The sequence below is a fragment of the Pleurodeles waltl genome, chromosome 5 (genome assembly GCF_031143425.1).
Source record: "Pleurodeles waltl isolate 20211129_DDA chromosome 5, aPleWal1.hap1.20221129, whole genome shotgun sequence".
NCBI lineage: Eukaryota > Metazoa > Chordata > Amphibia > Caudata > Salamandridae > Pleurodeles > Pleurodeles waltl.
In genome coordinates, this window is record NC_090444.1 from 313,677,180 (window position 1) to 313,965,537 (window position 288,358).

The following is a 288,358-nucleotide window of genomic DNA, read 5'->3' on the forward strand; positions in this document are numbered from 1 at the left end:
GTAGTGCTAAACTACTAGTCACCCAAAACACGAGAGCCACAGTAAGTAGTGCTAAACTACATTACCAAACAAAGGCATCAAAACCCACAGCAAGTGCTGTAAAATGGCTTTTACCAATCACAGGGTGTCCATGTTCCAACTGCCAAGTTCCAAAATCGATCAAATGGTCACTGCATGACGAATGAACAAAAAGGATCTCAGTCGAGGACCGTCGCCACCTGGATGATCAAATCAGAAAGAAGGGAAAAACGCCGTGGTTGCCAAGACTCGGGTCTCCTCAGTCATTGATTGTCCGCAGCGAGATCCCAATCCTTCGTCGCGACCAATCCGTTGGGCGTACGAGTCGCCGATGAGTCCCTGTTCGGGCGCCAATTTGTTGAAGTAAGCCTCAGCAAGGCCCACTAGTGCAAGGGGTTCACCTTTCTTTGCACAAAGTCCTCAGACCATGTAGGAAGAAGTTGGCACAGAAACTGAAATAAAAGACAAAGTTTATTAAACCTCATGAGGTGGTACTACAGTTCAAACAGCACCCTTCGGTAATGTTTGAAGTAGCACACTGAACTGAGAGAGCATGGTCCTTTTATACCAACGCAGGGGCTAAAAGGAGGTGGTACAATTATAGAAGCAAGACTTGCATACATGTAAGGTCACGTGGAAATGCACAGTCGACAGGTAGGAGGGGCTATCAGTTTTCAAGGACTAACAGCTGCAGACCTTACTGAGCATGTGCGAAAGTGGGAGATGCTAAATATAACTTGTCACTAGGCAGATTTTCAAGAGTAGTTAACAGAAAGATAGGACAGAGCACATGGTGAGCACATGGCAGCATGTGGCAAAGAAAATGGTTGCCATGAATACAAAATGGATTCCACAAAATGTTCACAATAGTTACTAAATACAAGATGTCTTCTGCTAATGCTTAATCTAATCGCTGCTAAACTACAACACCCCCACCACCACCAGCTACACCCTCAACACCACCACCAGCAGCAGCATCACCAGTGGGCAGCCATCTGAGGCTACAGAGGATGGGCTGGAGCCTTCCCCTTCACATCCAGCAGAAGCACCGCCACTGCCACCACTAAACAGCTGTCACCACCGGCGGACAGTGTGTAGTCCTGCGTCCAGGGGGTATTGTACGGCCTGGCCCCTGCAAATCCTGTGGGTATGACACCCAGCTGAGAGACTGTGGCCTTGCACTCTCCAAGATCTACATCACATTGCACGATGCCCCCTCCAGAACCTGTTGAGAAGCCATCCACTCACCTCATCCTCCCAGGACGAAGCTCACTGGGCACGATGCCCCCTCCAGAACCAGTGGAGAAGCCATCCACTCACCACATCCTGTCCAAGATGAAAATCACTTTGCACTGTGCCCTCTCCAGAACCAGTGGAGAAGCCATCCACTCACCCCTTCCTCTCCAGGATGAAGGTCACTGGGCACGATGCCCCCTCCAGGACCAGAGGAGAAGCCATCCACTCACCCCATCCTCTCCAGGATGGTCGTCTCTGGGCATGATGCCCCCTCCAGAACCAATGGAGCAGCCATCCGCTTGAGAGACTGTGGCCTTGCACTCCCCAGGACAAAGCAATGGCATGTTGCCCCCTCCAGAGCATGTGGGCAAGTCACCCACTTGAGAGACTATGGCCTTGCAGTCCCCAGGACCAAGCACAGGGCATGTTGCCCCCTCTAGAGCGTGTGGGCAAGTCATCCACTTGAGAGACTGTGGCCTTGCACTCCCCAGGACCAGGCACAGAGCATGTTGCCCCTTCCAGAGCATGTGGGCAAGTCACCCACTTGAGAGACTGTGGCCTTGCACTCCCCAGGACCAAGCACTGGGCATGTTGCCCTCTCCAGAGCATGTGGGCAAGTCACCCACTTGAGAGACTGTGGCTTTGCACTCCACAGGACCAAGCACAGGGCATGTTGCCCCCTCCAGAGCATGTGGGCAAGTCACCCACTTCAGAGACTGTGGCCATGCACTCCCCAGGACCAAGAACTGGGCATGTTGTACCCTCCAGGACTAGTGGCACTGTACCATCTTCCTGCTGAGGTGCCCCACCATTCCCCGTCCCCCTGAGGCGCCTGGCTATTTTCGACTTCTCTCTGTGTTGTTGCAGGAGTGAGGTGGGGCCTTGGACTTTGTAATGTGAAGGACTGGGCAGTGTCCCTTCATTTGTAAATATGTATATACTTTTTGATTTGGATGCACATCTTGCTACTAATTTATCTTATTACACTCTTTTTATTCCATTGTAGTTGTCCTTGAATTATTCCTGAGGAGTACGGGGTCAATATGGTATGTTGCTGCATCTGCTTGTGTGTAAACTGATGGGGGGGAGGTTGTGTGTGTGTGTCACTCTCTTTTTCCTCCCTTCCTCCCCTGTGTGCTAGGCGGCTGTACTCACCATGGCCGTCTTTTGCCATGGTCGGTGTTCGTAGTAGAGCAGAATGCAGAAGAGCATGGGTAAGACATGCAGCTCGGGCTCCATGGCGACGTGGTTGTTCCCTGAGTCTCCACATGTGAGTCCTTTGACTTCCGTGCAGTGTTTCCGCCAGGCTTTTGATGTCGTTGGTACTGCCCTGGAAAAGGTGGCTGATTGGCCTCTCTTAATAAGGTGGGCGGAACATTGTCTTCCGCCTGGCTGTAGGCGGTTACCGCCGTGGTGCCTGTTGATTCTGCACTGGCGGGCGGTGTGTTAAAGGTGCTGTCTGAGCTGTTTTTGCCATGGTCATAATTTGGCTGTAATTACTGCCAGCCTGTTGGCAGTATTACCACCACTTTATCACCAACCGCCGGAGTCGTACTGACCCCCATAGTGTGTGCTATGTGTATTATATGCAATATTGCCACCTTGAGGTACTGGTGACTTTTACAAACAACACAGTCCCTAAGTCCAGTCATAACAGTCATAACATTTTCTGTCATGTTGCAGCCCACTAAGCAGATCCTTCCGGACCTGTGGATTAAATTTCGGATGTGTGAATTTAAATTTGGATCCATGGATCCGAACTCCACGATGGTTATTGTGATAACTTATGAGTCTCACCCTATACAATGAAGACAAACAACATTGTTTTTTTGTTAGACTCATTAACACATACAGGATAATCATGTTAGATAAGGTTGACTCTAAACAACATTCTGATTGGTATATAACATTTTTTTTACAGAACAATTCTTTTAAACAAAAGGACATAACCGTGAGGTATTTCCCAGCAGACTGGCTAACGCTGATGTCTTAGTGTCTTATGACAATTTGCGCCATAAGCATCTGACCTGTGAAAACGAATGTGGGATTTTCTGATAAATATTGTTGTACAGCACTACCTTTATCAGATAATATTTTTAATTATTAACCCAATATCTTTATTTTCCCATAAAGCCTTAAGGAAATGATGTAGTTAAATTGTGGTTTCACCCTCTAATCAGAATGGACCACAACTGCCAGACTTCTTTGAAGGCCATTTCCCTGTAATGCTGTATTGTCATATTGCAGTTGCGTGTGATGATGTAATCATGATGCGCGCCACCTGCCCCCTTCTTGGTCAGCAGGCTTTAAAAACAGAAGCCACAAGGCTTACTATTGTGTCAGAGATGGCAAGTGAGAGGGCCAAAATAGGTACTGGGTGGCACAGCACCCTGCACACTTTGTTTGCGCTCATGTTGTCTTTCCTTTGTTTCAGAATTTTTTTCCACATTGGTATCATGGCTTCTTTTTCACAGTGTGTGACTACAGTGGTGTGTCCCCCTCCTCCTCCCATGTTGCCTCAAAAGATTTCATGACAGGGTAAGAAACAAATGCTTACAGTGTGTCTCCACAGCAATACAGTTTGTATCTTTTCATGTCTGACACCAGTGAGTGACACTAGAAATATGCCTAAATTTGCACGTCTTAATGAGCATTAAGGTTTTTTTTAGAGGTGACATATTAATATTTAAAAGGAAGGTTTAGGCCTGTCAAATGTAGTTATTTTGAAAGGTCAGTTTTGCAGTTTAAATTTGCAAAACCAGATTACTGATGGTAAGCCTACAATCAAGTTTTACACTGTCACTATAGTGGTGGCAGAGTGTGTGCTTCAGTTTGCTACCGACCTTTACCGTAGATGCCCTGGGTACACTTTATACCACACACAAGGATCTTATAGGTAAGTTAAAGTATTGCCAAATTCGACATGTTCTAGTGGTCAAAGGACATGCACTGGTCCTGGTCAGCAGAGTCCCAGTGTAAAAAGTAATCAAAACAGCAGCATGACTCAGAACAAATAAATTTCATCTTTAAGCGTTATTACTTTTTGATGCACATTTCATCACGGGGAGTAGCCTGTTTAAAGTGCATTTCCACTCCAACCGTGAGAGGGTGTCTCTGACAGGTTATATTATTATTTGAATCACGACATCTACCATGGAATAACATTATTTTGGGGAGTGTTTTTGATCGAAGGGTATGTGTTCATTAGCAGTTGATTTTTCTGAGGAAGAGGCGAATTAACATTCTTATTTACTGGAAGAGGATAGGATGAAAACAGTTAAAGTTTAACACTGGTTGACAGGAAAGGCAAAGAGGGCACGGTTGACTGACGTAAGGACCATCACATTTTGGACGAAAATGCTAATACCGATCTGCGGCTAGCGAAATCATATAGCATCGCATTGTGAAAGGATGATATAATAAAACTAGCAGGCCATTCCAGGATTTTTTAATGTAGGCCTTTTACGTTTATGTAAGTCCTTCAAAGATTTATTCACTCAATTACGAATCAAAAGAATTCATAAAAGTACAGCCAGTGAACCTTGCAAGATTAGAGCTGCCTCCGAAGACAGATGTGCTCTGTGCATGAAACAGCCTAATTCAGTAGCCGTCCCTGGTCCAAACGACGGTTGACAAAATGAATGGCTTATAATGAGGCATTTATATAAAAAAGACTGTTCCTTGGCTCTAGTTAAGAGGGAGAGTCTGTGAACTGACGTTTTGCTCTTCATTATGTGAATCCAGGAGACCATGCCAAGAAAATAAAAAAATATGAATCTACTTAACATTTATTTTTCTATGAAAGGTTATTCAGTGAAACTGCGGGTAATATCATTTATACCAGCTTATGGGCTTCATTTAGCGGAAGTTCCTATTTCAGCTCTGCCCAGCAACAGAAGTCGTGCATTTTGACACTGATCAGATGCAATATTTTTGCAATGTACTTACAGCCCAGCGCTCATGAAAGTTGCCAGATTGAAATTATAGAGGCATTTTTCACCTTTCAGAAGAACGACCAACGCATATCATGTCTTTTTCAATACTGTAAGGTCATATCTGCAAGAGGATTACAAGAGAAAGCTGGTAATGAACTGAATGTCCTTATGCTAAATAGGAAGTCCCATGCTCGAGAATAAAATAGAGAAAAAGGACAGAAGCCTCGTTTTAAAAAGAAAATTCAATGATAGAACTAGGAGGTAATTTTGTTTTAGAGATTTGGCTAGGAGTCAGTGGTATGCTACTAGTAACACTTGCACAGTAATAGCTCTCTGCACTGGAAAGACGCAAGCTCTAAAATGATGGTGGTGTTCTTTGAGTCCAATAGTGATCAAAATAATGTGACACAATTTTCCACATTGTGCAAAAAGTCAGTTTAAGATATAGCGTGTGAAGGGCTGCAATTAAAAAGTGTGTGTGTTGGAAAGTGGATTATTAGTAAGGGCAGGTAGGTACCTACACTTAGTAACAGGCCAAAATCTCACAGTAGGCCCAGTCAAGGTCCCAATAAATTAATCCTTGCTCAACACTTGGTAGTTTGGCCCGTGAGCAGTTAGGCGTAACTTAAGAGGCAGGTGTCTAAAGTATTTAATATCAACAAAACAGTAAATAAGTAAAGCAAAACACACAATAAAAATCCAACACTGACCCCAATAGAACCCAAGTCGGATACACTGAGTGGTAGGCCTTGGTCAAAATTTCACCTTGTGACTTATTCTCTTTTTTGGGGCTTTTTCTCTCGTCATCAGATGAGGCTCCTCTTCAGGCTGGCTTTCAAAGCGATGTCAGCAGCTTGGCTCAGTGTGAGGACCCCGTCAACTCCTGGAAGTCGCGTTGATGGGGAAAAGCTCCAGAGCATCAACATGAGAAACCTAAAATTCAGGCCAAGTCACGGTTTGAACTAGACGGCTTGACTCTCGTCAATGGGTTGGTCAGCTTATGGAACTTTCTCTTAAAGCTGCTTTCAAACGTCTCCAAACTTCTGGATCTTTTTCCAGAAGTCCTTCTTGGGTCCTTGAAGTGTCCACAAAATTGATCCAAGGTACCAGAAGCTCTGAGGTTATTCTTGGAAGTTGGGACTACAGTTCCCAGAATGCACCTAGTCAGAATCCTAAAATGGCCACTGGACACTGGTCAGCTGGGCTCTTCTTGCAGGACTTGATGCAGGAGACTCTGGTAAGATCCTTTGTACCTGCACCATATATCGAGTTCACTTCTGGAGTGGCAGAAACAAGGCAAAGTCCTTCTTGTTGTGAAGCCCAGCGTGACCAGCTGGTGCAGTCCTTGTGGGTGCTCTGTGCATGAAACAGTCCATGTGGGTGCAGTTCTTCAGGTGTAGGCTGGGGGTTCAGCAGGGCAGTCCTTCTTCTCCAGTATTTTCTTCCAGCAGGGATTTGAATTGAAGGGCAGCACTGCTGTATGTATCATTGCTCCTGGTTTTTGAAGCAGGGAGAGAACCTGACCAATGTAGTGCAGGGTGCCACCCTGTGGGGTGACCATTTCCTGTGAAGTGTGGCAAAAATCAATCCCAGAAAGCTACACTCTTTAAAAATCCAACATGGAGAAAATCTCTCCTTGGAGGATACATCTGGCTCAGCCCACCAATTGGTGTGGCTATGTTTCCCAAGCACACCCCTCGCAGCCCCTCGCATAATCTAATTACTGGAGCTCCCATCTGGAAGGGGGAGGTCTAGTTTCTATCACATGTGGCTTTCCCTTCTTTGAAAAACAGTTTGGCAACTCCACCCTCCATCCTGCTCTTCTGTCTGCTGCAGGAGTTCCCCTTTCACCAGATGCTTCCTTTGTTTCAGCCCAGGCCACTTCACACCCCATTAACGTAGCTCGGCTAAGGCTGCCAGAGACTGACCAATAAGGAAAGGGCACTAACGGGCTGATTTTGGTAAGTTTCAGAAAGAGTTCTAAAACTCTTTCTCTGTACTATTTATAATAAATCCAACATTGGCATGTTGTTGGATTTATTCAAACTTTTAATTTGTTATCAAACATGAAATATTTAGTACTTTTCTAGCAGAAATTAGGCTTTATTATTTTTAAATAAAGCCTTCCACTTTTAGCCTGTGGAGCGAATGCACTACAATGGAGAAAAATGAATTTGACTGTTTTTCCCTCCCCAGGGCTTACAAAACATATTTTACAAAGTCCCTGGTTATATTAGCACTCAACCCAAACCTGGTGGCACCTAGAACAGATCTTTGGGGTAGCATATGTATAAAAATAAGGTAGTTTGAGACTTTGGAAGTACTTTTAATTCCAAAGTAGAATTTGGGGTTAATCTTAACTTAAAAGTAACCAGCAAAGAAGGCCTGCTTTTACAATGACACCAGAGCCCACAGTAGTGGACCTATGGGAGCACTAACGATAGTGGGGTGCGTAAACTAACATGCCCTACCATATACTAGGGACTTATAGGTAGGTTGTCAGAGCCAATTTTAACTTTGCCTGATTTGCATGCACCTTTTTACACATAGCACTGACCCTGGGACTGGTTAGCAGTGCCCAGTCAGAGTCAGTAACCACCAGTATCAGTCAAAACATTGGAGGGTGATGAGGGCCAAATGGATGACTTTCTCCCACTGTGAAAGTCGTATTCCCTCTAATACTATAGAACAGATATTTACCCTGATTGCCCAGTGACATTTTATTTAGGATTGGCTCCATGAATTACCATTTCTATTGCTAGTCAGCATTCTAATGTAAGCATTTCATATGCCTTCTTAGCTCCTATAATAGACTGATTCAAAGAAAACCCTCACCCAAAGCAGGATAAAGCAGACAACCTTTGGACCCACCAATGAGGGCAGCAAAGAGTGTCATTTCACAGCTAGACCTGCAAGCATTGTTATTTTTAATATGGTAGGGGCAGATACAGGCAAGGATGCGTTTTCAACTAGTGCTGAAAATATTTGCAAATGTCTTAGTTTGAGTGTGGGTCAAGACCTGTGAAATTTGAAGAATCATATTAATTTTTATATTTGCCATGACTTTCACAGATTAGTGTGGCAAATATGAGGTTGCTGTATAGACTATATTTGAGTTCAAGTAGGATGTATTTTATGGTTTAGGAGGTAGGTCTGAGATACTGTGACAGAGCTCACAAATGGTTCCAAGACAGCCTACTATGGTCAGAACACAAACTAGATGACATATCAGTAACCTCAGGGCTGCAATTGATACACGTCAGCCATTGAGATGAATAAGTAAAGGTAGGTGTATTCACTGGTACCTCATTTTAACATTAAAACACAACTGAATGTCATTAACATGCATACAGAGAAAATACACTGGCAATGCTGAGCAAAACTATGTCAATTAAAAAGAATATGGCCCTAATTTATACTTTTTGATGCTGAACTGCGCTAACGCAGTTCAGCGTTAAAACGTTTACAGCCGGCTAGCACAATACCAAGATGCCGGCCAGGCATCAGATTTATGGTATAATGCTAGCTGGCACTAATGTACGGCTAACATCATAGAAAAAGACGCTAGCGCATGTGGGAGGCGTAAGGAGAGCAGTGAGTTTAGCATCAGAGGATGATGCTAGTACGAGCAGAGAATAAAATAAATTCCTCTGCCCAGACTAGCGTCATTTTTCGACGTTAAAACCCCATGACTTGACTCCTGTCTCAATTAAGGCAGGAGTCATGCCCCCCAGCTCAATGGCGATGCCCAGGGGACTTATGTCACATGGGCATGGCCATTGGGCACAGTGCCATGTAGGGGGGCCCAAGTTAGCTCCCCCCTGTTGCACTTTGGAAAAAAAATAAAAAATACCTACCTGACTTTACCTGGGATGGGTCCCCTATCCATAGGTGTCCTCCAGGTGTAGGTGCGGGTGGGTGGGGTGTCCATGGGAGCAGGGACGGGCACTTGTGGTCTGTTTCCATGGTCTCTGACCAAGGAAAAAGGCCCACAGGTCCCCTAATGCCTGCCCATACCCAAGCGTTAAATAATGGTGCTAAGCAGGCTTAGCGCCATTATTTAAGGCCCTTATCCGTGTGTGATTTTTGCATGGGAGAATAAGTAAGGCACTGGGGCCTTACAGTCATTTTTTGCCCGGGAATGCCTACCTTGCATCTCATTTAAGCAAGGTAGTTTTCCACAGGCAAAAATGACTTCAACTCCAATATTTTGCCACTAGGCATGTCTAGTGCCAAAATATAAATATGGAGGTAAGTTTGCGCCAGATTTGCGTAAAACAAATGATGAAAATCCGGTGCAAACAGAGTGTAAATATGCCCCTATATATTTGACCAATGTTCATAAGGTGACAATTATTGTAATATGAAAGACGAAAATACTGTCTGGCCATTAAATATGTTTTGAGAAAATGTTCCAAACAATGGAATTATAGGATGGGGTATATAAAGAAACAAACTGTGAGTTCACAAAGTATGCTACCCCGGAAAACTTAATTACACAGAGAATAGAATGACTGATATGTGGAACAGTGCATAACAACAATCCCCTGCATGTTCAACCACATTCCCGTCTGGCAAAAGCAAAGTCTTGGAAATGGATGTGGCCAAAGCATGCAGTTCATACCTGGCCAATTTACAGTACAGTGCAAACAAGTGACATATGGGATTAGGACTTAAATAGACATTGTAGCCTAGCCATAAATGAAGCATGAAGATGCAACACACTAAGAACATGTATGATTGGATGACACAAAATCAATGCAGACATGTTTTTGCTACACAGAAAAGCCCCACACTCACTAAGATCCACTGAGGCGAGCTGTCAGACACTAGGAAACAAGTTGCATGTATATCTCTCTGAGTTAACCAAAACCATCAAGTTCCTTTCCAAACAGGTAAGTGTAGGAGGCATGGACTGGCTTATAGTGGGTATCAATGGTACTTACACCTTGTGCCAGGTTAAGTTATTCCTTATTAGTAGATTTGTAGTGTTCTAGCAGCTTAGGCTGATAGAGGTAGCTATAGCAGAGCAGCTTAGGCTGAACTAGGAGACAAGCAAAGCTCCTACTATACCACTTATATTATATAGGTACTATATCATTAGAAAGACAATACTCAGAGTTACTAAAAATAAAGGTACTTTATTTTAGTGACAATGTGCCAAAAAAAATCTCAGAGGATATATTCCCTTAGGAGGTAAGTAAAGTACACAACATATACACAGAAAACCAAACCAGGTATGTAACACTGTCAGAAAGTAGTGCAAACACTGTAGAGTGCAATAGGATGCAATAGGCAACACAAACCATATACTAAGGAAGTGGAATGTGAACCACGAATGGACCCCTAGGCTAGTGTAGTGTGTAGAGGGTCGTTGGGAGTGTAAGAAAACACTAAGGGTGTCCAAGATACCCCACCCAAAGACCCTGGAATGTAGGAGTAAAGTACTACTATTTCCCCAGAAACACACTTAAGTCGTGATAGAGGATTTTGCAAAGACCACAACCAACTGCAAAGCACTAAAGATGGATTCCTGGACCTTTGAAGAAAAAGGGTGCTGCCTGGGCCCAGGAATGACCAGGATGTCGCTACTTGGGAGAGAAGACAGAGGTGGCCCTCAGCAATGTAGAGAGCCCATGCACAAAAAGGTAGCACCTGCAGAAGTCCTTGAACACGGGTTCAAGAAGTCTGAACATGGCAGTCGTCTCAACACTGCAAAAGAGGGTCCCACAACACCGGACATCAAGTCTTGGAGATGAGCATCACAGGACAGAGTACTGGGGACCTAGGCTTGGCTGTGCATGAAGGATTTTATGGAAATGTGTACCGAAGCCCTTGTAGCAGCAGTTCACATGGTGCACAGGATTACTGTCTGGAGAGGGGAGGCAAGGACTTACCTCCTCCAAATTTGGACAGTTGGACCGCTGGAATGTCTGTGTCACTTGGGTCCACCACCTGTGTTCCAGGGGCCACGCTCGTCAGTATGAGAGGGGTCCCAGAGTAGTGGTGATGCTGAAGTTTGGTGCCTGCTGGAGCAGGGGGAAGATTCCATCGACCCACAGGAGATTTCTTTGTGGCTTCCAGTGCAGGATGAAGGCAGGCAGCCCCCAAAGCATGCATCACCAGGAAACAGTCAAGAAAGCCAGCAGGATTAGGAGCTACAATGTCTCTGGTAGTCTTCTTGCTACTTTGTTGCAGTTTTGCAGGTGTCCTGGAGCCGTCAGCGGTCGATCCTTGGCAAAAATCAAAGAGAGGGGTGCAGAGGAACTCTGGTGAATTCTTGCAAGTCGTTATCTGAGGAAAAGCCCACTGGAGAGAGACCCTAAATAGCCCTCAGAGGAGGATTGGCCACCAAGTTAGGTAAGCACCTATCAGGGGGGATATCTGATGTCACCTGCTGGCACTGGCCACTCAGAGGCCTCCAGAGTGCCCTCACACCTCTGGATTCAAGATGGCAGAGGTCTGGGACACACTGGAGGAGCTCTGGGCACCACCCCTGGGGTGGTGATGGACAGGGGAGTGGTCACTCCCTTTTCCTTTGTCCAGTTTCGCGCCAGAGCAGGGACTAGGGGTTTCCTAAACTGGTGTAGACTGGCGTATGCAAGGAGGGCACCATCTGTGCCCTTCAAAGCATTTCCAGAGACTACCCCTCCCCAGCCTTTAACACCTATTTCCAAAGGGAGAAGGTGTAACACCCTCTCTCAGACGAAATTCTTCGTTCTGCCTTCCTGGGACGGGCCTGCCCAGACTGCAGGGTGGCAGAACCCTGTCTGTGGGGTGGCAGCAGCAGTAGCTGCAGAGAAAACCCCAAAGAACTGGTTTGCCAGTATCCGGGGTCCATAGTGGAGCCCCGGCGATGCATGGAATTGGCTCCCCAATACCATATTTGGCATGGGGGGACAATTCCATGATTTTAGACATGTTACATGGCCATATTCGGAGTTGCCATTGTGAAGCTACATATAGGTACTGACCTATATTTATGATACGCGTGTAATGGTGTCCCCGCACAAAGTCTGGGGAAATGGCCCTGAACTATGTGGAGGCACCTTTGCTAGTGCAAGGGTGCCCTCACACTTAGTAACTTTGCACCTAACCTTCAGCAAGTGAAGGTTAGACATATAGGTGACTTATAAGTGACTTAAGTGTAGTGAAAATGGCTGTGAAATAACGTGTGCGTTATTTCACTCAGGCTGCAGTGGCAGTCCTGTGTAAAGGTTTGTCTGAGCTCCCCATGGGTGGCAAAAGAAATGCTGCAGCCCATAGGGATCCCATGGGACACCAATACCATGGGTACTTAGGTACCATATACTAGGGAATTATAAGGGTGTTCCAGTGTGCCAATTAAAATTGGTAAAAGTGTTCACTATCCTATTGTGACAAAACTAAAGGCAGAGAGAGCATAAGCACTTTGGTTCTGCTTAGCAGAGCCTCAGTGACACAGTTAGTCATTACACAGGTATACACATTCAGGTAATACACTATGAGCACTGGGGTCCTGGCTGGCAGGATCCCAGTGAGACAGGCAAAAACAAACTGACATACATGTAAAAATGGGGGTAACATGCCAGGCAATATGGTACTTTCCTACAGTAAGCCACTAGAACTCTAAGTGCAAGAACACCAAACTATTCTACCACACACCTCAACCTGGGCAGGAGGTAAATAGCTGCAACTTTGTGAGGAAATGGAAACAGGCCAAGTTTGAAGAGCCTTACAAAGTAATCTTTGCAACGCCTATTGTCCTTAAAGGTGAAGGAAGAGATGCCTTGGTCCACCTCTCCGACGTGTGGCTAAATCCTTCACCAGCAAATCCTCCATAAACAACACCACAGACAGTTGTTCGGACTGTTTTTTATGCCCTCTCTTGCCAAAGCACAGAGATCCCCGGTACCGTAGCATTTGCAGAGCAGAAACATCGCCGATCGCCAGAAGACCTCAGATGTTTCCCCAGAACACCATTCCAAGACCTGCAAAATTCCAAAAGATATATATTCTTGCACTATAGCATACCCTCTGTTTGTTGTGGGCATGGCCACATCCATCCATAGCCAGAAATCTGCCTAGTCACATGGAGTTCACCTCAATACTTCTACAGTGCTTGCATAGGGGATCTTTCCCACATCACTTACAATTACACTGAAGCTAATGTTAATATTCCACATGCACTACACAGTGCACTCTTACACAACACATGGAAGAAACACATGACTGCCGTGGGCACTCAGGCATCAGCCAATGTGTGCTACTTCTGTTCACTGATACCACATGCCATAGGCCCAAATAGGCTTTATTTATCCCAGGAGGTCTCATCCACCTGTACCTTTGTGGAATTAGGGCCAAGATACAACCTAGTAACGTAGACACTATAGAGTAGTAGTAAACGCCACTTGATATGAGGCCAATCCCATCACACAGTAACTTTACACTAAGCCTAGCCATATTCAAACCATGTGAGACAGGGTGCGCAGGCAAAGGGCTGTAGGGGACAACATTGCTTGGCCCTGAGACTTTCCAGAAAAGAGGTTCTTGGAGATAGCAAAACCACTGCACCAGTGCACAAACATGTCCGCTCTCACCTTTGTCTGTGGCCCCAGGGTGGCCCTGAGCATGTCTGCGGCAGTCTTCTTTAATAGCAGATGGACCCTAGACATGAAGTTCCTGTGTAGGGCTATCCATCCTAATGATGCATGGGGAAATTAGTGTCATAGGGACGACTGAATACCAGCATAGATACTCCATGTCAGGAAATCCTGGATGATGAGATAGATATATACATGTGGTTGGAGGGGAAGGGCAACCCCTAATTGTATGGAAACTTACACTATAAATATTGCATTTCAGAGGAAAATGGACGATACTGCTCAGCACAGGTGAGAACTGTGAAGCAATACTACACGCACCAGACATGCACTGAGGCACCTCCCAGTGGTGGCTGCTGCATAACTCAAGGGGAGGGGTCGGGGAGAGGAGGGGGATGTAGACGTGGTAAAAATAAAAAAATAAAACACTTACCTTGTCTCCATCCCTGCCTCCTCCTGTCACCTCATGCTCCTCTTCTTCTGGTGTCCCAGCATTCACTACTGGGACACCAGCACAGTCTCCCCCAGAATCCTGGAGCTGCTTTCATGCAAAACCTTGCATAAAAGCAGTGCCAGTATTGGTCTGAAAGGCAGTGACTGCCACTCAGACACAGCCCTGGCGTCTGTGCAGTTTCTCTAGCCCGGCTGTTAAACACAGCCAGACTGGAGAAACCTAGAGAGCATGTGTGTTTGCCCGACTTGAAACGGCCTGCAAAACACAAATACGCATCTAGGTGCACTCTCCCTTCCTCCCCCCTCCCACCTCCCGTGGCCCAACCCTGCCCCTACCTACACTGCTGGCTGTGCCACAAGCAGAAATATAAAACATTACTAAACTATAATTTTATTTATCTGCTTCTGGCACAGCCAGTGTGGCGACACTCCTTCGTCATAGCGAATGAGCCGCCCTTGGCACATCTTTGCTGATGGACTTGCACCGGCAGTGAGAAGAATTTGCCTATCCTCAGCTTGTCCCCAGATGGCGCGGCCTCGGCTCCCTTGTTGTCATACTCACCCCGACCCTGGTCATCCCTGGAAAAGACCTGTCTGAGTTGTTTCCAACATTGACCACAGAAAAAAACAACTCTGTTGTATCACGCTCAAGAAAAAAAAAAAAAAAACTTTGTGTAACAGCAACGTTTCTATGGTTTTCTATGGAGTAAGACTCTTTTTACTTTAGAAATTCATACCTTGACTTGTGTGAGTTGGATTTTTGTTGTTTTGGTCTGGTTTGATTTAGATAAATATTGGTTATTTTTCTAAACTTGGTTGTTGTCCATTTTGTAGTGTTTTCACTGAAATACTGTGTGTGCTTTCGTACAAATACTTTATACATTGCCTTTGCGATGAGCCTGACTGCTTGTGCCAAGCTATCAAGTGGGTGAGCAGGGGTTATCTTAAGTGTGTATCTCCATTGCCTTGACACGAGTGAGGGTCCTAGCTTGGACAGAGTGCAAACTGACTGTCAACCAGAGACCTCGTTTCTAACAATGTTATACCACATGATATTCACAAAAGTAAAAAAAAAATCACCCATGTTAACATGATTCACAATTTTTTGACCACAATATAATTACAGCAGAATATAGGTGCCATACCTTTGAAAGTCTCTGTGTATGCTCATAGGTTGGTATGTCATCATGCTTTAGTATTGAAGGTTCACTCCCAGTTAATGGTTTGGAGAACTTTAAAAAACCTGTAGTGTCTCAGTCCTTATATGAGAGGCCTTCTGAGACATCGGAGATTCATTGGACCCTGCAGTTCAGGCAAAATCCAGTTATGCCTGACTAGTCTGGGTTAGCTGATGTGTTCAATAATGCTGTTATTCCATTTTCACACCCCTTATATTGGCCGTGAGTTTGTTCATGTCTTTTTCTAAAGGAAAAACTTACTGAACAGTTAATTAATGGAGAGTAGCTATAACATCAGGCTATATGTATTGGTCAAAGGAGAAGCAGCATAAAATCATTTTCTGGTCTGTGGGCTCCACCATCTAGTAGCATTACAAATGCCTTCAAGACATACATTTTTGATGTGCTGGGAATATTCAAATTGCTCTACATGTCTTTATAAGAAAGTATGATAATTCCTATTTATATTTAAAGCAATTGTCAGCTATTATGTGTAATTACTCTGATACTATGGCCGTAGAGGCTTATAACATAGTCTTAATAATTTACCTTTTATATGAGACAGAACATTAAGGGGGTCATTACGACCCTGGTGGTTGACGGAGAAGTGGCAGTTTTACCGCCAACAGGCTGGAGGTAAAAAATTTGGAATTATGACCATGGCGGTCACCGCCATGGTCATCCGCCACTTCTCCGATGAGAACGCCATGGCGGAGACGACCGCTGGGCTGGAGACTTGGGTCTCCAGCCCAGCGGCCGTCACAAGACCGCCGGCGGTATCACGACCTGGCTTACCGCCATGGAATTCATGGGGTTTGGAACCGCCATGAAATCCATGGCGGTAAGCACTATCAGTGCCAGAGAATTCCTTCCCTGGCACTGATAGGGGTCTCCACCACCCCCCACCCCCTCCCCCGAGTCCGTCCCCGACACCCCCCACCCCCCTGCCGCCCCCAAAGATGGCAGGACCCCCCAACCCTACCCCGACATCACAACACAGACACACACCCGACACGCATGCAGGCACCAACAACACACATTCCCGCACACACACTAACAAACATGCCAACAGACACACACACAGTCATACACGCACACCCTAATTCAGACATACACGCACACATCCATACAGACATACATACAGACAGACACGCACACATTTCCATTCACACTACACCCCCGCATGCATACACGCACTCACACACCCCCTCTACATACTCACACGCACATCCCCATGCACCCACACATCAGACCCCCCTACCCCCCTCCCCTAACGGACGATCAACTTACCTTGTCCGTTGATCTTCCGGGAGGGGACGGGATCCATGGGGGCTGCTCCGCCGCCACCACACCGTAAACAGAAAGTGATTTGGTGGGCGGTGTTCTGTTGACGTGGCGGTGGAGGTGGAGCAACCTCCACTTCCCGCCGCCCGCCAGTATGGCTGCTGGCGGTTCTCCATCTGGAAAAGGACTGAGGGCTGCCAGCAGTCATAATACGCAGAGCGGAAAACCGCCACCACTGGCAGTCTTCAGAACGGCAGTCCCTCGGAGGTCTTGTGAAAAGACCCCTGAGGTCGAAATGAACAGCTAAATGTTTTTCAAAATCCAAATTTTACCATGCTTTTAAATGTTGTTTCAAATGTGTGCTTAAATGCCTATGTTTCTATGAGCCTCAAATTGCCACTTTCTGACCTGCCAAAGAATCTCAATCATGAATTGCTTATAGGATGATTTATAACCTTTATTCTTCTATGATAGCAGTAATTATGATCCTGAGATGGGTTAAGTGGCTAATGTTTGGCTGGTGTTGACATGCCTTTTTTAAGAAGCCAACACCATAAGAGGACCAATAGCTTCCTTGGATGTAACAGCTTCCAATCATATGGAGAATAGTATGAAGTGGCTCTTGTTACTTGTAATGCAATTAACAGTCTTTATACTGACATAATTAGTCCTCTAGGGCCCTTGTTAGTCAGGTGGATAAGGATGAGGTATTTACCACACTTGATAAATACCAGTGCTCCTGGGTGATGTATTTACCCCATGTGATTAACACATCTTATCAGAATATATCTTTGGACAACTGTTAGGGTGTGGGTGTTGGGTGTGGTAGCTATCACACAACTTGTAATTAAGATACACTTACAGACATGTTTGCACTACCCTTATGGAGATGGCCTAATTCATGAAACAGAATGGGAACTCTACCTCACTAACATGACGGATCATCCAGATTCTATTACGGACACAGACATGAAGAGTTACCCTCCAAACCGCTCCTGTATTATTTTCTCCATTCTCTTCTATTTACATCAATCTGTTTTCTGCAGCAGTTGTTCACTTCAGTATCCAGAAGATAATTAGAAGAGGTGTGTGATGCCCTACTAGTGTCCTGGATGCCCTTGAAATATTTTACTTTTTCTAGTGGTGGACTATTTCATGATTATGTCATAGACTTAAATGGACTGCAAATAGACTGCTAAGAAGAGCATGTGACAAGGCAGGCAGCATTATTTTTAGGAAAGCCTCAAAGGGATCTTTGGGTGGTCTTCAGGCGAACTGGTGATTTAAGATGCTGACATAAAGTCAGAGCTACTGGACTGATAATCTCAAGTACTTTTTTAGCTTTTTGGTTCCCAGGTAGAAAATGAGTGTGTATGTGTTTGTACTGATAATGGTTTCAGTTAGTTTTAATCCTCTCATGAATGTTTTTCATAAGGCATAAACCTCCTTGCTTGTTTGTGATTTTACTTTATCCCCATGTATACCTAGTTTTCTAAAGCAATAATTTGCAGATGATAAGGATTTTCTTCATTCCTGCTACTAGATAAGGCATATATATTATAGTTCAGGGCTAACTGTTCACTAAGAGAATTAATCAGGTCTTTTCTCGATATATGGGTTCAAGAAAAAAAATGATAGAATTATCTACCCTTATCCCTTTTTTTTACTGCCAGAAATAATTGCTATGATATAGTTGAATACACTTGAGAAACCCTACTTGGGAAGGTAGACATATGATCTATGCACAGCCCACAGTCAACATCTTCAGCTTATCTTTCTAGTAGGGTTGGATGGAGTTTGCAGAGTTGTGCTACGTGGAACTCTTCAAAGTGTAAAAAACAACTTTGACGCACTACACGGAGTTCCGCGGGTGGGCAGAGTTTCTCCGGCATGCCAGTTTGCATTGTGTTTGATATCAAATGCGACTCAAAGAACATTCTCATATTCAAAATCGTGTGCAAACGGCACCACCTGGTTTGCATGGGCACGGCCCTGTTGTTTTTTACTATGTTTTTGAAGCTGGGCCTGTTTTTTCCATCTATTAGTAATCTTTTTCAATCCCCAGCGCTCCTAATAAATCTACCCCTCATTTCCCTCATTTTTAATTATTGTATTAGTGTGTCTTTTTGTGTCTGTGCTTTTTATGTTTTTTTATAAAAGTGCTGAAGCTTTGTGTAACTTTTTGTATTTTTGTTTATTTGTACATTTACTTCCTTAGTTATTTGTTCCTTCCTTACTTCTCCTATTTCTATTTTCTGTACCCCACCACCCAGTACCATGGCAGAGCAGGGCAGTGTTGGTGAATAGAGAGGGGTAGCTCCAGGCACCCAACAGCCAGCAGAAGCCATCTATCTTGTGGGCAGCAGCTTCCTTGAGGCAGAGGTGGCTACAATAGTTTTCCACTTGCTGCTCCACCTGGCCGGGGTTACCCCCTGTGGGAGTATTGGCTGCATTGGGGGAGGGTGCGCAAGTGTGTTTGGTGCAGTATCCAGGTCCAGCGTACCACTCAGCAGCTGACGCACTGCTAGGCGGATATCATTGACTGTGAGTAGGACTTGCTTGACCTGCTCGGAATAGAGATTCCAGGGCTTGGTGATAAATTACTATATTATTGTGTTTGCGTTCTACAATGCAAACTTTCTTTTCTGAATAGCATGCTGCTCACACTCAGAGGTAAGTTTCATTCAGTTTATTTAAGAATATTATCAAGTGATCCAGATAGAGCTAACAGGTGCTTGGTGCTACCTCATCATACTCTTTGGTGTTCGCTTTGGCTGATTGTTTAAGAAGTCATTGTAATGCAGATTTTTCTATCCTCCTGTCACTATGTGAATTAGTGACATCAGTGAGTTAGCATTCTCTGTGACTTTCTTTATGTAGCTCATACAGTTGCAAGGAATTTCACATGATGTGTAGTACAAGTATGCATCCATGCATTGTGAAAAAGGGAGACGGAATTGGTCTATCATGAGGGTTGAGAAATGAGAATAGAATCAACGATAATTCATTGCAATGCATTAGTTCCAAATGTAGTTTTGTTTAAAAACATTTAGAATAGGGATTTTAGGACTAATATAGCCAACTCAACAATAGTCAGTACTAGTACCTCTGGCTTTCTGATTTAAATAGGTATAATGTTACTGCATTTGCCTATTATAATATTTTTGTGGAGATTAACAGTACCACTAAGCTATTATTTTTTTTAATCTTCTTAATTTCTTACATCTGCACCAAAGGGCAAGAAGAGGGGCAGCGATAAATCGGGTCCACGAAGAGCTGGGGATGAGGTAGCAACCACCAGTGGAATTATGCTTAACAAAAATATTGTTCAAAGTGGGTGGTCCTTTAATTTGTGTTCTTCTAATCCCTTGACTCACTGTATTTGTTAAGTAAGTCAAGTATGTATTCTACCCATCATCATTCTTCAGCCCCATCCCTGCCCATGGCATTTCGCCACCCATAACCAAAGAAGTGCTGTATGGTTTAATTTGTGACTGCAGTGTTGGATATGTAATGTGCGTCTCCTTTAGTTAATGCAGAATTAAAAAAAAATTCAATGCATTGTAAACCAAACTCACAAGGTGTTTTTCCCTTTAACCACTCTGTTACCTCTCAGTATTTCACTATTTTATTCTTTCCTAAGTTCTTTCATCCCAGCCCACCAAAAAAATAGTAAAATCAATTTTTGGCATGTGCCACGTTATTGAGGTCATGTTGTCACATAGGCTATCATTATCCTAATGAGACCACTGGATTTTGAACGGCAAGATCGTTCACAGTGTGGGGGACTAAGTCTGACCCACGGTGGAGGACCCTTGTCACTCTAAATCCGGGTTTTGCTCCAGCTAACTAGCAGTGCCTCATCTCTCCCAAATGGAAGAGACAATTGGGCAGCCGAGCACCTGACATCTTAGCACTTCCCAGGGAAGTCGTGGTCACTCAGGTCCCAACCGGTTCTCTCATACACAGTACGGTCTCATATATAAATGACAAAGGCAGTTTAAGTTTTAAAGATTGGTTTAATAAAACAACTGCTTTCTAGATAGCAAAGCGTGAGCTACAATAACCAGAACAACACAACACAGTAGGACTAAAATAGTAACGATGAGAGTGAATCACAAGAATAAGGCTATCATAGTGGCGCTAGATTATTTTCTCTCTAAGTTATATTTCGAGCACAGCATGTGAAGCTCTAAGCCTGCCTTTCAGGTTCCCCCGGGAGGACATCAACCCTCATACCTGAGCAAAGGCCTGTAATCTGCATCAGCATCTGCAACGGGGCATTCAGCATCTAGTTGTAGGTTCCTGGCTGCAATCTCCCTCTTGACGTGTACTAGGACTAGGAAGTGTTTTTATAACTAACACGCAGAGGTTCTAAGAAAATTTCCCTACGTAAGGATGTGTATTTTCTATGAATACTGGAGACTAAACTTCTACCACGTTTACCGGCAATGTACCAGACTGTAGCCTTGACTGAAGCACAGGGCGATCAAGAATGCATTATTTGAGAACACAGTGCTGTACTAATCTAAACAGTGTGATAGAAGAAATTAAAACAAGACCGTAAAACTGGTTACTGTAAAATAACAATGCGAAGCTGAATAAAATATATGTAGGGCAAAGTGCACATCGGCCTAATATGATAAACTAACGTGCATGAAGCTATATTAAAAATGGCTACACTACAATGTGATGTGTTTCCAAAATATATTTGATGGTTTCCCATAACAAATGTATTTTACGCCTGTTCAGATTTTTCCCTTTAGATTTATGTATATTACAGTGACTGAATAAGTCAAAGCTTAGGCATGCAATGAATTGATGATCATTGACACCCCTCTATTTTAGAGCAAAAGCTCTAACTACCTGCCTATTCTCTTTGCCTTACCTTGCAGTAGAGTATGTCACATTTCTTTTCCTTATGCCCAGTGAAGTAATTTGTTGGAAATCATGTGTGGTGATGGGCGAGGCCAGTGAGTAAAGTGGGACTAGTAAGTGCATGATTTGATTTTAAGTTTGGCATAAGGAATACTCTGTGAGGAATGTATGAAATACATTCTCTTGAGCCTCTTCTTTTCCCTGTAGTGCAGTACATCCTTTCCCCCACCATCTACTTATGGCAGACAGGATAATATATCTGCATTTTATATGTGACGTTTGTGACATAGTATCTTATTTATTATTCATCTGCCTTTTTAGAGACAGGGTAGAAATTAAGTGAAAGGCATTTCGAGAAGAGCAAGACCCCTGAAATTAGAAATATATAATTGTCAACTACAGCTGCTGCAGCAGCAGACAACAGCAAAGTATACAAACCACTTGTTAACATGCCTCTATTAATTGGCACAACAATTTGTGCTTCATAGCACATAATAACTTATTCATAAGTGAGAGGTAATTTATTTCTAAAAGTATCTGTTTAGTTACTAGAAAAGAAAAAAAATCTTTTTTTTTTTTTTTTAAATCTGGAGTTAATTTGCATTAATTCTTTTCTACCAGACATTCAGTGCTTTCATGTAAGGCACGAATGGATAAAGAAAGAAAATTGGCCCTGTGACTCTCCTAATCATAGTCACATCGAATTCCAATGTCCCTAGTGGATCAGCAATGTACTGTAACTGTGCCACCCACTATTTACTTTTAAAGATGTGCTGCTAAGAGACTTGTTTACAATTTGTATGTTTTTTAATTGATACAGGTACTCCTACTGGTCGGCCATCACCACCTATCAGACATGAGATAGCAGCCTATCTGATGCTGCAAAGGCTGGAGAACATGCAGGCTGAATACCGGCACCTGGTGGTCCAGGAAGATGAAGAAGGGGAAATCGCAGCCTCGGACCCAGGACCCAGTTCATCAGCGGCGTGCCAGCCCCAGCCTCATGGGGATCACATTGTTGGCACTGCAGCCAGCTGTCAGGGGCCCTGACACTACCTGCTGCTGCCCCATTTCCCTCTGACACGGCATTGCTCACCGTATCCAGCAGTAGCACATCATCATCAATCTGTTGTGGAAGGGAATAATGAAAGGCTAAATATGACACAATTCAATTAAATGCACTGCAAACAGTCCTTCTGCCCCAGAGAGACCCAAGATAGTATATCTCTAAATATCATGGCCCTCATTATGAACCTGGTGGTAATCACCGCTGTCCGCCATGGCAATGGTGACCAGTGGCGAAAGAATTGACACCACCGAATTATGATGCTAAAAAGATAAACCTCCAAAGATTCTGCAACCTTCACTCACCGCCAGGGCATACAATGGCAGAAAGGCAGTACACCCCACCCTGCGACCGCCATGCAGATCAATCCTCTGCCCACCAAATAATGAAGCAAAAATCAGGGTGGAGGATAGTGGATGCCGAATTACCATTGGCGGTACGGACCGCCACGGCCAGCAATGGGACCCAACAACAAAAAATGCACACATTGGCAACATTGAAACCCACACACCTGACATACATCCACAACACTAAAAAACACTCACATACACACCCCTCAAACATTTGCATCGCCAATAGGGCAACTGAGATTGACAACTCAACACACATACACTGAACACAACATAACAAAATTAACACGTAGAAATACACCACCAAAACACATATAAACCCCAAACACCCTCATAGACCACACACATAACCACATGACAGCACCCTCACCAATACACCCACAACACACCACCAACAACACACACAATGGTACCGCCTAAGCACCCCTGCTTCACAGATAGGGAGCTAAGGACCATGGAGGATGAAATACTCAAGGTAGAGCCACTACTTTTCGGGGCATGGGTGCAGCAGGCACACATCGCCAGGAATATGGAGCTAAGGCAGATGATTGTCAACAAGGTCAATGCAGTGTGAAACCATCCATGCACAAGGGACGACATACGGAAGAGATGGAATGACCCGCGCGGGAAGGTGAGGTCGATGGCATCCGGGCACAACATTGTCGTACAAAAGACTGGTGGAAGACCCCCCTGACTACACCGACTGGGAGGAGAAGGTCCTGGCTATCCTGCACCCGGAGGGCCTCACTGGATTCACAGGAGGACTAGACTCGGGTAAGTTAACTACAATACCTTAACAGTCACCCCACCTAAAATGCATGCTGTACCCCACCCCTCACACTACCACCAGGACCCCATCCCCACACAGGCCACAACACCCACATCCAGTTACCCCTGCATACCCACCATCCCACAAACAGGACCCCTCCTGCCCCGTGTGCACAGTCAACTGCCCCTGCAAGGATTCACAATGGCACTACAGCACCCACAATGCCCCTCTAGCCCTCACACAAAATGCAAATATAAGTACAGAAAAGGACCCTGCATGCCACAACAGGGGAATAAAAGGACAAAATAGGGCAGAGCTGTGCATCAATTTCCGAAATAGTACATGATACATACATGATACATACATGCCCATTCCCCTCCACAGGCACCACCACCCATGCCACCCAGACGGAAAGGCCAAGTAGTGCCAGCTCCCCACACGGAGACAGAGGCCCCACTCCAGAGACTGGGGAGGGATAAATGGAAAGTGAGGAATACCCTGTCCCGTCACACAATCCTGTACTGTCACCCTCCAGCAGCCCTACCCTGGATACCACTGACAGCCCTACCATCCAGGTCCTGGGAGCATATCACCATACCCAGGAAAAGGATGGGCCAGATCCTGGCCACCCTGGAGCAGAATCAATGGCTACAGATAGCACACCACCAAGAGGCCATGAAGCAATTGAAACAGCTTAATGCCACAATTGCAACCATTGCAGGGGTGCTGCAGCACCACTACCCTAGCCAGCCTCAGACCTCCACGTACCCGCAAGCCCCTACCACTAGCCAGGACACTGCCCTGCAATCTACATCTGCATCAGCTACTGGACTCGTGGTATTGCCAGAGGACACCCAGGATACCAGCACCCCTAGCCCTGCAGCTCAGCTCTAGTCATGCAATGTGCCCTCAGGCCCAGACATGGCAGTGGAACACCAACAAAGACCAAGGCCCCCGCCTAAGAAGTGACTCTGCCCAGAACTGTCTCCCTTTTGTGCCACTTTGCTACCTTATAGTCCTGCCACTGCCAACACACCATCTACCAATGGACACATGGACCAAACCCAGTGCCACCAACAGCTGAGCACATGCGCCAGAGTATGGATATGCACATGAGCTCACTTCCTATCACTGTACAACAATCTAACAAATTTGTGTCACTTAATAAAAACACATATGCACCCAAATCGTATGTCCCTCGCCATTATGAATTCAAATTGTGAGTGTGTATGCATCAGCCAGTTAATTTCATATTCATACCTTTATTGCAGGAGGGGATCCCATGCACTGTAGTAAGTCACAATGTACACAATATACGGTTCCCTGGCACATGCCACTTCACTACTCAGTAAACAGTGCCAATGACTATAGACACCACATTGCCAATTCCATGAGGCAGACTGAAATTATGCAGTGAAGACAACAGCATCATTGAACAATAGTATAGGTGGATCAGCTGGGTCATGGAGTTAAGCTCTTCCCCTCTTGTTCCTCACCATCAATCTCATCCCCTATCTGAGGTTGTTGGGCTGGTTGGACAGCACAATCCTCATCAAGAAGGGGGATACCTTTCCTTACAGCCAATTTGTGCAATATGCAGCAGGCCACCACTATCTTATATACCTTGTTAGGGACATAGCACAGGGATCCCCCTGAGAGATGCAGGCAATGAAATCTAGCCTTCAGGAGACCTATAGTGTGCTCAATCACCCTCCTAGTATGTCCATGGGCCTCATTATAATTCTTCTCTGCTTCTGTCCTCGGATTCCTCACTGGTGTCAGGAGCCATTTCCAGTTGGGGTAGCCAGATTCACCTGCAATAGTGGATGTAAACAGGACCAAAATGAACTGACTGCACATACATTTGGCTGGCTGTCACCTATGTACAGAACCATTGTCACACACACTCACCTATGAACCATCATCTGTCCCCTTGTAGTTGTCCCATCAAGTGTGTACACTGCTGTTTCTCAGGACAAAGGAATCATGGACTGAGCCTGGGAACCTGGCATTCACATGTGATATGTACTGGTCAGCAGTACACAACAATTGTATATTCATGGAGTGTAAGTTCTTTCAACTCCTGTACACCTGTTCATTCTCTCTTCAGGGTATGAGATCTATGTGGGTTCCATCAATGGCACCTATCACATGTGGGATGTTAGCAAAGGCATAAAATCCAGATTTGATCGCAGGCAGTTCTGCCCTTTGGGGGAACTGGGCATATATCTGCAGGTGTTGGACGAATGCATCCAGGAATTTGGACAGAATGAGGCTAAACATTGGCTGTGAGACCCCTGCACCCATGCCCACTGTCACCCACAATGATCTTGTAGCCAAAAAATGGAGTACAGATAGCACTTGCACTTCAGTAGGGATGGCATGCTGATTCCAATTAGCCGGTCTCAGTACAGGATCCAGAAAAAGCACAGAGGTCATGGATTGTAGCAAAATTGAGTCTGTAGGTGACAATGATGTGACGTTCATCCATCGTTTCCAAATCAACCAAAGGTCTGTACATAGATGGGGCCCTCCCTCGCCACATGGTTCTGGACCTATGGGGGAGAAAAGAACACATATGAAGGGTACTCATACATCTGCAACACATGTAGTTACTATATCAATTAATGTGTCACACGTAGGTTACACACACAAATACTAACCATAAAGTACACCGTCAGGCAAATGTGTGCAGTCAACTCTGCTGAAATGGAATACTAGCGTGGACACATTTTAAAAAATGGGTGCATGTAAGGAACAGAAACTCATGTCAGTAAGCGAACAAGGTCGTAGACTAGAAGGCCCTGAATGGGGACCCTGGCCAGGCTATGAAAATGTGGTGGTAGCAGGATGGCAGACTCCTGCCATCCAGGTCTGAGGAAGTGGAAGTGACATCATTCCGCTGGCGGTAGTCGTCATGGCGGAAGACACCCAGTCATTGGATTACATGGTTGTCAATGGGGAACCTGGGCCTATCATGGTCGCCACCGGCGGTGATGGTGCACACCGCCATGGAACATACGCCATGTCGTCAGACCCTTGCCACTTGACTCCTGATTCCCGTGCAGGGCAGTACTCTACTGCGTGTGCTGCTGTGTCCTGACTCTGGTCCCTGAGATGGTGCGAGTCACAGGGAAACGGGCCCTGGCCTTCACCACAGAGGAACTGGAGAAGATGGTGGACGGGGTCTAAGCCCTGTATGTCAAATTGAATGGGTGACCAGAGGAGCAGGTGAGTTGGTGGCTGTCATCCTTGGATGTGTGTGATTGTGGCGGATGCCTGTATGCATGTCTGTTCGATTTATGAACCAGAGTCACCTGCAAATATCGAGGGACAACTTTTAGCCACACACTATATCATTTGTCCCACACCATACCCATACATCAACATATACTGTGTGGGGACCAGGGCCTACCTATTAGCCACACCCTGTGCCTCTGTAGTTGGCCCATCACATTTGGGATGCTGCTATTCCTCAGGATAAAGCCATCATGCACCAGCTGAGGATACTTAGGGCCATATTTATACTTTTTGACGCAAAACTGCGCTAACGCAGTTTAGCGTCAAAAAGTTTAGCGCCGGCTAACGCCATTCTGAAGCGCCATGCGGGCGCCGTATTTATTGAATGGCGTTAGCCGGCGCTAGCAGACCGGCGCTGCCTGGTGTGCGTGGAAAAAAACCACGTACACCAGGCAGCGGCGGCGTTGGGGAAAATGGCGTTAGGGCGTCTTAAAATGGGGCAAGTCAGGTTGAGGCAAAAAAATCGCCTCAACCCGATTTGCGCCATTTTTAACGACGCCCAGACGCCATTTACATGACTCCTGTCTTAGTAAAGACAGGAGTCATGCCCCCTTGCCCAATGGCCATGCCCAGGGGACTTATGTCCCCTGGGCATGGTCATTGGGCATTGAGGCATGTAGGGGGGCACAAATCAGGCCCCCCTATGCCAAAAAAATATATAAAAAAACTAAAAAATTATACTTACCTGAACTTACCTGAATGTCCCTGGGATGGGTCCCTCCATCCTTGGGTGTCCTCCTGGGGTGGGCAAGGGTGGCAGGGGGATCCCTGGGGGCATGGGAGGGCAGCTGTGGGCTCATTTTGAGCCCACAGGTCCCTTAACGCCTGCCCTGACCCAGGCGTTAAAAAGAGGCGCAAATGCAGGGTTTTTTGCCCCGCCCACTCCCGGGCGTGATTTTTGTCCGGGAGTATAAATACGACGCATTTGCGTCGCAGTCATTTTTTTAGACGGGAACCCCTACCTTGCATCTCATTAACGCAAGGAAGGCGTTCACGCAAAAAAATGACGCTCATTCCTCATACTTTGGCGCTAGACGCGTCTAACGCCAAAGTATAAATATGGCGTTAGTTTTGCGCCGAATTTGCGTCGATAAAAACGACGCAAATTCGGCGCAAAAGGAGTATAAATATGCCCCTTAGCACTGACATGGGAGATGTACTGTTCTCCCAAGCACATCATCTGTACATTCATTGAGTGTAAACTCTTACGATTTCTGAACACCTGTTCATTTTTACAGGGGGACAAATACAATCTGAGTTCCATCAGTCGCCCCAATTATGTTGGGGATATGTCCAATTGCATAGAAGTCAGCCTTCACTGTGGCCAAATCCTCCACCTGTGAGAAAACAATGTAGCTGCACGTGTGTTTAATCAAGGCAGACAACACTCTGGTCAGCACTATTGAGAACATAGGCTGTGACATTCCTGCTGCCAAGCCTACTGTCACTTGAAAAGAACCAGTTGCCAGGAAATGGAGCACTGATAGAACGTGCACAAGAGGGGGGATCCCAGTGGGGTAATGGATAGCATATATCAGGTCAGGTTCCAATTAGGCACACAGCTCTGTGTGATTCTATAGGTTAGAATGATGTGCCTGTCCTCCATTGTTGCCAAGTCCTCCAGGGGTCTGTACACAGGGGTATGTCTCCATCTCCTATGCATCCACAGTGGAAGCAATCTAAGGGACAAAAGAGTGAGGAGCCGGTCACAAGCTGAACAATGGGCCTACAACAGTACAATGCATGATGTCAATATGTAATGGGTCAGTGAGATTTGTTCTGTATGTCCACATTTTAACTGTGATGCAGTTATTATCCAGGGCCTACCCTCCACCCCTGAAATGGCGTCCGCCTGTCCTGTGTGGAGGGACAGGTGGAAGTGAGGTAATTCCGCTGACCTTGGGCACCGATTCGTTAACCCTGGGCCCTATGGGGTACAGTGGTCAATGGTGATGTACGCTGGCGGTGACGGTAGGCACCGCCGGCGATGTGACTGCCATTTTCTATTTGATCACTCACTTGCCACCTGACTTTCAACAGGAGAGGACCTACACTGCATGTGCTTTTGTGACCTGTGTCTGGAACCTACCATGGCCCGTGTGACTTGCGAAAGGGCGCCTGCCTTCACCTCAGCGGAGTTGGAGAGACTGGTGGATGGGGTCATACCCCAGTACGGACTGCTGTTTGGGCCTCCAGACCAACAGGTGAGTACAATGCATGTGGCATGAATGCATGGAGTGGTGTGTGTGAAGGCCTCATGTAAGGGGGGTAAGTGGATGTCCCCTAGGCGGCATCAAGGTTGTGTGCTGGGCCATGTGTGTGGAAATGGTGATGCGAAGGGGTATGGTGGGCCATAAGTGTAACTGGCAGGAATGTCTGACTAATGCTATTTTTCTGTGTGGATTTCCTTTACATGTCGGCGCCCATCAAAAGAAGGGTATATGGCGTGCCATCACCAAGGACGTGCGGACCCTGGGGGTCTACGAAGATGGCGGAGACCAAGTTGGGGTTGGCCTCCCAATGAGGAAGGGGTGCCCGTCGAACCCTGACCCCACTGATTGCCCGCATACTGGCGGTGGCCTATCCTGAGCTGGATGGGCGCATGATGGCATCGCAGCAGCCACAAGGGGATGAGTACGGTGCCCATCATTACAACATTTGTATGGTAGGGAGGTATCCGGGTGGGGGATGTGTGTCAGTGGGTGCTCCTAGCCCAGGCCTGATGATGCAGAGTAGGTACCCTGGTGACAAGCGTCCTGAAGGGATAATCCTGGTACCTAGCTCGTAGGCATCCACTACTGGTCAGGGCTGCATGGGTCCCAGGTGTGCTGCATTTGGTGGTGTGTGCCCCTCCCCATGCCTTGGTGGCTAGCAATATAGCTGGTAGTGCAATGCATAGTGTGTAGGGCTGTTCCCTGTGTGTGAGAGTGGTGTGTACGGCAATGTGGTGTTGGTGCAGCCATTGATATCCTTTGTCTCTTCCCCCCCTTTTGTTTTGTCAACCTGTCCTTATGTGCATTAGCATCACCTGGTGGAGGAGCAGAGGCACCGTTAATGGAGGGAGCTGCATCCCACAGGACCCAGGGGGCAGAGTCCTACGATGGTGAGGGCACCAGTGAGACAGAGAGTGAAGGGAGCACCACAGCACAGACTGGAGGGAACAGTTCGGACACAGATACCTCCTCTGATGGGAGCTCCCTGGTGGTGGCAGACATTTCTGTGACCACCCTAGCTACAGGTACAGCCGCCACCCCCGTACCAGCACCACTCTCCCAGCAGCCCCTCATCGAGTTTCCTGTGCCCACGCACCCAGGAAGGTGGGCATCTCCTTCGCCCCAGGCACCTCAGGCCCTGCCCCAGTGAGCCCTGCTGCCCTGAGTGAGGAGGCTATTGACCTTTTGAGATCCATCTCTGTAGGGCAGTCAACCATTGTGAATGCCATCCAGGGGCTGGCAGCCCAGATGCAACAGACCAATGCATTTCTGGAGGGCATTCACACTGACTTGGCAGCCCAACTGAGATCGATCCAGGCTCTGGCCTCTCTGATGGCAGCCATTGTCCCTGTTTCTACCCTCCCCCCTCCAACTTCCACTGCCCAGTCCCATTCTCCTCTACCCCAACCCATCCCAAGCACACAGCCGGACGAGCATGCACACAGGACAACACACTAGAGTGGCACAGGCAAACACATGCAGCACACTTCATCCCACAGACTCTCACGCAAAGAACATACAGTTGCAGACATCCACTGTCTCCACTGTCTCCCCCTCCTCCCCCTCCACCACCTCCTTCCCAGTCATGTCCACACTCACACCTGCATGAACTACATCCTCATCCACTACCAGCATCCCCACCACACCTAGCAGAACACACACCTCACTTGCAGACACCTCTACAATATCCATGCACACGTCCCTTGTGTCCTTTCCCACTGTGTCTGTCACCCCCCTCCTAAAGTACACAAAGGCAAGCACTCAAACACCCAACTGCCATCCACCTCACAACAGCATCCAACCCATGCACCTGCACCCAAACTCAGCAGAAAGACACCTCCTACAACCTCTCCCTCCTCCACCACTCCCAAACCTTCTCCCTCTTCCCACCCCAATGCCCCTAAAAAGCTTTTCCTTGCACAACTTGACCTCTTCCCTACCCCTCCCACCCCCTTCCTTCACGTATGGCCAGGGTGCCAAAAACCCAGGAGAAGCACCTAAGCCAACCAGTCCATGGGCCCTGGGAAAGAATCCAGAGCACATGTCCAGAGGGTGAATGAGCCTGCACCAGGCAGCCTTAAGGAAAGTGTGCCTGCCCCAGATGCTGCCCAGAAGAGAAAGGAGCCCACCCCAGCTGCTGCCAGGAAGGGCAAGGAGCCTGCCCCAGCTGCTAGCAGGAAGAGCTAGGAGCCCGCACCAGTAGGCAGGAAGGACAAGGGTCCTGGGGCAAGGACTCTTACGGGGCCCCTACCACCAACCATGGCTGTGCAGCCATCTGAGGCTGCAGGGGATGGGCTGGAGCCTCCCACCACCAGCAGCAGCAGCACCACCACCACCAGTGGGCAGCTGCCGGTTGTCTGAGGTTGCAGGGGTGGGCTGGAGCATCCCCCCACCAGCAGCAGCAGCACTACCACCACTGAGCAGCCGTCACCGCCGGCGGACGGTATGTAATACTGCGTTCATAAGCTGCTGTGCAGCCTGCTCCCTTCAAATCCAGTAGGTATGACACCCACCTGGGAGACTGTGACCTTGCACTCCCCAGGATCAAGAGCACAGGGCATGTTGCCCCCTCCAGAACCAGTGGTTAACACACCCACCATCCTACCCAGGATCGAGAGCACAGGGAACAATGCCCCCTTCAGAAATAGTGGGTAAGACACCCATCATCCCCATCTTTCCCAGGATCAAGAGCACAGGGCACATTGCCCCCTCCAAAAGACACCCACCATCCCCATCCTCCCCAGGATCAAGAGCACAGGGCACGATGCCCACTCCAGAACATCCCCATTATTCCCAGGATCAGGAGCCCGGGCATAATGCCCTCTCCAGAACCAGTGATAAGACACCCACCAAACCCAGCCTTCCCAGGATCAAGCACAGGGCATGTTGCCCTCTCCAGAGCATGTTGGCAAGTCACCCACTCGAGAGACTGTGGCCTTGCACTCCCCAGGACCAAGCACAGGGCACGTTGCCCCCGCCAGAGGAAGTGGGCATGTAACCAACTTGAGGGACTGTGGCCTTGCACTTCCCAGGTCAAAGCACAGGGCATGTTGCCCCCTCCAGAACCAGTGGTCTTCTTCCATCTGCCGGCTGAGGTGTACCCCCAGTCCCCATCCCCTTGAGGTGCCTGCCTATTTTTGCACTGATGCCCCTGCAGTGTTCTCGCCATGTTGATGCAGGTGACAAGTGGGGTCTTGGACTTTGGCCTGTGGCCCTGTGGTCCGCTCACACTGAGGACTGGGCAGTGTCCCTTGAACTGTACAATTGTATGTACCAGTTACATTGAATATTTCTCATTTATACTGTGTTGATCTTATTACACTCACTTTAGTAAATTCCTGTTGTCCTTGCATTATTCAACCGAGGTATGGGGTAAATATGTTTTCTTACTGCAGCTGTCTCTGTGCATGGTCTTGGGGTGTGTGTGTTGTACGTGTGTGTGTCACTCTCTTCCCCTCTCCCTTGTGTGCTAGGCAGCTGTACTCACCGTTGTTGTCTTCGCCGTCGTTGGTGTTCATGGTGGAGCAGCACGTAGAAGAGCATGGGGAAGGCATGCTGCTCGGGCTCCATGAGGGCGTGGTTGTTCCCTGTGTCTCCAATGGTGAGTCCTTTCCCTTCTGTGCAGTGTTTCCACCAGGCTTTTGATGTCATCGGTGCCACCCCAGAAAAGGTGGCAGTTTCCTGTGTCTTAAGACAGTGGGTGGAACATTGATTTCCACCTGGCTGTGGGTGGTTACCGCTGTGGTGCCTGTTGTTTCCACCCTGGCGGTTGGTGTGGTAAAGTGGCTGTCTATCTGAGTTCTAACCGCCATGGTTATAATTTGGCGGTAATTACCGCCAGCCTGTTGGCGGTATTACTGCCACTTTTACACCGACTGCCAGGGTTGTAATGAGGGCCATAGTCATTGATCTGTCTATACTGCTCAAACAGATGTTGCAAAATATAGTAGGCTGAGTTCCAATGTGTTGGCACTTTCTGTATAATGGCTTTAACCACGCTGAATAATCTCCAACTGTTTCCCGGCTTTAAAAGAATGGGTTAAATGAGTAAAGTTTCGTCTGCGTGTAGTCGGTATGTTGCTGACTATCTATTTCTTTTTTAGAGTCTTCCACAACCAGGTTGATGCAATGTCTAGAAAGCACAGGACCCTCAAATAGCCACCATCTTCCATGGCCTTGACTGTGTTACTGCCATTGTCAGTGGCAGCAAATCTAGTTTGGAGCCCTCTGGGTCACAGGCATTCAGACACCTTGCTGTTAAATTTGTATAAGATGTTTGCAGCTGTATGTGATTTCTCTATGGTGAACATGGCCACTGTTGCATGCCAGCAAACACTCAAAAACATTTCTTCAGGGTCAAGACTGTGGATAGCTTTTGCTTTGCTTCCACAAAAGAGACCCAGTGTGCAGTGATGTATATGTAATCAGTAGCATTACTACTGGTCCACATGTCTGTCATCAGTTGGATAGTGTGAACAACACTTTGCTTAAAAGCTTTTATAACCAATTGCAGTAGATCATGATGCAGCACTGGAACAGCAACTCTGGCAAAATAGGTTGTACTTGTAACCTTCCATCTGGGGCAGATGGTGGCCTCAATCTCTAAGAATCCCACTTCTTCCACAAAGTAAAAAAGGGGGAGGTCCAGTGCTAACATTATTGCCACCTCACTATTTTACAAATGTGTCATTGGGAGGTAGGGTCTTAGGGCACATCCTGCCTACAAACGCCTGTAATAGTAGCCTGGATTTTCTTCTTTTGTGGGGCCACTGACCCAGGTGACTTTTGAGATGTAGGTGGTAGTAGACTCAGTGTGCACCATGGTGTGGTCACCATATTCCATGGTGTCTCCATCTGACTCCGAGTCTTCCTGTGCCATTTTGAGGTCGCTGAGGCGGGTGATTCTGGCACACTACTGGGGACAAGGCTGCTTTGCTTGAGGATGACACCCTCTCCTTCTTCACCTTCCACTGTGATTTGACCACTATTAGCTGACGTTTCCCAGCTCTACTCACCTTAACCACCACAGCCATGATCAGCCATTTTTTTAAGGTGCTCCTCCCACCAGATTGCATGATGTATTTCTAATGGGTCATCTAACCTTCAGTACCACAATGTGAACCAGGCTTACCCTTGATGAACACTTGTGTGGCAAATGGAGCATATTGCAATGTTCTCCTCCTGTTTTCTGACTCGTAAAAAAGTCCAAAGTTGGGGAGGAGTACTTTCTTACTTGGCACCTGCCAATGCCTGAAGAAGAACTGGAGGTAGGTGGGTGTGTTGATTACCTCTCTGCATGCATATGTCTACTGAGGTATGGGTTCATGCAGGTCCCTGCTTGGGCCTTAAAAATATGAGAGCTGGTAATGCTGGCTGTGCCACATCCCTCAGAGCATTTTGGATAGTAATGACAGATTCCTCTGTGCCAGCTTCCACAATGACTGGCTTGTCATCATTATCCTCCTCATCAACATCCCCTTCCATGATTCTAAGGCTTTATGGAACTTTTCATTTCCCTTGTCTTTGCTGGCTTCTCCCAGACTCTCCTGGGGTCCACTCTATGTCCCTGTAATCGTCATCAGAAGTGGTGCTTGGAGAAGAAGGTGGAGTAGTACCCTTCCCTTTCCTTTCTGGAGATCTGGGAGGCAATGATTCTAAAAGAGGAGGTTCTTGCTCTGCAGGAAGCTTGACCTCCTGTTCTGCTCCAACTTTGGGAAGATCTACGATTGCTGGCTGCTGTCCACTTTTCTCTGTCTCCTGAAATGATTGGTCACTTACTTGCAAAAAGGACTAATTCAATCCAACATCACTGCTTGTGATGTCGCCATCTTTTCAGTGGCTGTCTCAGTGACAGTCACAATTGTGTACGTAAGTTGGGGTGGTAATGTTGATGTGGGAATGCTTCTCCCAGGTTCCTCCCCAGTGGCCCGTGTGCCAGGCACATGTCTCTCGAAAAAACGTTGTGGTTGGCACCCCACTGGTGGAAAGCTGCTTTTTCCCACTAACCACTTTCTTGAGAGTAGCTTTCTTTAGGGCCATCTTAAGTTCTCAATTTGCAGTGGCACTAAGGTGCAGAAGCGCAAGAGTTTGGAAGGCCTGTACATCTCTTCTCTTGTGCACCTAAAAGAAATCATGCAAACAAAAAATGTAGTTAGTGAAACATGGCATTATTGTAGGTTGAAATAGCACCGACAAATGCAATCTTAGTACAGTTGTTTACTTATGTAATACATACCAATTTAATTAAACACTGTAAAGTTAAACCACACCACTACACCATAAAATTGTGTTCCAAATCAGGGAGCACAACATGCAGATACAGCTCTTTGCTTTATCTCCATCTGTTTTAAAAGCGACACCTGTGGTAGTCAGAGAGAGGTGCATGGCTAAATGGAATACTCCTTCAAAAACATGGCAGTAAATTGGTCCAAAGGAAATTGAATAATAAGTCAAAAAATGAATTATGATGCTAATCCACCTAAAGAAATTGAATGCTGTAGTTCGGCTGTGCGCCTTTGGTGGATGGATGGATGGATAGATCAAGGCAAAATGCTGAATTATACAATGTAGAGTACTAGAGATATGAATTTGTCAAGATTAAATGTAAAACTAGCACTTAGGAGCAAATAGAGCTCAAAAGGAAGGTTGCACTGGATCGGGACACAGTCAAAAATTCCAGTTGTCTGCAATGAAACACTTTTACACTTACTTCCAGAAGTGTTTCTTGATGCAGGAAAGTGATCAACTTGTCCCATAAAGCACTGCATTTTAACAATCCAAGATGGATGGAACCCCCGGTGTAGCTCAGTGCCAATAACTCCCCCTATGGACATCTGCAAATTCCTTTCCTAGGCCCATCATCTATCAGTGGGGTACAGGGGTGAGAGGGCAGGTGTGGCTGTATTCCTTTCTGACTGGCTTCCTTTTGAAGTCCCAGCTTGATTCACTAAGCCCCCTACCTAGTCTGACTTCACCATCAGCCTACCTCCCCCATAGATAGCCACTGCTCAGGGCAGGCCACTTTTCACCTCATCAAAGCAGCCTGGCTAACCTTGTTAGGGCTTACCAATCAGGAGAGGCCACTAGCAGGCTAGAATTAAGCTTACAGTAAAGAAAGTCTTATAACTTATTTTCTGTATGAGATATGACAAATTCAACAATAGCAAATTGATTCATCTATCATTACCATTCATTTGAGTAAAGGTTAGTCATCATCAGTATCAGTCAGAAACTTTGGGGTGAACATGCTAAAGGCTGACTTTCTCACAATAAAAATACAAATTAAAATATAAAATGAAAATAAACAAATGATCAATAACTAACAATGTTTGTATGTACGCCTATGGCAAAGACACATTGGCTGAATGCAGAAAATGGCTGCCAGCCACATGGTAAAACAACAATACCAAGGAGCAAGGAGGCATGTCAAACAAGGAACACATGCATGCTGATGGCGAACGGGGACTGGCTGGGTAGACAAAATGGCCATCAGCCACATGGTCAAACACCAACAACAACAAGGAGCAAGGAGGCATGGAGAACAAAGAAAGAACACATGCAAGCCTATCGCAAATCAACACTCGCTACATGCACAAAATGGCTGCCAGACACATGGTCAAACAACAGCAACACGGAGGCATGACAAATAAAGAACACATGGCTGGATGGACAAAGTGGCCACCAGCTAAATGGTAAACAACAAGGAGCAAGGAGGCATGGCAAACAAAGACCACATGTATGGTAAAAGGAACACTGGCTGGATGGACAAAATGGGTGCAAGCCACCTGGTCAAACGACAACACTAAGGAACAAGAGGCATGGGGAACAAAAAACACATGCACACCTTTGGAAAAGGAGCACTGGCTACATGCACAGAATGGCCACCAGCCACATGATCAAACAACAACAAAAACAAGCAGCAAGGAGGCCTGTGGAAATAAAGAAAGTACACATGCAAGCCCATGGCAAGAACACATTGGCTGGATGAAGAAAACAGTTGCCAGCCACGTGGTCAAACATCAAATTGTGAACAAGAAGGTATGGAGAACAAAGAACACATGCAAGCCTATGGATATAGACAACACAAAATGGTCCCTGGCCACAATGCATGGAGAACAAAGATAAATGGTGGACAATAACAAACACACAAACATACCCAAATACACACACACATTGGCCATAAGGAAGAATGGTGGCAAAATTGAAGAAAATACTAACATTAATTCAGCAATGCAAAACACAAAAATTAACTGTGGTATAAACATTTCACAAGAAAGTACACACATCCTCCTATACCATCAAATATTACCAAACAAAATACAAACGTTTCGCAAAAACAAATGAAATGTAAACATTAGCCAACATTTCTAATGTAATCCAATGCCATCACTGCCTTAAATTAAGTTTTAAAAACCTATACCACTAAAATATGTATTTCATGCACTGATGACTTCTAGTACTGGGCCTACTGGCTAGATGGCCCTTTGGAAATCTAGGCCACATGATCAAAAATAATATTGTAAATGTTACAAACATGTAGAAAAGAACAAATTCTGAGGTCTGTAGCATTTTTCCTTTCCAAAAGATGAAAAATAAATGAAATGCTAAATAAATATGTAGGCCCATCCTTGAACTCCAAGTCACCCACCACTATAAATTTTGAAAATCAAATGAAAGTAAAAAGAAATATTGACCCATGCCCAAGCAAAAAACAAAACAACACGTTTATTCAATAGTTTTTGAGCTTACTTGTTTGATTTTGCAAGTCCTTAAATTCAAAGGTATATGCAGGAGACAAAGAGAGCGATCCTTCCACCTTGAAATCCAAGTGAAAATTGACCAGGAGATGGACAAAGCACTGTGAGGACCCTGTTGGACAGAAACAGGAAGTTGGACTCTCTGCAGCACTTCCTTCCTGCTTGGATGAAAAAAGACTTCTCAATCTAAAAAACAACTTGAAGGGTCCATTGGACAAAAACACTTTTTGACTAGATTTAGATGTATCTGCAGTAGAAAATCAACTCCAAGTGCTTTCATGTGTGGGTCTGTTTTGGCCACTGTCATGGGGGGAAGCAGTGCGACTAAATGTGGTCTTGCATGTTCGGCTGGAAACAGTGCAGGCGAAAGCAAAGTCTTGTGCACGCTTGCTAGTAGCCTGCAAGTATTGCTGTGCTTGTGAGAGAGTACCAAAACCCAACCTTACATGCGCAAACAAACTCTGTCCTGCACTGTATTGCAGAATTTGGGAACTCCACGCTCCTCTGCCTAGTGCAAAGTGCCCGAATTCCACAAACTCCACCGGCAGAGCAGAGTTTTATGCCCAGGCCTACTTCCTAGTCACAACAGTCATCCTGAGGACCAATTGTTCTTTTGCTAACACACAATTGTCGCACAAAAGTTAACTATAGATCAGTTATGGATGGATGGATAATGTAAGGAAAGTACATAGTAAAGAGTAAAATGAGTACTCTGTTATGTCTCTAATTCTCTCATATATAAATAACTGTTCAAGCTTTTCAAAGTAGAAACCAATGGATTTGATCCACAGAGATTATTTGTCCAAATGTAATCTTATGGTATTTCTAATGGCTCCAAAGTTAACTCTTTCTTCCAATATCCTATTATGTTCTCTTTACCTCAGACAATGTCCCTTTCACACATTGTAAAGTTCTGTTAATTGAAAATAAAACCTAAGGATTCGTAATTCAGTACTTTTAAACCATCTATTAATTAACTGAGATGTATATCAGCACACACCATAATTGTATATTGCCCTACGTGCACTTAATCCAAGTCTTCAGCTTCCACTGTTCCATTGTAATCAATGTAGTATTTCTTTCCTTTGCACAAAGCACAACTTCAGATCAGAATGTAACTTCCAAGCCAGCCACACTTCTCTATCAAGGGTTGCTTTCAATAAAGTGTGAGAAATATATTAGTTTAATTAACCACGTTTTCCTTGAAAGATAACTTTCATTACTAGCACAAATAGGGCTTAAAAGTAGCACAGGATTTCTTGGAGAAAGTGTCTCTTTTTGTGTGTGGTTAGCATCAGTTTTCTGAGAATTTGTTGTAAACTGATCTTATTGAAAGGTTTATGCTTAAAACAATCTAGGGCCAGATATAGCAAAGGTTTTGAATGTCGCAAACAGTGAATTTCGCTGTTTGCAACTTCCAAAACTCACATCGCAATGCCCAATTCCTGTTATGCGAGTCGGTAACCTGGTTACTGACTCACAAAACAGGACTGCGAGTAGCAAATAGGAAGGGGTGTTCCCCTTTCTATTTGTGAATCGCAGTGCGATGCTGCATTGCTTTGTGACCGCAAATGTGGTCGCAAAGCAATCTCAGTTACCACCGGTGTCACACTGGTGGTAACCCATTCGCAAAAGGGAAGTGGTTCCCATGGGATCCCTTCCCCTTTGTGATTGGCCTGGAAAACATTTTTTCAGAGCAGGCAGTGGTCCTATGGACCACTGCCTGCTCTGAAAAAATGAAACTGAAACATTTCTTTTTTTCATTTTGTAATGCATCTCATTTTCCTTTAAGGAAAACGGGCTGCATAAAAAAAATAAAAAAAACTGCTTTATTTAAAAGCAGTCACAGACATGGTGGCCTGCTGTCTAGTGTGAATGCTGCGAGTCGCAAGGGGGTGGCAAATTGCGACCCACCTCATTAATATTAATGAGGTGGGCCTTTGCGACCCCCTTACGATTTGCAGATGGTGTCACGAACACCATCCTGCATCCAGAATTGCGACTCGCAAATTGCAAGTCGCTCTGACTCGCAATTTGCGAGTCACAATTCAGGACGTACCTACATCTGGCCCTTAGTCTCAACAGTAGGTCGCGTACTAGTGACACTTTACATTTGTCAGAGATTTACATTTCAGTAAAGATCAGTGACACACTTATACATGCAGCAACTCAATGCAACACCCCTCCCTTCAACTTTACTATCCCAGTTCCCTTCAGTCATTCTGACAGTATATATAAATGAGCTTTTTTCTGACTGGTCACTGTGTGTATCTCTGTAGAGTGATAAAGTTGTGCTGGTTATGTGAGGGTGGGCAGAGCAGGATGCCGGGAGCGGTGTGTGCAGGTCTCCCATAGCTAGCCTCACGCCTCCCATGCCTCACGATTCAGAGCAGTTAGGGGTCAAAGCAGGTGATGGCCCAGCCCAAGGCTCACAGGATTGCATCTCTGGCTCTTTCAAGCAGTCCACTAGGGCCTCCTAAGCCTGCACTACATCAAATGGGTGCAGATCCCTTCTTGCTTCTCTGAGTAGTATTTCACCTTGTTAGGTAGTCCATTTCTCAAGTTCCTTTCACCAGCCAACTATGTGGGGCCCCCCTGGTGCCTTCCAGTGTTGTGTGAGTTCCCGCTTTGCCAGAACAAATGTCAAATCCTGGAACCTGCGGTTGACCTTTGTCTTAGAGATGTGGGGGAACTATCTCAGGATACAATGTCCCAGCACACGTGGGACCTCACTCAATAACCTCTGACACTACTCATGTAACTTCCTCCTAGTAAGCCCCCAGGTGCGGGCAGTCCTAGAACATATGTTAAAGCTCAGCCCCACTTCCCTGCATTGTGGACAGGTCACTTCCAGTGTACTGAAGTATTTATTGATATGACTTTGGGTAAGATAGGCCCAATGAAAGATAAAATAGTTAATCAGTTGAAAGCGAGCATTACAGGATGCCTTTGGGATTCTGTCCAACATATTTTTCCAGCATTCAGAACGTATGGGTATGCCCAAATCATCCTCCCATCTCGCCTTCAGAGCATCTTAGGTATTCAAACATATCCCCATGTATTGCCCTCTATAAGCATGTAACTGCTTTTACCATGCCCGCTGGAAGAGCCAAGTATTGGCTGGTGGCGTGAGACCATGGTTCCATTAGGCTGGTGTTCCAATGCTTACGGAGAAAAAAGTGAGACATGGGCAGGTCAAATTCGGTGTGGTCAAATGGTAATAGTTAGCTCATCCTGAAAATATCCCCATCTTCATCGATCCTGCCAACAGCCAGTGCTCCATCCCCTCCCGACTACCCTCATGGGGTATTTCTTTCAACATAATCAAAGGTATTCCAGGAGAATACGTGACAAATGTTTGCATTTTGTGCAAGCAATGGACCCAGCAGTGGCGCATGACTCCAAATTCCTGTGTGTCCTCTTCTGTGATTTGGACAAACCCTCAGCACGACTCTCGTCAATCACAGCAGCATTGGGGTAAAGGGTCTCACACTCCTGTCTGAGGCTTGCTAACCATAGTGAGTACCGTTAGAGCTGTGCTGCTAAATAGTAAGATTCAAACTCTGGCACTGCCAGGCCACTGTCATCTGATGGGGTTTGCAATTTAGAGAAGGCAACCCTCCTTCTCCTCGATCCCCATAACAAAGCCGTGGACAAGGAGCCCAGCTCTTTGAACATAGCACTAGGAATTAAGATTAAGATTGTCAGTACAGTGAAGAAAAGTAATAATCTTGGGGGAGCTATCATCTTAAGTAGGGCCACTCTACCCACTAATGTGACTGGAAGCACCCACCAAATGTCAGTGCAGGACCTAAGGGATCTGGGGCCAGATGTACGTATCATTTTTCCTGTCGCAAATGCCCCAATTTGCAGAATCAGACCGTTTGCGACAGGAAAAATACCATTTTGATACGTACAGACCCTATTTCATGATTCAGTAATCTATTTACCAAATCGCAAAAAGAGTGTGTGCATCACAATTAGGATGGGGCGTTCCCTTCTTAATCGTAGTTAGCACCAGCCTCAAATTGGTGCTAACCCATTAGCAAAAGAGAAGGGGTCCCGATGGAACCCCTTCCCCTTTGTGAATGCATGCAAAAACATTTTTTCAGAGCAGGCAGTGTTCCAACGGACCCCTGCCTGCTTTGAACAAATGAAAAGAAAACATTTCACTTTTGTTTTAAAAATGTATTCCGTTTTCCTTTAAGGAAAACAGGCTGCTTTTAAAAAACATACTGCTTTATTTAAAAGCAGTCACAGACATGGTGGTCTGCTGACCTCAGCAGGCCACCATCCCTGTGAGTGCCGCCATTCCCAATGGGGTAGCAAATTGTGGCCTACCTCATGAATATTCATGAGGTAGGTCATTTACGACCCCATTGCAAGTTGCACACATTGTCAATTAACACTGTTGTAGGTCCGGTTTTGCGAGTCGCAAATTGCGAGTCTCTAAGACCGGATCTTCGTACATGTGGCCCCTGATCACTTGGCCCACATTTCCATCTAGCAAGTCCTGCCTGTTGTGAAGAATATGGTCCTAGGTATGATAGGCAAAGGGTTTCCCACTGCAGGTCACCAGGTCTTCTGGGGGGACACTATTGGCTCTAAGGGGGAATAGACAGAATTTTTGCCAGTTGACCTGCACCCCCAACAGGGCATCGAAGTCGGCAGCATTTTCCTGGCTCTTTCTAAATATGAGGACATGTTCCGGATAAAAATCACAAGGTCATTTGCATACAAAGCAATGTGGTGATGTGAGATGCCAATATGAATCCTCTTTTACCTGTCCCCCTCACTAGCCAGCCTGGCCAGTGGCTCCATAGCCAGAGCAACAAATGCAAAAAATAACAGATAATGGATGGAATGCTGAACAATGCAAACGTTTACCCCCCAATCACAAAGGTCTGGGATTAATCCATTGCTTTCTTGCTCACCACGCTACGCCAGTTTGGACCCAGCCATATGCAAATCAGTCTTGAACCTGTTCCCCGTGGGAACAGCCCAGCACAAACTACCAAGCCAGATCCTCCCTGGACCAGAACCAAGCATCCTAGGACCGGTTTCAGGGTATCACCCTTTATCAGCCAGGCTAAATTGAATCCAGTGGCGCAGCGAGCACCAAACGCACGTCTGGGCATACCCTTTCCACTTACGGTGACAACTACGAAAAGAACAGATGATGGACGGAATGCTGAATAATACTAACATTCATCCCCAGTCACAAAGATCTGGGTTTAATCCTTTGTTTTTTTGTGCACCACGCTAACCCAGTTTGAACCCAGCTATGTGCAAATCAGTTTTGACTCTGTTCCCCAAGGGAACAGTCCAGCACGAACTGCCAAGCCAGGTTCTTCCTGGACCAAAAACAAGCATCCTAGGACTGGTTTCAGGGTATCACCCTTCATCTGCCAAGTTATCTTGAGTCTAGTGGCACAGGAAGCACAAGACCCACGTCTGGGCATACCCTTCCCACTTAGGGCGACAAATGCAAAAAGTACAGATGATAGACGGAATGCTGAACAATGGAAAGATTCACCCCCAGTCACAAATATCTGGGTTTGATCCATCAGTTTTTTGCTCACCATGCCACCCCAGTATAGCCAGGGCAAACAGCAGAGGGGACAGTAGACAGCTCTGCCGGATCCCTCTCTCCACATTGCAACTCTCTGAGATGCTCTGTTCTGTACGAACTCTGGCAGTGTAGTTGGTGCACAAAAGTGTGATCCGTGCCAGGAAACGCCTTCCCCAATCCCATTCTGGTCATGACCCCGAACAAAAATTCTCATTTTAGACTATCAAAAGCCTTCTCGATGTCTGCTGTTGAAGCTGCTGCCTCTGTGTTGTTGTAGGTGGTGTCTTTCAGTAATGCTAGAAGCCGGCGGATGTTTAGTGCGATGTTTCAGTCAGAGATAAACCCCATTGTTCAGGGTTGTGAGAAGGTAGCCTCTTTCTAGCCTTGTTACCCCCACTTTTGGCCTGTTTGTGAGTGTATGTCAGGGTGTTTGTCACTGTTTTCACTGTCTCACTGGGATCCTGATAGCCAGGCCTCAGTGCTCATAGGGAAAACACTATGTTTTCAGTATGTTTGTTATGTGTCACTGGGATCCTGCTGGTCAGGACCCCAGTGCTCATAGGTTTGTGGCCTATATGTATGTGTCACTGGGACCCTGTCACACAGGGCCCCAGTGCTCATAGGTGTGCATGTATATGTTCCCTGTGTGGTGCCTAACTGTCTCACTGAGGCTCTGCTAACCAGAACCTCAGTGGTTATGCTCTCTCATTTCTTTCAAAATTGTCACTAACAGGCTAGTGACCATTTTTACCAATTTACATTGGCTTACTGGAACACCCTTATAATTCCCTAGTATATGGTACTGAGGTACCCAGGGTATTGGGGTTCCAGGAGATCCCTATGGGCTGCAGCATTTCTTTTGCCACCCATAGGGAGCTCTGACAATTCTTACACAGGCCTGCCACTGCAGCCTGAGTGAAATAACGTCCACGTTATTTCACAGCCATTTTACACTGCACTTAAGTAACTTATAAGTCACCTATATGTCTAACCTTTACCTGGTAAAGGTTAGGTGCAAAGTTACTTAGTGTGAAGGCACCCTGGCACTAGCCAAGGTGCCCCCACATTGTTCAGAGCCAATTCCCTGAACTTTGTGAGTGCGGGGACACCATTACATGCGTGCACTACATATAGGTCACTACCTATATGTAGCTTCACAATGGTAACTCCGAATATGGCCATGTAACATGTCTATGATCATGGAATTGCCCCCTCTATGCCATCCTGGCATAGTTGGCACAATCCCATGATCCCAGTGGTCTGTAGCACAGACCCTGGTACTGCCAAACTGCCCTTCCTGGGGTTTCACTGCAGCTGCTGCTGCTGCCAACCCCTCAGACAGGCAGTTGCCCTCCTGGGGTCCAGCCAGGCCTGGCCCAGGATGGCAGAACAAAGAACTTCCCCTGAGAGAGGGTGTGACACCCTCTCCCTTTGGAAAATGGTGTGAAGGCAGGGGAGGAGTAGCCTCCCCCAGCCTCTGGAAATGCTTTGTTGGGCACAGATGTGCCCAATTCTGCATAAGCCAGTCTACACCGGTTCAGGGACCCCTTAGCCCCTGCTCTGGCGCGAAACTGGACAAAGGAAAGGGGAGTGACCACTCCCCTGACCTGCACCTCCCCTGGGAGGTGTCCAGAGCTCCTCCAGTGTGCTCCAGACCTCTGCCATCTTGGAAACAGAGGTGCTGCTGGCACACTGGACTGCTCTGAGTGGCCAGTGCCACCAGGTGACGTCAGAGACTCCTGCTGATAGGCTCCTTCAGGTGTTAGTAGCCTATCCTCTCTCCTAGGTAGCCAAACCCTCTTTTCTGGCTATTTAGGGTCTCTGTCTCTGGGGAAACTTTAGATAACGAATGCATGAGCTCAGCCGAGTTCCTCTGCATCTCTCTCTTCACCTTCTGATAAGGAAACGACCGCTGACCGCGCTGGAAGCCTGCAAACCTGCAACATAGTAGCAAAGACGACTACTGCAACTCTGTAACGCTGATCCTGCCGCCTTCTCGACTGTTTTCCTGCTTGTGCATGCTGTGGGGGTAGTCTGCCTCCTCTCTGCACCAGAAGCTCCGAAGAAATCTCCCGTGGGTCGACGGAATCTTCCCCCTGCAACCGCAGGCACCAAAAAGCTGCATTACCGGTCCCTTGGGTCTCCTCTCAGCACGACGAGCGAGGTCCCTCGAATCCAGCGACGCTGTCCAAGTGACCCCACAGTCCAGTGACTCTTCAGCCCAAGTTTGGTGGAGGTAAGTCCTTGCCTCACCTCGCTGGGCTGCATTGCTGGGAACTGCGACTTTGCAGCTACTCCGGCCCCTGTACACTTCCGGCGGAAATCCTTTGTGCACAGCCAAGCCTGGGTCCACGGCACTCTAACCTGCATTGCACGACTTTCTAAGTTGGTCTCCGGCGACGTGGGACTCTTTTGTGCAACTTCGGCGAGCACCGTTTCACGCATCCTCGTAGTGCCTGTTTCTGGCACTTCTCCGGGTGCTACCTGCTTCAGTGAGGGCTCTTTGTCTTGCTCGACGTCCCCTGTCTCTGCAGGTCCAATTTGCGACCTTCTGGTCCCTCCTGGGCCCCAGCAGCGTCCAAAAACGCCAAACGCACGATTTGCGTGTAGCAAGGCTTGTTGGCGTCCTTCCGGCGGGAAAACACTTCTGCACGACTTTCCAAGGCGAGAGGGATCCGTCCACCAAAGGGGAAGTCTCTAGCCCTTTTTGTTCCTGCAGAAACCTCAGCTTCTTCTGTCCAGTCGAAGCTTCTTTGCACCCGCAGCTGGCATTTCCTGGGCATCTGCCCATCTCCGGCTTGCTTGTGACTTTTGGACTTGGTCCCCTTGTTCCACAGGTACCCTAGATTGGAAATCCACAGTTGTTGCATTGCTGGTTTGTGTCTTTCCTGCATTATTCCTCTAACACGACTCTTTTGTCCTTAGGGGAACTTTAGTGCACTTTGCACTCACTTTTCAGGGTCTTGGAGAGGGTTATTTTTCTAACTCTCACTATTTTCTAATAGTCCCAGCGACCCTCTACAAGGTCACATAGGTTTGGGGTCCATTCGTGGTTCGCATTCCACTTTTGGAGTATATGGTTTGTGTTGCCCCTATCCCTATGTTTCCCCATTGCATCCTATTGTAACTATACATTGTTTGCACTGTTTTCTAAGACTATACTGCATATTTTTGCTATTGTGTATATATATCTTGTGTATATTTCCTATCCTTTCACTGAGGGTACACTCTAAGATACTTTGGCATATTGTCATAAAAATAAAGTACCTTTATTTTTAGTATAACTGTGTATTGTGTTTTCTTATGATATTGTGCATATGACACTAAGTGGTACTGTAGTAGCTTCACACGTCTCCTAGTTCAGCCTAAGCTGCTCTGCTAAGCTACCATTATCTATCAGCCTAAGCTGCTAGACACCCTATACACTAATAAGGGATAACTGGGCCTGGTGCAAGGTGCAAGTACCCCTTGGTACTCACTACAAGCCAGTCCAGCCTCCTACATTGGTTGTGCAGTGGTGGGATAAGTGCTTGAGACTACTTACCACTCTTGTCATTGTACTTTTCATAAGAGAAAAATATACAAAACAAGGTCAGTGTATATACACATACCCAAAAAGTTTTGCATTTCCTCTTTTCACTCTTTTCTAAGTGCTGAAAAGTACTCCTAAACTTTCAAAAAGTTCTTAAAAGTTTAAAAAGTTTTTTTCTGTCTTTCCAAAAAAGTTCTGAAAACTTTTGTCTCTTTCTCTATCACTTTAACTCTCTCTAAAAAATGTCTGGCACAGGCCAAGGTGTTGATCTGTCCAAACTTGCATATGACAACCTTAGCTGGAAAAGAGCAAGGAGTCTCTGTATAGAGAGAGGTTTGAGTGTAGGGAAGAATCCTGCCTTGGAACTGTTAATTAACATGCTTAGAGAACAAGATAAGGCCAGAGGTGGCCCATCTGTTGAAAAAGTACCTAATAGTTCCCAATCTGATTCAGGGACTCCCCCAGGAAAAGATTCAGGAAAGAAACTTTCTAGCCTGCCCATTACTAGACAATCTAGCATAGATGGTAATGATGGTGAGCCACACCAAAGTAATAGTGTTGTCTCACATCATAGCAAAAGCATTTACTCTCACCATACTGGTAGTAATGTTTCTGTAAACCAAGCTGTTAAGTTGGCTTCTGTAAGGGACAGGTCTCCTTCTGTTCATTCCCATCATAGCTCTGTTTCTAGAAATGTCCCTCCCACCAACCCTGATGACAGAATGTTAGAGAGGGAACTCAATAAGTTGAGGGTGGAACAAACCAGACTGAAGCTTAAAAAGCAACAGCTGGATTTGGATAGACAGTCTTTTGAATTAGAGAAGGAAAGACAGAAGTTGGGTTTAGATACCCATGGTGGCAGCAGCAGTATTCCCCATAGTCATCCTGCAAAAGAGCATGATTCCAGGAATCTGCACAAGATAGTTCCCCCTTATAAGGAGGGGGATGACATTAACAAGTGGTTTGCTGCACTTGAGAGGGCCTGTGTTGTACAGGATGTCCCTCAAAGGCAGTGGGCTGCTATCCTATGGCTATCATTTAGTGGAAAAGGTAGGGATAGGCTCCTTACTGTGAAAGAAAATGATGCCAATAATTTTACAGTTCTTAAGAATGCACTCCTGGATGGTTATGGCTTAACCACTGAACAATACAGGATAAAGTTCAGAGAGACCAAAAAGGAGTCTTCACAAGACTGGGTTGATTTCATTGACCATTCAGTGAAGGCCTTGGAGGGGTGGTTACATGGCAGTAAAGTTACTGATTATGAATGCCTGTATATCACAATCCTGAGAGAGCATATACTTAATAATTGTGTGTCTGATTTGTTGCACCAGTACCTGGTAGACTCTGATCTGACCTCTCCCCAAGAATTGGGAAAGAAGGCAGACAAATGGGTCAGAACAAGGGTGAACAGAAAAGTTCATACAGGGGGTGACAAAGATGGCAATAAGAAGAAAGATGGTGAAAAATCTCAAGATAAGCATGGGGATAAGGGTAAAACCAAAGATCCCACTTCAAATCTTAAACACTCTTCAGAGGGTGGGGATAAAACAAATTCTTCCTCTTCTTCCCAACCTGCACACATTAAAAAGCCTTGGTGCTTTGTGTGTAAAAACAGAGGCCATAGGCCAGGGGATAAGTCCTGTCCAGGTAAACCCCCTGAGCCTACCACCACTAATACATCAAGCTCTAGTGCCCCTAGCAGTAGTGGTACTAGTGGTGGGACTGCTGGCAACAGTCAAGCAAAGGGTGTAGTTGGGTTCACTTATGGGTCCATAGTGGAAACTGATGTAATCAGTCCCAAGACAGTTTCTGTCACACCTAGTGGCACTGGCCTTGCCACACTGGCTGCTTGTCCCCTTACAATGGATAAGTACAGGCAGACAGTTTCAATAAATGGTGTTGAGGCCTTGGCCTACAGGGACACAGGTGCCAGTTTCACTTTGGTGACTGAAAACCTAGTGCCTCCTGAACAACACATCATTGGACAACAGTATAAGATTATTGATGTCCATAACTCCACTAAGTTTCTTCCCTTAGCTATAATTCAGTTTAGTTGGGGTGGAGTTACTGGCCCTAAGCAGGTGGTGGTATCACCTAGCTTACCTGTAGACTGTCTCTTAGGTAATGACCTAGAGGCCTCAGGTTGGGCTGAGGTAGAGTTTTATGCCCATGCAGCCATGCTGGGCATCCCTGAGGAATTGTTCCCTCTCATTTCAAGTGAAATGAAAAAGCAAAGGAGAGAAGGCCTGAAAACTCAGGATCCCTCTCCATCAACAGGTAAAAAGGGTATCACAGTATCCCCTAACCACCCTACCATTCAGGATACTATTCCTGTGGTGGGAGAAACCTCTCCTGGGGTGGCACCTGTTCCAAGGGAATCATCAGCTGGCAAAGCTGGACTCCCTGAGGTGGAAGTACCTCTCTGTGGGATAACTAACATTGGTGAGAAAAACAGCACCATTTTAGTTAACATGGAGCATCCCTCTAACCCTCCCAGAGAAACTTTAGTGCAGAGACCCTGCACTACCTCACAACACTTAGGACAGCATCCCTGCCCTAGTGTGGAGCTCATAGGACAGCATCCCTGCCCTGCTCCAACTCAAGAGAAACAGCATCCCTGTTCTCTCTTCCAGCCAGATGGACAAAGTTTTTGCCCAGCTATGGCTTTTCTGAGACAGCATCCCTGTCTGGCATTTCCATCACTACAAATAGGTTCAGTGGACAATTCCCACTGCTCTAAACTAAAACTTACTGATAGAAACTCTGAAAATACATCTTCACATTGTTGCTTAGCTAAAAAACTTCAAACAGGGTGGTTTACATCCCCACAGGGAAGTAACCATATAGTGGATGATAAAGGGAGTAACCAGTCTATTGCAGAGCTACTCTCTACTTATCACCACTTAGACAATAAAGTCTCAACTGGCCAAGGTTAGCCTTATTGTCCTTCGTTTGGGGGGGGTTGTGTGAGAAGGTAGCCTCTTTCTAGCCTTGTTACCCCCACTTTTGGCCTGTTTGTGAGTGTATGTCAGGGTGTTTGTCACTGTTTTCACTGTCTCACTGGGATCCTGATAGCCAGGCCTCAGTGCTCATAGGGAAAACACTATGTTTTCAGTATGTTTGTTATGTGTCACTGGGATCCTGCTGGTCAGGACCCCAGTGCTCATAGGTTTGTGGCCTATATGTATGTGTCACTGGGACCCTGTCACACAGGGCCCCAGTGCTCATAGGTGTGCATGTATATGTTCCCTGTGTGGTGCCTAACTGTCTCACTGAGGCTCTGCTAACCAGAACCTCAGTGGTTATGCTCTCTCATTTCTTTCAAAATTGTCACTAACAGGCTAGTGACCATTTTTACCAATTTACATTGGCTTACTGGAACACCCTTATAATTCCCTAGTATATGGTACTGAGGTACCCAGGGTATTGGGGTTCCAGGAGATCCCTATGGGCTGCAGCATTTCTTTTGCCACCCATAGGGAGCTCTGACAATTCTTACACAGGCCTGCCACTGCAGCCTGAGTGAAATAACGTCCACGTTATTTCACAGCCATTTTACACTGCACTTAAGTAACTTATAAGTCACCTATATGTCTAACCTTTACCTGGTAAAGGTTAGGTGCAAAGTTACTTAGTGTGAAGGCACCCTGGCACTAGCCAAGGTGCCCCCACATTGTTCAGAGCCAATTCCCTGAACTTTGTGAGTGCGGGGACACCATTACACGCGTGCACTACATATAGGTCACTACCTATATGTAGCTTCACAATGGTAACTCCGAATATGGCCATGTAACATGTCTATGATCATGGAATTGCCCCCTCTATGCCATCCTGGCATAGTTGGCACAATCCCATGATCCCAGTGGTCTGTAGCACAGACCCTGGTACTGCCAAACTGCCCTTCCTGGGGTTTCACTGCAGCTGCTGCCAACCCCTCAGACAGGCAGCTGCCCTCCTGGGGTCCAGCCAGGCCTGGCCCAGGATGGCAGAACAAAGAACTTCCCCTGAGAGAGGGTGTGACACCCTCTCCCTTTGGAAAATGGTGTGAAGGCAGGGGAGGAGTAGCCTCCCCCAGCCTCTGGAAATGCTTTGTTGGGCACAGATGTGCCCAATTCTGCATAAGCCAGTCTACACCGGTTCAGGGACCCCTTAGCCCCTGCGCTGGCGCGAAACTGGACAAAGAAAAGGGGAGTGACCACTCCCCTGACCTGCACCTCCCCTGGGAGGTGTCCAGAGCTCCTCCAGTGTGCTCCAGACCTCTGCCATCTTGGAAACAGAGGTGCTGCTGGCACACTGGACTGCTCTGAGTGGCCAGTGCCACCAGGTGACGTCAGAGACTCCTGCTGATAGGCTCCTTCAGGTGTTAGTAGCCTATCCTCTCTCCTAGGTAGCCAAACCCTCTTTTCTGGCTATTTAGGGTCTCTGTCTCTGGGGAAACTTTAGATAACGAATGCATGAGCTCAGCCGAGTTCCTCTGCATCTCTCTCTTCACCTTCTGATAAGGAAACGACCGCTGACCGCGCTGGAAGCCTGCAAACCTGCAACATAGTAGCAAAGACGACTACTGCAACTCTGTATCGCTGATCCTGCCGCCTTCTCGACTGTTTTCCTGCTTGTGCATGCTGTGGGGGTAGTCTGCCTCCTCTCTGCACCAGAAGCTCCGAAGAAATCTCCCGTGGGTCGACGAAATCTTCCCCCTGCAACCGCAGGCACCAAAAAGCTGCATTACCGGTCCCTTGGGTCTCCTCTCAGCACGACGAGCGAGGTCCCTCGAATCCAGCGACGCTGTCCAAGTGACCCCACAGTCCAGTGACTCTTCAGCCCAAGTTTGGTGGAGGTAAGTCCTTGCCTCACCTCGCTGGGCTGCATTGCTGGGAACCGCGACTTTGCAGCTACTCCGGCCCCTGTGCACTTCCGGCGGAAATCCTTCGTGCACAGCCAAGCCTGGGTCCACGGCACTCTAACCTGCATTGCACGACTTTCTAAGTTGGTCTCCGGCGACGTGGGACTCCTTTGTGCAACTTCGGCGAGCACCGTTTCACGCATCCTCGTAGTGCCTGTTTCTGGCACTTCTCCGGGTGCTACCTGCTTCAGTGAGGACTCTTTGTCTTGCTCGACGTCCCCTGTCTCTGCAGGTCCAATTTGCGACCTCCTGGTCCCTCCTGGGCCCCAGCAGCGTCCAAAAACGCCAAACGCATGATTTGCGTGTAGCAAGGCTTGTTGGCGTCCTTCCGGCGGGAAAACACTTCTGCACAACTCTCCAAGGCGAGAGGGATCCGTCCACCAAAGGGGAAGTCTCTAGCCCTTTTTGTTCCTGCAGAAACCTCAGCTTCTTCTGTCCAGTCAAAGCTTCTTTGCACCCGCAGCTGGCATTTCCTGGGCATCTGCCCATCTCCGACTTGCTTGTGACTTTTGGACTTGGTCCCCTTGTTCCACAGGTACCCTAGATTGGAAATCCACAGTTGTTGCATTGCTGGTTTGTGTCTTTCCTGCATTATTCCTCTAACACGACTCTTTTGTCCTTAGGGGAACTTTAGTGTACTTTGCACTCACTTTTCAGGGTCTTGGGGAGGGTTATTTTTCTAACTCTCACTATTTTCTAATAGTCCCAGCGACCCTCTACAAGGTCACATAGGTTTGGGGTCCATTCGTGGTTCGCATTCCACTTTTGGAGTATATGGTTTGTGTTGCCCCTATCCCTATGTTTCCCCATTGCATCCTATTGTAACTATACATTGTTTGCACTGTTTTCTAAGACTATACTGCATATTTTTGCTATTGTGTATATATATCTTGTGTATATTTCCTATCCTTTCACTGAGGGTACACTCTAAGATACTTTGGCATATTGTCATAAAAATAAAGTACCTATAGTATAACTGTGTATTGTGTTTTCTTATGATATTGTGCATATGACACTAAGTGGTACTGTAGTAGCTTCACACGTCTCCTAGTTCAGCCTAAGCTGCTCTGCTAAGCTACCATTATCTATCAGCCTAAGCTGCTAGACACCCTATACACTAATAAGGGATAACTGGGCCTGGTGCAAGGTGCAAGTAGCCCTTGGTACTCACTACAAGCCAGTCCAGCCTCCTACAAGGGTGCACTAGCTAAGGCATATGAGGGAGGAGCCTGGTAACCAAGATCCTGCTGAGGATCTTGTAGTCTAAGTTTAGCATTGAGAGGGGTCAATAGGCACTGCAGTCACAAGCTGCCTTCTCTAGTTTTGGTAAGGGCACCACCAGAGACTAGCATGGAGGCCAGTAGAATCCCATATATTTTGCTGCCTTATAGAGGGCTGCCAGTTTGGGGGCTAGTTTAGTGGAATATGTTGCAGAAAATTCCACTGGAAGCCAATCAATTCCTGGTGTCTGACCTTGTGCCATTCCTTTGACTGCCACACTTATCTCCTGGACCATTATTTCTCCTCTCAGACTCTCTGCCCCATCTCTCATGAGGAAATTAAGATGTAGAAGCCTCAGAAATGCATGTGTTGTGTCTCTGTCATGCACAGTGATGCTTTTGTAGAGCCTGATATATTTCTTTTGAAAGGGTTGTTTATCTCCCACATCTATTGATTTAGTGGCCTTTGTCCTCGAGTATTTCCTCTATGACCAAACTCCTTTTGGATGGCTTAGCTAGCCAGGTCATTAAGGAACCATTTATATCACATTCCACATGATCTTGGGTCATATACTTCTTGTACTTGAAGCAGCAGAGCCTCTCTACTTGGGTCACCACTGTTCCCTTTGCCTACAGTGGTGTTTGTTGCAAGTCTGGGCACCATGGTCCACATTTTTCCTCCTCCCCTAAGGCCTGTTCCACCACCATTGCTATCTTTTAAAAGTGTATGTCTAATGCTCACCAATATATTTTTCTCTAATTACCGCCTAAAAGGTTCCCCACTCCACGAGGTGGGTGGTATATGTGCCCTCGTTCTCTGCAAAATAGTGACTGATATACCCACTCACCACCTCTTTGTGTTGTGGGTCTTTAACTGAATTAGATTTCAGCGTCCATGTGGGAATGCATGTTCTAGGTCAACCCCATCTTAAGTGGAGTAATATTAGATCATGGTCCAAGACTGTATGAGGCGAGTATTCCACTTCACAGAGCAGATCATGGGCATCTGGTGTACAGAGAAAGATATCTTGACAGACGGGAAGATCATGTCAATTCAAAAAAGGAATATCCCTGCCATTGCAGGTGCATTTGGTGGCACATGTCTGTGAGGTCCCACTGTATTTAAAAGTCTGCAAAGTATTGTGCTGTTGCAAGTATTGGAGAGTCACGCAACGTGGGATGTGAGAGATCCAACTGGGGGTCTGCCACAAAATTAAAGTTTCCACCTATGATGAAGGTTTGGATTAAGTGGGGGGCAATAGGCCCGACAGACCCGCCAGGAAGGGTCCCTGGGCTATGTTGGGAGTGCATATGTTGATCACTGTTATATCTCGGCCCTCCAGGTGTCCCCTCACCACCGTGTACCTCCCCCTCTATACTCAATGAGATCTACTGTATGATGGAAGAGACCCCACCCTGATCCAGATCAGGGTGCCCCTTCTAGAGGCTGAATAGATGGTGTAATAGACCTGCCCTCTCCAGCGTCTGTGTAGCACGGCCCCCTCCTTAGCAGTGAAATGTGTTTCCTGTAGCATTGTCCCATGGATCCTACTTCTTTTAGGTGATGTCTTCACCTCCCAATCGCCCCCACACTCCCATTTCCACTCTCAACTCCAACCTCATGTTTATCAATGTTAAACCATAAGGTGGCATACAACTTGAGTTTCCCTCAACAAACAAGCAACAACTTTTATCCCAACTCCCACTCCCCAGGATAAGTAGGTTAGTACCACCCATCTAAACAAACTTGTAACCATGTGCGCAGGAGTACCCACTTGCAAACCTCTAATAGGGGTCATGGTTACTTCATTGCTCCCCCCATCCAGCTTCTGAAACTGATAGTACAAAAGTGGCATCGGGTAGCACAATGTAGCTTGTGCCTTGTGCCTCTCATTACGTGATCCCCGCACTATTCTTATGTAGTCACCAGTTTACACCAGAATGTCATCTCTGTAGATCTTTCCGGAGTCCCCAGAGACACTGGAACAGTGTTCAGTGTCCAAGTTTTTTGCATTGTCATCTTCAAGCAGGGACAAGGGGCACATCTTAATGCTATTAATTGATTCCGCCACCTCCATCACTTTTCTATGGTTGTGCTGGGCCTCTTCCCTAGAAGGGGCTAGGACTTTGACCTTAGAGGGTTTTTTCCATGAGCGAGCCCCGTGTTGACTGCCTCTTTGAGATCTATGGTCAGGGCTAGTCTGATGGCTGTGGTCAATGCAATTCCATACCTCATCAGTGGTCTGAAAGAACTGCTTCTCCTCTGCTGCCACCACATTCAGAGGCGGGATGGGGCAACATTGTGTATTGAATCCCCAACTGTCGAAGTTTTGCTTTGGCTTCTCTGAAGGTTGACCACTGCCTCTGGACCTCCCGAGAAACATTTGGAAACATTTGGATTGGGCTGTTGTCAACATTAAGATTTCCCTTCTTCTTCGCTTGATTTAAAATGTAGTCTTGTTCTTTATAGTGGATTAATCTCACCACCACTGGACACGGGCAGCTCCTGGGGGTGGTAGCTGTTCTGTTTTTCTGTGCGCCCTTTTCAGTGTGAAAAATGGGGAGAGCTCTTTGACCGCAACATCCTCGCAAAGTCATTGTTCTAGGTAGTCTACTTTGTTTTCCCCTCCAATCGCTCTGGGAGGCTAATCACATTCATGTTATTGCAGTGAGATCTGTTCTGTTTTCAAGAAGTGGACATTTGATTCCATGGCAGTTAGCCTACTGGTTACCTCATCCAGGGCTGGAGTTATGTCCTTCAAGTCTTTTTCAGTCGTGGTGACTCTGTCTGCCAGGCCACGATGGTCATCTTGTAGCATGCCCATATCTGTTCCCAGCAAATCTTGCCTCAAGCACCTCCGAGGAGGCTGTGGTGGTCTGCAATACATTATGGAGCGTGGGGTCCCCAGGGTCATCTGGGGCAGTAGGATGGCCATCTCCATTCTGGAATGGGTCCAAGGACCCCTCCAGGTAGCTCCCCATCACCACCTGATCTTTCTTTTGATTTTGAACAGTTTTCCCATGGTATGAGAGGGGATGTGGCACATTGTCTCCATGAGATAACAATGTGGGCCCTAGATCACAGCCTCCTGTGTGGTGCAGATTTGAGTGCTTGCACAGGGACAAGAATGCTGGTCAGAACGCTTGGCCAGGGTTCACTAGTAGCACTCTTGCTTCCTTTACTGTGTTTGGGAAGCACTAGTGGCCCATCGGTGTGGGGTTTCCCACTTGCACCCACTGTTTCAGCAATGAACCATTCTGAAAAGTCCCCCACAGTGTCCTGAGTGGGCCACTCCGGTGTATCTCTGGCCACACCAGCATGCTTCAGCATTAATGCTTCTTGGGCTCCCCAGATTCCCTAGGTCTGGCCTTGATGGCCCCTTCCAGTCCAGGTCACCAGACACTTCACCTCACTTTCATCAATTTGCACATTTCCCTTTTATCAGGATATGAGAGCAGTCTGCCCCTAGATCAAATACAAGGATGGGGGGACTGTGCCCCTTATAGCTCCCTCATCAGGATTTTCCTGTCAGATGAGCACATTCATTGTAGCAGCATTGTGGTGGTTGCACCCATACCTTACATCCCCCAGAGCCTTCCACCACTGCAGTCACAGCAAGCTCTGGGGCACTGCTACTAGCCTCTCTGATTCCAAGTCCCAGGCACACAGCATCCTGATCTCCTGGAGAGACGCCTCCTTTTCCCCCGACTGCAGCCCAATTCTTCCCAGATGAATGTTAATAGCAATGGGGAGAGAGCAGGTATTAGCATGCAACACCTCTTCCCACCTTTAAAATTGAATGGCGTCTCTCAGCATCATAGCAGCAGGTGGGCCTTGGGTGGTGAATGCTGCAGATGTGTTGCACTAGGCACTGGTCCACATTAGCTGCTCACTCCACCACAACCCCTAGCCACACTAGGCCTGGACAGCAGCTCCATAAGCTAGAGTCAGAGGGTGGGGCAGAGTCTCCACCCACCTTTCAGCAGCACCTCCAGGCACCGCTTTGATGGGGCTCAGCTTTTAATCAGCAGCCAGAGTGCCTCATAGGAGCAGCCTAAAGTCATTCTCATTTTGAATAGCCACCATATGGTGATGACTTAACCTGTTCTTCCTCAGGTTTTCACCACCAGTGCCAGTTTCAGGAGTCTGTTTCCGGCAGCAGGAGTGTGGGGGTCGTTGCTCCCTTACTTGAGGGTCCCCTCAGCCAGGCATAACATGCAGGATTGAGGTAGATGGGGTTTCCCGGTAGGAGACCCACACAAATCTGTCCACTCCATTGGCATCAGGCCACGCCCCCCTTTCTTTGTATGGGCTCTGAACCCTGAAACTTAAAAATTGGCTAATCACTGATTAGCATATTTAGCCTCTGCTGTACTGCCATATTATGTGGTGTCAAAAATACATCTATGGCATGAAAAGTTAAAAGCCATATTAGGACTGCCCCATTAATGTGATATCTGCTAGTGTGACAGGGAAAGCATGTTTTTAGGCCTACCAATTTAACCTGACCAATGGAGTTTATGCCTGCAGAAACTGCAGACCTACTTTTCAACATAACCCTCTGAACAGGACAAAAATCTTCATTTTAAATAAATCATCCTTATTTAGGCCTTATAGTCCATAAGGTATGGTGCATGCTATTTAAAAGTGGGACATGTAGAAATGGAATGTTACCATGTCCCTACAGTTACAAGCCCCAAAAAGCAATTTTTACTTTACACTACTCTGGATGTCATATGAAAAAAAAATAGAGTACAGATTTAAAAACTCTGGCCCTCATTACAACCCTGGCGGTCGGTGGTAAAGCAGCGGTAAGACCGCCAACACTCCGACCGCCACGGCGGTACACACAAACAGCATGGCTGTCACCGCCAACAGACAGGCGGAAGACAATGTACCGCCCACACCATTATGAGAGGCCAATCCGCCAAATTTTCTGGGGCGGACTCAATGCGAACAAAAACACGGTGGAAGCAGGACTTGGAAGGGAAAACGCTCACCTCTACACACCCCACGAGGAACCAGGATGCCATAGACCCGGAACTCCAAATTCTACCTGCCATTGTCTTCCTGCACCTCTACCAGGAGCACGACCAACGGCGGCGACCACCACGGTGAGTACTGCACCTACGACACAGGGGAGGGGAGAGGGAAAAGAGAGTGACACACACACGCAACACCCCCACCGCCACCCTTACCCACAACACCATACACACAAATACATGTTGAAAGATTACATTTACGCCCCCCTACCCCCCTGGAAGAACGCAAGGACAAAAGGAAATTATTTTAATGATTGTAATCAGGAAAAATCCATTAGTCAAAAATATATATACAATATTAACAAAAATGTACACCAAGATTACAAGTCCATGTACTGCACCTACATAGTCCGTGGACCACTGGGCCCAAAATGCATGGACGAGGCCCACACTCAATACCCGATCCAAACGGAGAGAACACTGCAGGGGCATCAGATTGAAATAAAACAGGCACCTCAGGGGGAAGGGAACGGGGGCACCTCAGCAAGATGAGTGTACGACGCCAGCTCCACGAGGGGGCTCCATGCCCATTGATGTATCCTGGGGAGTGCAAAGCCACAGTCTCTCAAGTTTCTCCAGTGGGTGGATTGCCCACTGCTTTATCCTGGGGAGTGCAAAGCCACAGTCTCTCAAGTCTCTCCTGTGGGTGGATTGCCCACTGCTTTATCCTGGGGAGTGCAAAGCCACATTCTCTCAAGTCTTTCCAGTGGGTGGGTTGCCCACTGCTTTATCCTGGGAAGAGCAAAGCCACAGTCTCTCAAGTCTTTCCAGTGTGTGGGTTCCCCACTGCTTTATCCTGGGGAGTGCAAAGCCACGTCTCTCAAGTGGATAACAGTCTCCACTGGTTCTGAAGGGGGCTTTGTGCCCAGAGTGCTTCATCCTGCCAAGGACTGAGGTAGTGGATGCCTTTCTCCACTGGTTCTGGAGGGGGCTTTGTACCCAGAGTGCTTCATCCTGCCAAGGACTGGGGTAGTGGATGTGATTCTCCACTGGTTGAGGAGGGGGCTTTGTGCCCAGAATGCTTCATCCTGCCAAGGACTGAGGTAATGGATGCCTTTCTCTACTGATTCTGGAGGGGGCGTTGTGCCCAGAGTGCTTCATCCTGCCAAGGACTGGGGTAGTGGATGCCATTCTCTACTGGTTCTGGAGGGGGCTTTGTGCCCAGAGTGCTTCATCCTGCCAAGGACTGAGGTAGTGGATGCCTTTCTCCACTGGTTCTGGAGGGAGCTTTGTGCCCAGAGTGCTTCATCCTGCTAAGGACTGAGGTAGTGGATGTGACTCTCCACTGATGGTGGGCCAACATGGAATCTGTCCAGACCCCTGGAACTGACCACCAGCAACGTACGACTGACCACTGGGGATGGCAGCCATGTCTGTGGTGGTGCTTGTGGCGCTCATTGGGCAGTGGTGCTGGTGGGTGGCTCAGTGAGCGTGCTGCTAGCGGCAGTCTCCTGGGCAGCGGTGCTGGTGGGTGGCTCAGTGAGCGTGCTTCTGGCAGTGGTATCCTGGGCAGCGGTGCTGGTGGGTGGCTCAGTGAGCATGCTGCTGGCGGCGGTGTCCTGGGCGGCGGTGCCCATGGCGGTGGTGCCCATGGCGGTGGTGCATGTGGCGGTGGCGGTCTTGTCTGCCGTGCAGGTTGGCAGCGACTTCCCTTTCTTTCTCTGGCCCTTCCCCACCTTGGATGGTGGTGCAGCTGTCTTGCCACTCCCAACTGTAGTCCTGGGAGAGCCCTTGGTGGCAGGTGTTTTGGCCTTCTCCCTCTGGGCTGTGGCCAACTTCTTTAGTTTTTGAGGTGGGGGAATGTCCAGAAGCCGGTTACTGCTGGCACCACTGTTCCCGGTGATGTGGTGGCTGAGGTGCTGGGTTGGGACCTGGAAAGGCGGGCCCTAGGAGATGGAAGGGGTGGGGGAGGTGTAGGGAAGAGGTCAAGGTTTGACAGGGAAAGATTTTTAGACGCACTGGGATGGGTAGATGGAGGTAGTTTGGGAGTGGAGGAAGAGGTAGTGGTTGTAGGAGGTGGTCGTTTGCTGACTTTGGGTGAAGGTGCATGGGCTGGAGGCTGTCGTGAGGTGGATGGCTGTTGGGTGGGTGTGTGAATGCATTTGTGTAGTTTGGGAGGTGGGCTCACAGACACACTGGGAGAGGACATAGGGGATGTGTGAATGGTAGTGGGGTGGTGTATGCACATGAGCGGTGTGTGGTGATGGGTGTGCTGGTGATGGACGTAGTGGCTGAAGATGTAGTGGATGCAGGTGTGAGTGGAGACGTGACAGGGAGGGAGGAGGGAGACGTAGATGAGTGGGACACAGTGGAGGCAGTGGCTGTTGGTATGTCTGCGTGGGTATGGTACTTGTGTGAATGACTGTGGGATGTGGGGTGCTTACATTTGCCAGAGCTACCCTTGTGTGGTTTTGAGGTGTGTGCATGCTGGTCTGATGGTGTGCTTGGGATAGGCTGAGGTCTGGGTGGAGGAAGTTGGAGGGGGGAGGCTGGACACAGGGACAATGGCTGCCATCAGTGCTGAGGCCAGAGTCTGAGAAGCTTGCTGTTGGGCTGCCTGACCAGAATGAATGCCCTCCAGGTATGCATTTGTCTGTTGCAACTGCCTCTCTACACCCTGGATGGCATTCAGAATGGTATACTGCCCAACAGTGAGGGATCTGAGGAGGTCAATGGCCTCCTCACTGAGGGCAGCAGGGCTGACAGGGGCAGGGGCTGAGGTGCCTGGGGCGAAGGAGATGCCCACCCTCCTGGGTGAGCAGCCACAGGACACACGTTGAGGGGCTGCTGGGATGGCGGTGCTGGTAGGGGGGGTGGCGGCTGAACCTGTAGATGCGGTGGGCATAGAGGGGCCCGCCACCGCAAGGGAGCTCGCATCAGAGGAGGAGTCAGTGTCGCTGGTCTCAGCTCCTGTCCCCGCTGTGGAGCTCCCCTCGCCCTCCATCCCACTGGTGAATTCGGAATTCGTAGTCTCGCCCTCCAGGGCCATGTGGGATGCAGCTCCCTCCTGCTCCAGTGGCACTGCTCCTTCGCGTGATGATGCTAATGCGCACAAGAACAGGGAGACCACAAAAAGGGGGGGGAGAAAGTAGAAAAACATGTTCAGTGCATGCAATACCGCTACCGTTGGCGGACACTACAGACACAGCAGCTCTCTACACTACGCCATGCACTTAGAGTTCCCTAATTAATCACAGGCCATGGGGTACAAGGCCTATGCCCGATTGCTGCACACATGGAAGTCACAGGAGCCTGACTAGGGGTCGATGGCTCTTAACACTGGTGGGGTGCCACATAGCCTGCCTCACGAAGGGTCCTTGTCTGCAAAACTCGCCCTGGCCTAGGGGAACCCACTGTCCACCTCCCCCACCCAGACACCTCCCATGCACGCTGCATCAGATGAATGTGACTGTACTCACCCCCTTGTGGCTGCTGTGATGCCCTCAAGCACCCATCCATCTCTGGATACGCTGCCACCAGGATCCAGAACATCAGGGGGTTCATGGTGCGACGGGCACCCCTCCCACGTTGGGACGTCATCCCCAGCTGGGCCTCCGCAGTCTTCTTGCTCCAGCGGTGAATGTCCTCCCATCTTTTATGGCAGTGGGTGCTCAGTCTGTGGTGGACCCCAAGGGTCCCAACTTCCTTGGAGATGGCACGCCAAATATCCTTCCTCTGGTGGGCGCTGACCTACAGGAATAGTACAGGGGAAAAGGAGAAAATATAACCGTCCGGACCGTCACAGTCATTGGCCCATGTTCCCACCCTTGCCCTGATGCACATACACTCACCGTCGTTTCATGCATGCCTCATCCTCCCCCCCATCTCCCATCCACACCACTCCAAACAGGCATTGGCCAGACAGCATGCTCACAGTGTACTTACCTGTTTGTCTGGAGGACCGTAGAGTAGCGTGTACTGGGGGAGGACCCCATCCACTAGTTTCTCCAACTCCTCCAAAGTGAAGGCAGAGGCCCTTTCCCCAGACACTTGAGCCATTGTCACTTCTGGACTGAGGTCACAGCAGCACTTGCAGTGTAGGTCCTGTCCTGTCGAAGATCAGGTATCAAGTGAATGAACAGACAGAAAATGGTGGTCACGTCCACCGGCATACATCGTCATTGGTTCCTGGGACCCATAGGGTCCAATGTTAACCAATGCAGGATTGCGCAGCGGTCTTCGACCGCCTAATGCGACGGTGTACAATGCTTGCGCAGTTACCTCATATCCCATTGTCCCACCTTACAGGTCAGGCAGCCGCCATTTCAGGGGGCCACATGGCATTCATTTTAAATGCGTCACACATATCTAGGCCTTGCATACACACTAAGACAGGCACATAGCGGATTGACAAAGGTGTGCACTAAAGTTCTGTTTTCGTACCTCAGTATTGGATGACCCTCTGCTCGCTGTTCTCATCCATAGAGCATGTCCGCTGGGGCAGGTGAGGAGATGGCGTCATCCTCCGGTGTACACCCCGCTGGTGGACCTGTTGACAATGGAAGCGCAACATGTAATAGTGACCTACAGACTTGATCGTGCCACAATCCAGGAACTGTGTGTCCAGTTGGAGCCAGACCTGATGTCAGCTATCCTCCATCCCACAGGTATCTCCCCTCTAGTGCAGGTCCTGTCAGTACTCCATTTCCTGGGAAGTGGCTCTTTTCAAACTACAGTGGCCATAGCATCAGGGATGTCCCAGCCTATGTTCTCAAACGTGTTGCCCAGAGTGTTGTCTGCCCTGCTGATACACATGCTCAGCTACATCGTGTTCCCTCAGGTGGAGGATTTGCCTACAGAGAAAGGTGACTTCTATGCTCTGGGACATATCCCCAACATCATAGGTGCCATTAATGGGACACATGTGGCCTTGCCCCCCGCAAGAGTGAACAGGTGTACAGAAACCAGAAGAGTTACCATTCCATGAATGTGCAGATGGTGTGTTTGGCCGACCAGTACATCTACCATGTGAACGCCAAGTTTCCTGGCTCAGTGCATGACGCATACATTCTAAGGAATAGCAGCATCCCTTATATGATGGGGCAACTCCAGAGGCACCGTGTGTGGCTATTAGGTGAGGACATGGACCCTATACAGTGTGAATAGTTGTCTGGGTCTGGGGTTGTCCCTAAGGGTTAGTGTGTGTCTAACAGTTGTCCCTCGACATTTGCAGGTGACTCTGGGTACCCAAACCTATCATGGCTACTGACCCCAGTGAGGAATCCCAGGACAAGGGCGGAGGAACGCTACAATGAGGCACATGGGTGAACTAGGAGGGTTATAGAGAGGGCCTTCGGCCTCCTGAAGTCCAGGTTCAGGTGCCTCCATATGACAGGTGGTTTCCTATGCTACTCACCAAAGAAGGTGTGCCAGATCATCGTGGCCTGCTGTATGCTGCACAACTTGGCTTTGTGACGACAGGTGCCTTTTCTGCAGGAGGATGGTCCAGATGGAGGTCTTGTGGCAGCTGTGGAGCCTGTGGACAGTGAAGAAAAGGAGGCTGAAGAAGAGGACATAGACAACAGAAACACCATGATCCATCAATACTTCCAGTGAGACACAGGTAAGAAGACATCACTGCCACCTACATCTGATAAAATTGTTCGACCTCTCATCTGTCTGTCCCATGCACCCAGTGTATGGACCCTGATTTGTTACCTTCCCTTTCGATTTCACAGATGTGGGCCCCACTGTGTGACCTCTGCTATGTAACCTCATGGACTAGAGTTGTGTGACATAGGTATGTTGACAATACAATGGACATTGGTATTTTCCTTAGTTATAGCTAATACAGATTTGTGAAAGCACAGACTAACTCCAGATTGTTTTGTGATTCAAGGGTGTTTATTTAAGTGCAAATTAGTAGAGGGGGTTGGAAAATGGTCAGGGGTCCAGTTATTTGTCTCACAGGTGCATTTTCCAAAGGGGCATAGGAAATGGAGCTAAGCCAGTTTATGGATGGACAGGGTGACAAAGTGGGATAGAAGGATGACAATCAGGGTGGTCTCATTTCTTGGCGGGGGTCTTGGCATTGTTCTCTGTCTTGTTCCTGGATCTCAGGGACCATTTGCGGTTGGTTCTCCATCTGCAGGGGGTGGGGTGCAGGTGTCATGGTCCTGTGGCGGTGGCTCCTGTCCACTAGCACCGGCGGAGGTGGAGGGCAGTTCATTGCCCAGGCTAGTGTCAGGGACCGCTTGTTGTGGCACAGTGTCCCTCCAGATGTTCACGAGGTCCTTCAGCACCCCTACAGTGGTGCCCAGGGTGGTATTGATGGACTTGAGTTCCTCCCTGAAGCACAAATACTGTTCCTCCTGCAGCTGCTAGGTCTCCTGAAACTTGGCCAGTACCATTGCCATCGTCTCCTCGGAATGATGGTAGGCTCCCATGATGTTGAAGAGGGCCTTGTGGAGAGTGGGTTCCCTGGGCCTGTCCTCCTCCTGTCGCACAGCAGCTCTCCCAGTTTCCCTGTGTTCCTTGGCCTCTGTCCCCTGAACCGTGTGCCCAGTACCACTGCCCCCAGGTCCCTGCTGTTCTTGGGGTGGTGGGTTAGCCTGAGTTCCCTGTAGTGGTGGACACACTGCTGCTTGATGTGTCCTGCGAACAGAGGTATGGGCCCGCTGGGTGGGTACTATGCTGGTGTTTCCTGAGGTGGGAGGCTCAGTGGTGGCCTGTGCCAGTGTGAGGGGAACCGACAGTCCCGAGGTCCCAGATGGGCCGGAATGGTCATCTAGATCCAGTTGGACAGAGCTGCTGTCATCACTGTGGGCCTCTTCTGTGGGGGGAGTGGACATGTCTGGAACCTCCTGTCTGGTGACGTTGGGTAGGGGTCCTGCAGGGGTGTAAATGCATAGTTTTAGTATCTCTGTGTGCAATGGTGTGCAATGGGTGGGTGACCCATTCCTGTGTAGAAGCTTGTGTGATAATTGTTTAGGGGACTGTATGGGTTTGTGTAGTGGACATGCATTGGTGATGGGTGTCGATGCTTTGTTGTTGCATGCAGGGCTTGGTGTTGGGATGTGTGGTTTGTGCTAGTGGGACATATGTGAGGAGTTGGAGTGATGGGGTGAGGGCAAGGGTGGGGGTATGTGATAGCATGCAGTAGGGTGGGGGATGAAGTACTGAAAGATTTAACTTACCAGAGTCCATTCCTCCAGCTACTCCTATGAGGCGCTCAGGATGCAGTATAGCCAAGACCTGCTCCTCCCATGTTGTTAGTTGTGGGGGAGGAGGTGGGGGTCTGCCGCCAGTCCTCTGAACCGCAATGTGGTGTCTTGAGACCACGGAATGCACCTTCCCCCATAGGTCGTTCCACCTCTTCCTGATGTCATCCCATGTTCTTGGATGCTGTCCCACTGCGTTGACCCTGTCCACGATTCTGCGCCATAGCCCCATCTTCCTAGCTATGGTGGTGTGCTGCACCTGTGATCCGAATAGCTGTGGCTCTACCTGGATGATTTCCTGCACCATGACCCTGAGCACCTCCTCAGAAAACCTGGGGTGTATTTGCGGTGCCATGGGGTGGTGTGGGTGATGTGTGAGGTGGTGTGTTTTGTGATGTGTGGGGTGATGTTTATGGGTGTGTAGTGTTTTTTGCGTGGATGTGTATGTGTGATGGTGTTGTGTGCTTCTGTATACTGGTGGTGTATTTGCTTTGCTGTCTCTCTGGCCTTCTTCAGATTTTTGGGTAGTAAGGGTTTGTGGGTAATGTGGGTGTGTGTTTTATATTGTATTGTGTGTGTGGGAGTGGTGTGTGTATGTGTATCAGGTGTGTGTATTTCGAATTGTCCAATGTGGTAGTGTTTAGTATATGTGTGTTTATTTTGAGCGCAGCGGTGTGTACCACCAATGGAATACCGCGGTTGAAAGATACGCCACGTGGGTCGTGATAGTGTGGGCGTATTCCTGTTGCCATGATGGTGGAGGTTTTGTTATTGCCAGTTTATCACTGACCTTTGATGTGGCGGACTTGTGTGGGTGTCTAGATTTTGCTGAATTCTGAGCAGTGGGTCGTAATAGCTGTAGCAGAATTCCACAGCCGCGGCGGTGTGTTGGCAGTCTTCTGCCCGGCGGTAAGCGGCTTTTACCGCAAATGTTGTAATGAGGGCCTCTGTCAGGTTTGAGATCAGCAAGAAAAATTATTCAAGCACTAGTTTAAATATTTATTAAAAGTCAAATCTAATGGCAAAGTTAAAAGTTTATAAAATATTTTGGAACATGTTTTAGAAAGCTACTTTTTCCGCTTCCTAGAGATCCAGGAGATTCATTTGCATTAGCTTGACAGCACCTGCTCTGCCAATGCTTCATCTTAATGATCCATGAAAATTTCACCTAGAGAAGAAGCAATGGATTGGGGATATGGAGGTGTTTTTTCTTTCCCTTGCAGGAAGACCAGTTAGGATGGACCTACAGTAGCCAATTGGGTACCAGCCCAGTAGGAGGGATAGCTTGCCCCAGATTCAGTTTGGGGTGATAAATGAGGAGGGACTGCTTATTTCTCCAATCTCACAACTGACTGGTATAGTTTCTCCCTCAAACAGCATATGACTTAGGCCATATTGGTTTTCCATAAAATAGTGCACTCTGATATAAGTTATAGGAAGGTAATCCTGCTCCCACTTGCAGCTGGTACAAAGAGGTGTACTCCAATTGGACTTCAATTGGTCAGCTGGCTGACCTTCTGTTTCACTACAGGGACCAAACAAGCTTCAAGAGACCTTTGCACTAAAGCGCCTGACTGCCCAGTAGCAACCAGACATGAATTGAACCCTCCTGAGTTTCTCTGCTGGAATGAGGCTTGATCCTCAAGTGATGTTCCTGTGTATCATGGGACCCTTAGATGTGTCTAACTGGACATTTTCTAACAACTCTAAAAAGATGGAACCTAGAACGTTTTTAGACTTCCAGTCCGCAGGAGACTGCGTGGAACCACCCATGCCCATTTCCCTAAAACACAACTTTGCAGTTTCCCCCACTTGAAGCTTATCTGCAGCAGCAAATCCATTTTAGTTGTCCCTCAGCAGTGGAATACACTGTCGGACACAGCATGCAACCTTGTCCAGCTGGAGAAGTCTGAGCTCCAAAATAGAGATTAAGTAAAAATGGAGACAATGTGACTTGGCAAATGTGCCAGAAGTATCCAGCCAACACAAGGACCTCCCTGGGCATGAGGTGTCTTGTGCAGGGTATTTTCAGTCAAAACCAATAGCTTCAGCAGAACCTCATGTATGGCTAACCGATTTCAAGATCCAGCTTGCAACCTTGCCTTGCTAAACAATTGCAACTTTCATTTCAGAGACTAAGGGCCTAATTTAGAATTCAGCAGGGGGTTACTTCATCACAAACATGATGGATATCCCATCCACACTATTACAATTCGTGTAATAAGGAGTTATCCCTCCGCCAAACTCTAAAAAAGGCCCAAGTCCCAAGGTAAAATCTCTGGCCAGGATGAACCAGATTGGGAGATCGAACCCATGCTCCAATGTGGTAGGCCTAAAATTGCACCTGGGTCCTACTCAACAGCAACCATAGTGTATCACTTGTTCATTGAGCTTTTTGGTGCCATTTGTCCTTAAATCTTCTGGTTCCCTTAATGGACTTATGTCATTTTGGTTTCAGTTTGTGTTAAATTTTACTTTTTTCTGAATTGGAGTGGGATTTTTATTTTGTTGTGTATTTGATTTTTTAACTGTTTGTGTACTTCTAGATGGTTTTTACATCTTATCTAAGTTAAGCGTGTCAGCTTTGTGCCATAGTTAACAGAGGGTTGAGGTCAGGTTTAATATATTGAAACTGTTAAAAAATGGGGTTTCTGGTTGGCTAGGGTATGCACCTAAGCCAGGCAGAACCCACTCTAGTCAGGACAAGGAAGTTACAGGTCCAAGATAATCCCTGCTCACCCCCTTGGTAGCTTGGCACGAGCAGTCAGGCCTAACCAGGAGGCAATGTGTAAAGCGTTTGCATACACATGCAACACACGTGATGCACTATCCCCACCTCAAAGGAAACACAACACCAAGTTATATGAAAATATACTGTATTGTACACAACACAATTATTAGACCAAACACATATCAGTACTATCCTGCTACCTTAGCAGTTGTCAGAATGTTACACATTAGTTACTCTGCAGAACTAGCAGTAGTCACATATAACAAACAGGTTACTCAGTATTCTGCAACATAAGCAGTAGTCAGGAAACGCATTATTACACCAAAGCACTTGTCATAGAAATATCTTAAACACCCATATTAGGACCATTATAAAATGTATGGCAAGTTAGAAAAACATATTAGCATGTTGTACCCATAAAAGGAACATTTGCATACACATATGAAACATCATCAAACAGGTAGGCAACATTTAAATCAATAAAGTCTCTAAAACGAACTTATGTTGTATATAATGTCTTTTAGCAGTACCTGGTTTAGATGAGGGCACCTCCAGTGCCAGTAGACTGAAAATGGGCCCTCCGGCGCTCCTCTGCATCAATCGGGGGCCTCCCAGGAGTTCCGAGGATGAGGGGGTGCGGCACGCACTGGCCCTCACGAGGGGAGGCCAAAGTCTGCCAATAATTCAGGAAGGAGGGGGGAGCCACGCATCCCTCTGCTTTAATAATGGGCCTCTCCTGGGGCCCACAATCTCTGGAGGCTCCCCCGGGTCTCCACCGACCCTCACGAGGGAAGGGGCCAACACAATGGCATCGGCCCACAAGGTGCCACAAGAATGGTACCGGTGGCACAGGAGTCTCCGGCAAGGCTTCCGTCCCGTCTGAAATCCTGAGGAATTACTTCAGGCTCCAGTAGGGCAGAGGGAGGCTTGCCCTTCCAAACAAGGAAAAGGGGCCTGGTGGGGCGGCGGAGCCTCCGATGAGGCCTCCTTCCAAGCCCAACATCTCATGAAACATGCAGTGGCCCACCCGGTGTCAGAGAGGGCAGGCACAAGAGTATGTGCCTGCCTGTGCCCCAGGGGCACTCCTCAGAGCGTGCTTCACCCCGGGGGCACGACAGGAGTGCGCTCGCGCCAATCTTCTTTTTGAGCAATTTCCCTTGTGCCCTGGGGGCACAAAAGAGCAGCGCGACTCCGCACTGCAACGGTCACAGCCTGGGTCACAGTGGTGATTTCTCCCTGACACCAGCGCTCCACAAAGTGCTCTCCTCAGCACAACCAGAAGCGCTCTTAAGCACAAACAAAGGCACACCACGGAAGTGCTTTCAGGATGCTCCGCATAGAAACGGATAAGCGCTCTCCAGGCACTTTGGGCTTTAGACAGGCATGTTCCTCCAGTGCCTCAGCCCAGGGAGAGTGCTCACAAAGCGATAAGTAGATGGTTGCAGGGGTCAGGGGCCATGACACCCTGCCCCTGGGGAAACAAGAGTCCAAGGAAAAGACCCACAGGTGGCAGGGCCCAGGAACAGGCCAGCACAAAGAGGATGCAAGCAGGTGGCAAGCCTTTACAGTGACCAAGCAGGTCACGGGTCAGCACAGCAGCAGCAGTCCATGGAGGTTCCTGGTGAGTCATTCCAGCCTTCTGTGCCCAGTTCCAAAATGTCTCCAAGAGTCTCCAAATTGTGGGGAAAACTCCCCTGTACTTATACTCAGTCTTTACAGTGTTTTACAATGTTAGGGGAGAGGAGGTTCCAAACAGCTACAACTGGTTCTGGGAGTGCCCCCTCTCTCCTCCAGCACAGTCCCAAAACATCAATTGGGGGTAAACTACCCTATTGTGTGAGGCCAGGATACAGCCTTAACAAATGTAGGTGTGCCCCGCCTCTCCCTTCTCTCAGCCCTGGAAGACTATTCAGCATGCAGATGCACCTCTGTGACACCTCCAGCCTCCCTGTGTACAGGCTGTCTGAAAAGTATGCACAAAGCCCCAACTGTCACTCCAGCCTTCTGTGCCCAGTTCCAAAATGTCTCCAAGAGTCTCCAAATTGTGGGGAAAACTCCCCTGTACTTATACTCAGTCTTTACAGTGTTTTACAATGTTAGGGGAGAGGAGGTTCCAAACAGCTACAACTGGTTCTGGGAGTGCCCCCTCTCTCCTCCAGCACAGTCCCAAAACATCAATTGGGGGTAAACTACCCTATTGTGTGAGGCCAGGATACAGCCTTAACAAATGTAGGTGTGCCCCGCCTCTCCCTTCTCTCAGCCCTGGAAGACTATTCAGCATGCAGATGCACCTCTGTGACACCTCCAGCCTCCCTGTGTACAGGCTGTCTGAAAAGTATACACAAAGCCCCAACTGTCACTCTACCCAGAAGTGGATTGGAGTCAAGCTGCAAAACACCAGAGTTATAAGCACAGAGAAATGTGCACTTTCTAGAAGTGGCATTTCTGTAATAGTAACAAAAAATACACCTACACTAGTAAGTTGCATTTCTTATCACCATTACAACCATACCAACCATGCCTACACTACCCCTCATAAGTCAGACAATACCCCTTACACATAAGGCAGAGCTTTTCTAATGCAATCCTTTGAGAAGTCAGCACTCACAGCAGTGAGTCACTAACTTTGGCTGTTTATCACTTCCAGGAGAGGCCACGCAACCTGGCACATGGCCTTTCTTCTACATACATAGCACCCTGCCCATAGGGCTAGCTAGGGCGTACCTTAGGGGTGACTTACATGTAGTAAAAGGGGAGTTCTGGGCCTGGCAAGTAAATTTAGATGCCAGGTCCCTGTATCAGAAAACTGAGCACACAAGCCCTGCGCTAGCAGACGTGAGACAGGTTTGAAAGGCTACTTCAGTGGGTGGCGCAAGCAGCGCTGCAGGCCTACTAGTAGCATTTAATTTACAGGCCCTGGGTATAGAGATACCACTGTACAAGGAACATATAGGTAAATTACATATGCCAATTAGATATAAGCCAATCATACCAACTTTAAATAGGAGAGCACTGATCAGCAGTGATGAAGTGCTAAGAGTCCTAGAGCCAACAGCGAGAGGTCAGAACAAATAGGAGGAATTAGGCAAAAAGTCAGGGGATGAACTTGCCACAAGGGCCAGGTCCAACAGAAACCTTTGCCTGGATCGTACAGGTTAGTGACTTTGCCTGAATTGCACAGGTTAGTAACTTTATTACTTGTGGGGGATTACAACGCACCCCAAATTATAATTCATTTTCCTACACTATCTATAGTTGTTAGTTGTTGAATTTATTAAAACTTAAGAGACTTTGAATAGTAGGACATCAAGATGACTGAATGTTCACATCAATGTTATAGTTAAGTGTGTTGCACGTGTGAATCTGCTCCATGGGAGTTTTCTATATAGGATCAGGTTAAATTTGCATAATTTTGTGTAGGTATGTTTTTTTCTGTAGCTTGAGCCTAACTAAAAAGAAGTGGAGCTCTGTGCAGGGCCAAAGACATGCATTATGTCAGCAAGTGATAGGAGTGATAGCTGGTTTGTGAACTGCAGCTGGTTTGTGGACTGATAATTAATTGAAGTAGTGTTCTTTAAAGAGGTGCGTCTTCAACTCTTTCCTAAAATAATTTTGGAATTTTGGTCCTGATGGATACTAGACTGTTGACCCAAATGCTAAGTGCATAGATGGAAAAGGCTAGCTCTCTTACTTTTTTCTTTTTTTTTAACAATTCCTAGTCAGCAGCTCATAGTGTCTGGGCTGGGGTGAGCCGAGAACCATCAGAGATGGTGAGCATGTCTGCAAGAAAAGCAGAGGTTTCTAGTCAAGATGGCTTTGTAAGTGATGCATCTGTTTTCAAGATAGTGCATACAGGCATGTGGACCAATGGAATACCATCAGAATGGGGGCGATGTGATTATATGTCGTCAGGCCCTGGATGAGACATCCTGGGACATGCAGGATGCCCTTTGGGCGTGATAGTGTGGATTCTGGGAGGCTCTGGCGATTACTGCCATCCAGTTGCAACAGCACAAAGGATCTTGAGCAGCAATTCTGAAGCGGGTTCTGGAAAAAATGGTTTCATATTTTTTTAGAGATAATAGCTGGTACCAGGCTGTCTATGTGCATTTTTTAGCAATGACGGTGAGGTTGCTTTATATATTTAATCATGTTACATACATTTTTCATATTCTCCAATCAATTAAAAAAATGCATGTGATGTGTGCACGTTCATTAAAAAACTGCAGATTATCTGTACATGATGTCATTACAGAAGACACATACACAATGCACACATTAGCCATTACCATGTAATGCGATAGTGGCTGGTACTGGTGTAACTGCTGCCTGCCCTGCAATGCCTATTTTCTGGGGTTTTTCACTTGCAATCTACCAATTATTCACTGCACCATCTATACAAGGAGAAGTTAAGCCACTTTTTGCAGCTTAATGCCTCCTTGTAAATATAGGCCCCTCCGATGCAGTTTTCTGCATCAGAGGGACATGCAATAGATGTTGCTGTGGGCGTTCCAGCGCAAAACCCATTTCTTTTGACACTGCCCCAGGTTTACAAGAAATTGTAAATCCATGGTAGAGCACCGTGGAGGAATACTGTTATACCTCCTTGTTTTTTGGCTTTTTCTATGTGTGCTGTATACTGTCCAGGACATAAACAATCACTCCCCTCAATGCAGACACCCTTGCAGTATGGTGTAAGGATGCCTGTGTAGGCACTTAAATTTAGCGTCTGCACAGGGGGAAACACAGGTGTGGGCCGTATTTTTGTAAATACAGTACATCCCTGTGCTTCAAAAGTGGTGCGGATCTGAGCTGCAATTTTTTTCATTTTTCACTATTTTATCAATCTGGGCCTGTATTTAATCTGCCCACTCTTTCCAGCATTTTGCTGTGGACTTTTTTCTTTCATATTTTTCTTTTACTTGCTTGTCTTTTCTATTGTGGTTAGTATTTTATTTACATGTTTTCACATAGTTTGATAAATATCTTGCTCTCAGTAGTATGGCAAATCAACAAAGCCAGTCAAAGGCCCAATGATGTCCCAATGTGTGCAATATATTCTCTACAGGGTTACTGGCGCAAACATTTTTTGTATGCACACACCATCCCTACACTTTAGTGGCAGGAATGAGAACGGGTAGTCTCGGCCCAGTGGGTTATATGCCCTGATGCATGCAGCACATTGTTCCCTGTGCCAGTCCAAAATTGTTGATCAAAGGTTTTTGATAATAGAAGGCCCTTTCAGAGTAAATACTTGGTATTTTGTGATAATCAAATAATGAAATGTTTTAACTATTCTGTGTGACCGGTTAGTTTTTTCCGCAACAGGCCTATACCATTGTTTGTAATGTGTGAAGTTACTGAGACACATGCTTCATACAGTTACATCTTTTTAATCAACTTTTGCCAGATTTACATAGTTGCGAAGGAGGCGAGTGTCAAATAAATAAAAAAGAGGCATTCAGCAGTTGGCTGCATGAATGTGTTATCACTCCCTTTGCACTCAAGCCTTAAGAATTCTGCTCATTAGGTAACACCAGCTGTAACTACACGTCTTTCTGTGTGGCTACCTGCGGAATAGATGAGTATTTCTAGCTTCCCTGCTGCTCAAGAACTTCTGACAGCAGGTGGCCGAAGAAAGGAAACATTCTCTCAAACAGACAATCATAGTGGTGGCAGATGGGTTTCCCCACTGCTACTCAAAGGGTTACCGTTGCGGAAACACTTACTTGTGGCTTGATGTCTCACTGTGTACAGACTGTAGAGATATTGGCTGGGGTTGGTGGGCTCAAAAACAAGATCTCGTGTGCACTAAATAAACTTTGCTCATTTTTGTTGGTTAGGAGTAGGTTGGGGTAGGGAACAGACACCGTTAGCTGCTTGATACATCAACAAATTGCAAATTGTTCTTCATAGTGAAGTCACTAGGCCCAAAGGTATTTAGTCAGCTGCAACCTATTTTCATGAAGTAGATTAAAATATATGTATTATGACGGATAGATTTTTCATTGTGAATAGTAATTCTTCATTATACAGGTTCTGGTACATCAGTGGACTAATACATCCACTACACATATTTGTGGACTGGATTCCGTGGTCACAGGCTCAAAGTGTGATGGGTACACTCAGACATCTACTCTGCTTAAAAATGTGTAACAAGAACGGTTATATGTCTCTAGTGACGTAGATCCCTTCAAGTATATGTGTGCTCTACAAGTATGCCTAATATGTGTTTTTATGTTTTCATCATGTAATGTAGAAGTGCTGAATTATAACCAGCCAGATATATGAGGGTACATAGATTAACAGCATGTGAATGCCTGCTCTATCTCTAAGGGCCTTTCCGGTGGAAGACTGATAAATGACTGATTCTGCACTAGCCTAGCAGACCTTTCACAGTTCAATCTAACATGTGACCAACTGTGCCGCTCTCTGCTAATGTCAGACAAGAAGTGTCAAAGTAAATGCAGGGACTGCTAACAGGAACTAATAGGACTACTTGCAGAATTTCAAATTTCAAAGGACCATTTTTTAAGATAATTTATTTATTTGCCACTTGGGGATGGGGAAGAAGACTAAAGACTAGGTCAAAGTGGTCAACATCAATAGATTTCTGTCACCATTTTGAGAGGGAAAGAAAAGGAAGGTTTTATTGTGTGACGGTGCAAATATATGTATGCATATATGTATTTGGTATGTTTATGGTGGTAACGCGTCCCTTTATGATAATTTATTACACATCAGGACTCTTTTTAGGCCAATGAATCGTGTGACCCAGTTGTATTGTAATATTGTATTGTAATAGTATTTATATAGCGCTTACTACCCCTGACGAGGCATCAAAGCGCTTTTCGGCGAGTAGCACGCTACTCCAGAACCCAAAAAGAATTAGTGATGGATTAGTATCGGGAAATATGAGTACAGTTTTAGTATTATTATGAGTTAATTTGAGCTGCGGATATGAAAGTTTGTTAGTTAGATTGACTGGAGTAATGGAGGGGTGGAGGAGGAAAGAAATCCAGAAGTGTTATTTGGGAGTATATACCTTATTTACTCGTCCCAAAGGCTTGGGATGAGTAAGGGGGCATGGAGGAGGGAAGAGTCTGTGGAAGGATTAGGGAGATCATAGTAGCAGTTTGAGATTAATGAGGGAGAATTTAGTAGGGTTGTTTGGGAGGTCATGGTAGTAGAGTGAGGTTTGGTGAGTTTGATGTGGAAGCGGAGGGAAGAGCTTAGGCAGACTTATTTAGGAGATTAAAGTAGTAGAATGGATTTGGGATGAGTCAGAAGGAATGGAGGATAGATTGAGACATGACATATGAAGATGGGTAGATAAGTGTGATAAGATGAGAGCAGGGATTCATAGATATCTAGTATAACAACCTACCCAGGAGCCATGCAATGACCCACGAACATGCCAAGCACAGAACATACACACATACATATATATATATATATATATATATATATATATATATATATATATATATATATATCCTCCAACTCTCCTCCAAATAACAGGAGACCCAGGACACCTCCAAGGTGCAAATCAATTTATTTCAGCACACAAATCCAACGCGTTTCGGCAGCAGCCTTACTCATACACACACACACAAATGCACACATATATGTAGATGCAATGTATAATAAGAACCATGGGTAAATATACTTAGTCAAACAGGTTTAAAGAGTGTGTGTGTATTTTATTGTTATGACATAGTGGCGATACATATTTTCTAAAGAACTATACATAGCTAGAAATAGACACATAATCAGAAAAAAAATATTTATCAACATAGGCATATGCAGTCCATAGTAGTTTGAATATGGTGATTATGAACGAAAGAGACAACTCTTGAGTAGTTTTCTGAAGACAAGAAAGTTATCTGTGGCTCTTATAGTTGGGGGTAATGAATTCCATAGTTTGGCTGCTTGAACAGAGAAGGATGTACCACCTATAGTCTTTTTCTTGTATGGTGGTGTTCTAAGGCGGGGTGCAAATCTTGAGCGGAGGTTTCTTTGTTGGATGTATTTGGTTATTTTGTTTCTGATAAAAAGTGGTCCTGTTCCATGTACAGCTTTGTGGGTGATACAAAGCAGCTTGAAAGTGCATCTAATAGCAACGGGTAACCAGTGTAGTGCTGTGGGCAGAAACGGAAAGGGGTCCGGTCCATTAGGCTTCGAAGACGTCTATGGCCGAAGCTGTATCTCGTCGGTGTCGGTGCAATATGTTTCCCGATTGCAAACAATACCGACGCTTTTTGAGGATTTTTAGTCTTTTTTCCCGATTCGAATAACGGAGCGAAGAATCCAATGGCGGAAAGAAAACAATCTAAGATGGAGTCGATGCCCATGTGCAATGGAGCCGAAAGGGAGGAGTCACTCGGCCCTGTGACTCAAAAAGACTTCTTCGAAGAAAGAAAACTTGTAACACTCCGAGCCCAACACTAGATGGCAGGAACAGTGCACAGTATGTGTATCTGCAGCTACACATGCCATCGAACATATACATATATATATATATATATATATAGCCCAACACTAGATGGCGGGATGTGCAAAGCATGTGTATCTGCAGCTACACATGCCATCGAACATATATATATATATATATATATATATATTACATTCCTTGCGCCCAAACGCAATGAGGCAAGATGTACTCTTTGAATGTATGTGGTTAGATGTGAAGCACTAAGTACCCACATTCTTCAGGTCTCACTCCTCCAATTCTACTACAGCACTTACACACTAGGTATGCAAAAATGTCAATAAGGGCCTTTTCTTTATTCAAGTAACATTGGTGCTCATGTTCACAGTACACAAGCCCAATGCAAAATAATTGGTGGTAATTGAAATTCAGTTTTTGCATCAATGTTGGGGGTGGATGGAGTTGGCCCACTGTTGAGATGCACCTCTCCTCTAAGCCTTTTCTCCTGTAACATTGCTGGTGTTCTACAGCTGTTACAGTTGTAGTCCAAGGTATGGCCCTTTTTACGCGCACCCTTTGGGAGACTGCCTAATGGTTCTTCTGTAAAGGGTATATCTAGTCTCTAATAACTTTGGTCCCTTGCCCATACATAAGTAGGACCTGCACAAGTGCCACACTATACGGTACAAATGGAGGTTGCTCATTTGTGTAAGATGGTGGGATGCCTACTGCCCTTTGCTCATGATGGATTTGATAGCCCCGCATGACCCCTTTCCTTAGGACTTCCTTCTAAAAACAGGAGTGTAGTTTCCACTGCTCACTAAAAAGTATCTATCTATCTTCTTCTGTTGCTAGCTGCCACTTATATAAAGGAGCTCTGTGGCTGCACCAAACCGACAGGATACACATTCAGTAACTGACCAGTTCCGAGTGGTCTGGTCTAGATCTAAATGCATCAGAGCCTACACAATGCACTTCCTTCCAATAATAGGATGATCATGAACTTTTAAAAGGGCAATATTTTGTTTGCCTCAGGCTTCCTACCTGTGATCCAAAACAGGAGAACTACTGCAACTCTGGGCTGAGGGCTATGTATGTGATCTCCTGTGTTTACCCGGAAGAAGGCCTTTGATCATGGCTAGCGTCCCACAAGTTCTGGCTTCCTATCACCAGAATGAATGAGAAGAAGTTACTACTAACCACGTGTAAGATTTGCACAATGCCTAGTTAACTAGTTGATCATCTTGGATGATACTGACCAAAGGGTTCCATGTGATTTAAACTTTTAATTGTCCCTCAATTCATCATGTCCTATTTTTGAGTACGGCCAACTGACTTAAATACCTCACAAGATATGCATTTAAATATCTAAAAGACACTCACCTGTAAAGATATATAAAGAAACACAAAAGATGAAAACCCAATTTAATCATGGCTTCTTTCTTGTGTGATTTCAGCTGTCCACGATTGTGAATTTCTGTGGGATCAAACACTCCTAGGTTGCCAGTTGGCACCATTATATACCTATATATGTTCCAGAGAGACACCTTAGGATGAGATAACTAATCAATATGTCAATCAATATTTATCATAACAATACATTTCAAAGTCATTAATCAATTCGCTTCTGGGAGAACCATGACCTTGCAGCCACGAATAACCACACCAGTTTAGTAGAATTTTATAAGTTTTATTCCCTATTGATTACAAATCTAAGAGCAGATGCGTTAATCTCAAAACCAAGAAACATAATAGCATTGTCACGATATGGCAACTTTGGTAAGATTTCTTTCATTAAGGCGAGAATCACAAACATCAGAACATAACACGGCGTAAACATAGATCAATTTAGCATAGTGTCAATAACGCGTCAGTTCAACAAAGCATAGATTTGGTTGTTTGTCTATTTGTGTCAGTTTAGTGAACACCTGTCCTAACCACTGATTAGCATTAGCATGTTGGGCTAAATGCAAAACAATTTAGAACACCAATTTGGAAAACATCTAACTATGTTCTCTTCGAAAAGTAAGCAGTTTGTACCTAGAAAGAAAAAGCAAACAGACAAATCACAATTGCATTGTCATAATTACCCTCCAAAGTTTAGGTCAGCGCACAGGCTCAGACTTCGTCTTCAGGACATCAGTCAAATCGCCATCAGTCAGAACTCAGCTCCGGGGCAAAAAGGCACTTCCCTCATAAGGAGGTAAAGTGTAAAATTGACAAATCTAAGGGCGAGGATGGTTTTAAGTAAACCAACAAGTCACCAAACAGAGTGACAGAGTTTCTGGATAAAATCAATAGCATTCCCTAACCCACCTAAATGACTCCCCGTGACCTGGGTTTTTATCCCTTTTTCGTTGTACATTCCCCCAAAATTCTATTGGACATTTGTTATACCCCACTATCTTTCACCTATCAGAAAACACATGAGATCACCTAACTCTTCACCCCATATTATTTTACAAGTCTTTGATTGGTTCCCTTATTCGATGTCTTCAGAGGTGACAAGTCCAGTATGATTTCATCCTTCTGTAAATCTTTGCACATCTTTTGGTCAGTAGCTCCATTGTCTTCACCGGTTTGAATGACCTTGTACATTACATTAATCTACACTGTTTCATTTTGTTTTAATATCATCTTACAAGCATGAAAAAATTAATGGGAAAGGATCTAGCATGGTTACATTTGTCTTCTAGTTTGAAGAAAAAAACAAAGATCATGTCCTTTTGTGAGTCAGCACACTGCAAGATAGGAAAAATACATTTAATATGAGAGCCACACAGTTAAGCGTTGACTCATGCTAACTTAAGGCCTATGAGGAATTCAGCACAAATTCAATAACACAATTATTGCTTAATTAGTATAAACGTATCCAATATATTGATACATAAACATCTTAATCACCATTATTAGTCCACCTATACATTGGCGGCCACTCCCCGTGGTCACATTTCAGGTGCACGTTTAAGCAAAATTACTATTACAGTTTCTATGCAGCATTATCACACATTAATTCATAACCATTTCATGTTAATATAGATTATATAAGCTACGCTCTCTCAGTCCCTCCTCTGATGACGTTCTTCATCACACAAACCTTTCCCTTAATTTTTCACCTTGCGCATAATGCGCATTTCAACCTCTTGTCCCTTGTGTGAACTTTCCCAAATTTCATTAAACATTTTCTCCCTTTCACTTTCCTCATTCTTTTTATTTCTCTTTGCCAAATTTCTTTAAATTTTGTCATTGATTTTGCATGCTCCCCATAAACCTAATAAACAGGCCAGAACAATTAGTAGACCCCTAGTATTTTTGCAAGAACCCTATTCCAAATATTGCTAAACCAGCACCCTACTCTGGCAATTCCTTTTCCCACTTTCTCCCACACTCCAGGTTCCTTCAAATCCTTAAAATCTGCACTATCTTTAGTTAGGCTAGTAAGCATACCTCTAATCTTTTTACTATTGTCAGGTGTATATGAGCAACAATTACGCTCGTTGAGCATCTTGCAGACTCCGCCACTCTTTGCTAAAAGAATGTCTAAAGCAAGTCGATTTTGAAGAGTCATAGCTCTTTCCACAGCAAGTTCAGTATCCATCAGGAGCATAGCCCCTGTAAAATTTATCAGCATGTTATCCACAATAGTAGACAACTTTCGAATCTTTATGGAGTTTAAGATAACCCCTACTGAAGGAATTATGGCTCCAAATATGTCTCCAACGACAGCAGCCGCTGTCTCTCGTTTTTGTCTAGCATGTTGTAATTCAGACGTTTTAGGTATTTGCTTTAAGTCATCAATCTGGTAAATCTTTGGGAAAACTATTCCCAAATAACATCCTTAGGGAGACGGTAATAAGCATTAAGTCCACAAATATAATAGATCACAGGGAATGTCCATTTACTCTGAAACAAAAACACATGCCTGCATTCACTCGTTCCCACAAATAAAGTGTCATGTTCAGATTTCGGCCTATATATACAAAGCCTTCCTACATGTAATGCATCTATAGCTAGTTTGCCTTGCGTCTTTATTGCAGTATAAGCATAATAATTTGCATATGTGCGTTTCTCTAACCCCTTTTCTAGTCGCTCTTTCAAAGCTTTGCGTCTATCATCAGTGTGATCAAAGAAGCTTTTCTCTACAGGTGTCAGTAAGCAAGTCGGATTCTTGCGGTGTGCATAAGCTGTCCCAAATGTAAGTGTTGGTTCAAAGAAACCTCTAACTAATTTTATACTATGCTCCTTAGCTAACTTGTTCAGAAACTCAATCACAGGCACAAAAGAAAACACTACATCCAAATTTGAATAAAAGTATTGCACATGTTCTTGATTATAGAATCTTGTTAGTAGCAAACTACAACTTATCCCGTAAGTTAGTGGCAAGCTATGATAGGTGACCCCTTCTTGTACTGATGAAGGATTCTTTGTGCACACATAACAGTTTTTCGCATCCATGGCTTCAACATACTCATTCAGCAAGCGATAGAAGACATTAGTGGAAAGTTCCCCTTTTGAGTTAATTCCCTCATGCAAGTGTCTTGCATCCAGCTCAAACTTTTCCCACGGTGTCAATGTTGCAGTTTCAGGTTTTGAAGCATTGTTAGTCGCTTTCTTATCCAACCACGTCATTCCCACAATCACAACTACAATTATTATTGCACACACATTACCTAATATAAGACTCAACCAACTACACACCTTACCCTTTTTGTTACAACCTCTATTATAAGCCATGTCTGTAAAGAATCAGATAGTAGAATAACAATCAGCTTGAGGACGATATAAACTCTTTTTTTTTTTTTTCTTGATGCAAAAGTCTCTTTCTCTCTGCGTGTATTTACAGCATTTCACTCACTCCAGGACCCCTTTTGTCAATCAGGTTAGAAGCTTGTCATAATCAGGTTTTTAAAGTCAATTCAGGTTATCAGTGTCACATCCGGTAATTTATAAATCTTTTTCTTAGTTTTTCAGCTTTCTATTTTCCTTTTCAAATTTCAGTTTTAACACAGTCTCTTTCTCTGATTGATTTCAGGTACCGTAATATTGGCCTGGTACTTCTCGATCAAAACAGAACGCTAAGAATTCTTGTTGCCATTCAGATGTTGTTGCTTACGCCCATTCAGGACCTGTGTACCTTCTATTTGCGGTTACGCCCATTCAGGACCTGCGTACCTTCTATATGCGGTTCTTTTCCTTTTCAATCTGCGTTCGCTTTGCAATTCTCCTTCACTTAGATCCTCTAATCGGGATGTATCAGTTTCTTCTGTTATTGTTTCACCTGGTACGACCCTTTCTTTCGCAGCCTGTTTTTCTGGCCTGTTATCTCCTTTATGCGTCTTTTTCCTGCTTGTCCTTTCAGGACACTCAACAGCACCCTCCTCTTGTGCTATGGTGTTTTCTCTTGATGGACCTGCAACTGGCTCAGGGGATGCTGGTGTGCTTTGATCTCTCTCTACTATTTCCCCTTCTTCTTCTTCTGGATCTGTAACGGGTTCAAGCTCTAGCCTGTATCCGTCTGCTTCTGGGAGAACCTCTCCTTGATTTAGTTCTCCTGCTGCCTCTACTGAGATAGGCACACTGTCACCTCTCTAGAACTCGTTTACTGTTTGAGGGACTAGGCTGTTCTCAGTGGGCTCTCCTACTGCCTCAGTTCCCCTTTGGCTATTGTCTGACCCTGAGATTTCCATCTCTGGACTTGCTGAGTCAGAGGCTTCAAGTTCCTCATCAGTCGGACACGTTACCTTCTTTGTGTGACTGGCTTTGTATCCAGTTTGGAACGCCTGCACACTTCACAACAGTGGTTGTTGCCAGTATTACTTGATATGGCCCCTTCCAGCGCGGTTCCAAACACGACTTTCTTACATGCTTCTTGACAACCACCCAGTCACCAGCTTGCAGGTTGTGACCTGGATCACTGATTGGTGACAATGTGTTGGCCTCCACCAGGTGGGAAAAAGAGCGAACCACATCAACCAAACCTTTGCAGTAGTCCAACACCATATCTTCCGTGATATTCACAAGAGCATTTGCAGGTACTGCGGGCAGCCTCATAGCTCTGCCCAAAAGGATCTCATGGGGTGATAGTCCTGTCTTCTTATCAGGGGTATTCCTCATCGACATCAGCACTAAGGGAAATGCATCTGGCCATTTCATATTGGTAGCTGCGCACATTTTTGCCATTCTCGACTTCAGGGTACCATTCATCTGTTCCACTAATCCTGATGCTTCAGGGAGGTAACTACAATGCAGCTTCTGTTCGATGTCTAACGCAGCACACAAAAGTTTAATCACCTCATTGTCGAAGTGTCTGCCCCTATCTGATTCTATACAGACCGGAAACCCGAACATGGGTATTAGTTCCCTAAGCAGCAGTTTTGCGACTGTGAGACTGTAATTTCTATATGTGGGGTAAGCTTCAATCCAGTGTCTAAAGACACACACAATCACCAACACGTATTTCAATCCTCCACAAACAGGCATCTCAATGAAATCGATTTGCATCTTGCTAAATGGACCGCCAGCTCTCCCTATGTGGCTCAGAGTTACCACAGTCCCTTTTCCGGCATTCATCTGTTGACAGATGATGCACCTGTGACAAGTAACCTCTGCGGCATGTCTGACATTTGGGTTAAACCAGTCAATTTTGAATGACCTAATCATTGCATCTCTCCCAAGATTTGCCTGTCCATGATAAAGCCTTGCAAATTGCGGTAGAAGACTTTTTGGCAAAACCAATTTTCCCTCCTCTGAGACCCATAAATCATCAGCCCTTTGTACACAGTGCTTTCTCTGCCAGGAGCGTTTTGACTCTTTGCTAGCACGACCCTGTAATGTTTTTAGCTCATCTAGTGTATCAACCACCCTTAATGCAAGGTTCAAACATGTGTCATTTTCAGTTTGCGGTAACAATTCCCACTGATCCTTAAACGATAAACAGTTCAAAGCACAAAACCTTGCAACTTGATCTGCATTGCCGTCTCCCATGGATACGAAGTCTTGTGACTTAACATGCGCATTGCATTTCACAACGGCAATTTCAAGAGGTAACTGAATCGCATGTAACAAATCCTTAAATTGTTCACCATTTTTCACAGGAGAACCAGAAGAGGTCATGAAACCTCTCCGTGACCACAATTGGCCAAAATCATGTACAATTCCAAATCCGTATCTGCTGTCAGTATAGATAGTGACTTTCAGATTTGCAGCTGCTTGGCATGCCTTAGTAAGGGCAATTAATTCTGCCACTTGTGCAGAATACACTCTCTCGAGCCAGGAAGCTTCAATGATACCAACTATGGTACACACAGCATAACCAGCTCTCAGCATTCCGACTGAGTCTCTCAAACAGGATCCATCAACAAACATAATGCAGTAATTTTCTTTTAACTGTATATCTTGAATATCAGGTCGGGACTAGGTACATAGTTCTGTTACCTCAAGACAATCATGCTCCACTTCCTCTTCATTTTTAATCTCGGTGCTCTCAACAGGAAGTAGAGTTGCCGGGTTCAACACAGTATATTTCTTCAGTGAAACATTAGGCGACCCCAAAATGATTGTCTCATATCAGGTAAGTCGGGCATTTGTCATGTGCTGGGTTTTAGTTCGAGTCAACAAAATTTCAACTGAATGTGGAACCATCACTGTCAAGGGATGTCCCATCACTATGCCTTCAAACTGCGTGAGGCTTTGACCAACTGCTGCAACTGCGTGCAAACAACCCGGTAAGGCTGCTGCGACGGGGTCCAAGGTAGCTGAAAAATATGCTACAGGGCGGTTTGCACCTCCATGGACCTGTGTCAAGACAGACAAAGAACAAGCATCACATTCATGACAAAACAGTAGAACAGGCTTCGTGTAATCAGGCATACCCAAAGCTGGTGCCCTGCACATGCACTCTCTCAATTCCATGAATGACTCAAGCTCTTCTTTGGATAGGGTTATGGAATACGGTTCATCCATAATCTCTTTGCCTGTCAGCTTTATCAATGGTTTTGAGATAATTGAGAAGTTGGGTATCCACTGACGACAGTAGCCCACCATTCCCAAAAACATCCTGACATCCCTCTTTGTTGTTGGGGTTCATTTGCAAAATAGCTGTCACCCTTTCCTTTGATATTCTCCTGGACCCTCTCTCAATCAAGTGTCCTAAGTATTTCACCTCTTTCTGACAGTACTGCAGCTTCTTTGGTGACACCTTAAGTCCATTCTTTCCCAAATGATTCAGTAAGGCAATTGTGTCATACTTACAGTCATCTTTTGTCCTGGACGCAATCAGCAAGTCGTCAATATACTGTACTAGAGTCGAATTGAAAGGCAGTACTAAGGATTCTAAGTCCTTTTTCAATATCTGATTGAAGATGGACGGTGACTCAGAAAACACTTGAGGAATTCTGCACCAACTGTACACTTTGTCCAGGAATTTTAAACTGAATAAAAACTGGCTGTCCTCATGAAGAGTCACTGAAAAGAAAGCTTGCGACAAGTCTACAACAGTGAACCATTCAGCATCACACGGAACCTGAAACATGATCACTGCTGGGTTTGGCACTATGGGGCAACATTTTACCACAATCTCGTTTATTTTTCTCAAGTCCTGCACAATTCGAACCTTCCCCAAGGCTTTTTCAGACCCATTATCAGTGAATTACATGGGCTGCTCAATACTTCCTTCAGGACGCCCTGTTTTACACAGTCTGCAATTATTTGCGATACCTGAATAAGGACATCTTGTGCCATGTGGTACTGCGGCACCTGGGGAAACACTGCATTTGGCTTTACTTGTTCTTTAACTGGTTCCACTCCTTTTATCAGTCCCACTTCCTTTCCTGTCAAATCCCACACTTTCTCTGTCACTGTCCCCTGTAGTTCAGCAGGTAAGTCAGTTACTGTAAGCATCGGGAATAAGGTTATCAAAGGGTAATCTTCATTCGCGGTTTCTGCCTCTAACTCTGAGAACTGACCATCATCCCCTTCATCATCACTGTTTGTCTGTACCTCAATTCCATCATTGGAACAGGTAATCGAGCATTTCGTTTTGCACAGGAAGGTGGTCATTACAACCTTGACGGACAGTGTTAAAGCGGCGGTAAGACCGCCAACAGGCCGGCGGAATTTTTTGGGGAATTACGACGTGGCGGAAACCGCCAACAAAGACAGCCACTTTAACACTCCGACCGTCAGGGCGTTACAAACAAACAGCTCGGTGGTCACCGCCAACAGACAGACGGGAGACAATGTACCGCCCACACTATTATGACAGGTCAATCTGCCACCTTTTCCGGGGCGGATTCACCGCGGATAAAAACACAGTGGAAACAGGCATTTCGAAGGAAAAACGCTCACCTCTACACACTCCACGAGGAACGACGACACCATGGAGCCGGAACTCCATATTCTTCCAGGAGCACCAATGCTGGCGGTGAAGACCACGGTGAGTACTGCACCTACGACATAGGGGAGGGGGGAGGCAGAAAACAGGGACACACACACGCAACACCCCAACCCCCACCCTCACCCACTACAACACACACACCAATGCATATCCAAACATTACAGTAACACCCCCCAAACCCCCCGGAAGAATGCAAAGACAAAAGGAAATTAGTGTAACCATTGTAATATATCAAAATTCAGTAAGAAAATATATACATATATACACTATTAACAAAATATACACCACGAATAGTAGTCCAGGTATTGCACCATTCAAAGTCCGTGGACCACTGTGCCCAAAATGCATGGGCGAGGACCACACAAGACACCCGAACATGATGGAGAGAACACTGAAGGGGCATCAGATAGAAATACAACAGGCACCTCAGGGGGAAGGGAAGGGGGGGCACCTCAGCCGGATGAGTGCACGAAGCCAGATCCACGAGTGGGCTCCATGCCCATTGATGTATCCTGGGGAGCGCAAAGCCACAGTCTCTCAAGTCTCTACAGTGGGTGGTTTGCCCACTGCTGTATCCTGGGGAGTGCAAAGCCACAGTCTCTCAAGTCTCTACAGTGGGTGGTTTTCCCACTGCTGTATCCTGGGGAGTGCAAAGCCTCAGTCTCTCAAGTCACTACAGTGGGTGGTTTGCCCACTTCTGTATCCTGGGGAGTGCAAAGCCACAGTCTCTCCAGTAGGTGGTTTGCCCACTGCTGTATCCTGGGGAGTGCAAAGTCACAGTCTCTCAAGTCTCTCCAGTGGGTGGTTTGCCCACTGCTGTATCCTGGGGAGTGCAAAGCCACAGTCTCTCAAGTCTCTCCAGTGGGTGGTTTGCCCACTGCTGTATCCTGGGGAGTGCAAAGCCACAGTCTCTCAAGTCACTACTGTGGGTGGTTTGCCCACTGCTGTATCCTGGGGAGTGCAAAGCCACAGTCTCTCAAGTCTCTCCAGTGGGTGGTTTGCCCACTGCTGTATCCTGGGGAGTGCAAAGCCACAGTCTCTCAAGTCTCTACAGTGGGTGGTTTGCCCACTGCTGTATCCTGGGGAGTGCAAAGCCACAGTCTCTCAAGCCTCTCCAGTGGGTGGTTTGCCCACTGTACCATCCTGGGGAGTGCGAGTGGATAACAGTCTCCACTGGTTCTGGAGGGGGACTGATGCCCAGAGTGCTTCATCCTGTGCAGGACAGATGTAGTGGATGCATGTCTCCACTGGTTCTGGTACCCAGAGTGCTTCATCCTGTGCAAGCCAGACGGAGTGGATGCATGTCTCCACTGGTTCTGGAGGGGGACTGGTGCCCAGAGTGCTTCATCCTGTGCAGGACAGAGGTAGTGGATGCATGTCTCCACTGGTTCTGGAGGGGGACTGGTGCCCAGAGTGCTTCATCCTGTGCAGGACAGAGGGAGTGGATGCTTGTCTCCACTGGTTCTGGAGGGGGACTGGTGCCCAGAGTGCTTCATCCTGTGCAGGACAGACGGAGTGGATGCATGTCTCCACTGGTTCTGGACGGGGACTGGTGCCCAGAGTGCATCACTCACCCCGTGATGGTCCCTGCTGCATCACTGCCCCTGCCGCTCATGGGCTAGCAGTGCTTGAGTTGGCGGTCCTTGCCCTGTTCAGCGGTGCTTTAGTTGGCAGTGCTTGCCCTGTTCAGCGGTGCTCGACTTGGCAGTGCTTGCCCTGTTCAGCGGTGCTTGACTTGGCGGTCCTTGCCCTGTTCAGCGGTGCTTGCCCTGTTCAGCGGTCTTGACTTGGCGGTCCTTGCCCTGTTCAGCGGTGCTTGCCCTGTTCAGCTGTGCTTGACTTGGCGGTCCTTGCCCTGTTCAGCGGTGCTTGCCCTGTTCAGCTGTGCTTGACTTGGCGGTCCTTGCCCTGTTCAGCGGTGCTTGACTTGGCGGTCCTTCATTGCCCAGCTGGGCTGGGGCTGGCGGTCCTTCATTGGTCAGCTGGGCTTCGCTGGCAGGGTCCTCCTGGGCAGCTGGGCTGTGACTGTCGGGGCCCTCCTGGGCAGCTGGGCTGTGGCTAGTGGGGCCCTCCTGGGCAGCTGGGCTGTGGCTGGTGGGGCCCTCCTGGGCAGGTGGGCTGTGGCTGGTGGGGCCCTCCTGGGCAGCTGGGCTGTGGCTGGCGGGGCCCTCCTGGGCCGCTGGGCTGTGGCTGGCAGGGTCCTCCTGGGCAGCTAGGCTGTGGCTGGCGAGGTCCTCCTGGACAGCGACAATGGGGCTGGCGGTGGCGTCCTGGGCAGCGACGATGGGGCTGGCGGTGGCCTCCTGGCCAGCGGGGATGGTGGTGGTCTTCTCAGCCATGCTGCTCCTCCCAGACTTTGCAAGTTTCTTCTGCCCCTTCCCCACCTTGGGAGGAGTCACAGCTGAGTCCACACTCCCCCCGGGACCACTGTGAGCAGCTTGGGTGGCTGGAGTCTTCCCCCTCTCCTGCCGGGCACTGGCCAACTTCTGGTACTTCACAGGGGGGGACTGGCTGTGCTCTGGCTCCGTGATACACTGGCTGGCCTGGTGGCCGGTGCACTCCACATACCTCTGACAACAGGCACCACTGGTCCTGGTGATTTTGTGGCTGAGGTGCTAGTACGGGACCTATGAGTTGGACAGGGTGGTGGGAAATAGGTTAAGGGTGGACAGGAAAAGTTGTTTGGAGACACTGGGACGGGTAGCTGGAGGGGGTTTGGGAGTAGAGGAAGAGGTGGTGGATGTAGGAGGTGTAACGTTTGTGGCTTTGGGTGCAGGTGCATGCGCTGGAGGCTGTCGTGAGGTGGGATGTATGTTGGGTGGGTGTTTGCCTGCGTTTGTGTATCTTGGGAGGGGGCATCACAGACACACTGGGAGAGGACACAGGGGACGTGTGAATGGTAGTGGGGTGGTGACGGCACGTGAGCGGGGTGTGGTGGTGGGTGTGCTGGTGCAGGACGTAGTGGCTGTAGTGGTAGTGCATGCAGGTGTGAGTGTAGACGAGACTGGGAGGGAGGAGGGAGACGAGGAGGAGGGGGACACAGTGGAGGCAGTGGATGTTGGTGTGTCTGTATGTGTGTGATGCTTGAGTGAGTGCCTGTGGGATGTGTGGTGCTTATGTTTGCCTGAGCTTCCCTTGTGAGGTGAGGTGTGTGCAGGCTGGTCTGATGGTGTGCTTGGGATAGGCAGAGGTCCAGGGGATTGGGTCTGGGTGGAGGAAGTTGGAGTGGGGAGGCTAGACACAGGGACAATGGCTGCCATCTATGCTGAGGCCAGAGTTTGAAAGGTTCGATGAAGGGCAGCCTGACCAGAATGAATGCCCTCCAGGAATGCATTTGTTTGTTGCAACTCCCTTTCTACACCCTGAATGACATTCAAAATGGTAGACTGCCCAACAGTGAGTGACCTGAGGAGGTCAATGGCCTCCTCACTGAGGGCAGCAGAGGTGACAGGGGCAGGGGCTGAGGTGCCTGGGGCGAAGGTGATGCCCACCCTCCTGGGTGAGCGGGCACGGGGCACACGCTGAGGGGCTGCTGGGAGGGTGGTGCTGGTAGGGGGTGTGGCGGCTGTACCTTTAGTAGTGGGGGCACAGATGTTGCCGCCACCACAAGGGAGCTCCCAACGGAGGACGAGTCCGTGTCGCTGGTTTCAGCACCTGTCACTGCGGTGGTGCTCCCCTCGCCCTCCGTCCCACTGGTGTATTCAGAGTCCGTAGTGTGGCCCTCCATGGCCATGTGGGACACAGCTCCCTCGTGCTCTGGTGCCACTGCTCCTCTGCCTGATGATGCTAATGCACACAAGAACAGGGTGACCGCAAAAAAGGGGGGGGAACAGAAGAAAGACAGGTTGAGTGCATGGCTTACCGCTACCGTTGGTGGACAAGACAGACACAGTAGCCCCCTGCACTGCGTCGCGCTGTTGGGCTCTACAGTGCAATTCCTGGGAAATGGCCTACAAGGCTATGGACGACATCTGCACACATAGATGACACAGGTGCATGAATACCTGTACTTGCCACTCTACAGAGGTGGGGAGGGGGGCCACAGGGCCACGCCTTGCGAAGGGGCCTAGCCTACGGAACTCACCCTGGCCTAGGGAAACCCAGAGCCCTCCTCCCCCACCCAGACCCCTCCACTGCACGCAAAGATAGCTGAATGAGAGTGTACTCACCCCCTTGTGTCTGCTGTGATGCCCTCAAGCGCCTATCCAACTCAGGGTAGGCCACCGCCAGGATCCGGAACATCAGGGGGGTCATGGTTCGACGGGCACCCCTCCCACATTGGGAGGCCATCCCCAGCTGAGCCTCCGCCGTCTTCTTGCTCCAGCGGCGAATGTCCTCCCATCTCTTCCTGCAGTGGGTGCTCCGTCTGTGGTGGACCCCCAGGGTCCGGATGTCCTTGGCGATGGCACGCCAAATATCCTTCTTCTGGTGGGCGCTGACCTACATGAAATGTACAGGGGAAGAATAAAAGTCATTACCAACTGCGCCGTCAAAGTGAGTGGCCCCCATCCCTACCCTTGCCATGTGGCACATGCACCCACCGTCTTTCATGCACTCAGAACTCTGCCCCCTTCCTTCTTACAACCAGCCCTCTCCACACAGGCATAGCCCATACAACATGCCCCCTGTGTACTTACCTGTTGGTCTGGAGGACCGTAGAGTAGCGTGTACTGGGGGAGGACCCCATCGACGAGCTTCTCCAACTCCTCCGATGTGAAGGCAGGGGCCCTTTCCCCAGATGCACGAGCCATTGTCTCTTCCAGACCAAGGTCACAGAGGCACTTGCAGTGTAGGTCCTCTCCTGTCGAAGATCAGGCATCGAGTGATTCAACAGCTAGAAAATGGCAGTCACGTCCGCGGCGGTCACGTCCGCGGCGGTCACGTCCGCGGCGGTGCGTACCATCACCGCCGGCGCACATCATCATTGGTTCCGGGGACCCATAGGGTCCAATGTTAACCAATGCAGCATTGTGCCGCGGTCTTCGACCGCCTACTGTGACCGTGCACAACGCCAGCGCAGTTACATCACATCCCATTGTCTCACTTTAGAGGTCAGGCAGCTGCCATTTCAGGGGCCCACATGGACTAATTACCAACTGTGTCACACATACCTAGGCCTACTCTCAACACACATACAGGCCAGATTTTGTGCATGAATCGTGTTCTGTGTAGACTGTGGGTACATACCTCTGACTTGTTTGACTCTCTGGTCGCTGTTGTCCTTCATAGGCACCGTCCGCTGGGACATGTGAGGAGATGGCGGAATCCTCTGGTGTACCGACCACTGGTGGACCTGTCGACAATGGAGGAAAGAAATCTGGTAATCACCTACAGGTTTGACCGTGCCACAATCCAGGAACTGTGTACCCAGTTGGAGCCAGACCTAGAGCCACAGGAATCCCCCCTCAAGTGCACTTGTTATCAGTGCTCCATTTCCTTGCAAGAGGGTCTTTTCAAACAACTGTGGCCATGGCATCAGGGATGTCCCAGCATTGTTTTCCAACGTATTGTCCAGAGTGTTGTCTGCCCTGCTGAAACACATGCAGAGCTACATCGTTTTCCCTCAGGTGGAGGACTTGCCTACAGTGAAAGGTGACTTCTATGCCCTTGGACATATCCCCAACATTATAGGTGCCATTGATGGGACCCATGTGGCTTTGGTCCCCCCCCACAGGAGTGAACAGGTATACAGGAACCGTAAGAGTTATCATTCCATGAATGTAAAGATGGTATGTTTGGCAGACCAGTACATCTCCCATGTGAATGCCATGTTCCCTGGATCAGTGCATGACGCCTACATCATGCGGAATAGCAGCATCCCTTATGCGATGGGTCAACTCCAGAGGCACTGTGTGTGGCTATTAGGTGACTCTGTTTACCCCAACCTGTCATGGCCCCAGTGAGGAATCCCAGGACAAGGGCAGAGGAACGCTACAGTGAGGCCCATGGGCGCCATTAATGGGACACATGTGGCCTTGCCCCCCGCAAGAGTGAACAGGTGTACAGAAACCAGAAGAGTTACCATTCAATGAATGTGCAGATGGTGTGTTTGGCCGACCAGTACATTTACCATGTGAACGCCAAGTTTCCTGGCTCAGTGCATGACGCATACATTCTAAGGAATAGCAGCATCCCTTATGTAATGGGGCAACTCCAGAGGCACCGTGTGTGGCTATTAGGTGAGGACATGGACCCTATACAGTGTGAATAGTTGTCTGGGTCTGGGGTTGTCCCTAAGGGTTAGTGTGTGTCTAACAGTTGTCCCTCGACATTTGTAGGTGACTCTGGGTACCCCAACCTATCATGGCTACTGACCCCAGTGAGGAATCCCAGGACAAGGGTGGAGGAACGCTACAATGAGGCACATGGGTGAACTAGGAGGGTAATCGAGTGGGCCTTCGGCCTCCTGAAGGCCAGGTTCCGGTGCCTCCATATGACAGGTGGATCCCTATTCTACTCACCAAAGAAGGTGTGCCAGATCATTGTTGCCTGCTGTATGCTTCATAACTTGGCTTTGCGACGACAGGTGCCTTTTCTGCAGGAGGATGGTCCAGATGGCGGTGTTGTGGCAGCTGTGGAGCCTGTGGACAGTGATGAGGAGGAAGCAGAGGAAGAAGACATTGACAACAGGGACTCAGTCATCCAGCAATATTTCCAGTGAAACACAGGTGAGAATACATTCCTGCCTACTACAAGTACTTTTACACTTCTACCTCTATCCTGTCTGTCGATTTCACCCAGTGTATGGTCACTGAGTTGTCACTTTCCCTTACGGTTTCACAGGTGTGGGTACCCACGTGTGTGATCTGCTTAGATTCCTCAGGGACTAGAGCTGTGTGACATAGGTATGTTGACATTACTATTTCCTAAAAATGTTGTCACTGTAATTGCAAATACACTATTTCAAAATCACAGACAGACTCCAGATATTTTGGTGCTTTAGGTGTGTTTATTTACATACAAAATATTGGAGGGGGAAGTTAAATGGTGAGGGGTGATGGCGGAGGAGTGTCCATGGCAGAGTCCAGTCTATTTGTCTCATAGGTGCATTGCCCATATGGGCATAGGAAGTGGAGCTGGGGCAGTTTCAATATGGACAGGGTGACAAAGTGGGACAGTGGGTTGACAATCAGGGTGGTCTCATTTCTTGGCGGGGGTCTTGGCATCGTGCTCTGTCTTGTTCCTGGATCTCAGGGACCATTTGCAGGGTGGTTCTCCGTCTGCAGGGCGTGGGGTGCTGATGTGGTGGTCCTGTGGTGGTGCCTCCTGTCCACTAGCGCCGGCAGAGGTGGTGGGCAGTTCATCGTCCATGCTAGTGTCAGGGGCCCCTTGGAGTGCCACAGTGTCCCTCCCGGTGTTGAGTATTTCCTTCAGCACCCCTACGATGGTGCCCAGGGCGGAGCTGATGGTTCTGAGTTCCTCCCGGAACCCCAAATACTGTTCCTCCTGCTTGCGCTGAGTCTCCTGAAACTTGGCCAGGACCGTTGCCATCGTCTCCTGGGAGTGATGGTATGCTCCCATGATGGAGGAGAGGGCCTCGTGGAGAGTGGGTTCCCTTGGCCTGTCCGCCCCCTGTCACACAGTAGCCCTCCCAGTTTCCCTGTGTTCCTGGGCCTCCGTCCCCTGGACCATGTGCCCACTACCACTGACCTCAGGTCTCTGTTGTTGTTGGGGTGGTGGGTTATCCTGTGTTCCCTGTAGTGGTGAACACACAGCTGATTGACGTATCCTGGGGACGGAGGTATGGGCCAGTTGGGTGGGTGCTGTGCTGGTGTTACCAGAGGGGGGAAGGTCCGTGGTGGCCTGTGCCTGTGTGAGGGGAGCCGACTGTCCCGAGGCCAATGATGGTCCAGGCTGGTCATCTAGATCCAGTTGGACAGAGCTGCTATCATCACTGTGGGCCTCTTCTGTGGGTGGGGTGGAGATGTCTGGACCTTCCTGTCTGGTGAGTGTAGTGGTCCTGCAGGGGTGGAAAAGCATGATTATTGCATCTGTGTGTGTCATGGTGTGCAATGGGTGGGTGACCGTGTACCCCAGTGCTGGCATTCCTGTGTGGGGGCTTGTGTGATGATGGTTTAGAGGGGTGTATGGGTATGTGCAGTGGGCATGCTTTAGTGATGGGTGTCCATGCGCTGTTGTTGCATACAGGGCTTGGTATTGGGATGTGTGGTTTGTGATATTGGTACATTTGTGAGGCGTTGGAGTGATAGGGGTGGGGGCGAGGGTGGGGGTATGTGATAGCATGCAGGTAGGGTGGGGGATATGGTAGATAAAGGTTTGACTTACCGGAGTCCATTCCTCCACCGACTCCTGCGAGGCTCTCAGGATGCAGAATCGCCAAGACCTGCTCCTCCCATATTGTCAGTTGTGGGTGAGGAGGTGGGGGTCCGCCGCCAGTCCGCTGAACCGCCTGGTGGTGTCTTGAGACCACGGAACGCACCTTCCCCCGTAGGTCGTTCCACCTCTTCCTGATGTCGTCCCGATTTCTTGGGTGTTGTCCCACTGCGTTGACTCTGTCGACTATTCTTCACCATAGCTCCATCTTCTTTACAATTGAGGTGTGCTACACCTGTGCTCCAAATAGCTGTGGCTCTACCCGGACGATTTCCTCCACCATGACCCTGAGCTCCTCCTCCGAAAACCTGGGGAATCTTTGCCGTGCCATGGGGTGGTGTAGGTGATGTGTGGGGTGGTGTGTGCGGTGATAAGTGTGGTGATATGTAGTGGTGTGTGGTGTTTTGTGCGTGGAAGTTGTGTGGGTGATGGTGTTGTGTGCCTGTGGCTGCTAGTTTGTGGATGGTGGTGTCTCTCTCTGGACTTCTTTCTGAATTTTTTTGTTGTGGGGGTTTGTGGGTGATGTGGGTGTGTGTTTTATATTGCAATCGGTGTGTGGGAGTGGTGTGTGTATGTGTATCAGGTGTGTGTATTTCGAATTGTCCAATGTGGCGGTGTTTTGTAGAAGTGTGTGTATTTTGAGCGTACCGCCAATGGAATACCGCGGTTGGAAGACCGCAGCGTGGATGCGTGTGTCGTGATAGTGTGGGCGTATTTCTGTTGGCGTGATGGTGGAGGTTTTTTTTTCGCCAGTTTATCACTGACCTTTGGTGTTGGGGACTTGTGTGGGTGTCTGAATTTTGTCGGATTTCGAGATGTGGGTCATAATAGCTGTGGCGGAATTCCGCGGCCGTGGCGGTGTATTGGTGGTCTTCTGCACGGCGGTAAGCACCTTTTACCACCAATGTTGTAATGACCCCCTAAGTCTCTTCCCAGTAAGGACACAGGACTTGAAAGTTGCCAATCTCAACTTGCACCGGATCTGTAATCGGATTTGTCGAGTACTGGTTTGCTACTCCGACCACTCTTATGGTACGTCCTGAAAGTGGTAATTTTGGAATCTCTGCACTTCTGACTGTAGAGCGTGTAGCTCCGGTATCAACCAAGAATGAAACCTTGTGTCCATTACTTTTCCCTCTACATAGGGTCCCCTCTGATCTACTTCTAGGGACGCTGCAAGCCTGCACTCTTCACTGTCTGAACTGTCATCCGACCATTCCTCATTCATTCCATCTTCACCATGCAATGGGAATTGCTGTACTGTATCATTTTGGCTCATCACTTGACCTTTGACCTGCTGAGGAAGCATCACCTGTTGCTGTCCCATTGGAGCTAATGGTAGTTGCATTTGCTTTCTAGGTACCATGGGAACCTGCTATTGTACTTGCTGCATTTGCGCTGGTTGAACACGCGGCATTTGCATTTGCTGCATGGGCTGTAGCCCTTGCATCTGAACCATGTTATTTTGGAAGTTTGGATTTTGACTTCTCAATTTTGGACCTCTCATATTTTGCAATGTACCGACATTACTGCTTTGTTGAACGACACCATCCTGCACCACATTTGGGCATTCCTGCTTCCAATGCCCCACGCCCCCACATGTGTGACATGGAGACATCTTTTTTATTCCTTGCGCATCATTTTGAATCACCACAGTGTTCAAGTCTGGACCGCGATTCACAAAACCTCGACCTCTCGGTTGTGCCTGAAACACACCATTCCCTTGCGGTTGCTGCTGTATCCTCTGTTGAATTCCATTTCCCTGCATACCTGCCTGTGCTGCCCTTATCTGCATCACCATCACTTTCTCCTTCAGTTTTCTCTGTTTTAGCTCAATCTCGTCACTACAGTATTTCGCACACTGCAACACCTCATCAATAGGTTTTGCTTGCCAACAGATCAAATGATTCTTAATCATCTGGCTAACCTCTGGTCTCAGCCCTTCAACAAATCTGAACACAAGATGGTTCTTGTCTTTCAGCTCATTAGTTTCAGTGCCACTGTAATGTTTGAATGCCTTCAAGAACCTCTCATAGTAAGCATGTATCGATTCCTTAACCTCCTGTGAGGTCCGGTCAATTTTCTGCCAATGAGTCACTTTTGGCGATACTTTCTGTTTCAAAAACTCAATCACTTTATGATAGTACTTCATCACCTCCTTGGATGGTGCTCCAGACACCTTATTCCTTGCCGGCTCCTGCGTCAGCCAGTCTACCCCTCTCTTGTACTCAAACCATGAATCGGGCGGAACAATGATCTCAAACAAGGTATTCAGGTCTTCCTAGAGACACTTCGCAAGCTTCACAGACCTATCTGTTTGCTGATACCAGTCTATCGGCTTCTCCCTCAACCTGGGATAATCACTTGTAAAAGATAGGATGTCTCCCCTGGACCACGGTATATGAATTAGAACCCCACCAGCTGTTTCTCTCATGGGTAACATCTTTACTGATTCCGTATCTGGTGAAGTTTTAGCTTTACTCGGTCTCGGACTGTCACTTTTCTCCTTGTCTCTTTTCTTTGCCCATCTGCCTTCCCACTTTTATAAAGCTCCCCAGATTTGCGCACTTTGCAATATTTCCTTTAGATGCGCTTTCATTCCGGCAGACCTCATGTGCTCGAAGTCCTTTGAGTCAAAGTCTAACCTGTAGCTTCTTTTCAAATGTTTAGTATTCTCAATATCAATATTGTATTTGTCTGCCAGGTTCGCTAATTTCTGATGTAATTTACCTACTTCTTTAGTGATTTTAGGGCACAGATATCTCAATTCTACTTCGGTGTATGACTCTAATCTGTTTACCCCCATTGTCCCTTCCACTAATTCAGCAGCTTCCACACCCAGTCTTACAAAGTTCAGGTGCTCATCTCTCCCTAACCTTTCCGGTTCCACTGCAGTTACTGTAGTCTTCTGTGAAGCATAGGTCTTCTCTAGCCACTCATTCATCTGTTGTACCGTAAAACTTTGCAGTGAAATGTTCCCTGCATGCATCATTGTCGACTGTGAAGCATTCGTACTTATTGTCTGTGGTGTTAGCACTCCTAGCCCTGCCTGTCTCATTGCCTCCAACGGTGCTTCAACCGGGTTAAGGTCTAACAAAGACCTTGGTCTTTCGACAGCTTGCTCTCCTGGGGCCATTAACTGGGGTGTTCCTATGGACCCTTCTCTTATTACATCTTGGGTCATTACTCCCTGATCACATATACCAGGCTTATCTTGTGCAACAATGGCACCGGTGGACCAACAGTAATTGGCAACGATATTGCAGCTGGTGTCTGACCTGGTCCCAAACCTCATGGAGCAGCGACTCCAAAGGTCTGATTCTCTGAAGCCGGGGCAGGTATTAATGGAGGTCCTGCTGTTGGGTTATATCCCGGTATCAGTTGTGGCTGCGGCTGGGGCAGCAACTGTGGAGTCGGCTCAATCTGCACTAACCTCGATTTTGTATATATCGAGTCTGGCGGCACTATCAGATCTGTAGTAGTCTCTAGTACTGGGACGTCTGGATAGATTCTCTGTATCAGCGGTGGAGGTTGCAACTGTATCTGCATGTCTGGAGCAGTGGTTACACTGACACCATTCTGTATCGAACCCGTATCACTAGTCTGTGCTGTATCAGTAACTCCCTTCTCCTGCATCTGGTTCCCAGGATCCGCACTAGTGCTCGGGACATTGTCGCTTACCGCATAAGGTGGCGGGCGATCATGTAATAACTGATTTAGAAATTCTTAGTTATCTGAATCATCTTCTTCTTCCCAAGATCTCTTAGTTTCTTTAGGCTTACTAGAGTCTTTGTCTCTTTTACAGGTGGCTTTCTTCCCCTGTGATATTGCTGAGAATAGTTTAAGTCAGTCAACTATTCCCCGTCTCCACATTTTACTCTTGTTATCCCACCTAGCTTCCGCTAAAGTTTTTTCTGCCCTTTTTATTCTTCTTTGGAATTTTTCTTGTCTTTGTTTAATAGCCATTAAATCCCAGATTGCTAAAGCCTCGTACTGAGGTGGCCTCGGAGGTGGCTTCTGTACACTTAACATCCACCTTAAATGCTCTAGAACTCTAGTAATGAACGTTCCGTGTTCCAGAATCGCTAAACATCCCTCCTTTTCTGTCAATTTGTGCCACTGTTTCATCCAAAAACAAGTTGCAACACCTTTCTCTTCCATAACTATATAAGCTGGAGTACCTCAGGCGGTGTAGGCCCCCCATTCACTCGCCATAATGTATGAGTCTCCTTTCAGAGCGCACTTAAAAGCTTTGGTAAAGTTCATTTTTGCGTCTTTTCTTTTGTTTGTATTTAATCAAGAAGTGAATTTAATACCCAGGACACTCTTCACCCACCTTTCTCTACCTATTGCCTCTTCACGGGCGGCAGCCAATCCGTGCGCGACCCCTCTTGACAACTGACCTATCTCAGCGCGGCACCACTGATGTCACACTCACACACTGCAGCTGACAAAGTCTTGCGGCTTGTCCGCCCCCCACTGGATTCACAACAAACTAATGCGAAAATTACTGCGAGCACCTTAACAACAACAACAACACAAATTTGCCGGTTTACTACAGGAAGGGTAACACATTCGCTTCAGAACTTTACAGAGATTTCACTTGAAGCCTCGGCCGCTACTCTCTCTTTCTCAGTTCCTGCACCCGCAAGCAGAATTCGACCCGCAAATCCTACTCTTGACTTGTCAATGGTTTGCTCTTGTGCACTTTAGAACTTGCCAAATCTCCATTGAAGGTTTCATACATACAATTTGACTCAAACTTGACTTGTCAACCACGCCCGATTGACCTAATTAAACCGCACAAATTACAACATAAACCCAAGTGTCTCCTACACTTGTCAATATACTCAGGAGTCTTAGACCACGACGGGTCCGTACATGAACAACCAACCACATGGATAATTTTGAACACAAAGTGCCACACTCATATGAAGTACGCCGACTTCCCTACTCTCATACTGCGGAGTACGCCCACTCCTACTAAAACAACATTACCTGGCCTAAATACACACAAACTTTACAAATCACCTGCAAAATGCATAAGCTGAGCAAGCGCAAATCCTACACCACACATACTAAAATGCCGAGAACATCCCCAACTCACTTAGGCAGGCTTCGAGATCCCGGGAAAGTCATGGTGAATTTAGAAACACATCATACCTCCAATTTGCATTATCTCAGAAAAACAGTCTAAACAATAATTCTCTGTCCTAGGGCCCCAAAGGGCCAAAACGTCGCTCTGCTACCAGAACTGGTAACGCGTCCCTGTATGATAATTTATTACACATCAGGACTCGTTTTAGGCCAATGAATCTTTTGACCCATTTGAGAGACACCTTAGGATGAGATAGCTAATCAATATGTCAATCAATATTTATCATAACAATACATTTCAAAGTCATTAATCAATTCAAAACTGTACCATGACCTTGCAGCCATGAATAACCACACCAGTTTAGTAGAATTTTATAAGTTTTATTCCCTATTGATTACAAATCTAAGAACAGATGCGTTAATCTCAGAACCAAGAAACATAATAGCATAGTCACAATATGGCAACTTTGGTAAGATTTCATTAAGGCGAGAATCACAAACATCAGAACATAACACGGCGTAAACAGAGATCAATTTAGCATAGTGTCAATAACGCATCAGTTTCATAAAGCATAGATTTGCTTGTTTGTCTATTTTTGTCAGTTTAGTGAACACCTATCCTAACCACTGATTAGCATTAGCATGTTGGGCTTCATGCAAAACAATTTAGAACACCAATTTGGAAAACATCTAACTATGGTCTCTGTCAAAAGTAAGCAGTTGGTACCTAGAAAGGAAAAAGCAAACAGACAAATCACAATTGCATTGTCATAATTACCCTCCAAAGTTTAGGTCAGCACACAGGCTCAGTCTTCGTCTTCAGGACATCAGTCAAATCGCCATCAGTCAGAATTCAGCTCCGGGGCAAAAGGGCACTTCCCTCATAAGGAGGTAAAGTGTAAAATGGACAAATCTAAAGGCGAGGATGGTTTTAAGTAAACCAACAAGTCACCAAACAGAGTGACAGAGTTTCTGGATAAAATCAATAGCATTCCCTAACCCACCTAAATGACTCCCTGTGACATGGGTTTTTATTCCTTTTTCGTTGTACATTACCCCAAAATTCTATTGGACATTTGTTATACCCCACTATCTTTAACCTATCAGAAAACACATTAGGTCACCTAACTCTTCACCCCATATTATTTTACAAGTCTTTGATTGGTTCCCTTATTCGATGTCTTCAGAGGTGGCACGTCCGGTATGATTTCATCCTTCTGTAATTCTTTGCACATCTTTTAGTCAGTAGCTCCATTGTCTTCACCGGTTTGAATGACCTTGTACACTACATTAATCTACACTGTTTCATTTTGTTTTAATATCATCCTACAAGCAATGAAAAAATTAATGGGAACAGATCTAGCATGGTTACATTCGTCTTCTAGTTTGAAGAAAAAAACAAAGTTCATGTCCTTTTGTGATTCAGCACACTGCAAGATAGGAAAAATACATTTAATATGAGAGCCACACAGTTAAGCTTCGACTCATGCTAACTTAAGGCCTATAAGGATTTCAGCACAAATTCAATAACAGAATTATTGCTTAATTAGTATAAACTTATCCAATATATTGATACATAAACATCTTAATCACCATTATTAGTCCACGTATAGATTGGCGGCCACTCCCCGTGGTCACATTTCAGGTGCACTTTTAAGCAAAATTACTATTACAGTTTCTATGCAGCATTATCACACATTAATTCATAAACATTTCATGTTAATATAGATTATATAAGCTACACTCTCTCAATGCACAAACCTAGCCAAAAGGCAGAGGATTGCTGCAGATGGTCAAAGACAAGGCTAAAGTGAAAGAATAATAGAATATAAAGTTGGGTTGTGGATGCCTAATTAATTATGAGGTAGTATACTTTAAAGAGGTGAGTCTTCAGCTTGTCCCTAAAGTGGAGCAGTGTTTTGGAGGTCCTGATTGATATGGGGATGTTGTTCCAGATCCTGAGTGCCTAGAGTGAAAAGGCCTGCTGTCTTGTTTTTTCATTTTTACATTTCTTAGTTGGCAGTCTGATGACTTCCTGACTGTTGGTGTGCAAAGACCACTCTATCATGTGACCTTGTTTGCAAGACTAGCGAGGGTACTGGTTATGATGGCTTTATTATTGATGCAGATGATTTGAAAGATGATGCAGGCCAGGAAAGGGGAGCCCAATGGAGTTCCATCAGGATGTGGGTGAAGTGATCATATTTCTTCTGACCCTAGCTGAAATGTGCTGCTGTAGAATGCCTTTAACTGGGGTGGGGGAAGGAATTGGGATGAAGGGCAAGGACCTGTTAGCAGGATAAAAATTATGCAAGAAGGGCATGCAAGATGAGTATGGTTACTGAACCAACGGATGTGTGTGACTATTTACTGATACCTTTTCTGGGTGCTACTAGTTAGTGGCTTTCTATTTATTTCCTAAATTTAGGACTATCAGAGCCCTATGTAATGGGGTAAAAATAAAGCAAATATTGTTATCAATGTCAAAGTCATTTTATTCTTTCTGGATTTCATACTTACTTATCAATGAAATGTTTAAGCTTTAGATAACCTTGGTTCTGATTTAGAGTTTGGTGTAGGGGGCGACTCCATCACAAATATGATGGATATCCTGTCCACCATATTACAATTCAATTATAGCTATGAAACTTGTAATACAGCAGATGGGATATCTGCCACAATTGTGATGGAGTAACCCTTTTGCCAAACTCTAAATCAGATTCCTTGCCTGGTCTTTCAAACCAACAACTCATTCATTCTTGATAGGGCCTGAATTTAAGATATGCTTTGCTTCACACAGTTTTTTTTTAAACGTCTATATTTGCATAGTTACACATCTGGCAATGTTTAAAAAATGGGAACAGCAGAAATAAGATGTATATATGACTAGCTCAGCAAATAATTCCACGGAGCCCAATGTCCCACATGCAGAATTTTAACAATGATATTTTATTGTTCATGTCTTTTTTGCTTTTACAACACACACAGTTGAATGTAAGTTCTTCGAGGCACAAATAGCATATATATTACTGTGCAACTTAATAGGTGTTGAAGGATGTATAGAATATTACATCTTTTGAAAGATCATGCACGACTGAAAGAGTATTGGAGTGCAGTGTGGCCCTAGTGGAAGTCATGCTTGTGTTGTACTTGATTGAACAGATTGAAAAGAGATGTACTCTTGGTACTATTGGTAACAGTGACCAGGCATGTAATAGAGGAAAATGGGTAAGAATGTGAGATTGTATGATTTACATTTTATTATTTTGTCTTGGTTGAAAATGAGTAGTTATCTAGGCAGTGTTTTGGTGTCAGGCATGTTGAATAGTGGGATGCCCTATGTGTGCTGTGTTACTTTGTACTTGCACTTGTGTTGTTAAAATGAACTAACCAATTTATTGAAGTAGGGATTAGGATGCAAATTAGGTTACATTAGTTAAACAGACTTTTTTTGCCACATTTGTGATGCATCTTTAATTGATATGGCAGTTGTATGTACAATTATTTGAAATGTGAACTGCAGGTATACGAATTGTTACCAACATGTATCATTAGGGTAGATACAAACATCTTCTTCTTCTCCTTCCTTGAGTATTTCAGACTCTTATTCCTTATCTATTTGCTTGGACAATTCTGTCACAGATTTATTTATGTTTGTTGTCACTACAATAGTAACAGAAAGGCACTATTCTCTCTGGTGGCCTTCAGTTTTTGATGGTATTACATTGGATCCAAGAATGCTTTCAGCATCATGCAGCCCAAAAGAACATGCAGGAGGTGAAGTGCCTTGCGAGTTGTATGACGGAACCCGTTTGGCTCTGAATGGACTCTGTAGTAGTGTAATATAATCATTGGAGAACTATTGTTGTATTTTGGAGATGCACCACAGATTATATTATTGGGATCTCTTTTGATTTTCTATAGTCTATGGAAGATTGATATGCTTTCCATATGGACGTATATCTTCTGATCAGGCCTTGAGAAAGTCTTGATAAGAAACACATGTTGGCTGTAAATCACATACTGGAATCTTCAGTCTTGTGAAGAATAAAACGCAAATTCTCACTAATACACGTTGGAGTCTTTATGCATTCATTATGCAAAGTATAAGATTCATTTGATTTCTGCAGTGTGCCCTCGTAAACTGATTGCTTCCAGTCTGTCAATTACACTCTTGGTAGTTGGGTGTGTACACCAGGACGTCATCTATTTGACATTGTGTGTGTTCGAATACTACAGTTTCCGTTAATGTGATGTTTGATGTTGGGATGTGCAAAGTAGAGAGCATAACCACCATTGCTTTGTACATTGTTGTATCCTTTTAACACATAGCACTTGAGATGTGTCAAAAATCACAACGCAGAGGGGCCGAGAGGAGGAGATGTATTAAAAAGTAAAGAAAAGTGTTAATTCTTCTGGCACAGAAAAGAACACGCTTAATTTCTTTCCACGCTTCAAGTTTCCAGGAGTGCAGTCTTGATTCCTCACTGCGATGTGGGGATATTTTGAATCCAAGGGACAATGAATGGAAATCCCAGAATGAAGTGAGCAGAGGCAACGGGCGCTGTGTTGATCTGGCAGTTGATGCAGTGATTTTTCAACCACTGAGCAGATGCTGAGTTAATTCAGAGGCCTCTGTATCACATTGTGCAGGTATTGTGTTGATTTTCTGATACACTGGGTTTTCTCTTCTTTGGTGAAGTCTTTGATAGCCCTAAGACCTCGGAATAGGAGGCAATTTCAATCCAAGCCCTTGGGGAGCACTTGAGGATGAAGGCAGAGTCCTTCCAGCAGAGTCAGGGGTCAGCAGGCACCAGGGCAACAAACAGGTCAGCATTCCTTCCAGCAAAGCAGTCCAGATGAGTCTTTTGGGCAGTCAAGCAGTCCCTCTGACAGAGACTAGTTGTGGGTCCAGAAGTGTATGATTTGCTGTGGTCACAGGCACAGAATATATATATCCAAAAGTGATTTTAAAGAGGAGGAAACTTCAAAGAGTGGTTTTGAAGTGCACAGGTTCCTCTTTCAACCCAGCCCTTTCTGTCAGGAGTCCCGTGGAGGGTAATCAGTCCTTTGTGTGAGGGTAGACCACTGGCCTTTGAAATGTAAAACCCATCTGTATGCTGAAGAATGCAGATGCAGCCGAATGTCCTGTGTTTATGGCTGTCTGGGTAGAATGCACAGGGGGAGCTTTCAACCAGCACAGATTAGTCGGGGATTGGAGACAGGCTGTAAGGCACAGATGACAGTGAAGGCAGAGAAATGCTTACTTTCTAAAATTGGCATTTCTTATGATAATGTACAATCCAACTTCACCAGTAAGTAGGATTTCTCACTATCATTCCAACCATACCAAAAATGTCAAGACTACTCCTCTTAGATCAGAAATTACAAATTAAAGTATATAAGGGAATTTCGAATGCTAGCCTATTAGAGGAGCAGGCTTCACAGTACTGAAAAATGACTTTGGGAGTTTTTCACTACCGTAACATGTAAAACCTAAAAATACATGTCCTGCCTTTTACTTACACAGCACCCTGCCTTATGGGTTACCTTAGGCCTACCTTAGGGGTGACGTATATGTAATAAAAGGGGAATTTAAGGCTTGGGGCTTGGTAAGTAGTTTTAAATGCCAAGTTGAAGTATAAGTGAAACTGCACACACAGGTCAGGCAGTGACAGACCTGAGACATGGTTAAGGGGCTACCTATGTGGGTGGCAAAATTAGTGTGCAGGCCCACTAGTAGCATCTCATTTGCAGACCCTGGGCACTTCTAGTGCAATTTACTAGGGACTTATAGGTAAGTTAAATATGCCAACTGGGTATGAGCCAATGTTACCATGTTTTAGGGAGAGAGCCCATGCACTTTAGCATTGGTTAGCAGTGGCAAAGTGCCAAGAGTCCTTAAGTCAACAAAAACGAGGTCAGAAAAGGAAGAGGAGAAAGACAAAAAGTTTGGGGTGACCCTTCAAAGAGGGCTATTTTCCAACAAGAACGCTGAGTGGACAGGTACATGCAGAAGAATAAAGACATGTGATGTTTAACTCTGTTTGTGGTGTAGTGATCAACATGTTCCCAGGCTGGGGGGAACGCTATAATTGCTGACCAGATAGGGGATAATTAACCCGAAGAACAATTGTGCTCTGCCAGGGAGTTTACCATGGTCCAAGCAAATAGCTTGTGTGTGCCAAGTGTGCTTTCGTTGAAGTACCAAACTGATGTGGAGTCAAGGCGCAACTCCAGCATATGTAAACCATTTAAAGATAAGGAAAGCTCTACTGAAAAGCCTACACATCATTAGTCAAGAAATTAAGAAGGATGTCAGATATGAAAGGTACTGCTCTGCCATGCAAGATAAAATTATACATTATATTGAGCGTTAACACTGAAGGCAGGTACAGCCAAGTTTACAGAGTGCAGTCAAAGATAATCATACCTTGCCCAGTAACGTGACAAACAGAAACGTTGCAAGGCAGAGATCAACTAGTGAGTGAAAAAAGTGATTTAAAATGTGATCCATCAAGTACATAAAAGGGTAATCTGCTTACGTGAACTAACTAAACAGAGTCATTCTACTGCTGTTGGGGGGTGGCTCCAAGAGAAGTGCCAGGGGTTGTGTTTATTGAGCTGTTGATACTGGCAGCAATGAGTAGTTTATCAGAAAGCAGTTCTGCTGATGCAGCCCATCAAAGACAACTAAGGCCAGCCAATTACAGGGTCAGGATAGGGGCATGAATGGAACAGATCCTGATGTCCAGCAAGGAGAGCCAGAGAGAGCTCTGGTTGCAGTGTTAGCCAATCCTGTGAACAGTTACAATGCGTTCACCTTCCTGAAACCACTACAACTTTTCGATACTGGCAAAAAGCAAAAAGCAAAATATTGGTGATAGATGTACTGAGCAAGTACCTCAACAATCGTGCTGGTATGACTTTATGGAGAGCCTCAATACCCTCATCAAACATTGTAAGTTCAATTAATTTAATGATAAAGAAGTTATGCATCTTGAAGTTATTGATGGATGCTTGTCAGATTATTTCTGATGATGAATGCTGAGAGAAACATTTAGGGGCTCTTTACGACCCTACCGCCCACCATAGTCCTGCGTTGGAATGACTGCCTATGCTGTCGTCTGTCTGCAGGTCCTAGTACGAGTTTGCTACTGGCCCGGCCGGCGGAAACAGCATTCCCGTCTGGTAGTCCAGTGGGAAACTCACCAAAACATTGACGCTGGTAATCAAGCCAGCGGCAATGTTGTGGTGCGGTGGGTCCGACAGCACCTCTTTTGCTTTTCACTACCCGTAATTTGGGCAGTGAAAAGTGCAACAGGGCCGTCCATGGCGGCCCATGCACTGCCCATGCCAAGTGCATGGGCAGTGCAGGGACCCCCATGGGGCCCCTTCCTGCCCCTTTTGTGCCAGCCTTTGCCTGGCAGTCTGCCTACCATACAGAAAGCTAGCAGAAAGGAGAATCGTAGTCCAGAGGGAAGCGCTGGCGGATTATGACTGCCGAGACCACCAGGCTGTCCACTAGCGGCAACCTGGCGGTGCCAGCAGTCAGACTGTGGCAGTCCGACCAGGAGTGTGGCAGTCTCAAGACTGCAACACTCGTAATGAGGGCCTTAGTCTCGAGTGAGTGTTAATGGCTGCCAGAGCTGAAGAGCATGCTAAAAACAAGCTGCTAACCTGAAGGCCTGAGGCACCCAGAGCAAATCAGTTAGGAGTGTGAAAGCTAAGTCAAAGCAAAAGACTGAAGGGCAAAAAGCGATGTCTACACATAAAAGGAAGTTATGTATTAGATGTGGATTTTCATTTCCACATGAAGGTAAATGTTCCAACATTTAACAGATGTGTATAGGCTGTGAAAAATAGAACCATTTTGTGATGGTGTGTAATGCAAAGGAAAAACTAAGTGAGTCATAGTGTGAGCACAAAATGGCCACCAGAACTTTCCTGAAGCAAAGCTCAATGCACGTCCATAAGGCCAAGCAGTGACATCAGCTGAGGCAAATTGACACTAAACAAAGTCAATCTTCATCTACATCATTGTTAAAAAGTTCTTCTGCCTCAATTTCAAGTGAAGAAGTTGATTGTGCCAGGTCGATGTTTACCTCAGATAAACCTGCACATGTTGAAACCTCGGATAAGCCTGACCTTGTTGGACTAGACACCTGTGAAGAAAATTGTCAGTTAAAGAAAAAATACCAAAGCAACAAAATCATACAAACACTGTCCAAAGATTCCATTGAAAATAAATGGTTGTTTGATACCCTTCATTATTGACAGTGGTGCACCGATAAACATAATGCCTGAATATAAATACAATGAAGTGTCTCAATTACCGCAGTTCACACTATTGAAAACCAAAATGTATACGTGGGCTGCATCAATGCTCATAACAATTCAAGGTTCATTTGTAGTGAGAGTGAAAGTAAAGAAAACAAAGGTACAAGCACCTATCCATGTGCTTCAAGATACAGCGTCAAGTGCCTGTCTGATCACTTTCAACACAAAGGCTGAGATGAGACTGATTTCTGTGAATTACAACATGAATTCTCATCACAAAATGGTAAGTCACTTCCCTTTGATGTTTCATGCTTTAGGAAAGCTTAGGACTTTAAAAGTGAAGCTGCATATTAATGAGGATGTCCATCCTGTTGCTCAGATACATAGACAAATTGCTCTACGTTTAAAAGAAGCTGTTGAAGAAAAACTTGAATTGTTACTTAGGCATGACATTATTGAGCGTTCTACTGGCCCAATGCCATGGGTTTCTCCCACAGTGGTAGTGCCCAAAAAGGACAGCGAAGGAGTTGTAGGCATCTGCATTGACATGCGTCACACAATCAAGGCAAGTGAATGAGAACGACATCCAGGTCCACACATTGCTGACATGATAACACAATTAAATGGTGCAAAGGTCTTCTCTCACCTTGATTTGAATAATGGTTAATATCAGTTGGAACACGCAGAAAATTGTAGGTGCATTACAACTTTTTTAACACACGCTGGTCTGTTTTTATACAAACAATTTAGTTTTGGTGTGTCATTGGCTGCAAAACTTTTCCAAGACATCATTTGACGTATCATGCAGCCTATTGTGACTGCGTTCAACTATAGTGATGGCTTTTTTTAGCGACACAGAAGGAGCACAATAGAGCTCTCACAAGTATGCAGGTCTGACTTTAAATGTAGAAAAGTGTGAGTTTAACAATAAAAAACTAAAATTATTTGGCCATAACTTTTATGATGGGGATATGACACCCATACCTGAAAAAGTACAAGCTCTGTCAAATGGTGATCCCCACAAGATGTTTCTATGGTATGTCAAAGTACATACACAACTTGGCCACTGCTAGTGCCCCATTACAAGAGATGACAAAGACATTTTTTTCATTTCAATGGTCAAAATAATTTTTGAGATGTGAAAACAATAATGGTTGTGTACCACTTATTAGAAGGATCAATTCACATGTAAGAAAAGTCCAGGTCTCTTATAATATGGATACGATAAATCTTCTCTTTATTTTCTTCCACTCAGTTATTTTCTTCCATGTTATTCTTGGTTATAAATAATGTACATAGTAGCAACAGCCAACTCGTTTCTCCCTTTAACATAGGACTTCTTCAGGGCTGTAACATAATGTATAATAAACATGAAGAAATAAACAACACTTGGACATATAATCAAAGCAACACATAGTTTTGAGACAAAGCAAAATGGTAAGTATAAATACAAGTATAAATGAAATAAAGAATGCACATATAACTATCTACATATATACAAAGAAATTAAATATAGATCCTTACTTGGAATTGAGTGGACAGCAGTGAAACCACAGTATTGTGGCATAGGAAACTAGCAAGGGAATGTGAAAGTGAATCAAGAAATTAAAAAGTGTTAAGAATGTGTAGTCTTGGTGGAATACCCAGTATAGTTAACTGATGGTCATAATCCCAAGTGTCAAACGCAAACTTTGTGCATGTGTAATCATGTGATAGTCTGTGATTGTCAGGCATAGACATACCTAGTCAGTTTCTAGTTGATTTTTATTCAGTTATGTCTTCACGTACATAATCCTAGTAAATCTGCTAGGGAGAAGGAAAGAAAACCAGACCATTGTATGACCAGTCCGGAAGGAGCCGCAAGAAGTGAGTGCCAGCATATCAAAACAATTACCTCCAGCCTAACGCCTGAGTCATACCATCAATACGTTTATCGTTATTATATATATAAAAGTTTGAGGCAGAAAGTCCGCGTCACTTATGTGGTAACAGTTAACAAAAATAACTAACATTATTTAGACCATCCACCAATGGTCATAGTCATACGATTGGTTGTATAGACTGGCCCGTAATATTAGTACCGAATCATCCGTAAATACAGGAGCGATCACAAAAGGAGAAGTTTCTTCCCCGAATGTTCAAAGTGTGGTCATTGTACTAGTAAAATGCTATCCGTGGCCCTCATTGTGGTTAGGGGACCATTTGAGGCAGGAAAGTCCATCTGTATCAGCCGGCGTGATTTCAAATTTACCGCTGCCATCAGCGTCCTCGAATGCGGGCGCTTACTGTGCGACCCTTGTGATCCCGGAAGTACGGGACCGATGAATAAAAATAGAGAATGGACTATGAACTTGGGAGTGGCGGCCATATTAGTACTATATATATCTCCCTGTCAGTGCGTGGTGAGAGATCACACTCTAGAGTGCCAGGATGTGAAACAAGCTATGTCCAAGATGTGGCGGCCATCTTATTCGAAGTTATGTATATATGCTGTCAGTATGAAATGATCTCTCTATTATTTAACCCGAAAAAGGGGTATAAACTGTATGTCAGATATAACAGTCATACTAGGAATTGGCAGTGTTTGTCACTGTGTCTATGGTCATTCTGTACTGTGTCACTGGGGTGTCCCTGTAATTTAGTCTTCTCTGAACAATGTCAATATACCCCAAGATGAAAGCAAGAATTCTCTTAAAGGATAGGGGGCCCAGTTTGTCAGTTATCCCTAAGCCAAGGTGAAGGAGTTATTATACACAATTCATATTATCTTGGGTTAACTTTGGTGACTAGAGAGAATATGATAAGGCAGGCACAGAAGTATGTGTGAATAATAGTGACACCAACTAATAGCAATTTTGCATCGTAGTCAGAGAGACAGATATAATTCCATGATATGAGATACTATCAGGTGATTAGTGTATCTAAAAAGATGCAGAAGCATAAATATACACGTTCTCATTTATCAAATTGGTGATACAAGTAAATAACACGGTTACAAAGAATGGTGGAATTCAATGTCCATATTGTCTTATGACAGATTAGTATGCAGGTTGTTTAAAATACATCCGCCTATCCAAGACCATGATGTTATGTTAGTTCAGTCGGTACAGGAACATATATATAAACGTTTAATTTATTAAGCTGGTGATGCAAGTATATGACATAATTACAGGAAGTAGTGAAACTCATGGTCCGTATTGTGATCCAACTCTACCGCTCGTAGGCGGCAAATCCATGCTGCCTCCTTTTCACGCAGGGTGAGATCTCTATTTCCTCCTCTTGGGTGAAGTGGTATGTGGTCTACCCCTTGGAACGAAATACATGCATCATCTGGGTGAGATAGCATTATATGGGATGTTAATGGATACCTAGTATCCTTGTTTCTAATAGCACGTATGTGTTGCTCTATTCTTAGTTTAAGAGACCGCACAGTGCATCCCACATAAATTTTGTTGCTTGTGCAGCCCAAGATGTAGATCACATATTTAGTATTGCAATTGATAAAATGCTTAATAGTGTATGTCCTAGTAGTGTTCTAACCAAAGTCCTTGGACTTGTCCAAGCCCAGGACACAAATATTACATTTGTGACATGCATAGACCCCCTTTGGTTTCGTAGAGAGGCATGTGACTTTACTTGGAGCGGTAACATAGCTAGGGCATAGTTGATCCCTAAGTGTCATGCCTCTGGGGTAAGTAATCTTTGGTGTCTTGGACATGTGCCCTTTCAATCCCGGTATGTCCATAAGTAGGTGCCAGTGAAGTTTTAAGATCTTAAAAATATCATGGCTGTGGACTGAATATTGGGTCACAAAAGACAGCTGGGTCAAAACGTCTCTTTTTATCTTTACGAGATATGTATATATCTACTTGCATATATAAAGAGAGATATTAATATATATATATATATATATATATATATATATATATATATATATTAGCTACTGACGGTCGTGACTAGGTAGTTATAGTTAGGGCCTAGTTCTATAGAAAAAGCATTTTTTGTTTTGCTAATAACTTTTGCGCTGGTTGACAGCTCTTCATGAAATTTTCCCAAAGAATTGTAGGCTTACTTCAGCTGCTGTCGGGATAGTTTGAGGTGTTCTATCAAGTCGGGGCTGAGAAAAAGGGAGGGTCCCAAAACATGTTTTCTCCATTCATTTTTCCATAGGGATTTTTAACACCGATATCGCCTGAACCACTAGAAGGAATTACACTACATTTGGCAGAAAAGTAGCTCTTGGTCCAGAAACAGGCCTTTTAGTTATTTTGTGTAAATCCATTCAGTAGTTTTTTTAGAAATTGAAGTAAATCCATATTTTTATATATAGAGACACAAAGGATTTGCGACCCCTCCCCATCTTGTGCTGAGATCTGATTGACTGTCAGCACTTCAACAAAGAAGTGTTGGCAGCCATGTTGGGACTCAGCTTCAGTCAAGGAGCAAAAAAGATTAAAACTAAAGAATAGGGGCCAGGGTACGGACACTATGACCCCTTAGCTCTAGTGCTGGGGTCCCAAAGGAACGCCCCCAGGGCTAAAAAAGCATTTTTTTAAAAAGGTTCACAGCAATATGCAGCAGATCTGCGAATCTCGTGCTTCATAATCCTGAAGTCCCCAGGTGGGCTGAGTCCCAGGGGAAATGTCAACTTTAAAGGGGTGGTACGCAGCCTTTCCGGAGCCCTGGGGACCGCCATCTCCCGAGGGCATTCATGAATTGTAGGGGGGCGCCCGGGCCCCCCTGGCAGTCCCAGGGACCACCTCCTCGCTGAGGCTTTAATGTAAATCTATGCAGAAGACCGTGAGGTACCTCCCAGCCCTAGGGACTACCACCTCCCTCTGACTTTGATCTAATTCCATTTAGGGGGAACATGGCCCCCTGCAGCCACGGGGACCGCCACCTCCACAGGGCTTCAATCTAAGTCTATGTGGGGGGTGCACAGCCCCCCTCTTCCAAAGATACCGCCACCTTCCTGGGCTTCAATCTAATTCTATGCAGGGGCTGTGCAACCCCCCAGCCCTGGTGACCACCACCTCTCCAGGGGCATACATGAAAAAATTGAAAGGGGATCTGTATCAGACCCCCACGCCCCTGGGGACCACCACCTCCCTGGGATTCTTTTCATTGTAGGGGGGGCCACATGGCCCCCTTCGTGGAGCCACTGAAGGCCCTGGGGACTGCCACCTCCCAGGGCTAGCTCCTGCTATGTTTTGCGGCGCCCACTGCAGGACATAGCTGTTTCCTGTGGCTTGGTGGCAGCTTTGATAGCTGCTGCCAAGTCATAGCAAACACCCTGCTGGCAGCAAGGGAGAGCTGTCAAAAAGCTCACCCTCACTGCGAATTTAAGTTTCCTCTGTCTCCCTGCCTGCAGAGATGTAGGTAGGTAGACAGAGGAAACAATTTCTCTCACAGAGGTAGCTGCTTTAGTTCTCTAAAAATAGTAATAATAAGGTCCTGTTTTCATCTGTTTCACGCAAATATATGTGAAGGGAAACAAATGAAAACATTGCTCCCACAAGCAGGGAGCTGCTGTTTAAAGCAGCTCTGTGCTTGCAGGAATAATGCCAGCTCCCACAGGATGCCAGAAGCTGGCTAGGAATGTGTGAGCCTTCAGGATTCCGCTGCGGTCCTGTCAGCAAACCTCATAGAATGTCATAGAATGAATTCAAGTCATACACAAAGAGGGGTAGCTCAAACTGGACCCCCTCGAGTCTTAAAACATCTATTTCATCAATGGCAAACATTGACTCTTGAGGGATAAATTAATGTAATTTCCTTCAACAATAACATATCAATTATTATTTTATCACAGCATCTATTGCAAATGAATCAATTAATTTTTACCAACCAACACTGTAGGATATACAACAATTACACCACATTCACACAAATGCCTTAATTCAACATACCTAAGACAATTAAACACCTATCATTGTATAGGCGGTGATTCTAACCGCGGCGGGCGGCCTTCGTCGCCCGCCATGCGGTTACCGCCAAATGACCGCACCGCGGTCACAAGACCGCGGCGGCCATTCTGGCTTTCCCGCTGTGCTGGCGGGCGACCGCCAAAAGGCCGCCCGCCAGCACAGCGGGAAAGACCCAGCAACGATGAAGCCGGCTCCGAATGGAGCCGGCGGAGTTGCTGGAGTGCGACGGGTGCAGTAGCACCCATCGCGAATTTCAGTGTCTGCTAGGCAGACACTGAAATTCTTTTTGGGGCCCTCTTACGGGGGCCCCTGCAGTGCCCATGCCATTTTTGTTAACTGTTACCACATAAGTGACGCAGACTTTCTGCCTCGAACTTTTTGATATATAATGACGGCCCTGCATGGGCACTTCAGGGGCCCCCAGGGGCCAAGCGGCACCCCTACCGCCATCCTGTTCCAGGCGGAACAGGATGGCGGTAGGGGGTGTCAGAATCCCCATGGTGCCGGTTTTCCTAGTCTGACCGCGGCCGAACCGCCGCGGTCAGAATGCCCTGCGGGGCACCGCCGGTCTGTCTGCGGTGCTCCCGCCGACCCTGGCCCCGGCGGTCTGAGACCGCCGGGGTCAGAATGACCCCCATAATGTCCAATCCTTTGTAGATGTCCTTATACTTAATTATTACACACTTGACGGCCAAATGCAAGATCCATCTAATTGTATGGTCCATCTTTTCAGGAAGTCCCACCCCAAGATACCAATCACTTAAGTCCAAACAACTGTCTTATATTATGGAGTCAGGGCTAATGATCTTGCATCCCATTTGTGTCTTTTCCACTTTGTAGAGGACTCCTTATATCCCAATATTTTGATGTGTTTTGCCTCCTCTATTTCAGCCTCTTCAGGACAGTATAAGGTTGATGTATCTGCAACTTGTTAAAAAATACAGAAATAAAACCCTTCATTTCAGGGCTTTTGCATTGATTGAAACATATCATATTCAAATATTGTAGTGATGTAATAAAGCACATTATCAACTTATTGTGTTTCATGCAAGAGTAAGCTATTTATAAAAGTCTTTCATTACTTGGTGTATATTGCAACCCAGCGGTGTTCAACCCACGTGCCACCAGTTTGATATCTAACTCTATGAACAAACAAAAATGTACAAAAATCACTCAGAGGACCACATATTTCAGAAACCAAAAAGCGAGTCTATGCATCACCCACCCATGAGCCATCACCCAGTGAGAAAAACACTGAATTATAACCGTAAAACATGCCAAATGGACTCCACCTGAGGGACCACGTTAGGGACACTACGATACCACTTCAACTCTAAACACCACCAATCGAGACACGTAACAATAAACTCTACAAAAAAGTACACAAAAACTCTGCAAAATACTGGCCATCCCACCTAGTGTCCTTGTAAAGCTCCAGGGCTCACAGGGTACTGGCTCACCTCAAAAAGGATACAAAAATAATCTACAGTGAAAACTCACTTGACTCTGATGTCAATGTGGCCTCTACCAGCTCTTGCAATTGAAAAACCAGTCCCAGGTGTCTCACAGCACAGAGTTTCAGGTGTCTAAGAAAAGCCGGGCACAGGGAAGTGGGTGTCAACTATTGGGCCTGGAACACTAGACCGTGGAGTGCCATACCAGTGCAGGCACCCCGAAGAGGAAAAGGACTGGCAAAAATTAATCAATATCAGAAATTGTAAAGTGGAAGACTATTTAAGGAATTAATTTTTATAAAAAATAACATATATTTATTTATTCAAAAATGGACCCGTTTAACATGAGATGGACAAACGTCTGGGAGCCAGGGCTGGACACTAGTTACTGCAATCACATCTAAAAAATCTCCTATCTCTGAGAATTATGATTCATTCTACTAATCAAAACAAGATACATATCTACTTACAAGATCTGCACATAAAGGTGTATCAAACCTTCTCATGTAATTTTTTTACATGTCTCAAAACCACCAGATAAATGTCTAACAAAGCCCTTGCCTCCTCACCTTCATTTAGCCCATATGTCACTGTGTTAAATCTGTCAATCTAACAAGCTTCTGTCCTCAAACAGCAGCGATCCACTATTTTTTTACTGTCTTGGGGATTACACATAGCATTGACCATTCCATGTAATTTTCTGTTTTCCCTTTTTCGCTATAATGTTGTACCAAAGGTACCCCCTTGTACAAGGCATCATATACGCGATCTGCATTGTGAAATCCTCTGTTTGACTTGCTGAGTGGTCTGACCTATATAGAACCTATTACATGGGCATGAAAAATGAAACATTTTTTGTGTTACAGTTAGTAAAGGTCCTCTGCTGTCATATCTGCCCCTCAATGGAGACCCCCTTGCTGTCCTTCATAAAATTGCAAGCTTTGCCTTTGGTACACTTATAATGTCCAGTTACCAAAGGCAAACCCAATGTATTGGTAAAGGACAGGTTATAAATTTTCTGACTCGTCCCCACTAAATGTTGGCAAAGATTCTTCTCTTTCTTGAACACAAACAAGGGTCATGCCATTTGGATTTGTCTGATTATTTTCAAATTAGAATTATAATTCTTTTGATTTTATTGGCAATCGGATAGAACATGAGCACACATGTCAAAGGTGCTTCTTGTTTTTTCTCACTAGGGACAATGGAATGTTCGATCTTGGTGAACCATGCTCGCTTTAAAGCATGTTTGATTCTTTTACTGGGGTTGCCTCTCTGAATGAGTTTGTTACCAAGATTTTCTCCATTCAGTAAATTATCTTTGCCTGTGCAGTTCCTCCATATCCTTAACAACTGTCCATAGGGCAAATTCTCCTTAAGGGCCCTAGGATGACTGCTCTGTAAATGGAATAAGGAATTTCTATCTGTAGGTTTGGAATATAGGTTTATTGTTAAACTGTCATTGTCAAGGTAATCCATAGATTCAAAAAGTTCCATCTCTCTCTCTACTGTCAGTCATAGTGAAATGGAGTTCTAGAGACATGTTGTTAACTCAATGGTTGAATTCCATCAGAGTTTCACCAGACCCTTGCCAAATGAAAAAAAGACATCTATATACCAGTGGCAAGATCTTATTTGGTCCTTGTATATATTATTGACACAATAAATTCATAGTTCTTCAAAATAGGACATGTTGATATTTCTGGTGCAAGAACACCCCATCACTCATTCTTTTATTTGCAAAAAGAATTGTTGTTTGAATGTAACAAATCTATTTTGAGACATATTGATGCTAAATCAATCAAAAAGTCAGTGGGCACCTGGTGGGGGATGGTCCTTTTGTTCAAAACATCTTTCATGACTGCCAAAGCTTCATCCTGAGGAATATTTATGTATAATGACTCTATGGGGGTTATTACAACTTTGGAGGAGGTGTTAATCCGTCCCAAAAGTGACGGTAAAGTGACGGATATACCACCAGCCATATTACGAGTTCCATAGGATATAATGGACTCGTAATACGGCTGGTGGTATATCCGTCACTTTACCATCACTTTTGGGACGTATTAACACCTCCTCCAAAGTTGTAATAACCCCCTATGTCTACAGTGACTGGAACTTCTAATGAAGAATCAAATGGTTGGTTTTTCTATTTACCAATAAAGTCCATATGCTTTAGTTTCTACCATGAATGGCTTCAGGAAATAATCAGGATATATGGCCAATGGTTCCAGAATAGAGCCACAAGCAGAAACTATAGGGAACCGTGGAGGCTCCTCTCTGTCTTTATGAATCTTTGGTAGAATATAAAAAATGGCTACTCTGGGATTAGATTTGTTTAGATAGGCATACGCTTTATCTACATTTCAGCAATTTTCTTCTTCAGCTTTCATAATTTTCGAGATCTGATCGATGAGTATGGATGAAAACATTGCTCCTCCAACCAGGGCGCTGCTATTTAAAGCATCTCCTTGCTTGTGGGAGCAATGCTGGCTCCTGCAGCACAAGGGGCGCCAGCTAGGTCAGTGGGGTCTTCAGGCCCCCCCCACAATCCTGTCAGCAAACATCAGAGAATGTCATAGAATTAATTCAAAGGGGCACACAAGCAATATGTTTGATTCATCACTTCTGGCCTACTGGTAAAGCTCCTGGACTGTCACTCAGTAGGTTGAAGGTTCAAATCCTGGTATCTCATGGCAGTGTGTCTGTTTATTTACTAGCAGTAATGATAATGGGAAATGTTTATGGTAAACATTCCTTGTGATGAAACATTATAGTCCCCCACCCGACAGAATATTTGGGTTGAATGTCTGTACACTGCATAATCAGGAATAACTTGAGGTGTTGTGGCTAAGGTCTAGTAGAGGTGTGTCTGTGGTCATTTTCCTTCTTGGATTTCTTTTCAACTCCAAATTTGTAAGGTTCTGAACGGTGATCTCACTCTTTTTAATTGACAAACACATTGTTCTTTTCAATTTGTTTTAAAATATCTCATTCTAAATATATCATTCATCAAAGTCTAGAAAAACTCTCTGGGTGACTATAGGGGGTTGGACACAAGGCCTGGCCAGAGGCCAGGCCCTGCATCTAACCCCCACCGTGCACGGCCAAAGGCTGTGCATGATACACAGTTGGGTGATTATAGAGGCTTGGCCACAGAACCTAGCCGGAGGCCAGGCCCTGCAGCCAATCCTCTTTGCTCACAGCCAAAGGCTGTGTGCTGAGGTGGTTTGATTAATGTATAGTAACTAAAATGACTTTATATTAAAATAAATATAGAAATTATCTTAAAAAAACAGGTTAAAGGGACGTTATAACTAAGCTCTGAATTAACTCTCATAAAATACCAGAAATTCAGCAGTTATAGTTGGAGTCATTTCAAGTAACTGTAACTCGCGACAGCGTCATGCACTGCTTATTACCACAGGTGTTACAGCAGTCATGACTACTTCTATAACATCATTAAAAATGTAAATGAAACATTAGCAGTAAAATTATTGAACAACAAACTGTGCATGGTGGGGGTGTGAGTTATAGTTACCTTAGGGCGTGAGTTATAGTTACTTGAAATAATCCTAACTATATCTGCTGAATTTCTATAGTTTTGAGTGAATAAATTCAAAGCCTAACTATAATGTCCCTGTAACCTTTGTTTTTTTCAGTGAGCTGAAAAAACAAACAAAATAGTTAGGAAATAAAATGAAAAAGACATGCAAATTCATTTGAAAAACCAAGTGATGTTAGAGATAAGCGCACTTTTAAACATACAAAACCATAGAAATTCAGCTGTTATAGTTATTTCAAATAAATATACCTCATGCCCTAAGGTAACTATAACTACCACCTCAACCATGCACAGTTTTTTTCCTCTATAATTTTATTGCAAATATTACATTGATATTATCAATGATGGTATCAAAGATATCATGAGTGCTTTAATATGTGGGGAGATTAGTAGTGCATGGCGAGGCATTGTTACTTTAGGAAACAAATTATAGTTGCTTGAAATAACTCTAACTATATTAGTTGAATTTTAATGGTTTTGTACATTTCAATTGTGAGCCTAACTATAACGTTCCTGTAACCTTTGGCTTGTTAAGTGAAATTCTATTTTTTTTAAATTCTATTTCTTAACTATAACGTCACAAAAAAGGCCTTCGTACATGTCGTTGGGGTTGCCTACAGGGCCTGCTGAAGGCCAGGCTCTGCTGCCTACCCCAAGACACTCATGAAGTGCTTCTCTGTTAGGTGGAGATGTAAATATGGTCCATATGTATGAACACATTTTCCCATAGACACACAATGGGTAAAAACCTTTGACACATCTGGCCCTATATTCCTTTTCATCACAAATGTGTCTCCAAAATCAATGAAAAACACAATGTAGGGGGTCCTTTTAGTAAGCTGTCCATCTTTCTTAGAAAAAGAATAACATAATATTTGGTCTCAGCAGCAGCTGACAGGAAGCAACCCACTCGTCACAGTTACTACCTGAGATATTGTACTAAAAAAAGCAAGGATACAAACACATCCTTCAAAGTTTACTGATAACTTTTCACAGTGAAAAGGCATACAAAATACACCTGCTTTGCCTTGGCCATGTGTACAAAGTTAAGGTTACTAGTACTTTACAGAAGTGGAGCTTCAACTTGGGCACTTAATTTGTTTATCTGTGTAAATGCTTTCCGTTGAGGTTTATTTTCTCTGAAATGATCGTTGTGCCAGCATGAATCCTGCCCTGCATATTAAGAAGAGGCCAGCATTTTCTGCAGAATGTCTATCCAACTGGAGTACTTTCTACTGGCTAAATATTAAATTCTATCTCATTGGGTAAATGTATATGGCATCTCCTATACGCCAGCTGTGTAAAGGATGCCGAGGAAACATCTCCAGTTTCCTTGTGTGTCTATAATTTTGCCAGTGTGATTGTTCATAAAGCACCTTTATCAGATATCTTCACAAAGAGGAACTGGAGAGAAAACACACTTTGATGATTTGTACTTTATAGAAAAAGGCTTATTTCATGGCTATTGATCTTAGGGACTGTGGGGAGAGCCTGCATGTTAGCGGGCAGAGAAAGAGATGAAATCTCCGCTCCCAGCAATTTGGAGCGGTTTTAACTCTCTTGCTTGCTGGGAGCGGAGTTGTGCACGCTTTTTCTTGGCGGGAGCTGTCACAGCTTCAGCTAAGCAAAAGCAAACAGCTACCTCCCAAGAGTGTTACCTCGAAGGTAGCAGGAGCTAGCCCCAGGGTTCTGTATGGCCCACCTCCGGTGGTGATCCCCAGGACCCACTTGAGTCCGTCCAACTCCCTCTTACAATTATAGATTTTTTGCTTCATGGAGGTGGTGGTCCCTGAGGTCAAGAGCCCCCCCCCATACAATATTTATTCAGAATTGCCCTGGGGAGGTAGTGGTCCCTGGAGATTCTAAAAGTCCTAGGAGAGGGGGCCGTGCACTGCCCTCCTTTATTATTAAAGCTCAGATGTCCCCGGGACCTGGCCCACCACAGGGGCAAAATGAATTAAGAGCAATGGAGACTGAGCTTTTTTTTCATTTTTAAGAAACATCCATGAATTAATGCATAGATCTTGCTGCAAATAAAAAAAGAAACTAGCCTTTAGCTTTGGCAGGGTCCCGGGGGCACCCTGGACCAATGCAAGAGGGCTAGGGTATTCCTACACCAACCTCTTTTCTTTTTATGTGGTTTTGTTTGGTACTTGGCTGAAGACAAGTCCCAAAATCGCTGCCAAACCTTCCTGGTTGAATTGTTGGCAGCCCATCAGATATCTGCATGGAGGACAGTTTGATCTGCGTAGGATCGGCGCCCATAGAAAGCTATATTTTTTAACCTTTAATATCTCTGAAACCACTGAACAGAATTACATCAAATCACAAAAAACATAATTTGTGGACCAGGATCCAGCTTCCTGCTAAATTTGGTGTCATTCCATTCAGCAGTTCGGGCTGTAGTCATGTCTAAACACCCTAAGGGAATTAACATGGGAAACATACTTTTTTAACCCTCCCACCCCCTCATAGTCATTGGGGAGTACTGTAGAAAAGTCCTCCTTTTTGCCCTGGTCACCCCCAAATGTTTTGGACACATACTGGTAGTTACTTACTCTTGACTGTGCCCTGGGTGCTGCTTACCACTCCCAGGGACAGTGCTCTGTGTAAAGTTGATCTGCAAATTAGGCTAATTATAATTGGCAATAATAACCTACCTATAAGTCCCTAGTATATGGTAGGGCATGTAGGTTTAGGAACCCCAGCATAGGTAGTGCACCTGCAGGTGCACTGCTGAGGTGCCCAACGTCACTTTAAAGGCAGGCCTGCTTTGGTGGCTGCTTTTGAATTAAAGTTATATGCAAATTCGACTTTGGATTTAAAAGAACTTCCAAATTCTTAAACTACCTTATTTTTACATATACATCACCCCTAAGGTGTGCCCTATATGCCCCTAGGGTTGCCTGCCATGTAACTATAAGCAGGGACCATATACAAATTGTTTTATAAGCCCTTGTGAGGTAAAATAGCTAAATTTGTTTTTCCCTCACTGTAGTAAGAAGCCTCCACAGGCTAAAATGGGGAGACTTTATTTTAATTAACAAAGTTCCTCTAAGTGTCCGATACCTCACACTTGGTATCAAATTAATTGTTATAATACATCCCGCAGCATACAATTGTTGGATTTAATATAACTAGTTCAGTTAAAGAGTTTTACACTCTACCTGAAAAGTTGCCAACTTCTGCTCTGTAGTGTCCTTCTCTGATTGGCCTGCCTCTGGAAGCCTGGCCAGGCTGCCTTGATGAGGTGTGAAGTGGCCTGGGCTGAACATATAGGGATGTGCCTGGTGGAGGAGAATGGCCTCAGCAGATGGGGAAGCAGTAAGTGGAGAGGGCTGCCAAACTGGTCTTCAAAGGCAGGGAAAGACATTTGGAGCAACCCAGCACCTCCCTCACATCCTGCAGCCCCAGACAATTTGGTGCCCTCTTGATTAGATTAGGAGAAGACAGCGGAGTGGTGTGTTTATGACTTTTAGCCACACCAGTGGGTGGGCTCAGCCAGATGTGACCTCCGAAAACCAGTTTCAGACATGATGGATTTTTGAAGAATGTTGCTCCCTGGGATTGACTTGTTCCACACATCCCAGGAAGTAATCATTACGGGGGAAGGAGCCTGCATCTGATTGGAGAAACAGTACCCCCCTGCTTCTCACTCCGGAACAAGGATAAATATGGCAGAGCTGCACCCACACCTCAGATCCCTACAAGGAAGAACATATGAAGAAGAAGGACTGCCTTTCTGGATCCCTGACCTGCACCTGGACACTGCACTCTGACGGACTGCAGCAGCTGCACACTTGGGCTTCACCACAATAAGGACTTTGCCTGGCTTCAACCGGTTCAAGGAGGGACTCCCTGTTTGCTACAGGTGAAACAATAACCAGCTGACCACTGTCTAGTGGCCAATGTGGAGCTTGTACAAGGTGCATTCTGGGAGTTGTAGTCCACACTATCAAGGAATAACTCAGAGCTTCTGGATCCTTGGTGTGAGCTGTGGACTCCTAAAATACATTCTGGAAGAAGATCCAGAAGTTTTCAGAAGTTTTTGGAGAAACATCCATAAAGGGACAAACCCGCTGCAGCAACTCTAGCCTTCTTGCCTCAACCGTGGCCCAGCCTGACTTGCAAGTTTTTCTCGCTGAAGAAAACCTCTGAAAATGTGACTAAGGGGGTTATTCTAACTTTGGAGGAGGTGTTAATCCGTCCCAAAAGTGACGGAAAAGTGACGGATTTACCACCAGCCGTATTACGAGTCCATTATATCCTATGGAACTCGTAATACGGCTGGTGGTATATCCGTCACTTTACCGTCACTTTTGGGACGGATTAACACTCCTCCAAAGTTAGAATAACCCCCTAAGTCTGAATGTAGAAAGTTGACTGGGACCTTCCGCACAGGGTATCTGAAGAGGGCTCCAGGAACATCGGATCCAGATTCAGGTTTGCCTGGGTCAAAGGATTTTCATCTCGAAAAATCATCTAAATCCAAACGTAGAAATCTTCACCAAAGGCTCCCAAGATGCTATCTGAGGAAGGGCTCCAGGAGGTCGGATTGGTCTGGGACTTTGTCCCGCAGAAGAAAATCTTCAAGAAAATGACTGAGGCCCATATTTAGAATTTTTTAGTGCCACATTTGCATATTTTTTTTACACAAAAGCAGTGCAAACTTACACAATGCAATTGTATTGTGTAAGTTTGTGCCGCTTTTGTGTCAAAAAGCTGCATAAATGCAGCGCTAAAAAAGAATAAATATGTGCCTAAGTCCGAAGGTAAACTTTTGACCGATGCCTCCTGCTTGCTGTAGCCAAGCAGGGCTCCATCACAGCTAGCCTTAAACGTCGACTTTGCCACTGTCGAGGTGCGACCAGATGACCAGTTTGCGTTGTTCATTTCTAGGCACTAAAAAACACTAAGGGCCAGATGTAGCAAACTTTTGCGAGTCGCTAATGGCCCGATTCGCAATTTGCGACCCCGCAAAATCGGAAATGGGATGCAAAAATCCCATTTCCGACTCGCAAAATGCGACGCGAGCCGTTACCGACTCGCAAAAATTGGGACCCGCAAATAGGAAGTCGCAATTTGCGAGTCGCAAACCATATGCAATAGCAACTCGCAAATTGCGACTAGTCGCAAAAGGCCCATTTTGCACTTCCAATTTACCACTAACTCAGAGCAGGTGGTAACCGTTACCAAAGTATAAAAGGAGACCCAGAAGGCATCTGGGTTACACAAGATGGCGCAGATATACCTGATAGCAGTGAGGAGGAGAGCCCACGCCACCCAGCAGAGGATGAGGAGGAGCCAGAGACAGGAGAAGATATACAGAACAAGGCAGACACTCTTCCAGCAAACTGAGGAGGAAATATATGATAAATATAGACATAGCAGCGCAGCTATACTAGATTTAATAGAATTACTCAAACCACAGGTAGAACGCCAGACTGTGCGCGGCTGCGCCGTCCCTGCGCATGTGCAAGTGCTATGCTCACTGCACCTCTTGGCCTCGGGTAGCTATCAGGGGGTCATTTCTGTGGCAGGTGGGGTATCCCAAAGTGCACTATCACGGTTCTTTAGGGCATTCCTAGACGCCTTACTCACACACATGTCCCGATACATATACCTACCCAGGAATGAGGCAGAAATCAACAGCACCAAGTTGGAATTTTACAGGATTGCCAACTTCCCCCATGTCATAGGGTGTGTAGACAGGACACATATACAAATATGCCCTCCTGCAAACCTGGAATATCTGTTCCGCAATAGGAAGTGTACTCACTCACTGAACATACAGGTGGTATGTGACGCCCATTATGTCATCACTGACATGGTTGCCAAATTTCCAGGCAGTACTCATGACTCCTACATTTTTAGGCACAGTGGGATACACCAACGCCTGGAACGTGGGGAGTTTGGAGACGGATACCTCCTAGGTAGAGCTGAATACACCTTGAAGACATGCACACAGGTCAATGTGCAAACCACCCATGCCTTGCTAACATTGTACTTTTTGTGCCAAACAGGTGACAGTGCATATGCACTACGTCCATGGATACTAACTCCGTACTTAACACCCAGCAATGATTGTGAGAGGCGATAAAACAGTGCACATAAGAGGACCAGGAACATCATCGAACGTACCTTTGGACTGCTGAAAGCAAGGTTCAGATGCCTCCACCGAAGTGGAGGTGCCCTCCAGTATACCCCAATAACAGCTTTCAAAATAGTTGTTGCATGTGCTATACTACACAACATTGCCACCAGATGTGGGCTACCTCTCACCCCTGAAGACCCAGATTCTGAGGATGAAGAGCAAGAGCTACCACATCGCCATCATGGGGATAGGAGCATCGCAAATCAAGGCAGACTGAGACGGGAACACATTGCAAACCAATACTTTGGAAGGTACGTGCTAACTTTTACCATACTCACCAATGTAACACACAAAGAGTCCATGTGTTAAGTGGAAAGAACAAGTGATTTAATAAGTGCAAATAACAAAACTATGTACAATAGGAACAGTTCAGGGGCTTCAATAGTCCACCTGGCATGGGACACATTGACGTCATGTGCCCCAACCCCAGGACTGTGTGGAGCTCAAACCCTACGGCAGGCTCGGCCAGCCTGGCTGGTACTAGGGGGGTCAGCAGTGCCCTGCCTTGTGCTTCCACTGCGAAGCACCCTGGTGGCACCGGCAGAGACACTGCTGACAGTGGAGCCCTCCTCACTGTCCTGTGGCGTGTCGCCTGTGCCCCTGGCCACCTGCCGTGCCACCATGAGGTCTATAGCATGGCTGAGACGCCCAGTCCCCGTGCCACGTCACCAGCAAAGTGGCCCATGTCCACCTGGAGGCTGACTGTGTGCCTAGACAGCCCTGTTGTGTTCACAGCCAGCCTTACTATTGAGGAGGACATCCTGTCCAGGCGGTGCAGCAGCTGGCGGTCCCTGCGCTGTGCACTCTCAGTCTGCGTTAGCAGTCCTGCCACTAGTTGGCGCATGGAGAGTGCAAGGTCACTCATGTTGGTACTGATCACCTGCAACTCCAAATGTACCTGCTGCATACTGTTGCCATGATTGTGTTTAAAGCGCCGCAATGCCCCACTAATCCTCCTTAATTCTTGGGTTTGCAGGCGCTGACCCCTAGAAGTGCCGCCTCGGTTGGTGATGTGGAGGCATGCCCTGACTCTGCCTGCCGCTCTGATGTTGATGTTCCACGTCGCCTGCGAAGCAGTGGAGGCCCTGTGTTGTCTCCCATGGCACTCTGGCTTATACCTGATGGAGGCTCACACACCACTACTGCAACAGGTGTTTACTGAGGGGACATGGTGTCAGTGGTGCAGGTAGCAGTGGTGGCTGGTCCTGTTCCCTCATATGCCTGCTGGCTGACCAGTGGCCCCTGGCTGCTTGGGCTGGTGGGGGTGTCTTGTGGGTGACCTGTGGGACATAGGGAACACACTGTCAGTGTCTACTATCTGTTATCAACTTCCTAATAAACTATTGCCTATGAACTGCCTACTTGACTACATTGCCCATAATGCATCATTCTGGTGTTTGCTACTCTGAAATTGAGCTATTTTGGTTGTGCATGCTCCTTTGTACAAGGTGGGTGGGGGTATGGCATTAATGAGGGTACATGCATGTCACATGGTACTCACCGGTTGATGGTCCTGCCTTAGAGGTGTCCAGATTACCCATCCTGCTTACAGCCTCAGGCTCTAGGTTCTCTTCTACCCTTTCCTCCAGGGGTGTGAGTGGTGGTACTGTTGATGGTCCCCCTCCTGTGCCTCTCATCTCCCGGAGCCTCTCTGCCACCCTCTCCTTGGTCCGGGAATGCAGGTCGTACCACCTTTTTTTAAATTCTTCCACACTCCGGTGGCTGACCCCCAGGGAGTTGACATTGTCCTGGATCTCCTGCCAGAGTCTTCTCTTCTCTGTCTCTGGCACAGTGAGGGCTGACCTGCCAAATAATTGGTCATGGTGCTGACAGCACTCCTCTGGTTTTCAGCCATGGTTGCAGGAGCTCTGTTTGTTTGCTGTGCTGAAGTAGAAATGGGTGTGGTCCTCCCTCCTCCCAGGTGTATTTGTAAACTTCCTGGCTGTGATGTCATCATCATGTGCCAGGAAGTGTTTTCCAGAGTGTTCTGCAGCACCTGCATTAAATTTTCTGCACATTCGCAATTTGCGACACCCACTCGCAAATTGCGTGTCCGTTTTTTGCGCGGTTGGAAAAAGCGCCCTCGCAAACAGCCGACTCGCTATCTGCGGTGCGACTCCGTGTGCGAGTCGCAAACTGTCCTCGCATTTTCTACCTGCATTGCAATTAGCGAGTCGGAAATTGCGAGTCGCAAAGAATCGCAATTTGCGAGTCGGTAATTTTTCCCTACCTACATCTGGCCTCAATACTTTAAAAATTCATGTCTCCCTGTCCCTTTATCCAATTTTATTTGTTTTGATGTCATTTTAAAGTTCAAAATATTTCCTATTTTTATAATTTGATTTTGGACTTTTAAATTGTTTCCTGTTTTTTAATTAATTACTGCTTTGTGATATTTGAATGCTTTACACTCCGTCTCCTAAGTTAAGCCTTGTCGCTCATTGCCAAGCTAGCAAGGGTTGAGCCGGAGTTAATTTATTACAACCTAACTGAACCTATTGGGGGTTAGTGGCCTATTGCAAAGTGTAGGTACTTACCTGCCCTTACCAATAATCCACTTTCCAACAAGTACCCTGACTGGGGAGGATGCTACACTAGGTACACTACATTATGTTTGTTTGTAACAAAATTGAATGGATTTATACTAATTTGTTCAGTGCTAGTGTTTCTCTTAGAGATATCTTCTCAATGGATAATATCTTCATCTTCTTGGTTAGTAGAGAGGTCTGGAGTCATGAACTCCGAAACAAGGGTATAGCTGGACTCTTTGAGAGCCCTTTTATGTCAAGGGTTCTGAGAGAGTCAAGAAGAGGCACTAAGAAATAAGCATTGTGTAGTGAATGCAAATCGTGATATACTATATAACGACAATACAATATGTGATCAAAAGACACCAACAATGAATCAAAAGCTAATATTATACATGTATTAAAACCAAAAATGTATTTCCAATGCAATAACATGCATTGATTGGTAAAGAGAGTGATATACAATAGCCTGGTGATAAAACAGAGAAAAATATTAAAGTAAGTGGGGAAATATGCCCCTAGGCCTTTAAGATACCAGTAATAAAATTGTATGTTGCTTCTACAGTGCACCAGGCCCTCTCAACCATTGCTACCCACATGGAACTGCTCTGCATCTCAAATTTCAAAGTCCTCCAGTGACAATCAAAATAGTTTTCAAAATTTCAAAAATGAAATGAATAATGTATGGTGGCCTCTATACTATGCTCACCCTTCAGCTTGCCAATCAAAAGTATCTTACAAAGAATATTCTTGCAGTCCTACGTAATACAAGGGATTATTTATCTCAAGGAAGAGCATTGTTTATGTAAAAGTATCTGAATCCAAGATGACCAAGGACTCAACAAACACCGGGAAGAGCCTGTAACTTAGGAAGAAGTTTTCAATACTGTATGCACATTAGCTTTTAGGGCACTCCCACTGTCGTCCTTGAACAAGAACGCCATGTCATCCTGCTGCTCCTACTTGCCCAAAACTCTAGAATCACTGCCAAATACTACGACAACAACCCTGACTTACCTGTCACTGTTGTAAATTGCCAAAGTTTGTATGCTCACACAACATACCAATCGAGAATGGGGTGTGAAGGTGACACGTATACACACTTAAAACTTAAAACTGACACGTACAGTCACAGACAGCCACATACACACGCTGATAAACAGTGTACACACTACGGACATCACACACACACATCAAAAACACAAACCCACTCCCAGAATCACAGCACCGCCACAGTCACACACAACAACACACAACACCAGAAAATGTCACTACAACTGCAATGCTATCAATGCATTGGCAAACACCCACAATAGCCACTACCCAGTGACAAATCACACATACAACTCAAGATACCACCAACAGGGAATGAAAAAACACAAACACACAGCCATACAATGCAGCATTCGACACACACAGCAAACACACATCACAACATATCTGACATACCACGCACCAAACACGTACAAACACACAGTCAAGGCACACAAAGCCACTTAATACTGCAAGAAACACGTCAACACAAACAACACTCAATACCATGACAACAACATGTCCCCAACATACAAATGGCCATCACACAACACACACCCATCACTGGGGGACAAATGCACTGCACATAACCTCACATGCTGCCCAGACAAAGCAAGTATCACAAGCACCACTTACACACAAATACTCACACACAAGCAATGTCAGCTATTATCAAATATGCCCAAAGAAAAGAAATGGAGGACAAATATGTAAGACTGAAACTAACAACTGGTTGATCCAAGTATGAATTAAATGTGATAATAACTATGAAAATATCCAAGACAATAGACCAGTCCAAATAGAAATAGTGCAATATGCACATGATGCACATCTGTGTGCCCCAAACTAGACTCCTGACTGCCATGTAACCTCCACTGGTGATAACCTATTCTCAACATCCTATGCACGACGACAATGGAGCATAGGTGCAACAAATAAGTTGGTCATGTAAACTAGTTTGATCTATCAAACGATGACAGTCACAGATAAATATGCTTGTAAAGTACATCAGAAGATTCATGGAATGTGAACCAAGGGGACTGTCATTGGATGCATAGCAAGATAATGTACTTCTGCTGTAATATGTTGTATCTGAGATCATATGGAGATATGTGTGACTTCTATTTGAACATATTCATTATGTGTAAATTCAATTTTTCCCATACCGTTACCCTTGCATGAGGGGAGCAGGACATCCTCCAGTGTACTGCCCACTAGTAGACCTGGACACCATGGAGGAAAGACACATAATACAAATCTATCGCCTGAATAGGCATGCAGTCATGGATCTCCGTGATCAGCTGGAGCCAGACCTGATGCCTGCCATTCACAATACCAATAGCATACCTCCCATCCTTCAAGTCATGTCAGGGATGCACTTCCTTGCCACTGGGTCCTTTCAGAATACAGTGGCCCTAACTGCATGGATGTCTCAGCCCATGTTCAGTCTGGTTTTGAAGGAAGTACTGTCTGCATTGTTGAAACACCAGGGCAGCTACATTAGGTTTCCTCAGCGTGCAGAATTGGCCTATGTGAAGGCAGAGTTTTATGCTTTGGGACACATTCCACATGTGGTTGGAGCCATAGATGGCACCCATGTAGCCTTGGTTCCCACCACTTTTAATGAATAGGTATATAGGAAAAGGAAAAACTAATGCTCAATCAACGTACACGTGGTGTGTTTGGCAGACCAGTACACATTTTACAAGTCTGTGTAAAGTACCTGGGATCAGTTGATGATTCCTTTATCTTGTGGAACAGCAATGTCCCACTGCTGATGACACAAATCTACACAGAGAGGGCCCCTCGGGTTGGTAAGTCACAACTGACATGCGTGTTCTCTAGGTTTATCTTGCACTACCACAAATGTGCATGTCCAAGACATATGTTTGTGTTGTTGTAACTATTCCTTACAGGGGACTCTGACTAGCCAAACCATCCTTGGTTGTTGACACCAGTGAGGTATCTAAAGACGCCAGGGGATGTCTGCCACAATGAGGCCTACAGAAGGACTAGGCATGTCGTGGAGCAGACTTTGGATTCCTGAAGGCAAGCTTTTACTGCCTGGACATATCTGGAGGAGTCCTCCTATACTCGCCCAACAAGGTATGTCAAATCATTGTTGCTTGCTACATGCTTCACATCCTTGCCCTGAGATATCAGATATCACTCGTACCAGATGAGGGGGAGCCTGCAGAATCTGTATGTGGAAACGCAGATTTGCCAACTGAAGATGAGGAAGACGAAGAGGAAGCTGGAGAAGTCAGAGCAGATCTAATCAATCAGTACTTCAACTGCCTGAGGGTATGTGTTGCCTTCTCAATATTGAGATTTCATGTTGTAACCTACAATTGCTGACTGGTATGTCACCTCCTATTTACCCTCATTTGTGAGGTTTGAGTTGGCTCCAAAACCAATGAGTCAGGTATGCATGCAGAATGTAACTTAGTTTTGAGTACAGTACATTTTTGTATACAGTTTTATGATATGTTACTGCACAAGTTAAGTCACACTTGTCCAAATGACTTGTCACAATTGATGTTTGTTTACAGCTATGTCCCATCTTTTATCTCTGTCAATCATAGATTTGCTGTTTGGCTCCTCATCAATGGCAAGTCCCAGAGACAGTGTCAGAGGCAGATGGGAATTGCAGGCAGACATGATAAGTGAACATAGATGAAACCAGGTACAGATTTGCATGAATTTGTGGAGTGTTCCTAATATGGCCAGTAAGTCAGGATGCTAGGATAGAAGTGTGTTTACATATCACGGAGTGTGTGGGGATGTCCAATACAGCTGTTCAGTACCAACGTAATGAGTCTCCTGGTGATACAGTACACATGTAATGTCCATAACAAAGGTTGTACAATACAGAGAGACTTATTGATAATAGAGTTGTCATACCTGAAAAAAGTACTTGGTTGATAAATGACACTTACACAGAGTCTGTGTTTAAGTTGTATTTATTGGGGAATGCAAAACAACATGTGTGAACTGAAACAGAAACAGCAGAAAGCGATCAGTGGATGCTTCAGCATGGTGGCTGAAATCATTAGGGAAGCTGCTACACTATTTGGAAACTCAAGTCCAGTGTAGGTGTACCTTAGGAAAATGGTTTAAGTTTCAGAACAGTCAACAGGGTGTATCTGTGGCAGACAAGGGAAAGCAATCAGAAGAGGTTCACTTCCTGGCAGTGGGTTTGATCTTAGCATCTGATTCCTCCTGGATGTCTGGGTAGATGTTTACGTTTGCAGGGGGATCCTCTGCTACAGAGGGTGGGGTGTCTGAAGCATGTCCTTCTCCTGGCAGGGCTTCCATTACACTAGCAGCCACAGATGGAAAAGGGCCAGACAAGTCATTACTAGTGGAAGAGGCCTGATGTTGTTGAGTATTGGTAGTGTTGGTGTGGTGCACCCCAGCAATGGAAGCCATGATGGCGTTTGTGCCTTTCACTGCTGCATGACTTCCTGGTGGTTGACCCTCTGAAGCTGTTGGATGTCCCCCATCATGGTGTCTACCTGGCCCATCATGCCTTGTGAATGTTGGTAGGCTCCCAAGACTTGGGAGATGGTTTCCTGATTAGCATGGTCCCTTTGAACCCCCATCCTCTGACCTAGACCATCCCTTCCATGCACCCTACTCTCATGTGCCTGTGCCCATGGCACAGTGTGACCACTTCAAATTGTGGCAGAATTATCATTGTCAGGGGTGGCAAGAGTAGACTCAGGTAACTGTAATAGGGGCACACAATGTTAGAAACAGTCCTTGGGACACAGGTTTGGGGGCGAATGGTTGCCTGTGATGTGGATGCAACAGGGCTGGGAGGAGTGGATGTGGCAGATGAGGCTGACAGTTGTTGACTGACCAGGTGTTCCTGATGGGCCAGCTTCGTTGTCAGTGTCCAAACATCCAGGGGTGTTGTCTTCATTGGGGGCCTTCATCCACAGGGTTAGTGGCAGCCTCTGGTGTTCTCTCCATGGTGACAATGGCAAGGTTACATGTGGGAGAAGTGGAACACAATATTGTTGTAAGTGATACAAGTGAAGTTTCAGTTTGAGTATTACTGAAGTTGTGTGAGATGTGAACAGTGCCTTAACATGATCCCCAGAAATGACAGTGATAGCTACTGGCAAATCTCAGTTACTACAATCTGAGACTCTGAAATGTCCATACCATACACCATGCTCAAAGATGTTAAACTATATTGGTAGTTATCAGAGTGCTGATACTTTCTTATGTTGTTTGACTAATGACATAAATGTTGCCCTTTGTTACCTTGTGAAGTGTCAGGCATGATATATGGCACAAAAAGCTGCACAAAGCACAATAGTGTCAGAGAAGGGACACAGTATGGTAGTAACCAATTGCCACTATGTGGATGTACTGCCTGTGCATCCACTTTGGCATCTATATCCCCCCTCAGGTGAGTCAATTTCATTCTTGGCATTATTTTTCTGTGGGCAGTTATATTGGGCACTCTGCTGTAGCTGTGTTTTGCTTATAATCATAGTGGGAGTGGGCCATTACATTTCTGTCATTGACACATACTGTTTCAAAGTGGAACATTCTTCATGGGTTACACTGGTAGTTATTTTCACATGCATGACATCTCACATTTGGTGCATTGCTCAGGTTTCTGAGAGTTGTAGTGCTATCAGTTCTCAGCACTTCACATGCCGTTCCCAATGGCTGTGAAGCCAGGTGCGTTTAGTGGACATGTGGAATGCCAGGGAGGGATATTGGGACATTTGGACACATGGGTGGTGGGTGGTTTGTTTATCGAGATGGTGTAAGGTGGTGAGGGAACATGCAGGACAAAACAATTGGGTGACATGGATGTTGTGGGGACTTACCTGACTCCACTCCCCCAGATATTCCTATCAGGCCATCTAGACGCAGGATAATCAAAACCTTCTCCTCCCAAGATGTGAAAATATGGGGAGAAGATGGGGGTCTGCTGCCAGTCTTGAGGACTGCCAGCTGGTACCTGTATGCCATGTACCGTACCTTTCCTCTGAGATCATTCCACCTCCTCTTGATGTCCTCCCTTGTACATGGATAGGTGCCTACAACATTGACCGTGTTAACTAGTCTTTGCGACTACTCCATTGTCCTGGCTATTGACGTTTGCTGGACCTGTGCTCCAAACAGGTGTGACTCTACCCTGACAATTTTGTCCACCACGTCCCTCAACTCATCATTAGTGAAACATGGGTGTTTTTGAACATGCTGCTATTCATTCTTTATCAATGTTGGTAGTAGAATATAGTGAAGAATATAAGGCCAGATGTACAACATCACAGGTTTATGGTTTCCTAATAGTGAATTTTAGCGATTCGCTATTAGTAAATCACAAAATGTGATGTACAACAGTGCATTTAACACTGCTAATAATTCACAGTGGGCCGCAAATGGACCTGCCCCATCAATATTCGCGAGCAGGTCACAAGTTGCGACCCACTCTGAATGGCTAAAACTACAGTGATGGGGGCCTGATGGGCTCAGCAGACCACCATCTGTGATTGCTTTTTTTAAAATGCATTTTTTTTTGTAAGGCAGCCTGTTTTCCTTAAAGTAAAATGGGATGCATTACAAAAAGAAAACTTAAAAGTTTATTTTCATTTTTTAGGAGTGGGCAGTTGCTCTTAAAAAATGTTTGCACCTCCATTCGCAAAGGGGAAGGAGTCCTTTGCGGACCCCTTCCTGTTTGTGAAAGGGGTACCACCATCTTGAAGATGGTGGTAACTGCAAATGTTTTGCGACCACATTCCCGGTCGTAAGACATTCATACATCCCACTGCAAGTCTCTATGAGGAAGGGACTCCCTTAACACGCCTCTTCCTAATACCGACCTATCGAATCACAAAATAGCATTTGTACATCCCAAAATGCTTTTTTTCTGTTCGCAAATGGCTGATTCTGCGAATCAGGCCATTTGCACACAGAAAAAAAGCGTAGTATATCTGGCACATACAGGTCTGTTGTGCGTATTTGTACAACAACCACTTTTCTGTGTATGGATTGTTTGATTCTATCAAATATGTATATTATGCTGTCCAAAATATCACTAAGATATCCACGGTGTGGATGTAAAACTGTAAATTTGGAAGATGTATTCTTGACTCTGAATCATTTTATAGATTTGTCAGAATGTGTTTTTGATTTTACGTTGTTGCTCTGATACAGACTAGAGCCAACAAGGCCTTTGTGTATGCTCAGATCAGACGAGAAATCAATAACGCTGAATGTTGCGGAGAAGCCGATTTGCTTCTAGTACTTTTGGCATCTTGCTCCTTGATATGGATTTTTGGTTAAATTTCGATAAAAAACAAAAGAAATGAAGCCGAGGCTTCTTTTCTTCTCAGAATATTCTAAAGGAGCGATTGTTAAGATTATGATGTGTCAGAGTAAATTACTGAAAAAAGACATGGTGAGGCTTGGGCTAATAATACAAAACGGATATACCGTTTTTGCTTCTAGGTCGGTGTGACGGGTTCCCTTTATACTTCTCTTTATATTTAGTAGCAAAATATCTGCCATTCATTTTTACAAATAATTAAGATCAACAACGTGATAGAATGTGTCATGACTTTTTGTAATGCAGGCTGGGCACATGGAATGTGTACCATAGGTGTGGAAGTGAGGCTGTGCACATAACACATACAACAACCTACCTGGCTTGAAAAAGTTTTTTGTTAAAAGTATTTTGTTAGAAGCAAGATCACACATTGGCATTGAATTTGTGTTCACATTTGTTATAGACTAATTACAAATGGACAATTAGTTTGACTGCATGGTGTAGTAAGGGTTGGGAATGATGCAAGTTGTCAAGTATTCGTTTGTGGAGACCGTTATTTTGGGTCATTGAATGCCACACAAGATAAGTGCAGCGATAATTTGACACAAAGACAAGATTTGATAGAAAACTGATCTGTGAGTTTGTCTTATTTGATTGCAGAGAAGGAGCTTGGGATTCAGGTAGAGATGGGTGTTAACCGGACATCAAATGTAAATCTTCATATGCCATGGCTGCTGATGTATTGGTACCAGCCTCTCAAGGTACAGGTCTGTTTCCGAGGACAGTGCCCCTGCTGGTCTGCTATTGCCATCTCAAACCCAAAAGGGCGCAGTCTGACATTCAGGCTTGTCTAAAGAAACATCTACTCATGATTTGGTAACGGAGTTAGGTCTCATTTTATCCTAAAAAGGGCGTCATTAAGTAAGAAATGGTGCAGCGTGGCGGTGAGCTGCGCCAAATTTGTCAGCGCCACGCTGCATCACTTCAGAAACGCAGGGATGCGCCATCTTTAATACAATAAGGTGCACCCCTGTGTTTTTCCTAGCTCTGGCTCTAAAATCAGCTGTCTAGTGTCAATGCAGACCTCCTTTCACCATAGTGCAAGGGTGCCTGCGTTGCAGGGAATGATTGTTTATGTGCAGGAAGGTGCAGGAAGGTGTCCCTTCCTGCTCATAAACAATAAATAAGGGTGAAGTGCTAGTCATATGTGCGCTGCAAAATGGTGTACACAGGATAAGTAAAAACAAGAAGAAATAAAAGTATTTCTATTTCTAAGAAGGGGACTGCTTTAAGGTGGTTTGAAAGTGTGAGAGAGGGACTGAGGCATAGCTGCACTTGCAGTTAATTTTCCAAGCTATTTGGAGTTTATTTCGATTTTCTGGATGGTAAAATATAGTCTGTTGTCCTCACTCTTGGAAATGCAGTTGGGGGAGCACTGGGTAACATAATTAAACAGAGAAACATCCCAACAAAAGATTCCGCTCCACACAATCCGTGATCACTGCGTTTGCCTATACTTTTATTAGACGTATAAAACATGCAGAAGATAGCCAAACGTGCATTCCCTGTGCTGCGCTACATAGTTCTCTAAAATGGCAATGTGGCCTGGCAACTGCAGTGTTGCTGTACAGCAGTTGAATAATGCCTGTGCCTATTTTCTGTGATGAAATATGAACACAAGGAGCACAAAACTAGTACAAGCAGAGCACATTCATGGGGCTCATGCTTGCAGTTTAGGCTGGAATGACTGCTTGTGATTATTGCCAATTGCATTTAATTTGCTTTTTTACATTATGGGAACACCTGCATCAGCTGTTCATGTGCCCACAACGTACTAAAAATCTATGTTACTGCAAATGATATTGAATACCAGCAATAACCAGCAATAACGAACTGTAAATCTGTTAACCATTTCTGAACATGTGGAGAGCATTGGTTCACTGTACTTCCTATCAGCACTTGTTTTCAAGTTTCTAGCTGAGCTATGCATAAGGACTGTAATTCTCACCTGTCTGATTTCAATCAAAAGATGGAACTAGCAAAAGAGTAGGGGACATATTTATGGGGATAGTGACGCAGTGGAGTACGTCACCGTGTTACGCTGCACTGAGTGACAGGGAAACGTGCAGGAATGTGGTATATTTAAAAAAATAAGGCGCATTCCTGCATTTTCCCCTGCATTGGAAACCTTTTGGTTATATAGTGCCAATGCAGGCCCCCTTTCACCATGATGCAAGGGTGCCTCTGCTGCATGCAGAATTGTTTTTGTGCAGGAAGCACACAGAAAAATAGGAATAAAATAGGAGAAATACATATATTTCTCCTCATTATACCTCACCTGCGGAGGGACAGGTTTTTTGGTGCATTGTCAGGTCTACCAGTTCTGATAAATCTGGGAATGCATCAAAATCCATGGGTGTTGCATGGAAACACACTTGCAGCACACATGGAAACGCCTCCCTGGCGCAGAGTAATGCAACACAGTGATTTGTACTACATTGCATTATTCAAGATGTATGATGCCACTCAGAGCCAAGCAAGGTGGGGTAGTAAATATGGTCCTCTGTGTCTAGTCTAAAATGTCTATTTGCCATCACCTTTGGCAGCATAAACATATGTGGGACAACAAAATTCAGAACACCCAAGAATATACCGGAGGTTTCAGTAAGCGGAAAGTGCTAATCTCCTTTCTTCAGATATGTCCAGCAATAAAGGAACTTGAAGAGATCAAGGGCAGCTCAGCTTCTGATGGCATTCTAGAAGCAGGTAGGACATTAGACATAGCCATTTAGTTTAGATTACCACTCTTTATAGATCTCCTCATCCCCTGGTACTGTGTGAGGTATTGGTTCTCACTAATGTCATCAGTAAGGTGGTTTTCTCAACCTCCACGTCTTGCCACCTTATCTATACAGATGGTATTCCAATGGGTATGTGACATTTTTCAACTGTCTCTCATATGAAATTGGCAACCAATGTCCTGGTATCCTTCATTTTTTTAGTGGAATATATATTGCCCTCTTGGCTAATTGAGGGAACACATATAAAACAAAAAATTACAGGAAAGGGCATTCACGCCAGAATCACATTGACCTTTATGGCCAAAAATGTTTGTTCCCTTTTTTCTAGGAATTCATTCATGCCAACACACGATGACTGGCAATATGAGATCTACACTTCGTAGTACAGCAACAACAGATCCCAGTGACCACCAATGTTAAGCCCCAGCAACCACACTCTGCAATGCCAATGGGATATTTTCCCTTCAGAGACTCCATGGAATCCGTGACTCCAGCCTGCTCTTTGCTCTACATCGACGACCATCCACCATGCACTCCCTGCTTTTCACAGCCTTTGCCTCCATGTACAGAACTCTTTGCACCTCACTTTGAGAAGGTAACTCTATTAGTGGAATCAACCTGGTCACTGTAGGAGGCTGGCCTGGTTTGTAGCGGGTACCTATGGCACTTTCACCTTATACCAGGTCCAGTTATCCCATACTAGTGAAATTTAGGCAGTGTCTAGAAGCCAGGCTCTCAAGAGGTAGCTGTAGCTGAGCAGCCAAGGCATATCTAGGAGACATGCAATGCTCATGCTATGCCACTGTAGTCACACAGTACTTACACATATGAAAGAAAACACTCAGTCGGGCATTACAACATTGGCGGTAAAAGCCGCTTACCGCCGTGCAGAAGACCACCAACACACCGCCGCGGAATCTGCCACAGCTATTATGACCCACAGCTCGGAATCCGCCAAAATTCAGACACCCACACAAGTCCGCCACACCCAAGGTCAGTGATAAACTGGTGAAAACAAAGCCTCAACCATCATGCCAAGAGAAATACGGCCACACTATCACAACACACGAATCCACGCGGCGGTCTTTCAACTGCAGTATTCCATTGGCGGTACACACCGCCGCGCTCAAAATACACACACTTTTACAAAACACAACCACATTGGACTATTCAAAATACACACACCTGATACACATACACACACCACTCCCACACACTCAATACAATATTAAACACACACCCACATCACCCACAAACCCCTATGACCAGAATCACAGAAAGAAGGCCAGAGAGAGACACCACAAACAACTACCAAGTATCCCCAGGCACACAATACCATCACCCACATAACTTCCACGAACCTCACACAACACACCACTAAATATCACCACACTTATCACTACACACACCACCCCACACATCACCCACACCACCCCATGGCACGGCAAAGACACCCCAGGTGTCCTCTGAGGGGAGCTCAGGGTCATGGTGGAGGAAATCGTCCGGGTAGAGCCACAGCTATTAGGAGCACAGGTGCAGCACACCACCATAGCTAGGAAGATGGAGCTATGGTGAAGAATAATGGAGAGAGTTAAGGCAGTGGGACAGCACCCAAGAAATTGGGAGGACATCAGGAAGAGGTGGAAGGACCTACGGGGAAGGTGCGTTCCGTGGTCTCAAGACACCACCTTGCAGTTCAGCGGACTAGCGGCGGACCCCACCTCCTCCCCCACAACTAACAACATGGGAGGAGCAAGTCTTGGCGATTTTGCATCCAGAGGGCCTCGCAGGAGTAGATGGAGGAATGGACTCTGGTAAGTCAAACCTTAACTATTACATCCTCCACCCTACCTGCATGCTATCACATACCCCCACCCTCGCCCTAACCCCATCACTCCAACTCCTCACAAATGTCCCAATATCACAAACCACACATCCCAGCTCCAAGCCCTGCATGCAATAACAAAGCATGGACACCCATTACCAATGCATGGCCACTGCACATACCCATACACCCCCCAACCCACCATCACACAAGGTCCCACACAGGAATGCAAGCACTGAGGTACACGGTCACCCACCTATTGCACACCATAGCACACACAGATGTACTAAACATCCCTTTATACCCCTGCAGGACCCCTACCCAACGTCACCGGACAGGATGGTCCACACATGTCCACACCACCAACAGAAGAGGCCCACAGTGATGACAGCAGCTCTGTCCAACTGGATCTAGATGACCAGCCTGGCCCATCGGGGACCTCTGGACAGTTGGTTCCCCTCACACAGTCACAGGCCACCACAGAGCTTCCCCCCTCTGGAAACACCAGCACAGCACCCACCCAGCGGGACCATACCTCTGTCCCCAGGACACGTCAATCAGCAGTGTGTCCACCACTACAGGGAATCCAGGCTAACGCACCACCCCAACAACAACAGGGACCTGGGGGCAGTGGTAGTGGGCACACGGTTCAGGGGAAAGAGGCACAGGAACACAGGGGAACAGGGAGGGCTGCTGTGCGACAGGGGGAGGACAGGCCAAGGGAACCCACTCTCCACGAGGCCCTCTCCAACATGATGGGAGCCTACCACCACTCCCAGGAGACGATGGCAACGGTACTGGCCAAGTTTCAGGAGACCCAGCGGCTGCAGGAGGAACAGTATTTGGGCTTCAGGGAGGAACTCAGATCCATCAATTCCACCCTGGGCACCATCGTAAGGGTGCTGAAGGAAGTACTCAACACCAGGAGGGACACTGTGGCACAACAAGGGGCCCCTGACACTAGCCTGGATGATGAACTGCCCGCCACCTCCGCTGGCGCTTGTGGACAGGACGCCCCGCCACAGTACCACCACACCAGCACCTTACCCCCTGCAGAGGGAGAACCACCCCGCAAACGGTCCATGAGATCCAGGACAAAGACAGAGAACGATGCCAAGACCCCGCCAAGAAATGAGACCACGCTGAATGTCATCCTTCTGTCCCACTTTGTCACCCTCTCCATCATCAAACTGCCCCAGCTCCACTTCCTATGCTCATTTGGGCAATGCACCTGTGAGACTAATAGACTGGACTCTGCCATGGACATTCCTCCACCATCACCCCTCACCATTTTACAACCCCCTCCAATATTGAGCACTTAAATAAACACCCTTGAAGCACAAAACAATCTGGAGTCAGTCTGTTAAATTTGAAATTGTGTATTAGCAATTACAGTGACAAAATGCTCTTTCAATTGTAATGTCAACATATCTATGTCACACATCTCTAGTCCATGAGGAAACACAGCAAATGTCACACAGTGGGACCCACATCAGTGAAATCGTACGGGAAAGTGGCAACTCAGTGACCATACACTGGGTGAAAACGACAGACAGTAGAGAGGTAGTAGTGTTAAAGTACATGTAGTAGGCAGGTTCGTATTCTTACCTGTGTCTCACTGTAAGTATTGCAGGATCACAGAGGTCCTGTTATCGATGTCCTCTTCTTCTGCTTCCTCATCCTCACTGTCCACAGGCTCCACAGCTGCAACAACACCACCATCTGGACCATCCTCCTGCAGAAAAGGCACCCGTCGTCGCAAAGCTAAGTTGTGAAGCATACAACAGGCCACGATGATCTGGCACACCTTCTTTGGTGAGTAGAATAGGGATCCACCTATCATATGGAGGCACCTGAACCTGGCCTTCAGGAGGCCGAAGGTCCGCTCTATTATCCGCCGAGTTCGCCCATGGGCCTAATTGTAGCATTCATCTGCCCTTGTCCTGGGATTCCTCACTGGGTCAGTAGCCATGACAGGTTGGGGTAACCAGAGTCACCTGCAAATGATGAGGGACAACTGTTAGACACACACTAACCTGTAGGGATATCCCCAGACCCAGACAACCATTCCCACTGACTTGCTTCCAGGTGCTCACCTAATACCCACACACGGTGCCTATGGAGTTGACTCATCACATAAGGGATGCTGCTATTCCGCAGGATGTAAGCGTCATACACTGAGCCAGGGAATTTGGCATTCACATGGAAGATGTACTGGTCTGCCAAACACACCATCTGCACATTCATGGAATGATAACTCTTCCGGTTTCTGTACACCTGTTCACTCCTGCGGGGGGTACCAAAGCCACATGTGTCCCATCAATGGCACCTATGATGTTGGGGATATGTCCTAGGGCATAGAAGTCACCTTTCGCTGTAGGCAAATCCTCCACCTGAGGGAAAACGATGTAGCTTCGCATGTGTTTCAGCAGGGCAGACAACACCCTGGACAACACGTTGGAAAACATAGGCTGGGACATCCCTGATGCTATGGCCACTGTTGTTTGAAATGACCCACTTGCAAGGAAATGGAGTACTGACAGCACCTGCACTTGAGGGGGATTCCTGTGGGATGGCGGATAGCTGACATCAGGTCTGGCTCCAGCTGGGCACACAGTTCCAGGATTGTGGCACGATCAAGCCTGTAGGTGATGATCACATGTCTTTCCACCATTGTCGACAGGTCCACCAGCCGTCTGTACACCAGAGGATGCCGCCATCTCCTCACATGTCCCAGCGGACGGTGCCTATGAAGGACAACAGCGACCACAGAGTCAACCAACTCAAATACGTACCCACAGCTTACACAGAACACGAATCATAATCCGAAATTTGGCCTGTATGAGTGTTGAGGCAAGGCCTAGGTATGTGTGACGCAGTTAAAAATTAAGCCATGTGGGCCCATGAAATGGCGGATGCCTGACCTGTAAAGTGGGACAATGGGATGTGATGTAACTGCGCTGGCGTTGTACCCTGTCACGGTAGGCGGTCAAAGACCGCGGCGCAATGCTGCATTGGTTAACATTGGACCCTATGGGTCCCAGGAGCCAATGACGATGTACGCCGGCGGCGACGGTACGCACCGCTGTGGACGTAACCGCCATTTTCTATCTGTTCAATCACTCAATACCTGATCTTCGACAGGAGAGGACCTACACTTCAAGTGCTGTTGTGACCTCAGTCTGGAAGAGACAATGGCTTGTGCGTCTGGGGAAAGGGCCCCTGCCTTCACATCGGAGGAGTTGGAGAAACTTGTGGATGGGGGTCCTCCCCCAGTACACGCTACTCTATGGTCCTCCAGACAAGCAGGTAAGTACACTGTGAGCATGCTGTATGGGCTATGCCTGTGTGGAGTGGGGTGGATGAAAGATGGGGGGGTTGAGGCGTGCATGAAATGATGGTGAGTGTATGTGCCACATGGCAAGGGTAGGGATGGGGGCCAATGACTGTGACGGTGCAGTTGGTAATAACTTTTCTTTTCCCCCTGTACAATTCATGTAGGTCAACGCCCACCAGAAAAAGGATATTTGGCGTGCCATCGCCAAAGAAGTCCGGACCCTGGCGGTCTATCACAGACGGAGCACCCACTGCTGTAAGAGATGGGAGGACCTTCGCCGCTGGAGCAAGAAGACGGCGGAGGCCCAGCTGGGGATGGCCTCCCAATGTGGGAGGGGTACCCGTCGCACCATGACCCCCCTGATGTTCAGGATCCTGGCGGTGGCAGACCCGGAGTTGGATGGGTGCTTGAGGGTATCACAGCAGCCACAAGGGGGTGAGTACACTCTTATTCTGCTGATTTTGCACGCAGTGGAGGTGTCTGGGTGGGGGAGGTGGGCTGTGGGTTTCCCTAGGCCAGGGCGAGTGTGCTAGTTAGGTCCCCTTGTTCTGGCAGACCCTCTGGCACCCCACCCCACCCCGCCTGTGTACAGTGACAAGTTCACCTAGTCAGGCTCCTGTGTCATCCATGTGTGCAGATGTTGGCCATAGCCTTGTCGGCCATGTCCCAGGGATTGAACAGTGGAGCCCAAGTGCGAGGCGTAGTGCAGGGGGCTTCTGTGTCTGTCGTGTCCGCCAACAGTAGCAGTAATAAATACACTCAACATTTCTTTCTTCTGTCATCCCCCCCTTTTTGTGGTCTCCCTTTTCTAGTGTGCATTAGCATCATCAGACGGAGGAGCAGTGGCACCGGAGCAGGAGGGAGCTGCATCCCACATGGCCCTTGAGGGCGACACTACGGACTCGGAGTTCACCAGTGGGACGGAGGGCGAGGGTAGCTCCATGGCTGGGACAGGAGCTGACACCAGTGACACGGACTCGTCCTCTGATGGGAGCTCCCTTGTGGTGGCGGCAACATCTGTGCCCCCCGCATCTACAGGTACAGCCGCCACCCCCCCACCAGCACTGCCCTCCCAGCAGCCCCTCAGACTTTGCCCCGTGCCCGCTCACGCAGGAGGGTGGGCATCACCTCCGCTCCAGGCACCTCAGGCCCTGCCCCAGTCACCCCTGCTGCCCTCAGTGAGGAGGCAATTGACCTCCTCAGGTCCCTCACTGTTGGGCAGTCTACCATTTTGAATGCCATCCAGGGTGTAGAAAGGCAGTTGCAACAAACAAATGCATTCCTGGAGGGCATTCATTCTGGTCAGGTGGCCCTTCAGCGAGCTTTTCAGACTCTGGCCTCAGCACTGATGGCAGCCATTGTCCATGTCTCTAGCCTCCCCCTCTCACTTCCTCCACCCAGACCCAATCCCCTCTACCTCAGCCTATCCCAAGCATACCTTCAGACCAGCATGCACACACCTCAACACACAAGGGAAGCTCAGGCAAACATAAGCACCACACATCCCACAGGCACTCATGCAAGCATCACACACATGCAGACACACCAAAATCCACTGCCTTCACTGTGTCCCCCTCTTCCTCGTCTCCCTCCTCCCTCCCTGTCTCGTCCTCACTCACACCTGCATGCACTACATCTACAGCCACTACTTCCATCACCAGCACACACACCACCACACCCCGCTCACGTGCAGTCACCACCCCCACTACCATTCACACGTCCCCTGTGTCCTCTCCCAGTGTGTCTGTGACGCCCCCTCCCAAGATACACAAACACAGGCACACACCAACCCAACAGCCATCCACCTCACAACAGCCTCCAGCGCATGCACCTTCACCTCCTACAACCACAACCTCTTCCTCCACTCCCAAACCCCCTCCAGCTACCCGTCCCAGTGTTCATAAGAAACTTTTCCTGGCCAACCTTGACCTCTTTCCCTCACCTCCCCCACCCCGTCAGTCTCTTAGGGCCCGACTCTCCAGGTCCCAACCTATCACCTCAGCCACAACATCTCCGGGACTAATGGTGCCTGTAGTCACCGGAATCTGGAGTGCAACGGCCACCAGGGCAGCCAGTGTGGCACGGAGCCACAGCACTGACAGTCCCCTTCCTGTCAAGCATCAAAAGTTGGCCAGTGCCCGGCGGGAGAGAGGGAGGACTCCAGCCACCAAAGCTGCTCCCAGGGGTACAGGAGGGAGTGTGGAGTCAGCTGTGACACCTTCGAAGGTGGGGAAGGCCCACAAGAAAGTCAGCAAGTCTGGGAAGAGCAGCATGGCGGTGAAGACTGCCATCATCCCCTCTGCCCAGGAGGCCACCGCCATCATCCCCGCTGCCCAGGAGGACACCGCCAGCATCAGCCCCGCTGCCCAGGAGGCCACTGCCATCATCCCCGCTGCCCAGGAGGCCACCGCCAGCACCAACCCCGCTGCCCAGGAGGCCACCGCCAGCACCAGCACCAGCCCCGCTGCCCAGGAGGCCACCGCCAGCACCAGCCCCGCTGGGCCATGAAGGACCGCCAGCACCAGCCCCACTAGGCCAGGCATGACCGCCAGAAGCTGAGTCACTGCAAAGGACCCCTCCGCCACAAGCACCATTGAACACGGCACCGCCGCCACAAGCACCGCTGAACAGGGCACCACCGCCAAAAGCACCGCTGAACAGGGCACCGCCGCAACAAGCACCGCTGCCAATGACACCACCGCAACAAGCACCGCTGTCCCATGAGCGCCAAGGGCACTGACGCTACTCAGTCCGTCACGAGCAGGATGAAGCACTCTGGGCACAAAGCCCCCTCCAGAACCAGTGGAGACAAACATCCACTACCTCTGTCCTTGGCAGGATGAAGCACTCTGGGCACAAAGCCCCCTCCAGAACCAGTAGATACTGTTATCCACTTGAGAGACTGTGGCTTTGCACTCCCCAGGATGAAACAGTGGGTAAACCACCCACTTGTGAGACTTGAGAGACTGTGGCTTTGCACTCCCCAGGATGGAGCAGTGGGCAAACCACCCACTGTAGAGACTTGAAAGACTGTGGCTTTGCACTCCCCAGGATGGAACAGTGGGCAAACCACCCACTGTAGAGACTTGAGAGACTGTGACTTTGCACTCTCCAGGATGGAACAGTGGGCATGTGGCTTTGCCGTTGTGCACTCAACCGGCTGAGGTGCCCCCTCTTCCCCCTGAGGTTCCTGTTTTATTGCTTTTTGATGCCCCTGCAGTGTTCTCTCCGTCATTGCGGGGATTGGGTGTGGGCCTCGCCCATACTGTGTGGGCCCAGTGTTCCACGGACTTCAATGGAGCACTACCTGGACTACTATTCTTGGTGTATATTTTGTTTATAGTGTATATATATATTTTTGCATACTGTATTTTAATATATTACAATGGTTACACTCATTTCCTTTTGTCCTTGCATTCTTCCCAGGGGGGGTTGGGCGGTGTAACTGTAATGTATCATGCTGTATTAGTGTGTGTGTTGTAGTGGGTGGGGATGGGGGTGGGGGTGTTGCGTGTTGCTTGTGTGTGTCACTGTTTTTTCCCTCCCCTGTGTCGTAGGTGCAGTACTCACCGTGGTCTTCACCGCCGGTGTTCGTGCTCCTGGTAGAGGAGCAAGAAGATAAGGGCTGGCAGGATGTGGAGTTCGAGTTCCATGGCGTCCGGATTCCTCGTTGGGTGTGTAGAGGTGAGCGTTTTCCCTTCGAAGTCCTGTTTCCGCCGTGTTTTTGTTCGCGGTGAATCTGCCCCGGAAAAGGTGGCAGATTGGTAGGTTGTGATACTATGGGCGGTACATTGTCTTCCGCCTGTCTGTTGGCGGTGACCGCCAAACTGTTTGTTTGTACCGGCGTGGCGGTCGGAGTGTTAAAGTGGCTGTCTTTGTTGGCGGTTTCCGCCACGTCGTGATTCCATTTTTTTTTCTGCCGGTCTGTTCGCAGTCTTACCGCCGCTTTAACACCGACTGCCAGGGTTGTAATGACCCCCTCAGTGTTACAAAAATAAAGGTACTTTATTTTAGTTCCACAAATGCCAAAAATACCATAGAGACTATACTCCCTTAGGAGGTAAGTAATCCACAAATGATATACACTAGTATGCTATATCTGGTGTAAAAACAGTTAGAAAACTGTGCAAATAGTGAAAATCACAATAGTTAGAAATGGGTCTAGAGGGAACACAAACCATATACTAAGAAAGTGGAATGCGAATGTCAGTTTCCCACCTAGGCAACTGTAGTGTGTAGAGAGTCACTGGGAGTACTAGAAAACATCAAAGGTAAGTACTAGAACCCACCCCAGAGCCCAGGAAAGTAGGAGTAAAGTACAGGAACTTTCCAAGATCACACAGCAACACAAGAAAGAAGAGTATGAAGGAACCAACAGTGGATTTCTGGACCTGAAGACCTGTGGAAGAAGGGGACCAAGTCCAAGAAGCACAGAAGAGTCCAGGGAGAACAAGAGGCCCTGCTAACCCAGCTGAAGGTGCAAAAGAAGAACCACCAGTAAAGAACAACAGTCAATACTGCACCCAAGAAGACGGATTTGGGTTCCTGGTTGGTGCAGATGACGTCCCACTCTGGATGGAGGAGTGCAGTCTGGTTGGTGTCGCTGGAGTCCACCAACAAGCCTTGGTAATTGCAAAAACCACAGTGCACCGGGGTACTGTCTTGCGTGGGAAGGCAAGCTCTTATCTCTTCCATCGTTGGACAGTACAACATCAGTACCATCAGGACCACTTAAGTCCACCACACGTGATACAAGATCCACGTAGCTCGTCAGGAGAGGGGATCCACACATCCGGGCATCCTCGCAATAGGTGCCTGCTGAAGCCGGGGATTGACTCCTTGACCCTAAGGGAGATTCCTTCGCTCTTCTGGTGCATGCTGAAGACAGGGTGTCCTCTGAAGATGCTCGACCGGGAAACAGTTGCAGTTTCTGGCAGGAGCTGAAGATACAATGAGGCAGAAGTTGTCTTTGCTTCTTTGGTGCAGTTTGTAGGGTTCCTGGATGGACCAGATGCAGTTTCTTCAGTGAGAAGGTGAAGTGGAGGATACAGAGGATTCCTGCTAGAGTCTTGAAATCTGAATCTGAAGGACCACCCAAAGGAGAGACCCTAAAAAGCCCTGAAAGGGGGATTGGTCAGCTAAACAGGTAAGCAGCTATCAGGGGAGGGCTCTGACGTCACCTGCTGGCACTGGCCACTCAGATGCTCCCAGAGTTCCCTGCCTATTAGGAATGCAAGATTGCAAAATGCAGGGACCCTCTGGAGGAGCTCTGAGCACCTCCCTTGAGATGGTGATGGACAGTGGAGTGGTCACTCCCTTTTCCTTTGTCCAGTTTCATGCCAGAGCAGGGACTGGGGGTTCCTGAACCCGTGTAGACTGGATTATGCCAAATGTGCCCTTCAAAGCATTTCCAGGATCTAGGGGAGGCTACCCCTCCCCAGCCTGTAACACCTATTATCAAAGGGAGAGGGTGTATACCCCTCTTCCAAAGGAAATCCTTTGTTGTGCCTTCCTGAGCTTGAACTTCTCAAGTAACAGGAGGGGAGAAACCTGTCTGAGAGGTGGGGATGTCTGGAAAACCTCAAAAGGATGGAATGGCAATACTGGGGGTACTCAAAGGAGCCCCCAGAGTCCATGGAATTATACAACCAATGCTCTCAAAAGCCTTGGGGTATGATTCCAACATGTTTCATACCAAACATGCCAATGTTCGGAGTTACCATTATGTAGCTGGACATAGATAGTGACCTATGTCCAGTACACGCAATTAAATGGCGACCCCGCAGTCACGTATTCTGGGAAAATGGTCCTGGAGGTTGTAGGGGCACCTCTGCTAGTGCAGGGGTGCCCTCACACACAGGTACTCTGCACCCTGCCCTCAGGGCTAAAGGTCCTGCTATAGGGGTGACTTATAAGTGACCTAATGAAGTGTAGATGGCAGTGAAAGGGTGCATGCACCTTTTGAAGCAGGCTGCAATGGCAGTCCTGCAGAGGCCTTTGCCTAGGCTCTCTATGGGTGGGAAAAGATATGCTGCAGCCCATAGGGATCCCCTGGAACCCCAATGCCCTGGGTACCTAGGTACTATATACTAGGGACTTATAAGGGGACACCAGTATGGGAATCGTGGGTGAAATACTGGGTTACAAGTCTGCAATAACCAAATTCAGAAGAGAGAGAGCATTATCACTGGGGTCCTCATTGACTAAATCCCAGTGAACACAGCCAAGCACACTGACATCAGGCAGAAAATGGGGTTAACCTCAGCAAAAAGAGGGTACTCTCCTACAGTCCATATATCTGGCCCACATTACATCGCAGTCAACTTTAACTTGTTACTTATTGTGGGTCTAGAATGACCAGATGACCGCATCACTTTGTACATTTAGGTGCTATATCTACGTACAACTTTGAAACCGTAGATCACTAATTCAATTTTTGATATTCTAGTATCGTTTGTTGAAATGTTCTCTATTTTTCTAAATTAATTCAGGATTTTTCTTCTGTTGTGCTTTCACTTTATTATTGTTTGTGTGCTACATAAATATAAATACTTTACACAAAGCTAGTTGTTAAGCCTGACTGTTTTTGTGCCAAGCTAAGAAAGGATTAGGCACAGGTTAATTGAATAACTTTTGTGGTACAGCCAACAAGTAGTGTGGTTGCTACCTGAGTGGGGTTTCCACCCCACCATAACCAATAACCTCATTTTCTTTCGGATATGCACTGCACCAAATAGTTGACCATGTTTGAAATGGAACAGAAAAGCAGAGTGGAAAGAATAACCATTATACAGTACAGACAGGCAGCAAGTACCAGGGAGAAAACCAAAGGAAGGAATTAGGAACAGCAGAGAAACATCAAAACAGTGAGACACAAGACTTGTTGTTCACTGTTATTACATCACAGCAGTGAAAATTGTTCTTAAGCCAGTGCCGTGACATGTGCTCATCTGGAGGAGGTAGAAAAATGGCAATTCAACAGTCTATAATTGCCTTACCTTTCTCCCACCTCTCTTGGGTCTCTGGAGATATAAGGGAAGCATAGTAATGTGGGTTCACTCTTGCGTCCCCCAACATTATAGAAAATCTATTTGCAGGTATGGAGATGTAAAGTGGGCTCTGGGAGTTCTGATAGATGATTCAGGGTGTTAGATATTGGCTTATTTTATATATTGACAAGGCATGGGGGTTGGGTTTTAACATGGGTGTTTGGGAAGATGGTCTCAATACCAAGTACTATTAATCTGGTACACCAGATACATTTAATTTTTCATTGGTAGCACTGGAGAATGGGCCTCACATAGGTTATGCCATGTTGAACATGGCTTCTGCAAGCTTTTGATTTTGCAGTATATTTGTCCTCGGAGGGTGTGCATCTTGATTTGCTGTTTGGCCATGACTGTTTCTCACCTATAACATTTCTTAATCACCTTGGTAATGTTGTAGTACTCCTTTACTGGAACTAGACTGTTGAATTTGGGGCTATAGCGCCACCTCTTGAAAGTGACTAAGTCAATCCCACACCATCTTGACAGCTGTCGGCCCAACCCTTTCAGCTAGCTAGCAGCACCTCACCCAAACATAGAATGCAAAGGTGATTTGTGGCAGCCTGATGCATGACACTCAGTGACCTCTAATGGCTAGTTGTAGTAAACAAATCTCACCCCTTTCTCTTGTTAGCAAAATGTCTCAAACACATAGGTCAAAGAAAAGATGCAGGATGATTTTCAATACATTTATTGAAAATACAGCAATCTACCATAAAATATATGAGCTACAATTATTAGGGCAATGGGACATAGCAAGATTAGGATTGTTATGCCCAGTGAGGAGAAAATAAACAACCCAAACATATTGGAATAACATATACAACTGAATTATATCTAACCCATATCTACTAAGTGAGAGCATATCAGTGTTAGCCCATTCTGTCTGTACTTAGTCCATGAGAGGAGTATCCACCCCCATTACCTGGACAATAGGGGTCTGCAGGCCATCTCTTTGTCTGGGTGTAGAGGCAGGGCTGATATGAGCAGTGAAATAGCATACAGTGTGGATGTATATCCTGGTCTAAGTGTCAGACTGTTGACGCACTCTTGTGGTGAAAATGCTAGCTGTATTATCATGTACTGTTCTTGTCAGCCTTGGACAGAGGTACATGGTGAAATGTTGTGCACAGAAAAAATAACAACGCTTTCGCAGAATCACAATTTATTATGAAAAATAAAACATCCCCCCCTTAAAAGCAGGCTAACTAAAATAAATAAAAAGAGTAAAATGTAATTAGAGCACATATGTAGGTTTGATATTGGTGAACATCTTCCTTAGCTTTTATGAACTCTACCAGTAAGCTCTGTTTCTGCATTAATTCTAACACCTCTAAAGGGCTCTGATTCCCATTTGGTCTGGTTCAAAACTACAAATAAAAAAATAACTACCTTGAGAGAAGCTGTTATCAGAGGATGCCAAATATAACACAAATGTCTATCTATAAAGTCAAACCATATCTGTGTTAACTGATAAAATAATACTACTAAATCAGAAGGGGGCAGTGATACAAATAAATTGATCCTTGTAGTGCTACAGAATAGTAGCTTCAATATGTGTTTTTAGAAAATTACTAATAAAAAATGCCAAACCTGAATTTCACAAATTACCCATTTTACTGCCTAACTTTATACAATACAGTATCTGGCCTGTTGGAGGCAAATGCTCCATTTTTAATCTCTGCTACAGGCAGCTTTCACTTTTTGTTAGCACGACCTATAGGGGCAGCTTTAAGAACAGCGGCGCTGCACCTAGCCAGTGCCACTTTCCTTGAGCCCCTTAACGCCCCCAAACCGCCCCCAAACCGCCCCCAAACCGCCACCATGTATGTGCCATATTTAAAATACGGTGCACCATGGCGGAGGGTAGGGGGCAATAGAGTCATTTTTTTACACTATTGATGTACTCTGCAGTAGTAGCACCAACATTTTGGCACCACTCTTGCAGAGTACATAGGGGATGTTAGAAATGGGGTGTTTGGTTGGCAGTCAGGTTACCCTCTGTCCAAGCAAGAACCCTTACTCTAGTCAGGGTAAGTCACACACAATCCAAATTATCCTGTGCCTACCCTCTGGTAGTTTGGCACGAGCAGTCAGGCTTAACTTAGAAGGCAATGTGTAAAGTATTTGTGCAATAAATCATACAATAACACCATATAGCACCACAAAAATACAACACACAGTGTTTAGAAAAATATAGAGTATTTATCTGGATATTTGTAGATCAACACAATAAAAGATGCAATAAGAATTTGTAGAAATATAACTGAAAAGTGATATAAAGTGTCTTAAGTCTTTAAAAAGCAAACAAAGTATCTTTCAAGCACAAAGTACCTGGTTTGGAGTGGAAAATCTCTGCAGAGGGCCGCAGAGGAGGAGATGCATGGAAAAATGGTGTGTGCGTCAGTTTCGCCTCTTCACACACGGACTTGCGTCGTTATTTTTCACACGGGGAGATGTGTGTCGTTCTGCGGGAAGAAAAATGGTGGGTGCGTCAGTTTCGCCCCTTCACACACAGACTTGCGTCGTTATTTTTCACTCGGGGAAGACGTGCATAATTTTCCGGCACGCGGGCCGACTCCTTCTATGGTTCGTGGTATTACCAGATGTCACCGGGTCTGTGCGTGGATTCCTTGGCTTGTTATCCGGCTGCGCGTCGTTCCGGGAGGCTGTGCGTGGAATTTTCTTTCTCACAGCAGGCATTGCGTCGATTTCCTCTCTGGAAGTCGGGCGGCGTTGTCCTTGCAAGGCCATGCGTCGAAGTTCTGGTCGCACCGTAGGCGTCGCGCAGTGTCTTTCTGGATCAGCGTGCAGCGATTTTCTCACCGCGGAGCAAGCTGTGCATCGATTTTTTCGGCGCACGAGGAGTCCAAATGAAAAAGAGAAGTCTTTTTGGTCCTTAGACTTCAGGGAACAGGAGGCAAGCTCTATCTATCCTTGGAGAGCACTTTTGCAGCCAGACAAGAGTTCAGCAAGGCAGCGGGCCAACAGCAAGGCAGCAGTCCTTTGTAGAAAGCAGACAGGTGAGTCCTTTAAGCAGCCAGGCAGTTCTTCTTGACAAGATGCAGGTTCTGGTTCAGGTTTCTTCTCCAGCAGGTGTCTGAGGTGGTAGGGCAGAGGCCCTGTTTTACACCCAAATGTGCCTTTGAAGTGAGGGAGACTTCAAAGAGTGGCTTAGAAGTGCACCAGGTCCCCTTTCAGTTCAATCCTGTCTGCCAGGGTCCCAGTAGGGGGTGTGGCAGTCCTTTGTGTCAGAGCAGGCCCTCCACCCTCCCAGCCCAGGAAGACCCATTCAAAATGCAGATGTATGCAAGTGAGGCTGATTACCCTGTGTTTGGGGTGTGTCTGAGTGAATGCACAAGGGGCTGTCAACTAAACCTAGCCAGATGTGGATTGTAAGGCACAGAAAGATTTAAGTGCAGAGAAAGGCTCACTTTCTAAAAGTGCCATTTCTAAAATAATAATGTTAAATCCAACTTCACCAGTCAGCAGGATTTTGTATTACAATTCTGGCCATACTAAATATGACCGTCCTACTACCTTCAGATCAGCAGCTGCCACTTTAACAATGTATGAGGGCAGCCCCAATGTTAGCCTATGAAGGGAGCAGGCCTCACAGTAGTGTAAAGATGAATTTAGGAGTTTTACACTACCAGGACATGTAAACTACACAGGTACATGCCCTGCCTTTTACCCACACAGCACCCTGCTCTAGGGGTTACCTAGGGCACACATTAGAGGTGACTTATGTGTAGAAAAAGGGGAGCTTTAGGCTTGGCAAGTACTTTTAAATGCCAAGTCGAAGTGGCAGTGGAACTGCACACACAGGCCTTGCAATGGCAGGCCTGGGACAAGGTAAAGGGGCTTGAGTGGGTGGCACAACCAGTGCTGCAGGCCCACTAGTAGCATTTAATCTACAGGCCCTAGGCACATACAATGCACATTACTAGGGACTTATAAGTATATTAAATAGTCCAATTGGGTATGATCCAAAGTTACCATGTTTAAAGGGAGAGAGCATATGCACTTTAGCACTGGTTAGCAGTGGTAAAGTGCGCAGAATCTAAAAGCCAGCAAAAACAAAAAGTGGAGGGAGGCTGGCAAAAAATTAGGGATGACCACCCTAAGGCATGTCAGGTCTAACAGGGGCCTATTATAAATAATTGAAAAAATGGTGCAAGAAAATCTTTTAGATTTACTTGCAACATTTTTGCAGATCGCCTAATGGGGGACCACCCCCTTGCATACATTATGCCTGGTTCAGGCAGAATGTGGCACAAAGGTTTAAAAAGTGGCACAATGCATGCACTGTGCCACTCTGTAAATATGATGTGAGGAAAATGCCACTTTATCGCCGCCTTATCATAAAAAAATTATGCTTGTTTATTTATTTATTTTTGTTATTACTGATTTATTTTATTTTGTATTGGTGCAGTCATTGCAAAGTGTTACCAGTCTTCTCTCTTACATTGTTGCTTTGTGTGTGCATTTTTAAACATTTTTAACATTCAATCATGGCCATCCGCTATGTTAAAATGTCAAATGAAAAATGTCTCCCAGTTGTCATGACTTTTTATGAGCATGTGCCAAGAGACACACATATATGTGTCATGCACACTGTTCCAGTGGCCATCTTAGAATGTTTTTACTTCAGTAGAAAGACTGTTTTAAGAATGTTGGCCATACAATAGCATGTTCACAAATGGAATTGACAAAGCCAGCACTTCAGCCTTTTCAGAGTTCACTTTGGCTGTGCCATCTGGAACCACCACACTGAGCCTCAACAACCAGCGAAAGCTGATGACAGGGAGTCACGATATACAGGACCCCACAGACACAAAGAAATGCCCAGGTAATCTCATTATATATTATGTGAGGAACGTTTGTGGGCCAGGGACGGCTGTCGTTTCTTTTCACAATAGATTCAATGGTGAGCTTGGAGACATGGCACCTGACCTCCCTTAACCTTGGTAGGCCACGGATGTATGAGTTCATGTTCTGATAGCTACACGCCATCAGGTGTGCCTAAACCCCATCATGCTTACCCCCAATTTAATCCCTTGTGCTACACTAGTTAGAATCAGAAAAAGGATAGTTTCATATCAGCTAACTCTTGTTTCACAGAAAAGATTCCTGCTTAACAGTTGGCAGTTTGTTTGTGAGAAACAGAAAACAATGCTGAACAGACATCCTGTCAGGGTGGTCTGCAGAGAATACATCTTTAATAATGTTCTTCTGCTGTGTCATTGGACACCGTTTCATCAGAAATTAAGTTCAGTTGTGGTGGGAACCTTTAAGTAGGGCACATTGATGTTATGTTGTGAGGTGATTGGAGGCAGGCTACTACTGCCCTGGCAGCCTCATGCTCCTCCAGATGAGGTGGAAATTATAGACCTCCATCTTACTCTTTTTGTGTTTCATGTTGAACCTGAAGTGCTAGGGAGGGGGTTGTCTGAATACTACATTTTCAGCTCTACAGCTCTGCTCTTTTATCAGAATCATTTTCTGGTTGGACTATGACATCACCCAGAGCACATCCATGTACTGGGTTAAAGTGGTGGATATGCCAGTCTATGCTCATCCACAGCAAGGGTGTACTAGAGGTGCAGCAGATCATAACAATGTCACTCTCCTTTCCATATATGCTTAACACATGTGCTTCCATGATGTGTACTGTCTCATCCCACACATTTGATTGCCGAGCAGTGGTACATAAATATATCTGTATCTATGCCCACTATTTTCCCAGGCATACATTTGTTCTTCATATTATATTGGACTAGGTCATTGTTACCAAAACCACCCAGCACTCAGCTTCTGCCCCTAACCTAGCTGGAATAATAAGAGAAGACCATAGAATTTATGGCATAACAGTATTAGAAAACACAAGGATTGGGTTGATGTCATGATAGAACATTTGAATATTTTTCTTGTCACAATTTCCGATAGACCGCACATTACACTGTTATTCACCTCTACTTTTATCATCAATTTTTACTATGTTCATAGGCCAACTCTTAGAAATGGGTCTTTGGTAGGCAGTCAGGTTACCCTCTGTCCAAGCAAGGACCCTAACTCTAGAAAGGACAAAGGAGAAACACACATGGTAACCCCCAATCACCCCTTTGATAGCTTGGCACAAGCAGGCAGGCTTAACTCAGAAGCATTGTGTAAAGTATTTGTACCAACACACACAGTAATAAGGTGAAAACACTGCAAAATGGACACCACACCAGTTTAGAAAAATACGTAATATTTATATAAATCAAACAGGACCACAATGGCAAAAATCCAACATACACAAGTTAAAATATGAATTTTCAAAAGAATAAGAATCTTACTCCATAGAAAACAATGGAAACAATGATTTTTCACAAAGTACCTGGTTAACGTAAAAAATAAAGACGCACAGGTGAGCGTGCGTCAGAAAAAATAGCCTCGCAAGGGAGGCCGTGCATTGTTTCTTCTCCAGTCGGCAATGTTGCGTTTTTCTCCCTTGCAAGAGATAAATGTCTTGATTTCCAGACTGGGCACCTCGGATCCCCGCAGAGTCAGGTTGACTTTGATGTCCGGGGTTGATGCATGGAAAATCCTGTCACACAGTGTTAGAAAACCGCACTGCGTGGAGTTTGAGTCATTATCAGCAGCTGCAAGCGGGTGTTGCATGTCATTTCTCCAGCCGCAATGCGTTGATCTCCCAGCCGCAAAGCTGGTGTAGCATCGATTTTAGCCACGAAGCCGGCAGCACGTGTTTATCAGCCGTGTTGCAGATGGTGTGGCATAAATTTCCCCGCACAGCATTCTGTGCATGGATTTCAGGTCTTGTCTGCTAACTTCACCTTCCAAGGGTCCAGAGACTGGATAGGACACAATATGGCAGGGCAGAAGTCTCAGCAGAGTTCAGATGTTATCAGAGGAAGTCTTTGATGGCCCTGAGACTTCAAAACAGGAGGCAAGCTTAGTTCAAGCCCTTGGAGATTCTTCCCTAGAAGGAATATACCACAAAGTCCAGTCTTTATCCCCTTTCACAGGCAGAAGCAGCAACTGCCAGATAGCCCAAAAAAGCACAGTCACAGGCAGGGGCAGCACTCCTCCTCAACTCTTCAGCTCTTCTCCTTGGTAGAGGTTCCTCTTGATTCCAGAAGTGATCTAAGTTTCAGGGGTTTTGGGTCCAATACTTATACCCCTCTCTGCCTTTGAAGTAGGCATACTTCAAAGGAAAGTCTCTGTTGTTCACAAGATCCTGCCTTTCCCAGACCAGGCCCCAGACACACACCAGGGGGTTGGAGGCTGCATTGTGAGAGGGCAGGCCCACCCATTCAGGGGTAAGTGACTACTCATCCCTCCACTCTAGCACAAATAGCACATTGGGTTATGCATGCTACACCCCAGCTCCCTTTGTCTAACTGTCTAGAGAAGATTCACAAACAGCCCAACTGTCAAACTGACCAAAACAGGGAATCCACAAACAGGCAGAGTCACAGAGTGGTTTAAGCAAGAAAATGTCTACTAACTTACAATCTAAAAACCAACTTCACTAAAAGATGTATTTTTCAATTGTGAGTTCAGAGACCCCCAAACTACAAATTTCTACCTGCTCTCAAAGGGAATCTGCACTTTAAAGTTATTTAAAGGCAGCCCTCTTGTTAACCTTCAACAGTGAAGACTGAATTTAGCAGCATTTCAAGGTTAGGACATGTAACACACATCAGTACATATCCCACCTTTAACATACACTGCACCCTGCCCATGGGGCCTAACCTAGGGGTACCTTACCTGTATGAAAAGGGAAGGTTTAGGCCTGGCAAGTGGGTACACTTGCCAAGTCCAACTGGCAGTTTGAAACTGCACACATAGACACTGCAGTGGCAGGTCTGAGCCATGCTTACACGGCTACTAATGCGCGTGGCAAAACCAGTGCTGCAGGCCCACTAGTAACATTTGATTTAAAGGCACTGGTGACCTCTAGTGCACTCTACTAGGGACTTACTAGTAAATCAAATATGCCAATCATGGATAAGCCTATTTACACAATCATTTTACATAGGAACACTTGCACTGGTTAACAGTGATAAAGTGCCCAGGGTATCAAAAATAGCAAAAACAGAGTCCAGCACACATCAACAACCTGTGAAGCAGAGGCAAAAATGTAGGCGAGACCACACCATGGATGCCTATTCTAACACCACCCATAAATAATGATTCTTTCACAACCTTGGTAGACTTCACTGGCCAATTTTCCCTTTCATCAACTATCACAGTTACAGTTTGCGATTTTAGTATATGTGGATAAGGTCGCAGATTCCTTGACTCCAATCTTGAACAATTTAAAATGATTTTTAACCTAAGTGAATGGCACCGGTACTACATGTAAATGGCCCTGTCACATACAGAGATCATTGGCAATGGTCACAGGACCTGAAGCAGCACTATTTACCCACCTTAGAAAATGGTAAATAGTTGCTTGCCATAGGAACTTTCCAGTAGTGTCAGATTTTAGCTGGAAACTTCAAAACAGTGTTTTGTCATATACAACATAAACAACTACACATAACACAATTACATGCACAAAAGAGTAGCACTACGCCACACTTAAAACATAACATGGCACACAAAAACAAGAGTCGAAAAAGAACGTAACACAAAAGCTGCTGTACAAAACAACACAAATGCACTGCAATAATGCAGCACAAAAAACAACAGAACACATCATTGCCACAACAAAATGCCACACAGAAAATGAGAACAAACCTTTTTCGTACATTAACAGAATCCTGTTTTCAAAGTACAGTGGTAAAAGGTGTTTACAGCAAGTACTACCTTAATAGTGCCAGTCAAAAATGTTTTATGATCTGGCATAAAGGCCCTCATTCCAACCCTGGCGGTCGGTGTTAAAGCGGCGGAAAAACCGCTAACAGGCTGGCGGTAAAAAAAATGAAATTCCGACCCTGGCGGAAACCGCCAACAGAGACCGCCACATCAACACACCACCCTCCACGGCGGGACAAACAAACAGTGCGGCGGTCACTGCCAACAGACAGGCGGGAGACAATGTACCACCCACCCTATCACAACCCACCAATCCGTCACCTTTTCCTGGGCGGTAGCCCCGCCGATAAAAACACGGCGGAAACAGCCATTTCAAACGGAAAACGCTCACCTCCATACACCCCACGAGGAATCTGGACAGCATGGAACCCGAACTCCACATCCTCCCAGCGATTGTCTTCCTGCTCCTCTACCAGGAGCACGAACGCCGGCGCAGAAGACAACGGTGAGTACTGCACCTACAACACAGGGGAGGGGGAAGGCAAAAAATTACGGGGACACACATATGCGACACACCCACCCTCACCCTCACCCACTACAACACACACATCAATGCATAGCAACACATCACAGTTACCCCCCAAACTCACTGGAAGAATGCAAAGACAAAAGGAAATGATTATAAACTTTGGAATATATTGTATGACTGAGTATAAAATATATCACACATCTAAAACTTTATATACATAAATTGTCCAGTCCGATATGTGTATCAGGCATTGTTCGTGGGCCACTGGGCCCAAATCACATGGGCAAAGCCCACACAGGATACCTGACTCCAACGGAGAGAACACTGCAGGGGCATCAGATACCAAAACTACAGGCACCTCAGGGGGAAGGGAAGGGGGGGCACCTCAGCCAGATGAGTCCACGACACCAGATCCAGGAGGGTCCTCCATGGCCACTGTTCCATCCTGGGGAGTGCAAAGCCACAGTCTCTCAAGTCTCTACAGTGGGTGGCTTGCCCACTGTGCCATCCTGGGGAGTGCAAAGCCACAGTCTCTCAAGTCTCTACAGTGGGTGGCTTGCCCACTGTGCCATCCTGGGGAGTGCAAAGCCACAGTCTCTCAAGTCTATACAGTGGGTGGCTTTCCCACTGTGCCATCCTGGGGAGTGCAAAGCCACAGTCTCTCAAGTCAATATCAGTCTCCACTGGTACTGGAGGGGGACTAGTGCCCAGAGTGCTTCGTGCAGCCCTGCCCGACACGGATGCGGCCCTGCCCCTTCCGCCAATGGGCCAGCAGTGCTTGGGATGAAGGGCCCAGTTCAGCGGTGCTTGAGATGGCGGTGCCCAGTGGAGCGGTGCTTGAGATGAAGGGCCCAGTTCAGCGGTGCTTGAGACGGCGGTGCCCAGCGGAGCTGTGCTTGAGATGAAGGGCCCAGCACAGCGGTGCTTGAGATGAAGGGCCCAGTTCAGCGGTGCTTGACACGGCGGTGCCCAGCGGAGCGGTGCTTGAGATGAAGGGCCCAGTTCAGCGGTGCTTGAGACGGCGGTGCCCAGCCGAGCGGTGCTTGAGATGAAGGGCCCAGCGTAGCGGTGCTTGAGATGAAGGGCCCAGTTCAGCGGTGCTTGAGACGGCGGTGCCCAGCGGAGCGGTGCTTGAGATGAAGGGCCCAGCGCAGTGGTGCTTGAGATGAAGGGCCCAGCGCAGCGGTGCCTGAGATGAAGGGCCCAGCGCAGCGGTGCTTGAGATGAAGGGCCCAACGCAGCGGTGCTTGAGACGGCGGTGCCCAATGGAGCGGTGCTTGAGATGAAGGGCCCAGCGCAGCGGTGCTTGAGATGAATGGCCCTGCGCAGCGGTGCTTGAGACGGCGGTGCCCAGCGGAGCGGTGCTTGAGATGAAGGGCCCAGTTCAGCGGTGCTTGAGATGGCGGTGCCCAGCGGAGCGCTGCTTGAGATGAAGGGCCCAGTGCAGCGGTGCTTGAGATGAGGGGCCCAGCGGAGCGGTGCTTGAGATGAAGTGCCCAGTTCAGCGGTGCTTGAGACGGCGGTGCCCAGTGGAGCGGTGCTTGAGATGAAGGGCCCAGCGCAGCGGTGCTTGAGATGAAGGGCCCAGCGCAGCGGTGCTTGAGATGAAGGGCCCAGTTCAGCGGTGCTTGAGACGGCTGTGCCCAGCGGAGCGGTGCTTGAGATGAAGGGCCCAGTTCAGCGGTGCTTGACTTGGCGGTGCCCAGCGGAGCGGTGCTTGAGATGAAGGGCCCAGTTCAGCGGTGCTTGAGACGGCGGATCCCAGCGGAGCAGTGCTTGAGATGAAGGGCCCAGTTCAGCGGTGCTTGAGACGGCGGTGCCCAGCGGAGCAGTGCTTGAGATGAAGGGCCCAGCGCAGAGGTGCTTGAGATGAAGGGCCCAGTTCAGCGGTGCTTCGGATGAGTGCCCAGTTCAGCGGATCAGCCCATGGCGTGAAGGTCATTCGCCACCTGACCTGTGGCTGGCTGCGCCTTCCTGCCCACCTGGGATGGACCTGGTGGGGCCCTCCTGGGCTGCAGTACCGGGCCGGTTGGTGTCCTCCTGCCCACCTGGGATGGGGCATGTGGGGCCCTCCTGCACAGCTGGGCTGCTGGCGGTCTTGTCGGGCGTGCTGCCCTTCCCAGCCTTCCCTGGTCGCCTGTGGCCCTTCCCCACCTTTGGCGGTGTGCCAGGTGGCACCACACTCCCTGCCGGAGCCATGGTAAGGATTTTGGTCCCAGGTGTTTTAGGCCTCTCGCGTCGGGCACTGACTATCTTCGCATGTTTTTGCGGCGGTGGGCTGCCCGTGCCTTGGCTCCCTAGTGAGCTGGCTGCCCTTGAGGGTGGGGGACTCCACAGTCCATGGCAGACTGTCTTCACAGGGCCCGCTGTTGTGGTGGCTGAGGTGCTGACTGGAGTCTTTTTAGATGGAAGGGGTGGGGGAGTTGTTGGGAAGAGGTCAAGTTTGGAAAGGAAAATAAGTTTAGGAAGAGAGGGACGGGTAGGTGTAGTAGGTATGGGAGTGGAGGAAGAGGTTGTGGTTGTAGGAGTTTGAAGTTTGCTGTCTTTGGGTGCAGGTGCTTGGGCTGGAGGCTGTCGTGAGGTGGATGGCTGTTGGGTGGGTGGCTGCCTGCGTTTGTGTAGCTTGGAAGAGGGGGTGACAGACACACTGGGAGAGGACACAGGGGACGTGTGAATGGTAGTGGGGGTGGTGACTGCACGTGTGCGGGGGGTTCTGGTGGGTGTGCTGGTGATGGACATAGTGGCTGAAGATGTTGTGCATGCAGGTGTGAGTGGAGACGTGACAGGGAGGGAGAAGGGAGACGAGGAGGAGGGGGACACAGTGGAGGCAGTGGGTGTTGGTATGTCTGTATGGGGATGTTGCTTGTGTGAATGCTTGTGTGATGTGTGGTGCTTATGTCTGGATGAGCTTCCCTTGGGTGTTGAGGTGTGTGCAGGCTGGTCTGATGGTGTGTCTGGGATAGGCAGAGGTACAGGGGATTGGGTATGGGTGGAGGAATTTGGAGGGGGGAGGCTAGAGACAGGGACAATTGCTGCCATCAATGCTGAGGCCAGAGTGTTGAACGATCGCTGATGGGCAGCCTGACCCGAATGAATGCCCTCCAGGTATGCATTACTCTGGTGCACCTCCCTTTCTACACCCTGGATGGCATTCAAAAGGGTAGACTGCCCAACAATGAGCATCCTCAGGAGGTCAATGACCTCCTCACTGAGGGCAGCAGGGGTGGCAGGGGCAGGGCCTGAGGTGCCTGGGGCGAAGGAGATGCCCACCTTCCTGGGTGAGCGGGCACGGGGCAAACGCTGAGGGGCTGCTGGGAGGGCAGTGCTGGTGCGCTGGGTGGCGGCTGTACCTGTTGTTGCGGGGGCACGGATGTTGCCGCCACCACAAGGGAGCTCCCTTCAGAGGACGAGTCGCTGGCACTGACATCCGCACGAGTCCCCACTGTGGAGCTCCCCTCGCCCTCCGTCTCACTGGTGAAATCCGAGTCAGTTGCATGGCCCGCCATGGCTATGTGAGATGCAGCTCCCTTGTGCTCCAATGCCACTTCTCCTCCGCCTGATGATGCTAATGCGCAAATGAACAGGAAGACAACAAAAAAGGGGGGTGGGGAAAAATAAAGAAATGTTGAGTGCATGCATTGGCGACACTGTTGGTGGACAGGACAGACACAGAAGCCCCCTGCACTACGCCGCGCACTTGGGGTCGACTACGCAATCCGTGGGACATGGCCTACAAGCCTATGGGCGACCTCTGCTCACATACATGACACAGGGCAATGAATAGCTGTACTTGGCACCCTACAGAGGTGGGGGGCGGGGGCACAGGGCCATGCCTTACGGAGGGGCCTAGCCTACAGATATTGCCCTGGCCTAGGGATACCCACAGCCCTCCTCCCCCACCCAGACACCTCCACTGCACGCAAAGTCACCAGGATTTGAGTGTACTCACCCCCTTGTGTCTGCTGTGATGTCCTCACGCGGCCATCCAAATCGGGGTAGGCCACCGCCAGGATCCGGGACATCAGGGAGGTCAAAGTACGACTGGCACCCCTCCCACGTTGGGAGGCCATCCCCAGCTGAGCCTCCGCCGTCTTCCTGCTCCAGCGTCGGATGTCCTCCCATCTCTTCCTGCAGTGGGTGCCCCGTCTCTGGTGGACCCCCAGGGTCCGGATGTCCTTGGCGATGGCACGCCAAATATCGATTTTCTGGTGAGCGCTGACCTCTGTGACATGTACAGGGAGAGAAGAATAATCATCACCTTCTGCATGCTCGATGTGAGTGGCCCCCCCATCCCCACCCTTTCCATGTGGCACATGCTCTCATCTGTCGTTTGATGCATGCCTCAATCGCTCCCCTCACCACCATCTTTCATCCACCCCACTCAACACAGGCATTGCCCACAAAGCATGGTCCCAGTGTACTTACCTGTTGGTCTGGAGGACCATAGAGTAGCGCATACTGGGGGAGGACCCCATCCACGAGTTTCTCCAACTCCTGAGCAGTGAAGGCAGGGGCCCTTTCCCCAGTCGCATGAGAAATTGTCTCTTCCAGACCGTGGTCACAGCAGCACTTGCAGTGTAGGTCCTCTCCTGTGGAAGATCAGGTATCGAGTGATTAAGCAGATAGAAAATGGCAGTCACGCCCGCGGCGGTGCGTACCGCGGTGGTGCGTACCGCGACCGCCGGCACACATCGTCATTGGCTCATGAGACCCATAGGGTTCAATGTTAACCAATGCAGCTTTGCGCCGCGGTCTTCGATCGCCTACCGCCACGGTGTCCCACGCCAGCGCATTGACCTCACATCCCATTGTCGCACTTCACAGGTCAGGCAGCCGCCATTTCAAGGGCCCACATGCCTTATTTTCTACTGCGTCACACATACCTAGGCCTTGCATCGACACACATACAAGCCATTCAATGCATTGGGAATCGTGTGATGTGCAAGCTGTGGTTACGTACCTGTGGGTTGATTGACTCTGTGCTCGCTGTTGTCCTTCATAGGCACCGTCCGCAGGGACATGCGAGGAGATGGAGAAATCTTCCCGTGTACAGACCGCTGGTGGACCTGTCGACAATGGAGGAAAGACATGTCATACTGACATACAGGCTTGGCCGAGCCACTATACAGGAACTATGCACCCAGTTGGAGCCTGACCTGATGTCACCAATCCGCAAACCCACAGGGATCCCCCCTCTAGTGCAGGTGCTGTCAGTACTCCATTTCCTAGCAAGTGGGTCATTTCAAACAACAGTGGCCATATCATCAGGGATGTCCCAGCCCATGTTTTCCAAGGTGTTGTCCAGAGTGTTGTCTGCCCTGCTCAAACATATGCGGAGCTACATCGTCTTCCCTGAGGTGGGGGATTTGGCTACAGTGAAGGCTGATTTCTATGCCCTTGGACATATACCCAACATCATTGGTGCCATTGATGGGACACATGTTGCTTTGGTCCCCCCCAGCAGGAGTGAACAGGTGTACAGGAACAGGAAGAGTTATCATTCCATGAATGGCCAGATGGTCTGTTTGGCTGACCAGTACATCTCCCATGTTAATGCCAAGTTCCCGGGGTCAGTGCATGACGCGTACATCATGCGGAATAGCAGCATCCCTTACGTGATGGGTCAACTCCAGAGGCACCGTGTGTGGCTATTAGGAGACTCTGGTTACCCCAACCTGTCATGGCTACTGACCCCAGTGAGAAATCCCAGGACAAGGGCAGAGGAACGGTACAATGAGGCCCATGGGAGAACTAGGAGGGTGATCGAGCGGACCTTCGGCCTCCTGAAGGCCAGGTTTAGGTGCCTCCATATGACTGGTGGATCCCTAATGTACTCACCAAAGAAGGTGTGCCAGATCATCGTGGCCTGCTGTATGCTTCACAACCTGGCTTTGCGACGCCAGGTGCCTTTTCTGCAGGAGGATGGTCCAGATGGTGGTGTTGTAGCAGCTGTGGAGCCTGTGGAGAGTGAAGAGGAGGAAGGCGAAGAGGACGACATAGAGAACAGGAACACAGTAATACAGCAGTATTTTCAATGACACACAGGTAAGAATCCACACCGGCATATTACATATACTTAACCCCTACTACCTCTGTACTGTCTGTCCTTTTCCCCCAGTGTATGGTAACTAAGTTGTGACTTTCCCTTCCGATTTCAGAGATGTGGGCCCCACTGCGTGACATCTGCTTTATTTCCCCATGGACTACAGCTGTGTGACATTGGTATGTTGGCATCACAATGTGAATATGCCATTTGGCACGGTAATGTCTAATACATTTGTACACAATCACAGCCAGACTTCACATTGTTTTGTGCAATAAGTGTGTTTATTACAGTGCTCTAAATTGGTGGGTGGTTGCAAATCGTTGAGGTGTGATGGTGGAGGATTGTCCATGGCAGAGTCCAGACTATCAGTATCACAGGTGCATTGTCCAGATGCCTGTGGAAAGTGGAGCTGGGGCAGTGTAAGGTTGGACAGGGTGTCAATGTGGGACAGTGGGATGACAATCAGGGAGGTATCCTTTGCTGGCGGGGGTCTTGGCATCTTACTCTGTCTTCTTCCTGGATCGCAGGGCCCGCTTGCGGGGTGGTTCTCCTTCTGCAGGGGGTGGGGTTCTGGTGGCCTGTTGGTCTTGTGTCGGGGCCTCCTGTCCACTAGCGCCGGCGGAGGTGGTTGGCAGTTCTTGGTCCATGCTAGTGTCAGGGGCCCTTTGTGGTGCAACAGTGTCCCGCAATGTGGTGACTACCTGATTCAGAGCCACTACGATGGTGCCCATGGCGGTACTGATGTTTCTTAGTTCTTCCCTGAACCCCATATACTGTAGAAGCTGGATCTCCTGAAACCTGGCCAGGACCGTCGCCATCGTCTCCTGGGAGTGGTGGTAGGCTCCCATGATGGAGGAGAGGGCCTCGTGGAGGGTGGGTTCCCTGGGCCTGCCCCCCCCCCTGTCGCACAGCAGCCCACCCAGTTCCCCTGTTTCCCTGTGCCTCTGTCCCCAGGACCGTGTGCCCACTACACTTGCCCCCAGGTCCCTGTTGTTGTTGGGGTGGTGGGTTAACCTGGGTGCCCTATAGTGGTGGACACACCGCTGATTGACGTGTCCTGGGGACAGAGATATGGGCCCGCTGGGTGGGTGCTGTGCTGGTGTTCCCAGAGGGTGGAAGGTCTGCTGTGGCCTGTGGCTGTCTGAGGGGACCGACTGTCCAGAGGTCCCCGATGGGCCGGGCTGGTCATCTAGATCCAGGGAGACAGAGGTGCTGTCATCACTGTGGGCCTCTTCTGGGGGTGGAGTGGACATTTGTGGACCCTCCTGCGCGGTGACGTGGCGTTCGGGTCCTGCAGGGGTATAAAAGTATGATTATTGCTTCTGTGTGTGCCATAGCGTGCAATGGGTGGGTGCCCGTGTACCCCTGTGCTTGCATTCCTGTGTGGGGGCTTTTGTGACGGTGGTTTGGGGGGGGATGGGTATGTGCAGTGGGCATGCTTAGGTGATGGGTGTTCATGCTTTGTGGTCGCATGCAGGGCTTGGTGTTGGGATGGGTGGGTTGTGAGGGTGAGACATTTGCAAGGAGTAGGTGTGATGGGGGTGGGGGTGAGGGTGGGGGTATGAGTTGGCATGCTGGTGGGGTGGGGGGATGAAGTAGTTTAGATTTGACTTACCAGAGTCCATTCCTCCGCCTACTCCTGCGAGGCCCTCAGGATGCAGGATTGCCAAGACCTGCTCCTCCCATGTTGTAAATTCTGGGGGAGGAGGTGGGGGTCCGCCGCCAGTCTGCTGCATCGCGATGTTGTGCCTGGATACCATGGAACGCACCTTCCCCCGTAGGTCGTTCTACCGCTTCCTGATGTCGTCCCGATTTCTTGGGTGCTGTCCCACAGCGTTGACCCTGTCCACTATTCTGCTCCATAGCTCCATCTTCCTGGCAATGGTGGTGTGCTGCACCTGTGTCCCGAAGAGCTGTGGCTCTATCCGTACAATTTCCTCCACCATGACCCTGAGTTCAGCCTCAGAAAACCTGGGGTGTCTTTGCGGTGCCATGGGGTGGTTTGGGTGATGTGTGGGGTGGATTGTGTGGTGCTAAGTGTGGTGATGTGTATTGGTGTGTAGTTTGAAGTGCGTGGTAATATTGCTGGGTGACAGTGAATTGCGCGTCTGGGTGCTCGGGTCTCTTATCTCTGTGCGTGTTCACGAATCTCTAGGAGTAGGGGTTTGTGGGTGATGTGGGTGTGTGTTTTATATTGTGGTTGGTGTGTGGGAGTGGTGTGTGTATGTGTATCAGGTGTGTGTATTTTGAATTATCCAATGTGGCTGTATTTTGTATATGTGTGTGTATTTTGAGCGCGGCGGTGTGTACCGCCAATGGAATACCGCGGTTGAAATACCGCCGTGTGGATTCGGGTGTCGCGATAGTGTGGGCGTATTTCTGTTGCCGTGACAGTGGAGGTTTGGTCATCGCCAGTTTCTCGCTGGCCTTTGGTGTGGCGGACTTTTGTGGATGTCTGTATTTTGGCGGTTTGCTTGTTGTGGGTCAGAATGACCGTGGCGGTTTACCGCGGCGGTGTTATGGCGGTCTTCTGCACGGCGGTAAGCGACTTTTACCGCCGAGGTTGGAATGACCCCCAAAGTGTTGCATAGTTTACATCTTATGAATGAATTTCTTATGATTAGTAGCAGAGGTACTACACTTCATTAAAAGCAGACCTGTCATTCCGCTTTTTCTTTTACCTTCAACATTGCCAGCAGGTGCACCACTTCTAAATCTATGGTACAACTTTGACCTGCTACTTCAAAAATTCACTATTGCCATGACACAAGGATGAACTACTACATCAACATTATCAATGACATCAAATGTAAGTATATTTAAAACATATAGGGGCATATTTACAAGCCCAATAGCGCCAATGGAGCTTCACTTTTTGTGACGCTCTGGTGGCACTGTGCATTACACGTATTTAAAAGGCAGTGCTAAGCCATTTTTTATGGTTCAATGCAAACTTCTAAATATGCCCTCCTGACGCAGATTTCTGTGGCAGTGTGCAATGTTTGGTGCTGTGGGCTTTCCACAACAGCTCTATTGCTTTTGATGCTGCTCCTGATTTAGAAGAATCTGTAAATCTGTGGCATTGCCAAAAACTAATACTACCCCATGGGTGGTGTTAGCATGGCACAAGGAGGAAAAATGCTTTAGTTTCTCCTCGTTTCTCCTCGTCTTTGCTTTTTCTATGTGTGCTGCATTCTGGAGAACACATAGGAAGAGCAAAACCGCCATGAATGATTCTTTATGTGCAGGCAGGTGTCCCATCCTGCTCATAAACAATCATTCAAAAATGATTCTAGGGACTATAATGTGTGCTGCGTTATACATCTCACGTAGAAGTGCCAAATCGACATTGTGGATTAATTATGTGAAGGACGGGACACCTTCCTGCACCTAAGCAATCAATCCCCTCAATGCAGAAACCCTTCCACTATGGTGCAAGGATGCCTGCATTGGTGCTGGCAGCTAAATTTAGCACCAGTGCAGGGTGAAACGCAGGAGTGTGCCGTAGCCGGTGATTCAAAATTTCCTCAGGACGGTGCCACTGATTTTGGCACAGAACAACACTGCGCAGTTTTGTGTAAATCTGGCCCATAGTATACTTATTTTGAAAATGTTAATCACCTTAATTATTTTTTAAATACTGTGTATTTTATTTATTGAAAACTTTGTAGAGTAATTTATTGCTGAACTCCTTCATTATGTAAATAAAATGTACATTGATTTTGAATAATTGTAAAATAGAAATTGCTGTGAAAATCTAGTCTTTAAACAAAATATTAAGACATTAGAGCAATACAGGATCTTTTGAATATCTGACAGTATTTATAAAGCTTTATAAAAAGAAAATCATTTGAAATGAACATAAAAATAGGTTATTTGGTGCATAAAGCATAGAGTAAATTTTAATAAAATGAATCTGAAATATTTCCAAATATGTATAAATTTATGTGCAACGAGAAATAGGGTGGAAAATTGATTTTCATTTTAAAGGTATTCCTATTTGTTCTTTTGTTCTTAATGTGCTTTCACTTGAATTGCAGTTACTATACAGTTCTCATTTTCAAGGTCAATTGGTGTTTTTTTACAGACAGATCTTCCAATACTCTCAATCAATTTGTCTTAAAATAATTCAACAAAGACATTAAACTTGGCCCTTTTTTTATTTATGATAATATATTTGCACTAGTAATGACATACAAGAGAATGGGTAATAAAAAGGTGGGTTTTTACACCCTACATTGAAATATTTTGCCCTTTGTAAAGATCTCAACAAGGATGATTTTCTTTCATTTTCATTTTCTATGTGAATGCCCATAAACTGGTAGTTTTATAGGTGTTCCCAAACTTTTCTTTACAACAGTCTCTTCCTGATTGCCAATTTTCGGTGGATCCACAAGTTTTTTCTTTGGCCATCTCTATGCCCCTAGCCCTAACATAATTTCTCGATGGCACTGATCAAATTGCCTCTGATTGGACTGCCAATGACCCTCTGAGCTTTCCCGATACACAAGACTGTCCCATCATACCAGTTACCTCCAAGCCCAGAACCTACAATTACTACTACTCACTTTCACTTTGCATATAAATGTAATTACTTATATTTACCCATTATTTAACTTGAGGGCTTTTACTTTCCTTCTTCTTGCTGCAGTAGATCTTGTTAACCAAGCACAAATAACCAGCATCTGTTTCAGCTGCAGAGACACTGCAGCTGATGCACTCTTGATTTGAAAGTGATGCACTTCACTTGCCTGGATCTTAAGGTTGCAGGGACCAGCATACACAGTTACATTGAGGTGACACAGCAAAATAAATATCACTGGCAGAGTGAAAAGTCAAACATAATAATTTACAAAACAGTTATATCATGAACTGCAGGCATTTTCATTTGCAAATAGTAGGGTCTTGGCCTGGATGACTTGCAAGTAAACATTGTATTTCAATGTCAAATGCATGTGATTTCCTCTGTAAACATCATCAAAGGCCCGCTAACCCAGCAATCGGGCCAGTTTCATCTTCTGAATTTTTGGGGCCCTGGGCCAGACAGATCTTACACCCCTCACACACATATATACAGTTAGGCCCTCATTACAACCCTGGAGGTTGGTGCTAAAGTGGCAGTAATACCGCCAACAGGCTGGCGGTAAGTACAGCCAAATTATGATCATGGCAGTGATATCTCCAAATGACAGCCAATGTACCACACCGACTACCAGGGCGGAAACAACAGCCACCATGGTGGTAGCCGTCTACAGCCAGGTGGAAGTCACAGTTCCGCCCACCATATTATGAAATAGCAAACTGCCACCTCTTCTGAGGAGGTACCAATGCCATCAAAAGCCTGGCGGAAACAGAGCACAGAAGTCAAAGGACTCACCATTGTAGACACAGGGAAGAACCACGCTACCATGGAACCCAAACTGCAAGTCTTTCCAATGATCTTCTACTTCATGCTCCACCATGAACACCAACGCCGGCGAAGATGACGACTGTGAGTACAGCCACCTAGCACACAAGGGTGGGGGGAGGAAAACAACAGTGACACGCACACACGCACAACACACACCCCACACACACACCATACACACAACCAGCTGCACAAGAAAACTATTTGTCCCCGATAATTGGCTGAATTATGCACGGACAACAGGAATTGACTAAAGTGATTTTAATAACATCAGCATAAAAAATAATAAGTCGATTTGTCAATGCAACAGATTGTACAAATGTACAAAAAAGGGACACTGCCCAGTACACAGTTCACACGGGTCACATGGCCACAGGGCAAAGTTAAAGGCCCCACTCTATCCCTGCACCAATAAGGAGAGAACACTGCAGGGGCATCAGCTGGCAAATAGGCAGCCACCACAGGGAGAAGGGGACACCTCAGCTGGAGGTGGAAACAAGACCACTGGTTCTGGAGGGGGCAACATGCCCATTGCTTGGTCCTGGGGAGTGATGGGCCACAGTCTCTGAAGTGGGTGTCTTTCCTACTGGTTCTGGAGAGGGCAACATGCCCTGTGTTTGGTCCTGGGGAGTTCAAGGCCACAGTCTCTCGAGTGAGTGTCTTGCCCACCTGTTCCGGGGTGGCAGGCCGTACAGCAGCCCATGGAGGCTGGATCATATGGCGACCACCGGCGGTGATGGTTGCACTGTGGTGGTGGTTGTGGGAGGCTCCTGCTCAGCCCCTGCACCCTTCGATGGCTGCACTATGGTGGCGTTTGTGGGAGGCTCCTGCTCAACCCCTGCACCCTCCGATGGCTGTACTGTGGTGATGGTCGTGGGAGGCTCCTGCTCAGCTCAAGCACCCTCCGATGGCCGCCCTGTGGTGATGGTTGGGGAAGGCTCCTGCTCAGCCCCTGCATTCTCTGAAGGCTGCACAACCAGGCTGGTGGTGGGGGCTCTGTGGCAGCTGCTGGTGCAGGCTCCTTCCCCTTCTTGCTGGCTGGTGCAGGCTCTTTCCCCTTCTTGCTAGCTGGTGCAGGCTCCTTCCCATTCTTGCTGGCTGGTGCAGGCTCCTTCCCCTTCAGTGTTTGTGGCCTGAAATCCTTTCCACCACGAGTAGGTGCTGCTGAAACTGGGCCCGTGGACTGATTGGCTGAGGTGCTTGGCTGGGTCCTTGATGCCCTGGCCATACATGCAGGAGGGAAGGGGAGGGAAAAGGTCAATGGTGGAAAAGGAAAAGCTTTTTAGGGACATTGGGGTGGGAAGAGGGAGAAGCAATGGGAGTGGAGGATGAGGGAGTGGTTGTTGGAGGTGTTTTCTGGATTTGGGTGCAGGTGCATGGGTTGTATGCTGATGTGAGTTGGATGGTTGTTGGGTGTGCACGGATGTTGTGGATGTGTCTGCCAGTGATGTATGTGTTCTGCTTGGTGTGGTGATGAAGCAGGCAGTCAATGATAATGGAGTGCATGCAGGTGCGAGTGTGGACGTAACTGGGTAGGAGGTGGCGGAGAGGTGGTAATACTGGATGTTGTTGTGTCTGCAACTGAATGGTGTTTGTATGAGTGCCTGTGGGATGAAGTGTGGTGGTTGTGTTTGCCTGTGACACTCTTGGGTGTTGTCTTGTGTGCATGCACGTCTGGCTGTGTGCTTGTGATGGGTTGGGGTGGAGGAGAATGGGACTGGGAAGTGGAAGTCGGAGGGGGGACGGTATAAACAGGGACAATGGCTGCCATCAGAGAGGAGGCCAGATCCTGGATCGATCTCTGTTTGGCTGCCAATCCACTGTGACTGCCATCTAGGAATGCATTAGATTGCTGCATCTGGGCTGCCAGCCCCTGGATGGCATTCACAATGGCCGATTGCCCTATAGAGATGGATCTCAGGAGGTCAATAGCCTCCTCACTCAGGGCAGCAGGTCTCACTGGGGCAGGGCCTGAGGTGCCTGGGGCAAAGGAAAAGCCCACCCTCCTGGGTGAGCAGGCACGGGCAACTCGCTGAGGGGCTGCTGGGAGAGCGGTTGTGGTACTGGGGGTGGCGGGCTGTACCTGTAGCTGGGGTGGTCACAGAAGTGTCTTCCCACCACCAGGGAGCTCCCATCGGAGGAGGTATCTGAGTCTGTATTATCCCCTCCAGTCTCTACCATGGTGCTCCCCTCGCACTCCGTCCCACTGGTGTCCTCAGCATCGGTGTACTCTGCCTCCTGGGTCCTGTGGGATGCAGTTCCTTCCATCGCCGGTTCCTCCACTCCTCCGCCAGATGATGCTAAGGCCCATAAGGACAGGATGACAAAACAAGAAAGGGGTGTGGAGAGACAAAGGATACACTGGGTCAATGACTGCACCAACACCACCGTTGGCGTACACAGCACCCTCACACACGCGGTACAGGACTACGCTCTATGCAATGCACTACCAGTGATATTGCTAGCCACCAAGGCATGAGGAGGAGTACACACCGCCAACTGCAGAACACCTCGGACCCACGCAGCCCTGACCAGCAGTGGATGCTAACAAGCTAGGTAGGCAGTATTTCCCCTTCACACCCTTAGCAGCCAGATGACCTATGCTGCTATGTTTGGCCTGGCCAAGTGCACCCACTGGCACACACACACCACCCAGATACCACCCCTCCAGCCGTTTCCTTCAATGATGGCCACTGCACTCACCCCCTTGTGGCTGCTGTGATGACCTCAAGCGCCCATCCAGCTCTGGATAGGCCACCGCCAGTATGCGGGCCGTCAAGGGGGTCAGGGTCTGATGGGAACCCCTTCCTCGTTGGGAGGCCATCCCCAGCTGGACCTCCGTGGTCTTCCATGCCCAGCATCTCAGGTCCTCCCACCATTTGCAACAGTGGGTGCTTCGCCTGCCATAAACCCCCAGGGTCTGCACCTCCTTGGCGATGGCACATCATATACCCTTCTTTTGATGGGTGCTGACCTGCAGAGGCAATACAGACAGGAGAACACCATTAGACAAACAGTCCAGCCTGTAACACGAATTACCCACCATACCTGTTTCCATCAACACTGGCACACAAATATTCCAGCACTCAACGTGTACCCAGCCAAGAGGACATCCCTCCCCCTTACATGATGTCTTCACATACACCTCCATGCTTTCATGCCACATGCATCGTGCCTACAGTGTACTCACCTGTTGGTGTGGAGGCCCATACAGCAGTCTGTTCTGGGGTAGGACCCCATCCATCAGTCTCTGTAATTCCTCTGAAGTGAAGGATGGGGCCCTTTCCCTGGTCACACAGGCCATGGTAGGTTCCAGACACAGATCACAGCAGCACATGCAGTGTAGGTCCTCTCCTATGGAAGGTCAGGAAACCAGTGAGGAATCAGATAGAAAATGGCAGCCACGTCCACGGTGCTGCATACTGTCACCGCTGGTTTGGATCCCTATGGGCCACTGTACCCCAAAGGGCTCAATTAGAACCAATGAGGAATTGAATGGCGGTTCCCGACCGCCTCCCCCAACAGCACCCAACGTCAGCAGCATTACCTCCCTTCTACCTGTCCCTCCACAAAGGACAAGCGGACACCATTTGGGGGGGCAGGCCTATGGAATAATGCTGCATCACAGGATAAATAGGCACATACTTGACAAATTACACTGTCTCATAACATGTTTACAGATTGCAGACTACTATTGTTACTCCATTGTTTAGTTTGTGACAGCCTCCTCACTCTTTTGTCCCTTAGATGCCTACCGCTGTGGATAAATAGGAGATGGAGACATACCCCATGTACAGATTCCTGGTGGGCTTGTCTAAACTGGAGGACAGTCACATTATCTTCACCTATAGACTGGACAGGGCCACAATCACAGAGCTGTGTGCATAATTGGAGCCTGACCTGATACCTGCTATCTGTCAGCCTACTGGGACCCCCCTCTTGTGCAAGTGCTCTTAGTTCTCCATTTCCTGGCAACTGTTTTTTTCCAAGTGACAGTGGGCTTGGCAGCAGGAATGTCACAGCCAACGTTCTCAGTAGTGCTGACAAGAGTGTTGTCTGCCCTGATAAAACACATGTGCAGCTACATTGCATTCCCCCAGGTTTAGAATTTGGCCACTGTGAAGGCCGGGTTTTATGCAATGGGACATATCCCCACTATAATTGCTGAACACATGTTGCATTTGTCCCCCGGCACCCCCTGCCAGAAAGAACAGGTGTTCAGGAATCGTAAGAGTTTCCACTCTATGAATGTGCAGATGGTGTGCTTGGTGGACCAGTATATCTCCCACATCAATGCTAAGTATCCAGGGTCAGTGCATGATGCCTTTGTCCCAAGGAATAGCAGCATCCCAAATGTGATGTCCCAACTACAGAGGCACAGGGTGTGGCTAATATGTGAACCCTGGTTACCACCCAGTATATGTTGGTGTATGCCTATGGTGTTGGCCATATAGGATAGTGTGTGGCTAAAGGTTGTCCCTCAATATTTGCAGGTAACTCTGGTTACCCAAACCTATCATGGCTGCTGACCCCTGTGAGGAATGCCAGGACAAGGGCAGAAGAACGTTATAATGAGGTACATGGGTGAACCAGAAGGATCATTGAAAGGAGCTTTGGCCTCCTGAAGGCCAAGTTCTGGTGCCTCCTTCTGACATGTGGATCCCTGTGCTATTCACCCAAATGGTCTGCCAGATTGTGGTGGCATGCTGCATGTTACACAACCTGACCCCAGGACGTTATGTCCGTTTTCTGCAGGAGGAGGAGACTGGAGATGCCCCTGTGACAGCAGTGAACCCTGTGGACCGTGAGGATGAGGAGGAAGAGGATGAGGATGTGGACAACAGAACATCTGTAGTCTGTCAGTATTTCCAATGACACACAGGTGAGACAGTGCAACTTTACATTTCAATGACTTTGGTTGTATTCTGTGTGGCATTGACATGCTGGTATTTCCCACTTCTATTCCCACTTACTGTTACCTCTGGCTATTCATTTTGCAGATGTTGGTGATTTGACAAATACTCCTGGTGATCACAACAGCCAGCTACAGGTCAATGATGCTATGCTCATTCTATGTACAGTTCATTTGCACTGGTTGTACCTGTTTCAATCCATACATATTTGAAATACATGACATACTTAAAATCAATTTATATCAAAGGGTGTTTATTGTAGTGCTAATATATAGAAGGGGAAATGCAATGGGATGGGGTGATGATGGAGGAAAGTCCAGGGTAATGTTCCAGTCTGTTCGTAGCACAGGTGCATTGTCCAAGGGGAAATAGGAAGGGGAGCAATGGCAGTTCACGGTGGACGGTAACTGAGTGGGACACAAGGGGGACAATCAGGAGAGTCTCATTTCAAGGCAGGGGTCTTGGCAAGTGTCTCTGACTTCTGTCTCGATCACTGGTAATGTTTGATGAACGTGCTTCATCCTGCCAAGGACTGAGGTAGTGGATGCCTTTCTCCACTGGTTCTGGAGCGGCCTTGGTGCCCACAGTGCTCCACGTGCAGTGTGGCCGGTACAATTGCCTCACCTGGGTGTGCATGCCATGAGATTTGCGAGGTTCAGTTAGGATGATACGCCATGGAGGCAGCTGTACCCCACACTGCTGCGCAGGTGCAAACAGTCATGGACAAATTGCCTCATGGAAGGTGCCCAGGGTCCAGGAACTCTCCTCCAGCCTCAGACGAATGACCACTGGGGATGGTAGCCATGTCAGCGGTGGTGCCTGTGTCCGAGGACGCCGCAGGGCTGGTGGCGGTGCTTGCGGCGGTGCTTGCGGCGGTGTCTGTTGCGGCGGTGCTGGTAGTGGTGCATGGCTCAACACCTGCTGAGGGACACAGCAGGACGTCTCCTGCAGCAGCAGATGGCTGCCCACTGGGGAAGAGGCTGGGGACTGTCGCTGAGGCTGTAGATGTGCCCGGGGCGGGGCAGCTAGCGGTGCTTGACACCGTACAGGTTGGCGTGGTCATGGACAGAAAATGTGACACTGGTCCCTCAGTAGGTGCCACCATGCCCTCTCCTGACCTGCTCTTCATCTTTTGGTCCTTCCCCAGCTTTGATGGTGCCGCAGTTGTCTTGCCATTTTTTGCTGAGCCCTTGGTGGCTGGTACTTTCAGCTTCTCCCTCCAGGATGTGAGCACCTTTTTGGCAGGTGGCAGAATGTCCTTGCCCTCGCTATGTGGCACACTGGCAGCCCTGATGGGTGGCGCACTCGATGACCCCGCAGTTCCTGGCACCACAGTGCCTGGGGATTTGGTGTCTGAGGTGCTGGGCTGGGACCTGGAAAGCCTGGCCCTAGGGGAAGGACGGGGACGGGGAGGTGAAGGGAAGAGGTCAAGGTTTGCCAGGAAAAGTTTTTTTGACACACTGGGACGGGAAGACGGAGGGGGTTTGGGAGTGGAGGTAGAGGTAGTGGTTGTAGGAGATGTATGTCTGCTGAATTTGGGTGAAGGTGCATGGGCCGGAGGCTGTTGTGAGGTGGATGGCTGTTGGATGGGTGTGTGCCTGCATTTGTGTACTTTGGGAGGAGGGCTCACTGACATACTGGGAGAGGACACTAGGGATGTGTGAATGGTAGTGGGGGTAGTGAGTGCACATGCGCGGTGTGTGGTGATGGGCATGCTGGTGATGGAGGCAGTGGCTGAGGATGTGGTGCATGCAGGTGTGAGTCGAGATGAGACAGGGAGGGGGAAGGAGGATGTGGAGGAGGGGGACAGTGGAGGCAGTGGATGATGCTGTGTCTGCATGGGGCGTGTGCTTGTGTGAGTGCCTGTGGGATGTGTGGTGCTTATGTTTGCCTGAGCCACTCTTGTGTGTTGATGTGTGTGCATGCTGGTCTGATGGTGTGCTTACGATAGGCTGAGGTACAGGGGATTGGGTCTGGGTGGAGGAGGTTGAAGGGGGGAGGCTGGACACAGGGACAATGGCTGCCATTCGAGCTGAGGCCAGAGCCTGAAATGGTATCTGTTGGGCTGCCTGGAAAGAATGAATGCCCTCCAGGTATGCATTTGTTTGTTGCAAATGCCTCTCAACTTCCTGGATGACATTCAGAATAGTACACTGCCCAACAGTGAGGGATCTCAGGAGGTCAATAGCCTCCTCACTGAGGGCAGCAGGGCTGACTGGGGCAGGGCCTGAGGTGCCTGGGGTGAAGGAGATGCCCACCCTCCTGGGTGAGCGGGCACAGGACATATGCTGAGGGGCTGCTGGGAGGGCGGTGCTGGTAGGGGGTGTGGCAGCTGTACCTGTTGATGCGGTGGTCACAGAGGTGCCCGACACCGCAAGGGAGCTCCCATCAGAGGAGGAGTCTCAGTCACTGCTGTCTGCTCCTGTCCCCACCGTGGAGCTCCCCTCACCCTCCGTCCCACTGGTAGCTTCAGACTCCATTGTTTCACCCTCCAGGGCCAAGTGGGTTGCAGCTCCCTCCTGCTCTGGTGCCAATGCTCCTCCGCCTGATGATGCTATTGCACACAACAACTGGGAGGCCACAAAAAGTGGGGGGAAAGACAGAAGAAAGACATGTTCAGTGCATGCAACACCACTACCGTTGGCGGACACAACACACAGGGAGCAGCCCTCTGCACTACGCCATGCACTGACATTTCCTGTAAATTTCAGCTGACCGTGGGGTACAAGGCCTAAGACCAATTGCTGCACACCTGGAAGTCACAGGGGCCTGACTAGGTGTTGACGGCAATTACCACTGGTGGGTTTCGGTTGCCACATGGCCTGCCTCACAAGGGACCTTGCCTACCAAGTTCGCCCTGGCCTAGTTGAATCCACTGCCTACCTCCCCCACCCAGACACCTCATAATGCGCGCAGAGTAAGCTGAATGAGAGTGTACTCACCCCCTTGTGGCTGCTGTGATGCCCTCAAGCGCCCATCCACCTCCGGATATGCCACAGCCAGGATCCGGAACATCAGGGGGGTCATGGTGCGACGGGCACCCCTCCCACCTTGGAAGGCCATCCCAAGCTGGGCCTCCACCGTCTTCTTGCTCCAGCGGCACAAGTCCTCCCATCTTTTACGGCAGTGGGTGCTCCGTCTGTGGTAGACCCCAGGGTCCGAACGTCATTGGCGATCGCACGCCAAACACCCTTCTTCTGGTGGGTGCTGACCTAGAGGAATGGTACAGGGGGGTGTAGTGCTTTCCTCTTATCTAGTTTCTAAGCACATACATAAACCACTAGAAATGCACTTGTGAGGTCAAAGAAGACTTTTATTGTTGTTAATTCTTCCCCAACCACAATATTTATGAATGACGAATTAGTAGCTTTCAAGTCCGCGTTAATCAAACAAAATATATCAGTTTGCAATATACACAGCAGGTTATATTTATAAGATATTGAATGCAAAGCAAAACAAATACTTCACCGTGTGGGAATTATCTACAGCTTCATCTTTCTAAGGTCTGCAAGCTGATGACCCCTGTCAGCCGCGAGAAAGAGAGATTCATCTACCCACACGGGATTGCTGGCAGCTGGCGCCAAGCTCCAGCACGAGGTCCGGCAGATTCGAATCTGACCCTCTGCAGCCTGTTACATTCGTTACAAAGGTGTGCCCCCTCCTCTCAGACCCGGGAAACTGAGCAAGCCTTTTGGAGACTGGCCAGGTCTCCAAGACTACTCCTGTTCCCAAGCTCAAGCAGAGAGAACAACACCCATGTACTCTCTCTTATCATGTCTAGTCTACTGTGAGAAAAACATCTTGGTTCTCTTGTGCAAAAACACAGCTTGGAAAAATACAGCTTGGATTCTCAACTGCAATGTCTAACTCCACGTTAAAGGCAATGGGCAGCTAACCTAAATATCAAATGCAATGTCATGTTAAAGGCAATAGGCAGCTAACCTAAATATCAAATGCAATGTCTAGTGTCATGTCAAAGCCAACAGGCATCTAAGCTGAATACAAAATGCAATGTATAATATCATGTCAAAGCCCATAGGCAGCTGAGCTGAATACAAAATGCAATGTCTAATATCATGTCAAAGCCAATAGGCAGCTGAGCTGAATATAAAATGTAATATATGATATCATGTCAAAGCCAATAGGCAGCTGAGCTGAATACAAAATGCAATATATAATATCATGTCAAAGCCCATAGGCAGAATATCTAATAGCATGTCAAAGTCAATAGGCAGCTAAATTGAATACATCATGTCAAAGCCAATAGGAATGCAATGTCAAAGCCAATAGGCGGCTAGACTGGATACAGCATGTCAAAGCCAATAGGCAGAATACAGAATGTAATGGCTAATGCAATGTCAAAGCCCATAGGCGGCTCAACTGAATACAGAAAGTAATGGCTAATGCCATGTCAAAGCCAATAGGCAGAATACAGAATGTAATGACTAATGCAATGTCAAAGCCCATAGGCGGCTAAACTGAACAAAACATACCATGTGCTACTGGTGAACATTGAGCAACTAATATGCGCAGTGGTGAAACACAAAGTCATTGGTCAAAACAAAACTTTTCAAATGGCAGTACAGGGGGAAAGAAAATTACTTACCCGTCCGGACCGTCATACTCATTGCCCCCCAGTTCTCACCCTTGCCCTGATACACATGCACTCCCAATCCGCACATGCAGGCCTCAGCCCCCCCCCCAGGTATCTTCCATCCACACCACTCCAAACAGGCATTGCCCATGCAGCATGCTCACAGTGTACTCACCTGTTTGTCTGAAGGACCGTACAGTTGCATGTAGTGGGGAAGGATCCCATCCACTAGTTTCTCCAACTCCTCCGAAGAGAAGGCAGGTGCCCTTTCCCCAGACACATGAGCCATCGTCGCTTCCATACACAGGTCACAGCAGCAGCATAGGTCCTCTCCTGTTGAAGGTCAGGTATCAAGTGAGTGAACAGACAGAAAATGGTGGTCACGTCCACGGCGGTGCATACCGTCACTGCCGGGTACATCGTCATTGGGTCCTGGGACCCATAGGGCCCAACGTTAACCAATGCAGAATTGCGCTGCGGTCTTCGACCGCCCACTGCGACGGTGTAGAATGCCAGCGCAGTTACCTCATATCCACTTGTCCCACCTTACAGGTCACGCAGCCGCCATTTCAGGAGGCCACATGGGATGGATGCTAACTGCGTCACACTTATCTAGGACGGGATTATAGACAGATACCAGCACATTGCGGATTAATAACATTTCTCCAAATAACAGACTATGATACCTCAGTGTTCGATGACTCTCTGCTCGCTCTTCTCCTCCATAGGACATGTCCGCTGGGGCGGCATCCTCCGTTGTACAGACCTCTGGTGGACCTGTCGACAATGGAAGAGAGACACATCCTAGTCACATGCAGACTTGATCATGCAATAATCCAGGAACTGCGTGCCCAGTTGGAGCCGGACCTGATGTCAGCTATCCGCCATCCCACAGGAATCCCCCCTCTAGTGCAGGTCCTGTCTGTACTCCATTTCCTGGCCAGTGGGTCTTTTCCAACAACAGTGGCCATGGCATCAGGGATGTCCCAGCCAATGTTCTCTAACGTGTTGTCCAGAGTGTTGTCTGCCCTGCTGAAACACATGCGCAGCTACATCGTGTTCCCTCAGGTGGTGGATTTGCCCACAGTGAAAGGTGACTTTTATGCCCTGGGACATATCCCTAACATAATTGGTGCCATTGATGGTACACATGTGGCATTTGTCCCCCCACACAGGAATGAACAGGTGTACAGAAACCGGAAGAGCTACCATTCTATGAATGTGCAGATGGTGTGTTTGGCAGACCAGTACATCTCCCATGTCAATGCCAAGTATCCTGGATCAGTCCATGACGCTTACATTTTGAGGAATAGCAGCATCCCTTATGTGATGGGGCAACTCCAGAGGCACTGTGTGTGGCTAATAGGTAAGCCTAAATTCCCCACACAGTTTCATTTGCTGTCTGGGTATGGGCTGTCCCTAAGGGTTAGTGTGTGTCTAACAGTTGTCCCTAGACATTTGCAGGTGACTCTGGTTACCCCAACCTGTCATGGCTACTGACCCCAGTGAGGAATCCCAGGAAAAGGGCAGAGGAACGCTACAATGAGGCACATGGGTGAACTACGAGGGTGATCGAATGGACCTTAGGCCTCCTGAAGGCCAGGTTCCGGTGCCTCCATCTGACAGTTGGCTCCCTATACTACTCACCAAAGAAGGCGTGCCAGATAATATTGGCCTGCTGTAAGCTGCACAACCTGGCTTTGCGACACCAGGTGCCTTTCCGCAGGAGGATGGGCCATATGGTGGTCTTGTGGCAGCTGTGGAGCCTGTGGACAGTGAAGAAGAGGAGGCAGAAGAAGAGGACATCGACTACAGGAACTCGGTGATCCTGCAATACTTCCACTGAGACACAGGTAATGGGATGCCACTGCTTCCCACATCTCATTCTATTGTTGGCACTAGCATAAGTCTGTCATTTTTATTTAGTGTATGGACCCTGACTTGTCACTTTGAATTTCCATTTCACAGATCTGGGTCCCACTTTGTGCCCTCTGCTATGTTTACTGCTGGCCTACAGCTGTGTTACATTGGTATGTGAACAAGTAAATTGACATTGCTATATTCCATAGTTATTGCAATTATACATTTGTGAAAGCACAGACTGACTCCAGATTGTTTTGTGATTGAAGTGTTTATTCCTGTGCTAATACGTGGAGGGGGTTGTAAAATGGGCTGGGGGGATGGTGGAGGAATGTCCATGGCAGAGTCCAGTCTAATTGTTTCACAGGTGCATTGTCCAAAGGGGGGTCTCATTTCCTGGCGGGGTTCTTGGCAATGTTCTCTGTCTTCTTCCTGTATCTCAGGGACCGTTTGCTGGGTGGGGTGGTTCTCCCTCTGCAGGGGGTGGGGTCCTAGTGTCCTTTTGTTCCTGTGGCGGTGCCTCCTGTCCGCTAGAGCCGGCGGAGGTGGAGGGCTGTTCATCGTCCAGGCTAGTGTCAGGGGCCCCTTGTTGTACCACTGTGCCCCTCCAGTGTCAGGGGCCCCTTGTAGTACCACTGTGCCCCTCCTGGTGTTGACAAGGTCTGCCAGCACCCCTGCAATGGTGACCAGGGTGGTGTTAATGGACTTCAAGTCCTCTCTGATCCCAAGGTAGTGTTCCTCCTGCAGCCGCTGGGTCTCCTGAAACTTGGCCAGTACCGTTGCCATTGTCTCCTGGGAACGATGGTAAGCTCCCATGATGTTGAAGAGTGCCTTGTGGAGAGTGGGTTCCCTGGGCCTGTCCTCCCCCTGTCGCACAGCAGTTCTTCCAGTTTCCCTGTTATCCTGTGCCTCTGTCCCCTGAACCGTGTGCCCACTGCCCCCAGGTCCCTGATTTTCTTGGGTTGGTGGGTTTGCCGGGGTTCCCTGTAGTGGTGGACACACTGCTGATTGACGTGTCCTGGGGACAGAGGGATGGGCCTGCTAGGTGGGTGCTGTGATGGAGTTTCCTGAGGGGGGAGGCTCTGTAGTGGCTTGTGACAGTGTCAGGGGAGCCGACTGTCCCGAGGTCCCTGATGGGCCGAGCTGGTCATCTTGATCCAGTTGTGCAGAGCTGCTGTCGTCACTGTGGCCTCATCTGGGGGAGACTGGATATGTCTGGCACCTCCAGTCCGGTGACGTTGGGTAGGGGTCCTGTTGGGGTGTAAATGCATATTTATTGTATCTTTGTGTGCCATCTTGTGCAATGAGTGGTTGACCCTCTACTCCAGTGCTTGCATTTTTGGCTTGGTCCTTGTGTGATTGGTGATTTTGGGGCATGAGTGAGTTTCTGTAGTGGACATGCTTGGGTGATGGGTGTCCATGCATTGGTGTTACATGCAGGGCTTGGTTTTGGGATGTGTGGGTTGTGTTGGTGGGGTATCTGTTGGTTGTTTGGGGTGATGGGTGTGAGGGTAAGGGTGGGAGTATGTGATGGCATGCAGGTGGGGTGGGGGGATAAGGCAGTAAAGATTTGTCTTACCAGAGTCCAGTCCTCCTGCTACTCCTGCGAGGCCCTCAGGATACATTATTGCCAAGACTTGCTCCTCCCATGTTGTTAGTTGTGGGGGAGGAGGTGGGGGTCCACCGCCAGTCCTCTATACAGCAATCTGGTGTCTGGAGACCACGGAACGCACCTTCCCCCGTAGGTTGTTCCACCTCTTTCTGATGTCATCACGTGTTCTTGGATGCTGTCCCACTGCGTTGACCCTGTCAACAATTCTGTACCATAGCTCCATTTTCCTAGCAATGGATGTCTGCTGCACCTGTGAACCGAATAGCTGTGGCTCTACCGGGACGATTTCCTCCACCATAACCCTGAGCTCCTCCTCAGAGAACCTCGGGTGTCGTTGAGGTGCCATGATGTGGTGTGGGTGATGTGTGAGGTGGTGTCTGTTGTGATGTGTGAGGGGGTGTGTTGGTGTGTGTTGTTTGAGCTGCGTGGATGTTGTGTAAGTGATGGTGTTGTGTGTCTGTGGATGCTGGTGTTGTTTTAGGTAGTGTCTCTCCCTGGCCAGCTTTCACATTTTTGGTAGTAAGGGTTTGTGAGTAATGTGGGTGTGTGCTTTATATTGGATTGGGTGTGTGGGTGTGGTGTGTGTATGTGTATCAGGTGTGTGTATTTCGAATTGTCCAATGTGGTTGTGTTTTGTAAGTGTGTATTTTGAGCGCCAATGGATTACCGCGGTTGAAAGACCGCAGCGTTGATTCGTGGGTTGTGATAGTGTGGGCGCATTCTTGTTGGTGTTGGTTTTGTTCTTGCCAGTTTATCACTGACCTTTGGAGTGGCAGACTTGTGTGGGTGTCTGTATTGTGGCAGATTTCGGGCTGTTGGTTGTAATACCTGTAGCGGAATTCCTCGTCCGCAGCGGTATGTTGGCAGTCTGTAAGCGGGATTTACCACCAGGGTTGTAATGAGGGCCTAAGTACTATGTGCAAAGGTATGATCTTAGCCTATCTGACCCACGCTCCCTTGCAGTCAGCCTAAAACTTTGACTTCGACCCCATGCATGATCAGATAGCCGCAGTTGGAGCTTTATGCTTTTTGGGGCTAAAATTGAATTTTTTAAATAAAATCTTTAAATATTCATATCTCCGTTTCTGTTTTTTTAAATCGTTTTGGTGTCATTCTAAAGATAAAAGTAGTCTTTATAATTATAAATTTGTTTTGGGTTTTTACTGTTTGTTTGTTTTTATTGTTATGGGTTTTTATTGAGTTGTGTCTTTTACCTAGATATTGTTTTGGTGATATTAAAAGCTTCACACTTGCCTGTCTCCAAAGTTAAGCCTAACTGCTCATTGCCAAGTTACCAAGGGTTAAGTAGGGATTCATTTATTGAGGCTTGATGGACCTTATTAGTGAATGTGGCATTATTACTAGCTGAGGTACATACCTCCACCTACTAATATCTAACTTTCCTACAATACCAAGTGCTTTTACTTTGACCAGTGACTTCCATCCAACGTCACATTTGCATTGTGGTGATACTCACCTACACTGGACACTTGCCACCCTCATTTCCAGCTTATAGTGGTTTTGGAATTGCTGACTGAAGGTTTGTATAACCATCAGTTAGTTGCTGGGATAGGGAAAACCAAAAAAAACATATTTGGTGTGCCTTATGCAGATTTCTTTCACATCTATTTAGGGCACGAGTTGAGGATTGCAAAATAGACATAAAACAAAGAGTAACTATAAAGAAATTAACCATCTTTCCCCGTAGTGGGAACACAAATGAAAATTGACACATATTCCTATATGCAGTGCTTTGAGTTACTGCTAGATTTAAGGACAGGACCAGAACCCTTGACAAATGTTTGACTACAGGGTCAGTCCTCCTCCAATCTCACCCTATGAGAACAGTAAACTCAAGTGATAAGGCACTCACCAAAAATACAGGAACATAGGAGTGCATATGTGAATGAATGTTATGAATTTGTGTGTTTACCCTCACTACTTTAGATGTGTGTTAACTGAACATAGTAGTTTTTCATATCCCAATGGTGAAAAGTGTATCACAGGTTCTGTATAGAAATAGGTTTTTGGTTTTGATGGAAGCTATTAGACTCGGTAGGGGCTGAAATGACTGACACATGTTGACCACAACTGTTTGTTTACTTGGGGCATCTTAACTCCACCTCTTAGAGCATCAATTTTGTTTTTATTCTTACGCTGGTACCAGCTAAGTAATTTTTCATAAGTTACCCGAGGTAATTTTAGCAGTAATATAGATTCTCATATTTTAGTGCTTCCCCATTTGCTTCAAGGTTGAGCCCATACATCCACATTAGGGGGCATATTTATGAGCCCCTGGCACCACTGGAGCGTCACTTTATGGGACGCTCCAGTAGCTCTTACCTCTGTTCCATATTTACAAGGAGGTGCAACACCAGCAGTTATCCACTTCAGAGAGGCGTGCAATGGCTGTGCCACAGAAACATCCATTGCATTTTGACGCTGCTTCCGATTGACAAGATTTCGTAAACCTGAGGCAGCACCAAAATCTTACGCCATCCCTAGAGGTGGCATTAGCAAAGCACAACGCGGAGGAATACTTTTATTCCTCCTCTATTTTTGCTTTTTCTATGTGTGCTGTGATCTGTAGCACCCATAGAAAGAGAAAAATGCCTGAAATTTGTTTTCATGTGCGGGAAAGTGTCCATTTCTGCACATAAACAATCATTTGAAAATGATGCTTTGGTACGCACAGAAGTGCCAAATCGCCTTTAGTGATTGTTTATGTGCGGGAAGGGAGTCCTTCCCCCACATAAACAATCACACCCCTCAACGTAGACATCCTTACACGATGGTGCAGGGATGCCTGCATTGGCACTGGCAGATAAACTTAGCACCAGCGCAGGGGACTACACACGGGTGCGCCGTATTCACTTAAATAAGGCGCATCCTTTCATTGTGAAAATTTTGGTGCACCGTTGCGCTGCATATTTCCCATAAATATAAGCCTAGGTGTCTTGGATGTGGACACGAGGTTATAGCATGCCATTAGGGGAAACTCTGGTGAGTGATTGTCATTTTTGTGTTATTTTTTATATAAGGGGACACCAATGAAATATGGATGCATCCAGGGCAATAAAGCAGGCCCAGTCACAATGCAGGATATTTTTGACATATGGGGGCACACATTCCACATTTAAAGAATATGGTGTAAGCTCTTGGGAAACCAACAGGTTTCATTAGCTTGGCACACTATGACAAGAAAGGAATATTTCATGAGGGCCCTGTCAGCAGTATGACATTTTAGCAAATTTATCGGAAAATTATGCTTTAAAATGCACAGTTTCGCCGATTTTGTTCAAAATTTTCTCAGGTGGAGAAAGGCCCTAGAAGAGGTCTGGCTTACCTGTGCTGTATACTCACTATAATTTAGAGCAAGTATTATGCCCTAGAGCTTTCAAAGATCAAGTCAGCACCATAATATAGGTGGTATCTTAAATAGACATATGTCTGTGTTGTTTTGTTATACGAATCATGCATTTATTTTGGTACTTCCGCAATGTCATGTGTTAGGGTCATATGACATGCCTTCCTGGAAAAAAATCAGCATCAAAGTTCATAAGAGGTCACTTCCTGTGATGTCATAAGGCCAAAGGGTATGTGATGTAACTTCCACTACCCGCGGCATTTTGATGAATCAATGCCCATACTTGCTGTGCAGCCCTGCGTCACAGGAAAAGGGCAGGAATGTGCCATATTTATCCAATATGGTGCATTCCTGTCCTTTCCCCCCGCACTGGTGCCCTTTTGGCTGCCTAGCGGCAATGCAGGAACCCTAGCACCACTCCGTAAATATGGCGCTTGGCTGGCGCTGTAGAATGGCACAAGCCAGCGCTATTCTTTTTTAGACAAAACTGCGTTGACACCGTTTTGCATCAAAAAGTATAAATCTGTGCCTCCGTGTTTAAAGCAATTGAGAGAAGCATTGGGATCACTCACCACACAAGTGGGCGAGGGCAGCAATTTCTGAAAAACAATGTGTGCACCCAAGATACAACGTTAACAGTAAAGAAGTGTTCCAGCGTTTCCTCCTACAATATTTTGATTTAGTCGCGAAAAGTATTTACATTAAAGTTATATTCTCGCCACCTCTTTACTTCTCTCCATTAAGTACTGGGAGGGGCCAAAACCTGCTCAGCCCTTCTCACTCGGTGTTTCCATAAGACAGTGCTAGAGAGAGTGAGACATTTCAATTCGGGAGGGGATAGTGGAGAAACATGAGCCATCCTCTCATCAAAGGATACTCTTGCTGAGTGCTTCATGACAAGAAGTGTTAATATAGCACAGAGACGCACATATACTTTTCTAGTGTTCAGATTGTAGATAGCACCAACTATGAACACAAAGTTTTAATGCTTTATCAGAGTGTATTTTACATATAATTTTATTCTTGTTGTTGGCATTATATATATATATTTATTATATATATAATCTATAATATATGCATAACATTAAATTATCCTTTGCAAGTTTGTCTGAGTTATGTTACACTAAAATATAAGTGGTATTTTAACAGCAATTTCTAGGATGAGTGTGTGAAAAATTATTGGTATTTGGCAGCTACATGGGAACCATTCTCCATTAAATTCTTCCTTCTTAGAGGAAAATGTATATGATAATTAAATATATAAGTACACAATGCAGTGTTACATCTCCATTGTTCTTTTTGTCATCCCTTGGTGAACTGCCATTAAAATGGAACAAATGAAAAAAGGGTTTTCAAAATTATTCTGTGATATGTGGTCCAAACCTAGGCCTAGAAAGAAAGGTAGCATTGTTACAGCATTACCTAGGAGCAGAAGGGCAAGACATTTTGGAACACCTACCAGCCTTCAGTTTAGATGATTCCAGGGTATTAAATGAATATGAAATAAATTTAAGGAAGCTAGACAAGGTAGTCAGAAAGAGGGAGAAGCAGTTGAAGAATTTGTTGCAGAATTACACAAAGTAGCTGCCACTTGCAAGTTTGGGGCAACATGTGATGAGATCAGTTTCTATTAAAGTGCAAAATTGAAAGAATATGGGAAGAATTCCTTTGTATAATGTGTTGAATGTAGCTAAGCAAGACGAATATATGCTGCAGTGTGTAAAAGAAATTAGACAAGACACATATGACAAAGGGAAGGTCAACATAGTGAAGGAAGAGACAGGTGATATACTAGTGGTGAAAGGGGCAACTCAAGCAAAGTATAAGAAGAGCACCAGCACTTTTAAAGGTAGTTGTTATAGATCTGATAAAGTTGGCCATATGGCAAATAGCAAAGACACATTAAGAGCAACAATGTGCAACAAGTGTGGGAGAAAAGGACACTTTATGATCTGATGTAGAAGTAACAGGATGTTAGAAATGGGGTCTTTGGTTGGCAGTCAGGTTAGCCCCTGTCCAAGCAAGGACGCTCATTCTAGTCAGGGTAAGTCACACACAATCCAAATTATTCTGTGTCCACCCTCTGGTAGCTTGGCACTGAGCAGTCAGTCTTAACTTAGAAGGCAATGTGAAAAGTATTTGTGCAATACGTCATGCAATAACACAGTAGAACACCACAATAAAACACCACACAGTGTTTAGAAAAATATTTAATATTTAGCTGGTAAGATGTAGGTCAAAACGATTTAGATGCAATAAGTGTATGTTGAAATATCACTGTAAAATGATATAAAGTGTTTTTAGTCTCTTAAAAGCAACAAATGTCTCTTGGCAGCACAAAGTACCTGGTTTGCTTTCAAAATCTCCACAAGGAACCACAGAGGAAGAGATGCATGGAAAACACGGCGATGCATTGTTTATTTTTCACACAGGGAAGGTTTTGCCTCAGTTTCCTGGGCTCAGTCTCGAATCCTCTTTGGGTTGCTGGGTTTTCGGATGCCCCAGGGATGATGCATTGAAATCCGGCGCTTGCAGGATAAAGTCACAGGGGCTGCGTCGATCCAGTGGGCGGTGCATGGAAATTTCTACTGCATGGCAGGTGCTGCATTGATTCCTCTCAGTAAGTAGGGCTGCATCATTCCGGCTCAGCTTTATGCTTATCCAGTGGGGGGTGAGTTGAATTTCCAGTCACTAAGCAGGCTCTCATAGGTTAGCATGGGGGCTGCATTTAAATATTATTAAAGTGCAGATTCCCTTAGAGAGCAAATAAAAAAATGGAATTTGTGGTCCTTGAACTCACAATTTAAAAATACATCTGTTAGTGCAGTTGGTTTTCAGATTGTTAGTTTGAAAATGCCACTTTTAGAAAGTAGGCATGGTCTTGCTTAAACCATTGTATGATTCTGCCTGTTTGTGGATTCCCTGTGTGGGTCAGTTTGACAGTTGGGCTGTTTGTGGACGCCTCTAGACAGTGAGACAAATTGAGCTGGGGTGTAGCCTGATCTGTGCTGGAGTAGAGGGAGGAGTGTTCACTTACACCTGAATGGGCTGTGCCTGCCCTCTCACAATGCAGTCTCCAACCCCTTGGTGTGTGCCTGAGGCTTGGCCTTGGCATGGCAGGAGCTTGCAAGCAAGAGAGACTCCCCTTTGAAGTTTGCCATCTTCAAAGGTAGAAAGGGGTATAGGTATTGGACCCAAAACACCTGAAAATTAGATGACTTGTGGAACCAAGAGGAACCTCTTCCAAGGACAGGAGCTGAAGAGCAGAGGAGAAGTGCTGCCCCTGCCTGTGACTGTGCTTTGTTGGGCTATCCTGCAATTGCTGCTTCTGCCTGTGAAAGGGGTCAAAGACCGGACTTTGTTGTGCATTTCTGGTTGAGAAGAATCTCCAAACACTTGGACTGAGCTTGCCTCCTGTTTTGAAATCTCAGGGTCATCAAAGACTTTGCATCGCTGACTTTATTGATGCACCTGAGGCTTTATTTTTGATGCAAACCAGGTACTTTGTTCAAATTCATAATTTCCATTGTTTTCTATGAAGTAAGTTCTTTTGAGAATTAATATTTTAACTTGCGTATGTTGGATTTTTGGCAGTTTGGGCTTGTTTGATTTAAATAAATATTACCTATTTTCTAAACTGGTGTGGTGTCAATTTTGTAGCGTTTTCACTGTATTACTGTGTGTTGCTACAAATACTTTACACATCGCTTCTGAGTTGAGCGTGTCTGCTCATGCCAAGCTACTGAGGGTGTGAGTGGAGGCTAACCAGGTGTGTTTTTCCTTTGCCCTGACTAGATTGTGTCCTTGCTCGGAAAGGCGTACCTGACTGCCAACCAAAGACCCCATTTCTAACAATGTGCCATCCAGACTGGATTCAGATTTTACCCACTCAAATTCCTGCTTTCTAAAAAAAAGCTAATAGTTGAGAACGTACTGAGTTTTTTTAGAAGCCAAACAGTGCTAGAGGGTGAAGTAGTATGTTTGCATTTGCACATTTGTAGCTCATGCCCTCCCAAAATCATTTTAAAAGGGAAACTGAATGTCACCGAACAATGAAGGTTAAACAATGAAATGCCTTCCGTAGTGAGATTCTGTCTTCATGGCGAGACTATCGCTTTGTAACTGTACAGCACAGGAAAGCCCATCAAACTCTTCCGCACTAAACAAGATTGCAATCCTCATATAAAGAATGGAATGCCATTTCATGGGCTGAGATGGTATCAGAACGAGTCTCTATTTCCTGTTCGTACTATATATTACTTGTGACAGTCGAGGTGATGGAGAAACTACTGTAATTGTTACCGACAGAGGAAGGGACCAAACCACAGAGTCACTTTTTGGTTTCATATCTTTGTTTTATCGACTTTTTCATTTTATTAAACTTGAACGATTGTGACATTCGCAATGCATTCATTTCAACATGACAGGCAGGGGGTGATTGATCCGGGGATGTTGCTGAAAACCGATTTATGAAAAAGGTCATATATTGTGTAATGGTGCCCTGGATTGTCTAACACAAAATGGACCAGCTGACTGGAATATATTAGCTAGGTCGTTCTTAAGCATCTCTTGTCGTTTTGCAAATGCACTCTCTTCAACATTTCAGGCTCGTTTGTTTTGTTTGCGCAGCCCTTGATGCATATGTTTTGGAAAAATAATTTTCTTCAAAAACCTTTTTTTTTTAAAAAAGTATTTTTTGCTACCCTCAAATATTTGCCAGGTGCTTTTTCTTCAAGTATAGCCATGATATTGTTTACTTGAGTAGCATCCAGAATTGTCTTTGCTTCTCAAATCCGCCCATTACACCCCAAAAACACTACTGCAAAGGTGAAATGTAGCTTTCTTTAACTGACATGTATACGTCTTTCATTTTCACATACTACGGGGCATATTTATGAGGGGTTTGTGAAACGCTAGCACCACACAATGTGCAAACCACAAAGTCAGCCACACAAAACCACTTTGAGTGGTTTTGAATTACTCAAAAATATGGAGTAACGCAAGGCAGTGGAAATCACTGCATTGCTTTAATCTGCGCTAGGGAGGTATTCCATAGGCAATGCGTGGGTATTCCCATGCAACCCCCATGGTTTTTGATGCATTCCCAGATTTACCAACCCTGGTAAACCTGGGAATGAGCCAAAATCCTACGCCTCCCCAGGTGAGGTGTAACTAGGAGAAATATCTTTATTTCTCCTTGCTTTTTTGGGTGGGGGTGGCGGTATGGAAAAAAAGGAGGTTGTGCAACAGAAAATGACAGTAGGCTGGTTAGCGGCAAAATTGATGCCCGTAAACAGCCTATCTTTATTTCCTGATGCACACCCACCTAAAAATGACTCATTAGTAAAGACAGGAGTTATGGCCATCACCCCAATAGCCAGCACAACGGAACAGTGTCCCCATGTAGGGGCCCCCAATGACACTTTAATAAAAAAATAAAAAATACTTACCTTAATCACCTGGGATCACCCTCTGGTGCAGGTGGGGGTGTTCCTGGGGCTTGGGGTGGGCACCTGTGGACCCATTCTATGGTGTTTGACCATGGAATTGTGTCCACAGGTACCTTAATGCCTGGTCTGACCCAGGCGCTAAATAACAAGCTTAGCGTCATTATATGGGTCCGCCTCCCAGCCATGCCTCACTTTTGCATGAGTGGATAAATATGGCGCTGAGGGCTTAGCATAATTTTTTGGATGGGAACGCCTACCTTGCATCTCATTGACGCAAAGTGGGTTCACACATCCAAAAAATGACGCAAACTCCAATATTTTGATGCTAGACGGGTTTAGCATCAAAACATAAATATGGAGTAAACTTTGCACCATTTTAGCATCAAAATAATTGATGTTAAAACAGCGCAAAGCAAGTATAAATATACCCCTGGGTTTCCCTATTGTGTGCGTTAGAGGGGGATCTTGATAATTTAAGCTTTGAAAGGTTCCTTCTGCACACACACTTTCTCTGCAGTTTCTGTCAATACAACGCATGAGATTCACAGCCACAATGCTTCCCTCAATACTTTAAGTGCTAATTATTGGCAATGTTCACATGGGCACTTTGCTACATGACAGATTCTCACAGCCCTATAAATACTATTATAATGTGAAACCTGAGGTACACCTTCTCCAATTAACTTGGGCAAGCTTGTAATGAAAAAAAATAGTTTGAGGAATGATATTGGTCTATCACTTTCAGATAATTCCACTAGACAACAGATGAGAGTTACAGTTATTCTTACTCCTCATGTGTACTCACAACTCTCTATATAGCACCCATAAATTTGCCTGGTTCAGTGTCAAAGAAGGCTTCAGTAGACATGTGGACAATCCAAACACAGCCAACTGTCCACCAACAGATTTATTCCTTGAGAGTCTTGCTTGTCCGCATGCTGAGATGCATGCCTCTAGGAGTCATCAGATCCCATTCCCTGCCATCAGTGTTGTAGTCACTCATCAACACCAAAATATGAGAAGTGACATTGCTTGATTACATACACCTCAGCAACGACTGAACAAGCAACTATTTCCTCAGAAATCCAGGACATCTCTGAAGCTCAACATAGAACTGCTGTTTGAGAACTGCAAGGAGTCCTGGATGGCTGTACCTACTCCCTTTTGTACCAAGAATAAAAAAATGGACTCCAAGGATCAGTTGGCTGACCTCCTATGTGACTGCTATGCAGCTACTGGGAAACAGTCAGCCACAAGTGACCATTTTCCTAAAGCGCCCAGCTGACCAGTACCACATGTACCTGTACTCAACCCTGCTGATAGCCTCTGCTGGAGAGATTCCTGACTTCCAAGTGCTGTTCCTGAAGTCTTGGGATCCTTGACTGTGTATTAGTGGATTTCTCCTATCATCTTTGAAAACATGGGACTTCAAAAACAGTTGGACTTCAAGATCTCATGAGGACCATGACAACCCTGCCAATCTGATCCATCCACGTTATGACCTTGCTTGGTTTAAGACACAGGTATCCCCTACTCAGAGCTTCTCTGCAGCAGCAAATCCATTTCAATGGGACCTCATGGAGAAGGTAACTGGCCTCAGTCTTGTCCTACTGAAGGATTTTGAGCTCTGAAAAAGAGACTAAGGACCTGATTTAGATCTCGACAGATGGAATACTCCACCACAAACATGATGAATATCCCGTCCACTGTATTACGATCTCCATGGGATATATTGGGATCGTAATATGGTGGACAGGATATCCATCATGTTTGTGATTCAGTATTCCCCTCTGCTAAGATCTAAATCAGGCCCTTAGTCAAAGAGTTAAAACCTGACTGGCCCTAGCAAGAGGACTTTCCTGGGACATTCCAATTTTCCCACTAAAACCATTTGCTTCACTGGGACCTCATACAATGCCTATCTGATGTTGTTGAGCATTCCTCAGATACAGCCTGCTGCCTTGCTCTGCATAAGGATTTTGACTTCCATTTTCAAGACTGAGACCCAGATTCACTAACCTTTGGTGTCATTTTGTGTTGTGGATGTCCCAATTATTTTTAGCTCTGCCATGATGCAAAATGTATTTCAGGATTTACAAAGCCATGCAGAGTCTGACTTGTGTAGCTTTGCATGATTTAGTAAAAAAAGCAATACAGCACAGCTCATATCACTGTCTTGCATTGTTTTTGGGGAAGCGTGGCTGTTCTCTTGCATCAACCCATGTATTTTGAGGCAAACCAAGGTTTACTAAAACCAGTAAATCTGGATTTGTGTGAAAATGTTGCTTCTACCTGAGGCTGGCATAAGAAGGACAAATATATTTATTCTGCACCACACATACACAAAAGAATATGCCTGTAAGGATATTTTTTGTGGCAAAAGGTACATCATCCTGCACAAAAACTATCCTGCCCACAATGCACGCACTCTAGAATCACAGTACAAGGGTGTGTGCACTGGCACTAGGTAGCCACAAGTGGGCCAGCACAGGGAGAGAGCTGAAAAGTTCCATATGTTTGTAAGCACTTCAGCTCTCTCCCCTTCATGGTGAGCAGAAACCTGCCTTGCTGCACTACACTGCACTGCATGAACTGTTATAAATTGAGGCCCAAGTCCCAACGTAAAACTTGGTTGGGTGTCCAGACCACAGCCCATCACAGTTGGCTTGAAATCGTGCCAAGGTCTTGGTCCACCATGATCATTGATTACCATTGGCTTTTTGTGATATTTGGTGCTATATTTACCTAAATCCTAACATTTCATATCTATATTTCCCCTTATTTGATTTTTGTTGCTTATGTATCAATTTGTTACTTACATTATTCTCTATTTTTTATAAATTGGAGTGGGTTTTTTAATATGTTGTGTTTTTGACTTTCTAACTCTTTTGGTACTTCTAACTACATTGCACATCTTCTCTAAGTTAAGCCTGTCTACTCTGTGCCATAGCTATCAGACGTTGAGGTCAGGTTTATATTACTGAAACACCTCAGCCACCACTGAACAAGCAGCTGTTGCCTCAGAACGCCAGGACAAATCTGAACATAAAAACTTTCGGTGCCAACATTATACTATTCCACCATATTCTTCAAGAACAATAGGTAGGGACAATACTCTGACTGCAAAAAGGAGAGTGAAGGTGAATACCATATGGGAAGATACCACCGTGCTCTTGGAGTTGGATTTTACCTCAACTTACTCCTTGCATTTAGCACTATTTTCTATTAACATAGATGTTAGGATGTATTTAGTGCTAAGAAACATCGTTAAATGCAACAGAACACAAAAAGCAAGCATGAACGCACGCTTAAGCTCACTAAGGGCCAGATTTGCAAGGTCCAAGCACTTCTTAGTGCCACACTAGCATCATTATTTTTTACGCTAATGTGGAGTTAAGGAGGCCATTCTTCTTTGCCATATTTAGAAGGTGGAGCAATGCATGCATTGTGCCACTCTGTAACCCCTGGTGCTACATTATGCCTGTGCCAGGCATAATGTATGCACGGGGGTGTTCCCATGCAGGGAGGCCCATACAGATGGTGCAGTCAGATTTACAACATTTCACTGCAGCATTTTTGCATCATTTTGAATTTTAATGCCTGCCCTTGGCAGGTGATAAAATGACGTGCCCATTATTTTCAATGGGCCTCCCTTTACTTTGCAGGATTTGCGCCACAATTTATGGTGCTAATCCTGCAAATTATCATAATAGCGTCATCAATTTTGATGCTATTGTCCAACGCCCAACATAGGGTGCCAAATTCTACATGCAGTGCACACATGGTGCCATTAAGGGGGCACAGGGGTGCAAGAAAAGTGTTGCATCACAGCTGAGGCGCCACTTTCTTTTAAATCTGGCCCTAAATGTGCTCTCGCATTTTGATTTATTTGCCCCAAATTACTCTTAATTACCCAAGCAGGAGTAATTGCGGAATAAACAGTAATACAGAATTACGAAAATTACTCTGATAACTCTGGTGTGATTCAAATTCTACCCAAGTCAAATGTCTTCTTCCATATATTTATGCCATTGTGCAAATGTTGTGTTTCTATGTAGGCACTGGGGAAATGTAGCAAAAATTGTGTCCTTTTTGCATGCTGTTTTACCATCCTGTACAGTAATGTGTCAATCAGGGACATGTTGTGTTTCTATGTAGGCACTGGGGAAATGTAGCAAAAATTGTGTCCTTTTTGCATGTTGTTTTACCATCTTGTACAGTCATGTGTCAATCAGGGACAGCAAGTAGGCCAGGGCAACAAAATAAAAGTGCCACTCATTATTGTCCCCATTAGCAAAACATATAGCTAAAGAAAGAGGCCCACATTTCCAAATCAGGCCAGCTTCGAACTTGTAAAAAACACAGGGCCTGCTTAACAAAGGTTAACTTACATTCTTGTGTAAGTTTATTTTTTGTACTAATAGATTATGATTTAATGATAGGTTTACACCTGCAGTCTCCGCAGTCGGGGAAGAGAATTCACTCAAAACCTAGGCCTTTCCTATCTTTTATGTGCAGAGTTCTCGGCACTAACTAAGAGTTTCCACAGACTACTGACAATCATATGATAGGCTGTTTTTTCAAATTGAATTCATTTGATCTTGCTGCAGGTTATGTTTGTTGTAACATCAGGAAAATCAAAGTTAAAAACCATCCCACCTGGTGAGAAAACGTGCCCAAAACTGCTGAAAAAGGAACCATACACTGATCTCTCTGACCAGCCCATCGGGCGCTGCCTGATAGCTCTATGGGCCAGTCCTATCCTTGTATCAAACCTTAAGACATGCATGGACATTCATAAACAACCTTGTGTAAATAAAAGATGTGTATCACAAGTATCCTGCAGCTTAGAATGTGTTGTCTCTTTCGGCTCCGGAATACTTATTCTCTTGCCTTGGTGTAACCATGCTAACATATGTGCATTGTACTAGTGAGGCTTTATAACTGTGGTATAACACAATACAGCATTTTAGCTGCTTTAAGAGACCAGAGATTCGGTATGAATGTGATGAGACCGGCTTTTTGTCTCAATAGGATATTAACCCCTTCGCTGGCAGGCCTTTTCCCCCTCCTGTGCCAGGCCTTTTTTTGCCTATTTGGAATACTTCTCGCTTAGGCCCTCATAACTTTTTGTCCACATAAGCTACCCATGCCAAATTTGCGTCCTTTTTTTCCAACATCCTAGGGATTCTAGAGGTACCCAGACTTTGTGGGTTCTCCTGAAGGAGGCCAAGAAATTAGCCAAAATACAGTGAAAATTTCATTTAGAATTCTGAATTCAGCAATGGGTAATTTGTGTAGATCCTACAAGGGTTTCCTGCAGAAAATAACAACTGAAATAAAAAAATATTGCAATTGAGGTAAAAGAAACTGCAATTTTTCTCTACGTTTTACTCTGTAACTTGTTCCTGCAATGTCAGATTTTTTAGAGCAATATACTGGTATGTCCGCTGGACTCTTCTGGTTGCGGGGATATATAGGGCTTGAAGGTTCATCAAGAACCCTAGGCACCCAGAGTCAATAATTGAGCTGCACCTTGCAGTGGGTTTTCATTCTATACCGGGTATACAGCAATTCATTTGCTGAAATATAAAGAGTCAAAAATAGGTATCAAGAAAACCTCTGTATTTCCAAAATGGGTACAAGATAAGGTGTTGAGGAGCAGTGGTTATTTGAACATCTCTGAATTCTGGGGTGCCCATACTAGCATGTGAATTACAGGGCATTTCTCAAATAGACGTCTTTTTTTCACACTGTCTTATATTTGGAAGGAAAAAATGTAGAGAAAGACAAAGGGCAATAACACTTGTTTTGCTATTCTATGTTCCCCCAAGCCTACAGATACAAATGGTACCTCACTTGTGTGGGTAGTCCTAGTGCCCGCGACATGAAATGCCCCAAAACACAACGTGGACACATCACATTTTTCCACAGAAAACAGAGGTGTTTTTTGCAAAGTGCCTACCTGTGGATTTTGGCCTCTATCTCAGCCGCCACCTAGGGAAACCTACCAAACCTGTGCATTTGTGAAAACTAGAGACCTAGGGAAATCCAAGATGGGGTGACTTGTTAGGCTCTCACCAGGTTCTGTTACCCAGAATCCTTTGCAAACCTCAAAATGTGGCTAAAAAAATACTTTTTCCTCACATTTCAGTGACAGAAAGTTCTGGAATCTGAGAGGAGCGACAAATTTCCATCCACCCAGTGTTCCCCCAAGTCTCCCGATAAAAATAGTACCTCACTTGTGTGGGTAGGCCTAGTGCCCGCGACAGGAAATGCCCCAAAGCACAAAGTGGACACATTACATTTTCTCAAAGAAAACAGAGGTGTTTTTTGTAAAGTGTCTACCTGTGGATTTTGGCCTCTAGCTCAGCCGCCACCTAGGGAAATCTACCAAACCTGTGTATTTTTGAAAACTAGAGAGCTAGGGGAATCCAAGATGGGGTGACTTGCCGGGCTCTCACCAGATTCTGTTACCCAGAATCCTTTGCAAACCTCAAAATGTGGCTAAAAAAACACCTTTTTCTCACATTTCGGTGACAGAAAGTTCTGGAATCTGAGAGGAGCCACAAATTCCCTTCTACTCAGCATTTCCCCAAGTCTCCTGATAAAAATGATACCTCACTTGTGTGGGTAGGCCTAGTGCCCGCGACAGGAAATGCACCAAAACACAACATTGACACATCAAAATTATCAAATGGAAAACTACCTGTTTTTGCGGGGGTAGGCACCTGCGTTTTTGGTCCTGCTCTCAGCAGCCATCTAGGGAAACTTACCAAACCCAGACATTTCTGAAAACTAGACACCCGAGGGAGTCAAGGGAGGTGTGACGTGCGTGGATCCTCCAATATTTTCTTACCCAGAATCCTCAGCAAACCACAAATTTAGCAAAAAAATCACATTTTGCCCACGCATCACTGCACCAGGACAAATTTCCTACCACCCAATGTTCCCCTCAGTCTCCCGGTAAAAATGATACCTCAAATGTTTGTGACAGGGAAGAGCCAAAAACACGTTGAAATTGAGGGGGAAAGACAGTGGGTCCAAAAGGGCAGTTTGAAAAAAAAAAATGTAATCTGACAAGTGCAGCAGAAATTTTATCGGTATAGATCAGACAATGCTGGGTGGTAGGAATTTTGTGGATTACTGCAGATTCCGGAAGATTCCATTACAAAAATGTGGGAAAAATGTATGCTTCCCAGCAAAGTTGCAGGTTTGCAGGGCATTGTGGGTAAGGAAATGGTGCGGGGTACATGTGAAGCACACCACCCTGGAATCAACTAGATGTTTAGTTTTCAGATGTGTCTAGGTCTTGTGGATTTTTTTACATGGCAGCGTCCCAAAGTAAAAAAAAGTGCAGCCCTCACCATTCCAAGTGGGACGATTTTGAGAGTTACCAAGCTCTCATGGCCCAAATGTAAAACAAAAAACTTAAATAATCAAATGTCCTCTTGCTTCCCATGGGATGAGATGTTTTAGTGTGCAGGGGAGAGCTGAGAGACTGTTAGCCCCTTCAGTTCGGGTGGGGGCATAACCAGGCCCATACTGGTTGGTAGCCACCACCCCACTATTTTCTATTATTTTTTTTATTCCCTGGCATCTAATAGACTTTCTGTCCCCCACAGGGTGTGGATCGGGCGTAATTGCCAATCTGCCCACTGGTGGTCAGAACAACTTTGGCCCCATTTATTTGGGGAGGGGCTATGGCCATACCCCCAACCTCTTTTTTTGAAAAAAAAATCTTCCCTGGTCTCTGGTGGGCTTTCTGCCCCCCTTGGGGGCAGACGGGCCTTCCAAAAATAGGCCAATCTGATCCCAAGGGGGGCAGATATTGCCAACAGTAATGTGCCCCCATGGGGAGTGACCCTTACCCAAGGGGCTGCCCCCTCCAAACAAAACACACACATACACACACACCAATCCATGGTGTCTACAGGTTTCTGCCCCCTTTGGGGGCAGATTGGCCTAACAAAAATAGTCTGATCTCCCCCCAAGGGGGGCAGAAATGGCCTAAATACAATTTGCCCCTCAGGGGAGTGACCCTTGTCTAAGGGGTTGCTCCCCATACATAAAAACATAAAGTAAATAAAAAAATATATATATCCCTGGTGTCTAGAGGTTTCTGCACCCCCCCGGGGGCATATCTGCCTAATAATATTAGGCCGATCTGCCTCCAGGGGGGGCAGAAATGGGCTAAAAATATGTTGGCCCCCCCAGGGAGTGGCCCTTGCCAAAGAGGCCGCTCCCCTTATGCGTTAGTATAAAAAAATAAAAATTCCCTGGTGTCCTGTGGTTCTACCCCTGGGGGGCCAGAAATGGCCTCGAAATAATTTGCCCCGAGGAGTGGCCATGAGAAAATAAAAACAATTAAAAAAAATATCCCTGGTGTCTAGTGGATTTCTGCCCCTGGGGGCAGATTGGCCTAATAATACTAGGCCGATCTGCCCCAAGGGGGTGCAGAAATGGCCTAGAAATAATTTGCCCCCGAGGAGCAGCCCTTGCCCAAGGGGATGCTCCCTTACTTCAAATAGCCCACAAATAAATATATTCCCTGGTGTCCGGTGGTTTCTGCCCCTGGGGGGGCAGAAATGGCCTAGAAATAATTTGCCCCCGAGGAGTGGCCCTTGCCCAAGGGGCCACTCCCCTTACTTGAAATAGCCCACACAAAAAAATATTCCCTGGTGTCTAGTGGTTTCTGCCCCCCCCCCCGGGGTCATTCCCCAAACATGAGAAAATAAAAACAATAAAAATTTTTATCCCTGGTGTCTAGTGGATTTCTCCCTCTGGGGGCAGATTGGCCTAATAATATTAGGCCGATCTGCCCCAAGGGGGTGCAGAAATGGCCTAGAAATAATTTGCCCCCCGAGGAGCAGCCCTTGCCCAAGGGGCTGCTCCCCTTACTTCAAATAGCCCACAAAAAAATATATTCCCTGGTGTCTAGTGGTTTCTGCCCCCCCTGGGGGCAGATCACAAGGCCGATCTGCCCCCAGGGGGTGCAGAAATGGCCTAATAATGATTCCTCCCCCCCCCGGAGCGACCCCTGCCCAAGGGGTTGCTCCCCAAACATAAAAAAATAAAAAAAACAATAAATAATATTTTCCCTGGTGTCTAGGGGGGTTTCTGCCCCCAGGGGGGGCATAAACAGCCAAAAAAAAATTGCCACCCTGGAGAGCGGCCCTTGCCCAAGGGGCCGCTCTCCTTGTGAAGTAAATAAAAAATAAAAAATCCATGGTGTCTAGTGGCATTCCTGCTGCCCGATCGAATCGAAATGCTCAGAGAAGCCTGAAAGGAGAGGACAGGCCTTTCTCTGCCCCCTCCACAGCGCCGGACGGAAGGCCTCTGATGAGGTCAGCGCGCAAAAGCGTGCTGATGTCATCAGACGCCACGGGGGTTGAGGAGGGGGCGGGGGTGGAAGGGGAAGTGATTCCCCTTCCATCCCTGCCTAGAGGAGGGGTGTGCCTGGCCATCGGGGGGAGCGCTGGCGCTTCCTCCGGGGGCCCATAGCAGGACAAAGTGAAATGGCGCCTTGGACGAGATCACCTCGTCCTCGGAACACAACAGGTTAACTGGATTAGGATGTTTGAAAAGCCTGGTTAAGAAATTCCATCTGTCAAGGAAAAGTCTTCTGAAATGATCATTTCACAGCAATGGAGACCACACACATCTTCGCTGCTTATGGCACTGCTTATCTTCCTCGTATGACACAAAACATATGGTATCCATATCAAAATTGTGGGCCCTTTTTAAATGTTTGTGGTGAGCATACCCTATCACCAACACTATGGTCTGCCCACCTAATTTGTAAGCGGGCAGGCTATAGTTTAAACATGGAAGAGACTTCTCTGTCTCTGTCATGGCCGAACTGCTCAGATGGCCTGACAAATTAAGGGCAGTCACAGAAAAGACTATATGAACGTCTGCTGAAATAAAATAGGCTGACATATAGCTTTTTTTTACTGCCTGTCACCGACAGGTAAATCCTGGTAAGAGTCAATAAAACACAAAGGTCCATATTTAAGAAAAGTGGCGCTGAACACAGTGGAGCTCCATTTTTCTTGCGCCTCTTATCTCCCCCCTAATGCTACCATGTGCGCACTGTATTTAAAATACGATGCACCCTGGCGGTAGTTAGGGAACGAGCATCAGAATTTCTGACGCTAGTCCAGAGCTTTGCTGGATTCGCTGAAAAAAAATGACGGAATGAAATCTGTTAGATTTCTTTGTGCCATTTTTTCAGCACCACTAATGGGGTAAGGTCCCCTTTGCATACATTATGGCTGGCGCAGGCATAATGTAGCGTGAAGGGTTACAAACTGGTGCAATGCATGCTTTGCTCCTCTTTGTAAATATGGTGCAAGGATTTTAGCCTCTCTAGGCCACATTAGTGTAAAAAAATGACTCTAATGTGGCACAAGGAGGCACTAGGGGTCTTAAATATGCCCCAAAGAATGTCCTCTTCGTCATGGGAGATAACGTGTATGGGGGAGGGTACTTTTTCTTTTTCTTTTCAAAAAGAAAATCCCTTTTTGAAAATAAAAAGGAAGACAGTTTTGTGCAGGGCCCCATTATGTTGCAGGAGTCCTGCACCAAACCATAAAAAGCATTGACAGGAATTTGCATGAAGATGGTTCCTGCCAGTGTTTTAAGAAATGACAACCAGCTTTGTGGTAATTTCAATATCTGGCTAGCAGAGGTGCACTGAAGGCGATGGAGTAAATACTCCATCGCCCTGACTGCAATACTTCTGTCCCCCAAAATATAAATCAGGCCCAAAATGTTTTCATTACGTAATCAGCGCTCAAGTTGAGTAGTCTTAATCTTCGTATCCTGACAGTTCTTCTGCTTTTATGAGTATTGCCTGTAATGTAATAGAAAGAGAAATATTCCTCCCGGACCATAATTCGTCTAGTAACTGAGTACGTAGAGGTGTTAGAGGAGATGTCTAAGTAAATCTCATTATTATTGAGTCAAATTGAGTTAGCTACTTCTTTTGGGAGGTGTATTTTTGCTTGTAATTACACTAATTATGAAAATGTTGTGCAAGATATTACTCATGAAGTAGTAACATAAATTGTCAATAAATTGTGCTGCTGTTATTTAACCCACTGTCATATTCTGCCTTCCTCTTAACAACAGTTTTGTAATATGCGTAATTTCTGTTGCTGTTAAACTTCATTTACTACTACTCTAACTACAGAGGATTTGAACAAGTTTAACCCCTTCTGTGCCAGGGACGTAATGGTTACGTCCACCGGCACAGTGCTTCTGTGCTGAGGACTTAACCATTACGTCCTCGGACATGAGCGTGGAGGGAGTGCTAGCTTTCTTTACACCCCCAGCTCCCCTGATCCCCCCAGTGACGTCTGATGCCACCGTCCTTCCAGCGCAATCGGAAGAGAAATACAAAGCATTTCTCTTCTGATCATGTGATGGGGGCCTGAGAGGCTTCAAAGGGAAGGATAGGAATTTCCTTCCCTTTGAAGTCTCTCACGGTATTTCAGAAGCCGGATCATGAAGGAAAGGGTCGTTCCCCTGGGGGGGGGCAAATTTATTTTAGGCCATTTCTGCCCCCCACATGGGGCCAGATCGGGCTATTTTTATTAGGTCGATGTGCCCCCAAGGGGGGCAGAAACCACTAGGCACCAGGGATTTTTTTTTTGCACCAATTTCACTCAAGGGGAGTGACCCCTTAGGCAAGTGTCACTTCCCTGGGGGGGATTTATTTTAGACCATTTCTGCTTCCCTTGGAGGCAGATCAGCCTATTTGTTTTAGGCCGAGCTGCCCCCCGGGGGGGTTGCAGAAACCACTTAGGCACCACGGATTGGTATGTGTGTATGTATGTGTTTTGTTTGGGGCACATCCCCTTGGGTAAGGGTCACATCTCATGGGAGCACATTACTGTTGGCCATGTCTGCCCCCCTTGGGAGCAGATTGGCCTATTTTTTTAAGGCCCATCTGCCCCCAAGGAGGGCATAAAGCCCACCAGAGACCAGGGTAGATTTCTTTCTCCAAAATAAGAGGGTTGGGGTAATTAACCCTGATCCACATCCGGGGGGGGGGGAGGGCAGAAAGTCTACTAGATGCCAGGGAATTAATTAAATAAAATAGTGGGGTGGTGGCTACCAACCAGTATGGGCCTGGTTATGCCCCCACCCCAACTGAAGGGGGAACAGTCGTTCAGCTCTCCCCCGCACACTAAAACATCTTACCCCATGACAAACAAGAGGACGTTTGATTATTTGGGGTTTTGGTTTTACATGTGGGCCATGAGACCTTGGCTAACTCTCAAAATCGTCCCACTTGGAATGGTGAGGTCTGCACTTTTTGGACTTTGGGACGCTGCCATGTAGAAAAATCCACAAGACCTAGACCCATCTGAAAACTAAACATCTGGGTGATTCCAGGGTAGTGTGCTTCACATGCGCCCCACACCATTTTCTTACCCACAATGCCTTCCAAACCTCCAACTTTGCTGGAAATCACACATTTTTGTGATGGAACCTTCTGGAATAACAGGAGTCCACAAAATTGCTACCACCCAGCATTGTCTCATCTATACCGATAAAAACTTTGTGTCCTCCTCAATTTCGACATGTTTTTCCCTGTCCCTGTCCCTGTCCCTGTCACAAGCACTTGGCCCACCTACACAAGTGAGGTATAATTTTTACCGGGAGACTGAGAGGAACGTTGGGTGGTAGGAAATTCGTCCCGGTGCTGTGATCCTACACAGAAATGTGGGACAAATGTGATTTTTTAGCTAAATTTGAGGTTTGCTGAGGATACTGGGTAAGAAAACATTGGGGGTCCCATGCAAGTCACACCTCCCTGGACTCCCTAAGGTGTCTAGTTTTCAGAAGTGTCTGGGTATGGTAGGTTTCCCTAGATGGCTGCTGAGCCCAGGACCAAAAAGGCAGGTGTCCCCCCAGCAAAAACGGGTAGTTTTGTATTTGATAATTTTGATGTGTCCAGATAGTGTTTTAGGGCATTTCCTTTTGCGGGCAGTAGGTCTACCCACAAAAGTGAGTTACCATTTTTATCGGGAGACTTGGGGGAACGCTGGATGGAAGTTTGTGGCTCCTCTCAGATTCCAGAACTTTCTGTCACCGAAATGAGAGGAAAAAGTGTTTGTTTGGCCAATTTTTGAGGTTTGCAAAGGATTCTGGGTAACAGAATCTGATCAGAGCCCCACAAGTCACCCCATTTTGGATTCCCCTAGGTGTATTGTTATAACAAATTTGGAGGTTTGGTAGGTGCCGGCTGAGCTAGAGGCCAAAATCTACAGCTAGGCACTTTGTAAGAAACATGTCAGATTTCAATGTAAAAATGTGATGTGCCATGGTGTGTTTCCTGTCGCGAGCATTAGGCCTACCCATGCAAGTGAGGTACCATTTTTATTGGGAGACTTAGGAAAACACAGAATAGCAAAACAAGTGTTATTGCCCCTTGTCTTTCTCTACATTTTCTCCTTCCAAATGTAAGACACTGCATAAAAAAGATGTCTATTTAAGAAATGCCCTGTAATTCGGATGCTAGTATGGGCTCCTGGTACCTGTAGTTCTTGATTAACCTAAAAGCCCTATATATCCCCACAACCAGGAGAGTCCAGCAGAGGTAACGGTATATTGCTTTAAAAAATCTGACCTGCAGGAAAAAGTTACAGAGTAAAACGTGGAAAATAATGGCAGTTTTTTTACCTCAATTTCAACTGTTATTTTCTGTAGGAAACACTTGTTGGATTTACACAAATTACCCTTGCTGAATTCAGAATGTTGTTTACTTTTCAGAAATGTTTAGCTTTCTGAGATCCAGCATTGGTTTCACACCCATTTCTGTCACTAATTGAAAGGAGGCTGAAAGGACAAAAAACAGTAAAAATGGGGAATGTCCCAATAAAATGCCACAATTGTGTTGAAAAATTGGGTTTTCTAGTTCAAGTCAGTCAGTTCCTGAAAAGCTGGGAAGATGATGATTTTAGCACCTCATACCCTTTGTTGATGCCATTTTCGGGGCAAAACACACAAGCCATCTCCTGCAGCTCTTTTTTCCCATATTTAAAAAAAATGAAATGTTTGGTGTATTTTGGCTAATTTCTTGCTCTCCTTCAGGGGAACTCACAAAGTCTGTGTACCTCTAGAATCCCTAGGATGTTGGAAAAAAATGATGCAAATTTGGCATGGGTAGCTTATGTGGAGAAATGTTTAAGATGGACTAAGCGCAAACTGCACCAAATAGCGAAAAAAAAAGGCTCGGCACAGGAGGGGAAAAGACCTGACAGCAAAGGGCTAAAACGAAGGACTTGGTGCCGTTCTACAAAAGCTATTTTACTCTTTTGGTAGAACCGGAAATATAAGAAGCAAAACACAAGCTCAGGAAGTGAACACTAAGCCTCTCATTTCGAGTTACACGATACTGGGAGCATGGTAAATTTGCGTGCGATTTCACTATTACCACGTGGTAAATCTGCCCCAGTATCTCACAGTTAGAAGATACACTCTATGAATTGGAGCTAAACAATATCAGACTCATTTATCTGGTTGCAATACCACACAGAATTCGCATTTCTGTGAGATTCAGAGCATTCATTTACAACTTGCTTTAGGCGGTTGGTCAATGTATGCTGGCAACTCTGTATGTGGTAGAGGAGTGGGGTTTTGATGTAGGGAAGGTGTTTGCTGGCCCAGGGAAGCATTGTGTACTTTCTAGCAGAAAAGAAGAATACCACCCACAAATATACCACATTTGGTTGGAAGAATAGAGCTTAATTAAACAGACAAAACAAGACCAAAAGGAGAAAAATACAATAGGTAGAACTTGAGAAGTGAATTTTTAAAGAATAGACTTTAAAATAGCGCTGAGAAGCAGTGAGTGCCTTTGTGGGGTATCTGGTTGTGCTAAGCCCGGATAAAGTCCAAAGTTCAGGCTGACCATGATGAAATGTGGGTCCAGTACAGGTGCCAGCCAAGGCCCGCTGAACAAAGTACCTTGATTCAGGTTGCAAAGCCAACAAGGAGATGCGTGGCACAGCAGCAGTGGTTCGTCATGTCAGGCCACCCAGTGTAGGCGGCACATCATTCTTCACTCAACACAGCAAAGCATCGGTTTAGAGTGGTCCGAATGTGATGCTCTGCTACAGCTCCTGTAGCAGAGAATGCATCCAATTCCAAGTGTGATGTGCTCATTCTGAATGTGATGTGCTGGGTTGCATCCATGCAATGGAGTAGATGTAATGGTTTTGATTCCCATAACGTTGTTGATGCACCGGTTGTGGCTCCTGCAATGACGCTGATTTGTGGATTTCCACTGGAGCAGCACTTTGTCCAGTCCTTTTATCTACCAGGCAAGGAAGTCAGGAGGCAGCAGGTCAGTATAGTAGAGCAATAGTCCAGCAGAGTCCGGCAGAGTGACAGTCCTTTCAGTAGCACAGCAGTCCTTCTTCCTGGCAGAGTATCCAACAGTCCAAAAGTGTACTGAGTTAGTGGCACTTATTACCAGTTGTGCATTTGAAGTAGGGGGACTATAAAGAGACCTTTCAAGGGCACATAGTCACTGCTCTTAGTGCCCTGGGTCCACACTTGGGAGGGCGGGGATGCAGCCCATTGTGCGGTGGCAAGACAACCCATGCAGGTGTAAGTGTCAGCGTCTCCCTCCCATCCTGCCCAAGATGGCCCATTCAGGCTGTGGATGGTCCATCAGTCAGGCCTAAGCTCCCTTTGTGTGTGGCTGTCTGGAGGGAATGCACAAGCCCAGCTGTCCCCCTGCCCCAGGTATGTATTCAGAGGGAAGCAGAAGGCACCAAATGGCTAGAGAAAGAAAATGCCTGCTTTCTAAAAATGGTATTTTCTGAAATACAATCTAAATTCTGACTTTACCACAAGTTGTGACTTTTAATTGTGATTCCAAAGACACCAAATGCAGGGGTTCCATCTCTTCCCATTTGGAAATTACACTTATTCAATTTAATATGGCAATCCCAATGTTACCCCATGGAAGAGATAGGCCTTGCAGTAGTGAAAAACAAATGTAAGATTTTTTTCCTACTACGACATGTAAAACTTAAAAGTACGTCCTACTTTTTAAATAAACTGCACCCTGCCCTTTGACTGTCTACGGCCTACCTTAGGGGTGACTTATACATATTAAAAAGGAAAGTTTGGGCCTGGCAAGAGTGTTAACTTGCCAGTTCAACATTGCAGTTTGAAACTGCACACACAGGCTCTGCAATGGCATGCCTGAGGCATGTTGAAGGGCTATCTAAATGGGTGACACAATTTGTGCTGCAGGCCCACTAGTAGCATTTAATTTATAGGCCCTGGGCACAGGTAGTGCACTTTAGTAGGGACCTATAAGTACATTAAATATGTCAATTATGGATAAGCCAATTTCACCATGTTTTAAGCAGAGAGTACATGCACTTTACCAGTTATTAGCAGAAGTAAAGTGCACCGAGTCCAAAAGCGAACAAACACAAGGTCAGCAAAACAGGAGGTCTGAAGGCAAATCATCAGGGGAAATCACACCAAGGATGCCAGGTCTAACACTCTTTATTTGCTGTATTTCTATGGTTGCAATGGTTGCATTTGTGGAGATGTTGCATTGAACAAGGTGAATTTGGCTCAGCTTTTTCATCATGTCTAATGAATGTATGACTGTGACTCTGTTCAAAGCCTCATGTTATATGGGTACTGTGACGGGTCGGACCGATCCAACCCGCACACCAGAGCGACTGGTGCTGCCGCTGTCGGGGAAAACCCGGAAGTGACCCGGAAGTGACCCCGAAGTCATGGCTGCCCATTGGTTCCATCCTCTCTCCGCGGGACTCCAAGAACTTAAAAGGAGAGGTCCCGGAGATCAAGGGCGCGCGGAGGATCGAGGAGGACGTGTTCCAGGAGGCAGCAGGAGACGATCATCCGAAGCTCGTAAGGACTCAGAGGAAGGGAAGACCCGTCGGAGCATCGAGAATCCCAGAGGTCGGAGGCCGAACAGAACGGAGAACCAGCACGGTCCCAACCTGGGATGAAGATTGCCCGCCCCGGGAAGCAAATCCCTAGGACCCGCCACGCTTCAGGAGAAGCATGGCCAAGCCAGGTAAGGGGCTGAAAATGGGTAGGGTTGGGGAGGACAGAAGGGTGGCGACATACGTCAAGGGAGAGCACGAGCACGGGCGGGAGGTATAAGTAAAGGGGTGGGAGGTCAAGCTAGGGGGAGCACTGTGAGGGGAACAAACAAGAGTCCGTTGGGAAGGGAAACAGGAAGCAGATATTGGCAGAAAGAGAAAGGGAGGATTACCCAAGTGTGCAGAAGACGCTCCAGAATCTAAAGAGGAAGAAAAGGGAAGAGAAGTCTAAGAAAGGAAAACAGCCAAAACAAAGTTAAGCGGACAGGTCTGAGTAAGCACAGAGGACAGAAAAAAAAAGGAAAAAGCTGAACATCAGGGAAAGGAAGAAAGGGAGAAAAGAGCAAGTAAGAAAAGAGCGGAATACAGAAGAAAGGAAAGAGCTGAAACAGGGACTAAGAAAGAGAGAGAGAGAGAGAGAGAGAGAGAGAGAGAGAGAGAGAAGAAAAAAGGGAAAGAGCACTTTTACATAACCACTTACCATGCCTATTCTTCTTCTGTCTCCACATGCTTCCCGAGAGGCCTATGGAGAAAACAGAAAGAAGAAGACGAGATTAATCCTGCAAGACGGGAAGAGACATATACCACGAACATTCTTACTATAAATTGCGCTGTAAACCGAAATAAATCTCACGTACCCATAGACTCCATCAGTCTTGTGTGCTTGATCTCGGCCAGCCTACGACAGGTACCATATCCTGTCCTGAGATGGCATTGTAGCAGTGTGAGCTGATTTGCAGGACTAAAATGTAAGTTTATCATTCTCTCTTTTTCTACATCTTGTTGTGTCTGGGGGATGGGGAATATCTCCCCACCAGAGAAGCTTTGTGTCCAACTTGTAGTTGCAATGTTTAAGGCATGGAGTGTAGTGATATGTTGTGTACAGAAAGGAGTACACACCCTCATTATAATTGTGCTGTATTTTTTTTTTCCACTCACTCACAGTGATTTTGCACATGTTGCTTGTTCCAGGAATGGGGTGACAGTGGAATTTCTTGGCAGCTCAGCCAATGAGACACTGAGGCAAGCTTAAGCATTATACTGACTTAATTTGATGTGGCTTGTGTGTCTCACACCCATATGCTGTTCACATCAAGTATGACTATAGCAGATGCACGGTGTGGATAATTTGGTTGTTGTAATAAGACTGAGCAGAAAATGTCAGGCCTGTATGCCTGTGGTTATCAACTGCTCTGACTATCCCTTGTGCTTTGGCTGCGGCTCTAGAGGGATGGGGGTGCCTGGTCTGTATGGACCTTATAGACAATTCCCAGGGTTCAGTGATGATAGGTTTGACAGGCATGGGAAGCTTGTTAGGTAATGTTTGCTCCTATAAAGTGTGTTTCTGGGTTGGTAAACTCCTTTCCTTTGGGTGTTTTATAGTAAACTTTGTCTCATTGTTCCATGTTTGTTTTCCCATTGATAGTCCATAAATTTACCATGGAGGATAGAGAGGACTTGAGGAACATGACGGCCTGCTGAGACGCACAGACCACAGTCTCAGCCCTCAGCTCTGCATCGCTGGCTACCCCGCTGTGGGGACGAGCCTCAGTTTTTTTTTTTTTTTTTTTTTCTGTTTTACACCTACCTTGCACCTGCGGCGGATGGGCGCTCTGTGTTTAGGGGCCCCCTTCGAGCCGCAGCTCCCTCCATGTTGGACCCAAGCAGTCCATGGCAGCAGGGGCAGAGTCATCACAGGCCTGTGTTTGGCTATGCCTCGGCTGAACCAGGAACTCCTCAGGAAACAGGATTAGGAGCTCCCTTGCAACAAAGATGTTCACCAACATCATTTTACACCCAGGCTCTCTACCACAGGCCCTCCTGCATGACCCCCAGATGCCCATCTGGGCTGGGGGTCAGAACTCGGCTACGGGGTCAGAAGCTGCCATCTTCAAAACCCAGGTTGGACCCCTCAGCTTCTCTACCAGCTTTATCAGTGCTGTCTCTACCGGGCCCTGTGGTAAGGAGCAAGTGCCCCAATGAAGGTAAAGCCTCTTTACTTTTGCCTCCTCATCCACGAACTGAGGGCAGGTTTTCTTCTTTAGAGTATCAAGCCCCACCAGCTAAAATGACAGCAAGCTTTACTACTGGGCGACTCACAGTTACTCCATCTCTTAGATCTTTCTTTAAAGTATTAGACCAGTCCAGCACTCTACAAACTGCACCTACTTCCTTGGTAGGTACGGCTGTGAATTTGGCTAACATGATGGGAGTTCCCCCCACCTCGTCTGTTTTATTACATAGCCCACCTATGCAGGAGGCAGAACAGGACACAGCTGGAGGGGCGTCTGTGTCCCCCCACAAGATACTCTGAACAAACTAGTCCATCCTACACAGATTTATCTTCTCTAGTCATTACTACATGAGATGAAAGACAAATTTGCTGTCTCTGAATCCAATCAAGCTAAAATCCAGGGGCTCTGTGATGGTCTCGATGTGAAAAATCACTAATTTAATGGCGAGGCTAGGGGCTATGATGTCCTCTCTCTGTGCACTACAGGCAGATGTGAAGTCGAACACTCATGAGGTCCAAACACTGAAGTGAAGCAAGAAGGATCTGAGGGAGAAACTAGAATCTCAGGAAAATCACTGCAGGTGGAATAACCTCAGAGTCTTGAATATTCCAGAAGGGGCAGAAGGAGACAATATTAAAGACTTTATAATATCCTTGATTAAGGCAATATCCCAACGTTGAGCTCCCTACATTTGGCCTCGGAAATTCAGAGCGTCCACCGGGACCCTTTCAAGAGAAATCCTAACAAGGAGAAACCTAGAAAGGTTCAGGTTAATTTTGCTTCATATCGAGTTAAATAACTGATTCTTGCAGAAGCTCTCAAAGTCTAGGGCTTTCGGCATGCGGGTTGTCATTCTTAATAAGATCTGATATGTCCAGGGCAACACTAAATCGACACTGGGCGCTGGGGAAGGCCATGCAAGATTTTAAGTCTCTGGGTGCCACTCCACAATTGAGGTTCCCTGCCACCTTGTGGGTAATGTGGAAAAATAAAATGTACAATTTCTGTGATTCCCAAGAAGCTAGAGTTTTGATTGATCAGATAAAAGGGGAGAGCCAGCGAGCTGAGGAGGGCTCAGGCCCAATGTGTAGTATGAGCAACGTAATATGGTTTCAAGGAGGGTTCCCTAGGGAGGGTATTAGGAAGGGTAATGTGTCACGTGTTTTAATGATTCAATTAAGGTCACATTGGGTGGGGAGCAGATGGGGGAAAAAAACTGAGTTCTCGCACGGGTGTACAACTGTTGGGGTTAGACAAGAGTTCTTTATCTGGATAAAGACATGAGGATGGAACCCGGTGATACTTTCAAACTTAAAATTTTGACTTGGAATGTAAACGGCCTTAGAGTGAGCAGTAGAAGGAGGAGAATTCTTGAGTTCCTAAGGTTATCTGATAGCCAGATCATTCTCCTGCAGGAGACCTATCTAAGACATGAGGAGTGGATGAGTATTCTTAAGTCAAAAAAGTGGATCACCCAAATCAATCCTGCAACATGAGAGGGGTAGCAATTATTGTAAAGAGTAAAGTTCGAAGTCAGCTGACCGATGTCAGTGCTGATCCTAGGGGGAGATGGGTTTTGGCAAATACCACGTTAGGAGGAGTTCAACACACTCTGGTCTCCTATTATGGCCCAACGTGGACAACGTGGACCCAATCAGGGATTTATACGAGCAACTAATTGGAAGAACTCAGAACTTGAAAATGTATCTTTACACCATGACGTCATTGGAGTGAAGATGGGTAGGAGACTGGTGTTCATGTTCATTTCTTGGAGCGGGATTTCAGAAAAATGTCGGGGGTGGTCCCAAATGGCAACACAACTATTTGGTACCGCTCTTTAGGGGTAAATGGTCCATTCTTTGTCTAGTTGTGTGCCACATGATATTGGCGGCTTACAGATGCAAACTAAGTTTTAGCGATGTGGGTAGGAATTGGGATTGTATGTTGTAATGTTGATTCTTGTTGTCTGCACCAGACAACTTTCCACCCACTTACCATGTTAGACAAATAGGTAGAGATTTATATATGCTTTTAATCTCAACTTGATGCAGAAGTTTGGTGGAGGTATCCTAGCCATGACCTGGATGAGCTGGAGTTTCTCTTTGTATGGTTTGCAGTGTGTGATATAATTGCATTTCTTGTTGATATTGATTGTATGCTAGTGGAGACCCTTCAAGTTTATCTCTATTGTATACTCACCTTTGGGGAGATCGGTGTTCCCAAATCTATTGGGGATATCATATGCCAATTACAAAATATTGTGAAAGGGTTCAAAGATGATTACAAAGCCACACACAGTATACCTTTGTTATATCAAATGATATACATAATTTATATTATGTCAAATGGTGATAGGCTCACCCTCAGGTAAGCAGAGAGTGGGCCCAGCAGAGAGGAGTTCTGTAAAGCATGTGGCATGAGGATGAAGTCTACATAGCAGGTGACACCTCTGGAATTCAAATCATATAGTGGGACAGTAACTTTCTGTATAGTAAAACTAAGGCACCTATACATGGGGTTCCCCAATGCTACATGAGTTTTGGGACAGGCTCGTGCAATTCTCCTAGCTAAACATTGGGGGCAAGAGAAGACCTTTGCCAGGTTTGTCTCCCTCTTTTATTGGCCCCTCATTAGGAAGGCCACAGACAATGTCTGCAGTACTTGTCACACCATACAAGCCAGTAGGAAAACAGGGAAAAACCTGAAGGCTCCCCTGAATCTTTTATCTGTATTTAGAACCCCCTTGCAAAGGAAGGGCATTGACATTGTGCGACTCTTGAACCCCAAGACTGCCCTAGGAAACAGGTGTATCCTGGTCTTAATGGACCATGCTGTTAGGTACCCAGAGACAACCCTTTTGAGGTTTGTTACTGCACCACCAGTGGGTAGGGCCCTGATGTGGATTTTCACCAAGGAAGGTTCCCCAAGGAGGTGGTGGCTGTCAGGGGCACCAGCTTCATGTCTGCATACATGAAACCCATAAGGAAGGAGTGTAAAATAACCTACAGGTTCTCCACACCCAACCATCCAGAAACCAATAAGCTAGTTGGAAGGTTCAACAAGATCCTAAAGGTCATGATTATTTGCTAGCCTGAGCTCATGAGGTGGAGGTGGGTCATTCTCTTGCCATACACAAGGATGATGGAGTGCTGACATTTTTCAAACACTCACTCCCAGTCACATATCTGAGTGTAATCCATCATTCTTTTGCTTACCATGCAACCCTAATTGAGACCCAGCCATATGCAAATCAGTCTTGACCCTGTTCCCCAGCCTGAACTGCCAGGCCAGGTTCTGCCTGGACCGGAAACGAGCATCCTGGGACTGGTTTCAGGATGTCAGTTCTTATCAGCCAGGTTAGCTTTACTCCAGTGGCACAGTGTGGGACCCATGTCAGGGCATACCCACATAGGGCAACTTTAACAACACAACAAGATGATGGATGGAGTGCTGAAAGTTTTTAAACACTCACTCCCAGTCACAGATCTGCGTTTAACCTATTGTACTTTTGCTCACCATGCCACCCCAGTTTGCACCTGAACATATGCAAATCAGTCTTGACCCTGTTCCCCAGAGGAACAGTCCAGCCCTTTCCTGCCAAGCCAGGTCCTCCCTGGATGGGAAACAAGCATTCTGGGACCAGTTTTGGGGTATCACCCCTCATCAGCCAGGATAGCTTGAATCCAGTGGCACAGTAAGCAAGGGAACCACGTCTGGGCACACCCCTGCCACCTATGGAAACTTTAGCAACACAAAAGAATGATGAACGGAGTGCTGAATTGTTTCAAACACTCACCACCAGGCACAGATCTGGGTTTAATCCATTGTTATTTTGCTCACCATGCCACCCCAGTTTAGACCCTGGTATATGCAAATCAGTATTGACCCTGTTTCCTTGGTGACAGTTCAGCCTGAACTGCCAGACCAGGTCCACTCTGGATGGGAAACAAGCATTCTGGGACCAGTTTCAGGTTATCACCCCTCATCAACAAGGCTAGCTTGAATCCAGTGGCACAGTGAGCAAGGGACACACGTCGTGGCATACCCCTGCCATTTAGGACAACTTTAGCAACACAAAAGTATGATGGACGGAGTGCTGAATCTTTTCAAACACTCACCAGCAGGCACAAATCTGGGTTTAATCCATTGTTTGTTTGATCACCATGCCACCCTAGTTTGGACCCAGCCATATGCAAATCAGTCTTGACCCTGGTCCTCTTGGTAACAATCCAGCTCAAACTGCCAGGCCATGCCCTCCTTGGACCAGAAACTAGCATCCTGGGACCAGTTTTGGGGTATCACCCCTCATCAGCAAGGCTGGATTGAATCCAGTGGCACAGTAAACAAGGGACCCACATCTGGGCATTACAGGGCCACACTGTGCAACTTTAGTAACACAAAGGTATGATGGATAGAGTGCTGAAACTTTTCAAACACTCACCCAAGTCACAGATATGAGCTCAATCCATCATTCTACTGCTCACCATGCCACCCCAGTTTGGTCCCAGTCATATGCAAATCAGTCTTGACCCAGTTCCCCATGGCAACAGCCCAGTCCGAACTGCTGTGCCAGCTTTTTGCCTATACAGAAGTGTCCCTGCAGGAAGTTGGTTTAAGCCAATTCACACTTTTGTATTGCCACTCTTTTGGGTGAAAGAGGGGTAGGAGTAGTGCTCCCCCCAGGATGTGGTAAGCTACATGGTAACCCTCAGACCAAGTTCTGGAAGAAAGCTTTGAAGCTTCATGAAACAGTGGCACAACCAGAAGGCCACTCTGGTCGTATTTCAACCTGGCTAGAAGGTGTGGGTGAAGGAGACAGTGGAATCCAGGACCTTCCAAGAATATTGGGCAGGGCTGTATGAGGTGATTAAAATGAAGGAAGGGTACTTACCTACTCGACCTCAAGACCACGAGGATCCCCCTAAGGATACTCTTCATTAATCACATCACACCCTACTATGTGAGGTCTGATATCACCATACTGTTGGTGAAAGATGATAGGGGGAAGATGAGAGAGAACCTCTCCCTAATCTCCTGTCATATAAAAGTAAAATAAGTTGGTGGATTGTGTTAATTTCTCTCCTATTTTGACCCCAGAACAGCAGAGTGACTGTCATCACTTGCCAAGACATATTTGAGATGATATTGATACTAAGGAGAGCCTACCTGTTAAAGGCAAAACATATAAGCTGTCTGACAAAGTGAGGACCAGCGTCAAAGAGCAGGTTTCCAGGATACCAGAACTGGAAGTGAATGAGCAATTCAGTAGTGTCTGGTCTAGCCCAATGATGTTGTTACCCAAGGCTGCCCCACTGGGCAACATTCAAGAGCTCAGGGTCTGTGTGGACTACAGGGAGGCTCAACTCAACCACAAAGACTGATGCTCACCCTATCCCCAGGGCTGATGAGCTCATAGATCGGTTGGGGCTGCCAAGTTCCTGAATACCTTCAACCTAACATAAAGTTACTGACAGATTTCTCTAACTGAGTGGGCCAAAAGTAGTTCAGCATTCTCTACCTCAGAGGGCCACTTTCAATTTTAAGTGATGCCCTCTGGCTTGAAAATTACTCTGCCACCTTACAGATGATGGTAAACCAGGCCTTAGCTGGGATGGAGACCTTAAGTGATGCTTATCTGGATAATATAGTGATACAAGGTTGACCTTCCTCCTGAAATAAGGTGCTCAGGCATTGCAGAGATTTCACTGGTATATTATTAAATATAAAAAACAGGAAAAACATCTAAGCCATCCAAGTACATCCTGCCACAGGTCTTCTTCCGGAGATAACCACATCTTTTAGAACTCACCACAAATGGAGATTCTAAAAGAACATGAAACAGTCACAGTCCATTGGACTTAAAGACCAAGACAGGATACCACACACTTCGCTCTCATACTATGAACTGTACTGGATCCAATTTAAGTTTTTATTGGGAATCAGTTTCTAATTTTGATCTCTCTTAGCCAGTAAAATGTTTTCTTTCAGCACAGAGTTCAACCTCTCTACTATCCATTTGGCTTCTGGATGATAGAGAGCACACTTCTTGTGTCTGATACCAAACCCACTGAGAAAATGTTTCATTTCTTTAGATACTAGCTGCACTCCGTTATCCATCAGCAATGTCCTGGGAGGACCTTCCTTGCTATTACTTCCTTTAAAAATGTAATGACCTGTTTATTTTCAATACCTCTCTTAAAGCACACCTATAGCCACCTGTAGAATACATTGATCACTTGTGAGAAAACAGGGCTGATTGCAGAGGCCCCATAACTTTTTGCCCCGATTTTCCTCTTTTTGCTGGTGTTTTCCTGACTCTGATGGTGCCCTGGGTACTGCTAACCAGTCCCAGGGCCTGTGGTCTGTGTAAAATGGATATGCAAATTAGGCTAATTATAATTGGCTAAGTTAACCTACCTATAAGTCCCTAGTATATGGTAGGGCATGTAGGTTTAGGGACCACAGCATAGGTGGTGCACACCTAGGTGCATTGCTGAGGTGCCCAGTGTCATTTTAAAAGCAAGCCTGCCTTGATGGCTGCTTTTAAATTAAAGTTATATGCAAATTCGACTTTGGAATTAAAGGTACTTCCAAAGTCTTAAACTACCTTATTTTTACATATAAGTCACCCCTAAGGTGTGCCCTATGTGCCCCTAGGGCTGGGTGCCATGTAACTATAAGCAGGGACTTTATAAAAATAGATTTATAAACCCTGGTGAGGTAAAAACAGCCAAATTCGTTTTTCCCTCATTGAAGTAAAATGCCTTCATAGGCTAGAATGGGCAGATTTTATTTTAAATTTTAAAGTCTCCTTAAATGTTGCATACCAAGAATTTGGTATCAAATTAATTGTTGTAATAAATCCTACAACTTCCAGTTGTTGGATTTAATATAACTAGTTCAGGTAAAAAGTTTAGACTTTACCTAAAAAGTTGCCAATTTCAGCTCTGCATTGTTTTTGCTGCTGTGCTCTGATTGGCCAGCCTGCAGCAGCTTCTGCCAGGCTGCCTTGATGAGGTGTGAAGTGGCCAGGCTTCACACAAAGGAATGTGCTTGGGGGAGAGAATCTCCCCTCAGCAGATGGTGAGGCAGGAAGGGGGAGGGCTGCCAAACTGGTCTTCAAAGGAAGAGAAGGACATTTGCAGCACCCAGCAACACCCCCACATCCTGCAACCCCAGACAGCTAGGTGCCCCCTTGATTAGATTAGGAGAGGGCAGGAGAGGGGTGTGTTTAAGATTTTTAGCCACACCAGTGGGTGGGCTCAGCCAGATGTAACCTCCAAAAATCAGATTCATCCATGTTGGATTTTTAGAGACTGTTGCCTTCTGGGATGGATTTTTGCCACACTTCCCAGGAAGTGGTCATCACAGGGGGACGACCCTGTCCCTGATTGGAGAACCAGGGCCCCCCTGCTTTTCACCCAGGAGCAAGGATAAAACTGGCAGACCTGCACCCACGCCTCAGATCCCCTCCAGAATTCAACAAGAAAGGAACTAAAGAAGAAGAAGGACTGCCCTGCTAGACCCCTGGCCTGCACCTGGACCCTGCACTCAGAAGGACTGCACCAGCTGCACACTTGGGCTTCACCACAAGAAGGACTTTGCCTGGCTTCAACTGGTTCAAGGAGGGACTCCCTGTTTGCTACAGGTGAAAAATTGCTAACCAGAGTCCCCTGCACCAACTCCTGAAAGAAGCGACCAGCTGACCACTGCCCAGTGGCCAAAAAGGAGTTTGCGCCAGGTGCATTCTGGGAGTTGAAGTCCGCACCCCCAAGGACCATCACAGAACTTCTGGACCCTTGGGGTGAGCTGTGGACCCCAAAAGAACCTTGAAAGAACATCTGGGTGAAGCCCCAGAAGTTTGGAAAAGATTGGAGAATTTTCGAAAAAAAGCTCCATAAAGTGACCGACCCGACGCGGAAATTCTAGCCGGCTTGCCTCAACCGCGACCCGGCCTGACTTCGTGGTTCGTCCCGGTAAAGAAAAACATCCAAAAAAGAGACTAAGTCCGAACGTAAAAAGTTGACCGGGACCTCCCAGCCATCGTATCCGAGAAGGGCTCCATGGACGTCGGATCAAGATCCAGGTTTACCCCGGTCGAAGGATTTTCATCTCGAAAAAACGACTAAGTCCGAAGGTAAAAATCACCACCGAGGAAACCGACTTCGCGTATCCGGACAAGGGCTCCAGGAGGTCGGATTCAACTGGCAGGTTCGTCCCGGGGAAGAAAAACATCAAAAAAGAGACTAAGTCAGAAGGTAACTTTTTAACCGAGGCCTCCCGCGACTTGTAGCCGAGCAGGGCTCCATCGCGGTCGGCCTGAAAGTTTGACTTTGCCCCGGTCCTGGTGCAACCAGATGACCCGATTGGCGCTTTTTGTTTCTAAGCGCTAGAAAATAATAATACTTTAAAAATTCATATCTCCGGTTCCCCTGAACCGATTTTAATAGTTTGTGTGTCATTTTAAAGATAAAAATATAAGCTATTTTTATAAATTGGTTTTGGATTTTTAAACTGTTTCCTGTGTTTTATTTAATTACTGTTTTGTGATATTTGAATGCTTTACACTTTGTCTCCTAAGTTAAGCCTTGACGCTCGATGCCAAGCTACCAAGGGTAGAGCTGGGATTAATTTACTGAGACCTAACTGTACCTATGTGGAGGTTAGTGGCTTGTTGCTAGGTGTAGGTACCTACCTGCGCTACCAATAACCCATTTTCCAACATAATTGGAAGCAGCGACGGGATCCTGTACTTGTGTTCAATATCACGTTACAGTTTTAGGTAAAACAAATTAAAAATCCTTTAAATTGTCCTAGTGCAAAAATTGTTTTTAATTTTTAATTTGGATTAATTTCAATTATTGAATTTTTGTAATTTTTCTAAATTCTTATTTCCAATTTTTGCAAAAAGTTTTTGTTGACACAAAACTAGGGAACCATGGAGCTTGATCTGGCTAGCCTACCCACACTGACAGTAGTCCAGCTTAGGGGGTTGTGTATTGAAAGAGGGTTGCCTGCAACCACTGATTTCAGGAAGCAAATCCTGATCACATCCCTGACAGCATGGGCTGAGGCCCAAGAGGTAGAGTCAGAAGAAGCTCCAGAGGAGGGAGAAAGAAGGGAGGATGCAAGCTCTAACCACTCAGGGGAGGGAAGGCATCTGAGCCTAAGTGAGGATGAGGAAGAACGGTCCTCAGTAAATACAGTCACTAGGGGCAGACCCAAAGCTAGTGGTGGGAAGGGGGTCCTTTCAGGAGGAGAGAACCCATCCATCAGAGAAAGAGAGCTGGAGGCCCAGCTAGCATACATAGCTTTGGAAGCAGAGAAGCTGGCCCTAGAAAAGAAAAAGTGGGCATACAAAGAGAAAAGAGATGGAAGCAGCGATAAAGAAGCTGAGGTGTCCATGGGTGGGGGAGTTTGCCCCAGATTACCCAAAGGGGTGGTTCCTGCCTATGTAGAGGGGGATGACATAGATAAGTGGCTGGGGGCCTTTGAGAGGGCACTCCAAATGAGAAGGGTTAGGCCTCAATACTGGGGTTCCCTTTTGTGGGAGTTGGTCCCCAACTCAGGGAGGGATAGGCTTCTGACCTTAAGGGGGGAGGAGGCAGATTCATACCCTAGTATGAAGAGGTGCTTAGCCAAGAAGTTTGGTCTGACCCCAGAGCAATATAGAATGAAGTTCAGGGACACCCAGAAGGTCAGTACCCAGTCTTGGGTTGACTTTGTGGACATTTCACTAAAGGCACTAGAGGGCTGGATTATTGGTAACAAAGTAGATACTTATGAGGGGTTATACAATCTGATCATGAGAGAGCACATCTTGACCAATTGTACCCAAGAAAGGTTACGCCAGCATCTAGTGGACTCTAAGCAGACCAACCCTAGAGAGCTAGGGGAGGCAGCTGATGAGTGGTTGAGAACCAGGGTGGTTGTCAAGTCCCAGGGGGGAGACTCCAAGAAGGGGGGGACAGGTCCCCAAAAACCTAAGGAGGGAGGTGGTAAGCCCACCACAGAAACTCCCTCTGTACCCCAGTACCCTAAGAAGGAGGAGAGTAAATCCCACTCCCACTCTGACAAGCAGAGACAGGGAGACCCAGGGTTAAAAAACTCTTGGACAGTAGGGCTTGCTTTGACTGTCAGCAGACAGGTCACTTCAGAGGAGATGCAGCCTGTCCAAGGAAGGTGGTTAGCACTGGGCTGTCCAGTGTAGCCATAGAGGAGGATTCCTCAGATGATGAAGTCCTCCTAGCATTGTGCTGGGAGACAGGACCAGATGGTAAGCTGGTGATCCCTGAGGGTTGGAGTAGGCACTTCCACCACATTCAAGTGAATGGGATCCCTACCACTGGCCTGAGGGACACCTGTGCCAGTCACACTATAGTGAGTGACCGGTTAGTGACGCCAGACATGTATGTCCCAGGAAAGACAAAGAAAGTCAGGATAGCCACAGGGGAGGTCACCTCCAAACCTGTAGCCATAGTGCCCCTAGAGAGGGAGGGTATCCTTGACTGGATTAGGGTGGTAGTCAGTGCTACCCTCCCCCTAGATTGTATCCTGGGCAATGACCTCCCAGAGGTGAGTCTGGTCACAGATGGGGTGGTCGCCCAGGGCGCCCCCCCAACCCAAAGTCCTGGGGAGTCAGTCCCTACAGTTAAGAGACAGGGGTCCCCAAGAAAAGGAAAGAAGAAAAGGAAGGGTAGGCCACTCTTAAAGAGAGTTCCAGGGAGCCAAGGGCCTTCTGCCCCAGTAGGGGGGGAGCCCAGAGTTGGCACTGGTGAGGCCTCACCTGACCCCAAGGAAGTCCTGAGTAGTCAGGCAGCTGTCCAGATGCAAGGTGTTGCCCCTGCACTGACAGAAGGGAGAGTGGAAGGAGGGTGTCTGCCACAGGAGGTGGTAGCCCCCCACTCTAGACAGCAAGAGGGGTGCCAGGACCCCAAAGATGCCCCTAAAGCAGCTCAGCCACCTGTCAGTGGAGAGCTTAGGGTGTGGTTCTGGGTACTGACAGCTGTCAGTAGCCTCTGCTGGGTGCTAGCCTTCCTGGCAGCACTGTACTTGGTCTGGGAGACAGACCCCAGGGCCAATAGCAAAGTAGGCCCCCTGACCCTATTGGTCATGGTGGGGTTGCTTAACTACCTCACTACCCAAGTTGGCAGAGAGAGAGGAGGAAGACCCCCCTAGAGGAAAGTTTCAGTTTGAGTTGTGTCCTTTTACTGTTGGGATGGCTTCACTACCCATAGGGAGTGACCCTGACAGGAGGATATAAGGCAGAGTAGGCCCTGCAAAGGGACAGCCAGTTTTCTTCACTGTCTTCCTCGCCTAACAAGCCAGGAAGACTCTCCCAGGGTTGGGCTGAGTCTCCTGGGCGTGTGGGCTGGGGGGGGGGGGTTGTGTGAGAAAACAGGGCTGATTGCAGAGGCCCCATAACTTTTTGCCCCCATTTTCCTCTTTTTGCTGGTGTTTTCCTGACTCTGATGGTGACCTGGGTACTGCTAACCAGTCCCAGGGCCTGTGCTCTGTGTAAAATGGATATGCAAATTAGGCTAATTATAATTGGCTAAGTTAACCTACCTATAAGTCCCTAGTATATGGTAGGGCATGTAGGTTTAGGGACCACAGCATAGGTGTTGCACACCTAGGTGCATTGCTGAGGTGCCCAGTGTCATTTTAAAAGCAAGCCTGCCTTGATGGCTGCTTTTAAATTAAAGTTATATGCAAATTCGACTTTGGAATTAAAGGTACTTCCAAAGTCTTAAACTACCTTATTTTTACATATAAGTCACCCCTAAGGTGTGCCCTATGTGCCCCTAGGGCTGGGTGCCATGTAACTATAAGCAGGGACTTTATAAAAATAGATTTATAAGCCCTGGTGAGGTAAAAACAGCCAAATTCGTTTTTCCCTCATTGAAGTAAATGGCCTTCATAGGCTAGAATGGGCAGACTTTATTTTAAATTTTAAAGTCTCCTTAAATGTTGCATACCAAGAATTTGGTATCAAATTAATTGTTGTAATAAATCCTACAACTTCCAGTTGTTGGATTTAATATAACTAGTTCAGGTAAAAAGTTTAGACTTTACCTAAAAAGTTGCCAATTTCAGCTCTGCATTGTTTTTGCTGCTGTGCTCTGATTGGCCAGCCTGCAGCAGCTTCTGCCAGGCTGCCTTGATGAGGTGTGAAGTGGCCAGGCTTCACACAAAGGAATGTGCTTGGGGGAGAGAATCTCCCCTCAGCAGATGGTAAGGCAGGAAGGGGGAGGGCTGCCAAACTGGTCTTCAAAGGAAGAGAAGGACATTTGCAGCACCCAGCAACACCCCCACATCCTGCAACCCCAGACAGCTAGGTGCCCCCTTGATTAGATTAGGAGAGGGCAGGAGAGGGGTGTGTTTAAGATTTTTAGCCACACCAGTGGGTGGGCTCAGCCAGATGTAACCTCCAAAAATCAGATTCATCCATGTTGGATTTTTAGAGACTGTTGCCTTCTGGGATGGATTTTTGCCACACTTCCCAGGAAGTGGTCATCACAGGGGGACGACCCTGTCCCTGATTGGAGAACCAGGGCCCCCCTGCTTTTCACCCAGGAGCAAGGATAAAACTGGCAGACCTGCACCCACGCCTCAGATCCCCTCCAGAATTCAACAAGAAAGGAACTAAAGAAGAAGAAGGACTGCCCTGCTGGACCCCTGGCCTGCACCTGGTCCCTGCACTCAGAAGGACTGCACCAGCTGCACACTTGGGCTTCACCACAAGAAGGACTTTGCCTGGCTTCAACTGGTTCAAGGAGGGACTCCCTGTTTGCTACAGGTGAAAAATTGCTAACCTGAGTCCCCTGCACCAACTCCTGATAGAAGCGACCAGCTGACCACTGCCCAGTGGCCAAAAAGGCGTTTGCGCCAGGTGCATTCTGGGAGTTGAAGTCCGCACCCCCAAGGACCATCACAGAACTTCTGGACCCTTGGGGTGAGCTGTGGACCCCAAAAGAACCTTGAAAGAACATCTGGGTGAAGCCCCAGAAGTTTGGAAAAGATTGGAGAATTTTTGAAAAAAAGCTCCATAAAGTGACCGACCCGACGCGGAAATTCTAGCCGGCTTGCCTCAACCGCGACCCGGCCTGACTTCGTGGTTCGTCCCGGTAAAGAAAAACATCCAAAAAAGAGACTAAGTCCGAACGTAAAAAGTTGACCGGGACCTCCCAGCCATTGTATCCGAGAAGGGCTCCATGGACGTCGGATCAAGATCCAGGTTTACCCCGGTCGAAGGATTTTCATCTCGAAAAAAACGACTAAGTCCGAAGGTAAAAATCACCACCGAGGAAACCGACTTCGCGTATCCGGACAAGGGCTCCAGGAGGTCGGATTCAACTGGCAGGTTCGTCCCGGGGAAGAAAAACATCAAAAAAGAGACTAAGGGGGTTATTCTGACCCTGGCGGTAATTACCGCCATGGCGGAGGTTGGCGGTAGCACCGCCAACAGGCTGGCGGTGCTCCGCCGGGCATTCTGACCGCGGCGGTACAGCCGCGGCCAGAAGCGGAAAGCCGGCGGTGTACCGCCGACTTTCCGCTGCCCATGGGAATCCGCCATGGCGGCGCAGCTTGCTGCGTCGCCATGGGGATTCTGACAGCCCATACCGCCATCCTGTTCCTGGCGGTTCGCCCGCCGTGAACAGGATGGCGGTATGGGGTGTCGTGGGGCCCCCGTAAGAGGGTCCCACAAAGAATTTCAGTGTCTGCTTTGCAGACACTGAAATTCGCGACGGGTGCAACTGCACCCGTCGCACCTTCCCACTCCGCCGGCTCCATTCTGAGCCGGCTTCCTCGTGGGAAGGGTGTTTCCCGCTGGGCTGGCGGGCGGACTTTCGGCGGTCGCCCGCCAGCCCAGTGGGAAAGCCAGAATGACCGCCGCGGTCTTTTGACCGCGGAGCGGTGTTTCGGCGGGAACCGCTTGGCGGGCGGCGACCGCCGTCCGCCGCGGTCAGAATCACCCCCTAAGTCAGAAGGTAACTTTTTAACCGAGGCCTCCCGCGACTTGTAGCCGAGCAGGGCTCCATCGCGGTCGGCCTGAAAGTTTGACTTTGCCCCGGTCCTGGTGCAACCAGATGACCCGATTGGCGCTTTTTGTTTCTAAGCGCTAGAAAATAATAATACTTTAAAAATTCATATCTCCGGTTCCCCTGAACCGATTTTAATCGTTTTTGTGTCATTTTAAAGATAAAAATATAAGCTATTTTTATAAATTGGGTTTGGATTTTTAAACTGTTTCCTGTGTTTTATTTAATTACTGTTTTGTGATATTTGAATGCTTTACACTTTGTCTCCTAAGTTAAGCCTTGACGCTCGATGCCAAGCTACCAAGGGTAGAGCTGGGATTAATTTACTGAGACCTAACTGTACCTATGTGGAGGTTAGTGGCTTGTTGCTAGGTGTAGGTACCTACCTGCGCTACCAATAACCCATTTTCCAACATCACTACAATGACATAGCTTTCTTGACCATCCCCATGAATGTGCTGTAGTATCCAGGGCACTATCTTTTCACAGTCCCTCTGGGCGATTTCTGATCACCATGGGTTGTGTTCTAGGTTTCATGGCTTTCCTACTTACAGCACACTGCACACATTCCCTCACTAATATCTCCACTTGAAGGTTCAAGCCAGGCCACCAATAAGAAGAACATAGGGGGTTATTACAACTTTGGAGGAGGTGTTAATCCGTCCCAAATGTGACGGATATACCACCAGCCATATTACGAGTTCCATGGGATATAATGGACTCGTAATATGGCTGGTGGTATCAATGTCACTTTACCGTCACTTTTGGGACAGATTAACACCTCCTCCAAAGTTGTAATAACCCCCATAGTCTTTTTTTCATTATGGAGATTCCCAAATGACAATTGTGTGCTTGATCTAACAACACCCTCTTAGTTTGCTGGGGGAGAATTAGTCAATTTCTAAACAACAGGCCATCACTAGAATCCAACTGGTCTTTTTCTAACCAGAAATATTTACATTATACGCCACTTTGTTCTTTGTTATTCCAACCAGTTTACAACAGCTCCATCGCTTTTTGCAATGCATCATCCATTCTCATTTCCTCTCGCCATCTTCCCTTCCGGAATGATCTCATAGCCAACTTCACACACAAACCCATTTTGATCATCTTCTCCTATTTCACTTTTCTTATCCATATGTATTGTAGGTAATAGTCTAGACAAAGTATCAACTATCACGTTCTCTGCCCCAGGGATTGAATTCCTGCAAACTTACTACTAACTTTGTGGTTCTCCCAGACACAGAGTTAATTCCTTTTGCTTGAAGACCTCACATAAAAGCTTGTGATCCGGTCTTACAAAAAATGTGCTACCCCATAAAAAGTTATTTTGTTTTTATTTGATCGCCCAATGTGCTGCCATAGCTTCTCTATCACAGAGCATCTTGTCTCTGCTCATTTTTTACTCCTTGAGGTGAACATAATGGTATTATCTGGTCCAATTTCACCCTGTTGAAGCACAGTACCCAATCCTTTGAGACTGATATCTGTGGTGATCATAGAAACTTTACTAGGATCAACATCTTTCAGCTTGGGCGCTTGAGCTAATCTTTCCTTTAACTCAACAAACTCTTGTTCCACTCTGAGCTCCATACAAACTCAACACCCTTTCTCATTAAATTCCTCATATTAAAACTTATTTCTGCAAAGTTTTTAACAAACTTATTTTAGTACTCTGCCATTCCCAGACGTTGCATAAGTTCTTCTTTGGTGACAGGAAAAACCATGTATTTATTGGTGTTTACAAGTTCTGCTTTTGGCACTACACCATCTTCTGTTATGATGTGGCCAGATAATCAATGTTTTTCATACCAAACTTTTTTCTAATTAATCTGCTAAATCATAGTCACATAGTTTGCCTAGCACTCGTCTTACCCTAGCTTTGTATTCCTTATCATTCTTCCCAAGTGTAAGTACTTCATGATGATATATCAATTCCACGTAGAGCTTTCACCATTGCTTGTTGGAAGACTGAAGCTGCTGAGACTAAATCAAATAGAAGTCCGGCATTCAGGAAGCTCCCAACAGGTGTTATGAAAGCTGGAAGATCTTTGGATGATTCATCTAATTGAATTTGATGATGAGCTGAAGTGCGGTCTATAATACTAAAGATCTTTCATCCCTTTAACATCATCAATAGTTCTGAAATATTGTGAAAGGGATACCTGTTAACTTTCCCACTCTTGTTTATTTGTCTAAGATCAACAAATAGGTGGTCATTCTGACCTCGGCGGTAAAAGGCGCTTACCGCCGGTCAGAAGACCGTCATAACACCGTCGCTGTAAACCGCCACGGTCATTCTGACCCGCAACTGGCAAACCGCCAAAAACCCGACATCAACAAAAGTCCGCCACAGCAACGGCCAGCGAAAAACTGGCGATGACCAAACCTCCACCGTCACGCCAACAGAAATACGCCCATGCCATTCCGACCCACAAATCCCCGCAGCGGTCTTTCAACCGCGGTATTCCATTGGCAGTACACACCGCCGCGGTCAAAATACACACACCTTTACAAAACACTACCACATTGGACAATTCAAAATACACACACCTGAGACACATACACACACCACTCCCACACACCCAATTAAATATAAAACACACACCCACATCACCCACAAACCCTTACAACCACAATTGCGACTGAAGGACAGAGAGAGACAGCACAGCATAGAGTAGACCATCACACAGAGGCAAATCACAACATCACCCACACAATATCCACGCACAAAACACCATACACCACCACACTCACCACACTCTTCAACACATACACCACCCCTCACTTCATCCACACCACCCCATGGCACCCCAAAGACACCCCAGGTTCTCTGACGCCGAACTCAGGGTCATGGTGGAGGAAATAGTTCTGGTAGAGCCCCAGCTCTTCGGGGCACAGGTGCAGCACACCACCATTGCCAGGAAGATGGAGCTATGGAGCAGAATAGTGGACAGGGTCAACGCTGTGGGACAGCATCCACGAAATCAGGACGACATCAGGAAGCGGTGGAACGACCTACGGGGGAAGGTGCGTTCCATGGTATCAAGGCACAACATCGCGGTACAGCGGACTGGCGGCGGACCCCCACCTACTCCCCCAGAATTCACAGCATGGGAGGAGGAAGTCTTGAACATCCTGCATCCTGAGGGCCTCGCAGGAGTAGGCGGAGGAATGGACTCTGGTAAGTCAAATCTTCACTACTTCATTCCCCACCCCACCTGCATGCCAAATCATACCCCCCACCCTCACCCCCATCCCCATCACACCAACTCCTTGCAAATGGCTCACCATCACAACCCACCCATCCCAAAACCTAGCCCTGCATGCCTCCCCAAAGCATGGACACCCATCACCAAAGCATGCCCACTGCACATACCCATCTCCCCCACAAGCCACCGTCACAAAAGCCCCCACAAGGGAATGCCAGCACTGGGGTACATGGCCACCCACCCATTACACGAAATGGCACACACAGAAGCAATAACCATACTCTTATACCCCTGCAGGACCCGAACGCCACCACACCACCCAGGAGGGTCCAGAGATGTCCATCCCACCCCCACAAGAGGCCCCCAGTGATGACAGCAGCTCTGTCTCCCTGGACCCCGATGACCAGCCCGGCCCATCGGGGACCTCGGGACAGTCGGTTCCCCACAGACAGCCACAGGCTACAGCAGACCTAACCCCCTCTGGGAACACCAGCACAGCTCCCACCCAGCGGGCCCATGCCTCTGTCTCCAGGACACGTCAATCAGCGGTGTGTCCACCACTACAGGGCACCCAGGTTGACCCACCACCCCAACAACAACAGGGACCTGGGGGCAGTGGTAGTGGGCACACGGTCCAGGGGACAGAGGCCCAGGGAAACAGGGGAACTGGGAGGGCTGCTGTGCGACAGGGGGGGGACAGGCCCAGGGAACCGACTCTCCAAGAGGCCCTCTCCTCCATCATGGGAGCATACCACCACTCCCAGGAGACGATGGCTACGGTACTGGCCAGGTTCCAGGAGATCCAGCTACTGCAGGAGGAACAGTACATGGGGTTCAGAGAGGAACTGAGAAACATTAGTTCTGCAATGGGGACCATCGTCGTGGCCCTTAACCAGATAGTCACCACATTGCGGGACCATGTGGCACCACAAAGGGCCCCTGTCACTAGCCTGGACCAGGAACAGCCTACCACCTCTGCCGGCGCTAGTGGACAGGAGGCCCCCACACAACGACAGGCCAACAGAACCCCACCTCCTGCAGAAGAAGAACCATCCCGCAAGCGGTACCTGAGATCTCACAAGAAGACAGAGTAGGATGCCAAGACCCCCGCCAGCAAACGATACCCCCTGATGTCATCCCACTGTCCCACATTGTCACCCTGTCCAAACTTAAACTGCCCCTGCTCCATCCTTCCGCAGGCATATGGACAATGCACCTGTGAGACTGAAAACTGGACTCTGCCATGGACATTACTCCACCATCACCCATCACCGTTTTACAATCATGTCCCTAAATTTAGCACTTTAATAAAATCACTTATTGCACTTAAAAAATCTGGAGTCTGCTTGTATTTTGAACAAATGTATTAGACATAACTTTGCCAAAATGTTCAGTTACATTGTGATGACAACATACCACTGTCACACAGCTGTAGCCCATGGGCAAACAAAGCAGAGGTCACGCAGTGGGGCCCACAGCTCTGAAAACGGAAGGGAAAGTCACAACTCAGTCAACAGGAACTGGGGGGAAACACAGACAGTAGAGAGGCAGGAGACTTTAAGTAAATGTAAAATGGCGGGGTTGATTCGTACCTGTGTGCTACTGAAAATACTGTTGTATCACTGTGTCCCTGTTGTATGTGTCATCCCCGTCGTCTTCCTCCTCTTCACTCTCCACAGGCTCCACAGCTGCTACAACACCACCATCTGGACCATCCTCCTGCAGGAAAGGCACCTGGCGTCGCAAAGCCAGGTTGTGAAGCATACAGCAGGCCACGATGATATGGCACACCTTCTTTGGTGAGTACATTAGGGATCCGCCTGTCATATGCAGGCACCTAAACCTGGCCTTCAGAAGGCCGAAGGTCCGCTCGATCACCCTCCTGGTACGCCCATGGGCCTCATTGTACCGTTCCTCTGCCCTTGTCCTGGGATTCCCCACTGGGGTCAGTAGCCACGACAGGTTGGGGTAACCAGAGTCACCAATTAGCCACACACGGTGTCTCTGTAGCTGTTCCATCACGTAAGGGATGCTGCTATTTCGCATGATGTACGTGTCATGCACTGACCCAGGGAACTTGGCATTTACATGGGAGATGTACTGGTCAGCCAAACAGACCACCTGGACATTCATCGAATGATAACTTTTTCTGTTCCTGTACACCTGCTCACTTTCACTGAGGGGAACCAAAGCCACATGGGTCCCATCAATGGCACCAATGATGTTGGGGATATGGCCAAGGGCATAGAAATCACCCTTCACTGTAGCCAAATCGCCCACCTCAGGGAAAACAATGTAGCTCCGCATGTATTTCATCAGGGCAGACAACACTCTGGACAAAACCTTAGAAAACATAGGCTGATACATCCCTGATGATATGGCCACTGTTGTTTGGAATGATCCACTTGCCAAAAAATGGAGTACTGACAGAACCTGCACCAGAGGGGGAATCCCTGTGGGTTGGCGAATGGGGGACATCAGGTCTGGCTCCAGCTGGGCACACAGTTCCTGTATAGTGGCTCGGTCAAGTCTGTATGTCAGTATGACATGTCTTTCTTCCATTGTCGACAGGTCCACCAGCGGTCTGTACATGGGAACATTCCTCCATCTCCTCGCAAGTCCCAGCGGACGGTGCCTAGGAAGGACAACATGGAGCACAGAGTCAAGCAACCCACAGGTACGTAACCACAGCTTGCACAGAACACGATTCGCTATGCATTGAATGGCTTGTATGAGTGGCAATGCAAGGCCTAGGCCTGTGTGACGCAGTAGAAATTAAGCCATGTGGGCCCTAGAAATGGCGGCTGCCTGACCTGTGAAGTGTGACAATGGGATGTGAGGTCAATGCGCTGGCGTGGAACACCGTGGCGGTAGGCGGTTGAAGACCGCGACGCAAAGCAGCATTGGTTAACATTGAACCCTATGGGTCTCAGGAGCCAATGACGACTTGCGCCGGTGGTCGCGGTACGCACCGCCGCGGTACACACCGCTGCGGGCGTGACTGCCATTTTCTTTCTGCTTAATCACTCGAGACCTGATCATCCACAGGAGAGGACCTATACTGCAAGTGCTGCTGTGACCTCGGTCTGGAAGATACAATGGCTGCTGCGACTGGGGAAAGGGCCCCTGCCTTCACATCTGAGGAATTGGAGAATCCACCCCCAGTATGCGCTACTCTACAGTCCTCCAGACCAACAGGTAAGTACACTGGGACCATGCTTTGTGGGCAATGCCTGTGTTGAGGGGGGTGAATGAAAGATGGTGGGGAGGGGAGCGAATGAGGCATGCATCGCACGACAGATGAGAGCATGTGCCATATGGCAAGGTTGAGGAGGGGGGGCCACTCACATCGACTATGCAGAAAATGATGATATTTATTTTCCCACCCTGTCCATGTCACATAGGTCAGCGCCCATCAGAAGATCGACATTTGGCGTGCCATTGCCAAGGACGACCGGACCCTGGGGGTCCACAACAGACGGGGAACCCATTGCCGCAAGAGGTGGGAGGACATCCGCCGCGGGAGCAGGAAGACCGCGGAGGCTCTGCTGGGGATGGCCTCCCAACGTAGGAGGGGTGGCACCCGTCAATTGACCCACCTGATGTCCCGGATCCAGGCGGTGGCCTACCCCGATTTGGATGGGCGCGTGAGGACATCACAGCAGACACAAGGGGGTGAGTACCAGCACATTCTGCTATGTTAGCGCACAGTGGAGGTGTCTAGGTGGGGGAGGAGGGCTGTGGGTATCTCTAGGCCAGGGCGATTTCTGTAGGCTGGGCCCCTCCGTAAGGCCTGGCCCTGTGCCCCCACCCCCCACCTCTGTAGGGTGCTAAGTACAGCTATCCATGGCCCTGGGTCACCTTTGTGTGCAGTTGTCGTCCATAGGCTTGTAGGCCAAGTCACAATAATTGAGTAGTGTACACCGAGTGCGCAGCGTAGTGCAGGGGGCTTCTGTGTCTGTCCTCTCCGCCAACGATGTTGCCAATGCATGCACTCAACATGTCATTTTTTCTCCCCCCTCCCCCTTTTTTGTGGTCTTCCTGTTCATGTGTGCATTAGCATCATCAGGCGGAGGAGAAGTGGCATCGGAGCACGAGGGAGCTGCATCTCACATGGCCCCGGAGGGCCATGCAACCGACTTCGAGTTCACCAGTGAGACGGAGGGCGAGGGGACCTCCACAACGGGGACCCGTGGAGACGTCAGCGACACAGACACGTCCTCGGAAGGGAGCTCCCTTGTGGTGGCGGCAACATCCGTGCCCACCGCTACAACAGATACAGCCGCCACCCCGCGCACCAGCTCCGCCCTTCAAGCAGCCCCTCAGCGTTCGCCCCGTGCCCGCTCGGCCAGGAAGGCGGGCATCTCCTTCGCCCCAGGCACCTCAGGCCCTGCCCCAGTTACCCCTGCTGCCCTCAGTGAGGATATCATTGACCTCCTCCAGACGCTCATTGTTGGGCAGTCTACCCTTTTGAATGCCATCCAGGGTGTAGAAAGGGAGGTGCACCGGAGCAATGCATACCTGGAGGGCATTCATTCGGGTCAGGCTGCCCATCAGCAATCGTTCAACGCTCTGGCCTCAGCACTGACGGCAGCCATTGTCCCTGTCTCCTGCCTCCCCCCTCCAATTTCCTCATCCCAGTCCCACTCCCCTGTTCCTCTGCCTATCCCAGCCACACCTACAGACCAGCCTGCACACACATCAACACCCAAGGGCAGCTCATCCAGACATAAGCACCACAGATCACACAAGCATTCACACATGCAACATCCACATGCAGACATGCCAACAGCCACTGCCTCCTCTGTGTCCCCCTCCTCCTCGTCTCCCTCCTCCCTCCCTGTGAGGTCTCCACTCACACCTGCATGCACACCACCATCAGCCAGTACGTCCATCACCAGCACACCCACCAGAACACTCCGCACACGTGCAGTCACCACCCCCACTGCCATTTACACGTCCCCTGTGTCCTCTCCCAGTGTGTCTGTCACAGCCTCTTCCAAACCACACAACACAGGCAGCCACCCACCCAACAGCCATCCACCTCACGACAGCCTCCATCACAAGCACCTGCACCCAAAGACAGCACACTTGACTCTCCTACAACCACATCCTCTTCCTCCACTCCCATATCCACTGCACCTACCCTTCCCATTGCTCCTAAAAAGTTTTTCCTCTCCAAAATAACCTCTTTGCATCACCTGACCCACCCCCTCCATCTCGTAAGAGTCCAAACAGCACCTCAGCCACCACAAGCCCTGCACCTACAAGGACCATAGTCCAGGGCTATTGGAGTCCACCAGCTTCTAGGGCAGCAACATCGGCCAGCAGCAAGGGGACAGCCAGCCCACCCCCTGGGAAAAAAACTAAAAAAGGGAAGGGCCGGCGCGAGACTCCAGAGACGGCAGCCCCTAAAGGCACTACCCTGGCACCGTCACCTGGCACATCCACAAAGGGAGGCAAGGGCCCCAGAGAATTGGCGAAGGAGGGCAAGGGCAGCAGGGCGGACATTTCCGGCAGCAGGCGAGCTGCCCAGGAGGGCCCCACCAGCCCCATTTCGGGTGTGAAGGAGGACACCCACGGGCCCAGGACTCCAGCACAGGAGGGCCCCGCAAGCGAAAGGTCGGATGGCGACTGAGCGGAAAATATTGGCCCGATCTGGTTCCCTGGGAACACATGTCAAGCACCGCTGAACAGGGCCCCGCCGTGACAAGCACCGCTGAACAGGGCCCCGTCGTGACAAGCACCGCTAAACAGGGCCCCGCCGTGACAAGCACCGACGAACTGGGCCCCACCGTGACAAGCACCGCTGAGCAGGGCCCCGCCGTGACAAGCACCGCCGAACAGGGCCCCGCCGTGACAAGCACCGCCGAACTGGGCCCCGCCGTGACAAGCACTGCTGAACAGGGCCCCGCCGTGACAAGCACCGCTGAACAGGGCCCTTCCTGTCAAGCACCGCTGAACTGGGCCCCGCCGTGACAAGCACCGCTGAACAGGGCCCCGCCGTGACAAGCACCGCTGAACTGGGCCCCGCCGTGACAAGCACCGCTGAACAGGGCCCCGCCGTGACAAGCACCGCTGAACAGGGCTCCGCCGTGACAAGCACCGCTAAACAGGGCCCTTCCTGTCAAGCACCGCTCCGCTGGGCCCTTCATCTCAAGCACCGCTCCGCTGGGCCCTTCCTGTCAAGCACCGCTCCGCTGGGCCGTCCACGTTATTTCACAGCCATTTACACTGCACTTAAGTAACTTATAAGTCACCTATATGTCTAACCTTTACCTGGTAAAGGTTAGGTGCAAAGTTACTTAGTGTGAGGGCACCCTGGCACTAGCCAAGGAGCCCCCACATTGTTCAGGGCCAATTCCCCGGACTTTGTGAGTGCGGGGACACCATTACACGCGTGCACTACATATAGGTCACTACCTATATGTAGCTTCACAATGGTAACTCCGAATATGGCCATGTAACATGTCTATGATCATGGAATTGCCCCCTCTATACCATCCTGGCATAGTTGGCACAATCCCATGATCCCAGTGGTCTGTAGCACAGACCCTGGTACTGCCAAACTGCCCTTCCTGGGGTTTCACTGCAGCTGCTGCTGCTGCCAACCCCTCAGACAGGCAGCTGCCCTCCTGGGGTCCAGCCAGGCCTGGCCCAGGATGGCAGAACAAAGGACTTCCTCTGAGAGAGGGTGTTACACCCTCTCCCTTTGGAAAATGGTGTGAAGGCAGGGGAGGAGTAGCCTCCCCCAGCCTCTGGAAATGCTTTCTTGGGCACAGATGTGCCCAATTCTGCATAAGCCAGTCTACACCGGTTCAGGGGACCCCTTAGCCCTGCTCTGGCGCGAAACTGGACAAAGGAAAGGGGAGTGACCACTCCCCTGACCTGCACCTCCCCTGGGAGGTGTCCAGAGCTCCTCCAGTGTGCTCCAGACCTCTGCCATCTTGGAAACAGAGGTGCTGCTGGCACACTGGACTTCTCTGAGTGGCCAGTGCCACCAGGTGACATCAGAGACTCCTTGTGATAGGCTCCTTCAGGTGTTGCTAGCCTATCCTCTCTCCTAGGTAGCCAAACCCTCTTTTCTGGCTATTTAGGGTCTCTGTCTCTGGGGAAACTTTAGATAACGAATGCAAGAGCTCATCCGAGTTCCTCTGCATCTCTCTCTTCACCTTCTGCCAAGGAATCGACTGCTGACCGCGCTGGAAGCCTGCAAACCTGCAACATAGTAGCAAAGACGACTACTGCAACTCTGTAACGCTGATCCTGCCGCCTTCTCGACTGTTTTCCTGGTGGTGCATGCTGTGGGGGTAGTCTGCCTCCTCTCTGCACTAGAAGCTCCGATGAAATCTCCCGTGGGTCGACGGAATCTTCCCCCTGCAACCGCAGGCACCAAAAAGCTGCATTACCAGTCCCTTGGGTCTCCTCTCAGCACGACGAGTGAGGTCCCTCGAATCCAGCAACTCTGTCCAAGTGGCCCCCACAGTCCAGTGACTCTTCAGTCCAAGTTTGGTGGAGGTAAGTCCTTGCCTCACCTCGCTAGACTGCATTGCTGGGAACCGCGACTTTTGCAGCTACTCCGGCCTCCGTGCACTTCGGGCGGAAATCCTTTGTGCACAGTCCAGCCTGGGTCCACAGCACTCTAACCTGCATTGCACGACCTCCTAAGTTGTTCTCCGGCGACGTGGGACTCCTTTGTGTAACTTCGGGTGAGCACCATTTCATGAATCCTCGTAGTGCCTGTTTCTGGCACTTCTCTGGGTGCTACCTGCTGCTAAGAGGGCTCCTTGTCTTGCTCAACGTCCCCTCTACCTCCTGTTTCAATTTGCGACCTCCTGGTCCCTCCTGGGCTACAGCAGCATCCAAAAACGCTAACCGCACGATTTGCAGCTAGCAAGGCTTGTTGGCATCCTTTCACCGGGAAAACACTTTTGCACGACTCTCCACGGCGAGAGGGATCCGTCCCCCAAAGGGGAAGTCTCTAGCCCTTTTCGTTCCTGCAGAAACCTCAGCTTCTTCTGTCCAGTAGAAGCTTCTTTGCACCCACAGCTGGCATTTCCTGGGCATCTGCCCATCTCCGACTTGCTTGTGACTTTTGGACTTGGTCCCCTTGTTCCACAGGTACCCAAGATTGGAAATCCATCGTTGTTGCATTGTTGGTTTGTGTCTTTCCTGCATTATTCCTCAAAAACACCTTCTTTGTCCTCAGGGGAACTTTAGTGCACTTTGCACTCACTTTTCAGGGTCTTGGGGAGGGTTATTTTTCTAACTCTCACTATTTTCTAATAGTCCCAGCGACCCTCTACAAGGTCACATAGGTTTGGGGTCCATTTGTGGTTCGCATTCCTCTTTTGGAGTATATGGTTTGTGTTGCCCCTATCCCTATGTGTCCCCTTTGCATCCTATTGTAACTATACATTGTTTGCACTGTTTTCTAAGACTATACTGCATATTTTTGGTATTGTGTATATATATCTTGTGTATATTTCCTATCCTCTCACTGAGGGTATACTCTGAGATACTTTGGCATATTGTCATAAAAATAAAGTACCTTTATTTTTAGTATAACTGTGTATTGTGTTTTCTTATGATATTGTGCATATGACACTAGGTGGTACTGTAGTAGCTTCACACGTCTCCTAGTTCAGCCTAAGCTGCTCTGCTAAGCTACCATTATCTATCAGCCTAAGCTGCTAGACACCCTATACACTAATAAGGCATAACTGGGCCTGGTGCAAGGTGCAAGTACCCCTTGGTACTCACTACAAGCCAGTCCAGCCTCCTACAATCTGCCACTATACAGACACGCTCACAAGTCCGGCAGCCCAAAGGTCAGTGATAAACTGGCGGTACCAAAACCCACACCGTTACGCCAACAGAAATACGCCCACAGCATCGTGACCCACGAATCACCTCAGCGGACATTCAACCGCGGTAAACCATTGGCGCGCTCAAAATACACACACACTAACAAAACTACACTACATTGGACAATTCAAAATACACACATCTGACACACATACCCAATCCAATATAAAACACACACCCACATTACCCACACACAACCCCTTACAATGCCAACTGAGAGAGAGAATAGCCAGGAGCACCCACTGAATCTGAGCCACATAACACCATCACCCATACAACATCCACGCACCTCACAGCACACAGCCCAACACATCACCCTCACAAATACCACTCACACTACATCCATGGCACCACAAAGACACTCCAGGTTCTCAGAGGAGGAGCTAATGTTCATGGTGGAGGAAATAATCTAGGTAGGGCCACAGCTATTCAGATCATAGGTGCAGCAGACATCCATTGCAAGGAAGATGGAGCTATGGCGGAGAGTTGTGGACAGTGTCAATGCCGTGGGACAGCACCCCAGAACAAGGAAAGACATCAGGAAGAGGTGGAATGACCTAATGGGGAAGGTGCGTTCCGTAGTTGCAAGACACCAGGTAGCAGTACAGAGTACTGGCGGTGGACCCCCACCTCCTCCCCCACAACTAACAACATGGGAGGAGCAAGTCTTGGCGATCATGCATCCTGAGGGCCTCACAGGAGTAGCAGGAGGAATGGACTCTGGTAAGTCAAATCTTTACTACTATATCCCCCACCCTACCTGCATGCCATCACAAACTCCTACCACTACCCTCACCCCCGTCACTCCACCACCTCACATATACCCCACTATCACAACCCACCCATCCCAATACCAAGCCCTGCATGCAACACCAATGCATGGATACCCATCCCAGACCTGCAAGGACACCCATCACCAAAGCATGCACACTAGTGACAATCACTTAGCCAACCAATAACATCTCACACAACCCAAACGTGCCTTGCTAATAACAACCATAGAGGGAAAGATATCCATGCACAAGATGGCACATGCAGATACAATAACACTGCATTTACATCCCCACAGGACCCCCACTCAACGTCACCGGAGAGGAGACGCCATCAACATCCAGTCCCCCCACAGAAGAGGCCCACAGTGATGACAGCAGCTCTGCACTCCTGGATCACGATGACCAACCTGGCCCATCAGGGACCTCTAAACAGTCGGTTACCCTGCCACAGTCCCACCACAGAGCCTCCCCCTCAGGAAACAACACCTCAGCACCCACCCTGCGGGCCCATCCCTCTGTCCCCAGGACACATCAATCAGCAGTGTGTCCACCACTACAGGGACCCGAGGCAACCCCACAAACCCAAGACAATCAGAGACCTGGGGCCAGTGACAGTGGGCACACCATTCAGGGGACAGAGGCACAGGACAACAGGGAAGCTGAGAGGAATGCTGTGTGACAGGGGGAGGACAGGCCCAGGGAATCCACTCTCCACGAGGCACTTGCAGTGATCCTGGGAGCATACCAGCAACTGTACAAGTTGCAGGAGACCCAACGGATGCAGGAGGGACAGTACTTGGGGATCAGGGAGGACCTCAACACATCCACACCATCCTGGTCACCATTGCAGGGGTGCTGGCTGACATGGCCAACACCATGAGTGAGGCAGTGGCACACCAACAAGCCCCTGACACTAGTCACACCGAAGAACAGCCCTCCACCTCCCCCGGAGCTAGTGGACAGGAGGCCCCGTCACAGGACCCACAGGCCACCAGCACCCCACCCCTTGCAGAAGGAAAACTACCCCACAAACAGTCCCTGCGATCCAGGCAGGAGCCAGAGAACATTGCCAAGACCCCCACCAGGAAAAGGGACTCTCCTGAATGTCATCCTTCTGTCCCACTCTGTCAACCTGTCCACCTTGTATTGCCATTTCTCCCCTTCCTATGCCCCCTTGGACAATGCACCTGTGATACAAATAGACTGGACTCTATCCTGGACATTCCTCCACCATCACCCCAGCCCATTGCACCCCCCCCTACTTATTAGCACTTAAATAAACACCCTTGGAACAAACCCAAGTATGGAGTCTGTCAAATGATTGAATTATGTATTCGTTTAACAAGCTGTAAACATTGCAATTCATATGTACAATTATATATACATAGGTATGACCTGTAGTGGGCAGCAGTAAACACACCAGGAGCCAGAGTGGGGCACAGAGATCTGAAAATAGAGATGCCAAAGGGTAAAGTAAGTGGCCATAGACATAGGGAAATCAGGCTGCCATGTACAATGTCTAACACAAAACTGCAATGGAAAGAGACGTTACAGTGTCTTACCTGTGTGTCACTGGAAGTACTGTTGAATGAGTGAACTTCTGCTGTCCACATCTTCTTCCTCTGCCTCCTCTTCCTCACTGTCCACAGGCTCCACCGCTTCCACAATGCCATCTCCAGGCTCATCCTCCTGCAGAAAAGGCACCTGGCGTCTAAAGGACAGGTTGTGCAACATGTAACATGCAACGATGATCTGACACACCTTCTTGGGTGAGTAGTACAGGGATCCACCTGTCACTGGAATCTGGCCTTCAGGAGGCCAAAGGTTCTTTCAATTATCCTTCTTGTTCGCCCATGTGCCTCATTGTAACGTTCATCTGCCCTTGTCCTGGCATTCCTCACTTGGGTCAATAGCCATGAGAGGTTGGGGTAACCAGAGTCACCAGCAAAAACCGATGGATACCTGTTAGCTAGACACGAACCCTTAGGGCCAAACCCAGGCACATACACCAACATATATTGGGTGGGACCATGGGCTCACCTATTAGCCACACCCGGTGCCTAGAGTGTTGAGACATCACATATGGAATGCTGCTATTCCTGAAGAAAAGGTATCATGCACAGAGCCAGGATACTTGGCATTCACATGGGAGATGTTCTGGTCCACCAAACACACCATCTGCACATTCAGAGAGTGAAAGCTTTTTCTATTACTGAACACTTGTTATTTCTCCGGGGGGACAAATGCTACATGGGTACCATCAATGGCACCAATGTTGTTGGGGATATGTCCAAGGGGCATAAAAGTCAGCCTTTACTGTGGCCAAATCCTCCACCTGGGGGAATTCGATGTAGCTGCGCATGTGTTTCAGCAGGACAGACAACAATCTGGTCAACACGTTGGAGAACATTGGCTGAGACATCCCTGATGCCATGGCCACTGTCACTTGGAAGGAACCACTTGCCAGGAAATGGAGCACTGACAGGACCTGCACTAGAGGGGGTATACCGGTGGGCTGGCGGATAGCTGAAATCAGGTCTGGTTCCAATTGGGCACACAGTTCTTGGATTGTGGCCCTATCAAGTCTGTAGGTAAGGATAATGTGTCTGTCCTCCATTGTCGCCAGGTCCACCAGGGGTCTGTACACGGGGGATGTCTCCATCTCCTATTCATCCTGAGTGGTTGAACTTTAGGGTGGAAGACGGTGAGCAGAGGGTCATATTCACACACATGTGAAATTTAGAATGCATTTTTTCCTACACAGAAACAGTATGTGAATTTGAGAGTCAGTTGATGTGCCAATGTCTTCTGTGATGCAGTTAGGTGCCATGGCCTGTGCCCCCCTGAAATGGCAGCTGCCTGACCTGTGAGGAGAGATAAGTGGAAATGAGGTAATTCGACTGGTGTTGTGTGGCGTTGTGGTCGGTGATCAACTTGGCATCGATTATCATTGGGCCCTATGGGTTCCAGGAGCCAATGGCGATGTATGCACCGCTGTAAACATGACCCCCATTTTCTATCTGTTCACTCACTTGCTACCTGACCTTCAACAGGAGAGGACATACACTGCAAGTGCTGCTGTGACCTGTGTCTGGAAGCGACAATGGATCGAGTGTCTGGGGAAAAGGGCCCCCACCTTCACTTCGGAGGAGTTGCAGAAACTGGTGGATGGGGTCCTACCCCAGCATACTTTACTCTGTGGTCCTCCAGACAAACAGGTGAGTACACTGTGAGCATGATGCGTGGGCCATTAATGTATGGATTGCTATGTGTGTAAGCCTCATGTGGGGGGGGGCTGAGGGGTATGTGTAAGCCTCATGTCTGGTGGTCAATGTCTATGCATAAGGGGATGTGAGGGATGTTGTGGGCCATGAGTGCAACAGTCCGGACAGTATGACTAATCCCTTTTTTCTATGCACATTTTCCTGCAGGTCAGCACACATCATAAAAAGGGTATTTGGCGCGCCATTGCCAAGGAGGTGCGGACCCTTGGAGTCTTTGACAGGCGGAGCACCCGCTGCTGAAAACGGTGGGAGGACCTGGGCCACTGGGCAAGGAAGACGGCAGAGGCCCAGCTGGGGCTGGCCTCCCAACGAGGAAGGGGTGCCCGTCGTACCCTGACCCCCCTGATGTTCGGCATCCTGGCGGTGGCCTATCTGTAGTTGGACGGGCGCTTGAAGGCATCACAGCAGCCACAAGGGGCTGAGTACAGTTTCTGAAACATGACTTTGCACGTGTTAAGGTTGTACCTGGGTGGGGGATGTGGGCTGTGGGTGCCCCTAGGCCAGGGCGAACTGGCAGGGTAGGTCCCTTGTTGGGCAGGCTCTGAAGCACTCCAACAGTGTTAGTGGGCATCTACTACTGGGCATGGTCCTGTTGGTTTCAGGTGTGCAGCCAGTGGCGTTGGGCAATGTACCCCATGGGCTGGTGATTAGCTGTGTAACTGGTAGTGCTTGGCCTAGTACACAGGGCTGATCCCTGTGTGTTGTGTACGCCAACATTAGTGTTGTTGATGGCATTGACCAAGTGTATCCTCTGTCTCTCCCCCTCTTCTTGTTTTGTCACCCTGTCCTTGTGTGCATTAGCATCATCTGGCAGAGGAGCAGAGGCACCGGCGATGGAGGGAGCTGCATCCCACATGGGCCTGGAGGCCGAATCCACTGACAGTGAGGGCACCAGTGGGATGGAGGACGAGGGGAGCAGCACGACGGAGACAGGAGGGGACACTACAGACAGCGGCTAATCCAATGGAAGCACCCTGGTGGTGGTGGACACCTCTGTGTCCACCCCAACAACAGGTACTGCCGCCACCACCTGTACCAGCACTGCCCTCCCAGAAGCTCCTCCTCATGTTTCCCGTGCACGCTCACCCAGGAGGGTGGGCATCTCCTTCGCCCCAGGCACCTTGGGCCCTGCCCAAGTCAGCCCTGCTGCCCTCAGTGAGGAGGCTATTGACCTCCTGAGATCCCTCAATGCTGGGTAGTCGACCATACTGAATGCCATCCAGGGTGTCGAAAGGCATTTGTAACAAACAAATGCATACCTAGACGGCTTTCAGTCTGGTGTGGTGGCCCAACAGAGGGCATTTCAGGCTCTGGCCTCCGCACTGATGGCAGACATTGTCCCTGTATCCAGCCTCCCCCCTTCAACTTCCTCTACCAAGTCCCAATCCCCTCAACCCCTACCTATCCCAAGCACACCTTTAGACCAGCATTCACCCAAATCAACCCACAGAAGTGGCTCAGGCAAACACAAGCACCACACTTCACCTCACAGGTACCCACACAAGCACCATCCCCATGTAGACACACCAACATCCACTGCCTCCACTGTGTCCCCCTCCTCCTCCTCACCCACCTCCCTCCCATTAGCATCTCCACTCACACCTGCATGCACTACATCCTCATCCACTACCTCCATCACCAGCACGGCTATCACTACATGCCCCTCGCTGGCAGTCTCCACCCCAACATCCATGCATACGTCCCCTGTGTCCTCTCCCACTGTGTCTGTGACCTCTCCTCCCAAAGTACACAAACGCAAGCACACACCTACCCAACAGCCATCCACCTCACAACACCATCCAGCTCATTCACCTGCACCCAAACACAGCCGACTGACACCTCCTACAAGCACTCCCTCTTCCTCCGCTCCCAAACATTCACCCTCTTCCCGTCCCAATGTCCCTAAGAAGCTTTTCATAGCCTACATTGACCTCTTCCCTCCCCCTCCCCCCGTCCTTCACCTCGGGCTGGGGTGGCCAGAACCCAGCCCAGCACCTCAGCCACCAAGTCCATGTCCGCTGTTGTTTCTTCAGCTCAGAGAGGCTCTCAGGAGGCACCTCTCAGCCCAGCCAGTGTGCCACCAACACCTGCCAAGGACAAGAAGGATCCACCACCTGACAAGGGCAAAAAGGGGACAGCATCCAGCGAGGAGAAGGAGGCACAACCAGCCAGCAACGCCAAGGCAAAGACACCAGCTGGCAGAAACAAGAAGGCACCACCATCTGCTGAGGGCAGGAAGAGGCACAGAACACCAGCCAGGGCACTTCAGCCGTCGGAGGCAGCAGGGGAAGGGCTGGAGCCCCCTCCCACTACTGGCAGCACCGACACCTGCACCACAGCCAGCACCGCCGCAAGTGTTGTAATTTAGCAGTGATTAGATTAAGCATTAGCAGAAGACATCTTGTATTTAGTAACTATTGTGAACATTTTGCGGAATCCATTTTGAATTCATGGCAGCCATTTTCTCTGCTACATGGTGCCATGTGCTCACCATGTGCTCTGTCCTACCTTTCTGTTAACTGTTCTTGAAATCTGCCTAGTGACAAGTTATATTTAGCATCTCTTACTTTCGCACATGCTCAGTAAGGTCTGCAGCTGTTAGTCCTTGGAAACTGTTAGCTCCTCCTACCTGTCGACTGTGCATTTTCCACATGACCTTACATGTATACAAGTCTTGTTTCCATAATTATACCATCTCCTTTTAGCCCCTGTGTGGGTATAAAAGGACCATGCTCTCTCAGTTCAGTGTGCTACTTCAGACATTACCCAAGGGTGCTGTCTGAACTGTAGTACCACCTCATGAGGTTAATAAACTTTTGTCTTTTATTCCAGTTTCTGTGCCAACTTCTTCCTACATGGTCTGAGGACTTTGTGCAGAGAAAGGTGAACCCCTTGCACTAGTAGGCCTTGCTGAGGCTTACTTCAGCAAATTGGCGCCCGAACAGGGACTCATCGGCAACTCGGATGCCCAACGGATTGGTCGCGACGAAGGATTGGGATCTCGCTGCGGACGATCAATGCCTGAGGAGACCCGAGTCTTGGCAACCACAGCGTTTTTCCTTTCCTTCTGACTTGACCATCCAGGTGGCGCCGGTCCTCGACTGAGATCCTTTTTGTTCATTCGTCATGCAGTGACCATTTGGTCGATTTTAGAACTTGGCAGTTGGAACCTGGACACCCTGTGATTGGTAAGAGACATTTTACGGCACTTGCTGTGGGTTTTGATGCCTATGTTTGGTAATGTAGTTTAGCACTACTTACTGTGGCTCTGGTGATTTGGGTGACTAGTCAATTTGTATTCTTTGGATTTGATATATAAATTGCAATTTATATAGGCAGGTAATGAGGAGAATTTTCTCCAATTTAATTTTGATTTGAACGGCACCTTAAGTGCTACTTTGATTATAATATTGCATATTCTGCACTATTTTTGGCATGCCTGTTTTTAGCGCACTTCGTAGGATGTGTTGCTTTTGTAATGGTACCAATTTGAGACTGGAAGAATTGCAACCGGCACCCCCAGAGGGGACGCCAAATAGAGATATGTATGTTAAACATGGTCTTTCTTCTATAATGTACAACACATTATGGAATACATACACCCGCGCGGATCCTGAGTTACGTTGGCCTATGCATGGGTCATTTGATTTGCGAAAGATTGAGTATGTGGAACAATGTATGTGTAAGCGAAAGTCTAGGCAAGATATGTTTGACTGTGTACGAATGTGGGAGAAAGAAGCGCGTGGACGAGTGAAGCGTGAGCAAGCCTTGCTTGAGAAAGAGCAGCGGAAGTATGTACATGTGAAAGCATTGGAAATGAGAAAGAAAGAAATAAATGACTTAAAGGAGCTAGAACACAAAGAATGTAAGCTACAGGTAACTGGCCAATACACTGTTAGGCAACCTCTCTATCCTATCCTTAATAAACCACATGATGATTTATTGTTACTAGATCGCCCTCCACCTCCGTATGTCGTTCTTTCTGCCCCTCATGAGTTAGCTGAGGTCTCCAGTTCGGAGCAACAGAAGATGCGGGACAGTCGCTCTATGCTGCCTGCTGACCGTGCGTCTGAGCTTAGATCTATTGCTCATAAAACAATTCATAGCGTTGTTTCTGCTTCTGAACTTTTAGACAACATGAAAGGGTGGACGGAAAAGGAGCAGCTATTTTACCGAGGCATTTGGCTCAGAAGTTATTGAACTATATCGGAAATTTTCTGATGAGTTAGAGCCCGATGATGTAGCAGCTGATCATAAGCAAATGCGTGATGGTCTTTTTGTTTTCTCCCAGGTGGCTGATGCAATCAGGCTTTTAATGAAATTACGTATTGTGGCAGTCCGTTTGCAAGAAGAGAAAGGGGCTACGGACGCAGTTGCACGAGCATCTCAGACCGAAGGGGCGCAAGCTTCCATCTTTGAAACAGATAAGATTATGATAGTTCACGCGAAACCAATGCGGGAGGCCGCGCCTTTGTATGTTCCTCCTAAAGGATTGGGTACAAATGATGATAAAACTTCTGTTGATGCTAAGGGTTATTTTATTTATAATTGGGTGTATACTCCTTGGAATAGGGCAGATGTAATGGCACTTAACACAGCATTACCTGACCCGCGGAAAAATCCAGCCGCCTTTTATGAGGAAGTTGAGGGAGCAATTAGTTCTTGTACTATGACTTTGGACACCTTGATTCTTTTGTTTTACCTGAAGGTGTGGCTCTCATACAATATGTTGATGATATTTTGTTGGCAGCTGATACCCCGGAGCAATGTGAAAAGTGCACTTTGTCCTTACTTTCTTTTCTTGCTTCACACCATCATAAAGTGTCACGAAAGAAATTGCAATATTGTAGACCAAAGGTAACCTATTTAGGTCACCTTTTGTCTAAGGAGGGCCGTGCACTTACATCAGATCGTATTCAAGCAATTTTAGACACACCAGTACCCTCTACTCAGAAAGATGTTTGTGCGTTCCTTGGTCTTACTTCTTTTTGTAGGCAATGAATATTAGCGTTTTCACACATTGCCAAACCTTTGCTAGCACTTTTTAGTAAAGATACTCCAATGCCCCTCCCATGGACAGATGAATGTGAGACTGCTTTCCGGCAGCTGCGACAAGCCCTTTGTTCTGCACCAGTGTTAGGTACTCCAGACTACATGAAGCCTTTTGCACTTTACGTACACGAGAAAGATGGATGTGCATTGTCAGTTTTAGTACAGACACATGGCAATAAGCAGCGTCCCTGTGCATATTTTTCAGCAGTACTTGATCCTGTCGCTCGAGCATTGCCTGGGTGTTTTCGTTCAGTTGCCGCAACAGCTGTCTAAATACTTCAGAGTGAAGGGATAGTTTTGTCACATAAGCTGTTGGTGCTAGTACCCCATGTGGTTGATGCTCTTTTAAATCAAACAAAGACACAACATTTAACTAGCACCCGTATGACAGGTTAGGAGTTGACATTGTTGGCTCCTCACATTACACTGAAGAGATGTGCGATACTAAATCCAGCTACTTTGTTGCCATATCCGGTGACTCAGCCTCAGTCACAAGAAACACATGATTGTATATTCCTTACCGAAGAACAGACAAAGGGTCGTGTTGATTTACAAGATACGCCCCTTTTAGATGTAGACGGGGAACTGTGGGTTGATGGGTCTTGTTTGAAGTTGCCAGACGGTACGACCTCAGCTGCATATGCAATCACCACAATACACACGGTAGTGGAGACAGCTCGTATACCACAGAAGTCAGCTCAAGTAGCTGAACTAATAGCTTTGACACGAGCATGTGAGCTTAGTACTGATTTAAGTGTGAACATTTACACAGACAGCCGCTATGCTTTTGGAGTGGCTCATTATTTTGGTTTGCTTTGGAAGGAGAGAAGTTTTCTCACATCCCACGGGATGCAGATAATGCACTGAGAATTAGTGCATAACCTCTTGACTGCATTGACATATCCAAATAAACTAGCTATTGTGAAATGTAGTGCACATAAGAAAGTGACCGATAAGATAGGGTAAGGTAATGCTCTTGCAGACCGTGTAGCATGTGAGACTGTGATGCAGCGAAGTACTACTTCTATGTATGTAGTGAAGTCACAAGCTGAACGTTGGCATAATGCTAGACAAGACGTATTAGATATACTGAAATCTGCTTCTGTGAAAGAACGTGAGCAATGGTCTAAAGATGGAGAATTGGATGATGAGGGCTGTTGGCGGAATAAGCAGATGGATCAATGGAAAATGCCTATAGCTTTTGTACAACCTATGGTTCAGATGGCACATGGGCTGGCACATGTTGGAGCTTCAACAATAACGAAGTTGCTTACGCAAGTTTGGGAGTATCCAGAAATTTCCAGTACAGCTAAGAGAGTAGTACAGTCTTGTTTGATCTGCTTACAATACAATCCTGGAAAAGGGACAGGTACTCCTGCAGGAGGGTTTGCTACACCAACTGCACCTTTTGAAGTTCTACAAATGGATTATATTCAGCTTGAACGCTGCAACAATTTAAAGTATGTCTTGGTGGTGGTTTGTGCCTTCAGTAAATGGATAGAGGCGTACCCCACAAAGGATAATACTGCCATTACCACAGCGAAGGTGCTTTTGAAATAATTTTTCCCTAGGTTTGGTGTTTGCAGACTTTTATGGAGTGATAACGGACCTCATTTTGTTGGGGAAGTTATTAAGTATGTCCTGAAAGGATTAGGGATCAAACAGAAGTTCCATGCGGTTTTCCACTCACAATCAGCAGGGTTGGTGGAAAGGTATAATGCTACATTGAAGCTGAAATTAGCGAAGATACAGGCTTCCACATCCTTAACTTGGCCAGATGCATTACCATTGGCATTATTGTCTATTAGGTCAGTGCCACACTCCCGACTTGGCCTTAGCCCCTATGAAGTAGTATTTGGGAGACCAATGAATATTTGGGGGGTTCCTAAACCAAAATCTGTATATGATGTACCTTGTGTCCTGATGAATGATTATTTGGCACAGTTAATCGACAATTTGGTTTCTATTCATCAACAGGTTCGAGAAGCACTTCCTGACAGATCTACAGGTGAAGGCCATGAACTCCGACCTGGTGACCAGGTGATGATTAAGTCTTTTGAAAGATCAAGCAGCTTGGAACCAAGGTGGCGAGGCCCAGAACAGGTGCTCCTTGCGACAAGGACAGCAGTTTGAGTGACGAACCGAAAGAATTGGGTCCATAGTATTCACTGCAAGAGAGTGCTACCTACCTTGGTGGAACCTGCTGTGCTGACCGATCATCGAGAGATTTTGACTACGGAGAAAGGGCGTGCTATATCACCTGACGAATCTGCAGAGGTCTTCCCGGACCATACGACTTCTGGAGTGTCGCGATATAATTTGAGACCAAGGAAAGAATCTGAAAATTGTTTTGAAAAGTCTGGTTGAGCTACCGCCCTGGGTTAGTGAAACGGAGAGCCAATGTGGCAAGGGGGGTGGATCAGCCGTGCATTAGAGTAGTGACACCCGTCTTGGCCCGTGGTGAAGAAATCAGCGGCTGCCCAGGGATAAGAGCTCCAACGATTGTTTTTAATTCATTTCTGAAAGGGTCGATTATCACTGTTGCTAAAAAGAATAACAAATTGATCATTAGTATTATGGGGTTTGTTGTTGTTTTGGTGGTTACAGCAACAATCACCTGGTTTATTGAAAAGAAGTCTCCTGCTCGTGAGTTTTTTGTTGCCACTACTCCAGTACCAGAGGATCACTATTACTTTACGCTTCCCTATCAGGAGCAGAAGCACCGTCAATCGTATTTCAATAATACTTTCATTCAGATGTTGCATCATACTCATAATGCTACAAATACTACTAACTGTTGGGTATGTGGAATGATACCTGCGCATCAAAAGAAAGGAGGAACACCTTTCATTCCTCTTCCTTTTTCACACAATGGTTCTTGTCAAGCTTGGTACATGCTTTTGTTTGCATCTGGAAAACGTACGGAGGGCGGACTAACTTTTCGCCTTAATAAAGTATGCTACCAAGACAAAGATGGGTATCCCCAAGCTAAAGGAACTAAATGGGAATCGGAAGAGTATCAACCGGACAATGTTTCAATACCATATGTCTTCACAAATATACGAGACTCTGACAAGAAAGAACAATTTGTGATTTCTGTTACAAAAACTAAAGCAGATTTATGTATACGAAGCATTGGACGAATTCCAGTAGGAATAAGCGATTGTTCCTTGATTTTAACTATTGAGAGTGTAAATAATAGTAGTTTTACAGCTTCACATAATACATATTTTGTTTGTGGTAACTATGGATATTACCAACTACTTGTTGGAAGGTCCTGTGTGTACTAATTGCAATATTTTTTACATGCTGTATCTGTATTCAGTGTGGTCCAATGTTCTGCTCCATGTGTATTACTGCTTGTATGCCTACCAAAAAAAATATTACAGAAATGAAGGCACAACATATGTTAGATAAGGAAATAGCTGAAGTGATGAGCATAAATATACAAGATGAATATTTAGATTATCCCAGAATGAAGAATGTCTTCAGCTAATGCTGAAAGGGTCGACTGTTGTAATTTAGCAGTGATTAGATTAAGCATTAGCAGAAGACATCTTGTATTTAGTAACTATTGTGAACATTTTGCGGAATCCATTTTGTATTCATGGCAGCCATTTTCTCTGCTACATGCTGCCATGTGCTCACCATGTGCTCTGTCCTACCTTTCTGTTAACTGCTCTTGAAATCTGCCTAGTGACAAGTTATATTTAGCATCTCTTACTTTCGCACATGCTCAGTAAGGTCTGCAGCTGTTAGTCCTTGGAAACTGTTAGCTCCTCCTACGTGTCGACTGTGCATTTTCCACATGACCTTACATGTATACAAGTCTTGTTTCCATAATTATACCATCTCCTTTTAGCCCCTGTGTGGGTATAAAAGGACCATGCTCTCTCAGTTCAGTGTGCTACTTCAGACATTACCCAAGGGTGCTGTCTGAACTGTAGTACCACCTCATGAGGTTAATAAACTTTTGTCTTTTATTCCAGTTTCTGTGCCAACTTCTTCCTACATGGTCTGAGGACTTTGTGCAGAGAAAGGTGAACCCCTTGCACTAGTAGGCCTTGCTGAGGCTTACTTTAACACAAGTACCGCCACCAGCACCGCCACAAGCACGGCCACCTGCACTGCTGCAAGCAGCACCACTGCCACCAGCAGGAGCCCCAGTGGGCAGCCATCCCAGGCTGCAGGGGAAGGACTGGAGCTGCCCCCCACCACTGGCAGCACCGACACCTTCACCGGCACTGCAACCACTGTACAGCCGTTCCCGCCAGTGGATGGACTGTAGTCCTGCCTCCATGGTGTGTCATGCATCCTGGCCATAGAACATCATGTGGGTCTGACACCCAGATGAGTGTCTGTGACCTTGCACTCCCCATGTGCTGCATCACTGGGCACAAAACCCCCTCCAGAACCAGTGAAAGAAGGCATCCACTCACCCTATCCTTGGCAGGATGAAGCACACTGGGTACAAAGCCCCCTCCAGAACCAGTGGAAGAAGCCATCCACTCAGCCCCTCCTTGCCAGGATGAAGCACAGTGGGCACAAAGCTCCCTCCAGAACCAGTGGAAGAAGTCATCCACTCACCCTATCCTTGGCAGGATGAAGCACACTGGGCACAAAGCCCTCTCGAGAGCCAGTGGAAGAAGCCACCCACTTGAGAGACTTGAGAAACTGTGGCTTTGCACTCCCCAGGACCAAGCAGTGGGCAAACTACCCACTTAACAGACTGTGGCCTTGCACTATCTAGGAGCAAGCAGTGGGCAAACCACCCACTTGCGAGACTGCGGCCTTGCACTCCCCAGGAGCAAGCAGTGGGCAAACCATCCACTTGAGAATCTGGCTTTGCACTCCCCAGGAGCAAGCAGTGGGCAAACCACCCACTTGAGAGACTGTGGCTTTGCACTCCCCAGGACCAAGCAGTGGGCATGGAGCCCCCTCCAGGAGCAATGGAATTGTACCATCTTCCGGCTGAGGTGCCCCCCATTCCCAATCCCCCTGAGGTGCCTGTGTGTTTTCGTCCTGATGCCCCTGCAGTGTTCTCTCAGTATTGAGGCAGGAGTCAAGTGTGGGCTTTGCCTATATTTTTTGGCCCAGTTGACCATGGACATTTTGAGTGGGCATTGTCCCGCATTTTGAATATATTGTATATATTATAAATACTGTTTTTGATTTCTGAATGTTTTTCTAACTATTTCTAACACTAATTTGACTCCATTCCTTGTGTCCTTGCATTATTCCTGAGGGTTACGGGGTGAAAATGTAATGGTGTTGCATGTGTTTGTGTGTATGGTGTTTGGGGGGTGGTGGGGTGGGGTTGTTGCGTGTGTGTGTCACTCTCTTTTTCCTCCCCTGTGTGCTAGGTGCAGTACTCACTGTGGTCGTCATCGCCGGCGTTGGGGCTCCAGGTGTATGAGCAGATACACCAGCATGGGGAAGACGTGCAGCTTTGCTCCATGTTCTTCCTTGAGTGTTGAGAGGTGAGTTGTTCCCCTTCAGAACACTGTTTCCGCCATAATTTTGATGGCGTTGGTACCACCCTGGAAAAGGTGGCGGATGGGCCTCTTGTAATACAGTGGGCGGAACCTTACCTTCCACCTGGCTGTTGGCGGTTACCGCCGTGGTGTTTGTTGCTACTGCCGTCGCGGTCGCAGTGTTAAAGTGGCTGTATGTGTTGGCGCTTTCCACTGTGATCATGATTAAATTTTTTTACTGCCAGCCTGTTGGCGGTGTTACCGCCGCTTTAACACCGACCGCCAGGGTTGTAATGAGGGCCTACGTTTTTTCATCTTACAAACTGATGCAAAATGTCCCTTTTTCTTACAATACTAACAGACTGCTTTAAGGGCAGGACATGACTTGTCATTTGCAAAATGACCTGGCTTATCACACCTAAAACATTTCTTTTCGATTATAGGGCCTGATTTAGATATAGCCGGAGGGCTTACTCCTTTGCAACGGTGACGGATATCCTATCTGCAGAAATCTAAATACCATTGTTTCTATGGTATTTAGATTTTGATGGGCAGGATATCGGTCACTGTTGCGATGGAGTAACCCCGCTGCCGGGATCTAAAGCAGGACCTCAGTCTGTTAATCTGTACTCCATATTTGTCTAAACTCTTTTTTTACTCCTTGACCTTAGCAACATGTACATTTCTGTTATAGTCTCTCTTCATTACTTCAAGACATTTTAGTGAATGCTCAATTTTCTTAGCTACTTGTAATACCTCATCAAGAGTGATTTACTCTCTTAAGCACAGTTCATCATGCACTTTTCAATCTTACATCCCAACATGAATTGTTCTCGGATTCTTTCACCCACAAGAGATCCAAACTTACATGAGGATGCTAAGCATCTAAGCTCTGTCACATAATTCTCTATTGACTCTCCATCTATTTGTACCCTTTTCCAAAATAACACCTTTTAAGTATCATACTCACTTTAGATAAATAATGAATATCGAATTTTCTTATAAACATTTTATATTATTTAAGATCTACCGCTTCACTATCTGTACGTCTGGTAGGTGATCAAAACCTTCTTGACTTTCTTTCAAAATCAAGACAGTGGATAATTGTACTGAAAATATTTTCCCACTTTTTCCACTTAGTGCATGGATAGCCAGGACTTAAAGGAAAAAATAGAGGTGCAGTGATGTTTTGCATGTTACCCCATGTATCAAAGAAAAAGGAAAATAAGAAAGAAAGAGAAAAATATATATATGCACGTATAGGCGTGTAAAGAATTAAAACATTGTAAGAGAACTATTAGAGTTCGAAATTAGAATCTTAAATATACTGAAGCAAAAATGAATCAATGGTAAGGAATGCATCTAATGGTCGTAGCAGTGAAATGAACATCACAACTTTCGCCATGTGCATATATTTGGTTAAACTTAATGGATGATGATACACATATACATTTTTATTTGTATCAGAGAGATGTCTCACCTCCTAAACATGAAGAATTCTCTCGACGCACAAGTATGTAGCATGCATTACATAGAATAGCCTATAAGAATGGTCTCTGAGACACTTCCTGGAGTTCAACCACAAAATGTTCACTGTACCTGCTGCTCGGTGATACAGTGGTAAAGGTGTGCCTGTCACCGTAACTTTGATCAACAGGCTATAAAAACACATTTGTCCTTGTGACCTTGTTGTAAGGCAAGCCTAATGTTGTACTATAGATTAAACATGAACGTAATTAGTTCCAGTTGCCATTGAGCTGAAGTCGCATTTATAGCACTTCCAAGTGCCGCTGCCAGTTTCCCTGCAAAGTTACTTGGCTGCTAGGCAACTCAAGACGGAAGTGTGTCACTCCATAATGTGTGCTGGTGTTGAATTTCTTTGATGACACAAGAGCGTGAATTTCTTCAATGACGCACGTACTGAAAACAGTTGCGTGTTAATACATGCAAGCATTCTCCACACGCACTGTACTTGCACGCATCCTTCACACAGTTCGTCCTCGCCAATGCTAGCATCAATACCACATGCAGAAGCAGTAGCGCAGCAGGAAGAGCACGCATCCTTTAACCACACTGAGGCAGTTCATCCTCGAGTAAACAATAGTTAACGTCACGCACAATGCTGGATGCAACCTTTTATGTAAGTTACTTACAGTAAATGAAGTGGTGATTCATGTGAAATTACCAGCATTTGCTCCTTAACGTTTTGGTACGCTGAATGAGCAAGGTGTCACCACAAATCTTCAACGTTGTAAATGATATGATGTTGAGATGTTTTGGTCCTCTCCTTCTCCTCTTTCCTTCATCGCAAAAGTTACAAAGTTGGTCTTCTTCTGAAATAAGGTGCTCAGGCAATGTAGAGATGTGGCAGGTTTATTAAGTATAAACAAACAGGACCAACATCTCAGCCATCCGTGTACATCCAGCCACAGCTCATCTTGTTGTGGGGTTATTTAAGTGCTTTGCATGGGCACATTTGTTGTAGCTCTGGGCCTGAGATCTGTTCCCTTTCACCTAGTTGCATTTATTTTTATTCTTTTTATTGTTTTAGCAAAAGCTTTATCTTAGCTGTGCTGTTTTATTATTTTCATCAGTTTGCCCTTCCACGCAGAATTTGTTCTTAGTTCTTTTGCCCAAGGTTGTATGAAGCTGTACATGATAATTTACTAAATATTGCCGATCCAAAGAGTGCAATGTCTGCTCTACACAGAAAATATGTTTTATCACATCAGGGCAGTTTTCAGAACAACATGTTTTATAATATAACAACAGTCTGCCACTAACCAGGTTAGAGGGAAACATTCTAGCCAGCCATTCTATACCATGTCCTCACATTGATACTAGCCATGGTCTCATTGCTGCAAACACCTAGGAGGATTGTCAGCAGACCAACAGCACAGCTCTACTTGCAACAGGATAGGCTGTGCTCTGCCTTCACACTAAGGACTTGTCATTGATAGACACCTGCACACACAGAAACATGCACTACCTTGGTGGCCTAGTGCCAACGGGGGCAAATTGTGATGACAGTCTGTTCAATAGGGGGACAGTGGTACTCTTCGCCAAGAAGTGCACCCAAGGGAATCGGGGTATGGGAAAAAATAACAAAGACAGCCTACTGGTTCTCTGCAAACGGAACACGCTCCAGAGATGTGTCACCAAAAGTTGACCCAGGGTGGCGCTATGGAGGAAGGCGTATTTTGCAATGTCACCTGCAGTCTGGGCACTGAAGGAAGAGACCAGGCTTGTGTATTAATTCACAAGGTGTGTGCCTTCATTACATTCAGTTTTGTAGCGCACTTCAAGCACTCACTCATGTTGCTAGTCATTCATGTACAGTCCTTTCCACTGTCATTGCATTCAGTGTCTTCGGTTTTGTATATATTTGAGACATGGTGGAATGGTGAGGGAATTTGGTATCAATCTGGGCATCATTACTGATGGGGATGTTTGCCACTCGGGCAGTCTAAAACGCTTGAACAAGTATAGCCTCTAGTGGCACTAGGTTGGGATTTGCGGTACTAGGGTGCCATTGGTGGGTCCTAATGACTCCTGCATTGTTTATGCACTCAGCTTAGTACCAGGGCAGAGGACGCAAGGGAGATTCACTATAAGCTTCTTTTACTCAAATGAAGGCACCAGCTGCTGGCTGGCTCACTATAGCACAGGACAGGTGATTACTGTAGAGGGACCCTGCCTTCATCTCCTCCTCCTCTCAGACTTCTGGTATCTGAAGTTGCAAACAACTGGAATAATAAGAATGCACATGTAGCGTGTTGCGGGATGGCACTTTATAGTGCAGAACAGGTGATATTTGTAGAGAGGGCTCCACCTCCTCTGCCTTTCTGGTTTCTGATCCCTGGGGTCTACTACAACATCAATATTTGGATTGCATGTGCAGCAGGCTGTAGGAAGGTTCTTTACAGTGCAGAACATATGAAATTTGTAGAGGGGATCCACCTCCTCTGTTTCTCAGATTTATGGCCTCTGGAGTTTCCAACACCAGCAATAGTGAGTAAATATCATGCAGCACTCTACAGGCTGCAACTTAATAGAGCAGGACAGGTGATGGCTGTAGAGGAGGTCCCATCCCTGAGATGTCTGGTCTGTGTAGTCCCCTGCAACTGCAATACTAAGACTATGTGACACAGTAGTCTGTATATAGGTGCTTTATACTGTAAGACTTTTGGTAACACTTGTACTTTTCATTTCATTGAAAAATATACGAATTGTGCCCTAACAGAATACGCTTTCTTGTAAATGGACATGTCTAATTGAATTCAGGTTTGCCCATGCGTACAGTATTAGGGATGTCTAATCAATTTGACAAATAAATAGATAAGATGTTTTTTAATGCCTGTTCCAATTTGGCCACCGCACTCGCGATTGTTAACAAGTGTATCTTTCTCCGGAATGGAGACGTGTGAAATATCCCCTGATTGGAAATGTTGATCTTTAAATGGACATGCCGGTTTGAGCTAATGTTTGCTTAGATGCACGATTAATGCGGTGTGGGATCTCGAACAGTGGCTAGGCGATACAGGTAACAATGCTTGAGAGCGTATTTTCCCTTTTCCTTTTCTTTACATTTCTTCTTCCAATTATTGAATGTTGGTTAAAATGCCAAGACAGCAACTCGCGGGCAATGGATTTGTTGTATGCGATACAAATTCTTACTTTATCACAAGTATGAATCAGTTTCTTGGACCTGTAAGATGGCATGGATGCACCTATCAAATATATTATTATTGGAAGAGGTCGGATAGTTGGTGATAGACCTTCTTATGTAGATAATACATGCACAGATGGGTATAATGTTGTAGAGATTACAAAGCATAGGGGTTATAGAGTACATCGGACTATGTAGACATGATATTGACACAATCATTAGAATTTTGTGTTGGGAGATATCTGAAACTGATTGGAGAAATCTACTTTTGATATTTACGGTTTGGTTGATTAATAAAAAATTGAACTGTTAGGAAAATAAGTATTAATATTGGCAGTACTTTTCTCTTAATTCAGACTGGTATTTTTCTGTGATTTATTTTGTTTAGATGCGTGCCGTTCAAACGGTCATAGGGCATGTTGCCTTGTAACTTTGAAGACTTGGTTAAAGAAATATAGAATCGGACTTGTGCCATGTTGGGATCCTGTTGTAACTGATTTGGAGGATATCTTGAGGTTGGTCTATTTGTAGTCCATGGTTACATATTGGACATTACATGTAATTAACAATGGGCAGACTTTTGACAAATCTCCTGTTCTCCTTTCTAGTTTTGCGTTTTTGGATTTACAAAGTACATTGCAATGAAAATAAGGTACTTCTGTCTTATAGGACTTTTGCTATATGGGATTTCATTGTCTTTTAATTATTGATTGTTTCACTCTTGGATATTGATTTATCGTTTATAGAATAGAACTCTCATATGGTCTTTTATCTTTAGCGCTGGCTTTTTGCTTTGCATGGGTGCATGGGTGTTGGAGCACTCTTTTCTGTACACTTTTTTTTCACAAATATTTTAAAGGATTAATGATTTATGGGACACTGGATGTCAATTTCTTGGATAATTATGATAGTATGTCTATTGTATTTGGGGATTTTATTGTTAGTATTTTTAGCAAATAACCGTGACTTTATAGACATATGAATGTAGTTGTTTAATACTATTTTCTTGTGTTACTAATTTATCAGCCTTTAAAAAGTCCTGAAATAGGGTGAAACACGTGTCGGCTGAAGTTTACATCTATTGGCTGAGATTTCACAAGATCAGAGCATCTGAGATTTACAATTTCTTTGGAAAGAAAATTGATAGGATTGGACTAAGGGGGTCATTAAAACATTGGTAGTAAAAGCTGTGCAGAAGACCGCCAATACACTGCTGTGACCACGGAATTCCGCCACAGCTACTATGACCCACATCTCGGAATCCGCCGAAATTCAGACACCCACACAAGTCCGCCACACCAAAGGTCAGTGTGAAACTGGCGAAAACAAATCCTCCACCTCCACGCCAACAGAAACACGCCCATGCTATTACGACTCACGAATCCACGCAGCGGTCTTTCAACTGCGGTATTCCATTGGCGGTACACACCGCCGCACTCAAAATACACACACATCTCCAAAACACCACCACATTGGACAATTCGAAATACACACACCTGATACACATACAAACAAGACTCCCACACACCCAACACAATATAAAACACACACCCACATCACCCACAAACCCTTACGACCAAATATTTGTCACGAAGGCCAGAGAGATAGCACAGAATAGACAATCCCACCACACAGAGGCACACAACACCATCACCCACATAACATCCACGCACAAAACACCACACCCCACTACACATCACCACACACATCAACACTCACACCACCCCACACATCACACACACCACCCCATGTCACGCCAAAGACACCCCCGCTTTTCCGACGAGGAGCTCAGGGTCATGGTGGAGGAAATCGTACGGGTAGAGCCACAACTATTTGGCTCACAGGTGCAGCACACATCCATAGCCAGGAAGATGGAGCTATGGCGCAGAATAGTCAACAGGGTCAACGCTGTGGGACAGCATTTAAGAAATCGGGAGTACATCGGGAAGAGGTGGAACGACCTATGGGGGAAGGTGCGTTCAACGGTCTCCAGGCACAACATCGCGGGTTTCATCGGACTGGAGGCGGACGCCCACCTCCTCCCCCACAACTAACAACATGGGAGGAGCAAGTCTTGACCATCATGCATCCTGAGGGCCTCGGAGGAGTCGGTGGAGGAATGGACACTGGTAAGTCAGATCTCAACTATCAGATCCCCCACCCTACATGCATGCTATCATACACCCCCACCCTCACCCCCTCCCCTATCACTCCAACTCCTCACTAATGTACTGATAACATAAACCACACATCCCAACAACAAGCCCTGCATGACACAACTAAGCATGGACACCCATCACGAAAGCATGGCCACTGCACATACCCATAACAACCCCCTAACTATCATCACACAAGCCCCCACACAGGAATGCTTGCACGGAGGTACACGCACACCCACCCATTGCACACCATGACACACACACATGCAATAATCATGCTCTTATGCCCCTGCAGGATCACGAAGGACCATCACCACACCGGAGGGTCCAGACAACTCCACTCCACCCACAGAAGAGGCCCACAGTGACAATAGCAGCTCTGCCCTACTGGAGCCTGATGACCAGCCCGGACCATCGTGGGCCTCGGGACAGTCGGTTCCCCTTGCACAGGCACAGCCCAACACTGACCTTCCACCCTCTGGTAACACCAGCACAGCACCCACCCAGCGGGCCCAAACCTCCGTACCCAGGACAGGTCAATCAGCTGTGTGTCCACCACTACAGGGAACCCGGATAACCCACCACCCAAACAACAACAGGGACCTGGGGGCAGTGGTAGTGGGCACACGGTCCAGGGGACAGAAGCACAGGAACACAGGGGAACTGGGAGGGCTGCTGTGCGACAGGTGGCGGACAGGCCAAGGGAACCCACTCTCCACGAGGCCCTCTCCTCCATCATGGGAGCATACCACCACTCCCAGGAAATGATGGCGACGGTCCTGGTCAAGTTTCAGGAGACCCAGCGCCTGCAGGAGGACCAGTATTTGGGGTTCAGGGAGGAGCTCAGAACCATCAGCTCCGCCTTGGGCACCATCGTAGGGGTGATGAAGGACATACAGCAGACCATGAGGGACACCGTGGCACTCCAAAGGGCCCCTGACACTAGCATGGACAATGAACTGCCCACCACCTCCGCTGGCGCTAGTGGACAGGACGCCCCGCCCCAGGACCACCACACCAGCACCCCGCCCCCTGCAGATGGACAACCACCACGCAAGCGGTCCCTGAGATCCAGGAACAGGACGGAGCAAGATGGCAAGACCCCTGCCAGGAAATGAGACCACCCTGATTGTCATCCCACTGTCCCACTTTGTTACCCTGTCCATACTGAAACTGCCCCAGCTCCACTTCCTATGCCCATATGGGCAGTGCACCTGTGAGACTAATAGACTGGACTCTGCCATGGACATTCCTCCACCATCACCTCTCACCATTTTACAACCCCTCTCCATTTTTGAGCACTTAAATAAACACCCTTGAACCACAAAACAATCTGGAGTCAGTCTATGATTTGGTAAAATGTATTATCAATGACAGTGTGAAAATGTGTTTCTAGTTGTAAAGGCAACATACCTATGTCACACATCACAAGTCCTTGAAGGATGCATGCAGATGACACACGTTGGTAAACACACCTGTGAAACCGTAATGGAAAGGAACAACTCAGTTACCAAATAATCCCATGAAATTACACACAGGATAGAGGAAGACGTGTGACAGTGAATGTAGTGGTAAAAATGAAAATGTTCTCACCTGTGTGTCACTGGAAATATTGCTGTATGACTGACTCCCTGTTGTCGTTGTCTTCTTCCTCAGCTTCCTCCTCATCACTGTCCACGGGCTCCACAGCTGTCACAACACTGTCATCTGGACCTTCCTCCTGCAGAAAAGGCACCTGGCGTCGCAAAGCAAGATTGTGAAGCATCGAGCAGGCGATGATGATCTGGCACACCTTCTTCGGTGAGTAGAATAGGGAACCACCTGTCATATGGAGGCACCTGAACCTGGCCTTAAGGAGGCCGAAGGTGCGTTCGATCACCCTCCTAGTCCGCCCATGGGCCTCATTGTAGCTTTCCTCTGCCCTGGTCCTGGGATTCCTCACTGGGGTCAATAGCCAGGACAGGTTGGGGTAACCAGAGTCTCCTAATAGCCACACACGGTGCCTCTGGAGTTGACCCATCATATCAGGAATGCTGCTATTCCGCAGGATGTAGGCGTCATGCACTGAGCCAGGGAACATAGCATTAACATGGGAGATGTACTGGTCTGCCAAACATACCATCTGTACATTCATCAAATGATAACTCTTCCTGTTCCTGTACACCTGTTCACTCCTGTGGGGAGGGACCAGAGCTACATGGGTCCCATCAATAGCACCTATGATGTTGGGGATATGTCCAAGGGCATAGAAGTCACCTTTCACTGTAGCCAAATCTTCCACCTCAGGGAAAATGATGTATCTCCTTACGTGTTTCAGCAGGGCAGACAGCACTCTGGACAGCACGTTGGAAAACATAGGCTGGGAAATCCCTGATGCCATGGCCACTGTTGTCTGAAAAGAGCCACTTGCAAGGAAATGGAGCACTGACAGCACCTGCACGTCAGGGGGGATTCCAGTGGGATGACGGATTGGTGACATCAGGTCTGGCTCCAACTAGGTACATAGTTCCTGGATAGTGGCACGGTCAAACCTGTAGGTGACGATTAAATGTCGCTCCTCCATTGTCAACAAGTCCACCAGCTGTCGGTACACCGGAGGATTCCGCCATCTTCTCAAATGTCCCAGCTGACGGCGCCTAGGAAGGACAACAGCGACCACAGAGTACATTTTTTTCCAGGTATGTACCCACAGTTACACAGAAGACGACACCAAACACAAAACCCTTCCTGTATGTGTGTTGAGTGTAGGCCTAGCTATGTGTGACGCAGAAGTAAATAAAGCCATGTGGGCCCCTGAAATGGCGGCTGCTTGACCTCTAAACTGGGACAATGGGATTGTGGGGTAACTGCGTTGCCGTTGCACACCGTCGCGGTGGGCGGTCGTAGACCGTGGAGGAATGCTGCATCGGTTAACATTGGACCCTATGGGTCCCAGGAGCCAATGAACAAGTGCGCCGGAGGTGATGATACGCACCGCCGCGGACGTCACCGCCGCGGACGTCACCGCCATTTTCTATCTGTTCAATCACTAGATACCTGATCTTTGACAGGAGAGGTCCTACACTGCAAGTGCTGCTGTGACCTCGGTCTGGAAGAGACAATGGCTGCTGCGTCTGGGGAAAGGGCCCCTGCCTTCACTGCTCAGGAGTTGGAGAAACTGGTAGACGGGGTCGTCCCCCAGTACACGCTACTCTAAGTTCCTCCAGACCAACAGGTTAGTACACAGGTAGCACGTTGTATGGGCTAGGTCTGGGTGGAGAGGGCTGGTTGTAAGAGGGAAGGGGGCAGAGTTCAGGGAACATGAATGCATGTGAATGAATGTGCCACATGGCTAGGGTAGGGAGGGGGGCCACTCACATCAACGGTGCAGTTGGTAATGACTTCGCTTCTTCCCTTGTGCATGTCATGTAGGTCAGCGCCCACCAGAAGTACATTTGGCGTGCCATCGCCAAGGACGTCCGGACCCTGGGGGTCCACCAGAGACGGGGCACCCACTGCCGGAAAAGATGGGAGGACATTCGCTGCTGGAGCAAGAAGACGCGCAGGCTCAGCTGGGGATGGCCTCCCAACGTGGGAGGGGTGCCCATCGCACCATGACCCCCCTGATGTTCCGGATCCTGGCGGTGGCCTACCCTGAGTTGGATGGGCACTTGAGGGCATCACAGCAGACACAAGGGGGTGAGTACTCTCTCATTCTGCGGACTTTGCGCGCAGTGGAAGGGTCTGGGTGGGGGAGTAGGCCTGTGGGTGTACCTAGGCCAGGCAGAAATACGTAGGCTAGGCCCCTCCGTAATGCAGGCCATGTATCACTCTACCCCACCGCAGTAGAGTGCCAAGTACAGGTATAGATGCCCCTGTGGCATCCATGTGTGCAGATGTCCACCATAGCCATGTAGGCCAGATCCCAGAAATTGCATCTGCAGAGGCCAGAAGCACAGCGTAGTGCAGGGGGCTGCTGTGTCTGTATTGTCCGCCAACGGTAGCGGTATGCCATGCACTCAACCTGTCTTTCTTCTGTCTCCCCCCCCTTTTTGTGCTCTCCCTGTTCTTTTGTGCATCTGCATCATCAGGCTGAGGTACAGTGGCACCGGAGCACGAGGGAGCTGCATCCCACATAGCCATGGAGGGCCACACCACGGACTCAGGGGAGCTTCAGGTCTGCCACCGGATCACCATCCAGCGACACGGACTTGTCCGCCGATGGGAGCTCCCTTATGGTGGCGGCACCATATGTGCGTCCCACTTCTACAGGTACAGCGGCCACCTCCCCTACCAGCACCGCCCTCCCAGCAGCCCCTCAGCGTTCACCCCGTGCCCCTTCACCCAGGAGCGTGGGCATCACCTTCGCCCCAGGCACCTCAGGCCCTGCCCCAGTCACCCCTGCTGCCCTCAGTGAGGAGGCCATTGACCTCCTCAGGTCACTCACTGTTGGGCAGTCTACCATTGTGAATGCCATCCAGGTTGTAGAAAGGGAGTTGCAACACGGTAATGCATTCCTGGAGGGCATTCATTCTGGTCAGGCTGTCCTTCAGCAAACCCTGCAATCTCTGGCCTCAGCACTGATGGCAGCCATTGTCCCTGTGTCTAGCCTCCCCCCTCCAACCTCCTCCACCTAGACCCAATCCCCTGTAACCCAGCCCATCCCAAGCACACCTAAAGACCAGCATGTTCACACGTCAACACACAAGGGAACTGTTGTATTCAATCAATCAATCACGATATTTATAAAGCGCGCTATGTACCCGTCAGGGTTTCGAGGCGCTGGGGGGAAAGGGGGGGGGGGGGTGGAGGTGTGCTGCAGTTAGCGGTCGAAGAGCCAGGTTTTGAGGAGTCTCCTGAAGGTGAGGAGGTCCTGGGTCTGGCGTAGAGATGTGGGGAGAGAGTTCCAGGACTTGGCGGCGAGGAAGGAGAAGGATCTGCCGCCGCAGGTCTTGCGCTGGATTCGGGGGACGACGACGAGGGCGAGGTTGGCGGATCGAAGTTGACGTGTGGGAGCGTAGAAATTGAGTCTGGAGTTGAGGTAGGAGGGTCCGGCGTTGTGAAGTGCCTTGTGAGCGTGGGTGAGGAGTTTAAAGGTGATCCTCTTCTCCACCGGGAGCCAGTGGAGTTTCCTCAAGTGAGGGGAGATGTGACATCGGCGGGGTATGTCGAGGATCAGTCGGGCGGAGGCATTTTGGATACGCTGGAGTCGTTTGATGTCTTTGGTTGGGATGCCTGTGTAGAGTGCGTTGCCGTAGTCAAGTCTGCTGCTGACGAGGGCTTGGGTCACCATCTTTCTGGTCTCTGTTGGAATCCACTTGAAGATTCTGCCGAGCATGCGGAGGGTGTTGAAACAGGAGGAGGAGACGGTGCTGACCTGTTTGGACATGGTGAGTGCAGAGTCCAGTCCAGAGTCCAGTCCAGAGTCCAGTGTATTGTACTTTCTGGTGATATAGTAGAACCTGGCTGTCTCCTGGCAACTGGGTAATGTGGTTCTAGAACGGGGAGTGGGGAGCAGTTGGAGGAGAGCAGTTGGAGGAGAGGAAGCGGTGGATGACAGCCAGGCCAGGTCGCTCAATGAATAAACATACTTACGATAGTAAGGTGCTGTGTACGTCGATTTCCTTCATCCCTACTTATCATTGGCGACGAGGGTGTTTAGAGCCCATGAAGGTGTGACAAGGTGACCTGGACCGGTGGAGTGCTGTGGCAGTGCAACGCAGAGGTGCTTGAAGTTCGAGGAAATCGCTTGCGTTTGCTGCAGGGAGACAGGAAGGATCGGTGCTGTGCGCCAAGGGCAGAAAGTCGGCGGCAAGTACAGTGTTTTTTGTCTTTGCGTGCGCGCGACGCTGGCATGTTGAAAAGAAAAGATTTACGGGCGCGTGGCGCAACCAGCACGTGGTGCGATTGACGCGTAAAGTTGCCAGGCAACGCGCGTACACAACCAGCGCGTGGTGCTATTGACTCGCAAGGTTGCTAGGCAACGCGCGTACAGCGAGCAAGTCAGAAGAAAAAAAAAAGGAAACAGTGTTGCTTGGAAACGCGTGTATTTCAACTAAGAAATTACTATTTTGTGGACAGTGTACAATGTAAAATGTGGACTTTGATATAGGAAAAAGAGGAAAGAACAGAGAAAAAGCTAATACAAGTGACAGAGAATAGTAGTTATGGCAACACACTCTATATCTCCACCACCAGCATTTTTACAGCTTCCAGGTGAACCCTGCATGGCCTGGGAAGATTGGAAAGACGCTTTCTCTACATACTTAGAGGCCATTGGTGGGGAGATGTATGTAGAAAAAAGGAAGTTGGCAATTTTAAAGCATTGTTTTGGGGTAGAAGGAAGGAAAGTTTTGAAAACTTTACCATTACAAGACACACAAGGAGGAGATTCGGACCAAGAGGATGATGTATTCGAAAATGCCATTAAGGCATTAGAAGAAAACTATGGAAAGAAAGTCAACATTGTGGTGGAGCGACATCGTTTTTTTTCGTGCGCTCAGAAACAAGATGAAACAATAGATCAGTTTGTTAACAGTCTACGTAGGCTAGCTATTTCGTGCAAATTTAGAGATCTGAATGATGAAATAATTTGTGACCAATTCATTAACAGAGTGAAGGAGGTCAAAATTCAAGAGAAGTTGTTGAGTTTAAAAAATCCGACGCTGGACAAAACGGTGGAAGTTGCTAGACATATGGAAAGTACGTCTCGATATGTCAAGGAGCTCAACAACACAAATAGTACTAATGAACAAAACACAGTTGGAGAAGTACGATATTCCATGAAAGATAAAAGTAAGGTTGGAGATAACTTTGGGAAGAGAAAGGAGTGCTTCAGGTGTGGAAGTGGTAAACACCTAGCGGAAGCAAAAAATTGTCCAGCTATTAACACAAAGGGGGTGATTCTAACTTCGGCGGGCGGCGGAGGCCGCCCGCCGAAGTTACCCCACCAAAATACCGCTCCGCGGTCGAAAGACCGCTGAGGGTATTTTGGGATTTGCCCTGGGCTGGCGGGCGGCCGCCAAAAGGCCGCCCGCCAGCCCAGGGCAAATCAACCTTCCCACTAAGATGCCGGCTCAGAATTGAGCCGGCGGAGTGGGAAGGTTCGACGAGTGCAGTTGCACCCGTCGCGTATTTCAGTGTCTGCTAGGCAGACACTGAAATACTTTGTGGGGCCCTCTTACGGGGGCCCCTGCCGTGCCCATGCCATTGGCATGGGCACGGCAGGGGCCCCGCGGCACCCCCTACCGCCATCCTGTTCCTGGCGGGCGAACCGCCAGGAACAGGATGGCGGTAGGGGGTGTCAGAATCCCCCATGGCGGCGCAGCAAGCTGCGCCGCCATGGGGGATTCTAAGGGCAGAGGTAAACCGGCGGGAGACCGCCGGTTTACCCTTTCTGACCGCGGGCAAACCGCCGCGGTCAGAATGCCCTGCGGGGCACCGCCGGTCTGTCGGCGGTACTCCCGCCGACCCTGGCCCCGGCGGTCTGAGACCGCCGGGGTTAGAATGAGGGCCCAAGTGTTCCAAATGTAAGAAAATTGAACATTTTGCTAGAGTGTGCAGAATGGTTAATGAGAATAAGTTCAAGAAGTCGGTAAATGTCGTGAAGAGAAGTGAACAGGAGAACAGTAGCACAAGCGAAGACGAGATGGAAGTCTTAGCTGTGGAGGAAGGGGATGCAACAGTGTGCACACAACTTAACAAAACTATGGAATATAACCCGCCTACGTGTATGGTGGAAATAAATGGGAAATGGACACACATGTGGGCGGACTCATGTTCACCATTCACTTTGATTGACGAACAGATATGGAGTGGTTTGAGAGAAAACAAGCTTAAACCCACAGATGTGTTACCAGAAGGGTATAGTGGTGGCAAACTGCCGGTATTAGGGTATTTTGAAGCGGAGCTGGGATTTAAGGATAGAAAAACTCAAGGAAGGGTGTATGTAGTGCGACAAGGATGATCATTACTAGGGTGGAAGGAACAACGTGCTTTGAACATAGTGTTGGATCCTAATCACCCCGAACAGGTATTGTTGACAAAGGTAAACGAGGAAGGGAAGTGGGTAGAAACATTTCCGGAGCTGTTTAAGGAAAAGTTGGGTTGCCTCAAAGGATTTCAACACCAGATAGTGTTGAAGAAAGATGCTGTGCCAAAGGTGCACAAAGCACGGATTGTACCAATAGCCCTGAGGGATAAATTGAAGGATGAACTTCACAGGCTGTGTAAGGAAAGGGTAATCGAACCGACTGAAGTATCTGAATGGTTGAGTCCAATTGTAATAGCGATGAAATCGGACGGCAGGATCCGCATGTGTGTAGATTTGAGGGACCTGAACGACAACATATTAATAGACCGTTACCCGTTACCAAGAATACATGAAATGTTAGCCAATGTTCGAGGTGGGAAGTGTTTTACGACACTGGATTTGTCGAATGCTTACCATCAGGTGTGTTTATCTGAAAAATCCCGACATTTGACATCTTTCATTACATCTGAGGGGGCGTTTCAATTTATTAGGATGCCGTTTGGTTTGGCGTCCACTTCTGCCGTGTTCCAGAGAGTGATGCAAAACATTTTGAATGATGTTGACAACACATTAGTGTTCCAAGACGATGTGCTGGTTTGGGGAGAAAGTGAACAGGCACATGATGACAATTTGGCAATAGTATTGAAGAAATTGGAGAAAGCTGGCCTTACCATCAGCAGGAGCAAGTGCAGGTTTGGAGTGGAAGAAGTGGAGTATTTGGGGCATACATTGAATCAACATGGAGTGAAACCAAAGCGGAAGTTAATTGACGCCATTGCAGAGGCCCCTGCTCCACAAAACAAGGATCAGCTAAGGTCATTCTTAGGTTTGGCTGAATATTACACGAAGTTTGTGGATCACTTTGCAGGAAAAGTGCAAATGCTAAGGGACTTAATGAAAAAAGGCTGCCATTTTAAATGGTCCAGTGATCGTCAAGAAGCATTTGAGGAGGTTAAGAAAGCAATTGTGAAAGCCATCACATTGAAACCTTATGACCCGAATGACGAGACTATTATTGTGGCAGATGCCAGTAATTACGGGTTAGGAGCAGCATTATTGCAAAGACATGAAGGAAGAGAGAGAGTGGTAGCGTTTGCATCACGCACATTGAAGGGAGCAGAGCCAACGTACTCTACCATTGAAAAAGAGGCTTTGGCATGTTGGTGGAGTGTGCAGCATTTCCATATATATGTTTGGGGTACGGAATTTGAGCTGCGTACTGATCACAAACCATTGATAGACATTTGTACCACCAAGGGGGCTAGTAGAGCTACACCAAGAATTGCAAAGTGGATGTATAGACTGCAAGAGTACACACTTAGAATGAAATATGTTCCTGGGATAAAAAACATAAGTGCTGATTGTATGTCTAGGTTACCAGTGGCTGACAATGGAACTCCTGAAGAGGATTAGTGGGTGGTGGCGGACTTATCAGAAGCATGTTGTGCCATAAGTCGAGAGGAATGGGAGAATGCGGTATGGGAAGATGTGTTAATGAGCAAGATAATGAAGGAGTTATCCGTGGTTAAAAAGGAACGGTTGGATGTTGGCATGTGTGAATTTAAGCATGTTTGGGAAGAGTTGTCGGTTATAGATGGTGTGTTGAGAAGAGGGAACAAATTGGTGGTTCCGGAGGGTCTCAGAGAAAGAGTTTTAAGCTTGATGCATGAGGGGCATGGAGGCATGTCTGCTATGAAAAAAAAGGTGCGGCGGATTTTTGGTGGCCAGGCATGGATAAGCATATTGAGAGGTACGTGAGAGATTGCTTAGCATGTATGTCAAGTGATAAGTCACATGTGTAGTTAGAAACTACGATTAAGTCACAAGAGTTACCGGAGAAAGCGTGGTACAAGGTAGCTATAGACATATGTGGTCCATTTGAGTGTTTGGGAAGTTCAGATAAATATGCTATAGTTATGATGGATTATTATTCGAAATGGCCAGAAATAGCATTTGTTAGGGAGGCGAAAGCAGGTAATGTCATTGCATTTTGTGAGTAAGTATTTAGAAGGGAAGGGTGTCCTGGAGAAATGGTTAGTGATAATGGGCCACAATTTATTTCGAGCGAATTTACGAGTTTTCTCAGGAGATGGGGAATCAAACATTACAGGACACCTGTGTATCATCCCAGAGGAAATGGTATGGTAGAATGGTTTAACCATGTGCTGGGAGAGAAGATTCAATTAGCTCTGTACAACAATTTGTCATGGAAATCTCAAATCAAGGATATGCTGTGGAGTTATAGAACTATGCCTCATAGCGTGACGGGTGAGACTCCGTTTGTGTTTTTGAAGGGAAGGGTACCATGCACCATGGCTGTACCTGCGTGGATGGGAAGGTGTAAAAAGAAGATGATTAATGCTGAACTGTTCAGGGAAAGGGTGAAGTCGTACCAACAACAATATGAATCAAGACACAATAATAAAGTTAGGAGAGAGCAGAAGGAGTATAATAAAGGTGTCTGGGTGAGAGTGTCGGCAGGAAATTTGGTGAGAAAGGGAGAATCTAAATTATCGGAACCAAAGTGTGTGTTGAAGGTGAAAGGTAATTGTGTAAAATTAACGGATGGAAACTGGTGGAATGTGAGGAGGATTGTGAGGTGTTCGGAGAGGGAAATTGAAGACTGGAGAAAAATGGGAATGAACAAAGATGGAAAATGTGAGAGTGTAACAAGAAGGATCGGTGCGAGGGTAAAACAACCATCAAGGGTCTTGAGGGGCTTTATATGCAATTGATAAATTAAATGTTCTGTGTATTTCATATCTATTTAACTGTGTATATAGTTATGGTCAGTTCCAGGTTTGTTAGTAGAGATTAACAGTGTAAGCAGAGTTGGAGCAGTTGAGGATTGTGGGTAAGGACATGTATTTTTGTTGTTTCTCTTCTTTTTGGTAGGAATGGGGATGTGTTGTATTGTACTTTCTGGTGATATAGTAGAACCTGGCTGTCTCCTGGCAACTGGGTAATGTGGTTCTAGAACGGGGAGTGGGGAGCAGTTGGAGGAGAGGAAGCGGTGGATGACAGCCGGGCCAGGTTCGCTCAATGAATAAACATACTTACGATAGTAAGGTGCTGTGTACGTCGATTTCCTTCATCCCTACTTATCAGGAACCTCTGGCAAACATAGGCACCACACAACCCAGAGGCACACACACAAGCATCACCCACATGCAGACACAGCAACATCCACTGCCTCCACTGTGTCCCCCTCCACGTCGTCTCCCTCCTCCCTCCCAGTGTCGTCTACACTCCCACCTGCATGCACTACATCTACAGGCACCAGGACTCGCACCAGAACACCCGGCACCACACACCGCTCACCTGCACTCACCACCTCCATTCCCATTTACACATCCCCTGTGTCCTCTCCCAGTGCGTCTGTGACGCCCCCTCTCAAAGTACACAAACGCGGGCACCCACACACCCAACATCCATCCACCTCACTACAGCCTCCAGTGCCTGCACCTGCACCCAAAACACCTAATGTGACACCTCCTACAACCACCTCCTCTTCCTCCACTCCCAGACCCCCTCCAACTACCCATCCCAGTGTTCGTCAGAAACTGTCCCTCTGCAAAGGTGACCTTTTTGCCCCCACCCCCCCTCCAATTCATCAGTCCCATTGCAGCACCTCAGCCAAAAAGCCTCCAGTACCAGTGGTGCGAGTTCAAGGTGTGTGGAGTGCACCGGCCACCAGGGCAGGCAGTTTGACCCGGAGCCAAGGCACTGGCAGTCCACCCCCTGTAAAGGCTCTGAAGTTGGAAAGTGGCCGACGGGATCGTGTGAAGACTCCTGGAGGCAAAACAACTCACAGGGGTCCCAGGGGGATTGCAGAGTCAGCTGTGACTCCTCCAAAGGTGGGGAAGGGCCAGAGGAAGTCTGCACAGCCTGGTGTGAGCATCACAGCGGAGAAGGGCGGCATCCTTCCCGGTGGTCGGAACGCCACTGCCAGCACCGTCGTCACTGGTCCGGAAACCGCCAGAGTCATTGCCCAGGAGGGCCCAAGTATCGTCACTGGTTAGGAGACCACCGCCGGAGTCATTGCCCAGGAGGGCCCAAGTATCGTCAGTATCGTCACTGGTCAGGAGACCACAGCCAGAGTCATTGCCCAGGAGGGGGCAAATATCATCACTGGTCATGAGACCACCGCTGGAGCCATTGCCCAGGAGGGCCCAAGTATCGTCACTGGTCAGGCGACCACCGCCACCGCTGGAGTCAGTGCCCAGGAGGGCCCAAGTATCATCACTGGTCAGGAGACCACCGCCACCGCCGGAGTCAGTGCCCAGGATGGCCCCGGCTGCCACAGCCCCGTTGGGCAATGAGGGAACGTCATGCCACACACCAATGCCCAGTCCAGAGAACGTCATGCCACACACCAATGCCCAGTCCAGAGACCGTCATGCCACACACCAATGCCCAGTCCAGAGACCGCCATGGCAAAGCACCGCTGAACAGTACAGAACCACCATGGCACAGCACCGCTGAACAGTCTAGAGACCGCCATGGCAAAGCACCGCTGAACAATACAGAACCGCCATGGCAAAGCACCGCTGAACAGTACAGAACCGCCATGGCAAAGCACCGCTGAACAGTCCAGAGACCGCCATGGCATAGTACAGCTGAACAGGGCATGCACCGGTGAAGAAGGAAAAGACCACCACATTAAGCATCGTTATCCCATGTGCAGCTGGGACAGTGACGGGACAGTAACTGTCACGGGGAGGCTTATCCAGTCTGGGCACCAGTCCCCCTCCAGAACCAGTGGAGGCTGTTATCTACTTGAGAAACTGTGGCTTTGCAATCCCCAGGATGGTACAGTGGGCAACCCACCCACTGTAGAGACTTGAGAGACTGTGGCTTTGCACTCCCCAGGATGGTACAGTGGGCAACCCACCCACTGTAGAGACTTGAGAGACTGTGGCTTTGCACTCCCCAGGATGGTAGAGTGGGCAACCCACCCACTGTAGAGACTTGAGAGACTGTGGCTTTGCACTCCCCAGGATATATCAATGGGCATGGAGCCCCGTCGTGGATCTGGCTTTGCAGTCATCCGGCTTAGGTGCCCCCCCTTCCCTTTCCCCTGAGGTGCCTGTTGTATTTCGATCTGATGCCCCTGCAGTGTTCTCTCTGTTTGTGGACAGTTATCTTTTGTGTGCCTCGCCCATGAATTTTTGGACTAGTGGTGCACGGACATTGAGATGTGCATATCTGCACTACTTCTCGTAATGTATATACTTTTGAATTATTTTATAATATAACTGTATATTTTTGAGACATGTATATTTAAACATTACAATGTTTGAACTGATTTTGTTTTGTCTTTGCATTCTTCCGGGGGGGTTGTGGGTTGTTACTGTGATTTTTGTAAATGGATTGGTGTGTGTGTTGTACTATGCGACGGTGGGTGTGGGGGTGTTGCGTGTGTGTCCCCCTAACTTTTGCCTACCCCCTCCCCTATGTCGTAGGTGCAGTACTCACCGTCGTCTTCGCCGGCGCTGGCGTTGCTCTTCGTAGATGAGTAGGAATACAAGGGCCGGTAGGATTTGTAATTCCGGATCCATGGAGTCCTCCTTCCTCGTGGGATGTGTTCATGTGAGCGTTTTCCCATTGGAGAAACTGTTTCCGCCGTGTTTTTATCCATGGCGAATCTGCCCCAGAAAAGGTGGCGGATTGGCGGGTTGTGAGACTATGGGCGGTACATTGTCTTCCGCCTGTCTGTTGGCGGTGGCCGCCGCGCTGCTTGTCTGTACCGCCGTGGCGGGCGGTGTGTTAAAGTGGCTGTCTTTGTTGGCTGTTTCCGCCAGGGTCATGATTGCCTTTTTTTGTCCGCCGGCCTGTTAGCGGTATTACCGCACCTTTAACACCATCCGCCAGGGTTGTAATGACCCCCTAAGTGTCTTTTAAATTGTTTATGTTCTGTATCTGTATTGAATTGTATATTTGTGAATATGTATATTTACAAATAAATTACAATACATATATCATGATTGTAGTTATCAATTTTTCAGGGTAACAGGACTTTTCTTAAATATACACCCAGACCCTTATGCTATTGACTTCGTAATATATTCCCCTATATATCTGTACATTATATCAAATGATCTGATCGTATGATCAGATCATTTGATATAATGTACAGATGTTTATTAATGGAGTTATGGTGTGCTCCACCATTTTTGTTTTGCTCTTGTGATTAACTGGTTTGGTCTTCTGATTCCAGTATGTACATGTTGGCAACAGATGTACTATAGTGTATGAGCACCACAAATACATACATTTTTAATTGAGGACTTGAGGAATGTGCAGCTAATCAGAGTCACTGTTGCATTTTGTGTTTTTGTGCATCCTAATGACCCCTGCATTGTTTATGCACTCAGCTTAGTACCAGGGCAGAGGAAGGAAAGGAGATTCACTATAAGCTTCTTCTACTCAAATGAAGGCACCAGCTGCTGGCTTGCTCATTATAGCACAGGACAGGTGATTATTGTGGAGGGTTCCTGCCTCCATCACCTCCTCCTCTCAGACTGCTGGTCTCTGAAGTTACAAACACTGGAATAGTAAGAATGCACGTGCAGCGTGTTGCGGGATGGCACTTTATTGCGCAGGACAGGTGATACTTGTAGAGGGGGGCTCCATCTCCTCTGCCCTTCAGATTTCTGATCCCTGGGGTCTACTACAACATCAATAGTTGGATTGCATGTGCAGCAGGCTGCAGGAAGATTCTTTATAGTGCAGAACATGTGACATTTGTAGAGGTGATCCACCTCCTCTGTTTCTCATACGTATGGTCTCTGGACACCAGCAATAGTGAGTAAATACCATGCAGCACTCTGCAGGCTGCAACTTAATGGAGCAGGACAGGTGATGGTTGTAGAGGAGGTCCCATCTCCTCTTCCCTGTGAAGTCTGGTCTGTGTAGTCCCCCGCAACTGCAATATTAAGACTATCTTACACAGCAGTCTGTAGATAGGTGGTTTATACTACAAGACTTTTAATGCTTGTAAAGTCGGTCCTGCCTCATCTGCCCCTCCGACTTTTTATCTCTGAGGTCTTTAACAATGTTAAAGGTAAGAGTGCACATGCAGCAGGTTTAAAGAAGATTCTCTGAGGCGCAGGACTGGTTGTAGATAGGTCCCACCTTTTCCGGCCCTCGGATGTACAGTACAGCAATAACATAAGCAACCAGTGTAGCGGAATGCGTGCTGGAGCTTTATAGCACAGATGATGTATATAAAGGGTGTCTTGCTTCCTCCACACCTCAGCATTTTATCTCTGGATTCTCCAACAACACAATAGTAAGAAAGCACGCACAGTGGGCTGCAGGCTGGTGCTTTATAGCAAAGAACATGTGATGCATGTAGGGGGCATCCCATTCCTTTGGTCCTCATACTTATGGGCTCTATAGTCTGTGACAACAGTAATAGTAAGAGCCCTCCTAACAAACACAAAGAAGCAAAATATGTGATAGTTGTTCTTCCTCAATTATTAAATATTTTGCAAATTACTGCACTTGATTTTCCAAAAAAATGTACAAATTCCAATGCTGGATGATGTATTATGCTACACAAAATAGAGAATACAAATGACCAAGGGCCGAACTAAGAATGGGGAGTGGCCTTCAGGACAGAAAGAAGAAGTTTATAACGTATATACCTTCCTCTCTACGGCCCTTCCCCATGTAAAGAAAAAAAGATATAAAAAACTGATGCATTTCATGGTTTCAAATTGCCCAAACTGTCTTCTCAGGTAAAAATTTAAATGAAAATGATTTTTGGTTGATTATCGATGCTGTATCAGGTCACGTTCTGCAAAGCTTCAGTATCACTGTTCCTGTCATCTGAAGACAGAATTTTTACTTGAAGAAATCTGGGTTACCTAATGTGGTGTAATGGTTTAGCGTTGGCATAACGACTCACATGCGTAAGACAGTCTGGCAAAGATTACTCTCGATTATAGCTGCTTAAATACATACTCTAAGCAACCTTCCATTCTCAAAAGCAGAATTCTAAATTCTAAAGTCCTTCTTTTCACAATATGTGTACCCATTGCTCATACTTGCATATGCCTAGCCTATGCATACAAAGAGAATGGTCCATTGTAGGCACCATAAAAGTTGTGATATAAACATATGTAGCCTTCAGAACACTGAAAGCTAATATCCAAGACGTCACAAACTGCCAAGAAACCAAACAATGAACCAAGTACCAGATAAAAGACTGTGGAGTATATTTTCAAGCTCCTTGCTCTACCGGTGCATCACTTTTTATGATGCACCGGTGGCACAGAGTGCATACCCACATCTACGAGGCCATGCAAAGCCACTTTGTGTGGCTTTTCATGGCCTTGCAGATATAGTGCAAGGCAATTCAGCGCAACCTGCTGTGTTGCCTCACAGTGCGTCAGGGGGTTGTTCTATGGGTGTTGCAGTGGGTTTCCAAAGCCACAGCAATGGGTTTTGACGAGTTCCTAGATTTACAAGGACATGTAAACCTGGGAATGCTTCAAAACTGTACGCCCCAGGGGAGGCGTAAGAAGGAGAAGTTCAGCAAACATAGAAAGAGGAAAAAGCCACCATGGATTGTTTTTGTGCAGAAAGACAAATCCTGCCAACACTGCAGACACCTTTGGACGATGGTGTTTGAGGCATTCCTTCCAAAAAGCAATTCGTAAGGCAATCCATCAATGTTTTGCAACAAAATCAGATCACATTTAAAAGTTATTGACCCCCGAGTGGTAACCTATTTGGGGGCAGTGACTCCCATGTCACTGCTTCCAATTTGTGAATGTAAAAAAAGGTTAATTCTGTAGAAGGCAGTGGTCCAGGGCACCATTCCCAACTCTTAGACAATTTTTTTTTAAAGTATATATTTTACTTCAAATGCAGACCTGGTTCCTTTTCGAAAAAAAAAGTACTTTATAGAAATGTGATCAAAAACATCCATGTCTGCTGACCATAGCAGGCAAACATCCCTGTAATGGCATCCAGATGTAGTGACTCTCAATTTCACACCTGATGATGTAGGTCAGATTGCGACACGCTATGATTCAGAATTTTGTTACCCAACCTATTAATACATAGGCCTGTCTGCAAAATTCAACACAGTTCTCTAAAGTACTGGTCACAAATTGCGACCAGTGTTTCACAACCAGTGCTTAGTACAGCACCTAGATTGTTGGATTCTATTTGTGCAATTTTTTAAAGCACAAAGTAGTTCCTTAATTATTTGGTGAGAGGTGTGCTAGCACAAACGATGGCTAGGCCTCTGCTCCACATTAAATTTAGCGAAACTGAAATTCCTGACATATGCCTTTGCTAGCGAGCCTGGTCCTTAGTAAGTAAACTTACAAGGGGACGCGTATAGGCCGATGAACCTTTTGGATCCCATGGAGTATCCTAGCTATGTAGAAATCGATGAACATCAATTATCAATTTTATCAATCAATAACCACTAAGAGAATCATTAAGCATGAGACAATATATCAACATTTTGTGAATAACCACAACTCGATTATATGTTTTATCAATTTTATTTCCCTATTAGTTACAATACTAAGTCATAAGGTTAATTCAAACTTTATTCAATCAGCTCAGAATGAGCTCATTAATGACCACCAATAACATGATCTAATCAGTACTTGAGAAAACATATGCTCAAATGCTTCAGCATAAGCCAACAAAGATGAATAACAGCATTAATAGCAGAGTTCAGCAATCAGTTCGTCAATCATTGTCACTGTCAGTCACCCAAAGAATCCTTACCTAACCCAGAATAGCATTTAGCATGTGGGACTTCATGCAAAAACAATTAGAAACATGAATTTGGAAAAACCTCTAACTACGTGAATAACTATGAAGCAGCGCAGTTGGTACCTAGAAAGAAAGGCACAAAGTTAATCAGTCACATTGTCATAGCTACCTATTCACAAATGTATCAGCAACATAGTCAGTCTTAGTCTTCAGGTCATCAATCGATCAGCAATGCATCAAGCTCTCAAGAGCATGAGCCCAATGACATAATCTCGAATCCCGCCTTCTGGCATCATCAATTTTCCCCTCGCATCTGAAGTTTTAGCCCCTTGTCATTACTTTTTATTAGAGTTTTTCAGTCCTAATTGGTCAGCCAGTCGGCAGTTATGACTCTAACCTATAATATTAATTTTACAAATCTATAAATTCTAATATTTCCCAGTCCCCAAATCATTGATTGATTCATTGTACGATGTTCTCATCATCCGTCTCATCAGGTATCGAAAATGTTACATCTTCTCCAGTCAGTGCTTCTATTGTTCAAGTCCTGGGAAAGTACATTGAGTCTGTCTTACACCAAAGTTGTTACATATCCGAGTCCCTCATCTCCTGTTCATCAGTGCATTGCAGAAAATTCTAGCTAAGCAGATTTTATTAACATATGCAGTTCAGGGACAGTTCAACACACCAGTTTCTCAGCAGTGCGCTACAAATTCATCTTCTGTATGAGGCCTGGAAAACTAGGCCACAACTTTGGCTAAGTTAACTCTACACTATAATGCAAAACATATGTTATCCATCTTAATATGACATACTAATACATTATTATTTATACATTTTCATTGTTTCACACATTTTTAGTCCTTTTAGTACAAGTTTGTATAAGTGGCTGCCATTCCCCGTGGGCACATTTTCAAACATGCACATTATTTTTTTTTTCTACGATTAATTTCTCTATGAACTTTATAAATCATAACATATAAGCATTTATTAATAATTTCTAATTAGCATATCTGCGTAAACATCTTCCATGCATTCACTATTGTGGCAGATGCACTGAATGCAAATCAAAATTTCTAGTAGGCATCTTTTTATGGCCCTATTCAATGGTCTTTTCTTTCGTTTCTTTTTAATAAACGATCAAAGTGGGAGCTTCAGAAAATCAAAAACATAATAGTCAGGGAGTTTTTCTCCATACATGCCATAGTTTGTTTTCTCTGTTTGTTCCCACGTTGCCTCAAATAGCAATCTGAGGCAGTGAAATTCTGTAAGTAGAGCAGGGCAACCATCACTGTGATGGCCTAAATCCCTGTTCACTGGATAGACCACTAGACCAAGGGTTTCTCCTGCGGTTCCACCTGTGCACACCAAGCGGTTTCTCCACTTCTAAAAAGGACAAATGAGCGTGAAGTGCCCGCAATGGCATCTGTACTTTTTTGTATATGACTCACATTTGCCAACATCAAGAACACTCCTTAGTGGTTCTCCACTTGTAATTCCTTGGTTGAAAATTCAAAAGTGGAAATTACTTTACTTAATTGTTTTCAGCAGTCTAAGCAGTTCCTTGACACATACATCATGTGCAACATTATTCACCATTTCGCAAAAAATAAACATTGTTCTATTGTTGTAGGTTATAGATTTTTACACAGTCAGTTTAGAAATAACATATTTTTCAGACCACCGTATAAATAAATGTTTACTGTGTTTCTAAATTCCAGTTAGTTTTCTCCCTGTTCTATAATAATATTAGACCTTCCCCATCAGAACAACCCCCTGACGAAAACTACCAGCAAATACTGAACAGATACAGAGTGGGAGATGCCACAAATAATAGTCAGCACAGCGGAGCATTTTCATTTCCTGTCAAAGATTCTCAGTTTTTCCCTGTCACATTCTTGGAGAAAGATTAAAAATAGCTCAACATACCTACGAAAATAAGAAAAACATGCTGAAGTAGGATGTGAGGCTGTTTGACCAGTTACTGGTACAGGGGAGAAGCAGCAAAATGCATTTCCGACTCGCAAATAGGAAGGGGTGTTCCCTTCCTATTTGCGACTCGCAGTGGGATGCAATTCCATTTGCGACCGCTTACGCGGTCGCAAATGGAGTCGCAGTTACCATCCACTTGAAGTGGATGGTAACCCACTCGCAAATTGGAAGGGGTCCCCATGGGACCCCTTCCACTTTGTGAATGGACCCAAAAATATTTTTTCAGGGCAGGGTGTGGTCCAAGGGACCACTCCCTGCCCTGAAAAAATACCGAAACGAAAGGTTTCGTTTTTTTTTTTAAGTGCAGCTCGTTTTCCTTTAAGGAAAACGGGCTACACTTAAAAAAAAAAAAACTGCTTTATTGAAAGCAGTCACGAACATGGAGGTCTGCTGACGACAGCAGGCCTCCATGTTTGCGAGTGCCTATACTCGCTATGGGGCCGCAATTTGCGACCCACCTCATGAATATTGATGAGGTGGGTCATTGCGACCCCATAGCGAGTCGCAGTCGGTGTCTGAGACACCGTACTGCATACCAATTTGCGAGTTGCAAATTGCGAGTCGCATGGACTCGCACTTTGAAACTCGCAAATTTTTTATTTGCTACATCTGGCCCTTGGTGTCGTGTAACACTGTATTCATCTAACAGAATTTTCAAGTGGGTCTTTAAGGGAATGATACATACATACACACACACTATAGTTAGGTCCTAGTTTCTAGAGAAAAAGATGTTTTTTGCATGTATATATCTTTGGCACTGCTTGACGAATCTTACAAAATTTTCTATAGAAACTGAGAGTCACATGAGCTGCTCTCTGGAAAGTGTTTGGGTCATCCATCAAGCGGGACCGAGATAAAGGGGAATTGAAATTTAGAGTGTTTACAATGTTAATTCCCATAGGAAAAATTGAACAGCGATAATGCAAAAATCACTTGATGGAATTCACCAAATTTCGCAGAAAGGTAGCTCTTGATCCAGAAAGAGCCTTTTTTAGGATCGAGCCTGCATCGCATGCGCTTGTGCATGCGTATCGCTAGTGAGATGCTTTAGGAATTAGAAAAGGGCTTGGAGCCCCGTCCACGTCACGTCAGTGTCTTTCATTGGTTCGTGGGCTTGCCTGTTAAAATCTGCTTGCTTTCATTAGTGGAAGGCACGCATACGTCATGCCTTTTCCGGTGGTTAGCCCTCCTCGTGAGCAGCGACCAAGTACAGAAAACATGCGAGGCCCGTTGTTTCCCGTCAGGTTTGTGGACTACTTTTTCTCTATTTTCGCAGCGCGATCTCGCTTGGCAGAAGTCGAGCGCTGTGCATAATATCGACCCTGTTACACAGTTAATTGCACTTTTGCCGGTTACGTACATAATTGCACTTTTGCTAATAGGTTTCATTATGAGTGAACTGTAGCAGCGCGATCACGCTGTTTTTTTTCTTTCAACGTGGCAAGAAAAATCCAGTTGGGAGTTTACAACTGGTAATAGCTGTAACTCGGACAAATGTGAGACCCTAGTTAATAGAATGCGCCTTTGCAGCTGTATATGGTCTCTAACAATCTGCTGAAGGTTTGTGGGTTTAGGCTGTGAACAGTCTCAAAAAGTCCAGACTTTTAAATGCCAAACTGCATGGTTTAAGCTCACTGACCAGTTAGAAAGTGGCCACGTTTTGCAGTTGTGTCCGCATGAAAGCGACACTTGATAAAATATCGTAAAAGTTTTGAGTTACAAGTTAGAGCTTGTGCTATGACATGGTGACTTGCCAACTTCCTTATGGGACAGAATGAGCAGCACAAAGTGGTGACTGTGGTGAACAGTGTAGATGCAGGTGTCCTGGCATCTGGGGGCAAAGGAGTGCCTGTGCATTTTTGTTGAATGGTTCAGTGGGTAAAATGGATATGGGCAAAGGGAACCGCCCAAATGGCAGGCTGTCAAGGACAGCAGTATTGGCCATCCATTGAAACCGGTAAAAGGAATATGCTGAACGGGATGCATTTTGGAGTGAACAATGCATTTGTGACCCCACTCCTCAGTTTTACCCTTAGACTAACCCCAAATGTAATCCTTAATCAAAAACCTCTAACTAAGTCTCAATCCCACACCCATTCGTAAACTATATCCTGTTCGACACTCTTGGTCACCCTCCCCCTTCAGTTTTATGTTATTTTGTCAATGGTATTTTTACTTGTGCTATATCGACCTTAAAAAATGAGTGAGTTTCAACTGCTTTTGTCTACAGTGCTATCTTCATAAAAGTGTCATCATAGTTCGATTTCCTGCTGAACTCTGGTTGTCTAGGAGTTCCTCTCAAGCACCGCTCCGCTGGGCCCTTCCTGTCAAGCACCGCTCCGCTGGGCTCTTCATCTCAAGCACCGCTCCGCTGGGCACCGCCGTCTCACGCACCGCTCCGCTGGGGCCTTCCTCTCAAGCACCACTCCGCTGGGCCCTTCATCTCAAGCACCGCTCCGCTGGGCAGCGCCGTCTCAAGCACCGCTCCTCTGGGGCCTTCCTCTCAAGCACCACTCCGCTGTGCCCTTCATCTCAAGCACCGCTCCGCTGGGGCCTTCCTCTCAAGCACCGCTCCGCTGGGGCCTTCCTCTCAAGCACCGCTCCGCTGGGCCCTTCATCTCAAGCACCGCTCCGCTGGGGCCTTCATCTCAAGCACCGCTCCGCTGGGGCCTTCCTCTCAAGCACCGCTCCGGCTTGGGCAGTGCAGTGGTCCCACTGCCCAGCACCTTCACAATCCTCACTGTCTGCTGTTCAGACTGTGAAAATTGTGAGAGTGCTGGTGCACTCTGCAGGCAACAGCATTTTTGCTGGTTCGATTACGAGCCGATGACAATGCTGGCGCTACTTTCCCACTAGGCTGATTGGTTCCCTCACCAGGACCTATGAAACATCTTTTATAGAGTCCCGACTTATAGTTACAATGCACCCACCCCTGGGGGCACCTAGGGCACACCTTAAGGGTGGCTTATATGTAAAATATGTTGGAAGCACTTTTAATTCCCAAGTCAGGTTAACTTTAACTTAAAAGTAGACAGCAAGTCAAGTCTACTTTTAAAATGACACTGAGCACCACAACAGTGCACCTAATGGAGTTCTACCTATGTTGGGGTCCCTAAACATACATTCCTATCAAAGACTAGGGACTTATAGGTAGGCTGACACAGCCAATCATAATTAACCAAACCTTGCACCATACACAGCCTTTGCCTGTGTATGGTGCAAGTAGGGATTGCCCACAAGGGCCGACCTGCAGCCAGTCCCTACTGCCAACCTCTTTAACCACCCAACCCTATAGTCTGGAAGAGAGCGGCTTTTAAAAAAATTGAGCTATCTTTATTTTATATTTAAACATTTGTACTTAAAAAAAAAAACGGAAACGAGTCCAGCTCGACTCGGACCTTCAGTGCTCATTGTAAAAGTCTGTCACCGTCATACTGTGGTTTTTTTGTTACCTTCTTTTAGTCCTTTATGGGCTATCTGGGAGCTCCCTCATGGTCCTTACATGTATTTTAATTTTTTTAACGTTTATTATTTGAAACAAGCCCTTTATGGGCTATCTGGGAGATGAAAGGTCTGTTTTTTGTCAGTGGGACCTGCTTGACAGGTCTGCTGTCAAAAACCAGATTGTTTGCTGTGGCTTGGCTGCAGTTGCAAAGCTGCAGCCAAGCCACAGCAAACAGCTATGTCATGGGGTGGGCATCCCTGTACATAACAAGAGCTGTCCCTTGACAGGAAGGGCCCAGCGGAGCGGTGCTCTTTACGGCGGGGCCCTGCGGAGCGGTGCTTGAGATGAAGGGCCCAGCGGAGCGGTGCTTGAGAGGAAGGCCCCAGCGGAGCGGTGCTTGAGACGGCGGTGCCCAGCGGAGCGGTGCTTGAGATGAAGGGCCCAGCGGAGCGGTGCTTGACAGGAAGGGCCCAGCGGAGCAGTGCTCTTCATGGCGGGGCCCTATTCAGCGGTGCCTGTCTTGGCGGGGCCCTGTTCAGCGGTGCTCTTCACGGCGGGGCCCTGTTCAGCGGTGCCTGTCTTGGCGGGGCCCTGTTTAGCGGTGCTCTTCACGGCGGGGCCCTGTTCAGCGGTGCTCTTCACGGCGGGGCCCTGTTTAGCGGTGCCTGTCTTGGCGGGGCCCTGTTCAGCGGTGCCTGTCTTGGCGAGGCCCTGTTCAGCGGTGCTCTTCACGGCGAGGCCCTCTTCAGCGGTGCTCTTCACGGCGGGGCCCTGTTCAGCGGTGTCTGTCTTGGCGGGGCCATCTTCAGCGGTGCTCTTCACGGCGGGGCCCTGTTCAGCGGTGCCTGTCTTGGCGGGTCCCTCTTCAGCGGTGCTCTTCACGGCGGGGCCCTGTTCAGCAGTGCCTCTCTTGGCGGGGCCCTCTTCAGCGGTGCTTGTCCTGTCTTTCAAGGGAGCCAGACCTGGCCAAGACTCCCCGCTTAGTCGCCCTCCGACCTTGCGGTAGCGGGGCCCTCCTGTGATGGAGTCTTGGGCCCGTGGGTGTCGTGCGTCACACCCGGTATGGGGCTGGTGGGCCCTCCTGGTGCGCTCGGCTGCTGCATGTTTTCTCCGCCCTGCTGCCCTTGCCCTCCTTCGCTGCAGCTCTCTGGCCCATGCCTCCCTTAGATGATGTGGCAGGTGACGTGGCAAGGCCACTCTCCTTGGTGGCAGCCGTCTCAGGCTTTTCGCGCCGGCCCTTAATTTTTCTTGTCCTCTTCCCAGGGGGTGGGCTGGCTGTCCCCTTGCTGCTGGCCGATGTTCCTTCCCTAGGAGCTGGTGGACTCCAATAGCCCTGCACTATGGTGATACTAGATGCAGGGCTGGTGGTGGCTGAGGTGCTCTTTGGACTCTTACCAGATGGAGGGGGTGGGTCAGGTGATGCAAAGAGGTTAATTTTGGAGAGGAAATGTTTTTTAGGAGCAATGGGAAGGGTAGGTGCAGTGGGTATGGGAGTGGAGGAAGAGGATGTGGTTGTAGGAGAGTCAAGTGTGCTGTCTTTGGGTGCAGGTGCTTGGGCTGGAGGCTGTCGTGAGGTGGATGGCTGTTGGGTGGGTGGCTGCCTGCGTTTGTGTGGTTTGGAAGAGGGGGTGACAGACACAGTGGGAGAGGACACAGGGGACGTGTAAATGGCAGTGGGGGTGGTGACTGCACGAGTGCTGACTGTAATGGAGGGTGTGCTGGTGATGGAAGTACTGGATGATGGTGGTGTGCATGCAGGTGTGAGTGAAGAGGTCACATGGAGGGAGGAGGGAGACGAGGAGGAGGGGGACACAGAGGTGGTAGTGACTGTTGGCATGTCTGCATCTGGATGTTGTTTTTGTGAATGCTTGTGGGATCTGTGGTGCTTATGTCTGGATGAGCTTCCCTTGGGTGTTGAGGTGTGTGCAGGCTGGTCTGATGGTGTGGATGTGATAGGCTGAGGAACAGGAGACTGGGACTGGGTGGCGGGAGTTAGAAGAGGGAGGCTGGAGACAGGGACAATGGCTGCCGTCAGTGCTTAGGCCAGAGCGTTGAACGATGGCTGATGGGCAGCCTGACCCGAATGAATGCCCTCCAGGTATGTATTGCTCCGATGCACCTCCCTTTCTACACCCTGGATGGCATTCAAAAGGGTAGACTGCCCATCAATGATGGTCTGGAGGAGGTCAATGACCTCCTCACTGAGGGCAGCAGGGGTAACTGGGGCAGGGCCTGAGGTGCCTGGGGCGAAGGAGATGCCCACGTTCCTGGGTGAGCAGGCACGGAGCGAAGGCTGAGGGGCTGCTGGGAGGGCGGGGCTGGTGCGCTGGGTGGCGGCTGTACCTGTTGTGGCGGTGGGCACGGATGTTGCCGCCACCGCAAGCGAGCTCCCTTCCGAGGACGTGTCGGTGTCGGTGTCGCTGACGTCTCCACGGGTCCCCGTTGTGGAGCTCCCCTCGCCCTCCGTCTCACTGGTGAACTCGGAGTCGGTTGCATGGCCCTCCGGGGCCATGTGAGATGCAGCTCCCTCGTGCGCCGATGCCACTTCTCCTCCGCCTGATGATGCTAATGCACACGTGCACAGGAAGAAAAAGAAAATGGGTGGGGGGGAGAAATGAAGACAGGTTGAGTGCATGCATTGGCAACATCGTTGGCGGAGAGGACAGACACAGAAGCCCCCTGCACTACGCTGCGCAATCGGGGTACACTACTCAGTTCTTGTGACTAGGCCTACAGGTCTATGGACGGCAAATGCACACATGGGTGATGCAGGACCATGGATAGCTGTACTTGGCACCCTACAGAGGTGGGGGGCGGGGGCACAGGGCCATGCCTAACGGAGGGGACTAGCCTACAGAAAGCGCCCTGGCCTTGAGTCACCCACAGCCCTCCTCCCCAACCCAGACACCTCCACTGCGCGCAAAGATAGCAGAATGTTTTGATACTCACCCCCTTGTGTCTGCTGTGATGTCCTCACGCGCCCATCCAAATCAGGGTAGGCCACCGCCAGGATCCGGGACATCAGGGGGGTCAATTGGTGGCTGGCACCCCTCCTACGTTGGGAGGCCATCCCCAGCAGAGACTCGGCGGTCTTTCTGGTCCCGCGGCGGATGTCCTCCCACCTCTTTCGGCAGTGGGTGCCCCGTCTGTTGTGGACCCCCAGGGCCCGGACGTCCTTGGCGATGGCACGCCAAATGTCGATCTTCTGATGGGCGCTGACCTATTTGACATGTACAGGGTGGGAAAGGAAATATCATCACTTTTCTGCATGGTAGATGTGAGTGGCCCCCCCTCCCCAACCTTGCCATGTGGCACATGTTCCCATCTGTCGTGCGTTGCACTCCTCATTCGCTCCCCTCCCCACAATCTTACATACACCCCACTCAACACAGGCATAGCCCATTCAGCTTGCACCCTGTGTACTAACCTGTTGGTCTGGAGGACCGTAGAGTAGCGCATACTGGGGAAGGACCCCATCAACAAGTTTCTCCAATTCTTCGGAAGTGAAGGCAGGGGCCCTTTCCCCAGTCGCAGCAGCCATTGTATCTCCCAGACCGAGGTCACAGCAGCACTTGCAGTATAGGTCCTCTCCTGAGGATGATCAGGTCTCGAGTGATTAATCAGATAGAAAATGGCGGTAACGCCCGCAGCGGTGTGTACCGCGGCGGTGCGTACCGCGGCGGTGCGTACCACGTCTGCCGGCGCACATCATCATTGGCTCCTGAGACCCATAGGGTTCAATGTTAACCAATGCTGCTTTGCGCCGCGGTCTTCGACCGCCTACCGCCACGGTGTGCCACGCCAGCGTAGTGACCTCACATCCCACTGTCACACTTCACAGGTCAGGCAGCCGCCATTTCAAGGGCCCACATGGCATGATTTCTACTGCGTCACACATGCCTAGGCCTTGCATTGCCACTCATACAAGCCGTTCCATGTATAGCGATTCGTGTACTGTGCAAGCTGTGTGAACGAACCTGTGGGTTGCTTGACTCTCTGCTCCATGTTGTCCTTCCTAGGCACCGTCCGCTGGGACTTGCGAGGCGAAGGATGAATCCTCCCGTGTACCGACCGCTGGTGGACCTGTCGACAATGGAAGAACGACATATCATACTTACATACCGGCTTGACAGAGCAACTATACATGAACTATGTGCCCAGCTGGAGCCAGACCTGATGTCCCCCATCCGCCAACCCACAGGGATCCCCCCTCTGGTGCAGGTTCTGTCAGTACTCCATTTTTTGGCAAGTGGGTCGTTTCAGACAACAGTGGCCATATCATCTGGGATGTCTCAGCCTATGTTTTCTAAGGTTTTATCCAGAGTGTTGTCTGCCCTGATGAAATACATGCAGAGCTACATTATTTTCCCTGAGGTGGGCGAATTGGCTACAGTGAAGGGTGATTTCTATGCCCTTGGACATATCCCCAACATCATTGGGGCCATTGATGGGACCCATGTGGCTTTGGTTCCCCCCAAAGACAGTGAGCAGGTGTACTGAAACAGAAAAAGTTATCATTCGATAAATGTCCAGGTGGTCTGTTTGGCTGACCAGTACATCTCCCATGTAAATGCCAAGTTCCCTGGGTCAGTGCATGACGCGTATGTCATGCGAAATAGCAGCATCCCTTATGTGATGGAACAGCTACAGAGACACCATGTGTGGCTAATTGGTGACTCTGGTTACCCCAACCTGTTGTGGCTACTGACCCCAGTGAGGAATCCCCGGACCAGGGCAGAGGAACGGTACAATGAGGCCCATGGGCGATCTAGGAGGATCATAGAAAGGACCTTCGGGGTCCTGAAGGCCAGGTTTAGGTGCCTGCATATGACAGGGGGATCCCTCATGTACTCACCAAAGAAGGTGTTCCAGATCATCGTGGCCTGCTGTATGCTTCACAATCTTGCATTGCGATGCCAGGTGCCTTTTCTGCAGGAGGATGGTCCAGATGGTGGTGCTGCTGCAGCTGTGGAGCCTGTGGAGAGTGAAGAGGAGGAAGACGACGGGGACGACACGGACAACAGGGATACAGTCATACAACAATACTTTCAGTAGCACACAGGTAAGAAACAGCCACCCCAATTTACATTTACTTAAGGCCACATGCATCTCCACTGTCTGTGTTTCCCCCCAGTTCCTGTTAACTGATTTGTGACTTTCCCTTCCCTTTTCAAAGCTGTATGACCCACTGCCTGACTTCAGCTTTGTTTGCCCATGGACTAAAGCTTATTGAAATTGGTATGTTGTCATCACAAAGTAACTTGACATTATTGAACCGTTATGTGTAATACATTTGTTAAGAATACAAGCAGACTCCTGTTTATTTAAGTGGAATAAGTGATTTATTTTAAGTGCTAGATATAGGTAAATGATTGGGAAGCGGGGATGGGTGGGGGTGGAGTAATGTCCATGGCAGAGTCCAGTTCTCAGTCGCACAGGTGCATTGTCCATATGCCTGTGGAAGGATGGAGCAGGGGCAGTTCAAGGTTGGACAGGGTGACAATGTGGGACAGTGGGATGACATCAGGGGGTATCTTAGGCTGGCGGGGGTCTTGCAATCCTACTCTGTCTTCTTGTGAGATCTCAGGTTCCGCTTGCGGGGTGGTTCTTCTTCTGCAGGAGGTGGGGTTCTGGGAGCCTGTCGTTGTGTGGGGGCCTCCTGTCCACTGGCGCCGGCGGAGGTGGTAGGCTGTTCCTGGCCTGGGCTAGTGACAGGGGCCCTTTGGGGTGCCACATGATCCCGCAATGTGGTGACGATCTGGGTAAGGGCCAGGACGATGGTCCCCATTGCGGAACCAATGTTCCCTAGTTCCTCCCTGAACCCCATGTACCGTTCCTCCTGCAGTTCCTGGATCTCCTGGAACCGCGCCAGTACCGTCGCCATCGTCTCCTGGGAGCGGTAGTATGCTCCCATGATGGAGGAGAGGGCCTCTTGGAGAGTCGGTTCCCCGGGCCTGTCCCCCCCCTGTCGCACAGCAGCCCTCCCAGTTCCTCTGTGTTCCTGGGCCTCTGTCCCCTGGCCGGTGTGCCCACTACCACTGCCCCCAGGTCCCTGTTGTTGGGGTGGTGGGTCAACCTGGGTGCCCTGTAGTGGTGGACACACCGCTGATTTGCGTGCCCTGGAGACAGAGGCATGGGCCCGCTGGGTGGGAGCTGTGCTGGTGTTCCCAGAGGGGGTTGGGTCTGGTGTAGCCTGTGGCTGTCTGTGGGCAACCGACTGTCCAGAGGTCCCCGATGGGCCAGGCTGGTCGTCTGGCTCCAGGGAGACA